This window comes from Tauraco erythrolophus, chromosome 8 (assembly GCF_009769465.1).
Source record: "Tauraco erythrolophus isolate bTauEry1 chromosome 8, bTauEry1.pri, whole genome shotgun sequence".
In the NCBI taxonomy this organism is placed as follows: domain Eukaryota; kingdom Metazoa; phylum Chordata; class Aves; order Musophagiformes; family Musophagidae; genus Tauraco; species Tauraco erythrolophus.
In genome coordinates, this window is record NC_141472.1 from 8,802,868 (window position 1) to 9,091,225 (window position 288,358).

Here is a 288,358-nt window from a genome sequence, read left to right on the forward strand (position 1 = left end):
CCAGGACAGAGGGTGTATATAAAAATATTTACAATGTAGAACTTCTGTAAAAAACACTTTTTTCCGTGAAAAATGAGTAAGCAAAAAATGCATCATCATTTTGGTAGTATTAATAACTCATGATAGAGACAAGTGGTTTTAAAATGAGAGTTCATTTCTGCAGAACACAAATAATGTAGATAATTAATTACACTCCAGACTTCCAACTACAGTGTAGTTGTAATTGGATGTTTATTCCCTCTCCTACAGATCACAAACACATATTGTAGAGCATAGCTTTATTTCTTTTCCAATATTAGGTTCTTTGTTTCAATATTAATCCTGTGCTGTCTTCAGCTTTCATGTTCCCTCTGTACCCTTCTGCCAGTACTACTGGATTTCTTCTCTTTTGTAACTTTTCAGTTTTACATTATACGTGGAAAATAACCCAAGGGTTTTTATAATATTAAATAAATTAATATTTATTTATATACATATTTAATTAAATTTATATACATATTAAATTCAATTTATTTAATATATTTAAATGCATGCTATTTAACATCTTTGTTGGAGACATGGACAGTGGGATCGAGTGCACCCTCAGCAAGTTTGCAGATGACACCAAGTTGTGTGGTGTTGTGGACACGCTGGAGGGAAGGGATGCCATCCAGAGGACCTTGACAGGCTGGAGAGATGGGCCTGTGAGAACCTCATGAAGTTCAACAAGGCCAAGTGCAAGGTTCTGCACATGGGTAGGGGCAATCCCAAGCACAAGTACAGGCTGGGTGGATGTTATGGTTTGAAGTGGGGGGGGAGGTCCGGGTGGCAGAAGCTGCCCATCACACCGGACTCCCATCCCCCTCGGGGCTTGAGCCAATCGACGCCTCTGCGAATTGCCCTATTTACGTCGGACAAAGGAAGCGGAAAGGTGTGTGCCTGGCCCTCCCGGCTCCCGGCCGGGCCGGTGGCCCGGGCCGGGCCCGATGCCCGCCCCGTCGAGGATGGCGGCGGCGGAGCCCCTTGGGGAACTCGGGGAGAGCCCCGCTCCTGGGGTGCCCACCGGGCCGAGTTCACCCAGAAAGGACTGAAATCTAAGAGAAACGGCCACACAGATAAGAGGTCAGTGAAGATGGGACGGAACAACGTGTGCCGCGGCTGAGTGCCCCTTGCGAGTGGCCCCTTGTAACCAGTCCTCGGTGGAGCAAGCAGAGACCCACTCGCAGCCTGTGGATGACCCACATCGAGAAGAGATGCCAGAGCCTGAGTACGGTACGCATCTACAGTCCGTGGGATGATGTCTGCCGATGGGGAGGTGTTTTGTTAAAGGAGATGCCTGAGCCTGAGACTATTGTGAATCATGGGCACAGGTCAAGACGCGTTTTACGCATTTTACGCACTTATGCATTTAAAGTCTCTATGGAGACGCATTTAAGGTTGACATGACGACCCACGCCGGAGCGCGTTTAAAGTTTGTATGATGACCCACGCCAGAGCGAGTGGCTACAGCTCCTTAAAGGTCCAGGACTGGTAAAGCCCGCACTTGGGGCAAATCCGATGGGGTAAGGATTTGCCCCCCCAGCGGGTAGGATTCACGCTTTCGCCGTGAGTAGGGGATCCGCTGGAGCAAGGGACAATGGTGTAAGGACTCCTTTTCCTTTAAGAGAAGCGGCAATAACAACTTGGAATGAACTGACCTGCACTCCCCCATTCCCTGCCCCCCTGCGCCGCTGGGGGGAGGAGGAGGTAGAGCTGGGAAGAAGAGGCAAAGGGGGCGGGGGGGTGTTGTTAAGACCTGGCCTTGTTTTCTTGTTATTGTCTCAAGTAACCGTTTTTGTGTGCTTTTCTCTTTTGTAGGTAGCTGTTAATAAATAGTTTTGCTTTAAGAAAACAGCCTCTTTTGCCCGGGACCGTGGTTGGTGGGTGCTCCTCTGTTCCTGTCTCGACCCTCAGCTCTTTTATTACATTTTTCTCTCCTCTCCATCTTACTGGACTGGGAGAGCTGCGTGGGTTTAGTTGCCGGATCGGCTTAACCCACGACAGTGGAGAATGGATTGAGAGCAGCCCTGAGGAAAAGGGCTTGGGAGTGCTGGTGGATGAGAAGCTCAACATGAGCCAGCAATGTGCGCTGGCAGCCCAGAAAGCCAACCGTATCCTGGGCTGCATCAAAAGAAGCCTGGCCAGCAGGTCGAGGGAGGTGATTCTGCCCCTCTGCTCTGCTCTCGTAGGACCTGTTTTGGAATACTGCATTCAGCTCTGGAGTCCCCAACACAAGAAGGACATGGAGATGCTGGAGCAGGTCCAGAGGAGGATCATGAAGATGATCCAAGGGCTGGAGCACCTCTGCTATGAAGACAGGCTGAGAGAGTTGAGGTTGTTCAGCCTGGAGAAGAGAAGGCTCCGGGGTCATCTCATTGCAGCCTTCCAGTACTTAAAGGGGGCCTACAGGAAAGCTGGAGAGGGACTTTTTACAAGAGCATGTAGTGACAGGACAAGGGGAAATGGATTTAAACTGAAAAAGGGCAGATTTAGATTAGATATAAGGAAGAAATTTTTCACTCAGAGGGTGGTGAGGCAGTGGAACAGGTTGCCCAGAGAAGTTGTAGGTGCCCCATCCCTGGAAGTGTTCAAGGCCAGGTTGGATGAGGCTTTGGGCAACCTGGTGTAGTGGAGGGTTTCCCTGTCCATGGCAGGGGGGTTGGAACTAGATGATCTTCGTGGTCCGTTCCAACCCAAACCATTCTATGATTCTAGTTGATACCAATCTCGTGCTCAGGTTTACAATGATCAACAGTAAATCAGTCACCTCTGCCACCACCCACACTTGAGCACTGCCAACACCCTGTTTTTCTCATCTGCCTGACAGCTTTCCTCAGGCTGTAAATGGAGTTTAGCAACTCAATATTTAAGACACCTGGATAAAATTGAGTAGTCTGTGACATCAAATCAAAGTAATGTAATAGTTCTTTCTGCACTTAAATTTTTACAGTGATGAAAAAAACTCAATAACAAGATAATAATGAGGAAAACCAGTATCAAATATTCAGCAAGAATCCTTTCATAAATGGGAACATAAGGGGAACACAAGGAATATGGTGATTTTTGAGTCAATAACCCTTTACATCTTGAAACACGACTGCATTTTCAGCTAATCAAGCTAGATAAGATACCTTTTCTGATGTTCTCCCCTCTCTCCCAATCCGCTCTGTATCAGATCTTCTAATGTTTATAAGCCTCTGTCATATGTTCTCAGCAAATCCTGCCTCAAAATGGCTTTTGGTTGAGCAAAAATGAAAATTCAGGTGATGTGATGTTATATAGTTGCCTTCAGGAGACCAACAGCTGTTCTAATGATCTGACCAAGAGTTTCCCTGTTGCCTGGTTGCTTAAGTTTATAGAAGATGAGTCAATTAGTTGTCTGGGTACCTGAGTCTTTTTGGGCTTTGCCATCTCTGATATGGAAACTGATCACACTGCCAGTGATGTCCTTCCCTCAACTGAAATATGGAGCTTTTTTTACATCTTAACAAGATCAATGTGGGGATGTGATTTTTGTTTACAACGTGGCAACATACAGTTCTCTAGTAAGGAAAACTTAGAGACATAAATTCTACCACCATGACAATATTAAGAAGCCTAGAAGTTAAATATGAAATTGAGAGCAAAATTTTCCCTAGCAGTATTTCTTCACAAGAAAGACTGAATGGGAGATGCTTTGTTTTTTTATTTATTTAACATCCTCACAGAGTGAAGCGAAGTAGCATTTGGTCCATGTGAGAGGTGAGACAGTGCTGTGCAGGAGGGTGAAAATTCTCAGGTTTTGTAATTGGTGCAACCCTTTAATCATTGTTCCTTCTAGTAACAGTTTTCTGGTAAAACGGTCCAAGTGATTAATATTTACTCTTTGATCTTGGCATAGCTCTAAATCTAAATGAATGCTGATTCCATTGCTTTTGCTCATCCTCTGTTACCTCCACTTGGTCTTCACCTGTTTACATGACTGACTGACAACCTCATGACAAACCCAATCCATTCATGCAAGGAGCCAAGGTGCAGGCATGTGCTTACGAACGTGATTTTGTTCTCTCTTGAGTACACTGTTTTAATTTCTTGTGTGCCTGATTCTTTGCTCAACTTCTCCACAACGCTCACGAATGGTAACCCCGGTAACAACCTGACTTTGACCACTTCAGGTTTTGGGGGATCTAGACTACAGAGGAAGACACTGTTACATTCTTTTTGCTCTGAGCCTTTTCCTGAACCACACCAATTAACACGAAGTGGTACAAGTGCTAAAGTTCATGTATTTTTTCTCTCCTTTTCCTCTCAAAAACTGTTCTTATTCCATCCTGTAGGTTGCCACTGTTGATGGGAAAAAATGACAGTATAAGAAAGAAATCACATTTTCTTCTATTCCCTTCAAATAATATGCATCAAATTTAAGTCAAAAATAGTTTGCTCTACATTCCTTTTATTTAAGCATTGCAATACAGATTATGTCAAAAATACATCTTAGAAGAAATATGAAGTTTCCTACGTTCTGATATTTTTTATTATAAAACGTCTCACTTCTTTAAAGAAAAAAATTTGCATGCAGAGGGTATTTTGAAAAATGTCCTTTCCTGAGGTAATATACTCTATACTTACATTTTTATTGCATTTAAAATGGTATAACTTGATTTTGGACAAATTCTACCTTGACTTCATTAAATACACCGGACTTCAGAAAAACCTGATAACTAAAAAACCACCCCTGTATCATATTTTACTTTTAACTTTCTCTGATGAAAAATCTGCTACAGTACTGTAAAAGTATTTTAAAACGCTCTTAATCTCACTCGCTTTCTGAGTCACCTTTGAGAAACTGAAAATAACATGTATTTCAATAGCTAAAATGTTTTCTGTTTCTTTAGTGTGTGCTTTGCTTTGCTGCTGTGACTGAGCTACTCACCTTTATTAGTTTTAGCAAAACTAGTTATTAGAGTTTTACTAAAACTAAAACATATACATGGATTTTTCTAAGGCTTTTGATAGGGTTTCCCAGAGCCTCCTTCTAGAGTAAGTGATATGTTACTCTCTAGGCAAGTGGTCTGTGTGGTGGGTGGGAATGGGCTGACAGGCCACACTCCAAGGGGGTGGTCAATGTCTCCTTTTCATGATACCAAATTAAGCAGAGAAGTGGACACTCTGGAAGGGAGAGCTACCCTGCAGGAAGACCTGGATAGGCTGGAAGAATGGGCTAACAAGAACCATACAAAGTTCAATAAGGACAAGTGTAAGGTCTTGCACCTGGGAAAACATAATCCAGGAGTGCAGCACAAGCTAGGATCTACCTGGCTGGGGAGCAGCTCTGTGGAAAGGGACCTGGGGGTCCTGGTGGATAAGCAGCTCAATATGAGCAAACAGCGTCCTGCTGTGGCAAAGCAAGCCGACGTTGCTTGAGTTGCATCAACAAGCGCATCACCAGCAGAGATAAAGAAGTAATTATCCCACGCCTGTCAGTCCACACCTGGAATACTGTGTCCAGTTTTGGTCCCTGTTATACAAAAAAAGTGTGGACAGGCTGGAGAGGGTCCAGAGAAGGACCACAAAGATGATCAAAGGACTGGGAAGCCTGCCATATGAGGAAAGGGTGAGAGAACTGGGTTCGTTCAGCCTCAAGAAGGCTTTAGGAACACCTGATTACCATGTTCTAGTATTCAAAGGGTGGCTACAAAGAAGATGGACACTCTTTTTTTTACAAGGAGTCACATGGAAAAGACAAGGCGTAATGGGTACAAGTTACACCTAAGGAGATTCCGATTGGACACAAGTGGAAATTTTTCACCATGAGAACAATCAGCCATTGGAATAATCTCCCCAGGGAAGAGGTAGATTCCCCAACATGGGACACTTTAAAGATCCAGCTGAACAGGGTGCTAGGCCATCACGTCTAGACTGTGCTTTTGCCAAGAAAGGTTGGACTAGATGATCCTTGAGGTTCCTTCCAACCTGGTATCTTATGATGAAAATTCTACTGAGACTTAGTTTTGGGAAACATAAAACAGGTAAGGCAGTCCATAACTTTACAAATAAATATGTGCATTTTTAATGAGTAGATCAAAACTTCAAGACTCCATCTAGTAACCAGACTGCAGCTGAGCTTGTCTAATCAAAGTAAAACCAGTACACTTACTGAACAAGTTTGAGTACTTGTTTTTTATGACATACAACAAAGACCGAATTTGGATGTATGCTATGAAATGCCAAATACATGAAGATGTTTCCTGACACTGAAATGAACTGTTGTTTTGCCTAAGAAAGTGGCACACAAACTGCTCTGTTGCTTGAAAAACCTACCACACAAACATGAAAACAGGGAACTAAAGTGTAAACATTTAACAGAATTAACAAGTCAAACTTGTAACAGACTAGATTAGTCTGTGTTTTTACTACTGAGAAACTACTAAAACCCAAGGTTCTTGGTTGCAATTTACTTGTATTTTTCTTCCATGGTTGCATAGTATTCATAGATTATCTCTCTTCCTATCCTTCCTGTCACTGTTTTTGACAGGCACAAATGGCTAAGCAGATGCATGCAACACAGTTGTCAGCTCCAACAAGATGCTACGGAAGTGTGAATGGGAATAGCTGTCAGCAACAACAACTGCAAAACCCAAAAAGCTTACTTGTGTATCAACTACTCATGGATCAGTTGTGAATGAAGTACGAGCGTTTTGTTCAAATTCATCAGATATTCCTTCAACTATCTTAATATTGCAGCAAAGACAGGCTCATTAGGGTGTAGTGGTGGTGGGTTTGTTTTTTTTTTTTCAGAAAAATGTTTATTTTCCAGATGCTGAAAACAATTTCTGGCTGTGTCGTTATTTAGAATATAATTTAGAATAATTTTCATACAACTTCCTTCAAAGTGTTTTCCATTATCCTTCCTTCTCAGAATTTCACGTCTGTCTATTTACCTTTTGGAATTCAGCTGGTATGAGTCTACCACAGTCACAACTTTCCACACAAGGATCCTTTGCAACTGCTTCATAGCCTCTTCATTGCCAGTAAAGTTTACAAATAACTTTGGAATTGTGTAAGAAGTTAACATTTTTTCCTTTGCAGGAAAGAATGAACTGATGGAAAATTTAAGCAGCTTTGTAATTATCTCTAGAGCAGACAAATTTACTACTAATTTGCTTTGTTTTTCTGTACGTATTTTGGAGGGACTTTTTAGTTAAGCAGTGAATGGAAAAGGCAGCCACACTAATTAATGTTTTACAGAATTCACATCTATCTATGCATGTAATTACGTACGGTTTACTGATTTAAGAAGCTGCCTGCTCTTGACTTCTACCATTCATGGTTTTTTTTTCTATCATGATTTTTCCACTCCTAACTGTAAATTGCCGCCCTGTTCTCCATCTTGCCTTTAAAAAAAGAAAATGCCTACTGCAGACAAAACACCTTCGCTTTGATTTCAGTGACATGTTTTGTTCTGCTCCCTAAATGGCCATTCTTGAGGTCTATTCATTAATGAAAAATGAAAGGCATCTTTCACTGTGCTGTGAAAAAAAATCAGGGAGAGGAATGATAGATGAGTTCCCTGCCTTTTCAAAGACACTACATGCACCCTTACTAGCAGTATCATGGCAGAGGCCACTGGGAATGGAAGAAGCATGGCAGACGCGAATTCCTTGCCTTTCTACAAGAAATATGTTGTCCCTAACTTGCATTTCCTGTGACTGACATAAGAATATATTGATCTACACTGTTCTGGTGTTTCTCAAATCCATTTTAATGGGGATTGTATGCCACAAACAGTATCTTCCAAGTCAGAATGATGTTAAGTATCTGTACCCTGCCAAAATACTTTTATTCTTCACTGCGGATTTAACCAAGGCCTGTGGAAGTGTCTCCAGCTACATTTTTTTCCTCAAAAGATGTTTCCTTGAGGAATACAGAGTTACTAACTTGCATTCTCCACTTTCTCAACTACTACCTCCTCTTCATGTTTTTTTTCCCCTCTCATTGCTCGCTTCATCGGACTTTCCTGGAGGCAGAGCTTAATTAAAATGAGCTATGATGCCAGGTGAGCTGTGCACATCCTTAAGTTTAGTACTGCCCTGAGGGGCCCTTCGCTTCTTCGAGACAGCTCTCACCGAGCGTGAGCCCACCTCCGGGCTGGCAGAGGAGCCACCTGCCCTGGGCTTCTAGCCGAGGGGCACCGGCGCTCCCAGTCGCCCCCGTACTCCCTGTCTCCCATCCCATCCCATCCCATCCCATCCCATCCCATCCCATCCCATCCCATCCCATCCCATCCCATCCCATCCCGGGCCCCGGGGCAGGCGCTCCCTGCCGACCGGTGCGGGACCCCGCTGCCGGCGGCGCCGCCGCCCTCTTCTGTCGCAGCCGGCCGGCGGCGGGAGGCAGGGGGAGCCCGGGAGCGGCGGCGGCCCGGCCGGCGGCGGGAGGCAGGGGGAGCCCGGGAGCGGCGGCGGCCCGGCCGGCGGGCAGTGAGCCCGGCAGGCAGGCGGGCGTCCCCGCCCGCCCGCGCTGACGTCAGGAAACTTTCTCCGCGGCTGAGGCGGGAGCGGGCCGGAGCGGGCGCCGTGTGCCGGCGCGACGCGGCGAGGCAGCGGGACGGCCGCCATCACCTCCGCAGGTACGCGGCGCCCCTCTCGAAGGGGTGGCGGGGGGCCCCTTGCGTGCGTGGCGGGTTCCTCGCCAACCCCTCCCGGGGACGGGGGCAGCCGGGGTCGGAGACAGCCGCCCGTTCCCCGCGGGTCCCGCGGTGCGGTTGGCGAGCGGCTGCGCGGAGCGAGGTCTGGGCGCCTGTTGATCGCCGCGGCGGCAGCGCTGCCCCGGGCCCAGCCGCCCGGTCGCTGCCCTCGGCTGGAAACTTCGCAGCCGGCGGCTGAGCCGGCGAGGCGGGCGGGCCGGGGCACCGCGGAGTGGGGCGGGCGGGCGGGCGGAGGCGCGGGGGTCCGGCGTGAGTAACGGGAGCTGGTTCCCGGGGGCGAGCGGAGCGGAGTGGGGCGGGCGGCGGGGCAGCCTCGCCCGCCTGTCGAGGCTTGTCGGCCCCACAGGTCGCACCTGCGGGATTTGGGGGCGTACCTGTCCCCAGGGCCGGGGGCGTTGGACGGACGGTGCGGTGCGAAACTTGCGGTGGGCGCAGCTTGCGGCGGGTTTTGCTCCTTTAACTTCAAACCCGCAAGGACTTAGGGATTTTAGACATGTGATATGCCATGGCTTAGGGTTTTTTGAATGTCAAGTAGCTGAAAATAATCAAATGCCTTTCCTTTTTTTTTTTTTTTTTTTTTTTTTTTTAGTAAGTACAGTAAAGCCATTATCTGAGACACTGTTTTGTTTTTCTCCGGAGGGCTCAGCCGTGGCAGCGCGGCGGTGTTGGGAGGCGAGTCGAGCTCGCCGCTGAGGCTGATGAACGCACAATTGTTCTACAAGGGAGGATCTTCGGCTCGTAGACAAACCCCGAGCACCAAGTTAATTTTAGCTCCGTTGAGCACCCGGGTGTTGGGAGGGTGGAGTAGTGGAGTAGTTTGCCGGATCATCCTGTGGATTAGAAAACTGAAATCTGAGCAAGGGCTGCAGCCGCTGGCTTGAAGTCGAGGGAGGGAGATTCAGGAAGAATTCTCAGTTTAAGGAGGTCTGAAAGTTGTATGATAATTCTCTGGAGGAATATGGAAAGTATGTTGCTCTTGTAATGTCACCATCCTTGTCATTTGTTGAAAGGCACCGAAAGTCAATCAAAGGCACGTAGAGGTTAATTGTGTTCTTCGTACAAAGGATTTGCCCCTCTTCCAAAAAACTAGATTTCTGCGTCTTTCTTGAACTTAAGGCACTCATTACATTTCTCATTTAAATGCCGTGCAACTCTCACTTTTTAAATTTTCAGTTCCAACAGTTGCATTGCAGTTCCAAGTTTTTAAAAGTCATCTTTATGTAGACCTAACTAAAAAGATGTCAAAAAACCTGATAAACTGAAAAGCGAGCCAGCTGCAAAGGTGATTATGAAGGTGCTTTGAATGTGTGTAGATACATACAAAATGTTTAGGCAATATATTTGGTGTACTCAGTATAAATATAAACATCCCTGTTTACGTGTTAGGAGAATAGCTATGCACCTGTCCTTTTAGAAATACTTTTATCTTTTCTGTGATTTTCTTCCCCTGCATGTTAGACTAACTTATAACTTCAGTTGTATCCTTCAATTGTTGTAGTGACAAGTGATACTGCAGAGCTTCAAACCTCTGCCGTTTGTGATGATAATACAAATAAGACAAAATAATTCACCTAAGGGGAAAAAATAGCTTTTTGAAGGTCAAGCTTCTATTTTTATGGCAATTTCCATATGAACAGAAAAGTTTGCCTCATAATTACAGATTTGCTTGATCCATTTGTTGTGTACTAGTATGTCAGGGGCAACCTCTGATATTTGGGGATTATCTTTGTACAGTCAGGGAAAGGAACAACAAAATAGTGGGGAAAAAAGGGCAATAATTTAGTGATTATTAGCGTTATACTTTTTGGTACGCATTTTATTTCTAAGTGTATGGATATATTAGTGATTATAGGCCTCCTTAAAGGCATGTACATACATGAAGAAGTTGAACAGAGTGAGTGATTTATGGATTAAAAGTCTAGGAATTATGGCACAGTGTCGAAGGATGCAAGGGAGCAGTTTGGTTTGCGCTTTAAACAGCTACTGTGGCAGGGATATCAGTGAAAAGAGCCTGGAAATAGCTAAAAGCAAGTACAAATCAGGTTGCCTTAGAAGTAAGGATGACAGTCTTAAATGTGATCCTGCTAGCATTGGGCATGTCTTGTGAGTGATGAGTACAGAAATTAAAATGATTTTGATGCCAGAAAAAAAAGGAGAAAATGCTAGATTGCAACAGTGAACTATGCTGCGATGTTCTGTGTAAAACATTTTAAATCACATGGGGAAAATACAAAACTGATACTAGAGGACCAGAAAGGAGGAAGATGTGGTTAACAAATGGACAATGAGAGTAGTTATTACACAAACTAATGGTTGGTACTGCCTCGTCCATCTTCGGTGACAACTTTGTAATCTTTTTGAGGTCTTTTCAAGTTCAAAGATTGTGCATCTACTGCTCTGCAAAATATTCACCTGATGGGATGTTTCAGAATCTCCTTTACAAGCTCATTAAGATAATCTGTTGGTCTCTTGCCTGTAGACAAGGTTACATCTTATGTTGCGACAGCAGTGTGTCTGCATAAGTGTGTTCCTACAACCTTTGTAAACATTACTGGATGCTCTCAAAGTCATAATCAAAAGACTTATACGAACAACTTGAGGGGTCAAATACAGTAAACTGGCATTTGTATTGTGATTATAGGATCAGTTTTTCTCTTGAGATAATCCCTCAAGAGTGTATTGGCTGAACAAGTCATAAAAAAATAATTAGAACTACCAGATAAAATAATTAAAGACCAGCTTCAGCTTGAACTGGAGGACTAAGCTTGAAAGAGAACAAAAAAATGAACTACCTTATCCTCGAACTGTTGACATATCTAATATGGCTTGCAGCAGGTTTCTAATTCTGTCAGTTTCTTTCAAGGGAGGGAGTAGAGCACCGAAAGCTGAGAAGTCCACCAGGTTTAATTCACAAATATTGCTGCTCCCTTGGATTTTCACTTATTTTCAACGGTGAAATGTTGAGGCTATGTTTCAAGTAAATCAGTTCTCGAGACAAAAACTCCCAAATTAATAACTTAATAGAGTTGTTGCATAAGAGTACACTAATTGGGCACAAATAAACATTTTCCCCATCTCCTTTTTTGCCCTACTGTAATCTGATTTTTGAAGGGATAAGCGCCTTTAGAGAATCAGGTCATATCCCAGAAAGGAACACACAATACTGTCCCTGTTAGAACACGTAGCACCTCTGCATAGCTACCTAACAACGTTCTCTTTGGTTCTCTTACCTTCAATGTGTAAATTTCCACGTAGATACAGTTGTTAATATTCTTGTTCCCAATGAAAGTCAGTTCCCTCCTGGTATCTCCTAGAGCCCTGAGTCCAGAACCCTGGCTTTTTTTTTTTTTTTTTTTTTTTCCCCCCCATGCAGTTAGTCTCAGTGCTTTGCTGAAGATGCCCCATGACTTAAATGCTACATCAAACTGTTTTATGGATTTGCTATTGGAATAGGCAGCTATTACCATTTAATACTAAGCCTTAATCTGGGTTTACACTCATGGCCTGTGGTGGTTAGGGGCAGGAGGAGGGAGGTAGTACATTTACTCTATTACTTGTTGTTTTTTGGTCTATCCTCAAGGCATATACTTGTGACCTAGCAGGAATGGCAGAATGCAATAGTAGCATTACAGTGAGTTATTGCCCACCCTTTTAGTCTTAGATGTGCAAGTGTAGGGCTTGTCTGTACCATTTAATTTGCCCAGGGGCACTGAGAGCACTCTGGGAATGGTCACTAGTGGCTCTTAAGTCTTAAAAATGCTTCTACCTAGGCTGCAGCTCCAGTCCATCTAATAAGCAGAAGGTCATCTGGAACGCCTCCTCTTGCTGCGTGGTTTCAAAACATGTTTGTTACACTAAACTGAACAGCAAGAGAAGGAAGTGATTTTACCACAGAGATTTTATCCAGGATTTCGATAGAGAATTTATCCAGCTGGAAACTCATCATGAATTCGCAGGAAAGAATTTACACTTTCATTCCTCCTCCCCTCTGCCAGTTTAAACAGATGTTCTAATCACCCAGCTAAGAGGGTGCTCTGGATTAAAATATGATCGTTTCCTCAGGTTGAAATGACTTACTTTTTTAGGGTATAATTACTTATTAGGCAAAGAACGAGAGAATGTAGAATTTTGTAGCTTAATGAAACAAACATTTCTGTAGAAGAGACAAGACTCGAGTTTCCAACAGCCATCTGAGTAGTAAGCTTTCACTGCAAGAAGTAGTATTTGGGCTTTGTAACGCCTACGGTTTTACACAGGCTACTTGATATTGTGGCAAAAAAGTACTGGAAAGCCCCTTGGATGAAAATACTGGATTTCTTTAACTTCTGCAATTTTTTTTTCTATTTTGAAGGGCAGGCATTATTTTAATTCCAGAGTCTGACCTACTCAGTTTATTAGTATATAGTGTATATTCTACTCACTTTGTTAGTACTGCATATATTTTATGTCTAACTCTTGAGCTTGCATATTCAGGTTTTATTCTGAGAATTGAGCAGAGTTTTCTCCATTTTCTATTTGACTTGGAGTTACAAAGATTCAGAAACATCTGTGCAGCCCCATGGTTTTCAGTTTATTCTGTCAGCCATTCCTGAGCAACACCATTGCCTTGCATGAGTTTGCACAAGTGTAATTTGGTAAACACTTTGCTTAATTCTGCCCTGATTGGAGCAGAGGCTGCAGCTGGCTCAATCTTACTTTTTTTAGTTCTGTGGAACTAAGAAGAAGCTGCTAAAATTTGGTGGTTTTTTGTCACCAGAAAGTAGAACCGTAATCTGTGGAAATTCTTTAGGTGTTCTGGTTATTGCTATGCTGTAGAGAGATCCTGACCAGTGCAGGAAAATAATACTTCTATTTTGAAAAATGTGTGACTTCTAAGGCAAAGCTTTTGGCCTTCAGAAGTATCTGATGGCTGTGTCTAGCATGCTGTATTACTATAGTGGAGCAGGGTGTGTGGGTACTCCTCTACTTGGGAATAGGTATGGATAGAGGAGCCTAATTTCCAAGGTGCTTCGATCTTCGCATAATCCCTAAAATAACACGAAAACTTTAAAACTGCATTCAAACTCCTACTTATTATTTGTAGATAAAATGAAATCTTTTTTGAGGACTGCTGGATTCTCTGAAACTATTCAAAATCTTTCATGTGATTTTTTTTTTTTTTTTTTCATTCTTTCTCTGCTCTCTCCATCCCTCTAGTTTTAATGGGGGCACTATTGGACAAAGGCGAAATGCAGTAGTAGCAAAACAGAATCCTGGCTACTACCTGCTGTGACATTTAATAGTCTACTCTGTTTTCATTTTTGTCCTTCTAAATGCAGATGTTAGATCTTCGGTTCCTTCTAGGCAGGATGGGCCATTGGGAACTTAAACATTGTGCATAAACTTTCCAAGTGATCTAGGACACTCTAAATCTGTGTAGCCCTTAAAAGTTTGTGTTTTTTTTTTTTTTCCCCTAGAGTTCTCAGCAGCTTATGCAAAACTCAAACTTGGTTTCCTCTAAATGAAAGGCTGGGATAAGGCTACTGCTGTGGGGGGGAAAGGTGGCTGGAAGGGAGCTGGTTGCCCATTCTCACATCAGTCTTGGGACTCTCTGTGTTGCAGGGAGCCCCCCAGGAGAGCTGGCTTCTTCCCAGCTGCAGTCTGGGCCATCTGGGCTTTGGCAAGTAGCTCTTGTGCCCTGTGTAACTATTGTTTTTCCTATGCATAAAGGCACTCCTAATATAAATCAATGCTATTTTCTCTTTTGTCAGATCGAGAGCTTTTATTTTTTTGTCTGTGTGTGTACATCTGTTAAAGAAGGTATCTCTTGAAACAACAGCGTTTTTTTCTTAACTTGTTGTGAAATCTTCTGGAAAGTATAACAGGAGTGAGGTAATGAGCCTAGATAAAGGACTGTGTTCTTGATAAAAAATAATCTTTCCTGCAGTCACATCTCCAAATGTTGTTTGGAACAGCAGTTATCTTTGCATGCCAGTTACATTAGGAGTTGTTTAAAAAAGTTTTGTGTGTCCTCAAACCTATTTTCTTAACATTTGTCCAGACTGTCTTTCCAAACGCCTTGCTGTGCAGATATGTGCTGTCTCTAATGCTTTCTTCCTACATGCTGTGTTGGCAGCCGTATGCATTCAAAGATCATGAGTCAGGTTTGCTAGCAAAAAAATTGTAAGATAATGAGATTAAAAATAATACAGGCTTTGTCTTTTTTGAACATGTAGTATTGTTTTCCTTCTCTGAAGCTTTTTTTTTTTGCAACACTATATAAAACTTATATTGAAAACAGATTTATTTATTTTTTTTTAACACAAGCTCAACATTTCAGGACTTGGGTCTTCAAGAAAAACAGATCTTGAGACTTGCCCTAAAATGATGAATGATGGCACCATCGTGTCTGAGCTTGTGCTGATACATGCTTCAGTCTTAAATGAGGAAAATATTAGTCAAAAGGTTTCAATTTTCATCCGTGTTTATATTCAGATGTTAGAGAGGCCTCTGCTGATGGTTCTGACTGCTTGCTCATGTGCTGAAATCAAAGGAGGTTCAATGCTAGAGCTGAAAATATTAGCTGGTAGCCTCTCTCTTTTTTTCTGCTTCCCAATCGATGAGGTGACAACAGAACCATGACTTCCAAAGCAGTGGACAGTTGGGGTTACAGCTTAGTGACAGTGTCATATAGCAGAGTATGGTATGCACAAGTCACACCTATTTTAGAGTAACTGTAGTTAAAGTAATGTGAGAAAGCTTGTTAAAACGAAGTAATAAGTACCAGTGAGAGGTGAAGTGTATGTGATATAATATGATGCTGAATCCTTACTTGGGACGGAAAATAGTAGCAGGGGACTATGTAGCCAGCACAAAGTAGTTTGAGAGACAAACCCCCACCATTGTGCCCCTTAATCTGATTCACATGTATAAGCTTTAAAGCAGAGCATACTGCAGATTTGTAAACACAAAGGTCTTTAACATCTGAGATTAGTACAATGTTTTTTTTTTTGATTCAAGCAGCCTAAAAATTGCAATACTAGTTTTGTAAGTTATATGTTGTATTAATATTCAATTTATCCTGTTGTGCAAATACTTTTCCAACAAATTTTGCAGCTGGAGCTGTTGCTAATTCTCTTATCTTTCTGTGCCATACAGTAATTGCACTTAATTGTTTGCTTCTGCTGTGTTTTGTGGTGTGGAATGCAGTGTGTCAACACTGCTAAACTGCAACATTAATGTGTATAATGCTAATGTTCTTGAAAGAGACAATTTCCTGATTTCACCTAACTGGATGAAACAGCTCATGTGTAACTATCAATGCAGTGCTTCATACATCTGCTTGTAATGAAAGTTTGTAGTTGCTTTTTCTTGCTAACAGGTTGGTTGCGTCTTTGCGTGTGTTTTTGTGTGGTGTAATGGAATCTAAAAGGCAACATACAAATGGGGCTGAGCAAAAGTCCATGGCTGGAAAAGTGGGATGTGAAGAAAGTAACATTTTCTTACAGAGCCACTTAAACTTTGGGATTCTCATTCAGTTGCTTGCTATCCTTGTAATTTAGTGCAGCTCTCCAGAGTTGATTTTACTTTTTTTTTTTTTTTTTAAAAGAAGCATGGTAGATGTTTTTGGAGACCAAAAGAACTCACCTAGAAGCATTCCAACTCATCAAAATGATTCTACAACCTCCCCCCATACCATGCTGGGATTTCTGCCTTAGTCCCCACAGGTTCAAAATCGTATTTCTTAAGAAACTAGCCAGTCTGGGAGAGGGCACTTGGGAACTTTATAGTTCCCAGCCTCAGTTCTCTCCAAGACTATTCTGCACTGAAAGAGAGCAGAAACTGCAAGTTACGTTTAACCTGGCCGTACCCACTTGCCATCTCATACGTTTGTCACAAGTAGCCCGTCATTAATAGCAAATGTACGCTAGAAGAGCGTATGAACTGTTTATTGTTTTGTCTTCAAAATTAAATACTTCTCCTAGACGTCTCAGTTTCATTCCCTGTGTTTTATGCGTGAGGATACTGAAGGTAGCTATTAAACTGCTAAGACTAATTACATGTTAGTAATTTTCTTGAATATGAAGGGTAACTCTGGAATCCAGATCGTTAGCCGGCGTTTCAGCTGTGTAGTCCTGAATAATGTGCTTGCATTGGTAGTACCCACAACTGTCAGTACAGTTACGTTGGCTATGGTCAGCGGCTGTTTTTTACTGGTTTTGACTGGGATGGCACGAGACAGCTGATGGCTACAGACATGGCAAATCCGCCGGTGTGGAAAATTGAGAGAGCAAGCATGGTCTACATAGGTATGATAGTAATCTGGCAGGAAACTGAAGGGCAGTTGACAGTGCTGCTGATTGTTTCTCGTAGAAAAGTGTTGGTATTTGCTTTGCTTTTGTACTGATTGGCCAAGTGAAAATGATTTTACTGCACAAGTGACGCTGCTGCTGCTGCAAGGAAGGAGGATATCGGTATCACAGCAGGCAAGGGTAGTGTGCTGTGCTTCTGAGTAACTCATGCACAGTGTTCTGTATTATGCATGTTTACTTCACAGTCTTGCGCAAATGTGGCCAGGAGCAGCTGGTCGTTATCCTCAGCAGTTGATATAAAATTCTGACGCTGTTTGGATTTTCTCTTTTGTTGTTGGGTTTTCTGAGGGGAAGAAGAAAGAGGAGGTGAGTGCTTAGCAGTAATACGATGCCATGGTACCATGCTTCACGTAGCTATGCGTTTAAAATAGATAATTAAGAGATGAGGCATTGTATTATATAGATTTTTCTATATGAGCATTTTGTATTTGATGGCAACCATAACATCTATGCACTAATACACGTACTTCAACCTGCTCCCAGTATAACTGATGGCCTTCATTCTTATCTGGCTTCAAAATATAGAATAATTTGCACCATGAATTCTAAAACAAACCTCAAATTCAGAAAAGATTGACATGCTTCCGTGAACAATTTGCAGAGCCTTACTTAAAGTTTTGTTTGTCCCAAGCTTGAACCCAGTGGGATAAAGGATACTTTACGAGAAAATATTATTTTGTTAAACTAGAGTGTGTTTACAAAATGTCTTTCTGTATGTGAATTTCACTCCCATATTAGTCTGTTTTGTTTACTTTTAAATTCCCAAATTTCATAAATAAAGCAGCAATGTAGTCTTTACTTTTTGATCTCTAAAGAAAGAAATGTAGTCACTAAAAACTGATAAAAATAGCTGCAACATCATTTATTTACTTATTTTAATCAAAGCCAGATGAAGAAAACGACAAAGCGCTAATACAGATAAGAGACAATATTGTGTGGGGAAAGTGACTAATTTAGAAGTGCTAATAGATGTGACTTTGGATGAAGTGGACTATGTGTAGCTCCCTTTGCTGGCCAAGGTGATCATTTAAAATAGAGTAGAAAGTTTCTTCCTATGGAGGCTTGCTAACAACAGAGACTTTTTGAGAAGACTGTGTGTTTCCATGTATACAGATATCTTTGCTGGTCACTGATTCTCTGATATTTTTAAGAATTTTCTCATCTGTGATACTTGTTGCCTGAATGTTAACTTCTTTCCAAACTCCACTCCTGGAGGAATCCGAGATGCTTCAAACAGAAGTTCAATATCGAAACGAACAGTCGTCATCTAAGCTCTTGACATCCAGAATACAGAACCAGGTCGTGTTTTGATGACTTAAGGATATTGTACTTTATTAGGTAGTATTTTTCTTACCGTTCTTGGAGGATATCCTGAGTTTTTATAATTTTATGGCTTGTGAAGAATTCCTAAATAAGACTTTCTCCCCCTTCCCATTTTGGAGTTGCGTTTCCTCTGTAGCTTTGTTAGGCTTGATTAGGATCTAGGAACTTTTTGAGTAGTGAGACAGAAAAATAAACAAAAGCTGAGCAAGCAAAAGCTGAGGAATGGAAGAGATTTTTGGTTTAAGTGTAGTTTAAATACTTTCAGCTCTAAACTAGAGGTACAGTTTCCCTCCCTTGCATGCATACCTTTTCTTTCCTTTTTCCTTGTCCCTTTCCTTCTCTTGCCCTTGCACTCTCCAAAAAAAAAATCATTGAGGACAGTTCTGTTATGCCTTCCTCAGACAACTTTGTGAGATGTGCCTAGGTGTGCATCTTTAAAAGAGCCTGAAGGGAAAACTTTCAACTGTAACAAATGTGTTGTGTAAGATATGCAAAATGATAAATACGCATATAGTCATAAACCCTAACAATTCCATAGCAGTCCCTTATGTACATCTTACTCAGAGAATTATCTATGTTGTGACTCTATGTGCTTTTCAATTGGGGATTTCAAGTTTTTTGACACTGTAACTGAGCAGTGATTAAAAGGTATGAAGAAATGGACTATAAAATAGATGTTTAGTGAAAGATAAATAAAAGCATACTTAGTAAGATCAGTGAAATGTATTTGAGATGTGTTATGTTACTAGCATACCCATGACTGCTTAAACACGGAAATAGTCTTTTCCTGTTTAATCCAAATCAATTCCATTTGCTAGGTCATCTGGAAGTTACTTTTGCTGAAAAAAGTTCTTAGTTGCTTAGCCAAATAGCAGGGGAAAAAAAATGTCCAACTACTGAAGAAATATGCCTCAAGAACATAATAAAATGCTAAGGATCTCAGTTCTGAAAGAAGTAAGTGGTTGGCTGGAAATAATTGCTTTGAATATTTTGAATTCATTATGGTGAATTTTGCCAGATGCTCTTGGAGAATATTTGTGTATGTTATTTACTGCGGTGTTTCTTGTGCTGGCTGCAAGGCATGTGTGCTTCTGGGTAACTTGATCCTGTTTGTTTATGGTCTAAATACGTCTCCTCTCGCTGCCTGACAGCAGTTTTCGATTGTGTATTATGTTCAGCTGCTTTTTAGAAGACATGATACGAATGCAAGTCCCAGGCAGTGTTTGTGTTAGACAGAATGAAGTGTGTTTCTCCTTAGCTAGCAGACTTCTTTTGAATCTTGACGTATCTTGACAGATTTCTGAAACTTGCATTTCACTATGTGCCTCGGAACGTTTTACAGGGTAAGATCTTTAAAGAGATGTTGCAGCTCAAAGATGTATTTTGTAATGTGTCTGGAGAAGGTGAGTTGTTAACTTACAGTGTAGAGTGGTGAACAGCAGAGAGAGAGTTCTCTGCTCTCTCCTATCTTGTCACTTAACTGGAAACATGTCAACTATTCGAGTCTGCCCTGGCATGTGGATATTAGGAAAACCTATAGGTATATATGGCAAAGTATTGGCTAGTGCAACAGCAGATATGTGAAAAATTGCATTTTGAATAACTGCAATTACATGGTTACTAGTTGTGTTTTGTTACGGGTGATTTCTGCTCCTGTCTCTGCTTTGATTTCTCGGAATGTGCTTGGTTTGGGCATTCACATTGTAGCGCTGTGAGTCGTTTGAGACAGCAACAATGCTGCTGAAATGGTGGTTGGAGTCTTTCTCTATCCGTTGCCACCCTTTTCCTGCTCGATACGCCCTTCTTTGGGTGCTGACTCAGGTGTTTACGATGTGGCATTGGGAATTGGATCAAGTATGACCAAGAGCTGGGAAGCAGGAGGAATGGGTCTGTTTAGACATATTCAGTTTGACTGCTCTGCAACAGTGTAAGATGCAATAAAGTTGCTTTTCGAAGTAGATAGAAGCTAAGCTGTAAGTGTTGATTCAACATACGCAGGTTTCTTCACTGCTTGCAACGTAGTTCATCACTGACTGACCGAAACAGTTTCATCCATATAAACATAGTCTCTAACTGGGCCTTCGTTGGTGTAATTTTGTATACTCTCCAAGGCACAATTGCTTTAACAAGTGAGGATAAACAGTGCTGTATTGTGGGAAAACAAAGTTTGTTTTTACTATATCCAGTTTATTTAGCTGTCGTGAATTCAGGTTCCTAGGTGTGTGTATTAAGGAGGTTTGTTTTCTTTTCCTGCTGAGCTCTATCAGAAAAAAATCACAAAACCTCTTTTCTTGGCTTTTACCTTTCTTTAAAAATGGAGAATGCATTGACTTCTGAGTACAGCTGAACACTTACTTTATCCATTAAATAATAATAGAAAAGAAACAAAATTAAATTCTTGTTAACTTATTTTCTTTGTGTTTTGATTTCCTGTTCTTTTTTAAATGCAGACTTCCTTGATTGGCCCTAGTAACCACTTAAAGAAGTGAGGTGGATGATTTTCTTTCCATGTTTTTGTTGCTAGCGTAGTATTTATTATCAGTTACAGAAAAGAAGTGTTGTGTATTCAGTGCTCTTTCTGTGGCAAATAACCAAGAATGTCTTAATCTAACCTTTATGGCATTGTATGTTGCATCATGTTAACCAGCAGGCTGACTGTCCATTGTGTAGATCGAGTTTCATGGCAGAAAATGAATATTCCTGTGGCACATCAATTACAGATGAAATGTTAATTTTGTTCTCTGTGTGCTTATGCCTGTCCTTCTTCAGCAGAACTGTTTGGAAGTGTCTGGGGGTAATTTGCAGAATTTTGGTCCCAGATTTCATGTGTTTATAAGAGATTAAGAACAGTTTTTATTTAAGACTACTGTTTCATGCTATCAAATTGGAATTAGGTGAATACTGATCTCTGTAGAACAGGAGCTAATATTCTTATTGTCACTGTTTAATAGATCAATTGAGGGTGAATATCCTTATGTTGACTGTTGCCATGTAGACTATATTCATAGGCTGATAGTTTCTCAGGCCAGGGCAAACGACGTGATGGTTCTGACTTGTCCAGTGACTGTTGTGGCTCCTCTGCTCACTCCCGATAAAAATATGTTATAGCTAAAGATAACTATTTTGACTTTGGATCTCCACTATTCTAAGTTTGATCATAACATAGAGCAGAACATGACAGTACTTAATTGCCTTTCAGAGGATCTTTTTGATGGTTGGTGGTGGCAATCACAGTTGATGGTGTTGCTGCTGGTTGAATAGAGGATTCTGGTGCTTAAGGGATTGGTTGATCTTGAAAATGAAGGCCGACTGTTTAAACTGATTATTTTCAAACTAGTCTCTAGTAGAATTGGGTTACAGCAGAATAATCCTGTTTTTCCTTTTGCCTCTGTCCCTGGCAGTGATTTTGGAACTTGTTGGCCTGCTTCAATAACATTTTTACACACTTCACAAACTCCGATCAATAGTTAGGAAACAGAGATAAGACATTAGTGGCCCTCTAGAAGATGTGTAGCGGACTGGAGAATGATGTGGCAGAAACAATGGATTCTCACTCATCACCTGGGGTCTGCTGATTTTTAGTGACAGTTACCTGTAATAAAACTCTTGATGAAAAGATTTTTTGTCTTGCTCTTAAAAATTTATCCATTAAGCCCTGTCATAATGGATGAAACCCGCCTAGCACTTTATTTTGGAGTGGCCTTACAGGCGCACAACATTGTGAAATTTAATGTCATTCTCTATCATGCTCATGCAGTTCAGTCAGTCATCTCTATTATTTATATTTCTTTTCTATTTTTGTCACATTTTATCACATTCTGTTTTCTTGAAACTTTCACTTTAGCCCTCTTCAGTCTGCTTTTTCAGTAGACACAATCTTTCACACTTAGTTAATTGTGCTTTAGCAGAATTGGCATGACACATTCAATATATGTACAGTATATATGAATTTCCTTTTTTTTTTCCCAAAGTCTCTTCAGTGTTCCCAGTTTTTTTGGGTGTGAGGTGTAAATCAAATAACTTGCTTGCTTTTTCTGTGGGAATTCTCAGTTTGCTGTAGATGTCTTATGTTGGCTTAAAATACATCTACGTGTTCCATGTGCTCCCAGAATTTGCAATGATTTTTTTTTTCTTGCAAATTCCTTCAGAAGCCTGGATGACTTTAAAACTGGATAGTCTGTTTGGTTGTGTTGTGTGTATTTATTTTTTTTTTTTAAGAAAAAGCTTATGATCCCAGTTAGGCTTGTGATTTTTCAGATGTCATTTCAATATTCTTTGTTCAGCAGTGTCCTAAATGACCCTTTTTTCTATGTGCACAAGATTCAGACTTGCCTTTTTTTTTTCTTGTATTTACTTGAGTTTTTTTATAGCTTGGTATGCTTTAGCACTCTCTATAAATCAAATAAAAAACTAATGGAGTTGGAAATCTTGTGTGTTGTCTCCGCTGTCTTGTTCTCACCTTGCAAGCAGCTATGTAGTAATGTCTGTCTAGAGGCTCTGAAGGTTATTATTACATGAAAGAATTTTAAGATCTTCTGTATTTTGCTGGGAAGCTTCCCAGGGTTGCTTCATCAACTGTGCTTGTTCGATTGGTGGCTTTTCTATGTATTACTTCTGTTGCTTATTGTTTGCTGCTTGTTGATTTTTTTTGTCTGTGCTTGGAGGGATTTCATTCCTTCCTGTGATTCTTTTTAACTGGATAAAATTTTAAAGCATAAAGTTTTGGTTTCATATGTTTTCTTCAGTTGTCTGTTTCAGCTGCTATTTTTTTTTTTTTTATATATTCTCTATTATTCCCTTTATACCTTCATTTCTCCCCCACGTTTTTGTTAACCTAGCAAATACAGGACCCATTTGCCCATTTCTACAGCTCAATATCACTTTAGTGTTTTTCTTCTTATGTTGAAACTGTATGCATGTGTCTTTGTACATCTCCCTGTTCATTTACAGGAGTTAGTGATAAGTTAATTGATGAAAGCAAGATTTTGAAGGAATATTGTCCGCATTTGGTCGTTGTGCCTACTCCCTATCTGTGATTCCTCAGGAGAAAACAAGGAATAGGTGTGACTCACAAACACAGGATTACTTCCACGTCTCTCTTTCTTACGGCTTTTTTGATAAAATGCTGCTGCGTTACTATTGCAAGTCTGACTCTGCAATTTTAACCAAGGATGCAATTTCAATCTCTACCGCGTTTCATAAATACCTTTTCTGTGACTGTTTTGCGACTCTCCGCATCCCCAGGTTTCTAAACTGTTTTTTGAAATCTGATGCAGATTGTAGATGATAAAAATAGAAATGTACCAAAACCTCTTGGGTTAAATATGAGGTGGTGTTCTCCTCTGGATCAAAAGATGAATCCTGTTCAAAATTGTTTTCCCCTCATCTGCTGCATTGCAATGATGTCATGTAACAGGACGTTTTTAACCTCCTGTGATTTTTTTTTTAACGCTTAAATGTTTTCCAAAGGAGGCTTTTCCTATTATTGTTCTCATGTCTTCTGTGATGAGAAACACAAATGTTCTGAAGAAAATACTGCATGTAATTTTAACTGGAATACACTGCTGATCTAAAGAACAAGTAGGGCTCTAAGATGCAAGTGTGATAATATCACAAGTTTCAGCAGGCCCTTTTGGAGATTTGTGGTAACTATTCAGGCCAATATGCTTAAAGTATGTTTCTTCCATTTTTCAAGTTGAAAGAGAAAACAACCATTCAAGCAAAAATTAATCTGTCATGTAGGCTTTTGTCATAGCAATAATCCTAGGGGTTTTTTTTTGTAGACTGAATGCCATGAGTTAATCCTGATGTCCTGGACTTTGAAATAATGGTATCATACTACTAGTGTCACAACCGACAGCACAGTGTCCTGCTGCTTTTCCAGTCCTAAAATGCATACTGAGTGTGGTGATACCTGTGAAAGGAGAGTACATGGGATTGTACAGAGCTCTGGATTGACAACGTGAAGAACACAATGAAAGATCTTGTGGTGCAAGAAGGATTTAAAAACAACCCCAAGCTTAAACGGCAGTAGTGAACAAATCAGATGCTTTGATGAGGTAAACTGGGAAATCAGTGGCAGAGAAATAAAGGTTTTTCCTTTAAGATTCATGCACCTGCATCCATTTGTCCATAGATTTAGCTGTTGACAAAGCTTTCTGTTTCCAAGCAATTAATATAAACCCAAATATTTTTAAGTCTGTCTGCATATTATATCCTATATGGGCAGATGACACAATTTAGTAATTACTGTTATTATACACCCAGGGCTTTTTTTATGTTGCAGGATTAGCTTTGCTTTCAGTTGCCTCTATCTCTGCATAGGATCCAAATCTATGTAGCACCTGAGGGGACTTCCATGAGACTACTGTGTTTTAATCTATCTAGCACAGTATCTTGCCACCTTCCCAGGTTAATGGCATGTACTTGTGCTCTGTTGATGTTTCAACTCTCACTCTAACTCTTTAGCTAGCTTAAATGAAGGATTCTAGATACCTTTTATCAGTATGACTAGCCGAATTGTGTATTAGTGTCAAAAACCTTTCAATTAAAACATAGATACTTTTGAATTTATGCAAAGTGTCTATTCTTACTTGCATCTCAATATTTCTACTTTATATCGAATTAATACTTGATCACCTTGATCCTGGTTACTTTTAAAAATGACTTGTTAGTTATGGAAAGTAGTCTGGTTTAATCACTTAATTTGAAGCAGCCCAAAGGAGCCTGGTTGCAAAGAACACTGAGAACCTCTCTCATTATTAGATGTGGTAATTTTGGCCAAAGTGGCTTGTCATATTTGTAAGCTTCTCCAAAAAGGGGAAGACTTCATTTATAAATCCAGAATTTGCAGTCCTATTCTATGTAATCCAGGTGCAACAGAAGCATCTTTCCATGCCAGCTCAAAAGTATGCTATTGTGTACGATCTACAATAACGAACAGGCTAACACAATTCTTAAGTGGTTGTGACTCATTTAAGGAGTTGCTTTTGTTAAGATAAATTTGAGTGGTTTGCAGTTTCATAAGGGTGGATGGCTGTGTGTGGGGCATATCTTTCGAAGATTTTGATTTGCAAAGTGGCAAAGCCAATATAATTTTGTTTTGTTGTCTTTTTTACTGCTTCTTGAATTATTTGTTCATAGTCGTAGACTGAAGGTTTTTTGAAGAACATATAGATACACCACGCAAAATATTTTTGCTGGAATTAATATCTTTAAATCACTGCAATCCCCCAAATGGGATGTTGAAAGGCAGCCTGTTTAGAGATCTCTGATTTCAACGTTGTGCCTGTCTGTTACTGCCCCTCTGTTTATTCCATTGACGTTTCTGTATTTCTGGGTGTAATGTCTGGCTGTCTCTACATCACTTGTTCTTAGTACATGAGCGTGGTCAGAATCTTTTTGTAACTTCTCGACAGGTATTACTGTTAAAGTCGTGTTAGATTTTCTAGCATTTGTGTCGTAAGATATTTGGATCAACTTACTTAGTAGGCTCTTTGGAGTAACGTTGAGAGGGGCCTTTAGGTTCATTTTCATATTAGCTAGTAGGTCGTAATTTTAATGAGGATAAAGAGTTTGTATGGTAGGCTGAGGAAACCTGTGGGTTCATGTGAAAACTTCTGTCAGTATTGCCCGATGCTTGCTTTGGACTCCCTCTGTATAATCAGTAGCCTGAGGATTTGATGTGGCTTTTCTATGGGGTGGTATTTTTTTTTAAAGGTCTGCGTACCTGTGTAAGTAAACATGCTCCCAGACTGTTTGAATTAAAATGGTGGGATTGAACCTAATAGTTTGAACTTCCTGTGTATGCCAAATGGAAGGAAAATGTCGATTTGGGAGATGGGAGAGCCGAGGTGTGAGGGAGGCCCGGCCATGGGAATTGGTGTATTTCAGGTAGTTGGGTTGGGATTTGCAGACACACACAGCTGTGCTATTTTTAAGAATAGAGACTTCTACAAAGCACAGATATGCTATCCTTCAAATGTGTGGAAATGCGAAAGGGAAAATATTTAATTATTTACTTTGTAACGGAAAGCAAACAACATTGGTGGGTTGTTTGTTTTCTTTTTAAATACCTCAAACTAAATATAGAATAAACCACTTGTAAACTGTGCACCTTGGTCTCTTGTTTGCCTTGGGAAATCGGTCAAATTATCACACTGCACTATGGTATTTTTAATATTTTTGAAAAGCTGTATAAGAATATGGTTATAAAAACACTGGAATTGGTGTATCTAAAGAGTCAGTTAATAACCCACAGTGAGGGAAGGTAGTGACTGGAGTGCCTTAGCAGGAGTGGCAAGCTCTTCAATCAGATCCGTTGCTCATGGAACAGTAATGGATGGTCACAGCGTTAGTTGTCTCATTCTATGGCTTCTCAAAAATTAATTTTCATTCTCTATCGCTTCGTTGGCAACTTTCAGAAACTGCTTTTTCATTGAACTGTACGACTGGTTTTCGTGATTGAATATATACTTGTTATTCTAGACGCGTCTTACAGTGAATCATAGCTGGTCTGCAAAATAGACTGAGACTAGATGATAATTTCAATTATGAATTCTCTCTACTAGCAGTGATATGCATGTGCACATCATCAATGCAGATGATAGAATTTTACTTACTAAGATTACCAAACCCTTTTCAGTATAGGATACTACTTTTAACATGACCTTTTACTAAACTGTTAACTTTTCTGGTCTGTGACTTAAGTTATATTTTTAAAGGTGAAAAAAATCTATTCAGAAAAATAAAAAAAAAAGTAGAACTTCGTAAAACTTTAAATTAAAATGGTTTGGTCCTAGTTGTAAAATTTTAGAAATGTCTTCTCTGAAAACTTGTAGTGAATTAGTGACATTTAGTATTGTTTTTCTCTTAGCAATTCTTTCTACTACCTTTAGTTTTAGGAAATGTGCAGAATTTATTTCTATGTACGAACATCGTCTTTGGGTTCGTATCTGAAGTAATCACACAATATAATTTGGAGGGGGCTGCTAGAAGTCACCCCTTTGCCTCTGTCTTCCATACCACAGTGAAGAACCTGGGCCTGCAGTCAGAAAGAGATGGAGATTAAGATTTTAAAACAGAGAGCCTGGAGCTGGGAGGAGAGCAGAGCTGTAACTAGGAACCAGTACTAGATCACATAGTAATTTTGAGGGGAACAGGAGAACAAGGTGCACTGGGAAGTCTGAGTTCGGAGGAGGTAGATGTTGTGTGAAGAGCTGGTAGTGGAGATAAAATCTAGACTTCTTGGATAAAAAGGCAGAGACTGTGAACTGGGATGATAATAAAAATGGCCAAGGAGCCCTTGTGTGGATTTTCTGTAAGTGAGGAGGGACTGGGAATCAGGATAATCATGGGGTATAAGAGGGAAGGAATTTATGCAGCCAAACTGGAACATAAGCACAAAAGATGCTGGAAGGGGTTTAGACAGAAAGGGTCAGTCTTGCATGTGGTGGAAAGACAGAACTTTGTCCTTGAGAACTTATTTGCCTCTTCAGAGCCTGAAATGGAACTTCAATCAAATACTATTCTGGAGAATGTGATTTTTTTTCTTTTTTCCTCCCTATTTTTCCTACTTGGTAAGATCAAGATGCTGTAGTAAGCTTTTCAGTGATGTTAGGAATACTTGACTTTAGCTCTTGGCTCTGATTTGAGGAAGTGCTGACTCTCATACCTGAAGTCAAGGGCAGCTTGCTTTGAACATAAAGTACTCAACGTTTTATATCTCTTTAGGAAATAACACCTGAGGCTTAGACACACGTTTCCTTGGCAGATAGTTTCTGTAGTTTCTGCCAGAGTTTACTGTACCCACAGCAAATCAGTTGGATAGAGCATTCAATTGTATCCAAGTTTAAGCTACCTCTCGCTAGAGTAGGCAGCCAAATGTTTGATGATGATAATAATTTCAGATTAGGACCTCCAATTCTTTGATAATGTTGAGTAACCACAGTGACTAAATGTAAAATGAGAACAATGCTATTTTTGAAATTGAGTTTTGATGTACGTTGAAGCTCGTGGGCTGTACCGTGGTGAGAGCTGCCACTGAGCTTTCTCTTGTAAGCATCCTCCGTCTTCAGACTCTGCTTTGAGGAGTTTGCAGTAAATAATGCAGCAGGCTTCAGAGTGGACCATCGAACAAATTGCCCGTTGGATGAACAGTAGCTACATTGTGCACTGAATGAGGCGATAGCATGTAGAACTAGTCTTTCATTACACAATCACATACTGTCGTTGTTCTTACACGTAAGGAATCCCAATTGGGATCACGTGGACAACGTTATTCTGCCATTTTGCAACTTTTAAGTGATTATTTACATTGCTCAAGCCTTGTATGTAGTACTTAATCTACAATGGGGGAGAATAGCCTAACCAGTCATTCAGATTTTTAAGAGGATAGGGCCTTAAACTGGACTGGGGTGATAGGGGACTTCTGAGTCAGTTGTCAGAAATACTGAAAGTCTTTTTCTTTTCCTGGGCTGTGTTTGTGGCCAGGTTTGCCTCCTTGGAAAAGGGAATTTTCAACTGAAGCATCCGCTTCCAAGCACGATGTTTTCTGCGCTTTTAAGAGTAGGTAACTTCACTGCCTTTTGGAGGAATTCCTTCTGTCTTCCTGTTGTTGAATCCCTGCAGGTTTATCTTATATTTGGTTAACAACATAGCTTCTGCCAGAAGGAATATTGGTAAATACTGGACGTGTTAGAACTATGCAGAAGCCATCTTGCTTGGAATACTGCATATGTTCTTGTTTATCAGTTGTTACTGTTAATACAGTTGAAGGATTTGACAGTTACAGATAGAATTCTTATTGGAAAACTAGGGTTATTGCCCTTATTTGTGATATTTTTTTTAATAGTTTGTAGTCATTAAATTATTAATGGGATTTGGCAGAAAACATTTTTGCAGAATCATTGTTTCTGGATCATCTGTTTCTTGTTCAATGTTCATGACTAATTAGCTTATTAAAAAAAAAGTCTTTGAGCTAATATCTTTCAGAAAAACCTCTGATGTTAGATTTGATCTCGTAATTGCTCTTATAATTGGCCTTCATTAGAGCTCTTTCACAAGTCAGGGCAATAGACCTCCTTTGTTTTATTGTTGTAAAAACAATTGAACTGGCAGCTGATTGCAGTTTTCTGTTCAGTAAGCAATTTTGGAACACTGTGGGCTATACAATTGTTTGATTTGCCTAGGTTGTAAAATTTAAATGTAGAGATAGATGAAGTTTCAGCATATGGCTCTGTATTAGCAATTGCATGCATTAGTGATTAAGCTAGCGTCTTGTGTCTGCTTTATAAATGTTTATATTGCAGCTTTCTACTAATAGATGTTGATGACAGCCGGTGTTACAGAGACATAAAGTACAGTGTATGGCAGTGATCATTAGTTATGGCCCAGTAACAAACTAGCTACGTGTATTTGGTATCATATCCAGTCCTAACCCGTGCTCATAGGAACATTGGCTTGCCTTATTAGTTCTGAGGTATTTTGGAATGTTTTCTGATTGCCTGAGTATATGTATAAATGAAATATACAGTCTCTTTGTCTGTCCTGAATTTACAGGCAGCTCTGTGGTGAAAGGCAGCTTCGAAATGTCATGCTGTTGTTAAGAAAATTGTTCACTGATGATTATCCATAAAAATCAGTGGAAAAATTCTGCAGTTACAAATGGTCTCTGGATCTAACTTATCTAAAATGAGAAGAATGTTATAAATTTGAATTAAGCTATGATGGGTATTTCGACACCAAAATATGTAACTTTTGCCATATGGCTTCTCTCAGATTCAGAACATCTTTCTCATTTGCAGATCAGCTCTGAATAGCATTGTGATTGTGGAATGATCTGTTTAAGTTGCAGATGCAAAATGGAGCTTGTTTTACAGTCTTTGCCAGTTGGACACAGTCTTCTGGAATTGTCTGTGTTAATTTTTTGTAATTGTAACAATGAACATCTGATGTGAATTAAAAGAATAAACGAGGTATTTCTGGTGGTATTCATCGTGAAACCTAGGCATAATTAGCAAATAATTAATTGTCAGTGTTGTGTCTTTGCATGACTTCACTGGCTGGATCCCAGAAATACTGATTTTCCATAGCGGTGAAAAAGATAAAGGGCTTCTCTCAGATGTCGAGTTCAGGTGGTAGAGTCTACAAATTCCTGTGACGAGTCTGAAAAATGACCTGTGGACCTTATCCCAGGTGTGTGAGCCTGCAGGGCAAGGGCTGCTGAGCTGTTCTCTGCCCACAGAGTTCTGTGGCGAATGACCCACTTTTTGCATTGGAAAGCATTTTGTTTCGCACGTGTCTGTGGATGTTGATATATTTTTTTTCAATATGGACCTCTTTAGGCCACTGAAAGTTGTCTTTTCTGTTTTATTTCTCCACATTTGATATCTTCAGAGAAAATGCCTCTGCTTATTAGAACCTATTTTTAAATCTGTATCATATGCAAGCATGGACTGAAGATTTTGAAGTCATTTTATGAGTTATGAAGAGTTTGATCCATTTCTTGTGGTTTCTGAGCTTTTTGACAGGTAACCTTCAAGGTGAGATGTGAGACTGGTGGAGAGGAGGGAACTGTTAGGATGGGTTTGGTAATAACCCTTTTTTGGTGTCATCTATATTTGGTTTATTCAGTATCTACACCTGATCATATAAATGTGCTTATTAACACTAACAGGTAATCAGTTGTGTTGGTTACCTGATGCAGATAGAGTTAATTTGTATTTGTTGCTGGGTCAGAAATAGGACATGAGGTTTTGCTGTGCTATTTACACAGGAGAAAGTCTATAAATGATCATAGTCCTTTTGCCATCTGAATGCTTTCTGTTGTCACTCAGGACAGATGAAACTATAGTAATTGGGAAATAGAGGAAGCTAATATTTGTCCTAGACCAGTGTGTTTAGATCTTTCTAACCAGTACATATCTTCAGACTTACGTCAATTTTTATTACTGATTCATGATTCCTAGATGTGGCTTTTTTTCTCACTTTCACATGCTGCTTATTTGATCTGTTGCTTTGCTTTTGTTTCAATGCTCGAACGGATTAGATCACAGAATATACAGATGTAGTTGTTGGTGCTTTAGATGATCTGTCTATTGGGAGTGATGCTGTCATTAGTGTTTTGAGAGAAAAGAGAAATCTGGCTATGTTACTGTTGCATTTTCTTAAGAAAGTGTAGCGCTTAAAAACTTCTGAACTTCTGCTCTACTTGTTCAGCTTGTTTCGTTTCTATGTAAGGAGCCAGGATCAGTGGCCTGGCGAGATGGATTTTGAAATTAGTAGAGTTCTGTGGTTAAGATCTGCTGTATGATTTGGATTTATGGTTTAAATTTCAGGATGTGATATGGGGGTTTGGGGAAGGGAAGTCCCTTTTAGAGCTTGACAAGCACTTTTTGTGCTAGAGATATGCATGTAGGTAAGTATGGATTTGTTCCTGGTGAAGACAGGAAGTTAGCCATGAGATACAGTACTATGACGTTTTTGTTTGATTAGCTGACTTGCTTACAAACCTCTTTCATCATTCTCTATCAAGATGAAATCAATTTTAATCTGTATTGTATATGCTGTAAGAATATAGTTGCATTTCAGATAAGAGACTTGTGATTAAATAAAGCGAGTGTGGGGTCAGAGGATACGTGAGTGTCGTGGTTTTAGGCTGATCCAGCAACTAAAACTCACACAGTCTCTCCTTCTCCAGTAAAGTAGAGAGGAGAGAAAAAAAAAACCAAAGGGACTGAGGGTTGAGACAAGAACGGAGGGAGCACCCACCAACCATGGTCCTGGGCAAAACAGACAGGGCTTTCTCAAAGCAAAACAGTTTATTGATGATTACTTAGAAGGACAAAAGGAAACAAAAACCGATTACTCGAGAGGACAGAAAGAAACAAAACCAGATCTTAAAACCGACACCTTCCCCCCCCCCCTTTCCTTTTCCTCCTGGCTCTACCTCCTCCCCCCAGCAGCACAGGGGGCAGGGACTGGGGGAGTGCAGGTCAGTTCATTCCGTGCTGTTACTGCTGCTTCTTTCTTAAAGGAGAAGGAGTCCTTACACCCTTTTCCCCTGCTCCAATGGATCCCCTACCCACGAGGAAAAAATCCACAAACTTCTCCAGGGTGAGTCCAGCCCACTGGAAACAATCCTTCCCCACAGATTGCTCCGGTGTGGGCTTTACCACAGTCTCAGGTACTTAGGGAGCTGTAGCCACTCGCTCCGGCGTGGGTCGTCACGCAGACTCCAGATGCCTCTCTGCCTTGTCGTGCACCCCAACATGACCATCCTCAGGCTCAGGCATCTTCTCCCCACGGGCTGCGAGTGGGTCTCTGCTCGACCGAGGCCGTCCTGGTTGCAGGGGGGCTGCCCGCTATCTCACCATTAGCTGCAGGGGAAACTCAGCTCTGGCACATCTCCTCCCACTCCATCCTCACTGACCTGCTGTCGATGCGGCTGTTTCTCTCAGATCTCAGTCCTCTCCAGGTGAACTCAGCCCAGTGGGCACCCTGGGAGTGAGGTGCCCCCGAGTTCCCCAGCTGGCTCCGCCGCCGCCATCCTCCGTGGGCGGCGCCGGCCCGATGCAGGCAGCTGCCCGGCCGGGAGCCAGGGAGCGGGGGCAGTGCCCTCCTCCCTTCTCTGCTCGATCCTGGGCAAAGCACCTTTTCTGGTTCCTTTGTCCTGACTTAAATAGGGCAATTCGCAGAGGCGCCCTATTGGCTCAACCCCGAGGGGGATGGCAGTCTGATCTGGTGGCCAGAACTAAGCCTAACCCGGTTCCAAAACCGGGGAGGTCGCAGGGAGCAAAACTCCTCTCCTGCCACCAGAACCACCCCCCCCTCCACATCAAACCATGACAGTGAGTTCATGTACTACGTTATGGGCCATGTTGTCAGAGTCTGAGCAGTAGTTACGCTGTGTAACAAATTAAACTCTGGCGTGTGTAAAGTATTATAGCTGATCCTGGAGTTTCTTAATTAAAATATTTCTGAGAAATAAAGCAGAAATAGCTAGGTGCTTTGATGGCATGCCACAAATTGTGAGCTCTGGCCTCTTCGCTTGATAGAAGTCTTGTGAAGACAGGAGTTGCTGGGATTGTGCAAGTCGGTTTGGGTTTGGCCTTTTTTTTTTTTTTTAAACATATTAAGCTAATTCTTTTCTATAGAGGTAGTGTTTCAAGGCAGTGTTCAGTGTGTCTTCAGGCCCTCACTCTGTTGTTCTCTAGCATCAGGTTAAGTCGGTCTGTTGCATAAGTTGGGAGATGTAAAAAAGAACCCAGAAATACAAGTTCTACAGAATGAGCGATGTGTTGAAAGTCTTCCGAACTTCAGATCAGGCTCCTAAAGATACATTTCAGCTGTGATTGTTAGTGACAGAGAAATATAAATGGGCCCTTTCTGCTTGCACTTGTCACATGTCACAGTCAGCCTTTGTGTAAAAGAGTCTGTATGAGCTTCAATTATTTGTCAGTTTTTTTCCTTTGCCTTTTGCCTAAGTATAAACCCTCAAATTTTAGTACTTGCGTTGTGAAAGTTTAGATTTATTTAGTTACAGTGAACACTCTCCCAGTGTCTTGTTTATTGGGAAAGAAGAGAGAGGATGAATAGAAAACTGTTGCTTATATCTATAGTCTCTGATTACTCCCACTAGCATGCCGAATATCTAATGAAAAACTGCCTTGTGAATTGTTTGTTTATTTATTTATTTATTGGACAAAGCCTAATCTGCCATGTGATCTTATGGTTCCATAGTACTAGACTAATATAATGAAAGCAGCATTAATCAGAAGCTCTGTCTTGGCATCTTCAACCCCACTTCTGGGATTGATGCAAGATTTTCTTTGCTTCCCTTCTTCCCTTCTGTCTTTATTATTAATTTACATGGTAATACTGGGTTCTTATTATGTTCAAATTGGAAAGGAAAAAACCTGTTACTTAAGGGTATAATAAAGACAAACTTTTTATTTTTTTTTTATTTTCACAAATTGATGGTAGCATTTATCTATGGTGAGAAGCAAAAATCATGGAACCTGTATGGAATGAAAAAGGAAGTAATTTCCCTGTCCCTGCTACAGATCCAGACACTGTTACCACAAGAGAAGCCTTCACCATACCAGATTTAGTTTTATGTGAGTTATATTCATCTTTTTGAGCTATCTTGGTGTATGATAGCATGCTTAAGGACAAGGTGATGAGCATCTGACTAACTTAATAAATGCGATCGCTTGATTTTTTTTTTGTTGTACAAAACTCTTGAGTAGGCAATACTTCTTGACACAATGAGCCTATGAGTGTTGGTACATCTGTGTTTAGAACCTAAATATCCCTTTACATGTTACTGTATAGTTTTCCTTTAGATTTAGAGAAGATTTAGCTTAGTTTTCACAAAAGAAAAGCACAAATAACTTTACTCACTAGTGTACTGAAGTCATTAGCTGGCAGCCTCAGTTACCATAACACAGAAAATGTAGAACAAATGCAGGAAAAGCAAGACTGACTTTGTCTTGAATTATCTGCTGTGACTGTATTACTGTGATAGAAGGGTTCATTCGGTAGACCTGTCAGACAGCTGAAGACTCAAATTGCTAAAGAACAAATTCTCAGTTTTAATCTTTTTTGGAGAAAAAAAACCAAACGAACTTTTGGAAGCAAGGCAGTAATTAGTCTGAAGCAGCATAGATTAACCCCATTTACAGTGGAATGCAATTATTTGGAAGCAATTAAATTAACATAGACTGACTTTGCTGAGCATGGGGGAGGGCTGAGAACAGGGGTTTGTGTCAAAATCCAGTAGTTAATGCACTCTTTCTGCTTTTGCATAACTTAGCTTTATAATTTAACATAACTTTCGTCTTGCAGTTTGTCATCAATTCAAAGACAACTAGTTTTCTGTAAATGAAGTAGCCCTTCTTGGTAGAAAAAAAACCAACTGATTGGATTGAAGTTTGATTCCTAGTCATTAATGGCCAGGCAGATAGGACAACATTGCCTCCTTCATTATATTTGCGATTTTCACCCCTTTTGTCCCCCACCCTGTTTTTTTTTTCTTCCCCTTTGTGACCTAGGATTTGCTGATACTGTTATGCAGTTTCCAGGGAAAAAGTTTGTCTGGGATTAGGGGAGGGATTGAGCTGTTTTCCCACTCTGATTTGAGTCATGATTCACAGGGCACCTGTGATGTCCACCTGTCATAAGGGCAGGGGAAGCACTTTGTGGCATACTGATCCATCTGCCACGATGGTTAAAGGAGGAAAGACATGAGACTGCTATTGAACAAACTACAGAAGTGTCCGGGAAGGCACCTGGCAAGAAGAATCATAGAATGGTTAGAGTTGGAAGGGACCTCAAAGATCATCTAGTTCCAACCCCCCTGCTATGGGCAGGGAAACCCTCCACTACACCAGGTTGTCCAAAGCCTCATCCAACCTGGCCTTGAACACTTCCAGGGATGGGGCATCTACAACTTTTCTGGGCAACCTGTTCCACTGCCTCACCATCCTCTGAGTGAAAAATGTCTTCCTTATATCTAATCTAAATCTCCCCTCTTTCAGTTTAAATCCATTTCCCCTTGTCCTGTCACTACCTGTCCTTGTAAAAAGGTCCTCTCCAGCTTTCCTATAGGCCCCCTTTAGGTACTGGAAAGCTGCAATAAGATCACCCCGGAGCCTTCTCTTCTCCAGGCTGAACAGTTCCAACTCTCTCAGCCTGTCTTCATAGCAAAGGTGTTTCAGCCCTCGGATCATCTTCGTGGCCCTCCTCTGGACCTGCTCCAGCAGCTCCACGTCCTTCTTGTGTTGGACACTCCAGAACTGAACACAGTATTCAAGGTGGGGTCTCATAAGAGCTGAGTAGAGGGGCAGAATCACTTCCCTTGACCTGCTGGCCATGCTTCTTTTGATGCAGCCCAGGATACTGTTGGCTTTCTGGGCTGCCAGAGCACATTGCCAGCTCATGTTGAGCTTCTCATCCACCAGCACTCCCAAGTCCTTTTCCTCAGGGCTGCTCTCAATCCATTCTCCACCCAGCCTGTACTTGTGCTTGGGATTGCCCCGACCCACATGCAGGACCTTGCACTTGGCCTTGTAGAATTTAATGAGATTCACACAGTCCCACCTCTCCAGCCTGTCAAGGTCCCTTCCCTCCAGCGTGTCCACAACACCACAAAACTTGGTGCCATCTGCAAACTTGCTGAGGGTGCACTCGATCCCACTGTCCATGTCTCCAACAAAGATGTTAAATAGCACTGGTCCCAGTACTGATGCCTGAGGAACACCACTCGTCACAGGCCTCCATGTGGACATTGGACCGTTGACCACAACTCTTTGAGTGCGACCATCCAGCCAATTCCTTATCCACCGAGTGGTTCATCCATCAAAAACGTGTCTTTCCAGTTTAGAGACATGGATGTCGTGTGGGACAGTATCAAATGCTTTGGATAAGTCCAGGCAGACGATGTCAGTTGCTCTTCCCCTATGCATCAATGCTGTAACCTCATCATAGAAGGCCACCACATTAGTCAGGCAGGATTTGCCCTTAGTGAAGCCATGCTGGCTGTCACCAATCACCTCCTTATTTTCTATGTGCCTTAGTATAGTCACCAGGAGGATCTGCTCCATGATCTTGCCGGGCACAGAGGTGAGACCGACTGGCCTTTAGTTCCCTAGGTCTTCTTTTTTTCCCTTTTTAAAGATGGGGGCTATGTTTCCCCTTTTCCAGTCATTGGGAACTTCACCAGATTGCCACGACTTCTGAAATATGATGGATAGTGGCTTAGCAACTTCATCTGCCAGTTCCCTCAGGACCCGCGGATGCACCTCATCAGGTCCCGTGGACTTGTCCACCTTCAAGTTCTTTAGATGGTCTCAAACCTCATCTTCTCCTACAGTGGGCGGTTCTACATTCTCACAGTCCCTGCCTTTGCCTTCTGTGGCTTTGGCTATGCAGCTGGAGTTCTTGCCAGTGCAGACTGAGGCAAAGAGGTCCACTTTGTGTTGAAGTGGACTTCATTTTAAAAAAGAATGGAAATGGAGGAACCAAAGTCTGGGTGGTTTGGTGCTACCATTATTTCTATAGTGGAAGAGGACAGTATTGGTCAAAAAGTGATGATCATGGTAGACAAAGTGAAGGTTGTCATCAAATCTTCAGCAGAAGACTTTGGTCAGAAAGGACCAGTCCAATGGTGTCTGCTTGTCCTGACTGCGGCTTTTTGGTGATGTTTGCACCCACCATTTGGGGAAAGATTCTCTGGAGCAGCCATGTATGAGTTCTCCAGTGCCTCCTGGTGTTTAAGTGAAGTGTTGGCGGTGGTGGCTGCTGCAGCTATGGTAGATGTAGGGCTGATGGACAGTGGGGTGTTCCCTCTCCGATTTATCAGTGAGGAGCGAGGACTGAAGGACTGTATTAGGGTGTATGCCAGCTGTTTCCTTGTCCATTGGCTGACTTGGAGATATGGAATTGCATACTGAAAGCACCTTGTATTGGGGATGAAAGGGGATTGAGTGTAGTCCCTTCCTTCCTTAAAAAAAAAACCCAAACAACCCAGTGTTCCTGTAGTCCCTTTTAGGTATTTGACTGTGTAGTGCCTTGTACCTTGTAGGTGTTGCTTTAGGTTTCAAAACATTGTTGTGTTTGGGTCCGAAGGATCTCTTGAAAGTGTGGGCCTTCTCTATTTTGTGCTGGCACAGTGGGTTTTTGTTTGTTGGTAGAAAGTAATAATATTTTCAGATGCGGTCAGATATGTCTGTGGAATATGGTTTGGGCATATATTTTACAGGGAGGAACACAAGGTCAGATGTTTGTGCTTCCAGTGATAGGCCATTTTTAAAAATTCTTCATTTTACAGATAATCTTTTCAAATTTCACTTGCCAGCTTTTCACTAAGCAGGTAATCTTGTGCATCACTTAGCCTGGCAGACAGTAGCAAAACAGTAAATGGACCCAAAGAGATCTAGTCATCCTTAACTTACTGAGAAACCCTTATCTTACTGGTGGCTACAGGAATTAAGTTGGAATGTAAACGGAAGTTGAGAAGATCTGAGCCCAGCTGGCTGTGCTTCTCCTCGGAAAGTGACGGCACTGTTTTGAACACAGAGCACAAACAGGGCAGCGGTGACTGTAGTCTTCCTCCATGGCCTCTTACATGTCTAGTTAGAAAAGGCGATAAATGCTTTTCCAAACATCTCTTGTTTTCTGGGCTGGATTTGAACAATGAGCTGATAATCCTATGACCTCTCTTTCTTACTCTCAGTTTTCCTTGGAGGAGAAGAAGGAGGGGAAGAAGGAGAGAAAGGACATGGCACCCTTGAGGATACATCTAGGTTTTAATGCCTGGTGGTCGCGGTGCAACATCCTGCTGTGTTTGTGGCTTGTTGTGTAGCGGCGTTCGACAGAGGCGTGAACTCTGCTGGCAGGACGCAGGGGTGAAGGTTTAACCTGGCAGACCCCTGCAGGGCAGTAATGGGTAGACAAGGGCCACGTCCAGAGGCATTTTGCTTTTGTTTGCTAGTTGCAAGTAAATCTGCTCCATAATTTATTCGTTGTACTGTGAATGAAAGAGCGGATGTTTTGATTTGGAAAGAGAATCTTATTTATAATTCTTGAGTATTGTCGTGGTTTTAGGCTGATCCAGCAACTAAAACTCACACAGTCTCTCCTTCTCCAGTAAAGTAGAGAGGAGAGAAAAAAAAACCAAAGGGACTGACGGTTGAGACAAGAACAGAGGGGGCACCCACCAACCATGGTCCTGGGCAAAACAGACAGGGCTTTCTCAAAGCAAAACAGTTTATTAATGATTACTTAGAAGGACAAAGGGAAACAAAAACCAATTACTCGAGAGGACAGAAAGAAACAAAACCAGATCTTAAAACCGACACCTCTTCTCCCCATGGGCTGCGAGTGGGTCTCTGCTCCACCGAGGCTGTCTTGGTTGCAGGGGGGCCGCCTGCTATCTCACCATTAGCTGCAGGGGAAACTTGGCTCCAGCACACCTCCTCCCGCTCCATCCTCACTGACCTGCTGTCGATGCGGCTGTTTCTCTCAGATCTCAGTCCTCTCTGGGTGAACTCAGCCCAGTGGGCACCCTGGGAGTGGGGTGCCCCCGAGTTCCCCAGCCGGCTCTGCCGCCGCCATCCTCCGTGGGCGGCGCCGGCCCGATGCAGGCAGCTGCCTGGCCGGGAGCCAGGGAACGGGGGCAGTGCCCTCCTCCCTTCTCTGCTCGATCCTGGGCAAAGCACCTTTTCCGGTTCCTTTGTCCTGACTTAAATAGGGCAATTCGCAGAGGCACCCTATTGGCTCAACCCCGAGGGGGATGGCAGTCTGATCTGGTGGCCAGAACTAAGCCTAACCCAGTTCCAAAACCGGGGAGGTCGCAGGGAGCAAAACCCCTCTCCTGCCACCAGAACCACCCCCCCCCCCCCACATCAAACCATGACAGTATAAACAACTACGGGCAGGAAGCCTCATTGGAAAGCAAAACAGCCTCATTAGACCATCGTGTGAGATGGAGTTCTGGGACAGTAAGTAGTAACCCTGACGGTGTTTTCTATCAGTGACAAGTATGTGTGTACGTGTATTTTCAGAAGGGCTTCCAAAGGGCAGCCCATGGTATGTGGGTTTGTTTATGGTTCTGTGTTACGCAGAACACAGTATATTCCCAGCTCAACTCTCCTCCTGCGTTCAGTTCCCTGTCTGCCTTTACCTGCCCCCTGCCAGCCGCCCACCAGCACGGGAAGCGGGGGGCTGGTGAATGATAGAGCTGTCTTTCCGCCTCAGTTTCCTTATGAATGGCGTCAAACGGTAATCGCTTTTCATTCCGCGCTCCAGTGAGAGCAAGATGGAGAGCTTGGGTTTACTTCTCCCTACGGTGGGGTGGGTGTGATGGATGGGACAGAGCCAGGAGAATTCGGCAAAGTAGCCGACTGTGGAGAGAATCGTCTGTTTCTCCTGGTGATGGATGGCCCTTAAAAGGCAGCTGAGCTTGAAAGCCGTTTGTCACGCTCCGCCGCTGCGATGCACGGACCAGCCACTGGGCACGTGCAGCTGTGGGAAGGGCGAGCTAATAGCTGGGCAGGCAATGCCTGGCAAGTGATTCGATTCTTAGCTCCTGGGGATGTGTGCGGATTTCTTTTCATGGATCGTAACATCCAGTAATTTTAATATTTTTCTAATTGCATGATGATATGGTTCTAAGCTCAGAAATACCTTAAAGACTCAGTTAATAAGGAAATATATTTTTATTCCTAAGGACAGTCAATTGCTGTAATACCTGAAGAGGGATTCTATTCAACTACTGCACATGCTGTTAAGAATATAGGATAAAAAACATATTGCAGCTTATTACCACAGCTTGAGCAGGTAATATTGGTTATTAATAAAATAATTGATCCCTCACATTTCGGAGGGGCAAGTGGTCAGTTACCTGGGACAGAGCTTCCTTGTGTGTTGCTTTCAAAGAGGTCGTCGTGGAGTAGTGATGGTGAGATTTGACTGGAAAATCTGTAGTGGCGTGGAGCTACGTTCATATAGGATAATAGTTTAAGAGACACTTCTAGTCTAATTTGACAGGTAACGCTCTTGGCTCTTGGAGAGTTTATATTGTCATATTTACCTCTCATTCAGTACAAGAAGAATACTATCTGGAATACTGTTTAAGGAAAGTCTGCCTGGTAAATATCTAAATACCGAGTTTACCCTCTGAGTTTCAGAGCTGTATCTTGAAGAGATCTAAACTTTGAACAGCTGCTTTTATTTGGAGGTGGAGTTTGAGAAGTAAGAGGAATTAAAGAGATGTTTATATGGATTGTCAAATGATAAAGTATCTATATAAACAAGAAATTCCCAAACCTTTATAATATTTGGATTTTTCTCCTAGGAGATAAACTTGTGAGACTCAGTCACTAGCACACATGTTATCTACTGCTCCATGAATACAGGAAATTCTAATCTTTAAGCTGCTTGGGATAGTGTGAAGTGCTGTACTTGGTTCTGTTTAAAGGATTAGCTTTTGAGACCTGTTCTCCCAGCGACAATGTAATGTATTTTTCAAAACATATTGACTACATAAATAGGTTTTTTGAGATTGTATTCTTTAAGCAGCAGCATCTTGACAATAAGTGAATTTATTTTAGTGTCTGGAACTCCCGGTGTTTACCAGTTATGATCTGTGCTGATTGATTTGAGTTTTAATCACAAAGTTGGGGTTCAGTTTTGCGAGAATGCATTGGCATAGTAATTAGGAATGCAACTTTGTCGTCTTTATTGTAATAAAAGTTTTAATATCCAAGATTTTAAAAAATATTTTTCAGGACACAGACGTGTTCATATCTTGATACACATGTGCACTCTATGCAGTTTTCTTAGGAATGTTTCAGATTAGCAGTGGGCATTAATAAAGCATTCAGGTGACGTAGGAACCTAAACTCCTTAGACTTTCGTACCAGCCAGGAACATCCATTGTATTCTTGTAGAATGAATTCCCCTTACAATTTCAATTAAATGAAAACAGAATATGGTGCTTACTGGTTAGGACATTAGTTCAGTACAGGGCAAGAATCTGCTTCAAATTCCTCATTCTACTTTTTATGTGATATTGAGCAGTTCTTGAAGTCCCAAGAAGAGTTCAGTACTTCTGTAGTCATGGCAAACAGTTCTTTTTCTGGATCTTAATTCTGAATTTACAAAATGTGTTCCTGCTTCTCTTCATACCATATCTTGATGTTATGAGGACAACTAAGAAAATGTTGCAAGGTATTCGTATCCTGTTGTAACTGTGATCTTATAAAATCATGTGGTAAGACTAGGATGTCTACATACAGAAGCACAGAAGCAGGATTTTTTTTTTTCTTCTCAAATATTTATGGTCACCACAATTTGGAGAACAGTGGCTTACATCACTGAGCTCAAAGGGCCAATTTAACGTAATGCCAGATATGGCGTAAGGTGTTGACTGCACAGTTATTCAGAACATCCAGTTAGTGATTGAATATACTGGTGTGATTTAATAGAATTAATGCTACAACTATGTCCCCCAAATCAATTTACTGGGGCCTTGGTAATTCTTGTAATTAAAAATATGTTGACCGTATGGAAACATTAGACATTAAAAAACCCCCAACTAAATAACTGATGTCTATAGGAGAGATTAGAAGGAAAATGTACCTATAAATACCTTTTGTGTGGATCTAGTATGCCTGCGATGGGGTGTTATCAACTCTAGAAACTTTTGTTTTATGGGAAATAAATTGTTGAACAGACAGTAGGTTTCTTACAACGTAGATGTCAGCTTCCTCAGAATGTAGAAATAATGAATAAGTTCCTGTTTTATATGCAAAACATTGTTTTCTCTCTTAAAATTTTTAAAATTTTTAAAAACAAAAATCTAAAATGTATTCACCCAATTCAGAGTGAACTTTTTTCCTTTCTTTCTGCATGTGAAAGAAACATAGTGATACTACCTAGTTTTAAGCAAGAGCTAGAGCAAAAGATTGATGATGCTATATGTAATTTCTGCTTGATTGTCGATTACAATATTCATTAGAAGGTCTCTGATTTTAGAGAGATAAACCCAACACAAGGAGAAAGGAATATGAAATGTTTCTACTGCATTTTCTTAATTATACCTTTTGGTAAATTGATGCTCCAGACATTGACAGACTTTGTGCTAATATTGTGATACATTTTCTTCTCAGGCAGTTAATGCAAAACTTTATTACCTGATGAAGTAATAAAGTGGCATAAGGCATGCAGTTTCCTACCAATAGTGCATGTGGCTTTGCCATAACATTACTTTGTGTGATTTGATTTGCCAATGCTTCCTCGTTTTTATAAATTAAAAGGACACTGGCTACCAACTTCTGCCAAATAGCAACTTAGCCAAGTATTAGCTAAGGATTATGAAAATAACTGTTTCATTTTGCATTTGTTTGTACCTGATGCTTTGTGCAGGTGTTTAATGTTTGAGTTATTATATATGAATTGAGTAAGAAGCTGTGCGAGCCTGAATATTGTTTGGAAATAGTCCTCATATTTCTTCTGCAGTATGGCTGGCGTTTTTCCTGGATATGGCTGTGTGTGCTTGCATTCTGAATTTGACAGTCCCAAGCCATTATTCCTGCAAGTTCTACAAGTTTTTTTCATGGTAAAGACCCTATTTTTTCACCAGCCTTCATTGTGAAACTTCCTGAAAGTTACAAGGAAGGAATAGGATGGCTTTTAAACAAATTTCTGAGACTTTCAAAAGCTGCCTTACTTACAGACAGTGGCATGGACAATTGATCATCTCTTGCCTCTAGTCAAGCTGATTACAGAAGATCGCTACTATACAACATTGACCCCGATCACCAAATCACAGTGATGACTGAAACCATTTTTGTAAGTACAGAGGAAAAAAAGTAGCTTTTTTTTTTTTTTTTTTACCAAGGGTATAAAGAAAAGTCAGAAGAAACTACAAAATTGTATTTGTCTTCCAAATAACCATGCAATCCTGGTGTCTACATTATATTTTTGTATATACCGACATATTGTCTGGTTTGGCCACACCTAGAAGAGACACCTCCTAGTGATGTATTTCTGCTGCTTATCATAGGTCTCTCCTCATGTTGTAGTAGGAATAATAGGAGAAACCTGAAAAAAATCTGCTTATTTTACTGGTCATCTCATATCAGAATAATTGTTAAATAACTGTTACTCTAACTTCACTAGGTAAAGTCACTTAAATTTGGCACTTGGGTCTCCCAAACTTCTTACCTTCACTTTCACAGTTAAAATCAAATTGTTTCACTGCAAGAGATATTCAGCCTTCATGGAAATAAAGAGTGGGATTTGCTTTTTATTTTTGTAAAGAGAAGACAGAATTGTAACTTCAAGAGTACTTTATTACTTGAAATTTGTAGACATGGATTGTCAGAGAGTTGTATGTCCAAACAGAGCTTGCCTAATGTGCGATGTTCTTAGAAACCCCATGCTGCTGTCTTGGGAAATACAGCTATTAGCTGGAGTTAAGAGGACACACGTAAAACGGTTCCTCTCTTTCTAAAGGCTGCATACTCAGCATAATAAAAGAATTCCATGAGTTATGAAAGATGAAATTCCAGGGTTGGTAACAAAAATAAAAAATATTAATAAAAAAAAAAGGCTGGTGTTCTCATTTGACATCTCTTTTGGAATGTCTTTAAAGGTTTAGGCAAAAGGTCTGTGCTTGTGTGGCTAGAGTTGCCTGGGGGTAAATTGGAGTTGAAAAATCTATTGGGTGTTAATACAAAGTGGAATAGCTCTATGTGAAGCCAAATTACTTAGAAGCTCCCTGTATCGGCAATTATTTTGACTCATCGGTTATTCTTCCCCTTGGTATACGTGAAGACTTTAGTAACAACCATGGAATAGCTCGTCTGAGATTTTTACAGTCTGAGAAACATCTTGCTTCCAAATGAAGTAGCTTTTCTCTCTTACAAGTCTGTTCTGAAAAAGGTGAGGGATTAGCGGGAGGAGAGGTGAAACAGCGGAGCGCTGCTACAACCATCGAGGCTTAGTGGACTTTCATAGCTCTCTAGTGTTAGCAACACCCCTCTGTTGTTTAAAGTAAGCGGCAGCCTGAAATTTGCAGTCACAGTGTGTTTGTTGCCGTTTTTGTAAAAGATATGTACGTCTTCTGGGATTTGCTTGAAGGAAGTTTATTAGGGTCCAGACTCATCAAGGTGAAATGAATCCTGGCAGCTGCTTCTGTGAGGGAATTTCCATTTGAAGTCTTCTAGGTGGCCCGCGCTTCATGCTGCTTAGTTGCAAGATCTTTGTGTTCTACCAAAAAAAAAAAAGTGAAGTATATATTCCAAAGTGTTTCTCTTGTTTTTTTTAAGCAGACAATTGGTAGTGGTTTTATGGCATATTGAAATGGCAGACTTTGTTCATGGTGGTTTTTTGATATGGAGGTACTGCAGCCGCTTTTGTTTCTGACATGTATGTTATGACATATTTGACAATGCTGGAAGCCAGGGAATTGGAATTATGTTTAATGCACTTCTTGTTTCTCTCAACATACAATTTCTGTTTCTGTCAACCTTATGTGAGAGATGTTAAATGAAACAAGTGAGCAGATGGTACCCCTGGTTGTGCTGACATTCAGTGGATATGTCGTCTTGCTCCAGAAGTCTCAGCTGGGCTAGCTACTTAAACTATGTTTATGTGAGCTTTTTTTTTTTTTTTTGCTTTGGTGCTCTCCAAATGCTACTGGTAACTTCTTAAGGCCCATATAGATGACTGTGAGATGTTCTGATGTGTTTGGTTGTATTAGGGTCTTTATCTGAATTACGGTTTTGAGACCTTACCAATCACCAATATCTGAAGTAATCGATCTGGAGCCTCCCGCCTAAGAAGGGCATGGACCTGTTGCAGTGGATCCAGAGGAGGGCCATGAAGAAGATCAGAGAGCTGGAGCATCTCTGCTATGAAGACAGGCTGAGAGAGTTGAGGTTGTTCAGCCTGGAGAAGAGAAGGCTCTGGGGAGACCTTCTAGCAGCCTTCCAGTACCTAAAGGGGCCCACAAGAAAGCTGGAGAGGGACTTTTTGCAAGGGCGTGTAGTGATAGGACAAGGGGTGATTGCTTTAGATTGAAAGAGGGTGGTGAAGCACTGGAACAGGTTGCCCAGAGAAGTTGTGGCTGCCCCATCCCTGGAAGTGTTCAAGGCCAGGTTGGATCGAGCATTGAGCAACCTGATCTAGTGGAAGGTGTCTCTGCCTGTGGCAGGAGGCTTGGAACTAGATGATATTTAAGGTCGCTTCCAACCCAAACCATTCTATGATCTCTAAGGAGGCTGCCTTCTGTGACACCTATGAGTCTGAATTGCGTGGGCGTTGTCGTTCTCCCGTATTAGCAAGAGATGGTGAAGGATATAGCAGGGGTAGAGAGAATGAGGTGAAACATAAATGATGGAGTAGGTGATTTTTGCCTTGTCTATATCTTAATGAAGTTTGATGCTAAAATATAGCCATGACCTTGATGTCTGCTTGAGGATAAAGTTGTTGAGAAACTGAGTGACTGTCAAAAAGATCCATAAAAATGAGTAAAAGATTGACAATTAGAGACTTTAAGCTCATCAGAAACAGAAATGAGAAATGCCTTTGCTATATTGGAAAACAGCAGGTAGCAATGCATGTGTTCATTTGGAGGAAGACACATAACAGGAATCAATCACTAAGCCCAGATGCTGGATTAACTCACTTTAGAGGTGAGGCATATGTTTTTGTCAATGAAGATGATTAATCTTTTGAACAAACTACCGTTTGGGAACAACACTGTAGCCGTCCTGTGGAATGTTTAAATTGAAACAGGAAGTTTTTGCTTTAGCTATCGGAGGTGGAAATCTTTACTAGATGAAATGTAATGGCCTGTGACAGGTACAACAGGTAATTTTGGTCCTTAAATTTAGAAATGCTCTTGCTTCCGAGCTTTGCGCTCTTGATGTGGTGTTGGCTGCTGCATATGGAACAATCTCCTTTGCTTAGTGTTTTTTTTTTTCTAAAACATGATGTGGTCTTTGGGTCCAGATATAAGCTCCCAAAACACTATTTTTTTTTTTTTTAACAGCTCACCTATTGACATTGTAGAAACTTCTGCCATCTTAGTGAATGTCTTTAATAGGTAGCTTCTCTTTGATTTGTGCTTCTTGCTTTTGTCCTATTGTTCAAAACTCAGTAACTTCCTGTGTTGGTATTTGAGAAAAGAGCCATTTCTGAGGATTGTGACAGGTACAAATTCACTTTGTTCTTTCTCTTATTGTAAAAATCCATATTACAAGAAAGGTTTAGTCTTTAACTTACTGACATTTTAACTTTTTGTTATTTATGCCTTCAGGCTGTACTCGGAAATCTTTTGGTCCCTTCACCAATGCATTGGGATGAACCTCTAGTAGAGCACTCTGTAGCATTGTTTTCGTAGTATTATGGGCTCTTCTTATTCTTGTGGGGCTGAAAACACAACTATGTTCTTTACCCAGGGTGTGGGAAATCCAGGGGACAGAACATCTTACTCATCATTTTTTGCATAATGGATCCGTTTCATTCCCCAGTGTGTGTATTTTGTTGTAGGAAAACATTGATCTAAAACATTCTGAAGTGGTGTTGTTTGAGTTAGCGTGGTTTAGCTTTAACAGCAGAGCTGGCAAGATAGGCATGGTAGTGGTCATAAGGAGTCTCTTTGGTTGTTGCCCTTCCTTGAGATAGAATGACTCCTGTGATAATACTGAATTGTCGTGAAAGACTATATTCAGTTTTCTTTCCATTTTCCTTCCGGTTGTATGCTTGCATTCCTTTTTAAGAGTGTGTGGATCAGAAGTACCAACTGGAAGAAGGGAGGTGACTTCCTCCCTTGTGGCAAATGAGTCCACTTATGGGAGAGAAACTTCCAGAGACAGCTTGACACCTGGCAAGTGCTGCAGAAAGTCACAGCTCATATGAAGTGTCAGTGAGAAGCAGAGAGAGCTAGCAAGGTCCCAGAGACTGTGGCAAGAACTCCGTAAGGACTAGAAGCGACTAGTTTACAGGCTCGTAAACCTACTGACTTGGCTGAAACTGAACCCATTGATGGGGAACCAGTGGGGAGGGGAAAAACTGTCTTCTTTTCTTAACCGAGTTGTTAACACAACAACTGATAAGACTTGTCTTTTCAGTTTTGAAAACCCCTGGATTGTTTTTGACAGCTGCTTGTAGGACAGAGTCACTGGATGAATTCAGCTGTAGCTCAGGCCAGCTTGGAGTCCTAGGAGAGCATTGTAAGTAGGAGCAGTGGACTTGACTGGTGGATGACTTGGACCACAATGGCTGTAGTTGCTGTGGAATATACCTGTGGCAGCAGTTAGAAGAATGGCTGTGTGGGATCAGATTAATACCTTGTCTTTGGGCTATCCTATTCGTATACTTTCTTCCGTATCATTTATTGGGGAAGAGTATAAGAATAAAGTAGCACACAGGGACACTTTCTTAGTGATCTGTAAGTCAAGAACAACTAGAATCGAGGATGATTTATTTTGTGCTTAAGGGAACTTCATGGGTATTTTATCCCCGTAGGTTTGTCCAGATACTTTTGAATGTTTAAGTTTGGAGCGTGCAAAAAGCTTAAGCTTTTATCAGTGTCCAAGTTAGAAACTCTGTGTGTGTATATATTGAATAAGAAACTTGTTATTATAGTGATATTGATACAGTTGCTGAACATCAGTTCTGGGCTGTTTGTTTCAGCATGTGGATTTAAATTGACTATTTAAGGGGTTTTGAGTATAATTTGGTGGTTTCTCAGATGCCAACTACCTGATTAGTGGACACCTGTTCAATATTTTAGAATACCAATGGAAATAATTACTTAATAGATGGTCCTAGCTTTATATTCTCTAGAGCTTACTTTGAAAAATACTGCTTAATTTTTTTTTAATCCTAAATCTTGTTCCTGTTAAATCATTGGTGTGGGGTGGTTGAAGAGGCTCAGGAATCTCAGTAGTTACATGCATACTTAAATGCTGTGTTGCTTCCAGAAAAATGAGAGGCTGATGTAGGAAGGCCTTTGAAGGACCTTCTCAAAAGGAAATTGAGCACAATAATATAAACTGAATGTCATTCCACTGGATAGGAAATCTAGTGAATAAATTAGTTGTGAAAGAATAGAGGTATTGTAGTAGCTGTTCAGCTTTTAATTAAAAATCAAAGCAGTGATTTTTTTTTTTATACAGTTCTGTGCACCATAAAGAATGAACAGTTGTACTTAATTTTGTAATACACACCATGTCTTTGTAGGAGAATGCTGTGGGAGGTGTGCAGCATCTTACAGAGCTGGCTCATGAACTTGGTGGTTCTGTTTTTTCGAAATAAATGGTTGCTAGAAATCATTTTGATATCTATCATTCTCTTGTGTTGTATGTCAATACGTTTGAACTAGATGTCTCTGAATTCAAAGGATTTGCGTATGTAAACTTGAGAAGGTGATACCTTACTCGTATTTCGAAATACTAGAATTGTATCCAAGAGGTACTGTTTGGCTTGCCCTTTTCATTAAATTTAGTTATCCTACAAATGAAGCCCCCAAAATTCTAACACTGTAAAACACGGAGTATGTGTGCTCCAGTAAAAAGTGAAAAGCTTACATTTTTTCAGGTTTGTATGGGGAGATTTTTACAAAAGTGAGGGAGGAGGGAAATGGGCTTGCGGCATAGTTTTGAAAGTTGTTTGATGTGTGAGCAGGGATATCTAAAAGTCTTAGATAGCAAATACCTCACAAAAAACAGGAGTTTTGAATAGAATTTATAGCAAGTGCCAAGGTTAGACATTGTGGTGCTGGCAAGTATCCAGAAAGAAATCAAAAAAAAAAAAATAATTTAGGAAGTATGTTATTGATACATCTTTCACAGTTGATGTAGTAGCCGTGGGGGGAGAGGAGGTTGGATAACAGGCAATGTGTGAAAGCAGCTGACTGAAAATCCCTTGATCTTAGAAATCTTACTCAGAATGGTTGTACTGAAAGAGACGACTTCATGTATAAAACAGGAAGAATGCCTTCAGAAGCTTACCATGCAGAATTTTTCTGTGCTGTAATTCCAGCTTTTCCAGGACAATACATATCTGCCTGTTTTAACTGTTACCACTTATCATTGAGTTGAATTTTGTTTTCTCAGTGGTCGTTCTGACATCCGTCTGTCCTGTCTTTTTATATAATCACAAAGGTGATGTTTCTTGCAATAAATTTGTTGTTCACAGTTTTGTTTATGATTTCATCCACAAAGAATATGCTGCTTTAGTGTGGTTATTTGCAGCAATGGTACAGGTTTGATAGACAAGGATGTCCTTGGGACTCTGACCTGTTTGCAAGTCTGGTTATAGAAAACGCATTTTGATATGTGGCCTGTTATTGGTAAAGCTGTGATAATTTCATTCTACAGACATAGCAAATGAAAAATACTTTTCAAATAAAGATAACTTTGTAGTGATTATCAACGTGTATATATAAATCACTTAAAGTTTTGTTACTATTTTTTTGTTAGTTTATAAGATGATTTCTTGGGCTTCAGTGCATTGGAAGTCTGATTCAGATTATACTTAGTTAGAGGGAAAGGCTCCCGTCAACTTCTCCCCACGCCCCAGCTACCTGTCAGGGGAGCTTAAGTATTAACCAGAGTTTTTAATGATTTCAGGTGACATCCAGGGCATTTCTCACTTACGGAAACTGACAACCTGCAGAGCCTTTGATATGAGCTGGCAAGAGGTTTTCATGTCTTGTTCCACCTTACTGTGATAAATCAAAGGGTCCTTTCTTTTTTCACCCAACAGTGTTGCTTGGGGTTAGTACCCTGCTAGTAGTTCTGTAGGAAGCGATGAAAAACCTTCTCAATTGTCTTGGTAATAAGGGGCTTGGCTATGGGTGTGTTTGGGTTTTAAGTTGAGTTTTAAGAGTTACAGTTAGTGTTTTATTATAGAAAATAATGAGGTGAAATGTGGATAGGGTATCTTTCCTTTATTTAGCATCCCATAATTGGTGTCATTAATGCCTTGATATCAACTCGTGTAGTTTTTGCAGTTCATTGTTTGCTGGACTAGCCTCTTCTCTACTGAGGGAGGTTTGACTTAGCTCAAAAGCCAGTAAAGTAGGTAAAATAAGCACAAAATCTACTACGAGACTCTGAAGATTACTTGACCAAAGACGTCACTGTTATATAATGCTGATTCCGTATTTTGCTAGTCTCTACTAAGTATCTCATATTCTGGATTTTCCTGAGCTTACGATCTTAATGTTTTTCCAGTTGGGCTGCATTTCTCTTGGCATTGACTATATGATGATTACTGTGCCTTAATAGAAGGTCAGCTGCATTTTTGCAGTTAAATACTGGTTTTAGAATGCCGGTAGTCCAGATCTCTATGAAGAAATATCTGCTTACTCTTGGACTATGTGCATGCATATAATCTCTTCATAATATATTTAAAAATGCTATCCATGTTTTTTTCTCTATATGGCAAGAACAAATTATGATTTTATACCTGGCGGTTTCAAAAAGTAAATATTGTCTCTATCCATTGCAGATGTGGGTTGCTGCTAAATTAAAATGGGAAAATACAGAGATTAGGTCTTCTTTAAAGGTAATTATTTCCTAGAGAAGTTGATGCAGCCAGAGAAGGCAGAACTTGGATCAGATGGAATTCCTGCAGAGATGTTGAGGGAGCATGCATTGGGTCAGGAGTCAGTTTCCTTGTTATCCCCTTGGAGCTGGGCTTGTGTGGGGCTTCGCTGTGTCTAGATCGAGGAGTTGTATCACAGTTGCATCACCTGCCTTCCCGTCCTGTTCTGTGGAAACCCTCAGAAGTGATTGTGGTTGGTATGGTTAGTAGAGGTAGATCTTGGGTATTAAAATGAATGTCTGAATAGAGGAGCTCTTTCTACTATTGGTTTGTAGTATTTTACTTTGCATATATATGCTTTATAGAATCCCAAAAATTCAAGATGTGTTTTTCCCACTTGGCAATTGTGCTTTTGATCATTCTGTCTGCGCACAAAGATTGTCCAGACATAACTTGTTGTAATGAAATATTAGTCTTTTTGAAAGTAAATACAATATTATGTCTTAACGAAATTGAGGAAACAGTTGCAAGAATAAAGTTCTGTAGTACAACCTGAATTTTATTCGTACCTTTGTTTTTGGGAGGGAGCGGTGGGGGGTATATTACAGTGCGCCTCTAGGCATGAAAAGGCAATGCACATCTTAAGGATATGATAGCATGTCTAGCAACAGTCTTAAGAAAAGCAAAATTGAGCTGTTCAAACAAGTCCATCAGGCTTTTACCTTCTATAGTAGTTGATGAGCAAGTGAATAGTTACAAGCTTGAACCCATGTTTGAAGCAGACACACCTGCAAATAAGGGATGTCATCTATCTCTTTTTGCTGAGTGTAAATATTTAATAATCATAAAGGTTATCAAACAAAAAAATACCTGATAGGTTTTTCATCTTATTTGGAAAGGAGGGATTGCTTCAAACCCTAACCTGGCAAGAAGATGCTGATGGGCTGAAGTTATCATAATATAAAAATTACTGCATCAGAGGCTATGGAGTAGCAATGCAGATTTTTAGTATATAATGGTTGCCCCTTTGTACAGCCAGTACTACATTTGGACCTTTTTACAACAGATTGGTCTTCAGAGACCATTTAGAAGCAATAACTTCCCTTATTTAGTCAAGTGTTTGCCAACATGACATCACCAAAACTCCATCACAGTTGTGTTTCGCTGGAATAGTGTACTGTCCAAAGCCAGCAGCAGCAGTCTGTTGCAGAGCACCAAATGCAAGGTCCTTGTAGCAGTTCCATCCAGAAATTGTGGTGGCTTACTATGAATATTGATCTCCCATCATCAGTCAGTATAAGCTATGATTTCTGTCATCTCAACCGAGAGGGGTTTTAACCAAGAAATGAAGGGAGGGAAAAATTAAAGATAGGACACACATATGAACTGGAAAATAGTTTTGAATAGGGAGTTGGGAGGAGACTGGTTACTGGCTGAAAAATGAGCACTAGAATCACGATGATATTTCAGGAAGATAAATTTACCAAAGAATATGTACAGTAAGAACTGTAGTTTAGAGCCTCTGTAAAGATAATTTTCACCTATTTTAAAAGATCAAAACAAGAGCTTTAGTGGAAGAAAGGGGCTGGATCTTCTCTCCTAATTAACTTACTGCATATCTTCCTTCTTCTATGACAGGCCAGACTGAAGGCATTTCCAATGATATATGACCTTGCCAAGACTTTGGCTTGTTCATCCATTGCAGGGGTGACTGTGTCCAACTTATGACAAAGCCAAATCCTGTGTTTTAGTGGGAGACATTAGATAGCCCTTGGGAATTGGGATAAGATAAAGTACATTCCCTGTGCTTGACCATGTTGCGCTTCATTCCCATGCGAGTGAGTTTGCTTAAAATTGTAGAAAATATCTATGGGAAACACAGCTGTGGTAGTAGGAGAAGCGGCACTTGCAGATTTCCTAGAGGTCATTACTGTAATGGAGTTGAAGATGAGGGCAGCATTTTTATGGAGTGTAAGTGGAATCTGAAAACAGGCTTCCAAATCCACCTAAATACTACAGGATGTCTCTTATTTCATGGGAACTCATGGGAGTTGCTTACTTTAGTGGTGAGATCTTGGGGAAGAGTGATGTATGGTGTCTAGTAAAAGTGTTGTTTAGTCTTTGCGTTGCTGAGTATCTGCATTTAGGTTGACCATAGGATCCTTAATTAAACATATACAATATTGAAATTGTTATATGGAGTGTTGTGTTTCTTGTAGGTGCCATCTAGAATTTACTTTGCTTGAAACTTGTCAGAGCTGTTTAAATTTAATACTATTAATAGCTTTGGTTCAGGGATAATTTTGAGCTTCTTATCTAAAATTGATAAAACAATCTAACATATTTTTTTCACTATGATTTAGGCTTATCCTCGCTTTACGTAATGTGATTTGCAAAACAAAGTTGGATTATATCTGGCTTTAGGTCACTGATTACAGCTAAACAGGCTTTTGTAGTGGAATGTGTTTATTAAATAAAAACCTGTGAGAGCTTTTAAAAATTCAGATTAAAATTGAACTTAACCATCTTATAGATGTACAAAAAGCCTGATACCTTTATCTGATGATATGATTGAGAAACCCATCTAAAATACTTTAAAAAAAAGATAATTGTTTTACTTGTTGCTAAAGGAATTTTTCCATTTTATAACTATCTATACAGTATCTCTGGTATAGATTAAAATGTGCAGTGAATCACAAATTATTTCCATATAGTCTATATTAGTGATTGGTAATTAGATGTAGATTTGTAGTTTGGCAATCCTGTTTTTTGTATCACCCCCATCACCTTTTCCTGGATACAGTCTACTTACATTTAAAACATACTGAAGATTGAAGTTTCAATTAATATGTTGTATATAACCTCTGTCATCTTACATCATATAAATAAATGCTGAAATATTTCTTAGTTTAAGCAGTAGATTATCTACATAATTTGTCATGTCAGCTGTTACTCACCACCTATTTCTAATGGCAATGAGGATTTTTCTTAAAAGAAAGAGAATGTCTCTATGGCCTGAGTAATTTGAGATAATGCTGAGGAAGTTGCCAAGAATGCTGAAAATATTGCTACTCCAGTGCTCCATGCATTGTGCTGTGCAGCTTCTAGTTTTGCACTTTTGTTCTTTCTTTTCTTTCCTGGATTACTCCTGAGAAACTGGATGAAATATCCAGAAGGAAACTGCACAATACTTCTAAAGTCTTACTATGTCTTGCTTCGACCAAGCCAATTTTCTTCAAGGTAGGTGTAAATTTCCCTATGTGATGCTATTGCAGTATTGGTATAATCCTGGGATTTTCAGTGAACATCATCCTCATTCCTTTCATTGCTTCCATCTGCAAGGGCCGTCATGGTTCATGTCATGCCTTTGATTGGATGCTGCATGTCTGTAATTAGGGACAAACTGAGTACAGCCAAGGGTAGGTTGTAGTACTGTGTCTAATGCGTGAAGTTTAGCTAAGAACAGAGTAGCAGTGAGGATCTTTAAAAGCCATGATCACTGAGGAGAAATATTATTGCAATTTCCAAAGTTATTTACTGAATACCTGACATAATACCTGACATTCTTCCTTTTTTTTCTTTTCCCGCCATTTTCTTGAGCTTCATTTTCTTCATAATTTCACTTAGTTGCCCAACTTTATTAGTTTTTTTCTTCCTTTTTTCTCTTATCAATTTTCATAACATGAAATAATACAGAATGAGAAATCATGTTTGGTTTTGTTTTGTTTGTTTGTTTGTTTTTAAAAACACATTGGGTTCTGCACATGGAAAGAGTACTGGAGGTAGAAGGAAGGGGAAAAGTCTTTGATTTAGACGCTGTCCACTGTACCTTGATCCATGGGAGAAGTTGAGAGTTATGGGAGGATGGTTGCATGTGCTCCAAGTGGTTCTAATCTCAAGTGAGATACTCTGAAGCAGCACAGAAATCCAGGCTGGGGCTGAAGGACTGTGTGAGGGTGTGCTTAGGCCATTACAAGGTGGCAAAAGTGGTGTCATCAACAGTGCTTCCGAGTGGAGGTCTGTGAAATAGTAATAAACAGGAAAGTTTTCAGAAAAATCGAAGGGGTGCAGAGGCTTAGTCATGGGAACTTAATGTGTGAGATGATCTGAAAGCTCAGGTAAAGATGTTTTGTGAGAAGTATGTGGCAGCAGCGTTCACTATATGATTTCAAAATATAGTTTGAATCATGTAGATTCAGATTTTTAGACAAATGTGACTGATCAGATCGTGGCTTTTCCTGGGAACTGGTTGGGATTTTTGATTTAAGACGATTGACTAATGTTAGTCTTTCATATTGGCAACTGGCAGCGTCTCAGCTTGTCCATCCCCGTTGGATGATATTCTTTGAAGCCTCAATTAGAAGTGATGTGTTGCAGAATATCTGGAGGGTCAGTGTCCTTTGTGACGGTGCCGCTGATGATACAGGAATCCTGCAGGCTGAAATCACTTCCTTAGTCTGTCTTTAAATGGTGCTCTGTATGTTTTGGTTGTAATCACTGTAACTTCTTTTTTTACTAGTCAAATGAACACTTGATACATATTCATGTGCAGATGGCAGGGGCTCATTTCTGAACCCTGACAGTCCTTAGCAGTTGGATGAGCATCAATGTACAAAACTCTCTAGCTTTAATAACGAACTCGTATTTTGATAAACAGTCTGTAGCAGGATCCCTTCTGTGGACGGACACGAGTCATGACCGTACACCAATATGGTTAGAAATCATGCTCGTTTATTACAAACAACACACAGGTTATATAGCAGAAGATGACGTGACACGACTACATTCTACAATTGGCTTGCTTAGTGTAAACACACTCTTGTGGGTTATAGTGATAGGGCAGTGTTAGCAGACCACAGGTAATAAACTCATCCCTTTAGTCTCCTCATTGTGGTCATCGGAGAGGCATCCAGGAGGTGTGCATCTTGGCAGGCAATCAATCTACATTTCCTTTTAAGGCCATTGAGTTAACTTGAAGGACAAAAGTAATCTAGTTGGTAACCTTGCGCTCTGGGGCCCAAGCAGGGATTGTCCATACCCAAGAGAATATTATGGCCAGTCTCGGAAAGGAACTCCTCCACAACAGTCCTGAATGTTACTGAATCAGTAAGTGTTGACATCACTTTTGTTCATGAGTTTTGACAACAGCAGCAATTAAAGTAGCTACATGTAATATATCCTAAGATATAAATTTTATCTCTTGGATAATTTCTGTCCTGAGGGCATTTTCTCATATGAAGCCATGTCACTGTCAGTTGCCCCAAATGTGACTATATATCGATATGTGGCTGCTATCTACGTTGTGTTAAAAGAGATATCGGTCAGTTGGGATTGAGTATTGTATGATCTGGAGCTCTTAATCGGGTTTTATTTAGTGTTTGGAGAACTTCAAATTGTCTAGGTTCTCTTCCTAAATAAACCCAGGATTGAAGAATTAAACTAAATTATATTTCGATGTTCAGTGCATTTGCTCACTAATTTCTGTCTGGATACAGAGCAAATATATTTTATTATTAGGAAGTAATATGGCCCTTTAGAAGATTACTCAGGCTATAATATTTGTGTCGGCAATTTTATTTTCCAGGCATAACAGTTCTGTTTTCTTTCTATACCCATTTGTGGAAAGATTAAATCATCATAAATCATGTTTTCAAGCACTGTGATGCTCAGATGCTCAAGTTATTCTGTTTTATGCAGCTCTGGGCTGCATGGATTTAGGCATGCTGTCATCTATAATCTGGCCTTATTTAAATAATTTCTTATAAATCACAAACCTAATCAAACTTTTATCACTGGAGAAAAACAATTCTTTTCTGTAAAACTGGCCCCAAATGAGTAACTTGTCAGAGTGTTTAAATCAAAATGGCCATCTAAACAGGAGGAAAAAAAACAGAGTATGTGCTTCCTTAAATCAGCTTGAGACAGGTAGATTGCAGGTTTACAGAAAAAGGTTTGAATTCTAATTTTGCTTGTGGTTCTCATAGGACTACTTCATACAGAGAATCTGTGCCAAGAAATTGGTGTATCCAGATGCTTAAATACAGTGATGTGACTATCTATGTTCATGCCTGACTTCAAGGTTGAGGAGCAGAGCTCCGTCGCAGGTCTCAGTCAGTTCTCTGGATTTTTCATAGGTTTTAAGTGATAAAACCATCTGAGAGCAAAATTTGGTGCTTGCTGAATAGTTCAAGCTTAACCTGTATGGCACACCTCGGGGTCTCAAACTTGGAATCTGTTTCTGCGTCTGAGGAGGGCTGTGAGATTGAACATCTGATTGCCTCTGATGGGCAGGTGTTTTGAAATCCCATTTAAAAGATAAATTAGGACACGTGATGAGGCTTATGTGGTAACTATTTTGAAATAAGCTGAATTTATGTGTTGTGATTTGGACTCCAGTGAAGCCTGAAAATCACAGCTTTTACAGGAGTGAATGATTAGTGCAATAGGTAGCTGAACCTAACCACAGCCGTAGGTTTCTGTGTGTCAGCCTAGCAAACTGGAAAACTTTTCTGGCATTCCTCACTCAGCTCTCAGCTTTGTTTACTTGACATACTGAGCACAAGACTGTCTTTTTAAAAATGTAAAAGAAATATTTCCCAAGGCTTTGTGGCGTGGAGGAATCAATTTGGTGCAGTCATCTACTATAGATCCCACCCCCCACCCTCCCCACCCCCCTTTTCCAGAAATGAAATTTAACTTGTTTGTGTCTATTTTCTACCTTTCCTGTCTCCTCTAGCTCCTTTCCCAGCTTTATATCAATCTTTAGACAATGTTTATAATCACTATCTTTCTTACTGTGGTGACAGTGTCTGGAGTATGCACTGAAATCTGGTTTAGTACAACTACAGTGGTTTTTCTTAATATTTTCATCTTCTTTTGTTAGCAATGTTTCACGAGGCTTCCCATGAAATATTTAACAGCTCTTCTTAAATGCGTGACTCGTGATTTTATAGTGATAATGTTACTTTCCTGTCTTTACACAGATTTACCTAGTCAGAGAGATACACTTGCAGTATGTCCTCAAGGCATCACTGGTGTTTCATGGTGGACATGGTATGATATGTTCTGGGCTGATTTCCTCTGCCTCTTAATTCTGTGGTGGGTGGACAGTATTTCTGGGTAACGCAAGCAATACTTGTCGTTTGCCAGGCTATAGCAGCAGTGCAGCTTCTGAGCCTTGCGTTGCTCTCCCTGTCTCATCCCCACTGGAATTTAAAGGGGAAAGGAGGAAAACAGCTGAAGGAAAGATTGCTTGCCTGCTTGTGAGGCTCTCTTGGGAACAGGACTGCTAAGATCAGTGCCTGAAGTATAAAATGCAGAGAAATTGTATAGTGGTGCTCTCTCTCTGTGTATACACACGCACAAGTATATATGCTTGCATGCATACATACTCCTATTCATTCCTCAAAGACATAAGGAAAAGTAATTCACTGCCTTATGCATTTATATTTTTTTAATAGCTAACTAGCGTGCTGATTTATCACCGTTCTTTGGAGCTCGTGAGAATGTTGTGATCTGATTGAAATTATTTAATCTTGTAGGTGTTTTGGAGCTAGCATGTGGGTACAGATCAGAAAAGCTTTTTTAAAATCTCTACATAAATTAAAATATTCTGTCAGTTAAATATTTTGGTTTGGATTTTTTTATTGACACCGTAGACATTTAAAGATTTATCATCCTGTTCTTTTCTAGCAGAACATAAATATCAGTCGGTCAGTGAATTTTTCTTGTTTTATAATACACATTAAAGTGTATCATAACAAGCTTTTGTATTTATGTTTGTAAACAACTCTCTCATATGTATGTATATCTGCAAATAGCTTATATAAGGATAAGGGGGTTATATGCATGTAAAGACTGGTTATCGAGGAAAAACTTGTGTGATTGTTTCTTAGATAAGGAGCTCCCAGCTGGCATTGTCCATTGGAAGGCCAGGAGCTGTGCATTAGTTTTGACTGTAGAACTGTATGGGGTTCTTGTTTGATAACAGTTTTAGTTCAGTTTTTTATAAATATTTTGGAGAAAGTTAAAATTAATAAATGAAGCATAGTAGTAGTAAAAGATTTGTATTCACACATGGTACTTGTCATACAGCGAAACATAATTAAACTTCTGTCAGCTTCCCTTGCTTAATTTGCCCTCCGAAATAAATACTGGCTATCAACAGCTGAAAACTCCTATGAGTCTCTTTCTGATTTTTCCGGGAGTGTTTTGCTTACTCATTCAGCTTGGTGTGCTCAGACAGTCTGTGTTCTCCAGGTCAGCAGTCGAGGCACAGTTAGGTGACATTAGAATCATAGAATCATAGAATGGTTAGGGTTGGAAGAGACCTCAAAGATCATCTAGTTCCAACCTCCCTGCCATGGGCAGAGAAATCCTCCACTACACCAGGTTGCCCAAAGCCTTATCTAACCTGGCCTTGAACACTTCCAGGGATGGGGCATCCACAACTTCTCTGGGCAACCTGTTCCAGTGCCTCACCACCCTCGATGTAAAAAATTTCTTCCTTATATCCAATCTAAATCGCCCCTCTTTCAGTTTAAATCCATTGCCCCTTGCCCTATCACTACACGCCCTTGTGAAAAAGGCATCTCCAGCTTTCCTGTAGGCCCCCTTTAGGTACTGGAAAGCTGCAATGAGATCACCCTGGAGCCTTCTCTTCTCCAGGCTGAACAGCCCCAACTCTCTCAGCCTGTCTTCGTAGCAGAGGTGCTCCAGCCCATGAATCATCTTCTTGGCCTTCCTCTGGACTCGTTCCAGTAGCTCCATGTCCTTTTTGTGTTGGGGACTCCAGAGCTGAACACAGTATTCCAGGTGGGGTCTCACAAGAGCAGAGTAGAGGGGCAGAATCACTTCCCTCGACCTGCTGGCCACTCTTCTTTTGATACAGCCCAGGATACTGTTGGCTTTCTGGGCTGCCAGTGCACATTACCAGCTCATGTTGAGCTTCTCATCCACCAGCACTCCCAAGTCCTTTTCCTCAGGGCTACTCTCAATCCATTCTCCACCCAGCCTGTACTTGTGCTTGGGATTGCCCTGACCCACGTGCAGGACCTTGCACTTGGCCTTGATGAACTTCATGAGGTTCACACAGGCCGATCTCTCCAGCCTGTCAAGGTCCCTCTGGATGGCATCCCTTCCCTCCAGCGTGTCCACAACACCACACAACTTGGTGTCATCTGCAAACTTGCTGAGGGTGCACTCGATCCCACTGTCCATGTCTCCAACAAAGATGTTAAATAGCACTGTTCCCAGTACTGACGCCTGAGGAACACCACTCGTCACAGGCCTCCACGTGGACATTGAACAGTTGACCACAACTCTTTGAGTGCAACCATCCATCCAATTCCTTATCCACCGAGTGGTCCATCCATCACAACCATGTCTTTCCAGTTTAGAGACAAGGATGTCGTGTGGGACAGTATCAAATGCTTTGGATAAGTCTAGGTAGACAGTGTCAGTTGCTCTTCCCCTATCCATCAATGCTGTAACCTCATCATAGAAAGCCACCAAATTAGTTAGGCAGGATTTGCCCTTAGTGAAGCCATGCTGGCTGTCACCAATCACCTCCTTATTTTCTATGTGCCTTAGTATAGTCACCAGGAGGATCTGCTCCATGATCTTGCCGGGCACAGAGGTGAGACCGACTGGCCTGTAGTTCCCTGGGTCTTCTTTTTTCCCCTTTTTAAAGATGGGGGCTATGTTTCCCCTTTTCCAGTCATTGGGAACTTCACCAGATTGCCACGACTTCTGAAATATGATGGATAGTGGCTTAGCAACTTCATCTGCCAGTTCCCTCAGGACCCGCGGATGCATCTCGTCTGGTCCCATGGACTTGTCCTCCTTCAGGTTCTTTAGATGGTCTCGAACCTCATCTTCTCCTACAGTGGGCGGTTCTTCATTGTCCCAGTCTCTGCCTTTGCCTTCTGTGGCGTGGGCTGTGCTGCTGGAGCTCTTGCCAGTGAAGACTGAGGCAAAGAAGTCATTGAGAACTTTAGCCTTCTCCATATCCTGGGTAGCCAGGTCCCCCATTTCCTTCCGGAGAGGGCCTACATCTTCCCTAGATCTCTTTTTATCAATGACATATCTATAGAAGTTTTTCTTGTTACCCTTGATGTCCCTGGCCAGATCTAACTCTATCAGGGCTTTAGCTTTCCTAACCTGATCTCTGGTTGCTCGGATAATCGCTCTGTATTCTTCCCAGGCTGCCTGTCCTTGCTTCCACCTCCTATAGGCCTTCTTTTTGTGACCGAGTTGGTCTAGGAGTTCCTTGTTCATCCATGCAGGCCTCCTGGTGTTCCTACCAGACTTTCTCTTTGTTGGGATGCACAGCTCCTGAGCTTGGAGGAGGTGATCCTTGAATATTAACCAGCTTTCTTGTGCCTCTCTTCCCTCCAGGGCCTCGTCCCATTGTACTCTAGCAAGGAGATCCCTGAAGAGGCCAAAGCATGTTCTCCTGAAAGCCAGGGTAGTGAGCCTGCTATGCACCCTCCTTGCTTCTCTAAGTATCTTGAATTCTACCATTTTATGATCACTGCAGCCAAGGCTGTCCTTGAGCGTAAGGTTCCCCACCAGCCCTTCCTTGTTGGTGAGAACAAGGTCCAGCGTAGCACCTCTCCTCATTGGTTCCTCTTCTTATCTGACATTAAATGGTCAGATAAGAAATAAACCTAGAGCTGTATCTTGACTCTCAAATCACTGGCCTGTCTTGATTTTTATCCTTCATTCTTCTTTTGTGCTTTTATGAAAATTTTCTGTTACCCAGCACTTCTGTGGCATGTAAATTGCCGTGTTTTCTTCTTTATCGATTTGTAGCCAGAAGAACAATGGAACAAGCAGAAAATAAAATTCATGACATTATCAAGAAAAAACAAATATGAAATGCATTTTCTGAAAATAGAATGAGTTCATTGACTTTGTTCATTGGTTCTGGTGGTTGGATCTGCCCTCCTCATGGCAGTGAAGGCTCATCGGTGAGTCACAGCTGGCTTGTCTTGTGCTGCGCAGAGTAATTCAGATGAGCCAGTGACTTCTGCTAGCTGGCTAAAATGCTCCGCGCTCCTTCCCAGTATCCGTAGCAATGAAGGAACGATCTCCACTGAGTCCCACAGCTGTGATCTCTTGGTGGTGACGCTCCGCCTGAATACCTGGTGAGACAAATGAAAACGTATGTCTGAAAGATGTTGTGCTCTGAATCGATTTTAAGCATCCCATATTATCGTGTTAAAACTATTCACATGTTCCCGTAATTGGACCTGCTGCCTATCAAGAAACTTGTAGGGTAAGTGGGATTTTAGATTGCATTTCTTCAGTTTGCCTTCGGTTCTTTTGGGGTGGGGTCAGATTTTGGCACTTATCTGCAATTGTAAGGAGATTTTCCTTGCTCTGGTCAGAGGTAGTCATAACTTATTTGCACATAAATTAAAATGGAATAAATTAAAATAGTTGTTACATCCTGTGACAGGGCTGTATGTGTTCCTCATTTCTCTAGTCTTGGAGATCTTTCAAATATCCCTGAGATAAATTTCTCACATACAGAGGAATTAAGCGATATTCTACTTTGATGTTTCTTCCCTGCTTGAGAATGCCTTAATCTTTACTTTTATCTTTGCAAATACATTCTTATTTAAAGTGTGAGAAATGACTTTGTCTAATCTTGGAATTTACTTAATTATTTATATTTTTTTCCTAGTCTTTTCCTTATGTTAGAGGACAGTGTGATTTTGAACTGTAAAAACTCAGAGCTCCTCTCTCCTGAGAAACACCCTAACAGCCTACTCCCTAAATTAACCTTAAGAGAAGAACTTGGCTTAGTGGATTTTTGATTTTTGTACTAATTGTTTTTATTTCCTTTAAAACTCTTATTACCACATCAGAGTTTTGAAAGCTCCCCTCCGAACCTTTTTTAAAGACTGTATAGGAAACAGGTTCTTTAGGCAACCATAAGACTTGTCAAGAGGTATCTTTTCAATTTGAATACAGTATCTGTTACCTAATCCATGTTCTAGCTACTTTGTTCCTTAATCTACTGTAGCTCATGATTTTATGGCACTACTGTAACGTTTATACTGCAAGGTGGCTTTAAGTCTTTTGAGTACTTCGGCTTTGCTTTCTCTTTCTTTTAGCACCCACTTGAGAATTTACTTTAGACCTTTACATGTTAGCATTATGTTTTGTTCAAGACCATACCACATTACACTAGAGATCCAAGATTTAAAAATACTCTATATTGTCAGCATTAGTTTATGGTTAAATAAAGCCAGTTGTAATATGAGGTACATGGATACCAAGGTGCTGAGATATAGAAGACTTTTAATACTATCTGTGGAATAGCATGTTCTTCTTTACATCTGCCAGACCAGAATATCTATAAAAATTATTTTCATGACTCTGCAAAAGGAGAAGAATGTAAAATATTTTGCAAAAGGAAGAGATTATTAATCACATTGAAATTATGTAAGACTGCAATGGGGGATGCATCTATGAACTGAAAAAGATAGGTTGACAGGGATGGGTGTAACCAAAGTTGGAAAGGGGAGTTTAGTTGCGACTATTGGAGACTGTGGAGACTGTTTCATTTCCTGTGGATTTAAGATTTGGAATTTTTTTAAAAAATAGTATAATCAAGATAAAGTGTATTTGCACCAGATGTGCTGTATGTGTCCACTAGGACAAGAGTGGTTATTCTTCAAAGAGTGAAGTTTAAATGGTTTGGAACACTTCGCTCTGAGATTATGTCAAGCATACTATACCTTGCATGGATTTTTATAGCCTTGACTAAATGCAATTTGTTATCTTCTAAAATGGACATAGGTTCCATTAAGCTATAATGATAGAGAGACATCTTCCCTTTCTTCAAGGTAGAGTGAAAGTGGAATATTTAGGAAGAACTTACACTGTGTACTGGGACTTTTGTAAATTGGAATGTGTTCTGATAGCTATTTCTTAATATGTGCTTCTGTTCCCATGTGTTGTTATATGATGTGGGTAGTACTGATCTGTGTATGATTGCCAAATCTTTATATTTGGCAAGTGAAAAAATTCTTTTTAATTTTTATATATAGTGCAGTTAAACATATTTTTATTGTTATTACGATAATCAGAAAGTGTAAATGACAAGAGGCAGTGCTACTCAATGTTATAAATACTGTTTTACTAGCTACTTCATGCTGAAGAACCACTGTTGTACTCTGAGACAAATTGTTGGCTTCTGTACAAGAACAGAGTACAACAAAGGGACTTCCATGTCTTTCTCTGATAATGCCAGTTTAAGAACCTCTCTGCATGGTTTCTGAAATGGCTGTGCCTGGAATATAGCAAGTGAATTGCCTTAAGTTTCTGCTGCGCATCCAAGTCCTTTTACTGAGAGCTGCTCTATAAATGTACTACTTGAAATACTGGTTACAGTGACTGTGAAAAGTGCAATATGAATGAGTTTCTGAGTAACAATTTGTTAGAAGGCAGCTATGTCAATGGCCTCAGGTACTGTAGAGAGAACTGCAAAAAAGGGTAGAGCCATTGAGTCAGTGATTCCCAGTTCCATTGCTCCTTCTGATCCAACCTTGAACCCTGCTTTAATGAGTGTTGCCTTCCAGAGTGTCCTATGACCTTTTCTCCCTGTTGGAATGCTGTTACCGTATAGTTACAAGAAAAAGCATGGAGAGGGAGGTAAAGGTGTTTAAACTTTTTATTTTATTAAGCAGGGTTTGAATCTCATGAGGTGTCAATATAGGTGTGAACACCACTTAAATATGTGTTTCAGACTTGTTTTCTGGATTGGATCCAATGTCAGTAGACAAGAAAATGTTAGAGTGAATGCTGTCTTTAAAACTTGAGTTTGCAGAGGTGTGTCTGAGGATTTAGAGCTTCTGTTGTCTTCGGTAGGTAGGAGGTGCTCAGCTGTACAGGCTCAAGTATAGCCACAAAGTCATTACATGTGGAATAGGTTAATAGTTTTATCTTCTGTCTGGAATATCAAACTCTTAAATAGTACAGATTTGGAGTAGAAACAAAAATATGTTCGTGCAAAAGTTGACAGTACTACTACTTTACCTTTTGTGGGTTTTTTTTTTGAAGAAAAATTGAAGAAATAGAGCATTAGCGTGAGGGTATAGCATTTGAGTATTGAGTTCAGTACTGTCATGATGATGAAATGGTACAGGATACATTTCACATTAGATCAAGGGAAAAAAAAATCTTTCTGCGTTGTAACTCCAGAACATACTCTCTTACACAAATGACCTTCAGCATTTATTATCTTGGTATTCCTATAAAGGCATGATAGAAGCAAGTGAAGTAGGTGAGCATGATGTATTGTGTAATTACTAAAATCGACACACATTTTTGTTTGGCAGAATAACAAAGCAGTGAAATTATAACGTTGAGGTGCAGTATGCAGCCTTTTAGAAAATGTTTCTGATGTATTAGCGCTCAGCTTTTATTCTACTAGTATACTATATCATTAGTCACACTTTTTGGATTCAGCTTACCAAATTGCAGGAAGAGCATGTAAGGCAGAATGCATTCTTGCTAATTATAGAAAGAGAGGCAAACTAGCAAACAAGATTAATTTTCAGATTTTCTTTTTGAAGTTTTTCTTTTGCCAAGGGTTGCTTTTAGGAGGACTTAATCAATTATTTCTTAGCTAGAGGTTTATAGGAAAAAGAAGGGAGAAAGTCGTGTAGTTTTTCTACTAACTTCTTGATAAAACACAGCAATGAATGTGTGGTATACACAAACAGTACAAATCAGCATGTCTGAAGGACATACCCTACTGAGTACTAAAGGATTTAGTTAATGAACTTGCTGGACCACTGGTAATTGTTTTGAAGTACATAGATAACTGAGACTATCAACAACTTGCTAGATGAGATTATTTGGAATATTAGTATTCAAAGATAATGTTTTGTTTGACAGGTCTGATTTCATTCTATTTATGCTACTAGGAACTAAGTAAACACCTGGTGCAAGGTCCTGAAGCCTTTTTGCCTCCAACCCTATTTCGCTTCTTGACTAGGAAAATAAAATTAACAAAAAGTGCCTTTGCCTAAAATAATCTTTAGGTAAGACACTAGATCTGGATTTGAGTAATATTTGATCATGTGGCTAGCTTTCAGTAGAGACACTCAGAGGTTAAAGTTTAATATGAGCTTAATTTTCTTATTTAATTGAGACCACCGTGGAAACTTCAGAATTTCACTTTCATAAGTATCAAGTGCGTGTGTGATGGTATAAAGTCTTAGAGATGACAAAAATAAAAAAAAGATAGTTAAGACAATCACTCAGCATCAAGTTTGTCATCTGTTTTATTGCTGTTTCTTCTTATGTTTCTATGAAGATATAAGGGTGATCTGGTGGTAAGAATTCTGTGTTTGATAAAGAATGGAATATTTATAAATCATCATTTTAAGCATAACAAAATGTTTTAGTAGTCTTGAAAATAACAGCCCTTCAGCTGAGTGACCCTAATAAATCTATTCCCAATGCAACACATTCTGAGCTAGTTACTAAAATTTGACTTGAATGAAATAAGGAGAAACTGGCTAAAGAAAACAGAGTATATGAAAACAAATAGACAAGTAGGATTGAAAAGGCAAACCAAACCAAAACCCAAATAACTTTGTTTTGAATAAAAGTACAAGGGAGAGAACTAGCAAGAAAGCTGTCGAGAAATGATTGAGAGCACATGAACCCAAATAAAGCTTCCAAGAGTCTTTGTGGAGGTGAAGGTTGCCATCCTTGTTGGCAATGAGCTGAATCATTGAAAAGACTGAAACCCCTAGAAGTTCAGCATAATCAGGAACTTCCTTTGACTTATTTTCACTTTTGTGCCTTAATTTACATTTCCACCTTGAAGAATACATCTCTTATTTGCTACTACACATTTTTCTTTTAAATTTCCCTAGGAGATACCTTTAGTACCTTCAGTACCTCAGGTAATGGCAACAAGCGTGAGGTGCGTTGCTTCTTTGGAAGCAAAGAATCCAGACAGACTTTATGCAGCCTAGAACAATTTAGATGTATCTCGTGGTTTGGTGTGTCATCTCCAACAGGCTGCAGAGAGCTAATAGCAGGGTAATAGCTGACGTAAACTTCTCATGAGTACCTTTGAATAGGTTCCTTGTTCTTCTGCGGTGTTGAAATACATCTATGTAGCTGAGGCTGGTAGTATGGAGTAGCAGACCATACTAAACCCTTCTCAGCCCTAGTAGGTGTTAACAAGGCCTTTCAAGAAAGGGTAAGTTGAGAAAAGGTCACCAGTGAAAATGGATGATGCTATCCTGTTGAGCTATATTATGAAAGAATTGGTGTTTTTTTTGATTGTATCACCTATTTATTTAACGTGGTGGATTAAGTATCACACTGCAATTTTTGTGGGCTGTGTGCCGTAGCTGAAAAGCCTTTGACGTTTGTGCTTCTCCAATTTGTAACTGAAAAAGGATTTTAAAATCCTTGAATGCAAGAGGTTTGTGGTTCTTGATAACAGCTGACTGTAAAAAAAAAAATTATAAAAAAGTAATGATAAATCAAATCAGAGGGAGTTGTCAAATAAGATGCTTGAAGCATTGATGTCACCTAGTTTCACTTGCCACCTTGACTAATGACTTCAGAAAAAGGGAAAACGTAATGAATTGGATTGATTTAGGTGAAACTCAGTTGAGAAGTGATGAATAAAACTGTGACAATTAATAGATGAAATGATACAAGGTGGGGAAAGATTGCATAATATGATGAGCGTTTATTTTTTTTTTCCTTAAAGTGAAGAAAAAAAAACCCCACAACCTTGTCGGGGGAAAAAGGAATGAAGTAGAGAAACAAGAAATGAAGGAAAAGAAATAGCATGAATTCATATTCTTCATAAAGATGAGGTTTTTTACACTAAGGCAGCAAAAGATAGACCAATGAAAGGAGTGTATAGAAGATGTAAGGTCATTTATTCGTTTCATGGATCAGGGAAGTAATATTCCCTTGCTGATGGAGCAGAATTTTAGTTCTTGATATCTTGATACCTGCCAGTTGCCTACCTCAGCTCCCCAGGTGCCCCTGCACAACAGGTATGAGGCTCTGGAGGTGGAAGGCCCATTGATGGATGGTGTAGCTGAGGAACCATCTGCATTGGAGGTGTCACCAGGGTCAGAGAGGACTATCTGTTGTATCAAGACCGCCTCCATAGGGAAGAAAAGAAGGGTAATACTTATAGGTAACTCCCATCTGAAGGGGACGGAAGGTCCCATATGCTGGGCTGACCCTGCTCTGAGGGAAGTCTGCTGCCTCCCTGGAGCCTAGGTTAAAGACTTTCCTAGGAAACTTCCTAGCCTGATACAGTCCACAGACTACTACCCTTTACTGCTCTTCCATGTGGGTGGAGATGAAACTGAAACAAGGAGTCCACGGTCAATCAAGAGGGATTTCAGGACCCTGGGAGAGGTGGTAAGAGGATCTGGGGCACAGGTAATCTTTTCGTCCATCCTTCCAGTTGAGAGCAATGACACTGGAAGAAGCAAGTGTATTCAATCAATTAATAAGTGGCTCCGTGGCTGGTGTCATCGCCACAACTTTGGCTTTTTTGATAATGGGATGGGCCACATGGCACCAAACCTACTGACACCAGATAGGACTTGTCTTTCTCAGACAGGAGCGAGGGTCTTGGCGCAACAACTAGCGGGGCTCGTTGACAGGGCTTTAAACTAGATTTGAAGGGGGAGGGGGGTAATATCAAGAATGATAAAGATATTCTGGAAGTACCTGAAGAACAGAACAAAGGAATTCCAGCCGCTCCAGCCAGGAAGTCAGATTCATTTGGAGCCCAACTTAAATGCCTTTATGCCAATGCGCGCAGCATGGGGAATAAGCAAGAGGAGTTAGAAGTGTGCGCGCGCCTGTTGGGATATGATCTTATTGGCATCACGGAGACGTGGTGGGATGAATCCTATGACTGGAGTGTCAGAATAGAAGGGTACAGGCTCTTTAGGAAGGATAGGCAGGGGAGAAGAGGAGGAGGGGTTGCCCTCTTTGTCCAAGACCAACTAGAGTGCATGGAGCTGCACCTGGGGACGGATGAGGTCCCAACTGAGAGCTTATGGGTTAGGATTAAAGGGAGAGGAGGGACAGGGGACGTAGTAGTAGTGGTCTGCTACAGAGCACCCGACCAGGAGGACCGGGTGGATGAGGCCCTCTACAGAAAGATAGGAGCTGCCTCACGTTCCCGAGCCCTGGTGCTCATGGGGGACTTCAACCACCCTGATATCTGTTGGAAGGACAACACAGCAGGGCATAGGCAATCCAGAAGGTTCCTGGAATGCATGGATGATAACTTCCTTCTCCAAGTGGTAGAGGAACCAACGAGGAGAGGTGCTACGCTGGACCTTGTTCTCACCAACAAGGAAGGGCTGGTGGGTAACCTGACGCTCAAGGACAGCCTTGGCTGCAGTGATCATGAAATGGTGGAATTCAAGATACTTGGGGAAGCAAGGAGGTTGCACAGCAGGCTCACTGCCGTGGATTTCAGGAGAGCAGACTTTGGCCTCTTCAGGGATCTCCTTGCTAGAATACAATGGGATGAAGCCCTGAAGGGAAGAGAGGCACAAGAAAACTGGTTAATATTTAAGGATCACCTCCTCCAAGCTCAGGAGCTGTGCATCCCAACAAAGAGAAAGTCTGGTAGGAACACCAGGAGGCCTGCATGGATGAACAAGGAACTCCTGGACCAACTCGGACACAAAAGGAAGGCCTATAGAGGGTGGAAGCAAGGACAGGTGGCTTGGGAAGAATACAGAGTGATTGTCCAAGCAACCAGAGATCAGGTTAGGAAAACTAAAGCCCTGGTAGAGTTAAATCTGGCCAGGGACATCAAGGGCAACAAGAAAAAATTCTATAGATACATCAGTGATAAAAAGAGATCTAGGGAAAATGTAGGCCCTCTCCAGAAGGAAACAGGGGACCTGGCTACCCAGGATATGGAGAAGGCTGAGGTTCTCAATGACTTCTTTGCCTCAGTCTTCACTGGCAAGAGTTCCAGCAGCACAGCCCAAGCCACAGAAGGCAAAGGCAGGAACCGTGAGAATGTAGTACCGCCCACTGTAGGAGAAGATGAGGTTCGAGACCATCTTAAGAACCTGAAGGTGGACAAGTCCATGGGACCAGACGAGATGCATCCATGGGTCCTGAGAGAACTGACAGAGGAAGTTGCTAAGCCACTATCCATCATATTTCAGAAGTCGTGGCAATCTGGTGAAGTTCCCAATGACTGGAAAAGGGGAAACATAGCCCCCATTTTTAAAAAGGGAAAAAAAGAAGACCCAGGGAATTACAGGCCAGTCAGTCTCACCTCTGTGCCTGGCAAGATCATGGTTCCGATCCTCCTGGCGACTATGCTAAGGCACATAGAAAATAAGTAGGTGATTGGTGACAGCCAACATGGCTTCACTAAGGGCAAATCCTGCCTGACTAATTTGGTGGCCTTCTATGATGAGGTTACAGCATTGATGGATAGGGGAAGAGCAACTGACACTGTCTACCTGGACCTATCCAAAGCATTTGATACTGTCCCACACGACATCCTTGTTTCTGAACTGGAAAGTCGTGGTTTTGATGGATGGACCACTTGGTGGATAAGGAATTGGCTGGATGGTTGCACTCAAAGAGTTGTGGTCAACAGTTCAATGTCCACGTGGAGGCCTGTGATGAGTGGTGTTCCTCAGGCGTCAGTACTGGGACCAGTGCTATTTAACATCTTTGTTGGAGACATGGACAGTGGGATCGAGTGCACCTTCAGCAAGTTTGCAGATGACACCAAGTTGTGTGGTGTTGTGGACATGCTGGAGGGAAGGGATGCCATCCAGAGGGACCTTGACAGGCTGGAGAGGTGGGCCTGTGAGAACCTCATGAAGATCAAGAAGGCCAAGTGCAAGGTCCTGCACATGGGTCGGGGCAATCCCAAGCACAAGTACAGGCTGGGTGGAGAATGGATTAAGAGCAGCCCGGAGGAAAAGGACTTGGGGTTGTTGGTTGAAGAGAAGCTCACAATGAGCTGGCACTGTGCGTTGGCAGCCCAGAAAGCCAACCGTATCCTGGGCTGTATCAAAAGAAGTATGGCCAGCAGGTCGAGGGAAGTGATTCTGCTTCTCTACTCTGCTCTCATGAGACCTGTCGTGGGTTAAGCCGCTCCAACAACCGAACCCGCACAGCTGGTCGCTCACCCTCCCCACCCCCAGGAATGAGGGAGAGAATTAAAGGATAAACAGGAAACCCGTGGGTTGAGATAAGAACAATTTAATACAGATGATTTAATACACAGTGTAGATGCTCACCACCCCCTCTTATCTGCAGCCTGTCTCGTCCCGAAGCTGCAATCCCGGACGAACGCGAGGCCCTGAAATAGAGAGGGGGAGAGAGAGATAGTACTCCGAGAGTGGGAGTACTGGAAGAGAGAAAAAAAAGACAATAGAGCAAAAGCGCAGCAAGCGCAAAAGAGCAGAAGCGACAAAAGAGCCAAAGCGCAAAAGCCCTTCTTTCCGTCTGACCCTCACTTTTATACTGGGCATGATGCTGCATGATATGGAATACTAATTGGCCAGTTTGGCCCTCAATCTTAAATTCCACCACAAATCACAAGGGGAATCGTGTCCCCTTTGTCCCGGCTATGCTCCCCCCTTATCCCGTCATGCTTCTGCACTCCGGCACACTGAAAAGTCCTTGGCCAACTACAAACTTCAGCTTGCTATCAACGTTCTTGTCACAGAGCAAGCCCCTGAGTAAAACCAAAACACAGAGCTCTTCTAGCTGCTAAAAAGAAGAGCTAACTCTGTCCCAGCTAAAACCAGGACAAGACCCCACCTGGAATACTGTGTTCAGCTCTGTAATGTCCAACACAAGAAGGACATGGAGCTGCTGGAGTGGGTCCAGAGGAGGGCCACAAAGATGATCTGAGGGCTGGGACACCTCTGCTATGAAGACAGGCTGAGAGAGTTGGGGCTGTTCAGCCTGGAGAAGAGAAGGCTCCGGGGTGATCGTATTGCAGCCTTCCAGTACTTAAAGGGGGCCTACAGGAAAGCTGGAGAGGGACTTTTGACAAGGGTGTGTAGTGATAGGACAAGGGGCAATGGCTTTAAACTGAAAGAGGGCAGATTTAGATTAGATATAAGGAAGAAATTTTTCACTCAGAGGGTGGTGAAGCAGTGGAACAGGTTGCTCAGAGAAGTTGTGGATGCCCCATCCCTGGAAGTGTTCAAGGCCAGGTTGGATGAGGCTTTGGACAACCTGGTGTAGTGGAGGGTTTCCCTGCCCATGGCAGGTGGTTGGAACTAGATGATCTTTGAGGTCCCTTCCAACTCTAACCATTCTATGATTCTATATTAAAATCTTCTGTACATGTCTTATAATGGAGAACATGATCAAGGAGTGAAGGCCAGGGCGGTTACTTAGGAGGGACCATGTCCCATTCTGCTCTCTGGTAAAATCAGAAACAAAGCAGGAGCAGACTTCTTTGGCTCCTGGTTCTGTGGGACAGTGAATTGAACTTTCTTATGTTGAAACAAGATAATACCATTTCTGCAGACACATTTCTTAGCATCTGTGGGAGTGCAGGGTTTGTTTATTTATTATTATTTTATTTATTATGCGATTACCAATCAGTTTTTCCTTAACGGAATGGGATTTTGTTCAAATGGTGCATGTATTATGCATCTCATATTTAGTTGAATTAAATTAATAAATGGTCAACCTACTGTTCTGTGTGTTACAACGGTTGTTTTGTCGGTGTAGGGCAGTTGTGGATAAGGAAGTTACGGGAAAACTCTTGAATCAGAATTCTTATTTGAAAATACAATTCTATTGCTCCCAGCATTATAGTCTGATTTAGACTTTTCCAGCAGAATTCTATTAAAAGGATTGTGTGAAATATATTTTCATTAAGCTGTTCACACCAATTTTTTTAAAATGAGAAAACGATTTCTATGCTTTGATAATACACTAGTTCACAACTAATATCTGTCATTGTTTCTTTTTATTCTAGTGCATGAGAAACTATAAAGCAGCAGTATCAAAGGTTCAAAAATTTTGACAAATGAGTGATCTGTTCCACACGTGAATTGGTGTCTGCTCTGTACCTTGGCAAGAAATTAGAATGCAGAAGGGTAAGCTGTTTTGGTTACTGCTATGAATGGCTTTACAGAAAAGGTTTATGCAAATATTTGAACTTTTCTTGGCTGAGGAGAGGGTTTTTTTCAAGATTGGAATGAATGATTCAATTTAGATTTTTTGTTTCTTTTCCATTTAAAGTATTTGTAACAAAGCCAAAAGGCTAAGTTTATAGACTTAGGAGTTAAGAGAGGTGCTCATGTCCATTTCCCTTATTAAATGGTACCCTTGACATGAAGTCAGCTACTGACTGTCGGCAGGACCGACCCAAAGCTCTCACAGTTTATTTCAGTAACCCTGTGGTTGAGTGAGAGAATAACGCATCTTGGTGTGACTATTACGAATTGGCTTGTCCTCCTTTTTGTGTTTTTTTTTTTTTCTTTATGTTCCTCCCTTCTCCACGACTGATAACTCAGTGCTCAGATTGAAAACACTGCTACAGTCCACTGAAGCTGCAATCTCCTTGCTCCTGTTCTCTTTAGTGTAGAGAGAAAGGCAGGCTTGTCTGGATAAAGGAAAGGCAGCAGCTGTGAGTTTCCATTGATTGGAAAAAAAAGGCAAAATTTAGGGACTTACAATGTGAAGGATAAGAGATTATTTATGGTAGTGGTTTTGATATACATATCAAAAATGTAAAATAATGGAAATGTTTTCTAAGTGTGGTAAGGAACTAGGAGCTTCTGGAAAACCAAATGTTTTCTTCAGCTCAGTGAAAGGAAGGGACGCTAAAACCATGTAGCAACTTTTTATTGTTTTGAGATGAGGATAAGCAAAGCATTTGTTCAGTAGTCTAGTGTTTAACAAAAACTTTCGGTTGGCTTGCTTATTTCAGTTGCAGCAGTGTGCTTTAGAGCAAGTGCATATCGCTTCATTCGATTATATATCCCAACATCCATTGAAGTACCTCTGAGAAAGCATAGAGCTAAAGTCAGATTAGGTTGAGTCAAACTGTTGATTCTACTGGCTTTCCCAAAGGTTATCTTTAATCTGGCACCAAGGTGGCTATTGCTATGATACTATAGCCTCTTCAAGGTACTTGCATGATTTCATTACTTTTCAAACCCAGATCATTAGTATGCAGTTCCCTTCTGACCTCCTTTTTGTATCCTGATGTCTCCAACATAGTTTCTATACAAATACTATGTTTCAAGTAAACCTTCCTTGTATTTGGAATTATTGCTATGACTGTCTGTAGGATAACCAAGGATGACTTCAGTTACTTCTGGTTTTCAGGAAATCAGTGCGTGTGTGTTAATGACTTCACGCTGTTACTTCCCAGTTCTGTCTCAGACAGGTCCTATGGTTCTCGTTTCCTGGATGATTGGGATGAAAGGCTGTTGGTTTTGACTTCTGAAAATAAAACAATAGGTATACAAGTCCTTAGCTTTCTGCCTTAGACTCGTTCACTACTTAGGCAATCGTATTGAAGGATCTTTCTCATGGGTCAGATGGGAGCTGAGCCTGAAAAAAAAAAAAGGAGGGGAAGGAGGAAGAGAAGTAATAATTTTTTTAAACAATCAAAGTGTGCCAGTTGCAAAAGGATCTTGTAGCCTGGAAATAAATGGGAGGAGACAGATTCTTTCTTTCTGACAAAAGCAACTCAAAATCCCTCCCATGTATATACCAGATTCTCCTTTTATCTCTGCACTTGAAAGAGACTACCTAATGGGTCTTTCCTTCACAGGGTGGGGTAAAGCCAGACCCATTGGCAAAAAAATGTTGTTGATAGGACTTATTACCAGTCCAAAATACAGAATGATTTTGTAGATACAGACTTGAAGCAGATTTATTTAAGATGCTTAGATAAAAATTCTTTTGCTGATTTGCAGCAGGCTTATGTAGTATTTGGAATTCTGGAATTTATAGACAAAGCCAGTTTTATGTGCAAAATCTTTTATTTTAAGAACGTTGAATCCTTGGACTTTTAAAGGTGTATGTAGTTTTAGTATCCATCACTTAATGAGTAAATGAAGAATGTAGCATTGCAAAGTGACAGCAGAAATTACAATGGAAAATGCATAGACTTGCACACAGAAATCTTTAGGGCAAGGATTAATAATTGACATTTCTAAAATCAGATGTCGACCAGTGATGGGATTTAAAAACTCCAGAATGGTGAACATGTTCTAATTTCACTGTAGTGAAGTTAAAAGAAATGTTTCAACTTCCCTATGTTATTTTCCAGAGGGTTAGAATTTATTTGCACTGCAGTAGGAAACGGTAGGAGGTTGTAGCATGCATGACCTGGTTCAGCTGAATAACACTATTGACTTTTATTTTTTCCAGTACCTCTGCTTTAGTTAATTTTAACTTTGTTTTTTGATTCTTGATTAGCTCAGTGGTAAGTTGTCATTACAGCATTTGACTCCCTAAGGACATGATCTATAACGCAGATTTTTCCAGTGGAGGGTCATGATTCAGCTGTTTTACACATAATTTAAAAAGCAGTTGGCCTAATACCCTGAAGTGAAATTTGAGATACTTGAAGTCCAGGAGTGTAATACCATAAATTAATGTTTATGTTAAGTACTCTTTAGAAAGCTGCAGGAGGGGCCAGTGGGACATGGAATGTCCCTTGTGTTCTTTTTTTCAATAGGCATGTGATGTTAAAATCTCAAGGAAGATTTAAAAGTTCATGCAGAATTGCTGTTTAACATTTCATTGAGAAAGCTTTGTTTCATCAAAGTTGCCATAATATTTGTTTGCCCCAACTCCGTATTTGGACTGGTATTTTAATGGCCTATTCAAATAAATGAGCATAATAAAAATGTCTTCATGCAGTTAGAGCAAGCTAATGAACTCTTGACTTTTCAATTTACTAATGTTTTTCAGTCCTTGTAAGTTTGGTGCTGAGCCATGTTTAGTTACTTAAAACAATTTGTATAGGATACAGAGGATTTGTCTCGATGTTAGCATCTAAATGGTTTTGTCAAGCTGAGCTGGTGCCTCAGAATGCTGTACAGAGGCGGCAGATTGAGGATAAATGAATTGGATTCGTGCCTTTCCTGACTCTTTTGGCGCAGCCGCTCTGCGGACTGAAGCGTGACTATCACTTCACCCAAGAAAAGATCATTATTTACTGAAAGATTTCCGATGTACGTTAACGCTGTGGTTTCCAGTTCAGGACCACAGTACAAGCCAGCGGATAAGCTGGCAGAGATGGACCTGCTCTTCATCCACTTTCTAGTGCTTATTGTCAGCCCTTACTTTTTGTTAGCAAATGGTAAGAGAAGACTTCAACACAGTTGTTTTTTTTTTTCCCACCCGCTGTCCAGTTCCCTGCCAGAGCTGGCTATGCAGGAGTGCTCATGTTGGTGCAGAAGAAGGGCAGCGTAAGTGTTTGGGGACAGAAGGCAGCGAGGAGCACAACAGCTCCAAGAGCACGTTAAATCAAATGTAAAACTTTTCACGTAATTAATGATAGTTATGTCAGAGCTACGTGTGTTTGAAGGGCTGTATTTCTGTGGAGCAGTTTTTAGCCACCCAGATGGTGAGTAGTTAAAGTGCATTAGCAAAGTTCCTAAAAGAATCAGAAGCTACTGTCTAGGTTGGTTTTTAAGTAGCTATACTTTAATGTGATTAGGTCAAAACTACAAAACATCTCATAGGGTGATAACTAAATTTGGTGGGTCATGGTTTGGGTCTGCGTGTTTTAGTATGTAATAATAACCACTTATAACAAATAATTATATAAATTAAAAAGATTTTTTTCATTAAAATAGTTAAACCATTTTTGTGTTTGTGTAGTTTTCTGAGTGTGAGTAGAAAATGAGATGGTATTCATATAGGAAGGTGGAGTTGTTACATACACAATCTGGATTTTGAAAACTTCCTGTAGATCTTTAAGCCTACAAGAAAAGCAGTGAAATCTGTTCTTAATTGCCTGGTTGGGATTTTTTGATTGTGTGTGTTGATTTTCTAGATTCAAAAGTGGATCTTGTGTTTAGGGGACGTAACAAGTTCCAGTGTACCGGTAAAAATCTGTGTGCTCAGTATTGTTGACCACAATCTACTGATTTAAAGCCCTATTCTTCCCCACTGCTATGTCTGCCAAGCTGCCGCCGTGCCTCCCTTCTGTCTGCCACTGGATCTCTGCTTCCCCTTCCAAACAGCTGGACGAGTTTCATCACTGTTTTTTTCTTGGTTCCCTTTATTGCCTGTGGTACTGGCAAGGAGCCAACCAAGGCTGCAGCCAAATGATTCAAAATGCAAAATTGCTTCTAGGTCTGTTTCACAGTATTACCTTGAGCTTCTTATAATCACCTCTATTACAGGCATCTTCCTGCCATTTGGGAGGGAGTCACTCCTTTTTAGAGGGCCATTAAACTTTAGAAATTTTGCAGGTGGTGAAGACTCTGCCACATTTCTAATTAAGTTCTTCTTTATAGGCCATTATATTTTTTTTTTTAAACCTGTTTCTAGGTTGCGTTATTTTTATTTTTAGTTTAGCTTTAGACTTTAGCATCTCTGAAAGTCAAGAAGTTATGTCGTTTTAAAACATTTTTATCTTGTAAAGTTTTTGCAGTATTATTGAATAAACAGGTGCATTGCAGTGCCTTTTGGCATAATGCATAAGGTCAAAATCTAATTGCCCTTTAGTTTGAAGATATGGTTAAGTCATGTAATTCTAGCTGCTTTATCCCTGTTAATTTAAACAACTGTAAGAACTGAGGACTTGCCTATAGAAGAAAGGAGTTCATCAGTACCGAGGTTTGCTGTCATTCTGAAGTGTCAGCAGCGAGGGAACCTACTTGATGGAGTTGAAGTTTTCTGATGCCCTGTGCATCAGTATTCCAGTCTTTACAATTTGCTGCAGTCTAACAGAATAGCCTGATTGACTTTATGCATTATAGAAGAATGAAATGGTGAACAACCCAGTCACTCTCCAACATGATAAGTGGAGATAGGTGTGTCTTAAGTGGTTTCCAAAAACCTGAATACATATAATCTGTGTTTAAAAAAGCAAACAAACAAAAACTTAATGGATTTTGTTCTTGCATTTGTGATTCTTCCCAGTTGCTCCCGTCTCCCCAAGCCACAAATATTGCTTGAACCAAGTTTGGAAGAAATCCCCATGTCTGTAGTTTGCCCATTAGGTATGGAAATGCTTACTTGTCAATAGAAAGGCTGCTGCTAAATCATGTACTTTGTGACTTAGCCACAGCCTTGTGAAGTATAAACCAGGATGTTCTTAGGTTCCTAAAGATTTTGCAACAATAAAACAACTAGCAGATAACTATGAAAGAAAAATATGGTTGTGCAAGCATTGCTAAACAGTGTAAGCCTTGATTGATGAATGTTGTGAATAGTTGACCATTGTGCGAAGGGGGACCTTGAAGACAGATGGTCAGGATGAAACCATCCTACCTTGCAAAGAGATAAAGACAGTGAAAGAAAGACCAAAGGAGAGCTGTGGACTGGCCTTCAAGCAACTATACGCATGCAACAAAACAGAGTTCAAATAGTGAACACAGTGAGGAAGAGTATTTACTTTATCCCTTGACCACTGAGGCAGATGACTAAGCATGCAAAACGAACATTTACATATGATGATAAGTTCCAAGAAATCCTATGTTTATGTAAATTAGTTCTCAGAAATTGGTTGAATATGTATGATTTTGCAACATATATTCCTTGTGATTTTGCCTGTTTGGGGGAGCACGCGTGGTGGAGCGATCCTCAGTGCTGCCTGGCGCTGCTATAAAGAGTGCCTGCTTTCTAAGCTCCAAAATGAGCCTTGGAAAGTTCAATTGCACCGACTTTTCGGGTATCACTTGGATTAATAATATTCTGCTATTGAAATTCCTCCTCAAAACTACTTGCTTCCTTCCTTTACTTACCTACAAAAAATACATCTGGCCTTATTAGGAATACATAATGGATGTCACATTCTGCATTTAAAGAAGTATATTTTCACCATGAGTAAACAGGTGAGTCAAAGTATCAGAGGTCAACTCAAACAGGTTTTGAGACAACTGTGTAGTATGTTTTATTCTTTATAGTAGGAATGTAGACAGAGAAGTTACACAGCCCTCTTCTATCTAACCTTCAGTCCTGTTTTTAAATGCAGGTCTGTTCTTTTCATACTTTTGAGTCATGGTAAAAGCCTTAAATTAAAAACCAGTTGAACCATCTGTGGTTAGCAGCTCAGTGACTCTGGGTAGCAGATACTTATTTATTAGGTAATTTCATTTATTTAATCTAACACCTGTTACATGATATGTGAAATTGAAAAAGACTTCCTTCTAAACCGCCAAATGCAATCTGTTGCCACTTCGTATTTTCATTTATAGATTACTTTATTTTTAAGATCTCTCACCCTAAAGTTAACATTCCTAACAAGGAAGGGGTTTGTATTTTTTTTATATCCTCCTGGAGTGAAAAGATCAACTGTGATATTTTTTGACTGCTCTTGAGGAGGGGAAAGAATTACATTTCACATCTCAATGGTTATGGATATAACATGAAAACATGTAATATTCATGTTAAGAATCAAGGTACTGTATTGTAATACATGTTGTATTTATTTTCTCATTGTTTATATATTTGGTTTTATATTTATGAATCACTGCCTGTAATTTAATTCCAGAACTGGAAAATTTAGAGATTTGTTTATCATGTTAATCAGAGTTACCAGATTGTTTGATTCTGACCTTTTTCAGACAGAAGTACCATAATTAAATTTAAAAAGGTTAATAACAACATAAGTATAAAAGCAGTAAAGTGCCTTTCCCACCCTATTTAGATTACTTCCCTTTTGTAGTAAGTTGCTGCTTCCTTTTCACCCTTGCCTTTAACTGTGTTGTAGCACAGAAGTGGGAAGACTGGAGCTACTCAAAGTGTAATCAGGGTCCTAGGTATATTAGACCTGATGCTTCTATAGTTCTGTAACCTTATTTCCTGATTCCATTAACTTTTTTTTTTTGTAATTGAGACACTTTTCCTTGGTCCTGGAATGGAAGTGCAAAGACCAACTAGGCTTACAAATGTTTGAAAAACAGTGTGAGCCAAGATATGTTGCGTCACCTAAATATTGTCTAAGCTGTAAATGACAGCCCAGTTCATAATGTTTTGAGGAGTTTTATGTAAATCTCTACTTTGACAGCTCAAAAACTCGGTACATGATTTAGCCATTAAGAAGAACTTACCTAATTGGCTCACTAGACATGTATACTACTTAAAACACCTCTTTTTTGTATTTTTAAGTGACTGTGGAATTCAAGGTGGTGAGGAAAATTCCAAACAAAGGAGATTTCTGAGTACATGTAATTGAATCTTGCTAGATTTAACCCAAAATCTTCTTTAACAGACAGGAACACTTAAAGTTTGGTCTATTAAAAAAAAAAAAAATCAACTGAAAGAAAATCAGACCTGGATAGCCAAATAGGTCATGTTTCAATGATGCAGAAAAAACGGAAAATAATGGCCTGCTGTATTACTCCTTTTCACATTAGGGCATTTTTTTAAAATTGAAGTCCTCCTGTGAAGTTTGTAGCATCTAATATCAAATAATTTTAAAAGAACCTTCAAAAATCAGAAAAATGAAGATTAACTTATATTTTAAATTCGTTTTTTAACTTCTGCTGATCTGGGGTTCATGGTTGTGTGGTGGTAGGCAGGGATTCTCTCGCAAGTCCTCTTCTATATGTTGCCTTCATCTCTTCCTCTTCGAGAATGATTTATTTTCCTGGATGAATTTAATCCTTTTTGCAGACTTGTTTCCCTGAAAGGTACTCTCAGGCAAGTCCATTATCATGTGTTTACTCTGCTGTACCAGGACATTAATATGTAAGGCTCTTAAAAAGCATATACGCTTGACTGGCCCTCTGCCTTTGACAGTAGCCATGCCAGGAGCTCAGGGCTGGAGTGACAGCCCGGAGGGGTGGGTGCTGTGTTACAATGATCTGTGAAGAGTCCGTTACCTTTGAATAAATGACACGGCTCAGTGCTTTGCAGTTTTTTTATCACTAAGGCAGTGTATATTTTGTGAATTGTCATTCACGCAGTGTTTCAGCAGATTCCTGAACAACAGTGTTCATCTAAACCTGCTGGTCTTCAGACTCTTAGTTTGTTCCTTCCCTCCGCCGAGTTGTTCAAATGAGAACTTATATCTGAATATTCTTCTACATCTCTGATTATTGATTTGCTTTGTGGGTGCTGTGTGCGCACACATACCATGTTGCTGTTTTTAAAGCTTTCTCTCAAAACACAGAGTGTGTTTCCAGGTGTTCTGTTCCTAGCACCTGATTTGGAGCATTTTTTACATACGCTTTTTAAATATGGTCTCTCCGGTGTGTTCTGTCCTTCACTGCTAAATGGTGGAAGAAACATGTTCTTCTGAACATCAGTCTCCGTGTCTTTGCTCTGCCATGTGTAGAATGCAACTCTGACCTATAGAGTTGGCAAACCCTTGTTATGTGATTAAATAGGATGTCAAATACTATGATAATGGCAGCTATATGGATATTTAAGAACAGATACCTAAGCCAGTTGATTTTATAGTAACTCAATTGCCATTGAGCTTAGAGAAATGATTTACTGCAGTTTAGTAAATTTCTGTTAATCAGATAAGCTGTGTTAATTGCACAGATATGACTTCATGACACAAGTACAAGATAAAACACAGTATTTTAACTTTGAATGAAAGGGATAATTTGTTACAAATTGAAAGGCCAGTTTATATTTCTTTATGGTCTGGGGAGTTGTGGATTCCGTGGCTGCTAAAAATACTGCTGATTGATAACATAAAACTGACTTTGTGCTTGGAAATACCACAATATTGAATTGTTATGTAGCTTGGACTGCACTAAAATCTAGCGTAGAATTTAGTGGTAGATGTCACAGAGCATTTCAGCTATGTTCTTGGCCTTTACAGTGATATTTTGTGCTCAAATTTTGATGCTACTGGGTAGGTAGCTTTCCAACAGCAGGAAGGCAGCTTATTAACTCTTGCTGAAGAGGAAAATGCACAGATCTCTGATGGCTAGCAGCCTATTGAATAAAGATAGTTCTCAAAATTAACTTTTTCAACAGGGGGGAAGTAGCAGTGCCTGCTAGCAACTTCCTGTTTATCACCAATAAAGTTCTATACAATTTGATTACTGACTTTTTAGTCTGGAAAAAGAACCAATTTGAAACTGGTTCAATACAAATAAGTAAAAAGAGGTATACAAGGGTTATTCTTCGTATGGGTAAAAAAAACTAAAGTAATTTTGACTTTGGGATGAAAAGTGCAGATCATCTGATGCAGTGAACTATCAATTTATATAATTTTGATCAACATATTGTGATGGAGTATTCAGAAAACAGGCAAATCAGTAGATGTAAATGTCACAAGTGAGGTTGCTCATCACCCTGAGCAAAGCAAAGATTTGGTTTCATGTGAATGAATCTATTCAGTGCTGGAAACCATGGACACAGGGCCAGAATGCAAATGTGTAAAAAAAGTTAACTCTATTTAATGTGAGTGGTGGAATAGAGTCGAAGGTGATAGATGGATGAGAATTTAGGGTAAAAATGTGTATCTCCTGCAAAGCAACCTAGGGAGGATGCACAGGAAAGTGTTACTGGTTTTTTGTGCGTGCATTTACTCCCTTTTTCTTTAACAACAACAAAAAAAAAAAAAAAAGGAAAAGAACACTCTGAGGAGTAAATAACGTCCTTTTGACAGGAAGCTATGTAACAGTGCAGACCTGTATTTGTACTACACATTTAGACTCCACACATTTAGACCAGTCCTGCAAGATCTTAAGACTGCTAACATTTAAAATACAGCGGCAAAGTGTCTGAAGGCAAGCTATCCCCTTAGTGTCATGAAATAGGAATAAAACCACAATTAACCCAAAGTTTCATGATACAGAATGCAAATAGCAACATATAGCTGAAGAAAATTGTATGGTAAATGTGCAATTATTTTCTAAATCAGATAATTGAGCAGAATTCAAGGTATGGTGGTGCATCACTTCTCCTTTTATTCCAGGTAATTGGAGGAGAAACTCCTTGGATAGAAACTTCTTAAATGAAAAGTAAAAGTATTGTTTGGCAAAGAGCTTGCTCAGGTGAACTATATTATGTTCATAGATCAACAGCAAGGAATATGAAATGCCATCAATATCAAAAGGATTTGTTAAGCTTGGATGGCCAGCTAGGACCATTGGAAAGACACGACACCTACTGCTGTGGAGGATCCCAAAAGCATAGTAGTGGGGGTGACCTTGCTGTAGAGCTTCACTGGAATCCATGGTGGGTGCGATGAGTACGTACAAATTCAGTGATTCACAGTATTACCATGGGCACAGTAATCCTTACTTGGAGCAGGGAGGGAAAAGGTAGGAGTGTCATCCATCCCCTTTTGTTGATCTTAGCTGTGTTATTGGTCATAACATGAGGAATCATATCATAAAAATGGTGGAAGTTGGCACACCATGCTGTTTGTTAGTTCCACTTTTCCCATTCTGCTTTGAAACCTCCACTTAGCTGTCAGTTAGTGAAACAGTAGTGAGATCTGCTGTTTGAAACGTTATATTCTGGTTCTGTAATAATGGTATGTTAACTATAAATTAAAGAGGAACTATATAAGCTTGCTGTAAAAATTTTGTCAAGAAGATGTCTCCATTTTAATGTGCTCAGTAACTGCTAGAAAATATTTCCAGTTTAGAGAAGTCCTTAAACAGGAACATGAAATTCAGAAGTCCTGAGTTTTACTGCAGCTGTTAATTCTTTCAGTGTCATTGGGAGGCCATGTATTGTGTCTCTCTCTTAATTTATGCATCTACAAGATGGAATGATGATAATCTCATCGGAGTTCTTATAAACTTTACCTAATGTCAGTGGATGCTTCTGCATCCTTTGTTGAAAGATTTTGTTAAATGCATTACAGGAGAGGAAGTAGCTTCCTCTAAACAAGCAACTACCTTCCTTTGTTATACCAATTTTAGCTCCAGCATTACTTTGGATTAAAAAAGGAAAAAAAAAAACAATTTGACTTATTAATTCTGACTTTTTTTTTCCCCCTGGGGAAGGGGATATGGGAGTGATTTATGAAACTCTCCAGAGAATTTGAAGGAAATTCAGAAGTTGGTTAATTTGTTTTAGTTTGCTTTCAGATCACACTTGTCCTTTTGGCTGCTTATTAAGTGCTGCTGTTTGGTTGTGTATATGTATTGTAAATTACAAGACTGCAAAATACGTTTTGTTTCCTACTGGCTTAATTCAAACAATATTTGAAAGGTTAATACCTTCTAACCGGTGTAGACTCTAGTTTGTGTGTTTAAGCCATTCACGTTTCAGTGGCAGCGTGGTGAGGTTTTACTGCTTTGAAAGAATTCTTATACTGGTTGATTTCAGCAATAGTTTCCTTTCGAAGGACCTGCAAAGTGAGAACAATATTTCAATTCGGTTCTTGGAGTAATTATGCTCTCATTTTGTTGCTTGTGATTTTAATGGAGTTTTAAAACATGAGTGGTATTAATTGTTTTTGTGCTTTCTTTAAGAAGTCAGAGTCCACTTGTTACAGAGGATAATTTCTGGAAGGCTAAACACACAAAGCTAAACCTTTTTTGAAAAATATCACTGAGTTGTGACCAGCGAGGTATACTTTTGAAAATCCTGTTAGCAGATAGAAAGATGAGATTAATTTATCACAGTCATTTGTGCAATGGAATTCCAAAACGATTTAAATATAGGTGCTTCAGGAAACAAATTTGAGCTTGCATGCTCACAGTCACAAGCAAATTGAAGAAAAAAGAGAACAGAGGTTTGGCAGAGTGATCAGGAACTTCTCTCCATAAATACTCTGTAGGACTTAATGTCTCCATTACTCCCAGTTTACAATTATACTTCCTTTTCAGTTCCTTTCCAGCTTATCAAGGAATGTTAAGTAATTTCTCATGTAATTTTCCCTCTTAGCTGAAATAATGCTTTATGCTTTTAGTTTTCAAGGTAACTGCTAATTAGTAATTTTAACTTTCGTCTCTCATCTCCCCAACCATGAGAGAACTATTTTTTCTTCAAAATTTTTTCTTTATATATAGAAATTTGTGTCATGCTTTACATCAGTATTGTTGAGATACTGGTTTCTTTCTTTGAGAAGTACAGTTTTTCTCGACTGACCTAGGTGCTGCTGTTCTGCAACAGCTACTTAATTTTTTTGTTTGTTTTTAAAGACAGAGTCAAATATGTTTGTAAAAATTCAGTAACAGCCCTTTCTGTCTGCGTGCCGTTGTGAGCCAGCTGAGAGTGCATGTGCATATATATTCTAGCAATTTTCCAAGAATGAGCTTTTCTTGAGTCTTTTGGCATAAGTTTTTCATTAAAACACAATGGATTTTGGAAAAACGCAGGAAACTGTAGCTAAAGATGTGCTGTGTTTGAGCAGGGTTTTTATAGCACTGGGCCATAATGACTATTCCCTATTACCGAAATTTGCATACATTGCTGCATTTCTCAATTGTTACCTCTGTGCTCATTTTTTTTACGAAAATGTAAAATTGCAGTAGAAGCAAGACTGTTTAAGATTGTTGTTTCACCCAAGCTTGTTCTTTTTCAGTACTCCTAGCTGTTTCTTTTAAAATGAACTTCTGTGACATCTGCAAGTACCAGCAGAGATACTCAGCTCTCTCTCGGATGGTTGATTCTTTGAGTGTATAGCAATGTTAAAATGTTTTGGAAAAGCATTGTTCAAGAAGCATTCGTGAAATTGTGTTTGTGTATGAATCCAAAACGTTTGAGTAATTAGTGACTACCAGTGTTATTTGTATGTGATTGTCCTGAAGTAACTTAAGTAATCTTAAGTTAAACCTTAAATTAAATAATAGTTATGCGTGATTCAATGTATGTTGTTGGGGGAAGGAGGAGGAGAGAGTAGCATGTAGTTCGGTGTAGCGGTTGGATATAGGGTGCAGTTTTATGTTGATGGTTCTGATTTTGTTTTGCCAGCTGACTCCTAGGTCTGGTTTTTGAAAGCAGCATTTTCTCAAGTGCATGAGTGCAGTAGAGAGTCACTTTATGTCCTGTGGTTTTGCTGTGGTTTCTTTTCTTGCAGTAGGGTGTCTGGTGATAACTGCCTTGGAGAAGATTCTCTATGGCGACGTGTCACAAGGATCTCATGAAAGAGTATATGCACACTGGTGGAGTTTTGCTCCTCATACAGGAGGACAGCTTTTAGCCTCTGTGAGCTGTGATTTCCAAGGAAGTCAACTCTGGATATTCAGATGCATGGTGCCAACGGGTAGGGACAGATGTTACAGATGTGTGAATGTAGTTCAAGTGCAATTCTTGCAGACTTCACCTGCACAAATACACGTGGATATCTGGTTTAAATGGGGTCATATTTGCTACTCTGTGAATCTGTACTCTGAGTTCTTGAAACCTTGGTAGTGAAGCTTAAATTTCTGAAAGGACTGAGATGCTGTGAAACTCTTATGGTTTTGCCTCAGCATTTACGAATCCGGTGACTGTACCCAAAGCCATGGACCAGAGTTGGTAGCTCAGATCTGTATAGAAAAAATGGGAAAATAAACGACTGGGATGGGCATTTAAGCAATTCAATAGGAAACTTTCTGACAAGGGTCCATTTCTAGTTTGTAAACACTGTTCTTCTGAAGTTTAGAGTTTTCTCTTTTTTTTTTTGTTTTTCCCTCCCCTTCCTTTTTTTTTCTTATCTTTTCAATTTTCAAGAGAAAAGCCTAAAAATTACTGTCTTTGAAAATATAATGGATGTTGGTACCTACTTTTCACAAACCTCTCCTTTTACATCCAGTATTTCAGTCACAGGATCATCAGAATCTGCTGTTAGCAGTTGTTGGAATTTCCTCTATATACTTAGGAGGATGACCTGTATTTATTTCTCCTCTGGTTCTGGGAGCTCACCATGGAATGGTGCCTATCTGGGCAGTTACTTGCTGTGCGTAGTGGTTTAAGGATCGTTGTTCCAAGTTTATCATATGCTGGTAAAGGACCAGAAGATGACACTCATTCATCTCCAGATACTGGAGATGCCTCTTAGACATTTTTTCTATGCAAAGCTGAACAAACTGAATATGATTTTCAGCTTGCAGCATGTTTTAACTACAGGGCAGTTTACTGGAGCAGGACTGGAATTGTTTCTTCCCAGTCCCAAGTAGCCAGTACCATTCTGAGTGTGATGTGATGAATGCTTGAGTTCAAAGTTGTTGATCTATTGTGCTTTTAAAACTTTCATGTTCTTTTTAGCCCCAACTGTGTTAAAAGATATAGAGAACTCCTGTCCAGGAAAATTGAAGAAATTTAAGTCTTGCTAGCTTGGAAATTCTATTATGTAGTAGTCTATATCTCAGTAATTTCTACTAAATTACTCTAGCATGGATCACTTACCAAAATCTTGAAATAAAATTCATAATAACAGTAGTAGTGTGCAAAACCTGAATGTTTCTCTATAATACACATTATAATGAACTACTTGATCACATACCTGATTTACAAGACAGATATAGGAAGATTAATTTCTTATAAATAGGATTTTGGTTCCCATGCTTTTCTGTCTGTTTCGTATCTGTGTTTTTAACCTCATATCACATCCTTGTCAAAATGTTGGGATTATTCAGAATGTATTCAGAAGGGCTAAAGAAGATAAGCTAAAGGAATGTCCTGTGATAAAGCCTAAAAACCAATATAATCTAGTTTTCAAGATACTCACTTTGGATGGATCTAGTAGAAGTGACAAAATGGATATTGCCAACTTTTCTCAATTTTGAAAACTGTTACAATCTCATAATAAAGCTTGTCTCGTCTGTATGAACGCAACTAATGCTGTCCTTGAGGCTAACAAATTAAAGCAAAAATTCTGAATGTATTAATGTTAATGAGAAATCTGTTGACTTAATAGTAAGGGATTGTGTCCAGTATCATGGATTTTAAAATTCTTTGAAGTGAATGACGCCTTTTAAAATTTTTGTTAAACGTATGACACTTTTGTATTTCACTGTCTCAGAAATATGTAATATGTTAATAAATTGGTTATGAGAAAATAAATTGTTAGAAATTTGTATGGCAGTGATTTTTTTTAAACATGTGACCTTTAGCACTGGGAAGGAATTGATCACAGGAATTGGACTGTAAAAGGCAAGAAAGCAAGTATATATACACTCTGTGTATCTGCCTGTATGCCTAGATTTATGCAGGGTTCTGGTTCCCCTTTGAGGGAGAGTTGTGGAACAAGGGTCCCTGAATTAATTAAGGTATAAAAGTACGAACTTGAAGTCTTGCAGATAAATAGGCTTAAATAATGATATCGTCTTCCCGCCATCTCCTCTTTTGACATGATTATAACTTTTTAGCATATACTTCTCATTTTCATAAGAGGATGGTCTCTGTTCGTTTTGTATTGATCTTACATGCTAAGAAAAACCAGCTCAAAAACCCAAAAAGCTTTTACAATTGAAAAAACCCCAAACTGTGACTTCAGGGAGTTATGAAACCATCTGTAGTGTTGCAATCCAGAGCTCTTGGGGAAGGGATGATTATTTCTTTCATTTTACATTTATAATGAATTGGAGCAACCCTGTTGAGCTCCTAGAGAAAGGACTACAGCAGAGAAAACATGCAGTGTGTGCTGTGAAGTCTGTATAGGAGCGAAGATAATATAGAGGGGGGTGGGTTGAGGAGTGGTGTGGGGAGATGCAGGCACATTTCTCCTCACTCTTCTCTTGCTGGTTTTTCCCTGGTACCTACCCAGAAATTTTCTGGTGGCTTCTGTCTAAACAAACATCTGGGTTTTTCACTTCCTCTTAATCATCTTTTGAACATCAGTAATCTGTTGAGCATGTGTGCACAATGGTATGGATAATGTGCTTTTCAAGTTTGGCCAAATATACTTTGTTAGAGTAGTAAAACATTCCCTTTTGTTAATCTGTTGTACCTCTACAAAGGATCTACTAAATAAGATTTGCTTTTCATTGTAAGCAGAACTAAACTAATTATTTCTAAAATTGTTATGCTTTATTTGGAAATTACCTTTAGAATACTTAATGAGTCTTTCCATCTCTGCCTTTGCTGTCAGTGACGCTTTTTACCATGTGATTGTGAAAATGCAATGAATACAATAAATGTAAACTTAAAAATTTCAGAAAGTTAACAAGAATTTGCTATTGTTTGCAAACCAGAAGGTTTCAAATACTTCCCCCGCCCTACTACAAAGAAAATGCCTTGGAGGGTTTGACAATAATCTGCCAGTAATTAAATAAATAGCTTCTGTAGATTGTGTGTGGAGCAATCAGCTCTCCCAGAGGAGAAAGGATGATTCTGACATAGAAGGAACCCTATTCAGTGGCAGGACATATCTTTCCTTTTACCTGTATATATCCCTGCATGCAAGGACTGTGTGTAAATTTTTGGAGCATTACTTATACTATGAGTCAAAAAGCTCAAGAGTCTAATCTCCCTTATACCAGAACTGTGTTATTTTTAAGAACTGTTCTATGTTTACCTGTTCACAGAGGACGTCATCACTGAATCCATCTCCATTGCTGTTAAAACACTAACAAAGCTTCCCCAGGCTCTCCATCATCCATCTGACAGTAGTGTGACAGGCAAAAAATCTTGTTCAGATTCCATATAGATGATCAAATTACTAATGAGATGTCAAATACAGAACCTCTTGTCTGCAAGTGAGCAAGATGTTTGCCATCTGTCTGTCTTTTGGAAGCAGATTAAAGCGTCTGAGTTCTTTGAGAGAGAACATGTATAAAGCCTTTCTACTGGCTCTAAGCATCTGACATCTGTAAGTTCTTGTACAGCAGAGAAAAAATTAGGCTGACACAACTGAAATCCTTCACCACGTTTCACTAGACACCGTCACTGGAGGAAAAAGGAAGCTCCTCTTGTATCCTGTTACGATTGTTCTGTCACAGTGAATGAAATAAGAGTCTCAATTTTTCTTGCAAAATATAACAAGTTTGGGAAGAAGGGAATGTTCCTGTTTTTTAGAATTATTACTTTTGTTTGTACAGTATAAACATTAGTTTGTTCTGTGAATAATGTAATCTACTAATACATATCAGCAGTCATTGATAAGCATAATACAAATTAATTGTTTACAAGTTAATATGCTGAAAAATGCAAAATTTTAAAAATTAAATATATTTTCTAATGCTTTAAAAGACAGATCTAGAGAGCTGTTTTTGTGAAACAAGTAAATTTTGTTTTCCTCTGTTTTTTCTGAAGATTGTGCCGTTAGCGACTTGTCTGAGGATTTATTGGTGCTTGCAACAGTTTTAAAAACATTTTCTTCAGAGTTCTACTTTAATAATGAAATCTATTCTTGTTACATTTGTTGATGTTGATATTTTTTCTCGTTGTGAAACAAAAGTTGGTGGTAACCTTGCCTAAGGAGTTGTTTTTGCTGTCAGATGTCTCAGCGGTATTTTGGTTTTTTTTCCTATTGAAAGGGGCAGGTTATTTTTAGGAGATGGGAGAGTAAAAAGCCACTTACTCGAACTTTTTGGAAAGCAATATGAAATGCGTGAGTTTCACATAGATTTTCTGCTTCCTGGCCTCTCTTTGATGTTGCTATTTATAGAAAAACACTCCCGCCTGATTGTCCCCAGAGTTTCTGTGATTACTCCTCTAGTTTTGGTGGATCTACTGTATGAGAAATGCTTTACTTGTGGTCTGAAAGACTTCTTGCTGTGAGGGGAAAAGAGCACTGTTACAATGGTAATAGGCTTATACTGGTTGAGAGAGAAAGAAAAAATAGTGTACGTGTGGTTCTTCGGTAGCTTCCAGCTGATTTCAGGAGCCCGGGGAGAATAGGGGCTGCTGTGATCTCTGTCGGACCAGAGGGGCATTTTTAGCCTTCAGATTAGGGTGTTCCTGCCCATCCCTTTCACAGAAGGAGAAGCAAGCGTTTTGGAAGGGGAGCAATGTTTTAGGGAGATGAGAGGGTGAGATAGCTGACTGGTTCTTCACCAGTTTTCCTCCCTCCTCTACACATGTGAAAAATTGCAAGAATTAACCTCGGGCTTCTGTGGGTTTGCCTCCAGCCAGAAATGTGTCTGCCACTTGGTTCTAGCTAATGAGTGTTCTTGAAAATGTGGGGATTGATAAAACTTTAAAAGTAGAGCTTTTCTATGACTCATGTTCTCCTTCACGCTCCGTTCGTGCTTCTGTGCAATTATAAAGCCCAAGCACAGGCCGAGAGCTTCAGCTGATGAAAGTCGTTCAATTCTGGTGAAGCCCCTAGAGTTGTGCTGAATTTGAGGATCTTGAACAGATATTTTTCCTGCAAGTTTCTATAGTGCTAAATTCTGTTTAAATGCTGTTGTGGTTTATATTCCTATAGACTATTCTAATATCATTCACAAATGTAAAGGACACACTATTTTCATAACCCTGAACAAAACATTAAGAAAGGCTGCGTGTGAGCGTGGGTTCGGGTCTGCGTTTTAACTTTGTTCATTGACATGTCAACATCTTTTTCTAACTATTTTACTGTTTCAGAGGAGAAAGGGTTGTGGCAAGTTAGTGTTTCAGTTACTTGTTATGCAAAAGGAAAGGGGGCTTCATAATGATATGATGATATTTATTTGGTTTTGTGCATCACTTAACACAGTCTTTTAATATCATAATTTTTTCCTTCGTTATGTCACATGTCATATCAGGACAGTATTTCCATGATATTTTGATCTAACTCAGAAAAAGAATTTTAAAGCTGTTACCATGTCCCGAAGTTTCTCATCTTACCTTCAGAAGTAACTTTATAAGCCTGAGTTTCATTGCAAGTCAATGAATCACACATTCCTGCGTGCTGCGGCCCTTTTGAAAACAGGGTTTAAGACATTTTGTGCTTCATTCTTTAAGAAATGTTATCCAGTGCGCTTGAAAGGCTGGGGTCCGAGAGGAGAAAGAGTCTGAATCTTCAGGGCTTCTGAAGCTACGTTTGGCTTTGCATGGAAACTGTGTGTGTTTGAGAGGGAAAGGACAGATTGAACATTTTTTTTAAGGTTTTTTTTCATTTCTTTTTTTTTTAATAAAGGGAGTGGATGGATGCAAGGTGGGAGGTTTAGGGAGGTTTCGTTGGAAGAATTATTTGTGGAATGAAAAAGAGGTACACAAAAACAGGGTTCAGCCCAGGTAATAGTTATAGCCTGTGCCATTCAGACGGACTGGCCGGGGGGGGACCTCTAAATAAATTCTGAGGAATATTCAATTTTTAAGAGGAAACAAGGGACAAATGAGACCAGTTACACTGGTGGTTTGTTTCATGCCCTTCCCAAGCACCCTCTCTCTTGGCTTGCCTGAGACAGCTCTAAATTTAGAAAACGTATCAAAACACAACATTTCTGAAGGAGCCCACAAGCATTTAAAGATGTCTGTGTGGAAGCTTCAGTGTTGTTTCAGCAGCCAGGGAGGACTATGGTTGCTTGTGCTGGAAGCTGGAAACCTGCCATTCCGCTTCCTTTGGTGCATAAAGCATAGAAGGCAGCAAGCAATGTTATTGTTAGGGTCAAAAAGTAATTATGTAGGTGACGATTTCGGCTTTGGATCTTACCGCCTTTGTGCTCACCGGTCCAAATGCCTGCAAACACGGCAGTCACCAAATCTACTGTTTTCGTGGTACACCCTGCCATTTTGCAGTTTCCTCCTCATGGTGAGAAGCACCACACCATGAAAAGTCGGGGGTTAAGGACAATGAAGACAACGGGAGATGGAGATGAGGGTGTTTGCTTTCCTCTGTTTAAAGTTTGATATGGCAGCTTAAATGCTCAACTTCCCATGCCACATGCCCATGTCACTGTTCAGACTGAGAATGTTGTGTCTCCCCTGACCAGGATGTTTGTCTGTTACTTGTAGTTTTATTATTTGTTTATATTAATTTGTTTAATAAAAGTATTTTCTAAGCCTTTTCTCTTTCTTTTCTTTCTCTCTTTTCTCTCTTTTCTCTCTGCCCCAAAAGAAATAACCTGATATAGCCCCAAATTTCCCTAGTTTATGCCTATCAGAACTCTTCGTATTTTGTCAATTAACTATTTTGTGAAATCACGTGCAGGTTTCTATTTCCTAGTAGAGACTGATTTCTGGAAAAGGTGAAGAAAACTCCTAGGAGTAAGGTGGAGAAACGTTCTTTACATAGGTGTGTCTAAGTGATGAGTAATGAAATGGTTTGGTCCACCTTCCTCTCCTCTAATGCCCCTGATTGCTACAGCTACTTTACTGGTTTCATAGGAAGGACTTCTCACTTCTGCACAGGGCCTTCTGTACAATAATGGGATTTTCTGACTTCTTTTTGACTTCATTAGAAGCTTTTAACAGCCTGTTTTGCAACTCAGTTTCTTCCAGCGGCTTTGTATGTCAAGCCTTGTCAGAAACAAAATCATATTCTACCAGAAAACCTGTCTAGCATCCGTGATCAGAAAATGGCTTGCTTGCTTCTGATAGATTTTTTTCGTTGTTGGTGGTGGAATATTGTGAGCAAAGGTATCACAAATACGTCTAAATATCTGATGTCACGCTCTTGCCCCGACTGAGGAACTTGAAATCAGCCTTGTAGTGTTTGGGTTGTTTTTTTAAATAGTAAAATTTTATGGGGCCTTTAACCATCTGCTTTTCTGCATCTGAGAGGTTGATGAAGTTGTTCATATTAGAGTTTGAGGGAATTTTAAAAGCAGTTGCATGTAGCTAGTTTCTTTCCCTGTTTAATAACATTTTCCATAAGTGGAAGTACACTGATGAAGTGCTTTAATACTAGTTGTTTCCTAAGCCATTTCCATATTTTGTTCTATTGATGTCTTGTTGGAACTGAAATTATGAACACACTCACTTTTGGCCAATACTGTCCATTTTTAGGTAAGTAGTCAATAAATTTTGGCTTTTGTTAGTGTAGATTCCTTCAATGGTAATATATCCTTGTCCGTGAGGAAAAAACACATACTTAGTTATGCTGTGTTTTAAACAAAGTACTTGAATGGTCATCCCTGGAAACGTGGCCAGCCAACAGCCTTGTGATGTGTGCATGTAGTCCCTCTCCAGCTTTCCTGTAGGCGCCCTTTAAGTACTGGAAGGCTGCTATAAGATCACCCCGGAGCCTTCTCTTCTCCAGGCTGAACAGCCCCAACTCTCTCAGCCTGTCTCCATAGCAGAGGTGCTCCAGCCCTCGGATCATCTTCGTGGCCCTCCTCCGGACCTGCTCCAGCAGCTCCACGTCCTTGTGTTGGGGACTCCAGAGTTGAACACAGTATTCCAGGTGGGGTCTCATGAGAGCTGAGTAGAGGGGCAGAATCACCTCCCTCGACCTGCTGGCCACACTGCTTTTGATGCAGCCCAGGATACGGAGCTACAGTGTAATGTACCAAATGCATTGCTTCTTGATTTTGTATCCAAGTAACTAGATGGAAGGTATATCCTGCTGCCTTGGCTTGTTTTATCGCATCCGCCCTTCTTAAATGCTCGGTAAAATCTGTAAAACAATCTGGTGTGTGTCCTTTAAAGAGCAAACATTGTTTGGTAGCACATCTGGGGTGCTACACTGTATTTAAGGTAAACAGAGAATATTCTTTCATTCTCACAAGATTGTATGGAAGAGAATTCCTACCACATCACTGATTATCTGAAGATAAAATGGAGGTGGTTTTTATCTGTAATTGCCCACGTGTTTGAATCTGAAAAGTACCAACTATTTACATGGAAATTGGGATATATTGCTTTGATGGGTATTGAACTTAATTCTTTCAAAAGAGGGGCAAACACCACTGAAAGTGTTCATGAGCTTCATAAAGTATCTTAAATGAATTTGTTGGTCATCTTGATGTGGGCATTTGAAATACTGGCTTAACTTGTTTTTTATTCAAAGGAAAGGTAATATTCTAACTGATTTCAAAAATGAATCTTTATCTACCTGGACTTATGCAAAGCTTTTGACACTGTCCCGCATGACATTCTTCTCTCTAAACTAGAGAGGCATGGGTTTGATGGATGGACCACTCGGTGGATAAAGAATTGGCTCAATGGCCGCACTCAGAGAGTAGTGGTCAACGGCTCGATGTCCAAGTGGAGACGGTCACAAGTGGCGTCCCTCAGGGGTCCGTGTTGGGCCCGGCCCTCTTCAACATCTTTGTCGGTGACGTGGACAGTGGCATGGAGTGCACACTCAGCAAGTTCGCCGATGACACCAAGCTGTGTGGTGCCGTCGACACGCTGGAAGGGAGGGATGCCATCCAGAGGGACCTCGACAGGCCGGAGAGGTGGGCCCGTGCCAACCTCATGAAGTTCAACCAGGCCAAGTGCAAAGTCCTACATCTGGGTCATGGCAATCCCAGGCACAAATACAGACTGGGTGGAGAATGGATCGAGAGCAGCCCTGAGGAGAAGGACTTGGGAGTACTGGTGGACGAGAAGCTCAATATGAGCCGGCAATGTGGTCTTGCGGCCCAGAAGGCCAACCGCATCCTGGGCTGCATCAAAAGGAGCGTGGCCAACAGGTCGAGAGAGGTGATTCTCCCCCTCTACTCTGCCCTCGTGAGACCTCACCTGGAGTACTGCGTCCAGTTCTGGAGCCCCCAACATAAGAAGGACATGGACCTGTTGGAGAGGGTCCAGAGGAGGGCCACGAAGATGATAAGAGGGCTGGAGCACCTTTCCTATGAGGACAGGCTGAAAGAGTTGGGACTGTTCAGCCTGGAGAAGAGGAGGCTCCGGGGTGACCTTATAGCGGTCTTCCAGTACCTCAAGGGGGCCTACAAGAAAGATGGGGAGAGGCTGTTCAGGAGGGCCAGTTGTGATAGGACAAGGGGTAATGGTTTTAAAATAGAGGGAGGTAGATTCAGGTTGGATATTAGGAAAAAATTTTTTACCATGAGAGTTATAGAACACTGGAACAGGTTGCCCAGAGAGGTGGTGGATGCTCCATCCCTGGAGACATTCAAGGCCAGGTTGGACGAGGCCCTGAGCAACCTGATCTAGTTGGAGATATCCCTGTTCCTTGCAGGGGGGTTGGACTAGATGACCTTTGAAGGTCCCTTCCAGCCCTAACCATTCTATGATTCTATGATCTGATACCAAGTGCTTTGATTTTCTTTTTTTCTTTTTTTTTTTTTTTCTTAACACACCTCCCCTCCTTTTTTTTTTCTCCCCTTTGACTGGACTACTTTGAGAGCAGAAAAAGTCTAAGGGCATTGGTGCAGCTTTTGACTGGAAGATCTGAACAGAATGGAAAAGAGTGATGCAAATATATTTACATATGGTTGAGAAAGGAAAATGTCTATACTACGAAGTGGGGTGGTTTCAAACAGTGTTGGATGTGTTGGATTTTTTTTTTTTTCGGCTGCAAAATGTTAGTAAAGAGTAAAATTCCAAAATAATATTGTGAATCAGGAATGAAGAATTTAAGATGTATCACTGGTTTTAAGTGAAGAAAATGCAGAAATTACTGTATAGTCTGATGTAAGTGGAGCAAGGAGGTAGTTACACCCAGATAGAATGCAGTTTTGTCAGTATTGAATCCCTGAGTGAAGAGGAATCTTTATATCGTGATTTTTTTTTTTAATTTATTTTCTTGTTCCCTCAATATTAAGCCCATGTGAAGATGAAAGAAAAGCTTGAAATAATCTGACAACCTAAATGACACAGAACAGGACAGTTCAAATATGAACTGAATGTTTTTATGGAGTCTTGTAGTCAGCATTCATTTTAAAGCTTTCTTTCCAACCTTTTTGTGTATAATACTTGTCTTCATGTATATGTATAATGCTATCCGCTCTGTTTCTCTGAAATCTCAGTGAGAAGAACTTCCCAGAAAGCTTTAAAATGTCTTTCTGTATTAAGTACGACTGGGCATTTGAACATAAATCTCCTCATTTCTGCAACTTCTTCCTCAGCAAAGCACATCTCCCTTTTATTTCTCTGAATTATTTCAGAACTCTTGAAATCAATTGCATTGTCTTTAATATGAGAATGAGTTACCTTCAAATATAATAACAGATTTTTCTTGTATATATTGTTCTTCAGGTTAAAGTGGGGGGGAAAAACCAAACCTAGAAACATCGTTGACTGGATAGATTTTTCAACATGAATCGTGCTTTTAGCAGGAAGAAAGGTAAGTAGTTTAGCTTATGTTCCATGGGAAATATAAACAGACTGTATAAGTTCTTTAGGATATCAATAATTATACAAGGAAGTACTTATGAATAATTGCACCTAATTAACTAGGTAGAAATGGGCAGCCTTCTAGAAGATGTACAGAGCAAAGCATTCTCCATTGGTAGTTATAGAGCTTTCTGTATTGTAAGGCTTATCTTGAATTTCATAATAGTTTCTTTATGGGGGGATATGTGTGCATGTATTTTATACATATATATATTTATATTTTTACATATATATAAAAAAATACACACACTTTATTTCTGCACACACCAAAGGATGTGCTGGAGGCTTTTAGAACTTCTAAAGAGTTAGTGACTTCTGTATTTATTGTATCTATTCATTGGGTTCTTATTCTTGGAGAAGCTATTTTAGAAAACCATATACTTGAAATATCTCTTAGCTTTAAGAAGCTATTCTGAATTTGTAGCAATCTGAAATGGTATGCTTTCCAGCAGAATATTAAACAACTAAATATTCAGTTATGTATGTTGCTCTTCTGGGTTGCTTATTCTCTTTTCATGGTCTATTTAGGGTTAAGCATAAGTTTTAAACGGAGCATTAGAAATGCAGCTTTGATTTTACTGATGACTTTGTTGCTGTTTCCCCATTTGTTTGTAATGCAGAAAATATTCAGTAGGTCTAATTTCTTTATTTTTCATGTTTTCTTCTGAAGATTCTTAAGTGTGATATACACGGAGCCAGAGCCCCTGCTTTAATAACTAGGTGTAAATTCAATTGGAGTAAGTGCAAATGTTTTGTTTATGTAACTAGAATTCCTGCTTCAGTATCAATATCAAAGCTGGAAAAAAAAAAAAAGGAATCTGGCATACCTTATACCAACACGAAGTGATAGAATTACTGCATCCTTCCATGTCTAGTACATTTATTTGTTAAAGCCAGATGTTATCAAGATAACGTGATAAGATATCTTGTTATCAAGATAACGTAAGTAGTCCAGAATATAAGCAGACATAGCTTGATTGCAAAAGGAAGATACGCTTAATCACAAAGGCTACAAAATGGGCTGAAGGATCGTTTGATAACCAGTGGCATGATGGTTGCTGAGGAAATAAGCTCAAATCCATAGCCCACGCTCTTCTTAAGCACCAAAATACTTTCTTGTGTACATATTTGTAACACCTCTATGGAGATCTATCCCTACCAGCTGCTTGGTTGTGTTGCCTAGCTTCTTCCAAATAATCTGAGAGCCCATTTCAATGTTCTTTAATTGTGGTTTTATTTATCACAGCTGGGAAAGAAGCTTGAGTTTTGTAGATTTTTTTGTCTAGGCGACCATATAATTTTTTTCCTTTTTTCTAATGACTTCTGATAATATTTGAAACTCAACCCACTGTGTTTCTGAAATAGGCCAGTTGTGTTTTGTGAGATACTTTTTTAGGTGTTTTAACTTGCACCCAGAGCTCTAAAATGCTCTTTCACTAATTCTTGTTGCCCTTTTCAGTGTCTGCATCTTGCCTTTATGGTCAAATTGTGAAGTTCTCAGGTGTATGGGACCATTTGAGGGGGTTGGATTAATTCCTTTCTGTTTCCACTACTTCTTTGTAGGAAAATTCTTCCTGACCTCACCTAAATTCTTGGAATTTCAGTGTATTCAAGGGCATTTACTGTGTTGTTAAGTTGATTTTGTGAGCTATTCCCTTTACCCCAACAAGAAAAAAGTATTATAAAAGAAGCTGTAAGGCACAATGAAGTGCAATTATTGTGGATTCTTAAAAATGATTCAGAACTTTAGCAACCAGAATTGAATACTGTCATCTGTTTATTTTACTTATAGTAGTGCATGCATTTCTGTATCCTAGGAAGAACACAAATATCAGTTAAGCATTTGTCAAGAATAAGTTGAAATTACATATTTTTCATGCCATTTGAAGTTCAGAAAAGCTTGACTGTATCAGTGTTTGTGTCTAATAACTGCATTTAAGAGCAGGTTCACACAGGTTCAATTGCTGAACTTCCTTTATTGTATTTCCTGATTTTACTCCCACACTTCAGAGAGACAACCATTTCCATGCCTGTGTTTAGTAGGGTTGTTTGTGGATTTCTTCTGTTCACAGGAGTGTGGATATTTTGAGGAGTTAACTACGTGAGTGCTGTGACTTCCCTAGCAGTTCTCCCTAAATCCCAATTAGGCTCCTGGTGGCTGTGCTTGTAGGGTTTGTGCTAATAACAAGTTTACATCAGTCTGTTACCTTGGAGCTACGTAACAAAAGTATGGGATTTTGAGGGGAATCTCAGCAGTTGTAAGTGGAATTTTCACAATAGCCAAAGATTATCTGAATCGTGCAGGTTTGTTGAATAAGTGTCCCCTAATCTAATCCTTAGTGTCACAATCAGTCTATGCTAGCTTTTTAATACAATGCACATAGACAAGGGAGTAGCTAGTGCTAGTTCCTTATCCTAGAATGACTTGGACTGTGCTGTATTCGTTCTTCCTCCATCACCTGATTCAAACAGCAGAAATTTCCATCCAGAGTTCAGGAACTGATTTCATTATTAATAGACATTGGTAGGCAAAGCAAGAAGAGGAGCACTAAAATCAAGCTTTCCTGCCTATTTTTTTTTTTTTTTTTTTTTTTTTTTTATTCTTTCTGTTGGAGTCTGGATAGCAACCTGTGCTTTCACAAAAGAGTTGCAGAGGAAATGTGGATTGCTAGGAGAGAAAGGGAGTGAGCTTTTTTAAAAAATGACTCTGATTCTTTGAGGAATTGTGTGTATTGAGAGTCTGTGTTATGGGAATACCAGGATTATTCAGAATCAGAGCAGTGCTCTTTAACGCACAATCCCCCACAATATTTTCAGTATTACCAGTACTTCATTCAGCAGAATTTAGCACTACATCTATCATATCTGGATCAAGTACTCAGGATAAGTTTATTTTTGAAGGGCCATGGTTTGGGCATGGCACAGCCACTTCAACTGACAAGGTGTGCTTAGTGCTCTGACCTTAAAAACAGCTGGTACAGTTGTTACCCATCCAACTCCCTGAGATTTAGCACAAAATAGAACTTCTAACCTGGATAGTTTATGTTTATGTTTCTGTTTTAGTTGTAATTATTTTTATTTGTCTGATAGTCATTTTTGTTGAAGGCTTAATGGATATGCTTAAATCTCAAATTGAATAAAATCAAGCTGTTCATCCTAATAATGGCAATGAAAAATATAAGAAGATGTGACATTTAAAAAAATCAGCTTCTTTCAGGAAGTATTTATGCAAGTAATTATAAATAACTGAAATCTTTTAGCAGTCCAAGTTGTAATATCTGTTCTCATAGCCATGTGCCTGTGTAACAGGGAGACAAGCTTTATGAAATAATATTGACCAAAAAAGTTAATTTCTGGTTTAAAGCTGATATCAGCAACTGCTGAAGTTGTAAGTTTTAATATGAACAAAACTTAGTATCCATTCAAAGTAAAATAGGCTTTCTCTTGACTTCAGTACAAGTTGGTTGGACTACCAGTTATATGTGTTATGGAGACAATTCTCTGTTGCAGAAGAATTATATAACTGTGCAAAAACATACTTCTGTTTTCCCTTCATTGATCAATAATGCAGTATACTCTGTTGAGTACTCTATTGTTTCCTTCTCCCATAAAACCAAATTGAAGTACGTTATGTATATTCTTGCTGCTTTGTTATGACAAAGCTTGTGAAAACATTTATGTATCGCAGTATCAAGAGCTTGCGTTTGTATGTGATCCAGGTTTGGGTCATGGTTTCTGAAGTGTCCTTCTAATTTTTTCCTTTAAAGTCAGGTGTAGCAGCATGCTCACTTTCAAATGTCATAGTGAGAAAAGTCTATAGTGCAGATCGAAGCCTGTTCATCTTGAAATATGTTTACATCTTGATAAATTCAGCCTTTGTTTTAAATAGCTTAGAGATACTAATGCAATTCTCCTGTAAGAGATCTTTGTAAATGCTATATTTTCATGTTAATTTTTCTCATTATTAGTGTATTGGTATCTAAACTGAATTACTTATTTATCCTTAATTTATATGTGATTGTGTGTACAGGTAATGTGTATACACAAAACAGAAAGCATTAATCTGTGGGGGTTTTGCTTTGGTTTGGTTATTTTTTTTAGTGAATGGAGATGCCTCTCCCAGAGGAGTTTGGCACATTTTATAGATTCTGTAGCCTTCCATTCAAAGCCATTAGTATAAGAACTGATGCATATAAGTAAAGAAAAATTAACTAGGCTTTTACCTTACCAGAAATGAGAAAGAAAACTACTGTTTCTTCAAGACAGAAGCATTTCTAAATATGATATGACTGTAATCTCAAACCTTCTGGGAGTAAGAGTGAAACTTTTTGACTGTCTCAAAATAGTGCTAAAAATGTAGGTACGTGTGTCTACTTTGGACTAAATTTAGTACTGAATTACAGTGTGTGAAATCCAGTGGACCTCAGTGAGGTTGTGAAGTGTAAATCACAGTGGAATTTAGTTCATTCTTTATGACGCTCCAGTGGTCCTCCTTCATCCCAGAATAAATGTCAGCCTTAGTTTGCATATGGCACAAAGTCCAATGCCGAAGCTGCTGTTTTACGTGGGAACTTGAATTTTCTAACGTTTTTTTTTTTCCGCATGATAGCAGTTCAGGAGGTTGGTAATTGATGCCACATTATCAGCTCATGAGGTATAGATGTTATTCATAATGCTAAGTGAAATATATTGAAGTAATAGCCTGTCATAAATCATCAATTTCTGCAATAACATTTCTGTGCAATGGCTTTCTATGAGTCGCATTTATGAAAGTGTAGACAGATGCATTTAATGGGCAGGGTCTGACATTTTAAAAAATGCAATCAAAGGTTATAGGATTATCTTTTATGTGAATGGACTGGCTATAATATGATCTGTATTTTTATTGTAAACTTATGCTACATTCCAGAGATGACAGATGTTTTATTTTATATTTCTTTTTCTGAATCAGTAAACAACAGGTGAAGCCCGAAAAGGATGAAGGGGATAAGTACAGTCCTAAAAGCAAATACTTTCATTCTGTCAGAGAGTATATGTCGCATCAGTGATTTAAACAAACAGGCTATTGTGTGCTGGACTTCCACGTTAACAGTAATGATAAAAAAAGCATAAAGAAAGAGTAGATACGCGTATACTTTAAAGGTGTACAAGTAGTCACAATCTTCCTCGCTATAGTGGTCAGATGTTCTGTGATTGCACTTTGTCCTCTCATAAAAGCACACATCACCTTCCAGGGAAAAAATAAAAAACAAACCTAGGTCTAAATCACCTTCTCTGCTCCCACCCCAGAAAAGCTGCTGCTTGATGTTTGTAGGGTTTTTTTTCAAATAAGGATTTTTTCAAGAGCAAAGTTTGGGAGGAAAAAAGGGTGAGTTTTTATATACCAAATATTTCTGTATTCTGTTAGTCTCGCTTGACACAAAAATCAGTTATCTTAATACTTTTGTAATGCCTCCACGAAGAGGTTTTGTGTGTTCCAAATACTGCTTCTTGTATTTCAAAATATAGGATTGTGGAAAACCAATATTCACTGACCAAGTCTCTTTTTTGGATAGGTAACTGAATAGTTTTTTTTTTTTTTAAGTACCGTTTGTGCTATTATATTGTTCTCATTAGGCTATTGAGGTACCCTTTCCAAGTGTGGAAGAAGAGCTGAAGGGTTACTACCTTAGTTTGACAAGAACCAAAGCGTCTTCTGTTGGTGGGACAAGGAAGTGGTTAGTGCTGCAGCATGTGTGTGCTTGCATGTGTTCGTGTGCAACTGCGTATGTATTTATATTCTGAGAGCGGAAGGAACAGTTTTAATAGTTTAGGAAAGAAATGATTACAGTGTCTCTTCAGAGGATGCATAGATATAAATGAGGAGTACGCTTTGGAAACTTTCTCCATAGGATTCATGTTGGGTCTGTGCAGATAAGCCTAATTTTTCTTTTCTTTCTGTTAACCTGAGAATAGGAGGATAATTTCTTGTTGGCTATTTTATCTACGTTATCTTCAGAAAAGTATTGCAGAAATAATCTTATCTGTTGTCTGCTTCAAAGAATATTCTAGGCAAGTTAACAATGGTATTTACCCCAATAGCTATTTGTTGCTTCTGCAAAACCTGAGGAGCTCCTTTCAGGAACATATGCGCATTGCTTAACCATAAAGCACCAAATACTGACTTCAGAATGGCAACAGCATTGAAAGAGTCTTAAGATTTTCAGTTTCTACCCTGTTAAAATTTATGCAGCCTAATTTATGGAATGTTAAATGATTTGCACGGTGGTTTGACAAGTATATCTTTTGAGACCTAGAAGCTGATGAATTCTTAATGTAAGTTGTTACTAGTGTATGATGTAGAGTTCTTCTCCAAGTGTGCTATTGCAAGTAACTTCCCCAAGCTATAACCTAAATGCTTGAGTTACATAGGTACACTGCTAGTTAACTGAATGAATGTCTAATTAAGACGATGTATTATTCTGTGTGAAATCACTTTGGATGTGTACCAACCATACCTACTTCATTTTATAGGACTTTATCTTACAAAGCTGTTGGAAGATTGCAAAGAACATCCAAAATCAGTCACTCGGGAAAATACTATTTTGTAAAATCAAATCCTTTACATGCATAAAAGGAGAAACCTTAGGTATAGAAGCAAGAGGAAGCTACAGATATGCATATTGTAGTTGTTCTGAATGGTTGCTGCCACTTCTTTCTTCTCTTTCTAGTTCGTGGACATTTAAAAAAAAAAGTTTCAATTAAACTTTTCCGTTATGTTATTTTAATCTTCCTGAATTAGAAAATCAAAATTCTATTTTTATCGTATTGAGATTCCTATTCCTTTTCCATTGTTTTGCCTTACCACACATAGTGTTCTTTAAAAGTTTGAAATTCTACAAAAACTTGTCTTTTTAATAATTTTTGACAAACTTAGTTGATACTTTTCCAAATTTATTTGTAGTTATACTGGAATAATTGACTGAACTCTGACTCCAAAACTGAAAGGTGGAGTTGAAGGTTCGATCTATACATACTTCCTAGTCAAAACCTGTGAAAATGTGATCATGTAAAATAAATGATACTATACCAGTAATCTGTTTTCAACTTCAACTGGAAGCCTTTATCAAAGACGCAGTGGAGCTTTTCCTGTGGCAAGAAGACACAAGAGGTATAGTCTAAATAGCTCAGTTTTTTTTTTCTTGTTTTTCCCTTTGATTTACGAACCCGAACTTGTTAAAAGTTCTTAACATCGACAAATTAGAAGTACAAAAGCAAAAAATTTGCTTGTCACTGGTTAGTTGCACTAGTAGATTATTTTGCTCCTATCGTCCTTTCTTGTCAAAACCTACATACTAGCATCCATATCTTGAAAACATATAGTATAAAATGCATAGGTTATGCAGTCAGTGTTTACTATTGGAGGAAATGCAAATACTAGACCTTTTTTCATTTTGTAACTATGCTAACCCAGCATTCTATGATATCATTTTGCTATTTTAGTAATCTACTGTTTAAAACCATTCATAAGTCCTAAGTATTATGAGAGAAGGGCATAGAAAGGTAAAGCATTCTGCAAAGCTCACTCTGTTCTAGGGAGATACAGCTCTATTGTCTTGGCAAAGAATAAATACGCCTCCAAAGAAGATTTTATGTTTCAGAATAAAAATAATTATTTTTGAATTGGGTGTATTGATGGGTATTTGCCTATACATGCTTAGGGCAGAATCTGACTCATAATTTCAATTACTTAATCATAGTAACCTGGTAATAACTTTAATAAATTACTGCTATTAAGACAGATTGTACTCAGTCATTCCTCTAGAGGGTGGTTGAAACAAATACTATAGCTAAATTATAGAAGAATATGGGTAGATTTATATTTGTTAATAACATTTAGGTATTTGTTCAGATGAAAGCCCTGGTGACAAGTATCAAGTCACACAGCTCAGCGTATCAGTTCATTTGTTCCCTGCAGTCAAGAAGACAGGTTCTACCTTGTTGTGTGAGTAGTATAAGTGAGGTTTGTGAGAACCTGCCTGTTTCTGTTGCAGTGCAGGATAAAGGGAATGATTTAATAGGGCGACAATTCTTGTATGTCCCATTGTGAAGGTTTTCTTTATACAAAAATGGATAATCTAGGAAAATTGAAGGATACAGATACGTATATACACACACTGAAGCATATAAGCTACTTGTTCCCCGAGCCATAATACCTAGGTATAGCACTGTTGTCATGGGATGCTCTGTTCTTCAGGATGCTGTGTTCCAAGGCTGATTGTCACATCAGATCTTTCTTTCCATAGCAAGTTTTCTAAAGCAGGAAGAAAAGACAGTTCAAAGACTTCTCTTCTGTTAGCAAGGAAAACATCTATTGATTTCAGAGATTTTCATTCAGTGAAGAATGAAGACTTTAGTTTTTCCTTTGTAGAAATGACTGTGTTTTCACTGTGGCACTAAAAAAGTTAAAATCAAAGTCTTTCTTTGTTCATCAAATAAAATGGATGGCCATTAAGTTTCGCATGCTTTGATAAACCCTTTGGAAACATAGCTAAGTAGAACCACTTTTAGCATGTATGAATTAATAACGAGAGTGGGATTTAGGGAAGCAGTTAACTAATCTTGCACTGTTGAGCATTGTTTTGCTACTTAGAAAATACTTCATCAGTCTGTAACGTGTGGAGAAGTTAATCTCAAAGGGAGAACAATATCTTGGCACTGTTGTTGCTTTCTTTCGCGGTAGATAAATGGTCAGCTGTGCTGTTATCTAACCTAATGTCATCCTTCTCTGTGTGCAGCACAGTTGTTCTGGATACTTTATGAGGTCCCTGAGTCTATTGACTTCAGCGTATGATTTGTCAGCGCATTCCTCTTCTCCGGCTCTCCCAGTGCCCCTGCGGCCTCTGAAACGGCTCACACTAGTGCTTCCAGATTGTACGATGATCAAGCATGTGATGTGAAATGCAGATTGTAAAGGCATCTTTCCTTTATAATGGAAAAGGGCTGGCGTGATTCAAGGGGAACCAGAAAGGGTGAAGTCTCAATTCTGAGCACAGTTAATCCTCCGTGAAAGCGCCCAACCTCCTGCCTCCACCCGTGCAATTCTGTCTGCCAAACCCTGGGTCTTCCAAATGTTAGCTTTATGCAATTTTCCCACTGCCCTTCGAAGACTAGTGTATGCTAGCAGGGAGCAGGTGAGAACTTCTCACCCAAGTCAAATTCTTTTAAAAACTAGAAGGGATGCTGTTCTCCTGCTCCCTTTTAATCTTTTTAGGAACTCTCTAAAAGCCTGTGCTGCACAGTTAGCATGCCATGCACCTGAAAAGGTGTTGCGTACAGAGGCTACAGGATTACCAACTCTCTCTAAGCAGACCTGTGGCTTACCCTGTGCCCTTGAATTCTGAATGGTGATCCATTCTGCCATCTTTTTTCCCATGCAGCACCAGTATATTTGGCAAAAGCACCACCTACTTAGGCTTTTACCTCTTAGAATCTCTCATACCTCATTCAAGTTAAACTCTACTTAGGTTTTCATGGACTCTGGATGGCTCAAAGTCGTAATTCTCAAAAAGTAACTGGGCACTTATTTAAACCTTAATGTAAATGCTAAGGCAACCTAGATGAAGAGCTTCAGACAAGATCTAAAATAACTGCAGTAGTTGCCCGGTGTGATAGCAAGAGTCTCTTTCCACTTTCTACTGCTGTTATGTTAGATGCATGCAGTTGTCAGTTTTAATTTTATCTTGGCTTTTGGTCCTTTCTTTAAGACTTACTGTTTTATTTATCTATAAAGTGTCCAGAACTCTTGCTGCTGTATAACTAATAAAATAATAATATGAACTGTGATTTTCATTGTAGAATTTCATATTTCGTTTGTTGTTTCAGAATGAATAATTAAGTACTAAGCTGTGAAAACCCATTTAAAATTAATTTAAAAAGTGAGAGATATGCAAGCCGCATCTACATCAGATATTTAAGCAAATACCTGTTTTATAGGTTTTCTTTTTTTGTATTTTTCTTGTTTATTGGATGTAATATGTCTGAAATTTGGTATTTCTCAACTGCTATGAAATCAAACTAACTCTAAGCAGTGTTTCAAATAGCTGCTGTGAGTTGCGTAAGTCCAAAAGCAGAGCTTACGATTCAAAGGGAATGCTAGTAACAAACTTCCCCATAACAGCTTGCATGATTTTTCACGTCGCTGCTGTCGGTGTGAATTTTGCCTCGTATTGATTTTGTTTAGCATTAAGAGTTCTTTTGAAAGTGCCACCACTCTGTAATTATTACCTGCCTCTAGGAAATGGGCCTCCAATGTCAATGCGAAACTTTAATAACTGTGTCACAGTGTCTGCAGATCTACATTTGGATGTTGGAAATGCTGCTTGCTGACTCAATGTTTTAATCAACAGCACAAGACTCATAGAATTGTGGCATCTTTTTGGTACTCTAAGTTAACTGATTTCTTTTTGAGCTGAGGGTACCCATCCATATTTCTTTATCTTTCCCTAACTAGGAGTACCAACTGTTATGAAAACACTTTCCTAGCAGTGTTTTTCCTTGATGGGATCTCTATAGCATTACAGTTTGAGGTTGGTAGGCAAGTGGATAATTTCACGAAAAAGTTTTAAGGTAAAGTTTTGCACCTACTTATGGTATTGAGAAGATTACTAGCTGCTTAATTAAGGGCAACATTTCAAACTTGGCTCCTAAATCACTTTTTTCAGATTTGAACTTACCCTGCTTGGGGATGGGAAGAAAGGAGGAGGAAACATTTGCAAGGAATAGTTAATTTTACTGGTATCTGTGTAGTCGATGGTCTGCCTGTAAAATCGCTTTAGAAGCTACAGCCTTATTGCTTGTTTGTGCTAGTACTAGGCACTGAAATGAGTGGAAGACCGTTTGGTTTGGTTTTTTGTTTGTTTTGGTTGGTTTGTTTGTTTTGTTTTTGAAGAGAATCAATGTTTTGTTTTGGAGCATTTTTATTAGATTTTCCTTTATGTATTTATAAATACGCCAGTATGCTGCTGAAGCTAGTAAACAGTTGATGCATTAGAAAGGGATAAATAAAACACTGACATTAGCAATGTGAAGGCATATTTCAGAGCTGAAATTTACACTGTGCAGGTCTTCACCCTGCTGCAGCCAGCATGATGGGACAGAGAACACTGTCCTGCCGTACAGACCGGCTTCCTCTGAGTCTGAGACTTGATCAAGCCCCATCACCAGTCTGCTTGTCTGGCCTTCGGCAGTGCACTGGCTTGAAACTGAATGCTTACAGTTATTGTTTGGGTTGTCAGGCTTTATTCTAACATTCCTGATTCACATGGATTGTTATTTTTCATTTGTGGATAACACCAGCTTTTGATGTTGCACTGAAAATGGCGATCAGGCGTCAGATCTTAAAACAGTCTGGGAAATGAATGTGATTCTTGGTTCTGATATTCCAATCACAAGCCACAATTGAAAGGAAGAGCAGCTTCAGTGCATAATCGTACTCCTGGGTGCTGCTGAATGAACAAATCATGCTTCCTTAATTAAGAAGTGATGATACCACTCTTCAGTAATGGAGCTGTGTGTTACTGTCATCTAGAATGAAATTGCTTAAAGAAAAAAAATCTCCTCTAGCTTTGCAGTTTTGATCCTGTTACTGTGGTGACTAGTGAATATCTTGTTTAACAGTTTCTTGCTTACGTATATTCAAAAATACTTAGTTATGGGTTTAGTGTCAATAAACGTTACAGCTTTTGCTTTTGAACAGTTTGAGTGAACAGGATTTTATTGTTCTTATGTGTAACTAACAAAAAAGTTAGTAATTGCTGTAACTGCAGTTCTCATTAAGGGCAAAGGGAGTTGTCTGTGAATATCCAAGGGCAGAGTTTTACTTTAAGCTATTATTCTGTTACTTAATTCAATAAAGTTCCAGATTTGCAATGTTAATTCATGCTAATTAAAACAGGAATAGTCTCATGTTAGAAAATACTACTGAATATTGAATGTATGAAGTATAAAATACTACTCGGTGTTACAGAATCTCTCATATGATTGGTAGTACAACTTAGTATTTTGGACCTTTTTATTTTTTTCTTAAAAACAAGAAAAGTTTCAAAAAATGTTTTCTAAACTTCTGATAAGTTTTTTTCTAATTATTTGAATTCCGTCTTAAATTATGTAGAACATTCTAAATGGCCATTAAAAAGAAGGAAAGAAGATGTATTTCACAAATAACAAACATATGTTACCATATGAAACACGTGGCAGGAAAAGTAAGACAGTACTGGAGTCTTGTTGTATGAAAATCGTTAAAGGAAAATATGCAAGTTAATTCAGGATATTTAAGGAAAGATTAAAGAAGATCTAAACTTCTGGATCAGTTACTATAATCTGACTTGCTTCTGTTTTCCTATCAAAGGATTAGGGCTTTTTTCTATCAATTATCGCTCCGATAATTTTTCCAAAATAATTTCCTTTGTCCCTTTAATGTCTTGATAATTTCTGAATACCCCCATAATTCATTAAAAAACATGGTTAGGAGCACAACATGCAGTCAGTGCTTTGAACAACAACAGTAGGACGCAGAAAATATTGATCTGAGGCAGACACAGCAAACAACCTTAGACCAATAAATATGTTTGGAGGGAGGAGTTGAATTCTTATGGTAAATCAAGTTGGTTAAATTGAGAAGTGTGGCCAAGAGAAGTAACCGGTTCTTTCATGTAAATGTTTGGAAAGTTGTGAGAGATACAGCCTTTACCTCCAGCCCCAATACAGATAGATACTTACCCAAGTAACAGGAGGGTTGTTGATGTTTTCCAGATAAATACTGTAATGATTAAATTAACAATTGGTTAACCTATTCAGTGCTTCTTTTATTTTGCTTTTCTGTAGACAAAACATGGATGCACACTCCTGAAGCCTTATCAAAGCATTATATTCCCTATAACGCAAAGGTAAGAAAATATGAAGTTATTTTGTCCTATTGCCTTTAGAACACAGTGCGTTCTATCTTGCTTTTAGTTTGAAAACTGCAGACGTGAATTAGCCAAACGAAGTAGCAAATAGAAACTTAGTAAATGTCTGTTTTGCCGATGAAAAAGTTCTACTTCTTAAATAATTGGCAATTGATTCTTGTTCTGAGTTATGTGATGGTTTTCTAGGAAGCAAACCATTGTTCCTCTTTTGCTTGATCCTCTGTTTCCTTTGAATGGATGCTAAATGGATGGAAATTTTGATTGCAAAGGAATTTAACATCAGGCTGCATGCTTACAGTACTATAAAAATTAAAATTAATAGCACAAACTTCTTTTAAGCAATAGCAACAGCAATGAGTAACGATCCTATCTACTGGATATATTGAAGTGTCAAATCCTCTGGAATTATGGTAGAATAAAAATGGATTTTTTTCACAGTAAAACCAGAAGTCTTACTCATGCTTTCTTATCCCAGTTACAATGTAGTTCTACAATAGTATTTCAGTTTGTCTAATGGTATCTGTTCACAGGGTGCATCTTCCCAAAATAACAAGTTAGAAAGTGGTAATATGCAGTAATGAGCATAACTCAGAGTAAACTGAGTAATGGGTTATTACTTGCCTAAACTGGGAGGATAATTCAATAGGTTTCCACTGCAGTCTGTTCTGGATAAAATTCTCATATGACTGTTATTTTTAAACATAAAAATAAAAATCATTTCACAGGCCAGGACTCAGTTTTCTATACTGGTATTCTCTACTATTATGTTTGCAATTTTCTTTTGCTTGGTATTGCTGCATAGTGAGCAAGTGTGGAAATTTGAGTCTCATTCTGCTAGTTGCCAGGTGAACATGTTTTTATTCTGTGTGCTCTGAAACTGAATTTTCGACCCAAGGATGTGTTACCATTTAACTGTATAGCCTTGCCAGACACTTTGGCTTTTATATTACAGTTTTTGAGAGAGAGGAATACTTGCTGGGATGGCTGTGCCATCTGTTTTAAGAGCAAGCTGAAGCTATGAATTCTATTAATGCAATCAACAATGTCCATGCATTTGTGATCTTTACTTAAAGAGATGAAAGAAACTTCCTTCATCGTTCATATCTGATTGTCTTTCTTATGAGACATCTCATGAATAGGTGTCCATACAGCTATGCAGAAAAAAAAATTAGAGTAAAGAAGATGGTGGTCAGATGGTGAAACTGTAGAAATAACAGCATCAATAACTTCTGAGGGAGAAAAAAGGAATAGGGAATTCCTATGCAAGGGAATCCTGTTCTCAGTGTTACTAGAAAGACTCTTGGTCCAAAAAAGTCTTTCCTTTTATTTAGGCTAATATATGTCCAAGTGTCCTCTCCGATTCTGCTTCTGTTTAATGTGAGCACTGACCTCTCAGGGCCTCCTCATCCTCTGTACTGTTGCCTCTAAGGTCTGTCAGGATACCTGCAGGAAGCTGCGATGTACTATAGCATATGTGATTATTAAAAAAAAAAAAAAAAAAATGTTGCCCATTTTTTCATTTCGCTCACAGTAAAAAATTATTTTTTAGAACTGTTAGTTATTTGATTCATTATTCCAAAGGAATTAAAAAATTGTTTTGCTCTGTAACTGACATGTAGAGGGTATGGGATTTCTACATTGCTTTTTTTTTATTGAGACCTGGCATAAATTTGCATACCTTTCATGAGGTTAGCTGGTACATGCAGACATAACAACATTATTAGATCTAGATGATGTTTCCACCTTAATTCTCAAGTACTGTTTACATTAAGTTTTTCAATATTTTTCATTTTAAGAGAAAAGCATGTATCTAGTAATACTTCATTTGGGTTTTGTAGTGTTTTAACTGAAATATTCCATTTGATTTCACATCTTGTAACTACATTGTGAAATAATGAATAAAAACTCAGGAAGCATTCATAAAGCAAGTATTGAAAAAGACTTAAAGAAATTTTTTCTCAAATGTTCATAATTGTTCCAATTCTATAGCATTCTATTCATATAACTTTTTTATTTGTTGAGAGGAAAAGACAACACTATCTGATTTATTTCAAAAGGTATTTACAAGAGTGAAGAATGACACGTTCAGAAAATCAAATCAATTTGATGGAAAGCTATGCCAGAGATGTTCTTTTTCCATGGGCAAGTGAGCTGTATTCTGCTCCATAGTTTCTTGAATGCAAATTATGATGGATGAAAAGTAGTGTTTTCTCTTCTTTATAAGACACAAAAATTGTTTCTCTGATACTAATCTTCTGAGATGATCAGGAAAAGGAGAGCTTGCTAAGAATGACTGGAAAAGATGGGATTTTGCATATTTACTTGATTCCTAAAACCTCTTTAAGAATTAAAGCTGGTTGATAAAATGCAGTTCATGAGTTGACTCTTATCTTAGAAAAAAACTATCGTAGCAAAGTTAACTGGAAATTAAATGAACCTTGCAATATAGACAACTGGCCTTTTTTCTAGAAATTGGAGAGGACTTTTTAATAGAGAATTAGTACTGTCTTAAATCTCTTGGGACATACATCCTCAGGATGATTTATGGCAGTAATCCTCTTTGCAAGAAAACACGAGCAGACTTGTTTCTTCTGGAAGTAAAATCCAGGAGCTACAGATCTCATAAGAGTACCACTAAGTAAACAATCTTGGTTCTCTCTCTTCTTTCCAGCATACCCAGTCCTCACGGTACATGCTATTTTGAAATCTGCTGAATTTTGACATGGTTTGGTGTATTACATAAGTTGATAAGGGGTCTGAGTTGTAGGGTTTTTTTTTGGTATGGGTTTTTTGTTTGTTTTTGTTTGGTTTGGATTTTGGTTTTGTCATTGTTGTTTAGAATTTGGTTTTTTTTTTTTTAATGTTACTGATGTCCTCAGTCTTGGTCTTGCTGAAAGCAGTGATAAGACGACTCTCCATATTTCGGTATGTTCTGGAGGTGAAGTCTGGGCTTACTGAATTTTGCCATCACTTTGTGATCCTATATTTTTCTTAAATATGTCACTCCAAATGAAAGCATTTTGGTCAGGTGATTTTTTTTTTTTTTTTTCCCAAAAAAGATGATTTAGAATCTTGATAGTATATTATTAAATATGGGGAGGCAGGAGTCAGATACAGCAGCATGGCAATTTTCACTGAACAAAAAGCTTTTTATGTTACCAGGATATAAAATGTTAAGGCAACCCAAAATTTCTCTTTTGTGTCATCTTTTTTCAGTGATGTTCCATAACTACAAACAGATGTTCTGTTTTCCATATTGTAGGGAAAAAAAGATCTATTTTGCCCTTAAGTTAATTCTCTGGATTTTAGGCCAGTAGTTTTTCTCCAAAACAAAAGTGGTCAAAATGTGACTTTACAATGGAATATGACTGCAACTTTAAAAATGGACTGATTGTTGTCATCACATAACTGATACTACCTTGAGGGGCATCTTTCTGGTAATAAAAAGTTGCCACTGTCCAGAATAGCAATGTTTACTATGTCTCTTTGTAGTAACTTTTGTCTGTACATTCCTCTTTATAGTCACTTGGCTGTTTTTTTTGACTTATATCAAATTTCCACATGCACATTAATTGCAGATTAGAGGTTCTGCTTTGCAAGCCTGGTGTTTATGTTGGCTACTAGTATACTACAGAGTCAGTAGCTTTAACCTTGCACTAGGCTGAAGAGCTGCTGTTTTATATGATAACATGATGGAATGTTAAACCCTTGGGAGTTTATTTTACCAAGAGGCGTGATGGCTTCCTAGTGCTGAGACAGCTACTGTCTTAATTGTCTTCTTCAGGCTTCTTTAATTTTAAAACTTTTTATATTGTTACAGGTATATTTATGATTCTTGACAAACTTTGAATTTGAGACTTTGAAGATAAACAAGCAAAGCCTTCTCCAAAAAAGACTGTTAAACCTCTCTTTCTTTGTATTATTGTGGGTTTATTGGTGATGATGAATTGTGAATTGTTGTGCAGTTTTGTGGATGCTCCAATTATTAAATATATATCTTGGGCCTGTATTGCAACTGTAGCAAAGGCAAAAAAAAAAAAAAAAAGAAAGAAAAAAAAGAAAAAGCATTAGTAATACATCAGTAAATACCCTGCAAAAAGACCTTGCTTGACCGTACCTGGTAGTATTAGTCTTTACTGTAGTGCAATTAACAGAGCTCAGTAGATTTTAAACTTCATGTAATTTCTTATTCCTTCAACTTTTTTATCATTCAGGAATGGCAGATAATGCTTTTCTGGAGCAGGCATTTTGGGCAAAAGTTTTATATCAGAAGTACCATGCTGCTTCTAATTGATGGTTTTGCGTCAGTAAAGTAGTTAATGAAAGAATATCAAAGGGAAAATTGTATATGGATTTTTCCAAGTAAACAAAGAAACAAGGCACGCTATGAAAAAGTATACTTAATTTTATGTGGTGAAGTTAAATATAGCAATATATTCCAAATAACACATGGAAATGTTGAAAATTAGAAACTAATGAAATAGAAGAGAGCTTTACAAGAAATAATTCATTTTCCCACATTTCATTTACTGTAATTAGGATTAATAACTTAATTCCAATTAACTTTCATTAGAGTATCAAAATGTCTTGGATGTAATCATAATTAATTTAGTGTTTACGCACAAGAAAAATGAGTATTGTAAAAAGATCCAAATGAAATATGAAAGCAGAAAATTATAATTTTATAAGGAAATGCAAATCTGTACATAGTTGTTTCTGATATATTACAGTCATTAAACATGGGGGTCATTATACCGAAGATGGAATAATCGTGTAAATAAAAACATTTTGAGTCTGCAGGGGGGTACAGTCAACAGACTTTTCTGCTTCAAGGAAGTGGACCTACCTGTTCCATCTTGCCTATGAGGTTACATATTTAAAATGGCAGAAGGGTAGGAGAGGATAGCAATATCTCCACAAATATCCTACAGAATAGGTGACTGTGATGCAGAACAATTATATCTGAACTCTCAACAGCAACAAACATAATCTCGTATAAGTAGCTAAACAAGGGGAGCTGCATTTTAACTGTTCAGCGTCGAGTAGTTTCAGTTGTCATTTGTCTCTGTGAAAATCCGGGAATATTTCAGCTCCCTTAAAATCTGAACATTTGTTAGTCCCTCAGAAGGCTCCATGGGGTATCGAGTACTTTTGAAAAGCTGCCAGCCTGTCTTGCCTGAGGTTACATAGCCAGTTTGTAAAGGGGCAAGAATTAAGCCTGCACCTCCTGAGCCTTGGTCCAGGCTTTTGAGCACAAACCCACCCCATCCTTTCCGCCAATAGCGTATCACTGTACAGTTAAGGAAGTTCAATAGTGTTTGCAGACCATTGTGTATCTCATCTGCATATGAATGCACACAAGTTCAAAGACTGCATGAATGCACGTTGCCTATGCTTGAGTAGCCCACCATGCACTCTGCACGCCAGCACGTTGAGATTGTTTTGCAAGAATTAGTAGGGGCACGTGGCTTATGGTGTCTGTGTGCATGTGCACCCAAGCTTTGTCTTTCACATCTATTTACTATTGCTTCTCCAAAAGCTTTGAAAAACGTGACTTGTTTATGATGGGAGAGCTGGTATCTTTTATAACTCAACACTGGCTGAGAAAGTTAGAAATGTTTGCAGAATAGCAACAGTGCGGTTTTGACATGTGTGTAGTCTCTTTCCAGGTGTCTGTAGCCCTCTGTTAGTTATATGTAAAATACCCAGCTGCACAACTTCAGGCTCTACAAACCACTCTTATTTTCCAGAAGATGATCTGCTTCAAGAAAGAAATTAAATTTATGAGCAATTCCAATTTTTCTTTCTTAAGATCTGTTAGTGTGTAGCTTCCACAGAGAGCTTTAGGTTTGACTGAAGCTCCCAATATCATACATAAATGCAAAAAAGTGTATCATTTTGAGGCATATACATGAGACAGAATGCTTAGATCCAAGTAATTAAAATTTGGCAAGGTATTGGCCACTTGGAGGAGTGGAGGGGTGGGAGTGGGAAGTGGTTTATGTCTGGATGCTCCAGGTAAACATACTGCTAATTCTGCAGTGTGATGGATGAGTATGAAGATGGATACATGTATGTACTGAAAGCAGAGACAGGATTCATAAAGGTGCTTCACCTAATGCCTAACTTTTCATTTACAAATACTCCAGCTAGTTTTAGGCAAACATGAACTACGGTCAGTGTAAGGGCCAATACCCTTTTTGGTTTTGTCCACCCAGCACTTTCGCAAACTCCTCTCCAGGTGAATGGGGAGACTGTGCAACAGTGTGGTCTCTACCACGTGGTGGTTGCTACCACAGAAAACAGCCTGTTTGCTGCACCTACCCTACATCTGTATCTGGCGTGGCATCATCATTTGCCCACTCAGGGCTAATAAAAACAAAAAAGGGTTTCAAAACTTAGAAAATAATGCAAGACAATTTATTATAATGTATAATGTTTCATTTCCTTTCTCAGGTAAAGCAATCAATAGAGTACACGTGTTTCAGTGAAATATTTTTTCGTGGATTCTAGTAAAAAAAATAATTTAAAAAATCAATTAAATTAATTGGAGGAGTGAGATAAATATGTTGGTATTTTTAAAAATACATTATATATATACACATATAAAAAGTATAAAAATATAAAATACATTCTATATATGCAACTGAAAGACAAAACAGTAGCTTTTGATCTATTCTCCAGAGCTCTCATTCCCTCTTAAGTTTTGCTTATCATCCCTTGGTCTCTACATAGCTCTAATGTCTAAATACTGTATGACATATTTCAGTTACAAGTATGAAACGAATTTGCAATGCAGATAGGAGATGGAAACTATAATTTCAAGGCAAGAAAAAAAAATAGATCACACCAATTAATGATAGTGTATGCAGCATAGGATCCGAAAAGTGTTTTAAATTCCTTTCTCAGTAACATATTAAGTAATATATTAAAACTGTAGTGAAGCAGGGTTGGAACAGAGCCCCTTGTGTGCATTGAAGCTGATGTGTAACCTACCACAGTCCTGGAGTGTTCCCTATTCTGCAGAAGTTTAAGTTTCAGTTGTATCCAATCTTTTTGTTTCTCTCACTTAGATGGCCTTCAATCCGTTCTCGTTAGCGCTCTGGCTGCTTAATTACAGTCTTTTTCCTCATCTCTGACTTCGAGCAGTCTGAGTTTCAGTTCTCTTATCAGGGAAACATTTTTAATCAGCCAACAGCTTTAGAGATATTTTTTGGTAGAAAGTTCTAGAATCAGTTATTTGGCACTGTAGATATATCTAACAACTGTAATCTGTTTTGAAAATACAAATCTGCAAAAGATTCAGTTTATTGTTGGACTTTGAGGCATCCTCAATTTTAGAAAGATGGAATGCCTTAGGATTCCTTTATTGTTAGAGTTCTCATTTGACTACTTTGCATTTGTATTAGGATTTACTTTGGGAATTGAAATGTATCCATCTAGAATAATTTAGGTTGGAAGGGACCTCTGGAAATGATCCAGTTGATTCCCATCTGAAAATGAGAGCCTGACTTCAAAATTGGGTGAGACGCAACAGAGCCTCATACAATCAAGCTTTAAATACCTGCAGAGACAGAAATTTGCAGACTCTGGGCAGCTTGTTCCAGTACTTAATCACTGTCATTGTGGATTTTTTTCTTATTTCTAGTTGTAATTTCTTTTGCTGCAACTCGCGACTGTTCACCTTGCACACGTGTGTGCACATACACCAGCCTCATCATCTTCAAGTTAGACAGATGCAACTCCCTTAGCCATACACTGTGGTCCTTTTTCCAAACCCTCTCATTGCCTTTCGCATCCCTCACCAGTTTCAACTCCAGCTAAGATTTGGCTTTCCTAAGTTCATCGCTGCATGCCTAGAAAATGTTTCTGTATTCCTCCCAAGTAGCCTGTCCCCGTGTCCACCTTCCATACACTCCCTTTTGTATCCGAGTGGTGTCAGGCATTGGGCAGTCCAGATGATTGCTCCATGAGCTGTTAAGGCATCCAGGAATGCTTTTGAGAGTTATGAAGTCTAACTTCATGACCCATGGCTTTGAGAGGAATGTTGATGTTGCTGTCTTGCTAAGAGACTTCTGCTTCTGTAGCATTTGATATAGCTATCTTTCACATTCCAGTTAGGTTTGGTTTAGGCCTCAAAGTGTGAATTCAGCTTAGGGGAGACAATAAAACTGCAAGGACCTAATTTATTTTGAAGACAGCCTTGTTGGTGTGCCCGTACAGAAAATGGCTGTGTATTGCTGCTTACTACGGAGCTGGTCTCTTTGTTGTAGAGGGTTGTGGTTAGTGTTAGGAACTAGGATTCTAAAGTTTCTGGAGCACAGATTGTTGCTAGATTTCTCAGTTTCTTTGAATATGGAGAGGAATCAGACCTAGATGTAATTTTAAGCTTTATGTTTGGTTTTACTTTAAGAATGGGATATTGTTACTTTCTTTCATCTTGGGATCAGAGGAGCTGGAGTGTGAAACTTCAGGAGTTTTTATGACTTCTGGATTATGAGGCACATAGTTTTTATATATATGGGAAACTTCTTTCTGGCTCAAAGCTTTTTGTAGCCTTTTGCTGTGAGATTTGAATCTTCTGGGTGTGTGCATTGTTTTGGGAAGTCTGAATATCTGCAGCAGGGGGTTTCTGTAGTATTGATTTATCTGGCATGGCCTGCAGTTAGGAAGACTTCGTGTTGATGGCATGGCTAAGAGTACACTGGTTAACAACATGGTACCTGAGATCTGTCTGTGTCAGGTACATTCTTTAGATTATTTTTGTTCTATAAATTATGATTCTTTCCAGTAGTCTTGGTGTAGAAGAGCTGTTTGTTGGAATGTAAGATAACCATATATTGAAGGGTTTATCCAACAAGTTTTGGAAGTACAATAATGTATTTATTTATATGTATGATACACAGAAAAGGCAAGTAGAAGTTTTTCTATAGTAGTAATAGCAACCATCTTTCAACAACAGTTCTTCATAATATGGCATTTAGTATTGAACACAGCATGTAAAGCTTATTTCTAAAGATACTGTGTTAACTACAAGTTGTAAAATAAATTTTACGCAGACACATCACTGCCCTTCCCCAGTATGTCTCAAAAGAGCTGAGCAATGAGTCCGTTGAGACAAAAGACTCAAAAATCATTAGAAGCTTTGTAACAACTTTTATATTGTCATTTTCTTATTCTTAAGAAAAAAATATCAATTAGTATTTGAGTATAAATCTTGACTTTGCTGTGAAAGATACTCAGAATCATGAGTTCCTCAGCACCGGGCAAGAGCAGGCACCAATTGCCTAACAGGCAGTGAGTGATATGAACGTCTGTTCGAGACAACTGAACAAAACTCAGAGGTTCACCCAAACAGAATTAACAAAAAAAAAACCTGCAAAGAAGAAGGATGGAATTTCTTAAAACTTAAGGTCAGCAAAGATTTGCGCAACTGTCTCCATCTCTGTATTTTCCTTCTCTGATGCTGATATTTATTCCCTTGCCTCTCCTTAAGTCTGCTTGAAACTACCAATTACCCTCATTAGTATGCCCTCTGGGGATTCTTTCTGCACAGTTGTATTTCCATGTGAGCTGTCAGCTGTGAGAATGTGAGGTTTCTTTAAGCAGGCTTTTTAGCCTCTGGACTGTCAAGTGAGTTGCATGTCTCACATTGGAACTAATAGGCTGTAGATTTCAAACATTTGGATTATGGTACTTATGGACTAGGTGGTCCACAGCGGTTTATAGAATGTTCTTGCTTCAAATTAGAATCAGGCCTGCAGTTGAATTAACTCCTCCTCATCGCCCATGTCTGCTTTCGACAAAGCTGGATATTTCTGTTCCCTCAGCCTTTGCTATGTTTATGGAGCTACTGACGCCTTCTTACGTCTACTATTCACCAAAAATAATTAGGAAACTGTCACGAAAAAAATAAAACTGGATGATAGAAAATAAGAGAATGGCACAACTTTTTGAACAGAAACTTCTACAAGGACATAAATTTTGCCAACAAAACCAAGACTATAGGAATCTGTCCAGCAGCCAGGCTGCTCACTGTTCAGAAAAGAAGTTTCACACATACTGATCTCCATGAGGATCCATCCTCAAGAAACCATTGGACAAGTCACCAGCTGTGATGTCTGACTTTGTTATCTCTAATAGAATAATAATGTACACTAGTCAGTTGTGGATCCTGAACTGTAATAAATATTTCTCTCAGAAATGCCTCCTTCAATACTGATTCAGAAAGCGTAAAGCCAACCTTAGCCTATCTTAAAAAGCATTCTTAACTTTGAACCTGAGAACTTTAGGTGTAACTAGTAATTACTAGAGGAACTACTAACTTCTGGTTTGGGATGTAGCAAAGAAAAATATTTGCATGAACTAATTTGTAAAGCTTTGTTAAAATGTTTTTCATTTTCACTAGAAATTATTACTGGCTGCTAAAAGAGAGAAAGTGCTGGGTTTCATTGGTCTAAACTCTAACTCTTTTTCCTACTCCATATTTTTGCATAAGTAATATTTTCTTCTTTCTGATTCCTTAAGGGAAACTTGTGGTTTTACAAGTTGTTTTTCATTTTGTTACTGTAGTATTACTGAAAAGAGGGAAGAAGTGGAAACAAGGATATACATAAAATCTTAATGATATGTGTGGAACCAAGGGTTGCATTTGAAGGAACAGGTAATTTGAAGCATGGACTGAAAATGTCCCTAAGCTGTATCTCATACTATTGCTGTAGCACTTAACGTGCTTTTGAAACGGGAGATAGTAGGGAGACAGAATGAAGTATCTCAGCAAATAACATTAATTAGAGCATTCTGATAATAAGATTAAGTGGGAGGGAAGTCTTGTTTACTCCTGAATATAGGATTATTGCTGAAAATCCATTGAAGTCAGGAATGTGTAGGTCCTCCTGAGTCAGAATTTAGAGGCCATATCTCAACATGCAGTTCACGAGGCTTTGAAGAACTGCAACTATTAAAAGCAAACTCATTCTCAAGATGAAAAAACATTCACCAAATCGCATGGGCATATTTATTGTTCAAATCAATTTTAAAAGGTTTAAAACTACATACAGGTTTTGGGTTTGAGTTTTGGTTTGATTTTTTTCTTAATAGATGTTTAAATGACAGTACAAGTGGTCTTGCTTTGGTATGTGGTCAGGTGAATCCTACTTCCTCCTTTAGTGATGTATTTCAGGGGCTTGCGATCTTCCCCCTCTTGCCTTTGGGTAACCAGAAGAGAGGGAGGTGGGAAAGTTGGACTTCTTCACATGTTTTTTATTTTCGGAGAGTGCTCTGTTCATTTTGTACTAGTTGTAGCTTTTTACTTGTTATTAGTATTTGCTGTTAGAATGACGTGTATCAGGAAGAATGGGGCTCAATGTTTTGGGTTGATTTTTGCCAGTAACTAACTGAAATTGTGCTGCGCATTTTCAAGAGGTTAGTGTAATTTATTACAGTTCATCAGATGATAAATTCTTTGAAGCTAAGGGCTATCTTTTTGATGTTTGTACAGCCTCTAGAATAATGAGATGGAGGCTCTAGGTGCTACCCTGATGCAAATAGTCATAGATCAAAGTTCAGAGTAAGTAAGCAACAGAAGACCTTGGAATTGGCTCTCATGAACTTTCTTCTCAGTTAGCATAATTAAATAATGCAGACAAGAAATAGGTGAATTATGATCCTCAGTTTAAAGATAGGAAACTGACATAATACTAGAGGTTTTCTGCAAATCTGCCCCAAATCTCTGTTCTCAAATCAGATCCCAAATTTTATATTCTACTGCAGTGCCTTGAGTTCAAGACTAAATAAATTCTCAAGACCTGCTCTCTTAGTAAAAAGGATTATGTTGCTATTTAAAGAAGACTCTAAATCCTTATATGAAGGATTTTAAAATACACTGTTTTCTTATTTTATGTTCACCTAACAGTGCAAGTATCACTATAACGATCTAGACTAGATTAGTTTTACTACTTCAGCACCAGAATATGTCTTTTATTGAAAAGTGTAAATTTTTTTATGAAGTAAGAAGTGACAGCCGACATTAATGTTGGATTAATTGCCATTGTAAAACAATTTATAAATTACTTTCCAGCTCAGTTATGTTCTCTTAGAACAGTTCATCTGAGATGTCCATCTCATCTACTGATGGATGTTAAGGTTATGATAGTAATGGTTTCGTTTCCTGTCTGTTTTTGTCAGGTTGAAGTAGTCATTATTGACATTTTTGCAGTTTGCTAAAATAATCTTTCTCATAAAAAATCCAATTCCCTAATTTGTATTGTTTAGACGGAAAAATATTTCCTCTGTTTAGGTAGTGCTCTGCAAATTTGTTTTAAATATCTAGAGAACAGTAGCTTAAAGAGGCAGTTTTTTCTGTTCTAAGTATTTTTTAAAATAAATGATTTCTCTCATCCTAGCTAGGTTTTGGAAAAACTGTTACTCGTATTCTTGAAGTACCTGAAGACCAAGTGTTGAATTATAGTGATCGCAAATGTTTCATAGCTGGCTTTCATGTGAGATTCTGTGAAGAAAAAACAGATTAACGAGAGAGTACAAACAGGTTCATAAGACAATGATCATCCACACAGAAGACACTTCCAGTTACGTGTAGGAAAAGGGAAAGATCCAGTACAGCTAAACCAATGTAAGAAGTGCTTTTGTTGTGGAGGCTCACTGCCTGTGTAGTACTTGCTTCCAGAATCTGTGATGGAATTGAAGGAGAGGGATTCAGAGTAGGATTTTACTTTTATGCAGGCAAGACATTCATGGATAATGAGGCAGAGATATGTTAAGGGTATGTTCCCAGAGTTCAAAAGAAAGATTTCCGTTATGTTATTCCATAAAAACCTTAAATGTGATTCCTGAAGATCATTTAATAGGTTATCCTATACTGCAGCCATGAACCTGTAGTAGATGAAAATGCTATCAAACTGCTGTGTTTAAGTGCCATCCATTTAGTCTTAAGCTTCCGTATGTTCCAGTACAGTCCAGCCTCTGTTTTTCATTTTTTCTTTCAGCTTGACTCCTAGGTATGCTTTTTTTATGGTATTACCTCCTTTCAGTTCAAGTAAAAAAAACACCCCGAACCAGTGCTGGTTTCCCTGTCCTTTTTCTTTTGCCACAAGATACCCATTTTATTTAAAAACATTTTCTCAGAACTTCAAAGATGATGCAATTTTGGGGTCACAACTACTACTCTGCTTTATCCTCAGTGTTTTTCTGTTTTTCTTCTCTGCTGCATGAAGTTTCTCTCTCTTTAACTTCCACAGATAGACAGCTAATCTGATTTTTACCTGGCTACCCCAGTCAAATATTGTCTGAACATTTCTGAGGGTATTCTGTGAATACAGTAACTCAAGAAGACGTCTACAGTTGTAATTTGTGTTAACAATAGATTTAAAGTAGTAGATGGAGCTTAGGAAGTAGTTTTTAGGAGCAAATTAAAAAATGACATTTTTAGTTAAACACAGACCTTTTCTTTGCCGCTTATATCAAAATGCGTCTTTTAATTTTTGTGAATATGGCATTAATTTTAGCACATTCTTGTAGATTATCTGTGTGATTATGGATTACATTTTACATACTGACTCAGCATATTTTCTTTGCTAAAAAAATTTTAGGCTCATTCTTTTTTCTAAGAATGTAATGGTTCTCTGTATAAGAGCTCTACAGTTTAGGAAACAAAAAACAGAACAAGAAAGCCAACAAAGGTAGTTCACACTTCACGTTTCTGTCCTTTAATACACTTCAGTACATATACCTGTCCTGTGATGTCCATTATCTCCCCTGTAGAATGTATGTATAAATTATTTGCTACACACTGAAGTAATTATAATACTAGAATTTAAAGAGCAGGTGATCTTCTGTAGTAAAAGAAAACATTCATATTAAGTTCAAAATTTCTCTTGCATGAAAAAATTACCAAAAGTGGTGTTAAATTTCTAGGCTACTAAATCTAAAGCACAAGCTCCACACATTCATGATTCTCTAGAGTAACTATTTTCTGGTGCACTGCTTGTCCTCTGTTTGACAGCCAAGTGTTTCTATGAATCAAGAATTAAAACAGGAGTCATTTATTTTAATCTATGGTGCAGGAAGGCTCACAGTATTAAGTCCTGACTCAGAAGAGATGCAATGTCCTTAAAACAGGCAATTCCATATTTCACATTAAACTGGAAAAGGGCTTCAGTAAACTGGGAGTAAGGGACAATAGTTATTTGTTCTTATTACTAAGGTTATTTGTGTTTCAATGAGAATTTTGTTTCTAACTGTGACATCTTCTGTTTTCAGGGAATTCCTGTTTCTGTGTTTATAATGTCATTCTATGTTGCTATGGCAAAAAAGCGTAGTACTAAAAGTTCAGCATTATCATGCAAGTCAAGGACAAAGAAGGTAGAAATTAGTTTAGAGCAAAATAAACTTTATTCACAAAATTGAAAATGCTGTGAAATTGTATCTCTGCTTTTCTAAGATATTGTTAATATTTTTCAATACAGAAGAGTAACTTCAATACTTTGCCATTTTTCTATTTTTATATTTATATACACACATTCTCTCTCTCTCTCTCCCCCTCTCCCCCCCCCCCGCCCCACCCCCCCCAACTTGTAAAGTTTATTGAATTTGAACAGAGAAAGGCTCTGATGGTTTTGTGTCCCAGCTTCAGTCTGAAGAAGTTATTGCAAGCTGAACGATCAGAATTGCACAATCCTACCTTGAAAGGGCATATAGAAACTCCTGGCTGTTCTTGTGCATGTTGTTTTGAAAGAAAGAATCCGAAGCCTCTGCTGAGATTTGTGCATAATAATGAAGTCATCTGGGAAATATCTCGTTGAAGGAACAGCCACTTTCTGAATGACATCATGGCCTGTTTACTTATGTGGCTCAGAGGTGCACCTCTAATTCAGCTGCCTCACTCTGTTAAAGAAGTTCTAAATTAATCAAAATGCTCTGAATTTTAGAAAGCTTCATCTTACTGGTAAAGCAGAATGTTTTTGCCAGTTTTATGAACTAAGATTGGTTTTGTTACTGAATACTTGATGACATAGCTTGTATCTTCGTAAGGGTTTTTTGTCATCTCGGTTCGGTTTTCGTTGTTCTTAGGGAGGTTTTGGTTGATGGGCTGAGTATTTGCAACAGGAAAGAAAAAGTCAGAAGGACAGATGGAGCTTGAGAACACTGAGTTCAGACTTTAACTTGCTATATTTTGTGAAAAAAAGCTAGATAGCCTGCAGAATTCTAACACAGAGCAGGCCAGCGCATGCTACAGTTAAAGGACCAGTGACATTATGAAAACCAGTGAGTTGATACAGCAGGGCAAAACAGAACCAAAAAATAGGACAACAGTTTTGCATGTCTTATGCAGGGTGTTATAGTGGTAACTCTTAGAAAGTTGCTGTGAGAATACTAGCACTTGGGATCTTGATCTTGCTGTGCCTTTAATTGCAGCGTTGTACTAGATGGGAGTTTTTTTGAGGGAGTGAGGGAGGGGGAGATGAGTCCTTTGGCTTTACGGTAATGCTGCAGAAAATGAACTGTAACCTCAGTTAGGGTGGGCTAGTGGGTTTATACAAGTAGTAACAACGAAAACATTTTTTCACACTGCTGTGGAGTTCCTCTGAACTTGCCAGTGTTGCTAGCTAGCATCCGCATACATCGAGTGGGAATTAAATCAAAGGTGGTCTCTGTGTTCTAAAGTTTCTAACAGCACATTTGACATCTTTGCAAGAGTCTGTAGATGCAGAACTGTTTGTACTACTTCAGCACATTCGAGTGGAATATAGGATTTGTTGTGTCTTATGGTTAAAAAATTAAATCACTGTATCAGTGATTATTAATCACTGTATTGGCATCTGGTTTATGAAAAATGCAAACAAGATGTCAAGTTTCTTACATTAAAACATTTGAAAATATCTAGGACTTGGTGAAAAATGGTATTTCGGTAAATGTGTGGGCTTAGTCTGACTTTACTATTTCCATAAAGAAATGATGCCTGAGTTGAGTCCAATTCCTGTGGTGCAGAACTAAGTCTACTGTCTAATTATGGACTTTCAAAGCTCAAAAATCTGTCCGCTCTGTTGTTATGCACTTCTAAAGCTCAAAATTTGATGTTTAAAATAGTGAATATGAATTATTTTTAGGTGGGCTCCCTTCAGTTAAGGTAAAGTAAATAATTTTTTACAGAGAACAATCCAGTCAGGAATACAAATTTTCTGAATTGAGGCATTCAAGCAGTATTATATGTCTTCATTGAGTATCAGAGATGCTTTGTGTTTGGAATATACCTTTCTAAAGGAACTACCATATTTGATAACTGGTTCTGTTTTCCCAATCTGGATACAGAACGGTTCTTGTGAATGTACAGGTACCCTTCTCTGTGCACCCACCTTATGAGAAGTATAATCTATTTGAATAATCACATTCACTGAACGTTGGTTCAATAATGATAACTCTTACAGAAATAGAGAAGTACTATATTTTAAGATTCAACAGTGAATTTAGAGTTGCCAGTTCTTAGTTCTTGGAGGTCGGAGGCTGAATAAAATCTAAACTAGTATGAAAGTAATGACAGAGGATTGCAGGAGCTAGCAAGGATGTTATTCAGCATTTGTAGTTGGATGGCTCAGTTGTTTTCTAGGGAAGTCAGAGGCAAGTCAGAACGATGAGGTATATCAACCTAGATCACGTTAGTCAACAGTATGCTCATTTGATGAGTTCTGTCTTGTTAGTTATCCTAAAACTTCCAGGCAGTAACACCGATACACTTCAGGAGGCTCTGGAAAGTTGATGAATAGCAGTGGAGAAACAGAAGATCGTAGTGTGATGCCATTGTTTGATGCTAGATGAATCTCTGTTAAGTGTTATCACTTTCTGTATTGAAGTAAAGAACCTATAATAACTTGAAGATGGTGCCTTTGAATTACCCACAGACATCTCCTGTTGCAATAAAAGGATATGACAGATGCTTCTGAAAAAAAAAAAAAAAAAAAAATCTGTTCCCATGTGTAGAAGTCAAAACTGGAAACACTGAAAATATCCAAATTGAAACCCAGAGGACAAAGTTTGGAAGTGTGTTGTTCTTTAATTTACCCTTTCTTTTTATCCAATCTCTGAGCACATGATTCTTCCATGTGAAGGTTAGCGAACATTGCAGCACACACGAAGACAGACTGCTGTCGAAAGAATGCTTGTGTCCCAATCACAACTTGGGAATGTATATGAAATTCTTTTCCTCCAGTGATAAATTTGCTGTCACTACTGTCTTCCCCTGCCCTTGTTTCTTTCATGCCAAATATTCTCTCTGATTATTTTTTGTGTTTATTTATCTGCTATGGGAGGGGCACCTGGGCTTAAAACAGACCTTCAGTATGATATACGACTAATGTTAGCGTCGCTGTCATTCGTGCACTGTTAAAACCTTCCTTTTGAAGATCTTTTCCCACACATCAAAAGTTTTTGAAGAACTTTCTGAAAATTATTTGAGCTTGCTGGGTTTTTTGTTCCAAACTGGAGTATCCCTAAGGGATATTCCTATTACTCCCTTGCTCCTGCCTCTACTGAGAGGGAATGTAGAGCTCACTTCTACCAGCAGTGAGCTGTTAGCTCCAGCTAACAAGTCTGCAGAGCAGAGCCAAAGAACCACTTTTTCCTCATCCATTTGTTTGAGATGGAAGTAAGTCTGCATCTAGCTGTGTTTATTCTCCTCCTGTGGCTAAAATCTGGGTAGCTGTAAGGTGGCTGATAATGGTGTGTGCGATGGGAGAACAGCGTACACCACCCAGCTTCATTATAATCTTCAGATTCAGCCTGACAGCTCTTCAGGACATGATATAGTTTGAGATGTGCTTCTGAAGTGCTGTGTAGATTGAGGGACTGAACAAATACTGAAAGTTTTTTCTTGTACAACTGGTATTCTCTACAGTGACAGTCTTTACAAGATAAGCTTTTTACATTTTCTGCTTTGTTTCTGTATTCCAGCCTGCTCTTATCTTCCTTTTGGAGGTACTAGCTGTATCTCTTAACGTTATTTTACCTTTAGGATTGGACATTTTTATGCAGAGAACAGCTTTGGTAGCTGTGTTGCTATCTGATTTAATGTTAAGTATATCCTTCTTGATAGCCCCCTTAGTGTATGACCACACTGATCTCTCTGGAGAAAGTCTAAGTTTTGATCCTTTACAAAGTGTGTCCTAAATTCTCATGAAGTTCTGCTTACAAACAAACTAGTTACATGAACATAAATGTATGCTTCTACTGTGTTTTCCTTTTCCTGTGCCCATCTGTTTTACCCATCTGCCTGTGGATTAAAATACAGTGGGACTTGAGGAAGAATATGACCTGGCGTAATTATTCTCATTCTTTTGCTTTTAAAATTCCACCAAGCTAGATTCTGCTTACTTGGACCACGCTTCAGGTTTCTTCCCAGTGTGCAGCTATATCATGTCTCTTCTCATCAAATCTAAACATGGATTAGAAGACAGGTGTAGGCAGGGTTAGGACTGCCATATGTCATCAGTTTCTCAGGCATCTTCACCAGAAGATTTCTAGATGTTCCTGCTTCCAGACATTTGAGTTCCTTGCAAGAACCACATCCAGAGCCTGGTGAGCTCCTGGTGGTCTGTGTTCATAAATTCTTCCAAGATATGTTAAGCTTTAGTTATCAAATTATCTTCTTTATTATTTAGTCATAGTTCCAAATTTGAAGACTGAGATGATTGCTTACTCATTTGATAATGAAGAGTTTTTAGTTACTTCAGTTCTACAGAAGAGAAGAAAGTTCAAATTAAACTAGTGCAGCTTGTTAAGAGGTTGCTTAAAATTAAGCACAATATGCTTTTTACATCACCACATCTGGAAGATTCTTTTGTTGAGTTACCTAATTATTTTACAGCCCTTTCTCTAATGCTCTGTTTTCCCCCCTAACATTTCAATATCTCATCAAATAGATTTTTCTCTCTTTAGATCTTGATTACTCTAAGTATTTTCACCTCTCTATTTTCTCACATGCATTTGGCTTAATTCTACTGATGGATGAAATACCTGGTCATATTTTATTTCCATTAGAAGATTTTCATAGAAGACTCTTCTTTCTTTACATTTTTAATCATGCATTCTTTCCTTTTTCGTAAATAGTACTTGAACACTTCCTCAGAAAAATTAGCAGAATTTTTCTCCTGCATCGGAGTTACCATTTGTGTAGAACATTTACATGTCCGACAAGCAGGGGATATTCAGAGAATGTGCTGATGTCTGTGGCACTTTCCTCTCTCCTACTCTCACATGGTGAGTTTGATTTCTGCTCTTATTTGAGCAGCAATCATGCCTGGCAGAGGCAGTTGTTTTTAAAGTGTCTTCAGAGAAGGACTCCCCAAAAGGGAAAAAAAACAAACCTTTGTATACTCTGGCAAAAACATGTATCAAGAGAGAACCAAGAAGTCTGTTACAGGTAGAGAACTGGTCTGTAGGGTGGGGAAAGAGAAGGAACCCCAAAGAGATGTGTGTATTTTATAGTCCATACTGTTTTTCTACTGTTCAATTGATGGAGGAGACTCACGAATGCAAGGCTGAGCAAAAACTGTTCATGTCTTGGGAAGTGATTAATAGCATAGACGTTTGTTCATCTGTTTGCTGCATAGCTTCAAAACCGGTCCTGCTTCTCTTTCGTTCTTGTTTTATATTAAATACTGTCATTCTGACGTTACCAGAATGTCGATATGTTTGTCTTCCTTTCATCAGTAAATCAACATCTCTTCAACCTCTGCTGTAGAAACAGCTAATTTGTCAAATTTTGGCAGCAAGTGTCCAGCAATTTTGCATTGCTTTTTTCCTTTCTTTATTGTATGAGTTTGGTAAGTACTTTTTTCAAATAATAACATTTAAATCTGCATAAAAGATGACTTCTAATGTTCAGGGCTTTCAGAGTAATAAAGAAATGTGGCACTGTGAAAGACTGAGGATTTTTTTAAAGATCGAAATGTGATTACAAAAGAAAATAATGATGTTTTATTATTAAAATATCCTGCACTGCTCTCTACTGGAAGAGTGGAAGTTAAATATTCAAAAGGGCACTTAAAACTATTTCTTAGTCAAGTTTTAGGTTTAGTGATTTTTATTTTTTTTTTATCCTGGTAAAACTAACTTTTCCAAAGGATGGATATGTTTTTTTTATGTCTTCCCTCTAAGTTTTGAAGAAAAGCAGCTGGATATATTTTGTATGTAAAAGAAGTAGAATGTTGGGGGTCAAAGTGTAGGGCGAATAATTACTGGAGAGTGTCTTGTTAACAGCAAGGAACAAAAGTGAACTGTTAACCTTAACAAACAATTCACCTGACATTACTAACAGCTATTGGACATGTAATAACAGCAATAGAGACTTGTCAGAACTGTAAATGATTCTGAATGCCTGATATTGTCCTGCATTTGAATTGACATTTAGTTGAGTCAGCAAAATAAAAGTAAAAAAGATTTACCTTTTCTTCTAATAGTTTCTCCAGACAAAGTATAACTATAAAAGCATTTTTTAATAATTTCACTATGGAATTGGACCAAATCATGTTTTGCTGAAGTTAAATGCACAGGAAAATTTTCATTTCACCTATTTTCTGAAGGAAGAGACGTTCCCCACAAAGGGCAATTACAGGGCTGAATTATTCTCCCAGTTGCTGTCAATGATAAGACTTCTGTTGATTCTATTATGATGAAATAGTGCCAGCTAATTCTCCACAGCTGCACTATCTTGCAAATCTTTGCATGAGGAGCGAGCACATCTGGTCGACTGCTAATGTTACATTATAAACAGTTTGATCTGAGGTGTTTATCTTGTATATGGCTGGTCAACAGCTCACTTAATGGCAAACATCACTGAGGGAGGAACAAGCCTTCATGTACTTTTAAGGAACAGTTAAACTGTTTTGGCTGATAAGATCCATTGACCTCACAAAAGTTATTTCTGATTATAGACAGCCACAAGCAAGATCAGAATGAGTAAATATTAGAAAAATAACCTTTCATCCATTTTGTAGGGAATGTGTTTGAAAGACTGACAGGCTGCAATGAAAAATGTGTAGTAATTTATATGGGGAAAACATTACCTTAGCTTGGTTTGTGTTATACAAAATATTAAATGTCATCCTCTTCAAACTTCTTAAGTACCCAACTGAAACTCAGTATGATTATGGTGAACTTCTCCTTACCACTAAGCTTAATAATACATAATTATTTAAAAAGATGAGTCTAGTGGCATGCGTAATCTACTGATCATTTCTGTTTGAATTGGCTTGTTGTGCATGAAGTACACCAACTTGAAGAATAACCCTTTTAGTAGCTGGAAGTAGTAGATGCATGTAGCAATCGTACGTAAATGTTTTTCATCTCTATTATGTATTTGTTAATGAACACTTAAGAATTTTAATTCTTTATTACTTTGCATATGGGATTAATACTGAATGGTCTGAAGGGGAACTGCTACATTGTTTTCTGTTACTGTCTTCTGCAATGAAGTGTAGGGGTCGCATTAGCTTGGCTCTCAGGAACGGTTACATCGCATGTTGTTGTTGTTGCTGATCATCCGGCTCTGCAGAAGGCCCGTAGCTGTGCGAGGGAACCTGAAGTGATCAAAGCAATCGCTGACTTTCAAAGTTCCCATCTAGAATTCTGCATCAATACTGCTTTCTAAAGGAGCCTGATCTTGGAAAGAGAAGTTTGATATTTACCAATTTTGCTTTGAAATTTTTGTTACAGGAACTCTTCCACGATGAATATTTATGCTATTCGTGCCACAGCTGTACCAAATTCCTGATACAACAAATATTTGTTCTCTGTGTGAGATTTGGTGAGAAAAATCTGATGAAAAGACCATAATGAAATGGCCACCTCCCCATTTCATGAGGATGGTGAATTAGTTATTAGTTACTTACTTTAGAAATTCCAGAGGTGGCAGCGCATCCATTGTGTTAGGGATTATACAAACACAGATGCCTTCGTCACATTGAGCTTGTCATCTAAAATCTCAGCTTGGCAAATATGCATGTGTTTGCTTAGCTTAACTATCATGAGTAATGTCATAGTAATTGGTACCTAATATTGAACAAAATACAATGATAGAGGAGATGACACAGAAAAGGCACAGAGCAGATGAAAAAGCAAGGAAGAAAAAGTGTCCAATTCATATGTTAGCCATATGTTAAACCTATATTGCATAGTTATTCTTTTGTTGTAATTAGAAAACAACACGTTGTGATTTGAAATTCTGTTACTATTTTGCCTTAAAATAGACCAGTCTAAGTAATACAAATATTCAGAATATTTGCTCTTAATTGCTGTTTCTCTTTATTACTCTTACTAAAAATAAATAAATAAATTAAATGACAATGCTTATGAAGGCATGAAATGTGTAAGCAGTTATAACTAAAATTTGAGCTTACCTGAATAAAAACAACAAAAAAAAAATGCAGTTAACAGAGATATCAGATACAAACAATGCGACCCATGGCATGGTTTCGTTGTCTGTGTTTGATTTTAACATTTAACCTTCAAATCTTCCTTGTATTTCTGGATTAAATGTGTGTTACTGCATTTTCCTGCGCTGAGTAGTGTCTTAAGCATAAGCTCTAATTCCACATCCAGTTCAAAACCACGGAGAGCAACAAAAATTTCGGTAGTGATACTTAATGTAAAAACCCATAGTCATCTGGAAGACGGCACATTGCACGTGACTGGAGGAATTTTGATTGGTTGTGTTCCATAAATATTGATATAATGCTCATGATGTTTCCGTATACTTGGTGTCTTGACTGTTTATTTCTTTTGTGACTTGATGAGTAAACCCAATTAATATGTGTTTATTCAGGTTTTGTCAGTCATTTAGACCTGTGCTTTCAATAGTTTTTCTTTCTATTTAGATGTTTACTTATCCCTCCTCTCCATAAGAAATGATAATTTCTGATTTTGGAAACGTTACTATGGGCTTAAAAATTCAGTGACATTTAGCAGATTCCCCAGATATGGCAGAAGCTTAATTTTGTGCTTAAAATTTCTAATGTGAATTAGCATGTGGTACAAGCCCCAGGGAGAACCGTATTTATGGAAGTCACTGTTCATGGAAAGATTGGTCTGCCTCTGGGATTTGCTGAATACAGCGAAGATACCTTCATCTTTCTTGGACCTTAAGTTGGAGCGAGATAGCTGAAAGGAAAGGGGAGAGGAAATTACTCTACTGCTTTTGAGATATCTTTTGCTGTCTCAGATCTCAGTCATCTGGATGGAAGTAGGCAAAAAAGAAACATAGGTCAGCCCTGTGCTCTTCTGGAGAAGCGGCCGCAGGTGAGACAGCGTACCTCGGGACATCTAGAAGTGTACCTGACACGATTCTACCCAAGACCTGGCCCTAAATCTGTATCAAGAAGTACAGGCTTCTTACATTGATAATGCCTCTGGAGCTGCCAGTTTCCAAACTACACAAATATAAGGAAGCATGCACAACACAAGAAGGACATGGAGCTGCTGGAGCGAGTCCAGAGGAGGGCCACAAAGATGATCCGAGGGCTGGAACACCTCTGCTATGAAGACAGGCTGAGAGAGTTGGTGCTGTTCAGCCTGGAGAAGGCTCCAGGGTGATCTTATTGCAGCCTTCCAGGACTTAAAGGGGGTCTACAGGAAAGCTGGAGAGGGACTTTTTACAAGGGCATGTAGTGATAGGACAAGGGGCAATGGCTTTAAACTGAAAGAGGGGAGATTTAGATTAGATATAAGGAAGAAATTTTTCCTTCTGAGGATGGTGAGGTAGTGGAACAGGTTGCCCAGAGAAGTCGTGGCTGCCCCATCCCTGGAAGTGTTCAAGGCCAGGTTGGATGAGGCTTTGGGCAACCTGTTGTAGTGGAGGGTGTCCCTGCCCATGGCAGGGGGGTTGGAACTAGATGATCTTCGAGGTCCCTTCCAACTCAAATCATTCTGTGAAGTACGCTCAGCCGTCTTCCACCTCACCGTGGGCATCAGTGACCTGTATTCTCTGTTCCTTGAGCCTGGTCCACACTTGCAGCTGCTATTTCCTGTGCTTATGCAGGATTCCTGTACTGTGTATAATGTACCCTGGCCTGCTCACAAACTTTACAGCAATTATACTTCTACCTCTTGTGTTGTGCCGAGCCTGTGGTGTTTAAATACGCTTGTGTACAGGCACCTGGTATTATTGACATTCCTCTTGGATTCTCTTTTGACTCTATCTTCTTTCTTTCTTGTCCATTTAAGCTGTTGGTTAACTTCCCCCACCCCTCTCATACATTTGCTCACCTATGTTCACTCATATTTCTGTCTCTTTCACGTGTAGTATCCATACTGTCCAAGAATCATTCTTCTTTCTCTATAATTTTCTGCAATTGTCACTTTTCCAGGGAAGAACACGCTCTCTATTTAAAATAATCGGAGATGTTGCATGAAAGACATCAAATCAATAATAGAGGTTTCTGCTTTTTTATTACAAAACCTTGGTCTCCTAGCTGGGGAATTGTAATAGTAGAGAATATTGACAGCAGATGTGCGTGGTGTTTTGATTTACACACTGTTGTATTCAAGATGGCACATCATATTTCAGAGTCAGTGGCAAATTTCTAATGAGACTTAATTACTGGTAAAGCTGCAAAGTTTCTTTGCAGGAGTACAGCTTGAGCACATTGACTACAGTAAACATGTTTTGAAATTTTAATAAAATTAAAAATTTCAGAGTTACTATGTTGAAAGTGTCTGTAGCTTGGCAAATTTAAGTTCCTTTTGAAACTGCTAAGACTTAAAAATTATACATACCTCTGCATCGTGTCACACAGAAAATTGTGTACTTTAGGGAAAAAAGGGGGTTTGTTCTTTCTTGCTAGCATTGCTTTGGCATATGCAGGTACATGGTGTGACTTAAATCAACTGTACCTCAATGTGAAAATTGGGCAATTCAAAATTAATTAAATTATTACACAGATGCAGTTCGGGCAGGATTATCTTACTTTTCATAATAGTATAGTAGAAGATAAGGATGTAAAGGCATTTCAGTGTACCAATAAACAAATGGTAAGGTCCCTTTGAAGTACCATGCTTTGTATATTAACAGGTGTATGGTTTTCATTAAAACCTTACTTGCTAAAAATATGATCTCTAGTAGAAATTCTTTCAATATGAGCCTTGTTTTTAAGGAAACTGGAGCCTAGTTCCTTTAAATCTGTTAAATTACTGTACCAAGCAGCTCTGAGAACAACATCAGGCCTTTTTAATTTACCTTGCATCACTGTATGAAAGTTTTAGTAACATAGTCTAAACCATTGACTCATGTTGATTCATGGTATCTTATATCAGTATATTTTTTTTTTGCATTTTTACATTATTTTATAAAAGAGATTATGTTGCCAAAAATGACTGTTTCCCAGTGGAAAAAGGTACTCCATCTCTAATTTACAGACCTGTATAGGATCGAGATAAAGAAAATATTTTTTGAAAGCTGCTTTTGATAACTCTTATATTTGTCTAATTAGAATTTAATTCCTGTTATTCTCTTGGTTAGAAATAACTGTCTGAAGATTTGTTATTTATCAACTATTGAAACAATTGTCTTTCGAAAATGTTATTTGGAAATAATTGGAAAATAAGATTACTTGAGTTAATGAGGCCTTTCAATGCATAACTTATTTCTCACAAATTGCAATCTTTACAGTTTCTCGGCAGTACGGAGGTGGAGCAGCCCAAAGGCACAGAAGTTGTAAGAGATGCTGTTAGAAAATTAAAGGTAAGAGAGAATTTTTAATGAAATGTAAATGGAATGTGTTCTTAACCTGTTTTCACAAATAAGATACCTTGTAAGTCTTTCTGGTTAAATTCATTGATTGTAAAAGCAGTTGCTTTTACTAATCTCTTCACTGGTGTGTAGGTCCTTCCCTGTTATGTCCGTATTTTCAGATGTTCTGCTGTACAAATATTTTGTTGTCTCAGAGATTATACAATTATTTATACTATAAAGTTTTATGTACTTTAATGTGTAATGCTTGTTCTTTGGAAACTTCAGGGCTTTGTTAATGCAAACTTCGACAGCAACACTTTGTTTTAGCTGCCATCCTCACTGTGGCTATCAAATGCCTCTAATTATGGCACTCCAAACGTGTTGTCAGAGAATTGAAGAAAATGAGCTCTTCTTTGACCAAAAAACTAGTGACTTCAGTAATGCCTGTCGTGCATTTCTCTGGGCTATGCATTGCTTCCTGTGAGCCCTGGTTAGGTGAGTTGCCTCTTAGTGCCAAACCTAGAGTACCCACCCACTCAAGGTGACCTGTTGGTGCCAGAGAACAGGATTGAGAGTGTCAAACCACGCCGTAAGTGGGCTGTGATAGCTCTGTGAGTGCTGGCTGTCCCTGACTGCTCTTCATCTACAGATAACGTGTGTGATCCACGTAAGCTATTAGACTGAGGTGAAGGTTTGTGACACTGGCATGAATGTCATTCACCCCTCAGCTGTAATAATTGGTGATATATCTGGAAATAAAGCTGTAGTGAGAGAGTAGGGTTTACAGAACAAGCCTGTTTATGACAAGGGGCATCACTGCCTTGCCCTCCAGGTCTTCGTGTTTTGTTGGAAGAAGTCCATGTATACAAACACTATCAATGTGCTGGTGGACATAGATGGCTGAGAAAATCAGATGTTTGCAATTTCTTCTTGGTTATATGTCCTTGGAAACTGAGGGGCTCACCAGAGTATCCCAGTGAAATGACTTGTGGAGGGTTGCTAACTTATAACATGGCTTTGACTTGACTGTTTGAGTGACAGCTAATATGCTTAAAGCTCTTCAAATGCTATAGGTTGTGGTAGGGAATGCTGATTTGGTTTGTCTGCTAACTCACATTGCTGTGGAATTGCACTGTTCCATGCTTAGCTGCTTAGGGCTATTGGAGCATTAGTTTATTTAGATGTAAAAATTGTTCTGCCTACTATTGTGCTTTCCATAATCTTTTGTAGGGTTTTCATTATTCATTTAAACACAAGTTCCTCGAAAATGGACAGAAAGCTTTGGGAATCAATATTAAAAACTATGATTCTGTGTTATTACTACAATAAAAAGGCAGAAGGAAGGCATGAAGCACTATCCATGTAGCTCAGCTTTTAAGACTGAGGCTTCCCTTGGAAGAAGCATCTTTACAAGATTGTTTAGTAATTGTGTTAAGGTATCAAAACAGAAGTTCTTTGCCATTATTTTCACTCTACCAAAACGGTACAGCTGCCTTTAAAAATTCACTTAGTCGATTCTTAGAATGCTTTATGCCAAAAAGATTTACTCTGCTGTGGTTTGTCAGAGACACTATTGCCTGGTTGTTTTCAAGTGTTTCAGGCTAATAGAAGTATGACCCTTTTTTAACCATTGTAGTGTGCTACCAGTGGAAACAAAACACATGGTTTTGTGTGTGCCTCGTACAGTTCATGGCTAATGCTGGAGTGAAGCCTGTTGTATTAGATGGTTTGTGTTTATAAAATTCCATTAACCTAAGCAAAGTTAATCCTGTGCAGAAATCTGTCATGATTAATATCCTGCTGTGGAAAAGTTTTGATTCTATTTTAATGATGTTTTATCAGACTCCTCCTAAGTAAAGCAGCTGCTAAGTGTCTCTGTCTCACTGCTGGAACTCCAGGCTAACTTGGGCTCTTACTTATCGCTAGAGGCTTTTGATGGGTTGGATTGTGTGGTTTGGTACCTTGAAATAGTTTGCTCCGAAAACAGATCCAAAGGATTTCACATCACTACTCTCTGAAGCGTACGAAGAGCCAAAACTATTTTCCTTTCTTGGGAAATACGTTTGTCAGCCTAGCACTACAATTTAAAAGTAGAGTTTTTTTTGTATATCCTTGTGGTGTCATTGGAGTATGTTCTGTTCTTTTTTACCTATGTTCCCTAAACAAAACAGCTGCCAGAATTATGCTATCTTTTTCAACCTTGGAAGTTTGGGGCTTAGATGTCAAATATTACATGAGATCTTACATAATCACAAGTTTATTAGAAAACTCACAGAGTAATTAAAGACAGCTTTTGTAAAGACTTGAAAAATCTTGGAACAGAATTCAGAGAGCAATAAAGAGGTTATGTTTGAAAGAATCCTCAATTAATGGAATTCTCATTTCAACATTGATTTATGTTGTGCATCTGAATTCTTTGAATAGAAGCCTAGAGGTACTGGATTTTATTATTAAACACACATCTCTAGCTTGCTTTTAGAAAATGTTAACTAAAATTTTAAACCAGTGAAAACAGCTTGAAAAATAATGTCATATATTGAAAGAAAACATATATAGTGTTTTTGGAATAAGAGAGTTTTTAGAAGATGTGTAGCTTGTGATGCTATATGTATTTTTTTCTTGTATGGATTTTGTTTTAATCACAATGTTGTTAATCATAATTATTTTTTAATGAAAATTAATAGCTATTAGAAAAACAACTGACTCGTGTTATTTGGAGCTATTTTTACAATTAGCATGCATTGCACTAATAACCTTTTCAAGTCATGTGCTTACAGTGATTTATAGACCATGAAATACTGTCACTAAACTATTTTCCTTAAGCCATCATACCATCAAACTGTGTCAGAATAGACATTTGATGTATAACTCTTCAGTTCTTTAAATCAAAAGCTCTGAACTCACACAGCACAAGGACTCTTCACGTGTCAGACATAACGACACGATGCCCTGAACTTACTTTTACCAGCAGGTGGAGCTGATGTTCTACAGTAAAATAGAGTAAATTGGAGGAAATTTTTCTCGATGCTTCATTATACTTGTTTAATCCCAAATATTACTACCACATTTTCTAAACACTTGACAGTTTTAGTGAATCAGTTACAATTCGAAAATACAGATATTTTCCTAGCATCTATATTTACTTTTTCTGTGTCCCGTGGTTTTACCTAGTGGGGGTTTCCCCTCATGTTTTCAAATTTCTTGGAGCTGTACTGCAGCAGAAGGAAGAAATTTGGACTCGAATGTTTCAAAATGTGTATTTTTATTTCTAAGACAGGTAAACTGTTCTCATAATTTATTACAAACAATTTTTTCCTTCCAGTTTTCTAGTCAAACTAATTTCTAGAATGAAATAAAAACTAAGGAAAATGGTACCTCAATGTTGTATCAGAACATACCTACATTATTCAAACGTGTAAATGTTGTCAAATCACACTTTATTTTATAAAGTGAAGTGATTACTTTTCCTGATTAATGAAGGATGTAACTTCTAAATCAGACTGTAGGAATGGATTTGGTCCTTCTCAAAAAGTGCTTGAAGAGGTGAGAACATGTGGAAAGATCAGCATGGCAGATGGAAGGGGCAACATAATCAGACCACTAGTAAGAAAATGGCATGGAGGAGTGTTAGGGAGAAACCAGAAGTAAGCACTTGAGTTTTGGGCTGTTTCTTTTACAGTCTTCAATGGGATGTTTTTGGGAGGACCAAACTTAAGGCTGTTCTCTTACCCAATTTCCAACTCAGTCTTCTTTTCTCCTTCTCTTCTCTTTTCTTCTGTAAGTGGAGATGACCAGAGATAATTTAAATAGAATTAATCACTTTTAAAGTTTCTCAAAAATATTCTTCATCAGCTCCTTGACCAATAGGGATATACAGAGAAGAGTGATCTTTTACCACCCTCCAGACATGCTGTCCTTCTGCTGCCCTTAATGGACCATCAGTGGATATCCTTCTGAGCTCTCTTTTGTGTTAAAGCTGGGTTTCATTGTTGTTGAAAGGACAGAGGAGGGTGGAGTACGGAAAATCTTTTAATATTGGGATAAAGAGGTTTCCAGTCAAGCCTTACAGCCATGACAGTTCGCTTTGAAGTACTGGAGAAAGCAGAATATGTGGTTTGGGACCAGCCAGGGACAGCCTGAACACCAAAGCAGACCAGATGAGAAGAGTCAAAGAGAATACCTGTTTAACCTATTTCTCTCAAAAAAACTCAAAACCATAAACCACAAAGACATACCGAAAAACCCAACCAAAAAAAGCACCACCAAATAAACAACAAATGCCCAAACCCCATGCCACCAAACAAACCAAACAAAAAAAAACACAAAACAAACAAACAAACAAAAAAAACACCTCCCCCAAAAAACAACAAAAACAAACAAACAAAAAACCAAAACGACCACACCAACCAACCAAAAAAAAAAACCACAAAAAAACCCACCCAAAACCCACTCAAAACAAAACAGAAAATATTCAGGGAGTGAGAGATGGGAAAAAACTGTACTGCGTTTTCTTCTACGCTGTGGATAATGGATCAATAGCCATCTGTCAGTCTAGTGTGTGTTTGGAGAGTAAAACAACATATTCCATAGAAATGGATTTCTGAGCCAGCTTGTTCCCTACCCAGCTGATTATCGAGACATTCAGATTCGCATATCTGCGGCCTTTTTGGTGTTTTCATCCTTTTCTTCCTCTTGACAGCTATTTTTCAGAGGTTATAATTTCATTATACCCTCATAAAACGTGCATGAGAGTTTGGACGGTAATATGACCAATAAGATGATATGTAGTCACTGCAAAGGAAATAGGGTCTAATTTTCTTTTCAGGCATCTTTCCTTATAGTGAATGTTGCTATGAAAAAAAAAAAAAAAAAAAAAAAAGGAAAAGCATCTTCTGAAAGCCAGATATAAAGCTGTGTCTCAGCTTAGACCATGACATTACCCTCAAACAGGTATCTCTTAAGATGCCCATGTGAGGTGCAATATCTCATGTCTCCCTGGAAGCCTCCGTAACATGATTAGCACCCAAATCACAGAAATGTCTACCTTTTGATATTTTGAGGGTTTTTTTTGATAAATGCCTGAGTTATGCAGTGAGGTGTAAATATTAAATAAAAGCACATAGTTTTGATTTCCGTAGCTTAAATTGATCTTGATAGAATTTAACTATTATTTCTTTAACTAAAGCTCCTGACTGTTTTTAAAATGTGATTTTTTTCCCTCGTTATTTTTGCTGATTAACACTCTGATTGCCGTTTGCTAACACTTGATGCATGGGCATTTCAAACGTAATTTTAATAAGATTCTCAAAGTATGCAATTTTCCCTGCTGCTGTAATAAAAGGCAATCTATGGAAGCTTTTACTTTTTTCTTTTTAAAGCTAAATTAAACCGTAGAAAGTATTTATTTGTATCTGTTGCTTTCCCTAGACGATTCAAGAAAAATACGATGTTAATTCCAAAGCAGTTAAATAATAGCTAGCCCATCCCACTGAACTGCTCATATTATTATTAGGCGAAATCTGGGTGTCTTGCCTGAGAACAGTATATGCATAAACTAACAGCTGAAGAATTTGGCCCATCATATCTCTTCCCAAGCCATGCTGTGATTCATTATAATTTTATATAATTATCCATTTTGATGCCAGTGGAAGACTAGAGATTGTTAACCTCTTAAATAATCTTGTTACTGTACGAACTGCAAATATTACCTTGTTTCAAATGTGTGCTGAAAGGAGAAAATAGTGTTTGTAAATCTCTCCTATCCAGAGGTCCCTCAGGGTCCTCTTTAGGTATGAGGGATGAGTAGGAAAAAAATAGAAGAAAAGCAAATTGACTGATACGTGACTAAGTGTTAGGATCTGCTGTTCAAACCCTGCACAAGTTTGGGAGGTGGCTGAACTTGGCGTTCTGGAGAAGGTCAGATACAAAAGAAATTACTGATTAGCATCTGTATGTTTCTGTTATTACACAGAGCAGGGAGCAGGCAGGAAAAGCGTCGAGGAAGTAACTACTCCAGACTTTCTGAAGTTATCTCCGTGTGCTCTTCAGTCACTATATCCCAGTAAACCTTTGAGGAAAAAGCTTGTTTGTCTCTCTGGATATCTGTGGTGAAGAGATTTTTTTGATGTTTTTTCTTTCACCATTAGCTTGGTTTTGATTTGATGGAGTTCCTTATAAAGAGGACTTTCCAGCCCTCTGCTAACTTTTGCAAATATCCTGTGATCTTTCTCCATTTTGACAATGTCCTTCTGCATTTGAAAACCTCAGAACTTAACATTTGAGTAGTTTCTCACAAGCAGTTGATGCAGTGCAGCCGTTGTTGTCTTCTTAAGGATCTTTTTGAAATACCCAAGGATTGCATTAGTCTTCCCAATCGTAGTTTCACGAGAAGCTCCACAGTGAGTGGAAAGTCTGCCATGACATCCAGACTTTCTTATTTCTATTTTCACAGGGTAGTCTCCCAAGAAAGAAATTTTGTTCTCATATGTATGATTTGCAAAGTTGGAATTGCAACAGAGATGGTTTGCATACAGGCAATTGGTGATGTTCTGGTTGGTGAGGTATTCTCTGGGTTATTTGCCCCACCATCAGCCTTCGTGATATGCCAGCTTCCTCTATAATGATTTTAGATTTTAGATTGTTACTTTTTACCCTGTTTTTTCTTCTTATTTTTTCTGCCTGCAGGTTTTATCAGTAATTATTTTCCTCCTGGTCATTGTTCAATAATGTCATGCTTAAGAAATAAACCCTGCTGGAATACATTAGAAACATATCTTCCCAATGACAATTTCCTGTTTATAACTGCATCTGGAGACTAATGTAACTAATGTAACTAATACTTTCTCTGTATTGCTTCATTTCCTAAATATAGTGGCATGCAAAACTCGGTCAAATGCTTTGTCTATTTTGACAAGCTGCATTTTTTTGTAAAATCCATATTGATCATTCATTTCATGTCACTTGAATTGTCTAGTTCTTGAACTTCATTTATGCCTTTTGGAGTGGAGACATGGTAGGGTCATTTTGTTGACCCTTTTTTTAGTGCTGGCACAGAATTATCTCCTGGAACTTCCTTAGTGTTGTAAGACTTCTTGACTACTTGGAGCAAGCTTTGGCCAGCTGTTCTAAAACTTGTGCAAGTTATTCAGATCTACTTATTTTTAAAAGTTTTCATGTTTTAGCTGTTGTTTGGGACTCTGAGATGATTGGAAACCCAAACAATTGGACACCCAAATATTTAATCATTGTTCTCAACATACACTATGGCTTTAACTCAGTAAAAGCAAATGCCATTTATGCCTCGTCTTTGTTACTGCACAGAAATACTTGTGTGCATCTTGTTTATAAAGAGACGTTTCCAAAAAGCCAAGATTTACTCTAGTTCAAAGCTGTTGCAAATTGAGGTGTGCCCCAGGATTGTCTACTGCATAGGTATGTTTCTGTGTGCTCTAAAGTACATTGGGAATGGAGATTCATTAACTGTCTGGGTGATCTGTGGGTTTTGTGGTCATTCCGTTTAACGCGTAGCAAAGCGAGCCAAGCACAGAGCTCTGTTGTACTAGGAAAAGGGACAACATATGTCCTCAAAGTTTTATCTAATAAAAGGACATAATCAATTTACAAATCAGAAAGGAAGGCTGATGGAGTGCGGATATTGAGTAAATGTATGAAAATGGTCTGAAAGACAATTTAAGTTTTATATTCATCTTGGAAAAAAAAATCTGTGCTAATAAAACATTGGTTCTCCTGTTTTTAAAGCAGAGAATTAAGAATCAAACAGGTTAAATTGGTAGTATAAAGTTTAAGTCCTATGGGGGGGGGTGTTAATGATTTTCATTAAGGAAAATATATTTTTTTTGCTTGTAACAAATTTGAATTGTCCTAGAAAGTAAAGAAATTACGTTGGCCGAAATGCCTGTAAAACAATGATCAGGTATTTAAATTCAATTTTCTATAAAATTATAATTTTTTCTAGATAAAAAGAGGTGTATGAGATGAACCACCTTAATTAAAGTAAAAGGATGGGGATAGTAATTAAACCGTATTAAAAATATACTCCAAATATGTGAGGAAATGGACTTGAACGTAAATAGGAGGACAGGAAAAGGATGTGTATACTGCAAGAGCTGTGCGTGTGATACTGAAGAGAGGCAGAACCAGAAAAGTTACGTTAGATTTGCGTGACTTTCGACTAGTAGGTTTTCACTAGTAACTCAACATGTACAAACCTTCATAAAATATTTTGCCAATGACTGTAGCAATCCTAGCTGCTGAAATGTAAAATGAGTATTTAGATTTAAGAGTTGATTTTGAGGATGCCATTGAGTGGTTTGAGTGGGTTTTTTGTTTGCCCCCCCCCCCCCTTTTTTTTTAAACTGACTTGTGAGGCATGTGATACATGTCAGCTAATGTGATACGTTAATCAGTAATAAACTGTCTGGATAGGTCATGTTACTGTATGAAGTTAATAGAATCATAGGATTAATTATAAATTGCTTAGTTACTGAAACTTCCAGTAACTGTGCTTTCAAAAAGAGGAATAAAATTGGGAGGAAGGGAAAAACGGGTTAATGATGTGCTTTTAGGGTGGTTCTTAAAACTAGTTAATTTGCTGTGAACGGAACTGCCAACGAGCAAAATGAAATAAAATAGATGGAATCAGTTATACTGAGTAAAGCAGTTGAGTTCATGGAATAGAGACAGAGCAAAAACCCAAACCCTCAACTATCACTTAAATAATTAAAATCAGGGGTTTGGGTGTTTTGGAGCAGAGGTATCAGTTGGCTGCAGCCAAGTACTTCACAATTACAAGGTAATTCAGGCTTCTTTCTTCCAGGTCTATCCCTTCTTAAGATAGTTCAGCACCCTTGGTGACATCCTACACTCTTTAGGCCACTAAAAGCCATTGTCCTCACTGACTTACTAACTTTTTATATAGTTTATTTGTACTGATGGTGAATTTTGCACTCAATTATCCTTAAGTGGGAGGAAGTCTGAGGACAGTGTGTTCAAACATATAGCTGTGAAGCAGAGACTCCCAGCTCTTCTGGCCTTCAGTGAGTCATCGTACTTATTTATGCGTTTGGAAATACCATTACAGGCTGTCAAAGACTTGAGAGGAAAAGGGCTGGTAACAGAGCAAAATATAGAGCAATTCCGTATCTTTGCTAAGTTACACAAATTCATGTGGCACTTAACTGCCATGCGTTTGCAAATTTTAGATACTCTGCTTATTTTATATGCAGCGTTCATGAGAGAAAGACAAATCGAATCTAGCAACTAGAAAACGAGATATAAAAGGATGGAAGAAGCGTGGAATAGGACACATTACTTGACCCAGTCATATAAAATGTTGTCTAACCATCATCTAGTGAACTGTTAGCAAATGAATCCTGAGAATACAGTAGAAGAGATCAAGTATTTCTTAGGTGTTGGCAGCTGTAGCGCTTTTGCACTGAACCTGTTTGAAACAACTAATTTCCTTAGAGGAACATATGGGAAGTACCTTCAGTGCATGTATACAGGTGTGTAGAAACAATGGAATGTGGAAAACACAACAGTGTTCAGTGCTGAGCAACGAAGCAGCTGAAAAACCGTCTGAAAGTGTTCATATTTCTACTGTTCTCCTAGAAATCTCATGCAAAAGCTTAAATTAAGTGCATGAACAGAAGATTAAAGTTGCAAGAGAACCAGCTACATAAGTGCATTCAGAGACACTGTTCTGTGCCCAACTGTGACTTTGGGAATGGTTGGCATTGTTTATAAGAGCTTTTTGAAGGAGGAAGGAAACAACTTCAAGTGGAAGGAGTTGAGAGGAAATGAAAAGTAATTAAAAAAAATAAAGAGAACTCACTATTAATACAACTACTGTTGTATTTTTCATCTTATAGTTTGCAAGACATATCAAGAAATCTGAAGGCCAGAAGACACCCAAAGTTGAATTACAAATCTCAATCTATGGGGTAAAAATTCTAGATCCAAAAACAAAGGTAAGTGAGTTAAATGTTTATGATACTAAACTAGTAGTTAAACATTGTTTTAACTGTTTTTAATGTTTTTATTGTTTTATATTTTAAAAAATATTATAATGAAAGCCATTCTATTGATGGAAAATTCTTCTAAAGTAGCATTCCTTGTTACAACATATGAGTAACATCTTCCTAGGAAGGTACTTGATACTCCAGATTACAGACTGTAGCTAATGTGGAATTTAATATTTTTAATCCTTTCACACCAGAACTTTCACACTCTGAGGAAGATGAAAACACTGTGGTAAATAAACGTTTAACTCCACATGTGATAAACACCTTTCCAAATGGTCACCTTATGTAGGTGCCCACATGTAGGTGTTTGCAGGTGAATGAGGTGACAATTTGTTAGCAGTGACTCATTCTTCATGCTGCTGCTTTGGAATTGTACCTCTCATTCCTCGACCTATTCACTTTTTTCCTCCTTTTTTTTTGATTTTTTTTTTTTTTTCATTCTCTCTTCTCCCTAGAATGCTTATGTTTCTCAGGTGTGTTACCATTTCTCTGTTGACTTCATGTAGCAGGCTGTAAGCACTACTGTAGACTTTTCATTTGGCACAGCATGATAATTCCTGCCTTTTCAGCACTTAAGTCCATTGAATCATCCCACGGAGGGGTTTTCTGTTCCTTTGTTTGCTCTGGTATTTTGGATGTGGTTACATAGTAAGCAAAACATCCTCCTCACAGACTTCAAAGAGAAATAATGAGATAAATATAATCAAGCTAAAACGTATTTATTCAATAGTCAGCAATTCTTATCATCTGAGTGCTCTTAAATCTTTTATACATGTGTTGAATTTGAGTGAACTATTTGTTACTGCTTCTTAATTCTGGTCATTCTTCTTAATTCTAGTAATTGCGACCATTCAGACAGTGATACTGCCTTTTGAAAAAAGGTAGCTTTAGTTCAAGGCTGTATCTGCTTGCAACCCATTTTCTCTTCAGACTCTTGTTACAACTGCAATTGAGCAGTTCATAAGCAGAGGGGGCAAGAAATAGCCATGTCAAGTTCAATTGCAGTTTTTGAATCTTCCTTACATCATAGGACAGGAGGAGGGACTAAACCTCATATCGTGGCAAAAGCTGTTTTAAAATAACAGTTTTAAATGCCAAAATATATTCATCTTCCTAACTCTTCCTGCAGAGATTAACAGAAAACTGTGGGATGGAAGTTCCTGGAGGCGTAGGAACATTCTAATCTCTTAGCAATACTGTTATTACAACTCAAATGGTAATCAACTATGAGTAGTCTTTTTATCTCCCCCACTTCATTTCTTAAAGCTTCATGTAAATTAGAATCAAGTTTTCCTTCTTTTTGCGCAATTTATAGATGCTTTAGGAAATTATGTAAATTCTAAGTTATCATTGCTGATTACAATAGTTTTTTCTATGTGTTTTTGAAACAAATCAATATTGTTACAGAGGAATATTTGTTTATATTCATGTGATGACTATTAATTGTAATAGGAACAGGAGGTCTGCTTATGTATCAGGACTTGATTCTATACTTGGTACTCAAAAAAGGAGGATCATAGAAAAAAGATTCTGTCCTTAAATGATATAAAGTAGTTACATGGATCTATAAACCTAAAAGAGACAGAATAAGCATGTGTTATTAAGTATAACTGTTAAAGAGCTACAACAGAAAGAGATTAAACGTAAGAGGGATTTGGGAACATGGGAGAAATAGGATACACAGAACAACAGCTATAAAGACACTGAAAAGGAACCCAGTTAGAGCAAGGGGAAAAGACTGCCCATATGGTACATTTTTTTGGTAAATAGTTGTGTGCAGAGAGGGCATGCCAGTGTTTATGAATTTATGGCAATCTGGGAAGCCCAGTGCTGCACAGAAACTTTTTTTTTTAATAGATGATAGTTCACATCTAAACTGCATGTTTTCCTTTAAAGGAAATACTGCTTTCCCATGTAATAAGCCAAATAAAATAAAATACCAAGAAGAGACTTGTTGAAGAAAAACAACAACAAAAATAGTCGAGATAGTTTCTTTCAGTCTTGTCAAGCTCTCTTAGCTGGAGAGCATTGCCACTGCAACTTTTTAAGTAGCTGGAATGTGCTTTTTAATAGAAAGTGAAATATAGTGTTGAAAGTATGTGAATAATAATGTTTAAAAGCTGTTTATGTTGCACCTTAAGTAAGCAATTACTTAGATGTGCAGTTTATTTCTCTGTGCCCGTGTATTTGGATAACAAAGTCTCAATTTAAGATAGAAAGGTAAGGACTTGTTTCAATAAAACCTTTTTAAGAAACCCTGGGAGATGATGAAATCTGAAGGTGGCATGCACCTGGAAAAAGAGCAGAGTATTTTACATAAACAGTCCCTAAATAATTTGCACAGGGACGCAAAGCAACAGTCAAATCAATTTTCTAGAACAGAAATTACCATCCAAATAAACACTTCCAGATAAATGCTGTCCAAATAAAAACTTCCTGCTTACATTCAGTAAGAATGGGAACATTTGTTAGGAGATGAGTCTGCTAACTGCTGTTATACTTCAAGTTTATTTTTGGGCACTCTCATGTGCAATGAGCCACATTCAAAAACGTTCCTGCAAATTGCCTGCTCTTACGTACATGAGGAAATCCAGAGATTTACTTTGTGCATCTTTATCCTAAGCAACTATTGTGATTTCCTGAAAATGATTTTCTTTTTATTTGCAGGAAGTCCAGCACAACTGTCAACTCCATAGGATATCATTTTGTGCTGATGATAAAACTGACAAGAGAATATTTACTTTCATATGCAAAGACTCAGAATCAAATAAGCATCTGTGCTATGTATTTGACAGTGAAAAGTGTGTAAGTATGCAAGACACACTAACAGAGTTTGGGTGACTGTTCCGGGCTTTGATTGCTCTGCTTTGAAATAAAACAGGAATGGTTAATAAAGGCGGATAGCCTGCCTTTTAATTGGGGTCACTTTGATAAAATCTTTCGTGCCAATATAGTGGCTTGTAACTTAGGTGCATTAATTGAAAGGACAACTTTTTTCTTCATTGATCTAAGGCAATTCTGGGACAATTCTTCAGTACTCAGTTCGAGGCCAAGTGTCTGCCATTGCAGAGAACAGATTGCATCCCACCAAGCTTGAAATGTTTGCACAGCTGTTTCACAGAGATTGCTGCAATTCTGTGGCTGAGATACCCTTACAGGCTCTTCTGCGGATGTGTCTGCTTCAGTGGTTTTCTTGGGTTTTAATTATTTATTTTTTTTAACAGTAAGGTTCCCCCTTCTCTGCCTTCCCCCTGCCACATCTCAAGTTTGTTAATGCTGTGATGCACTACCAGAGAATTCATTGCACCAACCACTGACATTCTCTTGTGTCTGAGACAGAACAGGGCAACTGTTCAAAAATGTGCAATAGCAGAAAAAAAAATAATGCTTTAGGACAGGAAATGAAGAAAATGGTGTCTAGCTGAAACAGTCATGTGTTTACCCTGGCAGGAAGTAATTAATGAATAAAAACACTACAATCAACACCAAAAATGGATGCTTAGGTTTTTTTATAATCTAGAGGCTCTCTTGTTGATTTATTCTGAAGTAGCTGAGATATCATATAAAGGAAAGACTTGAGGAAATAATATATTTTTTTTAGAAAAATATGCATATTAACTCCTATTTATATGCAATTATATAGCATTGTGTGTTACTTCACAGAGTTTCTGGTGATTTTGTTGTTCACCTGCATTGCTCCAGTGCCTTCAGTAGATATTGTTCAGAATTGCTATATGTATGTTCCTCTTAAAATTTCTATCCTGTCTCTTTTCCACACATTCATAGGGTTTTAAACCGCCCTTGCAGTTTCTGCACACTAGTACCACTTTTATTCCAGACCAATGCACTGTGTCTTTTTATCTCTTACCAGATATTTCACTTACTGTACTTTTTTCCTCTATTTCGTTCTTTGTTCATTAGTAGTCTCAGATGTCAAAAGATCCCACCTCAGTTGCTACTTCTCATTTCAGTCAACCTTTATCCTTCCAACAAGATAGGACTGCATATTCCCAGTGTCTATTATAGTAGTCTTCTACTAAAATAAACAGTTATTCTCTAAAGCAGTCTCAGTTCAGCTTTTTTGGTCTAATCCAGTGTAATTTGCTTAAAGCAATTTCTTGCAATTTATTTTTTTTAAATAAAGGTGGCCATATGTTTTTTTTCACAGTAAAAAGATAGAGGAGTTAATTCCCCATTCCTGTAGAGCTCAAGTCTTCACGCACCTCTACTGAATGACTTTACTGTTGCACTGATAGATAAAAGGCTGCATAACATGTAAAAGGAGCATCATGTTCTGTACCATTTTTGTGCCTCCAGCTGTTCGTATTCTTACAGGTAGTGAAGGAAAAATGTCCTTGGCATTGAGCAGAATGCTCTGCTTTCTTGAGAAACAACTGATTTCAGGTTTTCATTTCAATAAAGAAGAGAAAATTCTAGTTTAGCTTTAGCCAGATTAATGTTTTTTCCAATTTCTTTTTCTGTTCTCCTGCCAAATTGTGTTTGTTTCTTTTTTAAAAAAAGCTATTGCTTACTAGTTCTAAGGCAAATGGCGTATCCATATGTTCACCTTTTATTGGTGTCTCTTGTAAGTCAGCATTTTTTTTCTCAAACCTCAGTGTGCTCAATCGACTTCTTGTACACTTATTTTTACACTAGATTTTCTGTAGAGATGGTATGTACACATCATAACATATGATGTGAATCAGCATGGAACTACAAAATTATTATATTTTACACATACAAATGCAAGTTCTGTTTGATTGGATTTTTGTAAGTGAAAATACTTGCGCAGATAAATACATTTATCTACGCTGTACTGATGGGGATTTTATAGGACTTCTAAAAATAAGTGTTGAAATCCAAATTTAGAAGCAATAAGGGTCAATGCATCCATTAACGTTAAAACTAAAACAATTTCTTTGATGATTGAAAAGTCTGTATTTGCTTCAGAAATCATCAGAAAAAGACAGACTGCAGCATGCTCTCTGTATTTACAGAAATCAGAGGCATAATTTATACTAGAGATTAGCTAATTCTGTTCTGCCTCTTCAGTCTCCCTTCTTTATCTGAAGTATTTTGAAGTTGCTTTCATACCACTTTCTGTCAAAGTGTATTTCTGAAGAGTGTTTGCCATGGTCCTTTGTAGTGTTGACTTCATGATGGATGAAGCAAACCCTTTGAACACAGTACATGGTGTAAAGTATTTTGTGATCATCTGAAATGAAAGTAACGATATAAAATATTTTAATATACTAATTTCAATCTTATGTTTTATATAAAGGCGGAAGAGATAACTTTAACAATTGGTCAAGCATTTGACTTAGCTTACAGGAAATTTTTGGAATCCGGAGGAAAAGACGTTGAAACAAGGAAACAAATTGCAGGTTTACAGAAAAGAGTAAGTTCTGAACTAGATTTTTTTAGAGATAAAAGAACATGCTTCTATATTTGTGTTATGTGCTTTCTATGACAGTAAAATTTCCAGCATTTTTCTCAGATTGCTAAGAATTGCAGAAGATACTAAAAAAGAAAATTGAAAAAAGACCTGATAACTGTGAAAGTGTTTTATGTTTTGCCATCTTGCAAAGTTGTTAAAGAGAAAAGCAAAGTGGAAATATGGAAGATACAAAAATTTAATTATTTTTTGTAATCAGGTAACTAGTTCAACATTGCTTCTAAATGACCAAATCTCAGATAAAATGTACTCTCAGTGGATACTGTTGTTGAAATGAATGAATATCACAATAGCTGTTGTAATAACCACTTGTTTTGTAGATTCAAGAATTAGAAGCTGAAAACACAGAACTGAAAAATAAAGTTCAAGATTTGGAAAACCAGTTAAGAATAACACAAGTACATGCATCTCCAGTAAGTAAACAAATGTAACTCTTATGTCTGAAGTTTCTCTAAATTTATAATCATTGTATTATAATAATTATTAACATACGTGCTGTTTACAGTGATTATGATTAACATACAGTGATCATGTAACATATCTGTGGAAATGCAGTATTGAAGTAACAGTAAGATTGTGACAAGCCAACAAACATGCAAATTGCAGTCTCTCAAATTGTGGTGGTTCTAATCTCTGTTTGTTGCTGCCTAAAGAAAGTAAATACTCCTCCTTGTAGACATCTAGGCATGCTACCTAGGGATGAAGAGCTCTATTCGTCACTTTAACGTCCTGATTCGAGAATGCTACCTTGGATTTTTCTGGGAACTTTCTGTCACAAGCATGTTGTCACTTGCAACTGACATTTTCTGAATGACTTTTTAAAAATTTTGTCTGTCTCAAAGGAGTCATTAGGTCTCAGGAACCTAGTGTTGAGTGGGTAGGTAAAAAGGAGGAAGTGTGGGTTCCTCATCATTGGAAATTTCTAATGCTTTCTGCAGTTCCTATAGGCGATCAGAACAAACGTATTTTTAAATGACTGACAGTTACTGTATATAGGTAGGACCTCTGAAAATGCAGGTCTCATTGCAGATGGATCCTAATGACTCCCCTCTTCTTACAAGTGCATTCTATCTATACAGCATTAGGTAATTGTGAAAATTTCTTAATGTATGCATAATAAAATCTTAGAAAAAGATGTAGTGCTTTTAAGCTGTGCATTTTGAGCCGCCTTGTTCCTGCCATGGATGTACACCATTTCTGTTTAAATGGATGTTTAGAAGTTTGGACAATGTAAAAGTATGTTTATAATAGTGATGATAATTTTTCCGTGGTGCCTATACACTCCCTTGGTATTGATTAGATGGTTCCTCACATGAGGAAATGTCATTTTGTTTTACTTAAATCTATTTAGAGGAGAGAGCACCATAAATTATAAATACTGCATAACCCCCACAGTGAAAATTGTAAATTATGGTTGTCTCCTCACTTATGAAGCATTCAGTGAAAGGTAATCAACTTTAATGCTAGATTTAAAAGCAATTTAGTCGATTCCTTAATGCTTTACTTTCCTTAATTAGAATAGCAGCTAGTTGAGTTTTATTTATGAACATAATAACTAAATGTATCTTTGAATTCAGCTGAACAGGCTCTTAAGTCTCTTGTGATGGATGCATTTCTCTTTCAATTAAATTAATGAAGAACTTGGTAATTTCATTTAGCAAAAAAATTTATAAGTATCAACAGTGACCAAAATTTTTCCTGTAGCATGTGCAGCGCACATTTCTATTTAGTTTGTCTTTTACGACAGTGGTGTCTAATCCCTTATTAATGAGTTAAGATCTAAATTTGTAAATTTGCCAGCCATTTGTATTCTCTCCTTGGATTGCTGGAACTAGATGATCTTTAAGGTCCCTTCTAACTCAAACCGTTCTAGGATTCTATGGTGTTTTATTGTTAATTACTGTAGTACAATAAATACACATATTGCTTAAATAGCACTTATGCCACAACAAAATTAAATAATAATTATTAATATTAAAATATTGATTCATTTTAATAAAACACTATCAGCTGTTAGTTTTTACATATAATTTTATTGCTTCATTTACTCCTTAATCTTAAAAAACCGCACAGGTTCTTTGTCACAAATTTCTGAGTTTCCTCATGATTAGATGCAGTAAGAGCCATCCAACAGCCTGTTTAACATCTAAATCGATTCTGCCACAAAAAAGCCTTCTATAAATGATTTGAATAAATACTGCAAAAGGTTGTCCAGAGAGATTGGAGGTATCTGTACTCTTGGAGATATTAAAAACTTCCCTGGACGTGGTCCTCAGCAGCTTCAGCTAATTGGATCCTGCTTCAAGCAGAAGTTTGGATTAATCTGTTCGTGCTTATGTGATTCTTCGATCACTTGTGCAGCCAACAATGGAAAAGAAACATTTTTGAAAAAAAATCTTTCTCAAATCTAGGAATAGAACTGTATTCACCAAACACTATCAACTTTTGTGCTTTACCAAGAGATATCACTGACATAGGCTTGTTTTAAACTAGCTTGTGTACCTTGTAAATCAAAGCTCTTAATTGTGTTAGCATAAGATTAAATACAAGTAAGTGCAAGAATTAGATTGAAATTAAATTAAGGAATGGAATAGTATGGTCATGAAGTGACTTTTCTGTGCAGGGAAGAGGAATCAAATATTTTTAAGATAGTTTGATGAGTGCCTAGAACTGCATTGGGTAGCTGCTCTTATACTATGTGAGCAACAAATATGTACAAAAAAAAGGAAATTACAGAGAATTCATAAGACAATTGCCTGTTAGTTTGCAATTAATCTTATATGCTTTTAATTCAAATTAGCTATCATTTCAAGCATGACTTTGCAAAGATTCAACCCCTATTAGAAAAAAGCAGCAGCAGTGCAAATAATGTTTTCCTCTATTTCTACATAATTTCTGTGATGAAAAATAGTTTATTTTTAAAAAAGCTACTAGAGATTTCTTGTTTTTTCCTGAATTTAAAACTTTTAAGTACCATGTTAAAAACGTCTGTACTACAGCTGCTCTATTTCTTCAAAATTAGCAAAGGAAAAACAACAGTTCTATCTTGTGATCATTTTGTCAGAGTAACATTTTCAAATCTGCTGATAGTATTTTGTTAAATACTGATAGGAAATACCTTACATAAATGAAACAGAATATCCAGCATGGGGAATAATACCGCATCTGAGTCACTTCCTAAGCATTTTTGGTTACATGGGGGAAAACGTGCTTCCCTGCAGATATTCTTCATGTTATATGCCACGAACATAATTGTTCTGATGATTTAAAGCAGATTTGTAAAACTGTAAAGTTAAAATTTTTTCAGAGCTCTTATGTCCACATTAATGAATTATAAAGAGGTACCAGTGCCACACTAGAGCTTTCTGAAGCTTTTTTTAGACAAAATCGGTAATCTGATTTATTTCTATTTCGTTAGTTTGATACAGCTATAGCTCCTTATCTGTCAGTTCAGTTGGCTGTTATACCATGTGCTGAGGTCTAGGGAGGGATCATTCAATGATAAATGGAAAGTTCAAGCTCTTATAGTTGATACCTAATATGATAAAAGTACATGCGCCATTAACTGGCATCACAGTCATTTGTAAAATAATGTTCAGTTTCGCAAGCCAACTACAGATGGTTAAAAAGTTACTTCTGTTTATGCCTAAATATAGTACCTTGAATTTTCTTATCTTATGCTTTCGTTTTTATATTTGGTTGGTTGCACACTGTACTTTCTCAGCCTTTGCCCGATGTGCTGCAGTGGCTTTCCTGTCTTCCAGGTTGTTGACTGTGCTCTTCCTTTAGTGATTAATGCATGGTCACAGAAACACTTGGTAATCAGCAATTGATTTAGCATTTCAGAATTCAACACTAACAACTTGATTAAACAAATATATCTTTAAAGAAGCAGAAGATGTTGCAAGGGCCTGTGATGACAGTTTGCAGAACATGAAAAATACAAACATTGAAATCATGTTGGGTGCTACATCCTCTTCTTCAATCCCCAACCCTATGGAGGGGGGACCGCAAGCTATGCAGTCTAAGCAGACATAGTTTTAAGCTAACAATGGACATGTATTTTCCTTCTCTGTGAATTTTTTTTTCCTTCCCTGTGTATTTTTTTTTAAGCTATTTTTAAGTGGACATGTATTTTTCTTTCCTGTGAGGGAAGACTTAGGCTTTTAAGTACTTATTGCACCTGTAGTATGAAACAGTGCTGATACAGACACCAAGTGATGTCATTGTCGTGCTTTATTTGTTAAAATACTGATGTAGGACAGAATGGCTTTCCCACTTGTCAGTAACTGAGAAGCTGTGGTGTCATTTGTATGCAGTGCCAGTCTATAATTTCTTTACTTCTTCTTCTTCCTTCTGAAGCTGATCGATTTTGGTGTCTCTAATTATTCTCGACACATTAGTCTGCATTAATTTTTAATGAAATTAAGTAGGTGGAAAATACCTTCAGAAATTCAAAGTTCCATTCTTTTTGTATTATTTCACTGACCTTGACACTGTTGGTTGTTTTGTTTTTGTGGGTTTTTTTTTTAAAGAGCCATTTCTGCTTTTCCTGAGAGTGAAGCTAAAGCTGAGGTCTTCTGAGTCCCAGATCATTTTCCAACAAACAGGATCAGATTGGATCTCCTGTTCTCACTTCAGTATCAAAGAAACAATAGAATCTGAGACCATCTTTAAACTGTGGATGGATAACAATACATATAGAGGATTAAACTCCTGGTTTATTTCACATTAAAAAAAAATAAAATCTAGTAGTGTCATGCTTCGGTTCTAATCAGATACATCCAGACTATCATTTAAAATAAACTTTTCTAACTTTCTGTTGTCATTTAAAAAAGGCTTACTAACTAAATATCAAGACATATATTAAGCCATTTGCTGGAATTTATACTCAAGATCACGTGTACTACTGTCAAGACTTAAAATTCAGATCCTTTTTTACTTGCAAAATGTTTTAAAATATTTTTGTCTATAGTTATCAAAGATGGTCATCATATACTGATGCTCAAGAACAAAAGAGATGTACCAGGTTGGACTGCAATCTGTGACTTTAGTGACAGATTTACTTCTTTAAAAGTTCATATATTCACGTATTGAACACTTGGGAAATAATGTAGAACACTTTATTTGCAAAACATAGTACTAAAACATCTTAATTTGATGTTGTCTGACATCAGAATGTGTCCAAAGAATATTACGTATGGTGACTTATCCAAAATTCATCAGTGGTCTAACTAGGAGAAGAAAATGCAGGCAGTGAATTGTAAGCTGAAGGTTCATTTTAAGCACAGAATTAAAAATATTTTGGATTATTGATAACTTCCCATATAAGAGAATATTTTGCTAGCTGGAACATCCATTACTATTTTTTTAATTAAATTCTTTTTTAGGGAAGAATAATAAATTAGAATATTAGGGTGTTTATTGTGAGCCCTCAATTGCTCTACTTAACAAAAGTCCACTTATACGAAAATTGAAAATAATAATAATAATAATGAGGCGACTTCTTTTTCTCTCTCTCCCTCTCTCGTTCATAAGTAGTGCAAGTTACAGGCTTGTTTGGGAAATGTAAAGGGAAATCTATCTAAATCTGCTTTCTTGATTATTCTTGCTTGTATTGCTGGTTTTTTTGCAGGCCTTGTAAGGGCTTATTTGAAGACTTACTTTAAAACAATACTGACAGACTGAAATAAGTGCAAACTATATGCATGAATAATACAGTTACATACGCTTTACATTTTTGCAATGTGTAAGCAGCTGCAAAACATTGACAGCAGTTGACTTCTGCCTTTGAGGGATACATTTGCTGTCAAAATTATTGTGTTGCTTGGTTATTAGTATCACTATGAAAATTTTTCTGTGGTGGTTCTAAATCGAACCAAATGGCCAAATAAATATCAATCTAATTTAGCTGCTTGTTCTATCAGTTCATAAACTGTATGGGGAAAAATAGAATTTCTTTCTGAACCTATAAAAGAAGCCATTAAAAGCAATGAGATCATAGTTGTAAATAAAGAAAACTAGGTTGTATAATCAACTATACTTTCACATAAAATGTATTGTGAAAATTGAACATTGAATTATCAGACTTTGCACGCTTTTTCTTCCAGGGTTTTGTAACTATTTAGATTTAAGTTTGTTCAGCACATTCAGTAAGTCATAAACTGCTTAGTGATTGGTTTTTTTTTTATCCTTTCAGGCTGATGTTTTTAAGTACACTAGTCTTGCTAAAACTTTAAAGTTAGTCTCTGAAATATCTTATGTTTGCCAATGCAGGAGCATTATGCAAACTGTCACTGTTTTAATTTACTGAATGGATCTATTTAGGACATATTATATCGAAGTATGAGTTTCCTTAGAGTAGTTTGCCTTTATAGCTGCGCTTACATGTGCCATGGGAAATGTTGGTATGGGACGTTTCTTTTGTCTCTTGTTCCCTTGCATGTACAGCTAAAGTTTCCATTACTTCTATATCTGTGCTATTTACTTTTCATCTGTTTTAGTGGTTTGGCAATACATTAATCACTGGCTTTTTTCGCATTTCAGCTTGATTATATTAGGACAATCTGATTTTCATTTTGTTGTTTGCTTATGATGACACTGCTCAAGTTTGTATCACAGTAAGACTTGGGATGCTGCTCCGATGTATAAATCCAGCTTCCAAAGATCAATGCATCCCTGGGAGCACTGTTTCACACAATGTCTTTTTTTGCTATTTATGCTGTTCGTGTTGCTTAGGGCAGTGGGGGTTAGCTGAGTGCACAGCCTTCGTGTGGGTTAATTACATACGTTTAGCATCCTCAGGTTTTATGATAGGCTGAACAATAAAACGTTGTAGGCAACCGAGGAACCTCTGATGAGATAAGAGAGATTTTTACTCTATTTTGGATTGGCTGAAGTTTCTCAGGCATGCCTTTAAGGTTTTCTCTTTGAGCAAAATGTTTAAGGCAGAGCAGGAAGTTGTGACAACTGCATGACTGCAAAGTTAAATACGAAAAAACCAGGAATATTCAGGAAAATAACTTAAAAGAGAGAATGATGAAATATGAGAAGCAGAATTGAAAGGCAACAGGAAAAGGTATGGGGAGAAACAACCCCAAAAGGAATGATGTTCTTCCATTCACTAAGTGTCATTGAAGTAGTATCTAATATGTATTCTTATCGTGGCAGTGTTGCAAAAAACGTCTATTTTTAAATGGACCATTAAAGATAGTGATTGAGTAGACCTTTTGTAAAGCTCTTTAATTGTGACTCAGAAGCATAGGCCACCTGCACCTATTACCCTCATTAAAAAGCTTCAACATACTCATGAGAAAAGCCCAAGACAGACATTGGAACTGTGTGCATATTTCAGAAAACAGTTTTGGAATGTGTTTAGGCATATCACTTGATTCATGTTTCCATTAAGACAGCCAAGTGGGAAAATGCACATGTTTTTTTCTTCTACTCTTTATCTTTTACTTCTACTTTATAATATTCTGTGTTCAGTTCAGTGAACACTTCTTCATGAGGGTTTAAAATTCTATTACATTTGTGATGTTAAAAAAAAATAAATTTGAAATTGTCTGTGTTGGATTCCATGTTACTGAAAAAGTACTAAATGAACCAGAGATGTAGCAGTTAATTAATGAAACTGCTAATGCTTATACTGTATTTTATGAATTAGTTAATTAATATATCCTTAGTAGTCCCAAATCTCAGGTATCTTGTAATCAGTGGTTTTCTAACTAACTGCATAATGCCCAATTCAAGATCACTTACTGTTCCCTATAATCTTCTCTGCAGTTATCCGCTATGGCTGTTCTATATATTACCCACCTGAATGTTCTAAGGAAGAAAAACATTTTCTAATTCATTAATACACTTATGTGATTCCTCTGGGGATGTGACACAGAGATTGCAATCAGTGTCGAGACACCTAGTAAAAACCAACAATTTTGAAATGATTTCTTGATTAACAAAAACTCAGTCATGCTTCATTTCCTACTATGATGCAGCCACACAGTGCATCTTCAGCATGATGCTAAGTAGAATGAGTCAAAATAAATCCTTTGACAGGCACATCATAACGTCTAATCATAATAGAGACCAAGTACACTGAACTACTATATTCATTTCATTAAGAATTATTTCATCTTGTTTTCTTGTGTTGATGAAATGGGGTCCAAATTGGAAAGTAATATATCAACCTGACCAATACTATATGTTCAGTGTTACACAGTGGGAAGCTCAGACAAAATACATTTGCCATATAAAATGACAATTCAATATATTTTTACTATATTTTCTTCCTCTACAATTTGGTGTAAGGGTATTAAGTTTCAGAAATTATGCCCTTTTTAGGTTGTATTCTTCAGAGTAAGGCTTACTGTTCCCTTCTCCTCCTTCATTTTCTGAACCTTGTGATATTTCCTACATTTTAAAAGCCTTATGTACAATCCTTCTCTTTGTCGCCTTCCCCATATTATTTTCCATTGTTGAAGATGCTTCCCTGCTGTACCTGTGCTGTCTGTGGGCTGCTTGAATAGGTCGGGCTGTAAGCAGAAAGCCACTGTCAGCCTCACTTGTCTCGCCAGGTCATGGGCTGCAACAGCAGAACAGCACCTGCAGCGCAGGTCTCAGCACCCGTGGTGGACTTCTGTACGGCTGTGCAAGTGAAGGATTACTAGTGGCAGTTCATTATTGACAAGACACATTCCCAAAGCTGACATATCCACATATATCGCCTCACCCTATGTGATGTGAAATGTCCTAAGATTATTGCTTAGCAGATAAATAGGAGGAACCGTGACTGCTAAATATCCTGGGCTTGAATGGTGCAAATAACACATATCGTGGTTTTGTAGTGAAACCTTCTGTTGCTGGGATTTTAATATATGTTCATCTTCCTTATAATTTTGTTGCTTTGCCTTCTCTATGCGTTTTACCAGTTTCTGTATGATTTTTTTCATGTAATATACATGCCTTTTTATGGGAACTGCTAATCCTCTGCTGTTTAGCATTTCAGAGAAGTATTTTGTTTCCTTAATTTGACTGTTTGTATTTAGTGTCTTCCAGTGTTCACCATTATAAGATCTGTTTTTTCCATATGTGTATAGCAACAAGTATTGCACCGTAGTAGTTACACGTTAGTATTGCAAGTCTTCTAACTGTAGTCTAGTGATACTCTTGAAATAATAACCGAATTATGTAAGTCTTATTTCTTGTAGATTTGCTTTCCTTTTTATTGATTACCATTGCAAACCCTCTGTTTCACAATTCCAGCCTGGCAACCAATGAGTTCTTCGTGCTAAAAACTTTTTTTTTTCTTATGAATTGCAGATTTTGAATAGAGAGTTTTGTGGTGTGTGTTTGGTGTTCTCATAAGTATGCCATTGTTACTAAATTTGGATATCTATACCTTTAACCCAGATTATTTGTAAAGAAAATGAAGAAAGGGACTAAAATTCAGTTTAAAAGGTTTTGAAATGTTTTGTTCCTTATGTGACTATGAAAAAATGCTTTAAAATCATTGATTAAATCCACTCTACTGGAGTTATGCAAACTTCTAATGAAATAATCATGTCATATTGGTTGTATGACACTTTGAAGAGAGTAAAAGCAGACTGCAGAATTATTGCTGCGCGTATCTACTGCTTCAGCCTAGGAAAGTCAAAGGATTTTTTAGGCAAGACACCTACAGCACAGATCCAATTCCTGCCTTCTCAGTTTATAACTCTTGCTCAAGACACTGTCTGCAGAAGTGTTCAGTCCCTTCTGTTAGGATTCAGAGATGAATCTGTCCTTCTCTAAAGCCTGGTTTTAACTGTCCAAAGCTGTTTTTCTCAGATTTTGAGGTAGGAATTACAACTTGGCACCAACAGAAAGATTGGTTGGGCATGTTTCTTAAATCAAATATTGAGACATTTCGTTTTTGCTTTTCTTTCCAGGATCACTCCTAAAGGTTCTTTGTTTCTAATTTCACCTAGACAAGATCCATTTCTTTTGAAACCTTTCAGAATTGCAGATATTTCCCATTTGGGCAAAAAACTAAGAGTTTTTAGTTTTTATCAAAGTGGACAAAGCCCTTAGCTTAGCTCTCAATACACGATGAATCTTGCTGGAATGTACAGTTAAATACTCCCCAGTCATTTGAGGCAGCTAGCTTCAGGTTCTTGTCTGCCTAATTCACACCAGAACCTTGCAGTTACCACTTTGTCATCTTAGATAAACACTCTTACCATCTGTATTCTGGTGTGGATATTACTCATTTGCCTCTGTTTCAAGTAGATTTTGGATTTGTTGAGAAATCCAGAGAATCTTGCAATCCTCAACGTTTCTATTTCCCCAGCAGACAAGTTTTATTCTGTCCTGCATCCTGTGCTGCTGTTGTAGAGGCATGAGGATTCCTTTGCTTTGCAACAATGAGTCTCAGCTTTTGAGATACCTACTGAAAATACCAAATTCAATTAGTTACTCATCCACACAGAAAAGATGGCAGAAGGGTATTGTTGTCCATAAAGGTTTAGGCTCTCAAATTCTCTAGATACGGAAATGAAACGAAGTGTAGTATTAATGTAAAAATTAAAATTTGGGCACCATGAGCTTCTACTGTAAGAATATTTTAGTTAAATAATTAAATTTTCTTTAAATATTGGTGGGATATAAATGGTAGGTGTTTCCTGGTTCAGAGAAAGAAAATTCTGACCTGTGCTTTAACCACCAGAGTAACTCTGCTGCCCCAATATGTGCTTATCTGCTAATTTACATATGCAGGTATGAGATATTGCGCATATGTTAGTGGATTTAGATGTTTGAGAGTGCATCTGACACTCCCGCTTGTGCAAAGATGCCTGTCTTTATTTTGTTTGGTGTAATTATCAAGGAGCAAGTTGTCTTCATTCCAGTTAATACTGGGCTACCTCTTCATGTGGTATGTTTTTAGATTCTGTTTGAAAATATTTTCAATATCTGTATCTTGTAACCATAGCACTGATAAGCAAGTTGCTGACAAATTTTTCAGAAATATGAAATGTGTTTTCTTTTTTTCTTCTTTCCCTGATGCTACCACGTTCTGTTCCTCAGAATGTTTTCTCTTTCTGTGATTCCTTTTCAGCTGCTGCACATAAAGTGTGATAATGATGAACATATGTTTCAAAGACCCTCTACTTTTTTCTGGTGTAACAATGAGGATTCACCTCCTTGTTTAGATATCTCTTCCATTACGCTTACTCCTAGGAGTTCTCCTGACTCTAGACTACCATCTGGATTGTTAATACCACCACCTTCAAAAAGTGGTCTTCCAAAGCCAGCCAGTGAATACAGCTGCCCAAGACCTCGTGTAATCCTGCTGTGCAAAAGCTTTTTCAGTTGTTTTGGCTTTCCTTTGTTCTCTGTTGTGTATTAACTTGTATTAAAAATGTGCATTTTGTACAGTGGTTAAAAGGCAGAGCAGATTTACCTTAGATTCTCTAGGGATAATCTTAATATATGGAATTTGTGAATACTTACTCTTATTTCTACGTAGCTTGTTCTCTGCCACCCCTGAAACATAAATTCTTATTTTCCTAACATGTTTAAATTAATTAATTACCTGTGTTATCTGTCAACCTTTTTTTAAAGTTCTTTATATTAACAATAGTTATTCAAAACAAACAATTCTAAAAGTCCAACTTCAAAGGCTGCCCCCTTCCTCCCCATGAATTAATGGAAAATCAATCAGCCAATAAGTACCTTTTAGCATACTTTATAAAAACTCTGTGCAAAATGAAGGTTGAAAATTATTCTTAAATATGAAATAGGCATATTTTCATAGCAATATGCTTATACTCTCAACTTTTCTTCCATTTGCAAGTAACATTTGGCTGTATTTGGCAAAAATCATGGCTTTCTGCATGTGTTCACTAAATAAAAACGCTTCTTGTGCTCATATGTATTCAAAATATACATTTCTTAAAAATAACGAAACTACAGTTTTACTTAAACTAGTTGTATCAGTAGCATCAAAATGACCAAACGTCAACAAAATGGCATACAGAGAGGAAACAGCAGTGCAGTCTGGTTTTGCTTTTTTGCCTAAAAGGCTCATTTAAGACTAAACGTAAATACTGTTGCTTATTTATCTAGCTTCTAGGTAGCCATAAACACTTAGCAAATAAGGAGAATCTACATTAGCATTATACTATCTCCAGGACATTCTAGGATTATCCGTCAGTGTTGATGGGAAGTGTGGGTTAATATATGGCACGTACCTATGCATTAAACCTGATCCCACCTTCCTGATGCAGACAAAACCTGTCTGCAATTACAGTGAGTTTTGTTTGTATGAAGAACAGGATATGAGATTCATTGTATGTTTACTTTGGGTCAAGCACATCCATTGCACTGCTTTGAGTGGGAGCAGACAAGATCCAGTGATCTCCGTGACTTAGATTATACTGGTTCTCTGACTGTGCACGAAGACTTCAAGAGCTTCATGCAAGGTCCATGAACATGGTGATAAGAGCCTACTGTGTCTAAGCAGTATGCACTAAAATCTTTTCACAACAGATGATCTTTAAAATTTCAATGCTAACTCAGGTTGAGGTCAGTAAGAGCTCTGTATGTGTAAAAATCTTAAAAATTAGTTATTTTATGAAGTTAGTTGAGCTCTGATCTTGCCAGGGAATAACATGATTAATTTTTTCTTTTTAAAGTAGCATGTTAAACGTGAATTTTCTTTTCTTTTTTTTTTTTTTTTTTCTTAGCACTTTAGTATACCTAGTTAGAAATATCCCATGTTTTTGGAGATGCTGAACAGTTCTATATCTGACCTAAACCTAAAATTGAAATACTAATTCAAAACTCAGATAGGTAATGTAGGACTTCAGAGTCTACTTTTCTCTTTAAGCAGAGTATTCAGTGGAAGACTGTATATCAATATTCTTTCCTTCTCAGCAGCCACTGCAGCCTCCAGAGAGAAATAGAGGTAGTACAGGACTACCTATAGACTTGGCTTAGAAATCTGTGCCGTGTGCCATGAGAGGGCAACTTCAGCTGCTGCAGCAGAGACACTAAAGAAAGTAGCATTGCAAAATAAGGTTTAGGTCCATGAAACTCTCATGGACCAGCTGTGCTAAAGACTACCTGCTTACCAGGTTGTCATATTCATGTCTTCTGAGTGAAAGGATCTGTGTGACTAATTTAACTTGTGCTTAAATATTTTCATGTGAATATTTTGGTCAAGTTGAATTTTATTTAAAAGTAGCAGGCTTTCTCTGTCCATGGCTGTATAGTCTTTCTAATACACAGAATGTAGGGGGGGTTCATATTGTCTAATTAATAACATTAACATGAGAACTAGTTTTGCAAATATATATTTTGCCTTTGGTTTGTCAATCTCAGTTTTAATCTGTTTCATCATCTGTCTTTAGTGTTCGGTTTGTTCTGACTTGACTGTGCCTCGTTTGTGTCCTGAGGTAACGGACTGATGGCAGGAAGAATTAATCATTTAAAAATAAACATGGCTATAGAATGATAGTAGTTGTCAGGTTTGGGGTTTCTTTGCTTATCCAGTATTATTTTGAACTCTTCCAAATTCCTGGGCCTTACTAATGAAATCTCATCTGTTCCACATTCAAGGATGAGAATTTTATTTTAGATATTTAATGTATTGCATGTCTAGGTTGTTACTTACCAAAAAATACATTTGAAACTTTGATCACACCAGGATTTTTAGGTTGTTAAATAAGTTATCACATAAGGAAGAATTAGTAAACAGGAAATAATGGGATTGTATCTTCTAATTTGAGCTACTTGTTCTGTGCACTCCGGAGCGTGGCGTATTGTTGTTGCAGTGTTACCTTAACTGGGTCTTGTGAACATGTCTGTATTCATCCGTCTGCAATATAGAGCTGCTTGTCACCAGCTTTTTCAGGTTTAACTGGGATACATTTCTGGCTGCATTTAGATGGACTGAATATGGAAAAATTAAAATGCTGCTTGTGTATTGGAGAGTTTTAGCATGTCTCAGACTTGGAACTGCAAATGCCATTTGCTTGGTGTCAGGAGCTGGTTTTTGCATGCTGATGATTATTTTTAACTTTTTTTAAAATGTGGCTCTTATCTGCATGCTGAAGAATTCAGTATTGTGATATTTTTCATGTGAAATATTCCCCTAATATTTATTGTCCTTATTGTAGGCAGGCAGTGTGACACCTAAATCACCTTCCACTGACATCTTTGATATGGTTCCCTTTTCTCCCATATCCCCTCAGTCATCAACTCCTACTCGCAATGGTACACAGCCTCCTCCAGTACCCAGTAGATCTACAGAGATCAGTAAGTTTTGTAACAGCTGACCTAATTTTTGCTTACGTTATACTTTTTTAAATAAAGCATCTTTAAAGATTACGTAAATTTTGCATGAAAAGCCAAATACAGTTTTTGTAAGTCACGTTCGATAACACCATTTCACTTTTATACCATTTTCCCAAAGTCATTGATGTTTCTACCAAGTTACGTTATAACCAAATTTATTTACTTGAAGCTATTGTATAAACAGTTTGAAGGAGTTTGGTTGGGGATTTTAACTTGGCTTTTCTTTTACAGTATCTCTTTTGTACTTACTTCAAGAAAGATTTTTACTTCCATTAGTTCTTTCCTTGTCAAGTCACAGTTGTAGCATCTAAAGCCTACATTTCTGGGGAGGACAGCAGGTGGAGTAAGTATGGTGATGATGATGCAGAAGGGAGAGCTGAAGAAATCCGTCAAGATGTAGACTGTCCTGGAATGCTATTTTTAATACTAGTTTTCATATCATCTACAGCTTTGTTTTTCAGTTATGGTTGATGAACCTCTCCAGATCTGTGGACCTCTCCTAAAAGATCTTCAAAAGACAATTAACAATAGCAATTTTATTTTCCAAAGGCTTGAAAGCAGCTAGAGTAAGGTTCTTGGCTTCACTGGAAATCCTTTAGGAGTCACGAAGTATTTTTAAAAGCATTCGAAGTCCCTTGGGGGAGAGCAGAGCGGAGCATACGCAAGCAATGAAATTGCAGAAGTATTAGTCTATGCGTATTACCTTCTGTTTCTGATGCCTATTTTAGTATGGATAAGGAACAGTAATGTTACTGCCCGCTACCATATAAAACCACATTTGAGGAGTTTTCTCCTGTTTCGGGGAATGCTGCTGGTAGAATTTTCAGGTATGAATGAGAGCTGTGCACAATTATAAAAATGCAGTATAAAACTTAAGTCAGGGGGTGTCTTCCCCATTACCCTGTCCTACACACCTTTCATTTCTGTTGCTCAGAGTGACTGTCACTGTCTAAAGAGAAAGTAGATGTCAAGGCTATTGATTCGATTGAAAAAAAAAAAACAACACTCACACACATTGTTTTTTAAGAGAAGATTTTAAGTTAATTTAGATGAACTTCTGTGGGGTTTTCAAAGGGTATATTAACAGAATTTGAAACTCTTCTATTAAGAATAGTTCTTAAATATTGTGTTCTTTGTATTCTGTTCTTAAATAACTATTCCTAACTTTTCTTAAATAACTTAGAATAATAATAGAATATTCTAACACAATATTAGAACTATGGCTTTGAAAAGAACAACAAAAAAGTCATTTAAAGACACCCCCTCCAAGAACTCCTTTAGTGTTTTCAAATTTGTTGTTATGAAACGGCAAACAATGCCATTAAATCAATCTCAATGTGCATATCAGCTTCAAAAATAAAAAAAAAGAATTTCAGCTATGTGTGTTTTGCAGTTGTTTAATCAGTGGGTTTTATCATATAGAAAATACTATAAATAAGTTACTTATTCAGTGATACCTACTGTTTAAAATCGTTGTTTCTTCTGTACTTCATTCATTTGCGTTAAATTAATATGATGTAGTTCAAAGACGTGGCAGTCATTGTCTGTTAATTCTGTGTGCTCCTCAGTGTGCTGTGCTTCAGAGAGAGATTACAGAAGTACATCATAGTCTTTATACTTTTGATCTCTGCTCTTTTGGTCTATATTATAATACTTTATATGTTGAGAATTGTTGCATTCATCAGCTATTAATACCCTTAGGCATATTTCAAAAATGCAATTTAAAACAGAAGAGGAATATGTTATAATCAAACAAGGATTTATTGTCTTAGAGGAGAAAGTTCAGCTCCCTTAAGAATCTCATTCAAGCTGTGTGATGTTACGTTACTATAATAATGTACAATAATACTTTGTTAATATGGCATTATTGCTGCCAGTACAAGCAAGCTGGCATTTCTTTCTCCAATACAAGGCAGGTAGGTGGCAACCAAGAGGAGCCAAAGTTTGGAGTCTCCCATCTTCTGAGGTCTCTTAAACATCTTTTAATGTTCTTATCTCTACTTTGTCACTGCACTTGAGCGTTTTTTTCCATCACTTTCGATGAAATTATGGGGTGATTTTCTTGGATTTTGTCATTTTTATGACTTTCATCTTTATCACATTCAGTAGTAAACAAGAAGATAAGGATGCATTATCTATTTTCTAGTGTCAACCTCAGTTGCTCCATTCACCTAAGTGAGGTTCATCTGCCTGTTACCTAGGGATGACACTTGTTCTGCTCAAGCAAAATTAGCTTTTCAAAGCCAAACTTCATCTTGCTCATCAACTGACCGGTTTGACAAATCACCCAAGAATAATACTGCACAAGAAGAGCAGGTCCTATTTGCAGGAAACTGATAACAATACCAAACACTTTGGATTCCTCAAAGACCAAGAGCTTCATACTTGGTAATTGACGCCAGGATGACAGTTCAGCTTTTCGTAAAGAGAAATGCCTAGAGTTAGAATTTTGCTTGCCAGCTCTCCTTTGGGTAGTTTCCCCAGCAAAAATTGAGGTGTTATGAATTATATCTTCTGCTTTGACTTGTTCACAGTACATAGTTCAAGAAACCTGGTGTTCTAATACTGGAAGAGTGCAACACTGACCTTTTCTTGGAAAGGTGGTTATCTCCAGAGCATTTCAGCTTATAAAAGGGAGAAGTTTCCTGAAATGTTGAGTTCTTATTCAGCATTATACCAATATGGCTTTTCAGTATGTGTTGCTCAATGCTAGGTATATCAGGGATAGCAAATAGGTTGGTTTTACCTATTTTAAAGGAGAAAATTGCATGACTTTTGGACAGGAAGTTGCAGATAGGACAGATACATGGTGAATCTTCAGGTAATTGCAAAAAAGTGGTTCTTTCTAAAACAAAGGTACTTTCCAGAATTTATACTCAAATATTTTCCAGTATCTATACTCAAAATGTTGGTTATAAACACCTCTTTTAATGCTAAATATGCAGTAACCAGCTTGCAGGCCAAACATAAACATGACAGGCCAGGGTAAGAATTGCTTAATTGAACAATTGACCAATGCATAGTTAGTGCAACCAAAAATGCAGTGTTAAACACCATGCTGCTCCTTCCTTGTGGAGTAAGGGATTGGCAACTTTCTTGTGAGTTATCTTATAGGAAGAAATTAATTTAGTAATTTTAATTATTTAAAAGAGGAATTAATTAATCTGTTTCTTGTTGGCACAGCATTGTTGTTAGATCTCAGCAAATAACTGGAGAGTAACATTCTCTATTGAATTGTTCAGCATTTGTTTCACTCAAATTCATCTTGGACAATCCAAGGTCGCAACTGGCAGGTGTAGAAATCTACTCCAAGATGCTGTCTTTTCAAAATTTTAAGAATAATGGTGGAACTGTTTTTATGCTTTAATAATTCCAAAAGAAAAAAATACGGAGTAGCCTGCAGCTAAGGGCAAGGCTGCCTGGACTTCACTACCTTAGCTTATTCCAAATATTTTCTTGGGTGCTTGTCTTTGGTGTGATTAATTTGTATTTTTCATCACAGCTGCTCCAGGACATCTGGGGAAAGCATATATCAGCATAACTCTGTGCCTGCATGATAGCTGAGGTAAAGAAGATTGGGATGCAAAATGCAGCAGAAAAGCTAAATATTTGTAGATTTGTTTGGTTATTGTTAGTTTTGACTTTATTACAGAGTGCAGGTTGCTACTCACCAGTATTACATGTTTCTTGTCCTGAATGTCAGATAGGTCACAGAAACAAGAATTTATTACTTGTTCCTGTCTTTCTGTGGTTTGAGTTGCAGATGTAAAAACATCAGCATTTCATGGTTTAGAATTGTTGGTCGATTTCCCAAGTTGTGAATTTATTTCCATCCAGAAAGGAATGGGAAAGGAAATTACATATTCTGTTTGAAAGGATCGTTTTCAAAGGCTTACTGGTTTCTGTGTTTTGGAGAAAGAAATGCCTGTCTGTGCTACAATTATTATGGGGAGTGTGCCAGGCAAGATATTCTTGTTATAGTTAATCTTCATGCAAATACTCTAGCCTGAAGTAAATTATTACTGATTTATCCCGTTTCTGCTAAAAAGGAGCCCTCCTGTGAGCAGTGGAATGAGCACTAGCAAATAAGCTTATGGAGATCCCATGCAATAATGCAGCTCTGCAGTGACTAAATTTATTTATCCAGTTTCCACGTCTTCTTCAGCTTCTTTTCAAAAGAGAAATACTGATGATGCTATTGAAAATATTTCATGGAACTTTATCCCTCCCTCACTCTTAGCAGTGCAATCTCTCATATGACATGCAAATTTTAAATGCAGAAACTATGTTACACTATGGACTTTTTCAACTGGTTTACTGAAATGGTTAGCAAGCTATAGTAGAGATAGTTCCCAAAATAATAATTTTTCATAGAAACTCAGCTAGGAAATACTTCTTTATTTTGAATTTGATTCTGTACTGGGTTTATTAGTTGCTGTCACTTTAAATTTAATCACAGTGTAACATTCTAAGTTTGCCTTGAATAGAAGTAATTCTTCACCTGAAGGAAGATGACATTAAAGGAGCTAAAGCTTTTGCCATTCCCCTAATGAGCTCAGAAGCGTTGTCATTAATAAAAGCCCAATAATAAGGCATGAATGAGAAAATATCCACAATAGCGTACAAAATACTTGCTTTCAAAAATAGTGATAAGTCGTATTTCATTACTGAGAAATGCAAGAGTTGTGTTCTCTGCTGTTTTTTCCTAAATACATTCCTTGAATGTTTGCTAAGGCTTGGTGTTGAAACTGGCTGCTTTTAGCTGTCTGGCCACACAAAACTATCATCTCCTTTTAAGGGTAAAAAGAACCTGTGGAGTAGAAGGAAGGAAAAAAAAAAAGAAAATAGACCTACATAATGAACCAGTAGACTTGTGAGGACCATGAAGTATAAAGCATAATCACTTTTTGCCTAGTAGAGGTTAGATTGAAAGTCAAAGCTGCTACACATCTGAAAGTTACTTGGTGGGAGCATCAGAGCATATAAGGACACTGGTCATACTGGAGCAGATCCATTTGGGCTGTGAGAGATGGGGACGAGGTAGATCCTGATTTTTCATTAGATTTTCCTTGTTAAAGTCTCTTTTGCATGTAGGTGGTCTGCCTCTGCCAGGAAAGACTAGATATTTTTTTTTGGCTCAAGAGAGCTTTTGGAATAAGGCTCTCAGATCTGGGCCATCTCCTGGTCCCGTGTGACAGTTTGTAGCTGTTCAGTCACAGTTTTTGCAATATGTGATTAATCAAGTTTCTTCTTGTTTCTGTACTTTATTATGGGAATGAATGATGGTAGCTGCTAATTATTTCAAATGCCTATTGTTCAGCCTGATAACACCTAAATGGTTTTGTCAAAACCCATGGAGACTGGCATGCACAATAAAATATTGAAGAGCCTAGACAAGTACAAGTCTAAAACTCTGACTCCAAGGAGGCCAAAATAAATACAGTTATTTAGCTAGATGCACAATCTTCAGCATTGATAAGATGGCTGGTAACACTGCAACATGGATTTTGTGTCAAGTATTTGTCAGCTTCCATATCTTGGATGTTAAGGGTAAAATTTTGTGCTTAACCAGAAAACTAGCTAGTCATTTCAAAGATACTCATGGCCCCTTTTGTTCTCATGCTCTTAAGCTAACGTTGTTTTAAGGTGGGTAGTATGCTTACCCAGTTTCTTGCTTGATAACCATGAAAGTTAGGAGATAGAATATGGTTTTAATTTTCTCTCCACCGATGACAAGACTGTATTAACTTGGTTCTGTAAATTTTGCAATCAATGTGGTTGGGTTGAGTTAGCAAAATGATTTTCTTATTAGTTTAGTTCAACCCAATGTGGAACAGAAAAAGTCTGTATAGATGGCAGCATTACATGTAGAGAAAAAAAAAATATCCTATTACTGAGAAGAAAAAAAAGAACAACACACAAAAAAAAAACACCAAAAAAAAACAAACCCAAAATATTTGTACTGTCCGATGTGAAGAACTAGCATTACACTGTTCTAATAAGAAAAAAAAAATACAGGAGGTGTTTCTTCTTGTCCAGATAAAAAAGAAACAAACTTCCAAAAAACCCTGATGACTAGAAAGCATACTACAGTTAAGAAAATTTGAGAAACTGTATGTTATTGACAGAGAGAAATTTGCAATAATTCTATTTGTAGATCCAGAGTTAGTGGAATTTTAGGGTAAGTGACATTTCATGGTCCTATGCTTTTTTCGTTCATTCTTTCTTGACTTGATTTTATCCAAGATTTTAAACCCCTGACAATTAGTTACTAACAGCTGTGCAATGAGGAGCTCTGTCAAATGAAGGCCTTACCTTCCATGAGTAAGAGTAGTTGCTTGTCCTTACAAAGAAGTCCTTAACCTGATGGTGAAAAGTGACAGACAGTGAACATGAAGGCTAGTTTCTCTGCAAGAATATGTTTCTGACATAATGCTAAGATGAAACTGGACAATTGGTGCCCAGTTATTTTCTCCTCATTTATGAAACTCCTACACACACCTTTTACAGAGTGCATTTCAGTAGGAGATGCCCAGTCCAAATTGGAACTATTTCTCATCGGATCCCTAGAGCTCCTCTAGAAGTCACAAACATTAATGAAAGCTAAATAGAGGCTTAAATGGAAGTTCTTAGTAAAATATTTGAGTATTAAGCATGGGAAAACAAATCAAGACCTGGCTTTCAAATTTGGATGTTAAAAGTTGTGGTTGATCAGTTAGATATCTGGAGGTGTTATTATTCAGCTTGTAGAAAGATGTAAACTGACAAACTGACTTTTTCAAAGTGCTGTTGTCATAGCCCATACCTTTTCTCTCAATGACTCACTTTTCTGTTGTTCCAGAGAGAGACCTTTTTGGAGCAGAACCTTTTGACCCTTTTAGCTGCGGAGCAGGAGATTTCCCTCCAGACATTCAGTCCAAACTAGATGAGATGCAGGTAACTATTGAGTTATCGATTAGGCAGTTTTCTATGGCTGTATACCTATTCTTGAAATAACATGTTTACAGTATCCTGAAAATGTATTCCAGACTGCACACACAAATACACAGAAAAAAAACTATTTCTGCCTATTCCTTTTGTAAGTATAACTCATGGTCTTTGAGGTGGAGTTTGAATTTGCCTGAAGATCCTACCAAATGTTAGCCCGTGTTATTAACATAGGCACCTGCACTAATTTATGGTTTCTCAGCAGTGTAATCAAAACAGATACTACTACTCTTGCTTGGGAAGGAGAGTGCTGAGACTAGAGCCCTACAGATACACTGATCTTGTTACTCCTCAGTTCCAGCAATCACCACCATCCTACTATACCCTGATGCTTCCCTCAGTTGTGTAGTCTGGTTTTCCATAGCATTGTCATAGACAAAGTACGTGCTCACGGGGCCATGGCAATTTTCCACTGCCTTTAAAAATAGCTGTATTTGGCTATGGCACTCTGGGACAATTAAACTATTGAGAATTGATTCAGGAATTCTGAACTGATGTGTTTTTATCAGAACATGTTTGTTGATTCTGAAACACTCAGTTGTATCCGTTTAGTTATTGACCTACTTTTGAAGCAATTCTAGGAGAAAGCCTTCAAGTTTTGGAATAAAGCACTCTCTTCAGTCAGACTTTCCAAAGTGCTAGTTCCTTGCCAGCTTGCTTATCTGTTTTTTTTTTCAGCAGCCTGCCAGCAAAACAGAAGGCTGAAAATACTGGGAACTTGAATTTCTAGGATTCTAGCTCCTGAGCTCCTCAGCAGAAAGCGTTCCCAGGGCTTCCAGCCCTCTTGTATCTCAAGAGCCCACAAAGTCCAAGAGAACTAGCTCTAAGGCTCCTTTGGTTCCTCTCTTCTGCCTGGAGTGCAGCCGAATTATTTCAAAATGGCTGAAATAAGATTTAAATACTTTTTCATTTTCCTGAGTAAAATTTTTTAGTTCTTATTCATTGTGAAATTTTATTTTCCGTGTCAGTTTAGGATAGTGTCCCCGGCAAGCTCCACCCACTGTGAACTAAGAAATTTAGATTCTTGCCCACCTGTACTCTGGCCCATATAATTTCAGATAGCAGCTAGAAGCCAAAACTGTCATCTTTGCACTTCTGTTAAAAATGTTATTACTGAGCCCTGTAGCATAAAAATTTGAATTTTTTAGCACCTCACAGTGATATATATCAATGTTTTCATTGCATATAGCCCATTTTAGGAAAAAGTATACTGTAGTATTCTGCAGATACTAAGAAGAATCCTGTGACTATAGCTAAATGTAACACACGAAGAGTTCTTATAACAGGTAATATTTTGGCAAATTTTGATATTATTAGCATGTAAGACTACAAAGTGTTGTCAACTCACAAAACCTCAGTGAATGGAAAAGTCAAAATCTTGATCAAAGATTTTTTGAAGTCATAAAATGAAAAACTCATGCCATTGTTTGTACTCTCTTGACCTAAAAAAGCAGACAACCAACCAATAACAAAACCTCCAAACCTTAGGACATTACGATGTCCTATTGCAAAGAATATTGTGTTGGTTAGGTATTACTCCCTGCACGTACGTATTTTCATTTTTCCAACTTTTTAATCTGCTTTATAAACTAGTCTCAGAGAGTCTCGCATACCAGTCTTAGCATACACTGACACTTTCACTGAAAATTAATTTGTGGGTCTTTACGTAGGCACAAAATTTGCTCATTTATAATCCAGTTGAGAACAAGTGTAAAGCTGATGGGTTATGAAAAAAAAAACGATCCTGACTTTGGATAAAGCAAAAGCTATATGCCTTTATTTTACTAGATGGTTGGTGCAAACTATAGATTGAAATGTGTTTTTCCTAATATCTCTTTTATCTTCTTATGCTTTCCTGGGTGCCTAGCGTCAGCGATGGTTGGTATATCATATTTTAATAATGCTATTTAAAGCATTTGGAATTGAAATGTGCATGTGTTCATGTCTAGTGTTTTTATGCGTATGTGTGTATATACATATAAAGACTTTTAAGATTTGTATTTTATGTATACAACTCTGTGAGACAGGGCCATTTTAATTTTTAGACACCTACCATTGTAAGGTAAGGACAGCTGATTTTAGTTTTCTTTTGTCCGTCTTATCAGCTGCTAATATTAAGCCTTCATTTTCATTGCTTTTTATTTTCCTAGTCTACTAGCGACATCTCCAGTTTTCAATATCAGATTGCATTAGTGAAATGGTTTAAGCAAAACCTTTGATACATAGGTTTTTGTGTTAGTCCAATCACATTTCTGAATGTGTTTTTAATTGGAAATAATTATTTAAAAACTTGCAATGAGCAAAAAGATAGCTGTGCCTCGAAGTCAGCGGTGGTTAGATACACAGCCTATAAGAAACAGAAAAGCTGTCTGGGCATATGTGTGTGTTGGAAGGTGAGGTGTAAACAAAGTGAGAGAGGAAAGCACAGAACAGTGGAAGAGGTGGAGAATAAACCCTTCAGTAGTGGGTGCTTTTTTCCTTTGTATCTGATATTCTGAGCTTAATGAGATCAGATAAAGTTCCCTGACCTTTGAGGGAATGTTTTTATGTTTAAACTTTAGTGAGGATCCAAATTTCACACTTAAGCTCTTTCTATTCCATTTCTCTGTCCAATCTGTTGATCTTTTTGGAGAGCTTGAAAGTCAAACATGTGCTGAGATGTGACTTTTACAGCTCAGGCCTCTCTCTGATGACTCTCCAACCTCCTGTTTCCCCCCACCCTTATGCTGAAACATATTTTCATCCTCTCTCTTTCGACTGTATCCAGACATTAATAAAATGAATCTATTTTCCCAGAAATCTTGCAGTGAAGGGAAGTTTCCCTGGATCATGAATCATTCCAGCAACAGCTGCTATACTTTATTAAAATCTCAAGGTAGTTACTATCATAAAGCTTCCAGGAGATGCAAGCCATTCTCCCTGCGTGGCCTGAAGCAGTCATCCTTCCATCTGAAATAAGTTACGCTCAGCCCTCTAAATTATCTTCAGAGATGTGTCCATTTATCATTGGTTCATTGGGTTTGTCCTGACTTAAGCTCATTGAGCACAGTCACTGTGAAGTGAGTTAACGTCAGAGCCATAAGGTTGACTTTGGCAAATTTATCTTCTCATAACATGAAATTCTGTCTTTTACTGTTTACTGGTTTTAACCAGAATTGCTCATGTCTTACTGTCATAGACACCAAAAAAGTGGGAGCTTTGGAAGAAAGGTTGTTTTCAGGTTACTTTTTCTAGTGAAAACAAGCTTTATTCCTCTCTTAAAGAGACCAGTCATATCCTTTAGTACGATACCATTATTTTTGGGGGTAACTAAGATGTTCAGTCCTTGCGTTAAATCACTTTGAAAGTAAACAAGTTTCTTGGTGCTGTCATCATGGGGATATGAATACAGAAGCAAGGCACAATGTAGATGCACACTTCACAGCCCTTCCTGTTCTCACTCCTGTCCAGTACCAGGGAATGGCCTTTTTCTGCATTCCCTGAAAATCATCAGATTTGAGAGATTTTCTGACCACATGAGGATTTACTGTTTCCTGAGGCTTTTAAAGTACAGGGAGCCATAGCACACATGTTCTTTTATGAGCAGGCAGTGTGTTATGCTAAGAACACATGCTACTAGAAGCTGAAATATATGGATTTCACAAACCAAAATATTTAAAATACTGTGTATTAAAATTAAGGATGCATTTTTTAGATATAGCATGTAACATGTACCGAGTGCAGACCATATATGTCGCTTTTAAAGATAAAATATTCTGCTTAACACACTAATCGAGCTTATTAGAAAAAAAAAAATTAAACCATAATTTATGATTTGTTCCATTATTGCAGCTGACTCCATTATTATTACAGCTGTGAATGCTGGGTTTTGGAGTGGAGAGGCATGTGCTGTGTGATGGATACTATAATAATCATACAGCAGCTTCAAGTAGGAGCCATAAGACTCAAGGGACATATGCAGTTCAGGTGTAGATATGAACTGTATTCCTGAAAGCAGACATGAAGCTCAAAGTGTTCTTCATTACTGTGCAAACTACAGCATTGTATACCCGTGCTATTATCTGCATTAATCACCTTTCAGCTACGTCTGGACGTAAAGGAGAATCTTTTCTTAAAACCTTGTTTTCCCATGGCTTGCTTTGACTACAGCTGAGTGCGATTTTTTTTTTTAGTTTTATCATATTTTTGCCAAAGTATAGTTTTGGAGATTCTAAAAATTATTTAAGAATTGGGAGTAATTTTGCAGAACCGGAGGCATTAGGAATGGAGATGGCTGTGAGAGATCTGAAGTTCCTGCTTTCTGGATCTTGGGAAATTTGATTGCTATCCACTTTTCCAAAGACTCTACTGGACAAGGATGTTCTGATTGGGTTTTTTTCCCCCTCTTGAGGACGGCATTTAATTTAATAGGGAATATTGATTGAGACAATACACTTTCTTTGGTTTATACTCCTATGCAGTTCTTGATCTCTGCTTCAATATTTATGAAGGAAAAAAATCTGGATTTTACATTGTTTTAAAATCTGAAAAATGCCCAGATGGCATCTAGATTGCCTTGATGCCTGTTAGACACCTACGTGCATGAGCCGTTTTTAAGTATGCATGTGTTAACTGCAGTTCCTGGCACTGTAGTTGTAGGTTTTAATTCCTTATTAATTCTGACTGTAATAGAAACTGGGTTATCAGATATGTGACTGATAACAGCACCTGGCAACCACATCACAATTTTTTTTTTTTAGAACATTATGGTAGTAAAGTTAAAAGGCTTTTTAAATAATTATGGTACAATATAATGCAGCAATCTCTTAATGGATTAACATTGATCACATTGCAAATATGTGAAAATGTGATTTTTTCAAATGCAAAATATCACAACTTAAGAGGAGGACTAAATGGGGCAGGGGAAGTGGTCTGGAGTGAAGCTGCAGAAGGAAAGGTCAAGGAGACCACTGTTATTCAAGAGAGTAGAAATAGAATCATAGAATGGTTAGGGCTGGAAGGGACCTTCAAAGGTCATCTAGTCCAACCCCCCTGCAAGGAGCAGAGATATCTCCAACTAGATCAGGTTGCTCAGGGCCTCGTCCAACCTGGCGTTGAACGTCACCAGGGATGGAGCATCCACCACCTCTCTGGGCAACCTGTTCCAGTGTTCTACAACTCTCATTTTTTCCTAATATCCAACAATATTTCCTAATATTACAACAAAATTTTTTCCTAATATCCAACCTGAATCTACCTCCCTCTATTTTAAAACCATTACCCCTTGTCCTATCACAACAGGCCCTCCTGAACAGCCTCTCCCCATCTTTCTTGTAGGCCCCCTTGAGGAACTGGAAGACCGCTATAAGGTCACCCCGGAGCCTCCTCTTCTCCAGGCTGAACAGCCCCAACTCTCTCAGCCTGTCTTCATAGCAGAGGTGCTCCAGCCCTCTTATCATCTTCGTGGCCCTCCTCTGGACCCTCTCCAACTGGTCCATGTCCTTCTTATATTGGGGGCTCCAGAACTGGACGCAATACTCCAGGTGAGGTCTCATGAGGGCAGAGTAGAGGGGGAGAATCACCTCCCTCGACCTTCTGGCCACGCTCCTCTTGATGCAGCCCAGGATGCGGTTGGCCTTCTGGGCCGCAAGAGCACATTGCCGGCTCATATTGAGCTTCTCGTCCACCAGTACTCCCAAGTCCTTCTCCTCAGGGCTGGTCTCAATCCATTCTCTGCCCAGTCTTTATTTGTGCCTGGGATTGCCACGACCCAGATGTAGGACCTTGCACTTGGCCTGGTTGAACTTCATGAGGTTGGCACGGGCCCACCTCTCCAGCCTGTCGAGGTCCCTCTGGATGGCATCCCTCCCTTCCAGCGTGTCGACGGCACCACACAGCTTGGTGTCATCGGCGAACTTGCTGAGGGTGCACTCCATGCCACTGTCCACGTCACCGACAAAGATGTTGAAGAGGGCCGGGCCCAACACGGACCCCTGAGGGACGCCACTCGTGACCGGTCTCCACTTGGACATCGAGCCATTGACCACCACTCTCTGAGTGCGGCCATTGAGCCAACTCCTTATCCACCGAGTGGTCCATCCATCAAACCCATGCCTCTCTGGTTTAGAGAGAAGAGTGTCGTGTGGGACAGTGTCAAAAGCTTTGCACAAGTCCAGGTAGATGATATCCGTTGGTCGACCCTTGTCCACCGATGCTGTCACCCCATCATAAAAGGCCACCAAGTTGGTCAGGCACGATCTGCCTTTGGTGAAGCCATGTTGGCTGTCACCCACCACCTCCTTGCTCTCCATGTGCCTTAGCATGGTTCCCAGGAGAATCTGCTCCATGACCTTGCCAGGCACAGAGGTGAGGCTGACCGGCCTGTAGTTGCCCGGGTCCTCCTTGTTCCCCTTTTTAAAAATGGGGGTTATGTTCCCTCTCTTCCAGTCATCGGGGACCTCGCCAGACCGCCACGACTTCTCAAATGCAATGGCCAGTGGCTTGGCAACTTCATCCGCCAGTTCCTTCAGGACCTGCAGATGTATCTCATCAGGTCCCATGGACTTATGCACCTTCAAGTTCCTCAGATGTTCCCGAACCTGCTCTTCAAGTACAGTGGGCGGTGGTTCATCCTCACAGTCCCTGCTAGTTCTTTCCACAGCTCGAGTGGTAAGACAAGAGGCTTTATCAGTGAAGACTGAGGCAAAAAAGTCATTGAGTAACTCAGCCTTCTCTATGTCCTGGGTAACCAGAGCACCAGTATCCTTCTGGAGGGGGCCTACACTCTCCTTGGACTTCCTTTTGTCCCCTACATACCTATAGAAGCTTTTCTTATTGCTTTTTATATCCCTTGCCAAATTCAATTCCTTCAGGACTTTAGCGTTCCTCACCTGATCCCTGGTCACTTGTACAGCTTCTCTGTATTCCTCCCAGGCTATCTGTCTCCGCTTCCACCCTCTATAGGCTAACCTCTTCATTTTCAGTTGATCCAGGAGCTCCTTGCTCATCCACGCGGGCTTCCTGGTCTTTTTGCCCGACTTGTTCTTCATTGGGATGCACCTTTGCTGAGCTTGGAGGAGGTGCTCCTTGAATGTGGACCAACTTTCCTGGGCCTCTCGTCCCTCCAGGGCCGCCTCCCATGGCACTTTGCCCATCAGGTCCTTGAAGAGGCCGAAGTCCGCCTTCTTGAAGTCTAGGGCACAGAGCTTGCTGTATAGTTTCCTTGCTGCCCCGTGGATCTTGAACTCCACCGTGTCGTGGTCACTGCAGCCAAGGCTGTCCTTAAGTTTCACATCACCCACCAGTCCCTCCCTTGGTGAGCACAAGGTCAAGCATGGCACCCCTCCTTGTCGGCTCCTCTACCACCTGCAGGAGGAAGTTGTTGTCCATGCATTCCAGGAACCTCCTGGACTGTCTGTGCCCTGCCGTATTGTCTCTCCAACAGATGTCAGGGTGGTTGAAGTCCCCCATGAGGACCAGGGCTTGTGACCACGAGGCTGCTCCTATCTGGCTATAAAGCACCTCATCTGCTCTGTCCTCCTGGCCAGGTGGCCTGTAACAGACCCCTACCATAACATCCCCTATCCGTCCCCGTCCTCTAATCTTGACCCATAAGGTCTCTGTCAGCTCATCCTCCGACCCCAGGCGAAGCTCCACGCACTCCTGCCGGTTGCTGACGTAGAGAGCGACACCCTCTCCTCGTCTCCCCTTCCTGTCCTTTCTAAAAAGCTTATACCCCTCCATGTTGACACTCCAGTCATAGGAGTCATCCCACCACGTCTCCGTGATGCCAATAAGGTCGTAGCCCTGCTCATGTACACGCATCTCCAGCTCATCCTGTTTATTTCCCATGCTGCGTGCGTTGGTGTACATACACTTCAGCTGGGCCCCCAACAAAGCCGACTCGCTGGCTGGAGCGACAGGGGTTCTCTTGGACGGCAGTGTAAGTTCATTTGAACATACCTGCGATCCTTCCTCAGCCTCTGGACCCTCGGTGCTGGCACTGGTGCCATGCTGACAGCGGTGGGCTGAACCGTGCTCCCCCTCCCCCAGCAATACTAGTTTAAAGCTCTTTGGACAAGTCTGGCAAGCCTTTGTCCAAGCACCTTCTTCCCCTTCTCGGTTAGGTGCACGCCATCTGCCCCTAGCAACCCAGGCTTCTCAAAAATCACCCCGTGGTCAAAATACCCAAAGCCCTGGCTGTAGCACCAGTCCCTGAGCCATGAGTTAACCTGCCAGATACGTTTGGCCCTTGCAGGTCCCTGCCCCTCGACTGGGAGCACTGACGAGAACGCTACCTGTGCCCCAGAGTCCTTGACTGTTGCACTCAGGGCCCTGAAGTCCCTTTTGATGTTTTTCAGGCTGCTGACAGCTGTATCACTGGCACCCACATGAAACACCAGTAGTGGGTAGTAATCTGTGGGCCGTATGAGGCCAGATATTCTCTCGGCAACATCCCTGATACGAGCCCTCGGGAGACAGCATACCTCTCGAGACAGCGCATCGGGTCGGCAGATGGGTGCCTCCGTACCTCTCAGGAGGGAGTCACCCACTACCACCACGCGCCTTTTTTTCTTGGTGGCGCTAGTTACCACACTTGTCGGTTGGGCTGCCTCGTCTTTCTCCAGTGCCTCCCCCGAGGTGCTAGGTTTTACTTCTTCAGTAATAGTTCAACGTAAATAGTTCAAAGTAAAGCCATAGCAAATGCAAGCTAAGTGATAAGTGACAAAATATCCATGATTATGGAATAAAACAAAAATTAAAAAACCCCACATGATCAATGTAAGAGCAGTGCGCTTCCAAAAGGCATAATCTGATTTGCTCTTAGCTAGCCAGAAAAAGGGTGTTGGAAGTGCAGCTACGTAAGACACCAAAAAACAGTGCTTAAATGTATAGAAGAAAGATAAGAGCATGCGGGACATGCATGGGATGCGTGTTCAGTGAAAGGGCCTTCTGGATTGCTAAGAATGAAGCTGGTTGTTCTTATTAAACCGTTTGCCGTAGCTGTTCTACTGTTGCAGCTGTATCAAGCATCCTCAGGTTGAAGTCCAAGCTATCCCTTTTACAACCTCAAAACTGGAAGCAGCCTTTAAATACTTAAAAGATTAGCATTTCAGCCACACTATAATTGTGGCGTTTGCGATTTGACAGGCTAGGCCGTAAGACTAAGTCTCTGGATTCTCCCTCTGTGTAAGCAGTCCTTTGACTGCGGTTGCCTCAATTAATAGTATCCTTTGGATAAACGGAACAGTGTCTATTTATAACAGGATGTGTTTGTCTTGGAACTTCAGATACTGTTTGCTTGAAATATCTTTTGCATTGAATGCTCTTCCTGTTAGCCCTTTGAAAAACACGGTGCAAAAAATAAAAAAGGCAAATACACCAGTGAGCTTTGGCAGCACCAAAGCCCATACCCAGGTAGGGCAAGCTCAGTAGCACAGTGGAGAGGTGTTTACATCACAGTACTGCTACTGGCTCATCATCTCATAGTATGGATCTGCCTTTAGGAAAATTCGAATTTTACTTGGAAAACCTGAGATCGTTTAGTAACTATTGCCAGGAAGTTTATTCTATTTCTCAGCATTACTCAGCATTTCTCAGCTGGGTTGCGGATGGAGCACAAGGGTTGTTGAGGGGTTGGTTACTGTGGAAACATCTGAGCATCATCAGGGGGCTCCAGGTACCTCGTCATGGACCCAACTCAAATGCCTCTATATGAACGCCTGCAGCTTGGGCAATAAACCCAAGGAGCTGGAGATGCTTGTGAGCCTGCAGCGCTATGACCTGATCAGCATCACAGAGACATGGTGGAATGACTCCTGCGATTGGTGTCTTGGACTAGAGGGGTATAAACTGTTCAGGAAGGACAGGCAGGGGAGACGAGGAGGGGGTGTTGCCCTCTATGTCAACAAATAGCTAGAATGCATGGACCTCCACCTGGCAAGTGATGACGAAAGAACCGAGTGCCTGTGGGCCAGGGTGAAAGGAAGGGTAGGAAACTTTATAGTGGGAGTGTGCTACAGACCACCCAATCAGGAGGACCAAGTGGATGAGGCCCTACATAGGCAGATAGGAGTTGTCGCTCATTCAAAAGCGCTGGTCCTCATGGGGGATTTTAACCACCCTGATATCAGTTGGAAAAACAACACGGCGGGGAGCAAGCAATCCAGGGGATTCCTGGAATGCATTAACGATAACTTCTTTATCCAAGTGATAGAGGAACCAACGAGGAGAGGTGCCATGTTAGACCTCGTTTTTGTCAATAGAGAAGGGCTGGTAGGTAATGTTGAACTCGTGGGTAACCTTGGCTGCAGTGACCATGAGATGGTGGAGTTTGAGATCCTAAGGGCGGCTAAGAGGGGGAAGCTCAGCAAGCTTGAAACCCTCGATTTCAGAAGAGCTGACTTTCACTGCTTCAGGAACCTCCTTGGTAGTGTGCCATGGGATAAATCCCTGGAAGGACTAGGAGCCCAAGATTGCTGGTTGACTTTCAAGGATCATCTCCTCCAAGTTCAAAGGCACTGCATCCCTAAAAGGAAGAAATCAGGCAAAAACACCAGGAGACCTCTATGGATAAACAAAGAACTCCTGGCTAAAATCAAATACAAAAGGGGATTACACAAAGCATGGAAGCAGGGACGGGTAACCTGGGATGAGTACAAGGAAGTTGCTCATGTACTCAGAGACCAGGTTAGAAAAGCTAAGGCCCTGACAGAGTCAAATCTGGCCAGCGATATTAGAAATAACAGAAAAGGGTTTTATAGGTATGTGAGAGAAAAAAGGAAAATGAGAGAGAATGTGGAGCCTCTCCGGAAGGATACGGGTGACCTGGTTGCTGAGGACATGGAGAAGGCTGAAATATTCAACAACTTTTTTGCCTCAGTCTTCACTGGCAACCACTTGAACCACACCACCCAAATCACAGAGGATGCTGGCTGGGTCTGGGAGAGTGAAGAACCACCCAGGGTAGGAGTAGATCAGGTCTGGGAACACCTAGAGAACCTGAAGGTGCACAAGTCCATGGGACCTGATGAGATACATCCACGGGTCCTGAAGGAACTGGCGGCTGAAGTTGCTAGGCCACTAGTCATCATATTTGAGAGGTCCTGGCAGTCTGGTGAGGTTCCTACAGATTGGAAAAGGGCGAACATAACCTCCATCTTTAAAAAAAGGGACCAAGGACAACCCAGGAAACTACAGACCAGTCAGCCTTACCTTTGTGCCAGGTAAAATCATGGAACAGATTCTCCTGGAAGCACAGTTCGTTCATTTGCAGTAGAGCAAGTATGATTTTATTTGCCTCTTTGGTGAATTTAACCTGTCAATTTGAGTGCACAGGGAGCGATTCAGAGCAATCCTCTGAGATGTGGTTGAGCACTATACTTCTTGTTGGACTGCTTCTCAGATAAGGGATACCGAATGTAGGAGATACTTACTGTTAATAACAATGCCCATGACTTAACTGAAGTGTAATTTAATTTAAAGTGTAAATGTAATAAATTCTTTGCGCATATAGCCCTAATCTTTCCTGCTTGTAAATCGTGTTGAATTTTACTCAGGAACAACATGGTACAGGTCAAGCTTGTTTGTTTTTCTGTCAACCTATGTATATGAATATTCAGCATTTATTCTATAATATTTTCTTCATTTTTATATACATACTGTATTTCTTTTGTTGTACAGGTTACATCCTTTAAAAAGTTAACCACTAGGACTTATTAAAAATCAGCTGACCAAATAATATAAATGTTATGTGAATTCGCTCTGAAGTATCCTTTTGGTTTATCTGCCTATAGATAAGCTCAAATTTAGATGTTTTTAGAAAGAGTCTAATCCTCCAGAAATCACTTTCCTTTTTATTAACTTTGTCTTATTTTGTTGCAGGAGGGGTTCAAAATGGGATTAACTCTTGAAGGCACGGTATTTTGTCTTGACCCACTAGACAGCAGGTGCTGATGCCAAGAAAGTAAATGTGAAATTTCTACGCAGTGGTTTTTTGTTTTTTTCTTAAGTTCCGAAGACTTATTCACAGATATTATCCATGTGCCAAAAATTGCTTTTTTCAACATGTAAACTCTTGTGAGGTTTGCTTCTGTAAAAATCCAACTTAGTTCCGGTCTTTCCCTGTACAAATGTAAAAAGCTGTATTTGTTTATGAAGTATGAATTAGATTATGCTGTTGTCTTAACTTTCTCTCACATTTTGGCCTGAGTTTATTGTGCTTTATGACTCCTAGCCTGGAGAAGTTATTCGGAAAGCTCACACATACCTCTCTCTGTTTGCAGACGTGCAAGCATGATTTTTACATAATACTTTATCTGGCAGCATTTTGAAATTATGTTTTTAAGCCATTGTTTAATATTCAAGCAGTAAAATGATTAATATCTAGTACAAAAAGTTCAAATTGCAGTGAAAAAGCAGAAAATACTAACCATTAATATGTGCTTAAAAGGTAAATCTGAATGCTGTGTAATTGATTTCCATCACTGTGTATGGTTACTATGCTGTATATATGTTGTTATTAGTTTATAAAATCCAGAAGATTTTTGGTTTCTTAATTCACGTCTTAGAAACTAACACATTGTTAGTGTGCTGATTAGTGTTTAATGAGCATAGAAGAACTGCTAAATTGCAGAATGGACGAAGCAACTGCCCTTTGTTTTGATATTTTATAGCTGAAGTGTAAAGTATGTAATTTGGAATTCATTACATGATAACCTTAACATTAAAAGAAGATTATGGTCTTGCATTCACTTAGGAATTTACATAATTTTGTGTATAAGCAGGCAATCCATTTACTGGGCTCGATTCTGTAAGTTACTTTCCACACCTGAGTGTTTACAGTCAGGCTCTGCTGAGTCTTTTTTTCCACTGTCTGCATTAGTGTTGTATGTCTTACTATAAGTTTGAAGCTTGCTGCAAGAGTTCAATATAAGTTAGTAAGTCCTTCTTACCCACTGGTTGTTCACGTTACAGAAATAACTGCACATCAAAATTCTCAGCTGCTAGTAAGTTGAGCACTGACCTGTCTATGCATACTCTTCATTAATCTTTAGCATAAGCAATAAAATACCATCTTAAACCTATCTCAGAAAATAATCGTCATCAGTGTTTTGATGCCCAAACTCCGCATTAGTTCAATTCAAAAACTTTAAAAACTCTAGTATTTTCCCCTCCAAACACACAGATGTGGAAAACAACTAAATTTCAGATTTTTAAAATATATTTTCTTTCATTTTTCATGAGAGGTTTTTTGTGATACTTAATGGTTTTGTCCTTAATGGTTACAGTTTACACCAAAAATGCATTTTACAAATTCATCATCATGTATATACTTTTATGCCTTGTTCAACAAAGTACTTCTGCATATACCTTTAAAGTCCAGTGAAATGAATGAGATTATTCCTTTGCTGAGTTTGACGTATGCTCATGTACCTTGTTGAATGGGAGCCTTAATGTTCTACATTACATTAGTCTTCCTCTCTCTTAATCTGTGTTCAACATTCATATAGAGAATTATATATAAATATATATATTAAAATATATATAAAATCACTAACAAATAGAATAGTATATGTTTCATAAAGAAAAGTCTTTATAATTTTGTTTGTCATATAGTATTTTGGAATTTGTATAATGAGGATGTTTAGTAGCCATAGGAATGGCCTTTTTTAACAAATAGAATTTGTATTTTTATTGTACTTTAAAAAGCTTTACATAATAAGCATCTATTTAGTGGTCATTTATTATCAATGGTAACACTAAGATAATATTTGCACATTTTAAGAAACCTTTTTCGTTACTGATTTTTATGATAGTGGACTGCAAATGGCATGGTTAAATATTGCATACCTGGTCAATCCATACAAAAATACTTAAATCAACACAACAGTGCATTTTTAATGAAAAGGTTATGTGATCCGATTGGAAATTGTATTTCTATGTAATCTCAAATGTCTGTTTAATTTTTGCCTAAAATAAATGTTTTTAAATAAATTGCATCCTAGAATACAACGTTCATTCAGTAAAATGGCCAGTGGCAGGGGGGCGGGGAGGTGCTTAAGTATTGGGCAGGACCTGCCACGAAGAATGGTTTAGTGCTGAAATGCATCAAAATCACCTTATATGCTGGAAAGAATCTGATCTCAGCCAGCGTAGAATAACTCCAATGTTCGACCTTTATTGTTGAGTTTGATCTAATCTGTAATCAGCAGAGAAAAATCTTGTCCTGTGTGCAGCTACCTAGTACTAGTAATTAGGGAGTAACTCTCTCCACAGCATTTCCTGGATTTAATGGACTCCTTTTTATTGCCTTTTTTTTTTTCATACTTAGCACTAAATTTACTTAGCTAATAAATTACTCTCATGGTGATTTAAGGAGTAAAGGATGTACATGAAGTCCTTCTGAATCCTAGAAAGCAACCTTTGTTAAACCAGCTGTGTGTTGCAGCATATGGTGTTGATGCTTTTGAGAAAACTAGTTTTAAACCATCTGATAATTACTTGCGTTGCAAAATTCCTCTTCAGGCTGATACCCAAAGCCCATCTGACCTCTGCCATTTGTGGAAATGGGGCTTGGACAGTTTATGGGAACGGACACTCCCAGGGCTAGCGACTGAGGGGTATCTGCGATCTCCTGTCAACTATAAACATGAACAATTATTTCTCAGAACACATCTCCGTGTTGCCAGTAGTATCAGTGCTCTGTTATGGATAGTGTGATGACACCATCTACTAAATCTTCAGACTATTACTTTAAAAATATACATTTGAGAGCAGTACAAGGTGTCTAGGCGATTGCTATTGCTCTGTTTAGAGTAAATGGGAGCGCTCCCATTTCTCAGAACAATTTTGTCTCTGGAATCTGTCTCATTACAAATTCCGACTCGTTCAATTGTGTATTAAAAGCATAGTCTTTAAGCTTTTTTTAAAAAAAAAATGGCTTGATAGCTAGTTTGAACTGAGAATGTGAAGAGATTATGCTAATTTTATGACCTGACAGACGCTTTTAAGAAGAGAGTAACGTCCTCTACTAGATTAGAAATACGTGGCTAAATGAGTCAGGAACAAGATATTTTTTGGACTTGTAGATTTGTCCTGCAACAAAAATCAAAGGAAGAACCAGTGCGACTGTGTGCTCCCAGATTTGTACACACTTTTTTCTTCCTTTTGAATATCTTTTCTTCTTTCTTCAACTGTGATCACGCTGCTGATCATGTGAACTGTGACTATATCACTTGGTGGATGTGTAATACTAGATTTTGGTTCCACTTATCAGCTGCCCAGCTGCTCTGCCCAAGCTGTATTAACACCTAGAAGCAAGATTCCTCACTTTCTATTCCTTCTTTTGTGTAATACGGACTGTTTTTCTCTTCCTACCTGCTTATTACACTGTACCTGAGGAACTGAGGTGCTTAGGGTAGAATTCTTCTTAAGTCAAATGAGCCAGTGTGGTGAGTTTGTTTCTCCTTTTAACCTTTGATAAAAACTTAGCATCATTTTAGGATGTTCATAAGCTTAACCCCTTGTCTTCGCTTCTAAGTGGCTGTCTTTTGTCCTTCCATGTGACAGATGTGATTTGCGCTAAGTGTATTGTTGGTCAAATCGCTCAAATTGGCAAAGATCAAATCCTTCATGTGGCAAAAGGGATTATATTTCATTTTGGCTTCGCTTACGGAAAGGAAGAAAGGAAAAAGAAAATTCTCACCCTTGCAGAAGTAAGCGTGGTTGTGTAATCCCAGAGGTGATTCAACGTGCCAAGGAATGGAGCTGGCTCTGAGACTTCATTATGATGATTAATTTTCAATTTGTGGAACTAAGCACAGTCTCATTCTCACTGAGCAATTCTGCTTCACAAAAAGAGTCCCTTCTGCAAAGGAAGCATGCCACTGCCCAAGAAATCTCTAGTCAAACATTTGGAGCTCCTGTTTTCATTATATTTCATCCGTCTCTAGAGATCGTCACCCTTTGGACACCCTCTTAAGACAAGGTTTCAACTTTCTTAATTTGACACTGAGTTTTTCTTGCTTTTAAAATCAGAGGATTCAGAGAATCATAGAATGGTTAGGGTTGGAAGGGATCTCAAAGATCATCTAGTTCCAACGCCCCTGCCGTGGGCAGGGAAACCCTCCGCTACACCAGGCTGCCCAAAGCCTCGTCCAACCTGACCTTGAACACTTCCAGGGATGGGGCATCTACAACTTCTCATTCAGAAGTCAATCTTTAAAAAAAAAATATATATATATATTTTATATATATATAAAGAATTCTGAATAACCGGCCAAATGTTTTAAAATGTAACCAAAAATACCTGCTAGTAGGTGTTCAGCTAAAAGCAAGCAAGCTTTGGTATGTAATTAGCCCATGTTTTCTCCCACCATTTTAAGACACACTCTTTACGAGAGACTGAGACATACATTGCGATGTCAGCTGGTGAAAAGTACATAGCAGTTCTCATCAACAAAATAGAGAATAAGATTTCAGGTACATAGAATCATAGAATGGTTAGGGTTGGAAGGGACCTCAAAGATCATCTAGTTCCAAACCCCCTGCCATGGGCAGAGAAATCCTCCACTACAACAGGTTGCCCAACGCCTCATCCAACCTGGCCTTGAACACCTCCAGGGATGGGGCATCCACAACTTCTCTGGGCAACCTGTTCCACTGCCTCATCACCCTCAATGCAAAAAATTTCTTCCTTATATCTAATCTAAATCTACCCTCTTTCAGTTTAAAGCCATTGCCCCTTGTGCTATCACTACACGCCCTTGTCAAAAGTCCCTCTCCAGCTTTCCTGTAGGCCCCCTTTAAGTACTGGAAAGCTGCTATGAGATCACCCCAGAGCCTTCTCTTCTCCAGGCTGAACAGCCCCAACTCTCTCAGCCTGTCTTCATAGCAGAGGTGCTCCAGCCCTCGGATCATCTTCGTGACCTTCCTCTGGACTCGCTCCAATAGCTCCATGTCCTTCTTATGTTGGGGACTCCAGAACACAGTACTCCAGGTGGGGTCTCACGAGAGCTGAGTGGAGAGACAGAATCACTTCCCTCAACCTGCTGGCCACACTTCTTTTGATACAGCCCAGGATATGGTTGGCTTTCTGGTCTGCCAGTGCACATTGCCGGCTCATGTTGAGCTTCTCATCCACCAGCACTCCCAAGTCCTTTTCTGTCGCGGACTGCCTGTGTCTTCTTCCAATGGGTCGCAACCAAACGGCTGTTGCGACCACAACGTATTCCACAATCAGAAGGCTCTTCTAAACTCACTGCTATCTTAGTCCGACAGAGAGCTCCAACTCACGCTCTCCAGGGGCTCCTGCCACTCCAAACTCCAGGAGGGAAATGCCCCACTCCCTCCTGGGAGTGCCCCACCTTTAAGCCTCCATGGGTCACGTGATCTCCAGCCAATCAACGTGACTCAGCACCTGTCTTGATGAGGCACAGGTGCTTCCCATGTAGCAGCCAGGAAACTTCCCCGACAATTCCCCCTTTTCTTTTAAAAAAAAAAAAAAAAATTGCTTCGCAGCCTTTAGGGGTTTCCAACGTTTCAATTCCATTTTCCGTCGCCGTTTGTCAAACACCTTGGGACCAGGTCATGGGGAAGTCGTTTTCATATTTTCTTATCATACCACGTTGGCGGTGGATATATCCATTGTTCTGACGACGATGGATACATCCACCCTGGCTGCTCTGGCTGCTTCTCTGGTTGCTTTAGCATTCCCTCTGCGGTCTTTTCTGGACTGGTCTGCGGCTGTTGCAGCGTTCCGGCAAAGGGCTTGCCTGGACCATAAGACATCTGTGCATACTTTCTCTTTCTGCTGCTTCCCGGCCGGCCATTAGATTTGCAGTTTTTGGCGAGATGACCTATTCTCCCACAAATATAACATCTTTGTTTGGTTAGAGCCGTGGCCAATGTGGTCATCTCGCTTTTTACGGGCCCGACTTTCGCACAAGCAATCACCATTTCTTCTAGGGAGGGGTCCCCCGGCAATACTTCAATGACTCTCCGGCAATCGGGGTTGGCATTGTCCTTTGCCAACTGTTTTGTCAACAGTGCCCGTAGTCTACTGTCAAATATCTGCTTTTCTATTGCCCCCTGCAATCTCTCAACGAACTGTAGAAAAGGTTCGTTGGCCCCCTGTTTAATTGTTGAATATTTTGCCTTAGGCTCAGCCATTTCTGCTGTACGTAATAGTGCCTGCATCCCTATTTGTTTAACCTCTTCGAGGATCTGGGGATGCCATTGAGCCTGTATTGCCGGGTTACTAAATACTTGACCCGTTCCCATCAATACATCAGTGCCTATAGCATAGCATGGGTCGCTTTGGGGTAATTGGATATTTTGTAATGCCTGCTGGTCGGCCAATTGTCTCCAAACATTTGTGAAAACGGAGCGCTGCACTGGTTGGAACATGACCTGGGCTAGATGTTGAAAATCGTACGGCACCAAAACTTCTAAATTTAATAATCGTAATAATTGTGTTACCGCCAGTGAGTTTGGTCCGTATCGCGCTACCGCTTTCTGCATGTCCTGGATCACCTTCCATGACCAGCCCAAATGTTTATTGGGCTGGTTAGCACCCGGGAGGGCCAGTTCTACGGGGAATGCACTCGGCTCTCCTTCCATTTTCATTACAGATAATTTTTTATTACTAACTGGTAACCCCAAAGCTTGTATCAAATTCCAGTCCCCGGCCTCTATTGCCTCTTTCTTAACTTCGTTCCAGAAAAGTACTGGATCACGATGAACTGTCATGGCAGGCGGGGTAATTTCTGTCATTTCTAACTGTGGAGCGGGGGATAAGCATGTCTCTAGAGGGGCCGGCCAGGCGGATTTTGGCGACTTTTTCTTTGGTGGAGAAACCGGTGGGAACTTTCCGGCTGAACTGTCACTTGCTTTAGGGGTTTCTCCTGAAATCTCTTTCACTGCAGGGGGGGTCATGGCCTGCTGCAGCGTCTTCACTACGGTTGCTAACTGCTGGGATATACCTTGCAGTATTGTCATAACTTGCTGTAGTATTATTGGCTGCACCAAACGTACCTGGGCCGGATAACCAGATACCGCGGGATATGAAGTTGCCAAGGGTGGGGCCAATTGCTCAAATGGCGGAGCCGTAGGCATAATAACGGGGGAAGAGGGGGCTGTTGGGGCAAAGGGTGGGGGACGTTTTAACACCTCCTGCAGGGTGGGGCAGAGTCCCTGCACAGTCCCCGCAACTTCCTTGATCTCCTTGAACAGTGAAGATAAACCCGATTCACTGTCCGTGCTGTCTGAGGCCAGTCCTCCCTCAGACAGTTCATCGTCTTCCTCAAAACCTTTGCCCATTGATACATAATCTGTTGCTTGAATTATATTATCCAACGCCCCCCATGTACGCAACAGGTCGGTTTTGGTCGAGTCCTTATTCTCAAAGACTACTTCACAAAGCAACTTATCCCCCAACTTCTTCCATAGCTCAAGGCTAAAGGACGTATTGAGACTCACTAGGTCTTCACGCTCCGCCACCCAGTTAAGTAAATTATATAGATCCTTGCTTCTTATATTGGCCCCCGCAGCCATTATCGCAGATTCAAGAAATGCAAAAGTCTGGCCTTCCTTTACAGAGTTCTGTCTCATGTCCATTCCCAGCGGCTCACCTTGTTCCAGGTGTCTAGGTCAAAACTGGTCAATCCGCAGCTCCTGCTGCTCTCAAGCTTCGCTGGGTTTTATCTCCACCACAGTTCACCCTGCGGTTCAGGCAGTTCGCGTTTCGACGAATCACGTCGGGATCACCAGATGTCGCGGACTGCCTGTGTCTTCTTCCAATGGGTCGCAACCAAACGGCTGTTGCGACCACAAAGTATTCCACAATCAGAAGGCTCTTCTAAACTCACTGCTATCTTAGTCCAACAGAGAGCTCCAACTCACGCTCTCCAGGGGCTCCTGCCACTCCAAACTCCAGGAGGGAAATGCCCCACTCCCTCCTGGGAGTGCCCCACCTTTAAGCCTCCATGGGTCACGTGATCTCCAGCCAATCAACGTGACTCAGCACCTGTCTTGATGAGGCACAGGTGCTTCCCATGTAGCAGCCAGGAAACTTCCCCGACACTTTTCCTCAGGGCTGCTCTCAATCCATTCTCCGCCCAGCCTGTACTTGTGCTTGGGATTGCCCCAACCCACCTGCAGGACCTTGCACTTGGCCTTGTTGAACTTCATGAGGTTCTCACAGGCCCACCTCTCCAGACTGTCGAGGTCCCTCTGGATGGCATCCCTTCTCTCCAGCGTGTCCACAACACCACACAACTTGGTGTCATCTGCAAACTTGCTGAGGGTGCACTCAATCCCACTGTCCATGTCTCCAACAAAGATGTTAAATAGCACTGGTCCCAGTACTGACCCCTGAGGAACACCACTCATCACAGGCCTCCACGTGGACATTGAACCGTTGACCACAACTCTTTGAGTGCGACCATCCAGCCAATTCCTTATCCACCGAGCGGTCCATCCATCACAACCATGTCTTTCCAGTTTAGAGACAAGGATGTTGTGTGGGACAGTATCAAATGCTTTGGATAAGTCCAGGTAGACGATGTCAGTTGCTCTTCCCCTATCCATCAATGCTGTAACCTCATCATAGAAGGCCACCAAATTAGTCGGGCAGGATTTGCCCTTAGTGAAGCCATGTTGGCTGTCACCAATCACCTCCTTATTTTCTATGTGGCTTAGCATAGTCGCCAGGAGGATCTGCTCCATGATCTTGCCAGGCACAGAGGTGAGACTGACTGGCCTTTAGTTCCCCGGGTCTTCTTTATTCCCATTTTTAAAGATGGGGGCTATGTTTCCCCTCTTCCAGTCATTGGGAACTTCACCAGATTGCCACGACTTCTGAAATATGATGGATAGTGGCTTAGCAACTTCATCAGCCAGTTCCCTCAGGACCCGCGGATGCACCTCGTCTGGTCCCATGGATTTAACCGGTTCTTTAGATGGTCTCGGACCTGATCTTCTCCTACATCATTTTGTTCAGTTGTTTCAGAATGGTAGGCAATATTTTGTTGAAATGAAAGTCTGACATTTGTAATATATGCAGCCTTCTTGAGGTGCTTCAGCATTCAGTGAGTGTTGGTTCATTCATTAAAGAAACTGCATATTTATTTATTCATCACACCAAAACACTTCTGGAACTACGAGACTCTTTCGGTGGATTTCACAGGCTGCATACATAGTATTTGTGTGTGATGGGGTGAAGGTTTCCGAATGTATGAATATGCAATTTAACTTTTGTGTTTAAGAAATTTATTGAGACTCTAGTTTATGTGTAGTTTGGGATAATAAATCCTGCAAGTTTAATCTCCTACAGTGAATGCTGGAATGGATTGGACCTATTTTAAGGCTCATATGAATGACAGCAGCCAAAATCAGTATATTTGAGCATTTGGGCTCTTTTTTTTCCCCTCTTCCCTCCACATTTTCCACTCTTTATTTCAGCAAAGCTTATGCCTTGCAGTAAAGAATAAGGAGCAGAAATAGTTTAGGAAGGAAGTATAGAAGAATAATTAAAAGGGAAAAAAAATGTCATCTTATGCCAACATTATGCAGTTTAGTAATATTGCGGGTTTTTGTGAAACTTAACTGATTTGAAAACTTCTCTCGTTCTGCCCCATAGCTTTTTGTGCCTGTCTCAGGATTGTGTGAGGGCTGACAAGCAGATTTGCCGTGTTTACAGTCCACGAGAACTGCTGTTGGAGCTGTTTGAGCTAGCCAGAAACAAGGCATGTTTTTCCTACCCTCTGTATCTTCATTTACACAGAGTAGGTAGCTCACAGTGAGCCTCTTCCAAGAAGCCTGCTTGCCACACAATCCAATTTCCATCTATGTATCCTAATTTCTAGTGGTTTGTACTGTATTGAAGACCTATCTGAGTTGTTTGTCTGATGAAGGCTTCCAGAAGGAGAGTCTTCTGTACTAAACCATCAAAGTGCTTTAGCTTGTTGTCCTTATTCCCATATTGATTGGAAAGTGTGACAAAAAGAATAATGATCATCTGTATTTTCTAAATGCCTCTCAATAAATTATTTACATAAACAAATCTCCTTACAATGAGAGCTTTCCCAATACAGGAGACTTGGAATAGACCCTGAAGAATTTTCATCAATTCCATTTCCTTTGCAGCTTCATCCTACACACCAGCTTGTCTGACTAAAAAGCAAATCAGAAAATCTATTCAACTGAGTGTTTGTAAAAGCTGCTTGGGGCTCTACTGAGTGTGGCATTTAAATTGTTGCCAGTTTTATTTCTTATATGATGGTATTCTGTAAGCATTTTATTTGGTAAAAACAAGATGCTTTTTGAAACTTCTGCACAAAAAATTGGAATATTTTGAGCTTGTTTCACTGAGAATAGCTGAATGAGTTCTCTAGGGATCTGTACTGGTTCCCTTTCAAAAACTGTTGTGCATTTTAAATATTTTGGTGTTCTTGGTTTTCTTAAAGGAACCTTATTGTTTTCAAATAAAGTGATCCTTGACATTGTGGAAGGATTGAGAAAATACTTAGCCTGTGGGCTGCATTGGGATAAGATTCTAATGAAGATATGGTTCTTGGTGGGAATAAACAACAACAACAAAACCTATTTGAAGGGCCTTGACAGACTGTAAAAATTGTTTTTTTCATGCTCATCAATTTTTAGGGTATGTTAAAAGAACATTATCATTCACATACATACTTTTGTAAAGTTTTTGTAGTGGAAGAGAGCTACTGTAATGGCAGATTAAAGTCATCTACATTTTAAACAATGCAGGAATGGGTTCCCCATGTTTTTACAACCTTATATGTAATGTAATGTTATGAAGAAGCCAGAATAGATCTGAATTCCTGAGACACTTTGATCCTGTAAAATAATGATATGATGCCACGTAATTTGTGATGGAGAAACCTGGGGTGCAAAACCAGCAACTACATTTGGAAAGAAAAATAAGGTAAAAGAGTTTTCGAGATAAGTGAGATCTACTGAGAAATTTTACATGAGAATAAAAATGCTCCATGGGATTCCTTGTCTGACTGGGTTCAGCCGTGCTCTGTTAGCAAGCGAGGCAGTATTTATGTAGTTTTTAACTAATGATCTGACATACTGCTTCTGAGAAGCAAAAAAAGAAATCATTAAAATGCTTGATGCTGTTTCCAGAATATAAATAGAAGAAGAGTCTAACAATCAAAAGTTTTAAACTTAACTTTACAGGTTACTTGTCTGTTTTCTCATCTTCGAGATTGTGAGTCTACACTGAAATCTATCTAGTTTAACATAAACATCTCAGGGTTTTTAAGGACTGTTAGCGTTCACTGGGTATATTATGATAATACCTGTAGATTGCCATAATATTTAATGTACTTTGTAAAAAGATTAGATAAGACTATGGTCTGTGTGGTCACAATCGGATGCTGTCATAAGATGGATTGACACATAAAGTTGAAGTAATATGATGTCATAGAAGGTTCCACTATTTACTAGTCCTTTAAAATGTAGGTATTTTAAAAGAACCAAGTGTTATTTAGAAGTCAAAAATATGTGACTAGAGACCTAAATATACAAGATAAATTGCTTCTTAGAATTCTAATAAATAAACCAGTAAGGCCACTAAAGCCACATGAGTCATATAGCCATAATGAATTTACTTGAAACTTAGGAAAACAGGGATTTGTTTTCTCAGGACCACAGATTCAGTCTTTCACAGACCTCCCTAGTTAAGAAGCTGAATGCCAAAGGGAGGAAAAAAAAAATCCCACACGATATTCTAAACAAGATTTGACTCTGATCCAATGTATTGCTGTAGGTAAGTTTGCATCAAGGTTGAACTGGAAACATCATCATCGCAAACAGTAATGCAGACTGCATATTGTGAGACTTCAACCATTTAGAAATAACAGCATTACTTGTAAAAGGCATTTGCCACTGAAATAGTGTAAGAAACAATTATTATGGCTTTAGCAGTCTTATTTTAAAATATGCATGGAGGGATCATCCTGATTCTTGGTGGGGTCATAAGCAAAACTTTGCAGTCACAAAGGGTACCGGGAAGCAATGAGAAAGGCGGTGTAAAACGAGAAAGCTACTGTAAGTGAAATTATCAGCAGGAAAACCTGAATTGGCATGACACAGACCACAGAAAACACTCACATGATTTTTAACTCTGAAAAGGTAAATTTTGGAGCATCTTTGAACTTTTAACTGATTCAGAAAATGCTACTGAGCAATATCAAGTGTCTAAATACTGTACTAAGTACAGTACTACTGTATCACTGTTACTAGAGGTTTCATTTTTCAGAAAAAAATGTGGACCAACTGTTTACAATATCTAAAGTGACAGTTGATTATTGATCTATTCACATTGGAAATGGGAAATTTGAATGGGGAAGCTGATTTCTATCGCTGTACACGTGGTATTGTGTGGTGTGCAGACAGTAACACGCAAACGAGCACGCCGAGTCCTTTTCCTGCAGAGACTGATGCTTCAAAATGTAGCTCTGGAGTCAGGAGGTGATTTTGGGGTGGTTAAACGGGGATGTGCTGCATACACTGCAATTTCTAGACAAGAATACAGATAGCCAGAGCTGACAATCTCCATCAGCGTTTCAAGCACAATGCAAATAAGCGCAGACAGATGTTGAAGGCATTCCAAGCACTGGGCCCTCTCAGCTGTTCTACAGCAGAGAACATTTAAAACTTTCTTTTTCTCAGCCGAGAGTAAATCCATGTGAAAAGGGACCTTCAGATGCATTCCGGCAGAATTTAAATTAAACAGGGACACATTCTGACTCCCCATATTTAATTAAAAAGCAAAAAGCCGGTAAGAGAGAGGGTTTAATGGTATATATAAAAAATGCATTACCTCTATGTTTTATAAATGCAAGCTTTTGAAACTTGGAGTAGTTGTTTGTGTATAAAGCAGTCTACCTTCTATTTGCTTGAATACTGCTTATTTTTGTTATAATTGCTTAGAATTTATGCGTTCATTTCTAGTTTTTCACAATTTTAATTTTCTTTGAGGACTTTCTGGAAAAGCGTGAATCATGTGGGCTGCTTGTATTTCAGTATTCAGACATACCTGCCTAGAAATAACAGCAGGACACCTTTCTTTCTCAAAACCTAAAATCCATTCCCCTTCCTAGGAATCGCAAATTGCATGTTGATGTTTTGAAGGGTAAGCAAGCCTACCAAGAAAAGCTGGAAAAAAATATTGTGGTTGGCCCTGAGAAGGGTGCTGGCTTCCAGGAATGATGAATTAGTTTGTAATCTACAGCTCCGTGTCTGTGTATGGTGGTGTGTTGTTTTTTTTCCCCACACCTTATGCAACAACATCACACGACTTGAGCATTGACTGAAAATGATCCAGTGTAAGATGCTTGGAAAGCAGCACTCGTGTTTGCTTTCCAGGAGAACACTCTTTTCAGCACGAGCTAACAAGGAGTTTGTACCTATTTGGCTGCGAGCATACAGAGGAGTGAGTTCTGTGCGTCCTGAGACCTGCTGAAAGGCAGAGACGATTCCAGGTCTTTGAAGTTTTGTAAACTGCTTGAAGACCCCTGCTCCACTTTTTCTGACCCAAGATACCAGGAGCAGTAACTTCCAGTGCTGAGACCACTGTGCAGGTTGGCTACAGCTGCATTTCCAGTTGGGACAGGACAGTAAAAACTGACAGATGGTGTCACTGCAAACCCACAACTTGATGCAGCCACCTCTGAAACTTTGTATAGCATGTTTTGAATTCTGCACAATATGATAAGACCTCTTCCCTCCCCCTCCTCTTTTCTGTAATCCACGTAATATCTCCTTAACTCTCTTTTAGAGCAGCTTCTTAGAGCAATGTTGCTACCACCTTGTAGTCTGTCTGGTTTTTATCCATCCGGTTGTTGACTGTTACTTTTATTCTGGTCTTATAACAATGCATAATGAATATACGCTAGAAAAACATTGCCAAATTTATAAAACAGGAAAAGAGAACAGTTGCCCTACTTTGTTTTATAAAAGTAATTTCTGACCAAAATTCTCATGTGCTGCTCTGGGATTGTTTTCTTCTATGTGTTGGCTTTTCAAAGCTCATTTGTTAGGGCAAGCGTGCATTTACCTCCCAGTTGCACTGCTGTGTTGGATGTTTCCCAGTTTCTTTACCATTGTTGGTATGGTGGCATAAAGTCAGAAAAGTGCTCCTGCCTCTTTTGCTGTCTCCTAGTGTCATTGGATGGCAGTCCATTCCTTTATCTTCATGTGTATCTGCATATTGAGATGTAGACATAAATAAGATTATATGTATAAAATTTTTACATTGTTCCACCACTGTGATCCTTATTCCTTTAAATTACAAAGTGGTCAGAAGTTCAGGATAAGGGCATTAAAGGCCCCATGCAGTGGAGCCTCATTCCAGGAGGCCACACAGTTAAGGAGATTCACCTGGGATTGTGGCACCCTTTGACGGCGAAGTACCTTATGTGCCAGGCTGGTTTGCAAGCACTGATGGGGTGTCCATACCCACTTCCAAACTTAAATGAGCCTTTGATGTTTCAGCTCTGGATTCCTCCTTCCTCTTTGAGCTCCCCTCTCCCTCACCTCGGTGGTCCCTGTCTTGCTTGCGTAGCTACAGCCACATCCCTTAGTCTGGTCTCTTGACTAGTTTATACAGGACTTTCCTTTCTGCTCTTGAAAAGAAATCCTGTCTTGAACCTCCCTCGATAGGCCTTAATTGCTTTTTATTTTCTCCACAAGCTTTCATTGCTTCCTGTGGGGCGTCTGCCTCTGCCGAGAGAGAAACCAGGCTGCTGAGCACCACTGCTGTAGGACCTGTTTGAAGCCTAAGTACTTAAACCTCATCAAAGGCAGACTAGATACTTCTTATGAATCCGTCCCAGCTTCCCTTTAAAGTCTGTCTGGAACAACTTTCTTTGTGTGGCTGCCATTGTGGTCCTCAGCAGTTCATTTGGTGAGGAGATGTTGGCTGAGGCCAAGCCAAATGTACTCCTGATTTCCCCAGTGCTCTCGTAGGACCCGTCTGTGGCTATGGCAGATTAAATGCACATGGAAAAGTGAACTGCTGCCCCGCAGGCTTGGCTGCCTTGACTCTCCAAACTCTGCCACCCACACAATTCTCCATGACCAATGTTCTTGTTAATATTTTCATCCTCCTGTGCGTTGCTGCAGGCCACTAGGAATTCCACAAAAGGCACCAAAGGCAGCGCATCCTCCAAATTTGCGTATTAACTCAGGATAAGACCACACATCCGAGCAAACAAGTCTTCCAGCTTCAGTCCCACCAGTGATTGATGGATTAATTGCCAAACGCGCCACTGCCTCTGGCTGTCATAGCCGTCTCGAGCCCTGGGAACTCCAGGGCACAGTCAGGATCCTGTGCGAGGGATTTCCTTGATGGTTGGAGGAGACATGTCAAGCAGCAATGGAAAGGCAGGCTCTTAGAAGGTTCTTGTGGTTAAAGCCTTCCCACAAACTTCTTGCCTCTTCAACAGCCTTGGATATAAGCAGCTTTTCTTCTGAGTCTTTGCCAGTGTGGCCAGGGGCTTTCCTGTGTTCTGCTGTGGGTGATTATTCTTTAATCACAGAAGGTTGTGGTGGAGAGGTGGGCGGTGTGTGCTGCAGCCCGTGCTGTGGGAACACAGGGATGCGGGATGCAGTCTGCACACACTGTCGAGCCCTTGGCTGGGCCAGGTCATGACAGCTTTATCAGTATCCTTTGGAAGCTGCGGCTGCAGCTGGTGTCCGGACAGTCTGGCTGGGCAGACAAGCCTAGGTGCAAGGGTTGGTGGGAGAGAAGGTTTGGGTTGGGGACAAAAATGATGAGCTTTCACATTAGCAGCCTGTTATTGTAATTAAAAGGGAGAGGCATGGAAAAGATTTGCAATTGAGGAAGGAGAGCGCAGGGAAAGGCAAGAGAGAAAGCTACATAATTCTGTTGTTCAGTGGCTCTTTCTATCTTGTGTCAGCAGTTTTAGCAGCTGCCAGCAAAGGAACAAACCATGTTTTGTGTCAGAACATATGTGCAGAGCACATTTATGTTAGACCTTCTGTGATGCATAGGGCATCCTCTTTGGCTTCCCAAGTACTTGCTACCTGACTTCATACCCGGTGATTGATGTGTGTGGAGCCCATGATAAGGCATGGAGAAAGAAGTCCTTCGCCAGGCAATGTGCGTTTCAATGTCATGGAACTTACTATCCTAACAGCAAGGAATTCCGTGGTCCTCAGAGGGATAAATATTTATGTTGGTGCACGAGATCCTTTCACGAATTATTATGCATTTAATGTAGTTGGTATTGTTGTTTCATAATAGCCGTTATTGACAGAGTATACTAAATTATTTCAAGCTGACAGTGGTTCTCCCTGTGATTATCCCATAGGTACCCTTAGATACTTTCCAGGTGGCATAGACACCTCCCTTGCTGGTGGCAGACATTGTTCTTCCCCTATAATAATTACCATAATGTATTTGTAATCCTATCTCTAGGATATCTAGTTAGTTCTTGTTTGTCCCTCTCTGGAGTAATGAAAAATAAGTTTAAGTAAAGTTCATAATAATATAACTATCTACATTTACATGAAATCAATCTGCAGTTTGAAAAAAAAAAAAGAATACGAACCTTTTGCCTCTTAAGAACATTGCAAGAGTGGGTTATCAACAAACACATTAAACTCCAGCTCTTGGCTTCAATCATTCAGATACTTATATACGTGTGTCTAAATGCAGATACATATCTATATATGCATATATATCTATAACTTCAAACAAAGAAAATCCAAAAGATCTTCCAGAAGAGCCCATGATAGCACAGTCAGTAACCAGATGAATGCAGTGTAAGAGCTGCAGTCTTCATCACTGCCAGATTAATGCTGCTATGAATCTTGTGAAAAACTGTTGTCCACCCAGACTTTTACTGCAATCTACAAGTTTACATACTCTTAATGAATCTCAATTTATATGATATATAGTTTATGCCAACTTTGCTTTGGGGATCTAAAAAAACAAAGCAGGAGAAAATAGGAATATTTTTATTTACATTAAAAACCATTAAAAGCAATGAAAGAGTCTCTCGGTGCTTTTTCTGTGGAGCTGAATTACTTTGTTCTCCAAGTTGATGCTTGTAGCAATCTTTAGCTGTTTAGCAAACTTTAACTAAAGTTAATTCCATTGATAACTACTGGCCTGCAATGTTTTTAGGTCAAATATCAGTGAGCTTTTTTTTTATTTCTCGTGATATCTTAACTCATCTATGAGTAAAGCTTTCAGCACAGTCACTAGTAACCTGACCTTCTCTCACATGACGCGACCACAAGCTGAACTCCGCAAGGAAGATTTTACTTCTTTTTGTTTTGTCCCTGATCTGAAGTGATAGCAAGTTTCCGTTGTTTCTGGAAAAGCTCAAATCCAAGCGAAACTCCAACACGCTCTGTGGTTTTGATCTAAGTCTGAACAGGCAGTTCGCAAATCTCAGGCTGCTCTGCTAGGAAAACCTTGACAACCATCTGCTTCGTTTTACTTACTAAGGTCTTAGACTAGTTTTAGTCGCTGGCCTAAAACTGCTGTTGGCACAACAGGGGAGTCAAATCAGGCCTGTCCAGTTTTTGTCCTCTTTTAGCAGCTTGTCAGAGAGAGAAGCTCATATTGAATTGGTAATCATTTACGCCATGGCCATACCATAACAGCAGTGATTTGTTATTGCTCGGGATGTCCCACTCTACCTATGGATACGGCGAGAGGCTAAAGAGGGCTGAGATACCTACGTTTGAGAGAGCAGCCCACAGAAACCCTTCCAAACCACGTAGGAGCTGCAATGTCTATGCCTTCAGATGTCTGCAAGATGGAAATGGTCTTGCCTGAGCCGAGCAAGAAGGGTTTCGTCTTACCTCCATGTGGCATTGCCAGGCTGAACCACAGTGGAAGACCTCCCAGGACCTGACCCTGGCAAGCAGGTAAAACCTGGACAACTTTGTGTTAGTCCAGAGCACAGCAGCAGTGGTCAAAACCAGGGGAGTTTAAAGGAAGAGAAGGGGGATGAGTAAAGGCTTCGGCGGTTCCCAGCCTTTGCACGTTAATATTGAGTGTGTCACCCAGGGCATGGCTTCGATGTCCCGTGGTTTGGTGGGACTGCTGTGAGTGCTTCCTGGTATCTTGGGACGTGGCGATGCTGTGTGTTGGTCAGGTTTGCTAACACTGCGGAGTTTTTTTTGTTTGCTTGGTTGGTTTGGGGTTTTTTTTGTTTGTTTGGTTGGTTGGGGTTTTTTAACAGATGAGGAAGAAGTACTTGCCGTAAGATTAGAGGTGAAGCAGTCTGAAGGGAGGCTGGTCAGACAGGAATGTTTTCTTTACAGGGAGGGAGGAGAGACATGTTGGAAGATGAGAGTTGGAGAAGATAGCTAGAAGAGAGCTCTGGAGAAACCAGCATTGCCACTTGTCTATACCTCTCGCTAGAACTGTAAACAAGATAATTTAAACCACTGTGCTTTAAACAAGATATTTTAAATCCTTTTAAAGACAACAGCTCATGGAGTTAAAAAAATATAAAAAGAAAACAAACCAAAACAAAGTGTAATAACAAAATATTTTAGTATTTTACACAGCTTTGAAATACTTGTGCTTCCTGTCATTATCTTACTACAGATTGAACAGGAATAAGTAAGAAATATCTCCTATAAGGAGAGTCCAGTATATTTTCGTAGTTCTTTCAAGACACTGAAACATACATAGGCCACTTTGTCCTACCTCTTTAAATGGTGGGTATCAAATCCATGTAATACGTGAGCTGAGCGCAGCTTATTTTCACACTGAAACTCAATCGCAGGCTCAGTAACAGTCTGTGTGGTTGTGAATGACAGCAGGGGAAGAAGTGGAAGGAGCAGTTATCGGACTGCTGGCAGTATCACTCTCTAAATCCTAAACAGAACAAGGATCTTCATTTCGGTTGTTTCTCTTTATTACTTTGGATGCATTGCCTGTGTAATTCCATTGCTGTATTTCTCTTCGATAAAGCATATCACACAGCTATGATTTTAAACAATTACAAGGGCCACATATTTAACATATTTATGGAAAACCAGTCGCAGCAGGAGCCTGCAATGTTTCATAACAGCCTTTCTAAATGATTGCCTGGTGAAATGCTGACCACAGTGCAGTCGATTTAATTTCTATTACACGCAGATGGCTCTCCTTGTGTGGTTTACTTTGCTGTAACAGCATTCTGTGTCAAGGTGACACTGTCCCAGCTTACAGCAGGAATTAGCAAAAAACTTAGTGATGTGCTTATTAGCCTGTTTTATTTGGGAGATAGTTGATTTTGGTTTTATTGATGTCCTTGGGGAAAATCCAACGTGTATTTTTCTCAAAATGTTTTGGATCAAAAATTAATATTACCAGAGATTATTAAATTATCTGGGCTCATCTGCTGTTTCTGTCTGTTAATAGAAAGTGCAACTACGTGCTTTTCTTCTCAATGATTGACATTATACGGTTTACTTTGAAAATGCTCTATTTGTAAGACTTCTTGCGTTACAAACCTGAGACACTTGAAAACTGAACCTCATCAAAACTGCATGAAAAGATACCCCATGTAGGTGTAACCTCTCTTAGGTATCCTCACATACAGATTGATTTTCCAACATTTTTAAAGTATTTTTCTCAGGACCTAGGGGAATTCAATACCCAAATTCCACAGAAATTCAACCAGCTGACGCAACTCGCTCTAAAGTTTAGATAGAGGCAGCATAGAGATGAAAGGGTGATTCAGAGGTCTGCCAAGAAGGACCTGAGTAATTCTGGATACTTTGAGCCACTTGAACTCTAATAGTCCTTGCCTGATAGCTGGATTTAATTTGACCAACTCAAAAACCTCCTTGTGCAGCCTCCCGTCGTGCTTGGTCTTTTCTTGCAGTGCTCTGCACTGTGGTTTAACCACCATCCTCGTCTCCAGTGCTGACTGCAAGCTCATGCCCCATGCCAGGCCTCCAGATGAAATCCTTCCCATTAAGCTGTTCGGCCATCTCGCTCCGTGCCTGAACAGAAGGAATTGTCCTTGTTTTGGAGGAAAGCTTTGAGAGTCACTTTGTAAGACCCAGGATCTGTAGGGTCCCCCAAAACTGCTGGAGGTGGTATAAACTCTCCTGTAGCCAACGTGTGCCTTCTCACTGGAAAAAAATAATTAGTTCTCATATAAAGTATACAGCTGAGGGTAGATAAAACCGGATGCTTAGATTTTGAATTTGAGTGAAAACTTAAAAAAATATAGACATCTGCAATAAGGAGTCTTCTGAGAGACATTGGTAGGCCAGCCTTAGTGGGTGTCATGGTGCCAAGTGTTGTGTTTTCTTGATTGTACCAAAAGAGGGATTGATTCCTTGCTTATTTATTTATTTGCGTTTAATCCAGGCTGAGGAAAGGGTCTTTTTCCATCTATAGTGGAAATAGTGGATTTTCCCCTCTATCATGAGGCAGACATGGAATATTATGCCACAAATCAAATTACTAAAGTGTAATTGAAAAAACAGCATTGCCACTCATCTATAACTCTCACTAGAACTGTAAACAAGATAATTTAAACCACCTTGATATTAAACGAGATTTTAAAATCTTTTTATGAAATGACAACTCTTGGAGTTAAAAAAAGAAAGAAAGAAAAAATAAAAAATTTAATAATAAAATACTTATACTGAGAGAGAATTAACCAGATAATTCTTGGTTTAGAGATCTGTAGAAGGAAAAATCCACAATAATAATTCCTGATTTCTCTTCTCAGTTAATCATTATTCAGAGACTTCAAGCAATTCTGTCTTCCCTATATATTGTGAATCTCACAGTGTAAAGTGCTGTCTTAATGAACTTATCTTACCATTTTATATCGATATATCAATCATATGCATAATTCTACCAGTACCTGACACAGCCATTAAATAATAATTTTGCTCAGGTACTGAGATTCAAAGGTTCTCTTGTTATTTCCCATATATCTTGTTTCCCATATAGCTTGAATCAGTATTCATCACCTGATGTCTATACATCTTCATCTTAATTTTTCCCTGAACCTCATTTGAATCTATTATGAACATTCTTTTTTCTTCACAGACTTCATGCCAAGCATTACTGGTTACAGGTAACACTGGGCTCACTCCTCATCTGGGCTTGCTCTTTACTGTAAGCCTGGCTTAGTTCAAACGTAAAGCTTTCTTCATTATTTGTGAGGCCGTACCTACCTTAAAAGCCATTGCAAGAATGAAGGTACAGACGAGGCAGAGGCTGAGGCAGTGCACCTGATATTTCTTTTTAAAGGATAATAACGATCAGGTTGTGTGTTGACTTTGACTCTTCCACTTCTAGCAGTGACTTTGCTAATCCAGTTGGTTCTTATGGACCTTTGTGTTTAAAAGCTCCCTGCTACATGACCGTGCTTTCTTTTACAGTCTGAAAAACATTGAAACCAGTAAGTAATGTGACTTCATGTCCTGTTAATTCACTTAAGTTCCTCTGACTACAATACTGTGTGTGAGTGACTTTGTGATGGCCAGAGTATATATACTGGGGGAAACGTGAACAGAAAATGTGCAATATCTAGAAAGTACCTAGAAATAGATGATGTAAAAGTAGGTAAGTAAATATAATGATTGTGATCTTAAGTTGAAAGCAGATGCAACTATAAGTGCTGTAAATAAATATAGTAAGTCAATAAAATCACAAGTAAGATATACTAAAAATAGTTATTCTAAGGACCTTTACATTTCCATGTTTCCAGCAAACTCTTCTGTACTTGTTATGCTATATTTTTTTATGGGGTATTATCCTTTAACTAAAACAGGGACTCTGCATAATTGTGTATTCAAATATGTCAGTAAAAATATGCAAGAATGAAATCCTCTAGGACTATCTAAATTAAATTCTGTAGTCTCATAAAATTTCTGTTGAATCTTATTTTTTTTTCAATAAAACTGCAGAAAGTTCCCATAGGGCATCAATTATAGAAAAATTCCATAGCATTGTATAGATTACTGCAGATATCTACAGATAATAATAGCCGTCCTACATATATCTTTTTTTGTCATCTAGATCTCCATTTAGAGATGGAATACATGGAAAAGTTTTATATAGCTATAAGGAAAATCAGCAGTTTCTAGGTCATGGTTTCTCTTTTCTGGTTCTCATGGTTCAATTTAAAGAATTACTTTTCCAGTTTTCTCATCTCTTAAAAAAATTATGTTTATGAAGATCATCAAGCTAATTCCTCATGAGAGCAATGATCTTCTTCCAGAAGTGGGAATTCCTTACTTAAAAAATTAAGCCAGCCCATTTTTCTTTTTAAATAACTGTACTTTCGGAGACTGTCTCCTAAGTATGTTGATACCGGGTTTTTTGTATGTTGTGCAAGAATTAAGTGATGTTGCTAAGGGGAGGGAAAGAAAAGGGAAGTTACAAAATATAGTCAGAGATTTCTGGACACCACGTGAAGAGGGTGATGAAAATCTAATAAAAGGCAGGAACTGGGATCCAGAACAAACTTTTGTTGGAGACTACTGGAGGACCAGAACAAAATCCTGATAAAATAATCAGAGGTTGGCCAGTTGGTGCAATTCAGATGGAAGGTGTAGAAAGCAGATTATCTTCTCACATCCAGGAGATGATAGAGAATCCAAAATGGTTCAGTAGAAGAAACTTGAGTACGCAACAAAAAACCATACCATGTTGTCATGTTTGTCACAGCGTATAGAAACCAGAGCAATGGTCAGCCTCTGTGGGAAGCCTGCACTGGTTTGAAAGTGCCAGAAGGGTGATCAGTGCATTGGCAGATGGGGTGACAAGAGCACTGTTAGTTTAGGAAGGATGACAGGGTCCCAAGTCAGCCAAGACTTTGGGATCTGTCTGCACTCTGTTCAAAGCAAACATATCAAAACAACAACAACAACAAAGTTTAAAAAAATCAGTTTTCTTTGCATAATATCTGGAACAAAGTAACTGTTGAAACAGAGAAAACTTGAAAGAGAGCAGATTAAAGTAACAGAATCCGAACGTAACCTTTGCCAGCCCTCTGTCTCTGAAAGAGAGGATGTGTTCTCTTTTCTCGCTCTCAGTCAAGGATTTTTCTATTGCTTTCTACTTTGCAGCAAGTTTTACATAATCTCCTGGGCGAAAAAGCTGCTTTTTATCCCCACTGAGGCCTCGCCATGGATCAGCATCTTGCCTTTGCCAGGTGTCTCCTGACTCACCCCAGCTGTCAGCGCTCTCTCTGCTCCAAGGGTTTCCTGTGGCCGGTGGCAAGAATAAGCAGCTTGAACCCACCTCCACACCTCTGAAGAGGACCAGGATCACGAGGACAGGAGTATATGCTGGGATCAATGGACACAAGAGCACCAGAGTGTGGTAGAATTGTCGTTCCAGAAGAAAATGGAATGTTTCTTCATTTTAAGCCAAACAGAGAGTTGGACCCCAAAGCAGGGCTTGTGATGCAGGGAACAATGAAAAGCAAGAGGATAACGACAATCAGAAAGTAATCAGATACAGGGGGCGATTTGCAGGATGGTAAGCAACAGGCATCTGGCAAACAGCTTTTAAAAACATTGCTTTTTAATCACAGCTGTGAAAATTTCAAGTTGGATACAAACACACAAGATATCTGATGCCTGGAGACACACTATTCCAGGTGTATAGCAAAAATGTGCTAAATGATGGGTGAGAAACTGCATATTTCAACTTTACGCAAACAAATATAAACCCCTCTAGACTCCAGTAGAGTATGATCTGTCATTTCTGGAACTCCTGTGAAGGATAAGACCCAGTAAAATGGATCATATTTATTAGAGTAGCATGGTCATTACAGCACAATATTAGTCCTTAGGAATCATAGATGGACTTTTTTTGCCATCAGCAGTGTTTCTAAGAAAAATGTGTTTGAATTGACATTTAAGGGTCATTTAAGGATCGGCATATATAATAGATGGTTTACATTGGCCCTAAATAAACAGCAAATATCAAGGAAATCATTAAGGCTTTTGCTTGTGCCAAAGATTATAAAAAAAATCTCAAAGGAGACCATGTCAGTAAAACAGAAAAATCAGCTCCTTGGAATAAGTACAGATAAGATTAGGCTGGGGGGGGACAGGAAAAGGGAAAAAAAAGACATATTTGGCTTAATCTCAGACAGTAAGAATACATGTGTGAGAACTTATTTAATCAAATCCACTTTTGCTAGATGCGGTGTATTTTAAATGAGTGTCTGGCAAAGGGCAATAATTCAGTGAACACCTCAAGAGTTTTCTGTGTAGTACGGAGTAAGTTCTAAGTATTTTTTTTCTTTAGTCTAGCAGGTTGGTGAGAAACAGGTATTGAAATAATTAAGCACTTGCCTAAGAAAAAGATGGCAGGGCAACATAGATATTTTGGTTAGTACAGAGTCGTGGTGCTGGCACTATTAAAAAGTTCTGTATGATCCCCAGGGAGTGCAGCAGCGAGAGGCAGATCAGGCAGAAGAAAACACAAGAGACTGAGTGTCCAGGAGCTCTTTCTATGTTATGAATGTTGTAGTATGTTTTGGCGCAGCAGGAAGTGGTTAATAATCTGTGTATTTAGGTTGTTTACTGTGGTAACTATGGTACACTGGTAACCCAAATATTTCTGGTGATGTTTGGCAAGGATCAGGACATGTGGGGTCTGGGTCTTTTTTGAATGGCACTGGGAAGGACCAGATGGAAGCTTGTCCTATTTTCAGCAGTTCCAGTGAAGTGGCGCAGGGAGGCTGCATGTGCAGCAAAGAGCTGCGGGCTTCCCCATGCAGGTGGCAGCTGGTGGGACCAGAGGGCTTAGAGGTGATGAAAGGGGAGGAAAGTGGAAGAGCCATGAGAACTGGAAGCGTTCAAGGTCCTGGAAAACTTCCTTCAGAAATAAAAAGAAACATAGTCAGTATGTAAATGTGTATAACGTGTCTTGAATGCACGTTCCTCTAAGGCCTAATTTTGGGTATCTACAAAGTGTATTGCTGCTGCATCTAACCTCCTTCCTTTCCTTAATGTCCTTTAGTGCTTCCAGGTCCCTCTCCCCTTGCCTGGGTTACCCTTGTCCTGACTGGTCTTGTTCCCACCTCCCTTCCCTCTCCCAAACAATCTCCGTTTCTCCACATGCTGGTCATTTCCTCAAAGCCTTCAGGTTTGCACCATGGTAGTGACTTTTAGTTCAATGATGACTTTTTAATGCTACTACCCTCTTTTAAATAGGGCAGAGGAGAAGGATATAGCACTTAGACCAATTTTCTTCTTTTCTTTCTGGGAAGAAAAATTGTATGTTCACCCACAATGGTGCGTAAAGTTCATGGAGACAGCGCAAAATTAAACAGCTTAATGATTTCTCTGTCTGAATAACTCTTGGATCTTTTTTTTTATATGACTAGTTGATGCATTGCACATCGCTCTGTCCAAATGGAAAACAACGTAGTCACAGGCCAGATTTGCTGCTGATTTAAATTGGCATGGTTTTATTTTATTCCACTGAGTTTTGAATAGGGTCTGGCTATGTCTCTAGAACTTAGTATCTCTACATCCTGCTTCCTGCTTTCAAAACATTGTTCTGTAAAAATATACATATATATAATTTTATATTTTCCAATTAATAGGCCAAATAAGATTAAGATGAAAGATACCATGTAATTTTTAATTATATAATTTTTATTGTTTATTTTTATTGTTATTATTAAAATAGATGATAACATTTTAAGAATACTTCGAGTCTTATTTAATAATCATATTTAAAGCATGTATAATTAATTAATGCAAAACACTTCAAGAAATTCATTTCTCAGATTTTTTTAAAAAGTGATCTCTGCAACTGAGCAAAAAAAGGAGTATAATTTTATCATGTTGAAATGTATTCCACACTCACACAATTTGTTTAGCCAAAATCTAGAGAAAGTGTTATACCAGGTGGTAGGAGAGGGTTGTGCCATTAGTGTAACCGCCTGCTGGATCATCTAAACTTCAAAAAACCATGCAGTTTCCTCCTCCTTCTCAAGGAGGTGCTGATGTCTCAAAGAAGTATCAGACAAAATTATATCATTATATTTTGTCAGGAGGCAGTTCTATCCCTTTCAAATGCTCAGCAACCCTTATTTTTGTATAAAAATAGGATCTGCTTTTTGTAACTGAAGCTTATGCATTTTCAACTCTTATTTTCTATTTTAGTCCATAACTGTCCCTTTGTGAATTCAAAATCAACAATCAAGTGCATGTTAAGATGTCAGTTGCTGAGCAAGAAGTGGGATCACTAGGACTGGAAGACAAGTATTTAAATAGGGACCGAGCTTTCTTTATGTAATGTTTTTAGAGCTTGTTATTTCCTTTAGACAAGTCTTTATAATTGAGAAGATGGATTCCAAACTATAGTGAACAAAAATGAGAAGCCTTGGAACAACCTTCCTCTTACTTGGTGTTGCAAACCATTCTAGGCTAAGTTGTGTCTTCCATGAAATATGAGCACATTTCACAGCCATAGGAGCTGGCATGCAAAAAGAAGGGAAAAAATTCTTAGTTTACGGACTGCAGCTTGATATTTTTTACTTTTTTTTTCCTCCTATCCCTGCGGAACAGCCCACACAAAATAAAAGCAGTGTTTATTTGTTCAGATTAAAAAAAAATAAAAATAAAAAATCATCATTTGCCATGAGAAAGTCAATATGCCCTGGAGAGAAACTAAGCTAGCAATGACTGTCTGCCATCCTTCTTTCCCACTACCATGGGAAAGCCATCATTAACAATGTGCTTCTGTTACTTTCCAACCAGAGACTCAAAGCTTATATCATCACGTTCATCTCTGGTAACACCAGCCTCTTAGTGACCATCATACAGTTAAGGTTCCCTTTCCAACCATGCCTATTTATGAAAAAAGTCACAGTAAAGACGTGGATTTTCTTGTACATGTCAGTACTTTAAGGGTCATTACATAAGCTGGCACCAACATCTTGGCTTTTTGGTCTCTGAGAATTGTGGTGACCATCTGTAAGATCTGGATTTTGCAGCTGTATTCAATAAGACACTGTTGGACTAAATCTTGGAAAAAAGTGGCTAATGCCAAACCGTCTATCACTGTCAATTTGGCTGTGCTTTCAACTTACAAATATAAATTTCCCTGAACAGTTGGGAAACAATAATAAAGTCAAATGTCTCATTAAGCAATACACGCTTCAGCCTAATGAATGTATCGCATATGAGATAAAGAATGAAGCGTAATTAATGACCTGCGTGATAGCACAGAGATTGTCTGGACCGTACTGGCCTGTATTTCAACTTTAACTCTTACGAGAAAGTAGTTGCTTTACATAAAAAGGATGGGTTCATCTGGGGCTTGTCCAAACTAGCGTTGCCAAATAAACTGAATTATGACAGCGATGTCATGCAGATAGCAATTCACTGTAAACTGGCCTTACGTAAGGTCATTAGACATGAGAAAGTTTCTGATTTACTTTGCGAGGCAGATAGAGGAACTGCGGTCAAAATCAGATACAGCAAGTAAGTGTCTACAAATAACCTCTGGAAAAAAATTAATCTCTGGAAAAAAATAAACTCTCTGGAAAAAAAACAGCATATAGATAACAAATCTTGTAAGAAGTCTTACTCAAGATCAATGAAATATAAGACTGTCAAATGTCTGCAAGAAAGTATGAATGGAGCTGATCTGGGGAAGTTCCGCTGGACTGGAGGCTGGCAGATGTTACCCCCATTTACAAAAAAGGGCGGAAGGAGGATCCGGGGAACTACAGGCCTGTCAGTCTGACCTCGGTGACGGGCAAAGTCATGGAACAGGTTATCTTGAGTGCTATTAATGAGCACATACAGGTTAACCGGGTGATGAGGCCCAGTCAACATGGGTTTATGAAAGGCAGGTCTTGCCAATCAAACCTGATCACCTTCTATGACAGGGTGACCCACCTGGTTGACGAGGGAAGGGCTGTGGATGTAGTTTTCCTTGACCTCAGTAAAGCCTTTGATACAGTTTCTCATAGTGTTCTGGTTGAGAAACTGATAACTGCTGGCCTGGATAGGCACACCCTCCTTTGGGTTAAAAACTGGCTGGATGGCGGGGCCCAAAGAGTGTTGGTAAATGGGGCTAAATCTGGCTGGAGGCCGGTCACCAGTGGGGTTCCCCAGGGCTCAGTGCTGGGTCCAGTTGTGTTTAACATCTTTATCAATGACCTGGATGAGGGGATTGAATGTACCCTCAGTAAGTTTGCGGACGACACCAAGCTGGGAGGCTGTGTCGATCTGCTCGAGGGTAGGGAGGCCCTTCAGAGGGATTTGAACAGACTGGATCGTTGGGCTGAGGCCAATGGCATGAGCTTTAATAAGGCCAAGTGCAGAGTCCTTCACTTGGGGTATAAATACCCCAAGCATCGCTACAGGCTCGGGGAAGAGTGGCTGGAGAGCTGCCTGGCGGAGAAGGACCTGGGGGTCTTGGTTGACTACCGGCTTGATATGAGCCAGCAGTGTGCCCAGGTGGCCAAAAAGGCCAATGGGATACTGGCGTGTATCAAGAATAGTGTGATCAGCAGGAATAGGGAAGTGATCCTGCCCCTGTACTCGGCACTGGTGAGGCCGCACCTGGAATATTGTGTCCAGTTTGGGGCCCCTCGCTTTAAGAGAGATATTGAGCTCCTGGAACGAGTCCAAAGAAGGGCGACTAAACTGGTCAAGGGGCTGGAAAATAAAACTTATGACGAGCGGCTGAGGGAGTTGGGGCTGTTTAGCCTGGAGAAGAGGAGGCTGAGGGGAGACCTGATTACGGCCTACAAATACTTGAGAAGGGATGGTGGGGAGGTGGGGGAAGGGCTCTTTACATTAGTGTTGGGTGATAGAACAAGAGGAAATGGGTATAAGCTTAGTCAGGGGAGATTCAGGTTGGATGTTAGGAAGTATTTCTTCTCTGAAAGGGTTGTCAGCCACTGGAATAGGCTGCCCAGGGAGGTGGTTGAGTCCCCATCCCTGGATGTGTTTAAGAATAGGGTGGATGATCTACTTGAGGATATGGTTTAATGGGGATTAGGGATGGTTGGACTCGATGATCTCTAAGGTCTTTTCCAACCTAGAAATCTATGAAATCTATTAAATCATTCAATACCAATGACATTTTATCTATTGACTTCATGGCCTTATATTTAGATGAAGTAGTTTTTGCTTCCTGATGGTTTTCTGATGGTTATAGCTAAAGCAATCAATTATAACATAAAAAATATAATCTAGTAAAACTCATCAAGGGGGAAAAAATGCTGAAATGATTTTGCTTAATATAAAAGCTTGTGTTGGCAAACATTTGCTATTGCACCATTTAGGTTCCAAATCTTACTTAAAATAGGGGAAAAATTAACATTAAGAGACAGAAACGTAAAAGCCAGTGTCATATTGACATTATTATTTACTTTCAATAGGTGTTTACATTATGTAGCATATTTTTTAAAGTGTAATTGCTATTGGAACTTAGAGTTATTAGCCTGTAGTGTCATGTTAAATAAAATACAGAATTGCAAAGTAATTCACATTATATTTTCAGCATTAGATTTATTTATTCCTTTACTGAAGCATCCTATTCTCATTACAAAACTGTTGGAAAATGCTTCCTTTGTAAATGTTGCAAGTTCAAACAAAGCAAGTCTAATTTAAAAAAAAATAGAAACTTGAGCTTTTCTAGGAGCAACTGCAGTGTGCGCTGATCTGTGCTTTTGTGGTGTTCAGCTTGTTGCAAAGCATGCAGCTTGAGGTACAGTTCTGACATTTTATCATTTCATTTTATAGCAAATGTCAAACAAAAAAAATTTAAAAACCTCTTTACATTATATGTGTGTGTATATATATTATCACACCTCAAATATGTAACAAGCGGAGATTGTTTCTAACTGAGCCAAAACCAAACCTGGCATTAACAACAGCAAAATTTGCAGTACAGGCATTCCGACTCTGACTAATGCAATGAAGAAATCTTTTGCTATTCTCCAGTTTTCTCATGACAGCCTTCATATCCCTGGAGTTTTGATTCTAACCAGCAGCCTGCTAATCCCTCCAAGCCAACCTGTGATTTCCTCTCCCTTCCGTGTAAGATCTGTTAATCGTTAATTTAAAGAAGTAGTTTACTGGGGCTTTGATATATTCTCCTCTCTCTCTCTCTCTCTCTCCCCTGCCCCCTTTTTTCCCTTTTAGGCTTGTGTAGCCCAAAGCACCCTTCCAGGCAACTACGTGATGGGGAAGGAGAAACAGTCTGTGTGGAGCATCTGTTTGGGAGCCTTCCTAAAGGCAGATCCCTGCCGACCACTGATGGAAATCATCTGTGGGAAAGCGGAGAACGTGAGTCCTGTGACCTCTTGGGGCTTAATTACCAAGAAGTAAATTACCTGGGTCCCTCTCGCTCACCGGCTGCTTTTAGGAAACAATGGGCAAAAAAAACATGGACAAAGGAGGCAGTTCTCAAATACCCGAATACAATCGCTAGTATCTCTAGTTTGTATGTACCCGTATGATGGCACACTGATGTCTGTGAACAGAGTACTTTAAAAAAAAAAATTGAACATCTATGTTTCTACGCAGCATAAAAGCAGGTAACACAAAGGAGAATATTCAGAGTTTGCAATGCATGGGTGTCGGATGCAGTTTGTAGACAAAAGTAGCTTTAATACATCAGATGTTGTGGAGGAAGCCACCATGACTGGGTGCAAGAGTTTACCCCAACAGCATAGTCATAAGTAAGCATGGCACTTTGCAGTGCCAACATGGTATCAAAATAACTGCAAAACCTGGTAAAGGAAAGATATACAACTATGATTAACACATCCATCCCATGCAGGACAGAATGAAGCTTAACCAGGTACTGGACCAGCCTTTCAGACCATAACCCGGAGGTGAGGTATTGGGTTTGGCACATTAATATTAACAAGAAAACTACAATTATCTTGCATATCTGTGCTTCTGCATCTGGAAGAAGCATGTTTTAGCAAATAAACATGCCTTTCTGGTGGAGCAAGGAAGGTTTTTGTTAGATTTTAGTATCTACAGCAAGGATGCATTACAAGAATATTGAGTTTCTCAGCAGTTACTACACAACTGAGATGTATTTTGTGCATAGCAATACTTGAATACATTTAATCGGTTTCTGTTGCAAGGTTTTCTGAAGCAACATCACCATGTATAAGCATAGGACGTATTTTCTGTCAATCTTTCCTAAAGTCCTCCATATCGACAAGAAAACAGATGTACCAGACTAAGGGAATTTCTGTGGTTTGTTGCCAGGATTAATATAGCAACTTGGTGACTCTCCAAGAGTATTAAAAATTAAAAGCTTAGAAAAGTCTTTTGTGTGGCAATATCTGAGATACCACAGCGTTTCCTGTTCCTAAGGCAGGGGGGCTGCGGTAGCTGTTGACGAACAGTCTTTTTGTCCTGGAAACCCCTGTATTTTGTCTGGATTTTGAACTAAGTTCTTCCACGCCTTAGCACAAAGTTGTGCCGTGTGGCCATAAAGCAAACACAACAGTAATTTATAGTTTCTGGGCTACATAGCACCACTATGAAGTATGTGATGGGGCTGGGACCCTGTCAAATAGATGAAAGCTAAAAACGAGCGTGATCAAGGAGTGACTCCAGAAAGGACGGGCTAGAGGTTAGGCTGGAGGAAGAAAAAAAAATCTGCAGGAGCCCCGAGGCAGGAGGCAGATAGGGATAAGCTTTTTTTTTTTCAAAACACTGGAGGACAGTCTGAAAGAAAGGCTGAGAGCACAGAAGCTGGACAGTGGCCCAGGCTGACTCCTAGAACCTCAACAGGCCCTAAAATAAATGGGCAACATTTGGAGCACAGGCGTAGCTGTCGGTTGAGGGAAGTGATTATTCCTTTCCATGTGGCACTTGTGGCATCACATCTGGAGCAGTGTGTCCCCTTTTGGGCATCCCAGGATGAGAGGGATGACAAACGATGGGGAGTCCATCAGAGGTCCCCCAAGATGGTCAGTATTGGACTGTGTCACATATGGAGGGGAGAAAGCATTGGAGTTTGTTCACCATGGATAGCAGAGAGCATCTCACCGATGCCTTCAGCTCCCTTGGGGCTGAATTTTACAGGCAGGACAGAGCCAGACACTTCTCAGAGGTGCAAAGCAAAAGGATGAGACAGAAGTGTCTCAAATTGCAGCTGGGGAAGCTCTGCTGGACACAAATTCACAGCTGATGTGATTAAGCACTGTAGCAGGCAGCCCAGGGAGTTTGTGGGCTCTCCATCCTCGTATGCATTTGGTGCTGCATTAGACAAGGTCCTGAGCAGCTTCACCTAACTTTGAAGTCATCGGTGCCCTGATCACCTGACAGGATTGAGTGGCCTGCAGGGAATTATCTTGGTCCTGGTGTGCACCATTTGAAAAGCAACAACTGGTACCAACCAAGAAATAGCAGAGGAAATCATGGAGCCCAGTGCAATAGAGCATTCACTGAATGCTCAGCCCGTACCATACTCACACAGTGTGTAAATGGGGAATGAACCTTGCTACACGTGGTATCCAAGGGGGTAAATGTCTCAGCAGGTGAGGTGAGATTTGCATTTGTCCTGGGTTCAGAGAGGAGTCACGAGGAGTAAAGTGCTTAGAAACTTGCCATATTTATTGGTAAGTCAGTCATTACCTTATTTTTATGCTTCAATACCAGAAACAAAACACCCTTATCTTCAGCTCACAGAGGTAAATGCCACCTTGTTCTGTTTCTAGTTACATTTGAAATGGGGAGCAGGTGGCTTTGAGGGGAGAGTCACAAGCTCTAGTTCAGCAAAAATGAAGGGGGTAAAAAAGATATTCAAATTCGTAATATTCAAATTATTTGAGTATTTGTATTGCAGGATGCTTATTGCAGTATCCCTGTGTTTGCTGATGGAAAGCCTAAATAGGATCTTGACTCTGCTCTGGACAGAGGTGCAGATGTAGAAATTGTCTGTAGACAATTTCTAATGTGTCCAAAGAATGCTAGCCACAAACATATTCAGTTATTTCACTGGTATTTAGTCTCTTGTTTACCGAAAGTAGATAGATAAGAGTATTACAAATCATGTGTTTATAATCTGTGACCCTACATCTAGATATTTTTCGAAGGAAAAAATCAAGAAGGATCTGCAATGAACTGTTTCATTTTGTTTCTCAGTCGGGTTTTGTTTGGGTTATTTATTTATTTATTTAGTTTCCCCTTCAATTATGCTTTTTTTCTGGAAAACACTCATGAGACATGTTTGAATGCTTTTGTTTAACCTTAATTGACATGGCCATCTCAATAACACATGCAGACTTGCAAGTTTATAGACCCAGTGTCCATGCTCTGAAAGACACATGTATCCCTTCCAGACTGTGATTTAAAAAGCTTTTTGAGCTCTGCAGTGCTTTACTGACAGGCTGGCTCAGTGTCTTATTCTTTAATTGTGTCTGGTTTGAAGACTGATTTCCTTTCTTATTTTTTTTTTCTCATTTCGTAAGCCAACATAGCTCTTAAGCTCAATTTATTTCCCCTTTTTATTAATGGAACATAAAAGTTTTTAAACATATATGTTCCTAATTTGTAAAATAGACTAGTATTTATTGTCTTCAGTTATAATACTCCTTGTTGTGAACTGTAGCCACTTACAGCTTTGTGTCCTGCTAAGTCCAAACCTTTATCACTGGCACAACTCACATCAACACCATGTGGAAGATTGAGGCAAATATTTTTGGCTTAGAGGTCAGTTTGGAAACACATTCTTGAAGTTTTGAGGGTTGTCCATTGAAGACTAAAATAAGCAAAAGGACTGTTCACTTGCATGCATGCTACTCATGTGAGTAAAGGATTTTAAAAGGTCTATTTCTCTTTTGTAAATCAGAATTATGTGACCAAAAGGGAACTATGGATTTTATCCTTGTGCTGAACATAATGATTCCATGGTCTTAAGTCTGTAGCTTTAATTAAACTTTATTAAAACCTTTAACTTTATTAAGCTACATGAAGACTTAGAGGTAGAAAGCATTGCGGGTCAGGAAAATTGTTTCCTCAAAGTTTGATAAAAGCAAAAACGTCAATAAAAGGAAATGTTTTTATAAGAGGTTGAATATATTCTCAATAGATATTCTATCAACCACAATAAAGTAAAATATGGTGTCTATTTTGCGAAACACATCGGTATTAAACAAAGCTATTATTTCCTGCTTCAACATCCAGCAGTGCTTGGATATGTTAATGGCTCGTACCGAATGCAGATCATTTCATTCCAGATCCTTTTGGTTTTTATAGAAAACTGGCAAAGGGAGTAAATAAAAAACACTTTTCTGGCAACTAAACCTTGTTATGAGTAGATATGCATAAACATCCAAGAAGTTTCTCTTGATGGAGAAACTAAACTCCCTAAACATTCCAGCCTCATGAAGGAGGCTCGAGTCCTGTGGAAAATGGGCAAGAATTTGAACCAATAAACCCATAATTCTCCTCAATGCATAGGAGAACAGACCTGGTGATGAGAAAGACAAGTTACTTGATGCCAACTGGGGATGCTGGTACCAAATGCAACGTCTCCTTATAAGCAGAAAATCCTGCTCGTCACCAGAACCCTGTATATTTCATAGATTCATAGATTTCTAGGTTGGAAAAGACCTTAGAGATCATCAGTCCAACCGTCCCTAATCCCCATTAAACCATATCCCTAAGTAGATCATCCACCCTATTCTTAAACACATCCAGGGATGGGGACTCAACCACCTCCCTGGGCAGCCTATTCCAGTGGCTGACAACCCTTTCAGAGAAGAAATACTTTCTAACATCCAACCTGAATCTCCCCTGACTAAGCTTATACCCATTTCCTCTTGTCCTATCACCCATCACTAATGTAAAGAGCCCTTCCCCTACCTCCCCACCAACCCTTCTCAAGTATTTGTAGGCTGTAATCAGGTCTCCCCTCAGCCTCCTATTCTCCAGGCTAAACAGCCTTAACTCCCTTAGCCACTCCTCATAAGTTTTATTTTCCAGCCCCTTGACCAGTTTAGTCGCCCTTCTTTGGACTCGCTCCAGGAGCTCAATATCTCTCAAAGCAAGGGGCCCAAAACTGGACACAATATTCCAGGTGCGGCCTCACCAGTGCCGAGTACAGGGGCAGGATCACTTCCCTGTTCCTGCTGGTTACACTATTCTTGATACATGCTAGTATCCCATTGGCCTTTTTGGCCACCTGGGCACACTGCTGGCTCATATCAAGCTGGTAGTCAACCAACACCCCCAGATCCTTCTCCGCCAGGCAGCTCTACAGCCACTCTTCCCCGAGCCTGTAGCGATGCTTGGGGTTTTTACACCCCGAGTGAAGGACTCTGCACTTGGCCTTATTAAAGCTCATGCCATTGGCCTCAGCCCAACGATCCAGTCTGTTCAAATCCCTCTGAAGGGCCTCCCTACCCTCGAGCAGATCGACACAGCCTCCCAGCTTGGTGTCGTCCGCAAACTTACTGAGGGTACATTCAATCCCCTCATCCAGGTCATTGATAAAGATGTTAAACAGAACTGGACCCAGCACTGAGCCCTGGGGAACCCCACTGGTGACCGGCCTCCAGCCGGATTTAGCCCCATTTACCACCACTCTTTGGGCCCGGCCATCCAGCCAGTTTTTAACCCAAAGGAGGGTGTGCCTATCCAGGCCAGCAGTTACCAGTTTCTCAACCAGAACACTATGAGAAATTGTATCAAAGGCTTTACTGAGGTCAAGGAAAACTACATCCACAGCCCTTCCCTCGTCAACCAGGCGGGTCACCCCATCATAGAAGGTGATCAGGTTTGATTGGCAAGACCTGCCTTTCATAAACTCATGTTGACTGGGCCTCATCACCCGGTTAACCTGTATGTGCTCATTAATAGCACTCAAGATAACCTGTTCCATGACTTTGCCCATCACCGAGGTCAGACTGACAGGCCTGTAGTTCCCCGGATCCTCCTTCCGCCCTTTTCTGTAAATGGGGGTAACATCTGCCAGCCTCCAGTCCAGCGGAACCTCCCCAGTGAGCCAAGACTGCCCAAAGATAATGGACAGAGGTTTGGCAATGACATCCGCCAGCTCTCTCAGGACCCTCGGGTGGATACCATCAGGCCCCATAGACTTGTGGGCATCCAGCCAATGAAGCAGATCCTTGACCCGTTCCTCTTGGATCACAGGAGCTTCGATTTGCTCTCCCTCCCTGCACTCAGACACCATATGCCAGCTCACCTGGGAACTACTAGCCTTATTATTAAAGACTGAGGCAAAGAAGGCATTAAGGACCTCAGCCTTGTCCTCATCACTAGTGACTAACGTACCCCCTGTGTCCAGTAGGGGCTGGAGGTGATCTTTAGCCCTCCTTTTGTTGTTAATGTATTTATAGAAGGACTTTTTTTTGTCCTTTACGGAGCAGGCTAGTCTAAGTTCCAGTTGGGCTTTTGCCCCTCTGATTATCTCCCTACATGCCCTAACTTCCTCCCTGTATTCCTCCCTGGATGCCTGCCCATTCTTCCAAGACTTATAGACTTCCCTTTTTCTTTTGAGGTGTTCCCAAATCTCCTTTGTCATCCAAGCTGGTTTTCTACCCCGGCAGATCGATTTCCGGCACACAGGGAAAGCTCGCTCCTGTGCCTCCAGAATTTCCTTTTTGAGTAGTAACCAGCCCTCCTGCGCCCCCTTACGCTTGAGAGCTGTCTCCCATTGGACTTTATTAACCAGACTTCTAAACAGTCCAAAGTCAGCTCTCCCAAAGTCCAGCTTGGCCGTTTTAGTGCTCCCCCTCCTAACTTCCCCTAGAATTGAGAATTTTATTATCTCATGGTCACTGTGCCCCAGGCATCCTCCAACCATCACATCTCCCACGAGACCTTCTCTGTTCACAAACAGCAGGTCTAGCGGAGCACCTTCTCTAGTCGATTCACTGACCAGTTGTGATCATAGAATCATAGAATCATAGAATGGTTAGGGCTGGAAGGGACCTTCAAAGGTCATCTAGTCCAACCCCCCTGCAAGGAACAGGGATATCTCCAACTAGATCAGGTTGCTCAGGGCCTTGTCCAACCTGGCCTTGAACGTCTCCAGGGATGGAGCATCCACCACCTCTCTGGGCAACCTGTTCCAGTGTTCTACCACTCTCATAGTAAAAAATTTTTTCCTAATATCCAACCTGAACGTACCTCCCTCTATTTTAAAACCATTACCCCTTGTCCTATCATAACTGGCCCTCCTGAACAGCCTCTCCCCATCTTTCCTGTAGGCCCCCTTGAGGTACTGGAAGACCGCTATAAGGTCACCCCGGAGCCTCCTCTTCTCCAGGCTGAACAGCCCCAACTCTTTCAGCCTGTCCTCATAGGAAAGGTGCTCCAGCCCTCTTATCATCTTCGTGGCCCTCCTCTGGACCCTCTCCAACTGGTCCATGTCCTTCTTATGTTGGGGACTCCAGAACTGGACGCAGTACTCCAAGTGAGGTCTCACGAGGGCAGAGTAGAGGGGGAGAATCACCTCCCTTGACCTGCTGGCCACGCTCCTCTTGATGCAGCCCAGGACGCGGTTGTCCTTCTGGGCCGCAAGAGCACATTGCCGGCTCATATTGAGCTTCTCGTCCACCAGTACTCCCAAGTCCTTCTCCTCAGGGCTGCTCTCGATCCAATCACCACCCAGTCTGTATTTATGCTTGGGATTGCCACGACCCAGATGTAGGACCTTGCATTTGGCCTGGTTAAACTTCATGAGGTTGGTACGGGCCCACCTCTCCAGCCTGTCAAGGTCCCTCTGGATGGCATCCCTCCCTTCCAGCGTGTCGACGGCACCACATAGCTTGGTGTCATCGGCGAACTTGCTGAGGGTGCACTCCATGCCACTGTCCACGTCACCGACAAAGATGTTGAAGAGGGCCGGGCCCAACACGGACCCCTGAGGGACGCCACTTGTGATAGGAAGTTGTCCTCCACACACTCCAGGAATCGCCTAGACTGTTTCCTGACTGCCGTGTTATACTTCCAACACACATCAGGTAGGTTAAAGTCACCCACAAGGACAAGGGCTAGTGAGCATGAGACTTCCCCCAGTTGTTTAAAGAATAGTTCATCAGCCTCACCGTCCTGATAGGGTGGCCTGTAGCAGATTCCCACTACAATATCCGTCTTCATAGGCTCCCCTTTGATTTTCACCCACAGACACTCCACCAAGTCGTCCCCAACATTTAACTCTAAGCAGTTTAGACCTTCCCTTACATAAAGGGCAACCCCGCCATCCCTCCTACCTCTCCTATCCCTCCTGAAGAGCTTGTAGCCATCCATGGTAGTGTTCCAATTATACGAGTCATCCCACCATGTTTCAGTGATGGCAACTATGTCATAGTTTCCCCAGATAACAAGGGCTTCCATTTCCTCTTGTTTATTGCCCATACTGCATGCATTCGTATAGAAGCACTTAAGTTGGGCTCTCGACCCCACCGCACCCCTAGAGGGGGTAGCTTTATTTCCTGAGCCATTATTTCTGGAATTTTATTTTACCTCTAGGCAACTTGTGTGTTGCCCCTGACTACACATATCACCCCCTACTTTCACTGAGGTGGCAGGCCAAAGGTACCTGCGTACACTCCTCTCGTCAGACACTGGACGGCTGTCCTCGGCTGTTATTCCTCCAAGTCTGGCAATACCCCCCACCCCCTTCACATCTAGTTTAAAGCCTTATTGATGATCCCAGCTAGTTCTGTAGCAAGAAGCCTTTTCTCCCATGGAGACAAATCCGCCCCATCGCTGGATAGAAGGTCTGGCCTTGAGGTCAGCCCATGGTTAAAGAACCCTAGGTTGTGTTCCTCACACCACTTGTGTAGCCAATTATTTAAATCCTCGATATTTGTTTTCCATCCCGTGTCATGTCCCGAAGTCGGTATGATAGAAGAGAATATCACTTGGGCCCCCGATCCCTTCACCATTCTTCCCAAAACCCTGAGATCCCTCTTAATAGTCTGGATGTTTCTTTTCCTAAAGTCATCATTACCAACTTGGAAAATAAGAAGAGGATAGTAATCCGCGGGCCTGACTATAAATGGGAGTTTTTTTATCACATCCCTAATTGCTGCCCCAGGAAGGGAGCAGACCTCCCTATGTAAAGGGTCAGGTCTACAAATCTGGCCCTCCACACCCCTCAAAACGGAGTCACCTAAAACAATCACCCACCTTTTCTTCTTAACTGAGGATGTCTTAATGGTATGTGTCTTCCATTAAAATGACTTTAAGGGTCACAATTCACTGCAGACAGCCTTCTAGAAAACAATCCTGTTGAAAGCCCGGGATATATACAGATCTCTTTAAACAAAACATCCTGAAGCAGTGAATCCAATCTTTTTCTTTTATATCTACACTCATTTTTATGCTTTACTTAATTCATATTTTAAGTGAATAGATATAAAAACACTGTCTTTTAACTGTATTTTACTAATAAACTGAGTACTTCAGCTTTATTCTTTAATTTAAAAACAACACAAAACAAAAAAACAACCTTGCCATCTGGGACATGATTATTATTGTTTATAAAATCTTAAGTAGTTTAGTGCAGTAAAAGCCAATTATATAGTTCTTTTGTTTAAATCCTGTCCTAGAGCTGAGAGAAGTCTTGGCTACACACTATAACTTCTAAATCAGACTCTTCTTTAGTTAACTTCACTTATGTATAGGGGATTTCAGTAGTGATGAAAAAATGTACATGTTCCGTTCCATTCATGACAAAATCCACATGTTCATCTCCTGTTTGTTGTTTCATGAAAAATGCAAAGAAATGCCAATGAAAAACTATAAAAATGACAAATGGATAATCTGGCCATTGCATCTATCACATGGTAGAGCAGGACATGAGGATTTGTTTGCTTTTGGTGATGAAAAATGTTTTGTTAATCCTGTGCATTACTTGTGATTAAATCATGCTGCAAAACATGGATGCACACAAATACACTTTCTGGCCTCCCCACACACACTTTTCCACTCAGAGTAGAGATTAAGAAGCATTACACACAGCAAACACTGACTGGATCATCGAAGGCACTTATGGGACCTGCTCAAGCCCTACGGCGAGAGAACAGGTCATTTCCTCCTGCCCATCTCAAACCGAATCCTATCACAGATTGGTGACATGCAACCCCAAAATCCAAAAAACTTTAAAAGTGAAAGAGATATTGTGAAGGATGGATCTGTGGACCCATCTGTGGCCTGCAATGGCCCACCTTTCAGGAAATCTTCCATGGCTTGCATATATTCCAAAGTTTTTAGGAGATAAGAGGATGCGGAAAGACAAAGATTTTATAGCCAGAATTACAAGCTGACCGAAGGGAGTTTTCTTTCCTGGAACTGGTCAAGGTGAGATTGATGGACTGCATCAGTGAGCAGACTGCTGAGTGCTGAATATGTGTGATAAAGTCATCTGCTTCCCCAGTTAATCTGTACCAACCCAAATGAATAATAGTGTAAGAAAAGAACAATAGTTGGCATATTTACAGGAAATCTGGCATCTTGCTACTTCTCTCTGTTGTGTGTGACAGAGATTTTGCAATTTTGAGCTATAAAAATAAGGCTTAAAAGTGCCATTCTCTTGAACGTGCTCATTGGAAGTCCCAAGCAGATGTTTATTTTGGCCAGCATCAGAGATGGAGCATGGACTAGCAAAGCTGTCAGAGCCCCAGTGCTAGATGTCTGCTCCTGGTCCCCACAGAGATGGTTTGGGTTTATTCACTTAAGTCACTCAATGAGGTACTTGAGTGTTCTGGACTGCAGCCAAGTGACATGTTTAAGTTCCTTGTGTTTATTTGCTTTCACCTATGAAACTTGTGCATGTTTTTCTGTTTGAACCGATGCTTTAAATGGCCCATTTAGCCTCACAATTCATCTCTGCCTTCTCAAAGGTTCCATGGGATGGACTGATCACAGCATTGATCCTGAGTTTGTTCTGTATGCTACTTTTCCATTATGGCCACTGCTTACTGGATTACTGCCAGTGACATTTCATCTGAGGTCATCAACATCTTGCGTGACAAGGCTGCTCATTGAAAAGGTAAACCATTATTCATTTGGGTGATATTTTGCTTAAAGACATGCACAGGACAGCTAAATTCTGCACAATTCTTGAATTTTTCATAGCAGTTGTGTTTCTATCAGGTGTCTGGTGACCGAGAAGACAACTGTGGATCAGCACACGCTGTTGCCTTGTCATATAATTGAAGAGGTCCTGAAGCTGGGAGTTTTTTGCTTTCCCTAAAACAAGATAATCACCTGGAAGGCAGTTATATCGTCCTGAATTTCTTGATTTAAATCAGCCAACAAGGCCTCACACAGATAGATGTGAAAGCATCTGGCAAACGGTTGCTGCTGGGCTGCTGTTACATTATCCCCTGGACACAAGGGCAGGAGCTACGGACAAATGACAGAGAAGTGCCTAGGATGGGAATCTTCTCCGTTTGTCTGTAGACGAACATCTGTGCTAATCAGATGTGATAGATAGTGGGGGTTGTACTGGTTGCTGGTTGTTCTTGGATATTCTATCTGGGACAGAAAAGTGCTACCTACTGCCTCATACCTCTAACACAGCATCCTCTTGACAGTGCTCAAGGTAGAACGCAAGACAGCTTCTGCTAATGAACTCTAAGTCCTTCTTCCCAGTAATACAATCATGCGCTCTGAGAGCACCCATCATGACCATTGACAGTCATTTTACTGAGTATATTTTGCTATTTGCTGGCCTAATTAGATGAGTGAAATTGCTTCATCCTGCTCCTGGGTGTAAATCTGTGATAGTTTTATCAGTAATGCTGTAATCAGCACAGAACGTATCTGCTTATTTCCAGAGAATATGAAAGGCCAAAATGTTACAGTTTTCTGTGCAGTTGGTTAGATCATTCTTGTAATTTCCTCTCTAAATAACGTTTCTTTGCAACTTTAGTTTCTCCAGACATCCTCCAGTGCTAGTGAGCACTAATTTAACTAAAATACAATTCTTTCCTAGTAAGAGTGAGATGGTCAAATCCATTATCTAATGGCACCAGGGATACTATTTGTTGGCAGTTCTGTACTAGTGTTAATCCTGCAAACTGTGAACTCATTAAAAAATGAACAGTTTCAGTCTGTGAGCTGTGGGTTATGAGATCTATTTGTCCCCTGTAAACTTTTCACAGTTAGGGGAACACTTACTCTGTCCTTTCTTCTGCCACTGCAGTAGAAAATTGTTTCACAAAGCTCTTTCACAGTAGATAATTGGGATCTCCAGCCTATAATTTCCTCTCAAAATGAACAGAGATCTTGGAGGTCAGAAATTAATCTCAGAGATCAATTATATCTATTTAAAAAAAAAAGTATCCTATGAATTTGTTTTATTCATGTTGTTTAACTGTTCAAAGCAATTATGGTACCAAAACAGAATTACTGACACTTGGCTTACATGGTTTCTTCTCCTTCTATTCTGTCATCTGAGTTAAAGCTAGTCTTCATTTTTACCTTTTGTGGACAATTTTATTTATTTCATAACTTTGTGAGATAAGCTTCCCTTTAGCCTGAACATCCCTGCATGTGCTTCCAAGCCCTGGGGATCTTTCCAGCTAGGTCAAGCACCTCCGGGCTTGCGTTGAGCTGAGCTTCTGATGATATGATAGCCCTCCACACAGGAAAAGAAAAATTTAATTTGTTTCAGTGTGACTGTTCTCATTTACTTGATTGTCTGGCAAGCTTTGTAGAAGCAGGGATTTGGCAAAGGCACACTTAACTCTGTCGTATGTTGAGATACATCTATATTTTGAATTAGAAAAACATGATCTGAGTATAAATGCTAAAAAACATGAATCCTTTCCCTGTGTACTTATGTGACTTCCCACAGATGCTTACGACACAGCTCTTAGTAGTATGAATGTAGCCAGGCAGCCAAGATGCAATCTACAAAACCATCCAATAGATATGATCTGGCGTTTTTCGATTGGTTTGTTTGGGGTTTTTTTTTTGATGCAAGACCATGCACATGGTTTAAGTACCTTCACAGGCTGTATATAGCACAGGAGCTTCCAACTCACGAGGAAGTTTTAGTCACGCAAACAAGGGAACAAAAAATACTTTTCAGTCTGGATTGCTTTAAGGAAGCAAATTAGTCCTAAGAGACACAACTACTGAAGCCCCAACAACTTGAGAGCTGTCAGCTTTGGCTGGTGGAGGTGTGAACCTGCATTCATACGAGTCCAACACAGACAACCCGTATGAGAAGTCACGTACCGGGGTTACTGTAGGGGCATTGGAGCTGTGTTCTGAGGTGCCGATAAGTGAGATCTCAGAGCATATGTTTTGGACAGAGTGAATGCTAATATGTGTAGATCAGTGATGAAGAAAAAGCTTCGAAGGGTATCCTTAGCTCTGCATTTTAAAACTTAATAGAATAAAAAAGTAAAAGATTAAAGAGTACAAAGTGAACAATAAGGGTAAAGCAGGATTTCCACACAAATTTAAAAGAAAAGTACATGCTTAAAAAACAAAACAGCAATTGCCAAATGAAGAAATTGCAATTTTAAGTGCTATATATATGGTATATAAAATATATTTCAGATGTGGACATCTGCTGCTCCCCTTGGTGTCTCAGCTTTACTGAAAGTGCCTCCCTCTGCATACTAACCAGGCTGCCTCCATTAAAGTGCAATCAGGTAAAATTCTAAGCCCACAAGGAATCCTTGTATGAACCTTTCAGTGAAAACTACCTTGGTTCATTACATAAAAAATATATAAATACGTCATAAATCAATTCCCCTTCTGAATTATGAGAAAAATCCTCAAACAGATACATTGTAAATTAATTTAATCCTGTAAAGTGGTCTATGGCTGAAGTGTATTGCCCAGCACTCCTTAAAAGTGAGGTCAAAGAGCGCTTCTTTTTCAGATGAGTTAATTACTAACTGTGGGCATTATGTGAATGATGTGGCACAGATTTTGTCATTCTTGGTACAGAGGTTTTTGAATGATGAAATGAAAGATCATAAATTCAAATATTCACATTTTGTTATCAGATATGTATGATTTTTTTTCTCTAGTCCTTCATTTATTTCCCCATTCTAAAATTTCTTGTAAAGGATTTGATTTATCCTTCAACTCCAAGCTTTTTTTCCTTCGATATATTTTCCACCAACTGTTTGTAGTCAAGAGCTGCAAGATCCAGGACTTTAATTCTCTTATCTCTTGCCTTATGCATACATATAAACAAAACCTGCTAACTAGCAGAAGGAGGGTCAGAAAAAATGAAAACATACTTCATCCTTGTGTCCACTTGGTTTCTTTCCTTCCTACAAAAAGAGAAATATGAGAGCCTCATTTCACACATCTCTATTTGACTGAGGCAACAGTTCCCTGATTAATATAATAAAACAGTCTTTCCCAAGGGACAAAGCATCAGGCTAACAAAATAAAAATACAAAAGAAATGCGTAGAATGTGCAACTATGTTCCACTATTTCAGGTCTGCGTTACAATATTTAAAACATTGAAGTAGTATCTTTAATTGCTTAGTATCTTATTTTAAAAGAGAAAATGCTCTTTATGGTCTAGCATAAAAGTGCCACTCAGTAATTGTGACTTGTCTTATACAATATGTTGAGTATAAACATGTCCGAGATACAACAAAACTATTCGTCTATTAATGTTAGTCCTTGTGCAGGCCGAAAAACTTAAAAAATAAAACCAAATAATTTTTCCGTTATTACGGATTTACAGAATGAGCTGTTAGTATGAAAAGTTAATATATTAACATTGATGGCATGAGTACACTATGTACAGTAGCTGGCCAAATGGAAGCAAGAGTAGATAGATTTCTGCGGAGATCCACTTCAGAGCAGGTAAGACTGCGACTGGAGAGAGCTACTGCAGGAAAAAGCCGAAGAAAAGCTCTTTTCTAGGGCTTTTCTGGAAGCATTTTCTAGCCGGGACCAGATCTGCCGCTGTTGGGGGCGGTGCCGGCGTAGGCGGGCTGCTGCGAGAGCCGGGCGAAGCCAGCACAGCTGTGAGTCACTGGGCTATAAATAGCCTCAGGGAGGGCAGGGACTAGCCGCTGCCCACCGCGAAGGAGCTAAGGTAGGCTGTTGTTCCCGCCTAACGAGGGGACAACTGCTGCAGTTTACAGCTCCTTGGACGGGATTTGAGGTACTTCATCTTATCAGGGAGTCATGGTGGCCACTCGGAGGAGGAAAAATGTGCCTTCAGCACCCACTCGAAGGGATGTGGGTGTTCAGGTCACAGGCTGTGAAGAATGTCACAGCTTATCCTTGGTAGCTGGGAGCAACCCTGAGGATGGCTTCGTGAGGTGCGAGCGGGTTGATGACCTGCTAAGCCAGGTGGCGCAGCTCCAGGATGAAGTGCTGGAGCTTAGGGAGGAGTTGAGCAGGTTAAGAATAATTAGCGAAAGCGAGAGGGAAATTGACAGCTGCCATAATCTGGTTGTGGCAGAGCAGAAAGAAGTGGAGAGGGTAAAGGGGATCAGGGAATGCGAGGAATTAGGGGACAAGGAGCAATGGCACAAGGTCCCTGCTCGGCGTGGCAAGCGCAATGGAATAGCAATTCCCTTGCCCCCCCAGGTGTCTTTATGCAACAGGTACAGTGCTCTGCAAGGGGAACTAGATGACAGGGAGGGTGATGGCTGTCCCTACTTGGAGGTGTCTCCAAAGCCGGATCAGACTGCCATCGGTATTAAAACCTCATCAAAAGAAGAAAACATAGACGAGGGCCCACGCAGAGGGTTGCCTAAGGGGAGTCAGTCTGTTCCACGACTTCTGACTGCCCCTGTTAAAAGAAAAAGGAGGGTAATTGTCATAGGTGATTCCCTTCTGAAGGGAACAGAGGGGCCAATATGTCGACCAGACCCAACCCACAGGGAAGTCTGCTGCCTCCCTGGGGCCCGCGTCAGGGACGTCACTAGGAAACTCCCTGCTCTGGTACGGCCCTCTGATTATTATCCATTACTGGTAATGCAAGTTGGTAGTGATGAGCTAACAGAGAGAAGTCCAAAGGCCATCAAAAGGGACTTCAGGGCATTGGGGCGATTGGTCGAAGGGTCAGGAGCCCAGGTAGTGTTTTCTTCAATCCCTTTAGTGGCAGGAAAGAACATAGAGAGGAACAGAAAATCAGATTTGATTAACAGATGGCTCAGAGGCTGGTGCCACCGATGGAAATTTGGTTTCTTTGATCATGGGGAGGCTTTCCCTGAACCAGGTCTGATGGCACCGGATGGAACATGCCTTTCTCAGAGAGGAACCAGGGTCTTAGCTCAAAAGCTAGCAGGGCTCATTGGCAGGGCTTTAAACTAGATTTGAAGGGGGAGGGGGGGAATATCAAGAATGATAAAGATATGCTGGAAGTACCTGTAGAACAGAAGAAGGGAATTCCAGCCGCTCCAGCCAAGAAGTCAGATTCATACCGCTGTCAGCATGGCACCAGTGCCAGCACCGAGGGTCCAGAGGATGAGGAAGGATCGCAGGTATGTTCAAATGAACTTACACTGCCGTCCAAGAGAACCCCTGTCGCTCCAGCCAGTGAGTCGGCTTTGTCGGAGGCCCAGCTGAAGTGTATGTACACCAACGCATGCAGCATGGGAAATAAACAGGATGAGCTGGAGATGCGTGCACATGAGCAGGGCTACGACCTTATTGGCATCACGGAGACGTGGTGGGACGACTCCTATGACTGGAGTGTCAACATGGAGGGGTATAAGCTTTTTAGAAAGGACAGGAAGGGGAGACGAGGAGGGGGTGTCGCTCTCTATGTCAGCAACCGGCTGGAGTGCGTGGAGCTTCGCCTGGGGTCGGAGGAGGAGCTGACAGAGAGCTTATGGGTCAAGATTAGAGGATGGGGACGGATAGGGGATGTTATGGTAGGGGTCTGTTACAGGCCACCTGGCCAGGAGGACAGAGCAGATGAGGCGCTTTATAGCCAGATAGGAGCAGCCTCGTGGTCACAAGCCCTGGTCCTCATGGGGGACTTCAACCACCCTGACATCTGTTGGAGAGACAATACGGCAGGGCACAGGCAGTCCAGGAGGTTCCTGGAATGCGTGGATGACAACTTCCTCCTGCAGGTGATAGAGGAGCCGACAAGGAGGAGTGCCATGCTCGACCTTGTGCTCACCAACAGGGAGGGACTGGTGGGTGAGGTGAAACTTAAGGATAGCCTTGGCTGCAGTGACCACGACACGGTGGAGTTCAAGATCCATGGGGCAGCAAGGAAACCATTCAGCAAACTCTGTACCCTAGACTTCAAGAAGGCGGACTTCGGCCTCTTCAAGGACTTGATGGGCAAAGTGCCGTGGGAGGCGGCCCTGGAGGGACGAGGGGCCCAGGAAAGTTGGTCCACATTCAAGGAGCACCTCCTCCAAGCTCAGCAGAGGTGCATCCTGATGAAGAACAAGTCGGGCAAAAAGACCAGGAGGCCTGCGTGGATGAGCAAGGAGCTCCTGGACCAACTGAAAATGAAGAGGTTAGCCTACAGAGGGTGGAAGCGGAGACAGATAGCCTGGGAGGAATACAGAGAAGCTGTACGAGTGACCAGGGATCAAGTGAGGAAGGCTAAAGCCCTGAAGGAATTGAATTTGGCAAGGGATATAAAAAGCAATAAGAAAAGCTTCTATAGGTATGTAGGGGACAAAAGGAAGTCCAAGGAGAACGTAGGCCCCCTCCGGAAGGATACTGGTGCTCTGGTCACCCGGGACATAGAGAAGGCTGAGGTACTCAATGAATTTTTTGCCTCAGTCTTCACTGATAAAGCCTCTTGTCTTACCACCCAAGCTGTGGAAAGAACTAGCAGGGACTGTAAGGATGAACCACCGCCCACTGTACTTGAAGAGCAGGTTCGGGAACATCTGAGGAACTTGAAGGTGCACAAGTCCATGGGACCTGATGAGATCCATCCGCGGGTCCTGAAGGAACTGGCGGATGAAGTTGCCAAGCCACTGGCCATTGTATTTGAGAAGTCGTGGCGGTCTGGCGAGGTCCCCGATGACTGGAAGAGAGGGAACATAACCTCCATTTTTAAAAAGGGGAACAAGGAGGACCCGGGCAACTACAGGCCGGTCAGCCTCACCTCTGTGCCTGGCAAGGTCATGGAGCAGATTCTCCTGGGAACCATGCTAAGGCACATGGAGAGCAAGGAGGTGGTGGGTGACAGCCAACATGGCTTCACCAAAGGCAGATCGTGCCTGACCAACTTGGTGGCCTTTTATGATGGGGTGACAACATCGGTGGACAAGGGTCGACCAACGGATGTCATCTACCTGGACTTGTGCAAAGCTTTTAACACTGTCCTGCACGACATTCTTCTCTCTAAACTAGAGAGGCATGGGTTTGATGGATGGACCACTCGGTGGATAAGGAATTGGCTCAATGGCTGCACTCAGAGAGTAGTGGTCAACGGCTCGATGTCCATGTGGAGACCGGTCACGAGTGGCGTCCCTCAGGGGTCCGTGTTGGGCCTGGCCCTCTTCAACATCTTTGTCGGTGACGTGGACAGTGGCATGGAGTGCACCCTCAGCAAGTTCGCCGATGACACCAAGCTGTGTGGTGCCGTCGACACGCTGGAAGGGAGGGATGCCATCCAGAGGAACCTCGACAGGCTGGAGAGGTGGGCCCGTACCAACCTCATGAAGTTTAACCAGGCCAAGTGCAAGGTCCTACATCTGGGTCATGGCAATCCCAGGCACAATTACAGACTGGGTGCAGAATGGATCGTGAGCAGCCCTGAGGAGAAGGACTTGGGAGTACTGGTGGACGAGAAGCTCAATATGAGCCGGTAATGTGCTCTTGCGGCCCAGAAGGCCAACCGCGTCCTGGGCTGCATCAAGAGGAGCGTGGCCAGCAGGTCGAGGGAGGTGATTCTCCCCCTCTACTCTGCCCTCGTGAGACCTCACTTGGAGTATTGCGTCCAGTTCTGGAGCCCCCAACATAAGAAGGACATGGACCAGTTGGAGAGGGTCCAGAGGAGGGCCACGAGGATGATAAGAGGGCTGGAGCACCTTTCCTATGAGGACAGGCTGAAAGAGTTGGGGCTGTTCAGCCTGGAGAAGAGGAGGCTCCGGGGTGACCTTATAGCGTTCTTCCAGTACCTCAAGGGGGCCTACAAGAAAGATGGGGAGAGGCTGTTCAGGAGGGCCAGTTGTGATAGGACAAGGGGTAATGGTTTTAAAATAGAGGGGGGTAGATTCAGGTTGGATATTAGGAAAAAATTTTTTACCATGAGAGTTGTAGAACACTGGAACAGGTTGCCCAGAGAGGTGGTGGATGCTCCATCCCTGGAGACGTTCAAGGCCCGGTTGGATGAGGCCCTGAGCAACCTGATCTAGTTGGAGATATCCCTGTTCCTTGCAGGGGGGTTGGACTAGATGACCTTTGAAGGTCCCTTCCAGCCCTAATGATTCTATGATTCTATGATACTGAATATCTGTGCACAAAAGAGTAACATTAATTACCTATTTGTAGTACGGAACTAGAGATTAGTTTCCAGGTTGAATGATAGTTCATGAAGTTTGCAGCATCTTTCCAAAACACAGTTACAGAATCTAATAACTTCTTGTGATAATGAAGAAAGTCCATACCTAGTTGGTAACATTATCTCGCAATTAAATCTGTTTATAAAAGTTGTGAGTGCATATTAGCAATGCCACTGCATATTTGACTCCAAAAATCACACAAACAAGGAAGAAGTGTTTTTCTTTTTTCACTTATTTCCAAGAAAATGCACATTGAACATATTTTGCCATTTGTAGGCAGCTACAGCAAAAGGCCTGAATAAAGTATCTTGAAAATTTCAAAACTCATTGATAAGAAGAATGATAGCTAGTTCCTTCCAGCTCCTTTATCAAAAAATCAGCAGCAGCATCCCTGTTCCTGATAGCAGAAGAAAGAGGACCATCAGACGAAATTAGGTAGAGCCATTAGATGTGCAAAACAGAAGAATAACTCGGGTGTGAGAGTAAGAACCATCCACATCCAGATCTATGTCTATTTTCAGCACTCAGAAATCATAAACATCTTTGTGCTGCAATTTTCTCAAACAGCAAATCTAGTTATATTAATTTGCTTTATTTCAGAAAAATACATGTTATCTTTAGATAAAAAAAGTATTGTGCAGTGTTAGTTTATTTTTTTTATCACTCATTTGGTAGTCTCATATTTACAAAATGGCACTAAATACTTATCTAACACATCAATTTGTTAGCTGAAATGTCCTTTAAAGGAGAAAAAAATGTAATGCATGGCAATGTCAGAAATCTGGACATACACGTACAGCTTGTTTGTCTTTATCAGAGGGTAACATAGAAAATTATGGAGCACCTCCACTGTAGAATATGCATATGTCAAAGTTTTGGAAAACATAAGTCCTTCCTACATGTTACCAGGATTTTCAGGAAAAGGAGCAGATTGAGTAGGGACAACTGGTTGATGTGGAATTAGGAGAAAAGGGGACAGGATCCTGTTCCAGGAATACACTTTTTAAAATCGTATTTAGTTATCCCGTTTTCTCTAATTCTCTTTCATGTGGGCTATGAATGAAAAACCAGTGCAACCTACGCATATGTACCATGATTTGTAGATTAGTTTATGTAAATGTCACAGGTCTTTAAGATAGCATTAAAATATTTGAATGTCATTTACAGAATGCTATAGACTTTATTAACCAATTTTTTGCATTTATTGAAACAATGCGTGACTGAAAAATCACATGCTGATTTTTCATGATACCGTTTTTGTTAGTCCTTTCATAATTAATTGCAGTACTTCATTGAGTAGGAAAAAGGCATGCATTTGTTGGAAACCATCAATGACAGTCATAAGGCTGTCATTGCTAGATGGCTAAATTAAGTTTCCAGCCATTTGGGTCTTTACTATGCCTCTGTGTTTCCCCTGGTCTCATTACACATTTACTTGTAACTCCATGAAGGTGGAATTGTTTTTTTTTTTTTCTGTACTATGTCCAGCTCATCCTTTGTTAACAACAGCGAATCAGTAGAGGATGGTCACAGAGCACAGACAGCATCTTCGCCACGGTGTTGCTGCAGAGGTGGCAGCAGTAAGATGAGCATCCATCCACCCACACAACGGGAGTGTCTGGGTGGATTACACCCTCGTGCATGGGCAGCCACAGTGTGCATCTACATTTCCAGTGAAGACCGATCACATCATGATGTCCAACGGATGAAGCAACTGCTGTGTCAACATGCATAGTTACTTTCTGCGATTTGGAGTATCTCCTAAATGCAAGCAATATACCTGTCTTCTCTCCAACCTCAAAACATTAGACTCTTTAAAGTGACAAGTGAGCATGAAGCATCACTGTAGAGAAGAAACTGATTCAAGCTGAAGAGATGGAGTGCTATTAGAAAAATACTAGTTTGTGTTGAATAAGGCAGATCCTAATAGGACCATGAATGTCGTTCTTCTTTTTTTCAGTTTTGAAGAGTGAATAGGGTTGATGCTTCCTGGAAACCAAAAATCCCTGCAGACACATTAAATTCCAACTCATCTTTATCTGATTAAAGAACTAATATGATCCAACCATCTATATCAACACAAGAAATGCTGAACACAAGCAAAATAACTCTTTGTACCGAGAATAGAACTTTGTTTTGGACTTAATGGTATCTTTCTCTGCAACAGCCTATCGAGGCTCCTGTTTTCTGGAAAAAAGTGAAACACACACTTTATGTAAATGTTCTACTTTCAGTTTGGGCCTGTGCTACCCAGGCAGTGCCAGACAATACTGTAATGGATACACTTATTCCTATCTCTTTTTTATTTGAATAAAAAAAGGAATAGATTTTGGTACTTGAGGCATGCTCTGCCCACAAAATAGGAAAGTGAGGCAACGGAGTGCAGAGGAGCTGAGTTCTGCAGTAAAAACTACATTGCCCTGCTTCCCAAGCCTTCCTGTGGTAACAGGGTTCAGAAGCTTCCACCTCAACCCAAACGAATTCTGAAGAACATTCCTAAGTGCTTTGAGCATAGTAATCGTCATGTGACAGACACCTATCCTGGTCCCTCAATGCCAAGTGTGTTTGCATGGAGAGGGTTTTTCAGTGGTCTTCAGTGGCTCAGGACGCAGCTTCAGTGAGAAGGCAGTGACCCGTGTGGTGGTTCCAGAGAAGCAAATGAAGTGCAGGAGGACAAAGCACAGCTCTGTCCTCAGGCAGCCAAAAGGAGGAGTTTTGGCTTCTGAGCTGAGCCAGGATCGTCATCGTGCAAGAGCGTTGGATGTGCTAGTTTAAATTCAAAGGAGCTGTGGGCCTCGTGCTGGGCTTCAGGTGGGACACGTGGCTTGGCTTCATCTGGGCTGTGCAACTCTTACGTACTTCTATGCTTGCTGCCGACCAGTTGCTGTTGAGTCAAGGATGCTTGTACCCTTTTAGCCTGAGCTGCCCATGGCCAAGAAGGAAAGCGCAGCAGATATCCTCACTCAGATTAACTTGTTCTGTGTCACATTCTTTCCTCCTTGGAAAGGTTATTTCAACATCTTGCTGATGTGTTGCATTTGCTTTCTCTTACTCACTGTGTCTGCTCTTCTTAGCACAGGGAGAGCCCATTCCTTTGCTTCATTAAAACATTTACTGTAAGAAGGCTGAGATCACTTTCCCAAGCTGTTTTTAGGTGGAAAGCATTTGCTGTGTGTTACATGTCCCAGTATTCATTCTCTACTTTTATTTAAGGACAACTTTAAGTGATGTAGTGATATAAAGACTAATTGCTAGCCCTATAGCCTCTCCCTAATGATTTATAAACTCTCTGTCAGTATGGTTAGAACACTTCTACTACAACATCCTTTTCACTTACCCAGCTATTCACTACTCTGTATGCTTTATTTAACAAATTGCATTTTTTTTTCAGCTAACAAAGATTCACTAAGATAACAATGCATTGTAATGATTGATTTGGTTGGATAAATCATAAGAAATAACCTCTGCGATAAATTTATCACCACAATTGTCAGTTTTTAAGGACTTTGCTTCTTTAAGAACTGAGACCAGATTGCACAATATTTTGTTTAAACTCTGAATACATATTTTTTTCAGTCCCGTTCTCCCCACTGCAACTGTAATGAATAGATCAGATTTACAGATGGATAATGAGTAAGTAGAGGTCTTCCTCCTGTTGCTGTGTACTGGTCACTGACAATTCCACTTCAGTCTTCCATTCAAAACAGTGCGAGCTGCAGAAAATGAGTGTTTCCATGAGAAATAGACAGGGAAACATTGGTCATGGAAAACAAAGAGATGCCAGTAGATAAAGAAGCTTCAGAAAAGAAGCTGGCTATGCTACTTTTATCAGAGAAAGAGACAAAGAATATTTTAATCTCTCTATAGTTCAGATAAATTAAAGAATATGCTTTTATAAAAACTTATCCAGTCTTATTTCTCTAGTCTTCCTCTTTATGATCAAGGAAATAATGTCCCTTCTTAGTGTCCAGAAGTTTTAACTCTGATCCCATCATGATTAAGCTCAGAAACAGTTACATATTGTACATGATATTCCACTCCAGTTTTACCAATCTGTTTTCTCCAGGATCATGTTTTTCACCCCAGACAGGATGGACAGATGTGATCGAGAGGACTCAGGACAAATCAAATCTGTGTCATGCATATGATGTGTTGCAGAGTACAGGTAGCAAAGAACTCTCTGCTCCTTTTTGGTTGCAATTTGTGAGGCTGCCAGAAGAGGAAATCTAGTCATACACTTACACTTGCTGCATATGGAGGAGCTGTAGAGCAAATAAAAGTTTTACTGAATCAGCAAGAAGTTCTCTAATGATGTTATGTCTGCTACCATTGTTCTTTTTTTTCAAGCAATTGCAAGTCCCTAGATTTGTAGAAATAATATGCTAAGACACATAAAGAAAGGTCTTAAGATCTCAAATACAAACTAACATGTATTAACTCTTAATAAAGTAAAAATTTGATGCAATGTTGTGTTTCCATTCTTTATTACTGTGTCTTCCGAAGGAGATAACTATGAATTCAGATGCAAAGATAATTCAAGTGGGGATTTAAGTTTGGTCTCCACTAATCCAGTGTTTGGAGAACATGATCCTTTGTCCTTTATTTGAAACCGAAGTGTTTTTCTTCCCAAACACACAAGGTATTATTTCATCCTACAAGGCAATACCAATGTCAGAGTGGATGTTTATATATTGGAAATGACCTGTTTTTTAAAGTGGAAACAATTATAGCAGAAATAGGGGTTTCCTCATAGGATTTTATGATTCAGAACAACAATTCATGCCATATAAACAAAATTGCTTCCAGCCTGAGAGCGTGTGTATCAGCTTTGTAGAATGATGATCCCAAAATGGCAAATGGAAATAAAGATTTATAGTAGAAACAAATGTTAGATTTTATTTTCATGTTACTAATCCGAAATGTAGATGTCATACATAATAAAAGAGAATATAATAGGTTTTAGTAGCTGCATTATGCCAAAACAACACAACTTATGTAAATAGTTTGTTTCAGCTAGAAAGAATTCAGCAGTATTGTTAGAAGAGTGTTTGTTCTGTGCAAATTAAATCGGATGTAGAGAACTATAGCATCACTTGCTGCTTCAATCTTATTTCCTAACACACTGAAGTCACTCAGCAATATACGTGTCTGGAGCAGTGTTCAGGCATGCTGGATAACTGGCAGACGGTCAAGGTACTGAGTCTGACATGGAATTTCTCGGTGACTGCACCCACTGGCAAGCTGTGTCTAGCAAGGCTCCTCATCGTCTTCTCCTACTGGGGTCACACGAGGCCAGAAGAAGCTGGCTCAGAAAAGGCTTCTGCCTCACTTGACTGCAATGGGAAAAAAGAGTGGAGAGGCCCTCTGGTACCTTGCTTGTGGAGGAGAAACCAGCTGTCCTTCCACTGCGACCTTGTGGTTTTCGGGGAAATGTCTTGTTTACGTCCTTTCTTTAGCTTCCACTCCCCATTTGGTTATCCTCCACAGCAATAAGCATCTGTTCTTTACCATGTCTTTTCATACCTCAGGAAGATGGAAAGGCAGGAATGGCCAACACCTGTCCTGCTCCCTCTTAATGCTGTTCTTTATAGAATCATAGAATCATAGAATGGTTAGGGTTGGAAGGGACCTCAAAGATCATCTAGTTCCAACCCCCCCTGCCATGGGCAGGGAAACCCTCCACTACATCAGGTTGCCCAAAGCCTCATCCAACCTGGCCTTGAACACTTCCAGGGATGGGGCATCCACAACTTCTCTGGGCAACGTGTTCCAGTGTTTCACCACCCTCTGAGTGAAAAATTTCTTCCTTATATCTAATCTAAATCTGCCCTCTTTCAGTTTAAAGCCATTGCCCCTTGTCCTATCACTACACGCCCTTGTCAAAAGTCCCTCTCCAGCTTTCCTGTAGGCCCCCTTTAGGTACTGGAAAGCTGCTATAAGATCACCACGGAGCCTTCTCTTCTCCAGGCTGAACAGCCCCAACTCTCTCAGCCTGTCTTCATAGGAGAGGTGTTCCAGCCCTCGGATCATCTTCGTGGCCCTCCTCTGGACTCGTCACCTTATCCTTTTATGCTGTCACCTTATCCTTTCATACGTGCATAGTGTTCCTTCCAGCTCATATGGTCCATCTGTTGGACAGGCTGCATCTTGCTGTTTATGTGGGATTTACTGTCTATGTATACAGTAAGGTCAGAAGTGAATAATGGGATAATTCTGGCTTGCAATCTGTTCTGGGTGAGCTTAGTAGCAAGTTCATGATTTGAACTTAAAGCTAGAGCTTTATCAACTCCAAAAGATATCAAGGCTTTTTGGAAAGTCTCCAAGGACCTGAACATATCTCAGAAAATGAAAAACAGTTCTGATAGCTAGTTCTTATTACTAATTTTTGTTCTATTTTGATATTTTTTCATGCTTTAACAGTCACATATTAGATCTTATTTTACATTTATCTGATAAACTAAGAATGCTTCGCTCTTTTCTTTCTTACAGAGCATTATCAATGTTCTGCTAAGCATATTTTTGATACGGCAACTCGCTGGATCTCCATCAGTATCCTGTAAGGTGGGTTTTCCAGTTCTTGAAACATTGTTGTAATATTCCTATGGTTCCTTTTGGTCCGATAAACACCAGAGTGATAACATCACAGTGGTAAACTATCATATCCAGCCACAGAAAGAGTTTCTCCTGATATTCTGTATTTCATTCTATGCCTCTGTTCCTGTTAACTTTATTACCATAAGCCTTTCTGAGTCATGTTTTTCCTAATGTAATTCCTAAACCATAGGAGTGTCTTGCCTACCCTGTTGATACTTAATTATGTAATTGGAGGAGAGTCTTCTGGAAATTATGTGCTGTGTAACTCTGAACAAGTTGCCTTCTGTTCCTGTTACTTTGGTAGCCTGTATATAGAGTGGAGGGAGGAGGAGGTGCTGGGGTGAAAGGGGGAGACTGCATGAGTGAGAAGTGATTTATAGAGAGATAGACACTGAAATGATCTTTAGGAGGACAGGTTCCTGCAGGATGTCAGCAGCGTGACATAATCACTTTGGTTTTCAGGAGACTTTGAGCAACCTGGTCTAGTAGAAAGTGTCCCTGCCTGTGAAAGGGGGGTTGGAACTGGGTGATCTTTAAGGCCCCTTCCAACCTAAACTATGATTCTATGTTCCTCCCAAGCATGCTCACTAAATAGTGCTTATGGCACTAAAGAAATTTGTTATCTATGAAATGGAAAACGTATGTAGTGGAAAACTATAATCTGTTAAAATAAGTTAACACTTTCTCAAGAGAAATTTGGGAAATTGTTGGATTTGTATGTCTCTCTCCTCTTCTTATGGCCTCTATTGCTGTTGTTTCTTTTAAGTTAGGTGAGCTGACTTTTACTAATCCACTTTGAGTGTAAAACATATATGCAACAAATTCTTAAAAAAGTTAACTTAATTACCCCATTTTCCCCAGATGGTGACTAAAACTGACAGAGTACAATTTGTAGCCAAAAAAAAACACCTTACTCTTCAGTTTATAATTGCATTTAATGAAAATACAGACGTTCATGACTCAAGCATCCAACCATTCAGAATGAAATATAAAGTGAGTAACTGACAAGATTTTATTTTCAAGGGAAGCTGACATTCAAACTGATGACAAAATACAGTAATTTCAAAAGCTTGTTTTGAGTAACCAACACTAAATAGGGTAACTGCCTTTGGAAAAGCAGATGTGTTTCTGAACGTGCTTTTGCATACCTGGCTGACCCAAAGCAGTGTACCTGGGCACGCTGGGTGAGCAATGGGTGCCACATCAGCTGAGTAATTCTGTAAATATCTAAGCCACACTACAGTGAAAGCGCAGTATCTCCAGCTCCAGTGCAGATGTTTTCCATACAGGAAGCCTCTAATCCAAATTTTCCCTCCTCTCCTCTTGCTGGCCTCACATGACCTTGTCATGCTCTTTGCTCATTCAGAAACAATTATATACATTCGAATGGCAGCCAGACCAATTACAGCCTGTGTTTCTCAAAAAATTAACTGATTATTCTGATGATTGCATTTAGCAGAACATTCAAGTTGACCAGGCTGCAGATAAAAAATAATTTCTTTTTTGTTGTTAAGAATGACGATCGACTAAGGAAATCCTGTTTCTTCCTCAGCCATTTCCCATAGGTTCCACACTCAGGCACAAACCATATATATGCATGTGTCTTTTTCATCCTAGAAAATTTCCACGATTTTTTGAAGATGCTGAGAATTGCACCGAAAAGGTATTTGCCAAATCATTTCTCTGAAGCATTTCTACTTTTCAGCAAAAATCAAGGTGAACCTTGAAAGATGCTGTACAGCATTTTGCTTGCGTATACATATATTATAAAGCCCAATTCAACAGACTGGTTTGCCTGTGATGGAATGTTACATTCTTGCTTCGAAGTGACAGGATGTCAGAATAACATGAATTGTTTAAAAAAGATTTTAGAGCACAGCTGAAGTAACGTCGTAAAGGACATGTATACTCCTTATACTTGCAGACTTAAGAGGCAACTTTGTATATTTTCCTAGTGCCAAAACACACAGGAAAGTATGCATAATTTACTGGAATACAATACGGGAATCTTCTGAAGTATTTTATTTAGATTTTTGTTCTGGTTTATATTTGCTGTTCTTTTTTTGGTGTGTTATTCTGGCAGTTAGAATGGATCTGAACTTGCACTTTCCCCAAGTTTGTGGAGTCTGGGTTGCATGTTTGTGAGCTATGTGTGGCGTGAGTGGCTTAGCAATATTGTCCTGATTCAGAAAAGGAAACTTTTGTACATAAAAGATGATGAATCTTAAAAATTCTTTGAAGGTGAGCAGGAATAATCTTATCTCTTGAATGATTGAAAAGACCTGTTTAATATCCACTATCAAGCGTGGTTATTTCTTTGCAAATCTCTAATGTGCCTGTTGTGCGGCTTAGCTAGAATATGCTTCATGCAAACTAGTGATTTATTAAAAAGCCCAAACACCCCATGTTTGTTCCCTCCTTTCCGTATTACACAAAGACAGAACAGCACCGTTTTTTTTTAATTACTCCCATGGAGATTCCAGGACACCAGTAAGAGAAGATCTACATGAAATATGGGTCATACAACATATCTCTAATGCATGGTCCCACTTGAAATGCTATTATACCTACAGGCTGTGTCTATATGAGTAAATACAAGCATGGCTGGGAACATTTCCAAACGCCGAGCTGTGAACATCTGTGCTAGTAAACAGAGCTTTACCTGGCGTGAATTTATCCTTTTCCAAGCAATGCTGTACCCAAACAATTCCTGGGCACGTTTTGGTGTTTTGGCAGTTAAACGATGGCAGTGGCTGCTCCCTGTAGGCAGAACTCCTGGGACCTCTCCTTTTGGAGACCGAAAGCCGTTGTCTAGCATTGACGTCGGCCATCCCAATCCACTTGGCCTCAGGGCCCAAAAACATTCTTAGGCAAAGTTCATTTACTGGAGCAGGCATAGCCAGAAGGACTACTATAAGAATCACACAGAATCACAGAATGTTAGGGATTGGAAGGGACCTCAAAGGATCATCTAGTCCAATCCCCCTGCCGGAGCAGAACCACCTAGATTAGATCACACAAGAACACATCTAGGCGAGTTTTGAACATCTGCAGAGAAGGAGACTCCACAACCTCTATGGACAGCCTGTTCCAGTGTTCTGTTACCCTTACTGGGAAGTTCTTCCTCATGTTTAAGTGGAACCTCCTATGTTCCAGCTTGTATCCATTTCCCCTTGTCCTATCATTGGATGCCACTGAGAAGAGCCTGGCTCCATCCTCATGACAGTCATCCTTTACGTATTTATAAACATTAATGAGGTCCCCCCTCAGTCTCCTCTTCTCCAAGCTAAAGAGACCCAGCTCCCTCAGCCTTTCGTCATAAGGGAGATGCTCCACTCCATCATCTTTGTGGCCCTGTGCTGGACTCTCTCAAGCAGTTCCTTGTGCTTCTTGAACTGAGGGGCCCAGAACTGGACACAATATTCCAGATGTGGCCTCACCAGGGCAGAGTAGAGGGGGAGGAGAACCTCTCTCGACCTACTAACAACACCCCTTCTAATGCATCCCAGGATGCCATTGGCCTTCTTGGCCACAAGGGCACATTGCTGGCTCATGGTCATCCTGCTGTCCACCAGGACCCCCAGGTCCCTTTCCCCTGTGCTGCTCCCAACAGTTCAGTCCCCAACTTGTACTGGTACATGGGGTTGTTCTTACCCAAATGCAAGACTCTACACTTGTCCTTGTTGTATTTCATCAACTTTCTCCCCACCCAACTATCCAGCCTGTCCAGGTCTCTCTGAATGGCAGCACAGCCTTCAGGAGTGTCAGCCACTCCTCCTAGTTTAGTGTCATCAAGAAACTTGCTGACCGTACACTCTATTCCCTCATCCAAATCATCAATGAATATGTTGAACATTACAGGTCCCAGTACCGACCCTTGGAGGACTCCACTGGATACAGGCCTCCAACTGGACTCTGTCCCATTGACCACTACTCTCTGGCTTCTATCCTTCAGCCAGTTCACAATCCACCTCACTACCCGATCATCCAGACCACACTTCCTCAGTTTAGCTGTGAGGATGCTGTGGGAGACTGTGTCAAATGCTTTACTGAAGTCAAGATAGACCACATCCACTGCTCTACCGTCATCCACCCACTGGGCGATGTCCTCATAAAGGGCTATCAGGTTTGTCAAGCACGACTTCCCCTTAGTGAAGCCATGTTGACTGCCCCTAATGACCCTCTTATCCTTGATATGCCTAGAGACAGCACCAAGGATAAGTTGTTCCATTATCTTTCCAGGGATGGAGGTGAGGCTGACCAGTCTATAGTTACCCAGGTCTTCCTTCTTGCCCTTTTTGAAGACCAGAGTGACACTTGCTTTCCTCCAGTCCTCAGGCACCTCTCCTGTTCCCCACGATTTAACATAGATGATAGTGAGTGGCCTGGCAATGACATCCGCCAGCTCCCTCAGCACCTGCAGGTGCATCCCATCAAGACCCATGGACTTATGGATGGCCAGGTTGCTTAACTGGTCCCTAACCAAGTCCTCATCAACCAGCGTAGACTCCTCCTCTATCCTGGTTTCCACAGGAGCCTCAGGGTTCCGGGGCTCATCAGGATAGCCTCCAGCAGTATAGACCGAGGCAAAGAAGGCATTCAGTAACTCTGCCTTCTTCTTATCCTCTGTCACCAGGGCACCCTCCTCATTCACCAGTGGGCCTACATTGCCTCTAGCGTTAGTTTTCTCTGCAATGTATTTAAAGAAGCCCTTTCTGTTGTCCTTGACCTTTCTTGCAAGGTTTAATTCCAAGGAGGCCTTAGCTTTCCTAGTTGCCTCCCTACATCCTCTGACAGCAGACCTATATTCCTCCCAAGTGGCCTGCCTCTCCTTCCATGATCTGTACTCTCTCTTTTTCCACTTGAGTTTGCCCAACAGTCCCCCATTTAACCATGCAGGTCTCTTGGTGCCCTTTCTTGACTTCCTACCTGTTGGGATGCACTGGTCTTGAGCTTGGAAGAAGAGGTCCTTGAAGGCTAACCAACTATCTTGGGCCCCTTTACCTTCCAGTACTCTGTTCCATGGGATTTCTCCTAGCAATTGTTTGAAAAGATCAAAGTTGGCCCTACTGAAGGCCAGGGTTCTAGTTCTGCTAGGTATTCTCTTCCTGCCACATGAGATCCTGAACTCCACCATTTCATGGTCACTACAACCAAGGCTACCGTCAACCTTCAGCGCTTCAACCAGACCCTCCTTATTAGTGAGAATAAGATCCAGCAGCGCTCCTCTCCTAGTAGGCTCATCCACCATTTGCATCAGGAAGTTATCATCAATGCACTGAAGGAACCTCCTGGACTGTGGCTGGCTGGCTGAGTAGGCCTTCCAGCAGATATCAGGATAGTTGAAGTCCCCCATGACAGTAGAAACAGTAGAAACTGATCTTTCCCTGGACCACGTGCTGTCGTGGAAGGATATTTTGGAAAAAAAAACACCACCCTCGTCTCTCAGAGAAGGAACATCTGCTCATTTGTGATTTTTAAAATATCAGATATCATACTGAACTAACAAACTGATATATCTCCAACTTGTTTACAACCGATGCTTCATTTTTGAGAGCAGATTTTGAATTAAAATACTCCCATTTTGGCCTCTCTTCCAGTTTATTTCAGTTTCCCACGGACCTGCTGAGCTGCTTTCTTGTTGCAAATAAGTAATAGGAAAAACTGCAATTGTCCTGAAGTTTCAGGGCAAGATGTGTTTGAAAAAGAAACTCATTACTCTGGCTATGCATTGGACCTCAAAGAGGTGGTTTACAGAATGCTGGAAAGCATGAAAATCACATAAGGTTTTTAGCAGAATTTTGGAGATTGACAAAGTTATTAGAAATCCTCAGGAAGAAGGAAAATGTTCACTGATCGTTAACTGATATAGGAAATCTTCTACTATTAAAAAATAGTTGAAGAAACAAACTTGTCACTTACAAATTTATGTCTTAAACAAACAAGAGAAAAGCACTCTCACAAATCAGCAAAAAATCTAGTGTTTGATATAAGGAAGGAAAGTGGGGGTAAAAGATGGTGATTCAAGCTATACATTAATAATTTAAAATGTTGGTGATATACAAAATTCATAACTAAAATCCAGTGTAGTGGCGTGGAATAATTTGTGCCTCAGAGGCTGACACAATTAGCAAAGGCATTTTTGATAGTGGAAAAGCCAAAATATAAGCAGTGTAAGAGGAAGAATTTACAGAGCAAGAAGAGCACGTTGCTCATCCCGGGCTTCCTCCTAGAGAAGACACAGTGAGAAAGGTTTTCAATCAGTAGCAAAAATTTAAGAAGAAAGAATAGAAGTTGTGCGGTGCTGCTTGCTGGCTTCCAGATCAAGGGGCAGTCAGATGCCTTCTCCTCCTTATGCCTTCTCTTGGTGCAAGCAGTAGTCAGAAACTCTGGGTTTGAAGTAGCATCATTAAAAGCATAAAGGTCTGTCTGGATCTTCTCAGCAGAGTTGTATCAGATTTTTTTTTTTTCTTTTTTTAATTTGGACAGCTTTCTGCCAATATGCTGTGTCTTATTTTCAGGCTATGTCAGGATTGCTGATTTCTGCCTTTCACTGTTTTCTCTCCTTCATATCTTTTATTACTCCTGTAATATTAACTCTCTCTTTCTTCTCCCAGGAGAATGATTTCCCCTCTTCCTGATTGCTCTTCCATAACTCCTTCTCCATCTTCCTCCTAATCTGGGCCTGTCATGTCTATTCTTCCTCACAGAGATCTTTTTCCAGGTTTCCTTTCTCACAAGTAGAAGAAATTTCAGACAATTTGTTCTAATATTTTGTAAATCATTTATTCTAGTCTTACATGCTACCTCTTCCCTCACAGAGACACTCTCCACTGTTGTCTATTTAATTTATAAGTGCTTTTGTCTAATCTCTCTTTAAGAAAAAATTTCATTGTACACAAAATCTCCTCTGAGGTCTTTGCTAACAGAATGGTGATTAATAACACATTGGATTAAGTCAGAAGTGACTCCATGGGTTTATGAATAGGAGCAATGTTATGAATGTGTCCTTAGGCATGTAATATGACCTAGCATATCTGTTGCCTCTTAAAACTGGAATGTGGCATTCCTGGTGCATAGCTTGCTCCAATGCAATGGAGAGATGATCTGTCCTTTGTCTAAGGAGTCTGTCACAACATTAATTGTGAACTGAATATTGCACGAGAGAAACCACTGCTTGGAGTTTTGCTTAATAGGCGTCCTATAGGTATCATCCTATCCCATAAGTTTGGTTTTTAAGAGAAAGGAGAAACTGAGGTAACTGAGCTTTAGCATGGCAGTTTCTCAAATGGAAGTTGTTTAGTAAGAGCAGCTCACATGTGTATTGCCTAATGCAAGCCAAAGTGTGACCTTCTTGAGTAGAAACCACAAACTGAAAAATAGTACTGTATAAGTGAATATAGTTGTACTGTATTAAGTTCAGAGACACCAAGCACCTGGCATCTGGTATTTATCTGAGGGTTTGGTTTTGGCTACTGATCTCAGCAATATTCGGGAAACTTGAGAGAGTTCAAACAGTTGTGACACACACCATAGTTTGGATGATTACTGGCTTTTCGTGTGGACAAAATTCTTCATCTGATTAAACGCTGAAGTTCTGCTGATGTTAGGTGAGTATAGTGAATGCCAATAACACTTCAATCCCAATGGGAAGTGTTTCCACTTCCAAGATGAAAGAGATAACAAAAAGGACACTCCCCATTAAACAGATTGGCTGTCCACAATGACTCAAAGTTCTACCTAGTCTTATGTAACTTTCAAGTTTGTGCTCCCTACCACCTTTCTGTTGGATGGTCATAAATAGAACTGAAATTTGTCCTTATGCATTTTCAGTAATGATCCTAGGTCAAAGTAAACTTAGCATTGCTATCATCATAAACCATTGCACCATGTTTTAATAGAACAGTCCGAACCCTGTGTGTATAACACTATGTACAAGGAGTATTAATTTTTGAGTCAATGGCTGGAATAATTACTAATGAAAGAAAAAGAACTACAGAAAAAGAAATATGGCAGCTCTTACCTTACTACAAGTGAAACTGTGATACACCCCAAAAAAACAGCCAGGCATCAGATGCAGAGAGCAACAGTCCCACCTACAAAAAGGTCATAGGTCCCATGTATTAACCAGATAGGGTACTGATCCCTTCCCTGTCTAGACGTTTCTGTTCCAGCATAATTGAAACCTGTAAAGCCATCAGTTCTGGGGTTTCCCATGACAATGCAACTGTCCAGGAGGTAGTCACTAAGCAGAAACTTTCCTAGAGTAGTAGAGAAAGAGCAAAATATGTTTGTACCTTGAGATGTCCAAATGGATCCTTAGGATTATGGAGAACTGGACAGTAGTTAAGGACATGAAACCACTGTTATAGTTTCTGCCAGGCCTCACATTATCCCTCCCTGACAAATACAATAATCCAATCCATAAGCTTTGCTTCTTCTAGTCATCATGTTTCAAATTGACTTGGCTTGACTCTTATTATTTAAATTATTTTTTCTTGCTTGAACTCAAGTGCTCTTACACTTCAGAGTACTTGAATATGTGCCTGAAGTTGATTCTTCTTTAGTGAGTGCAACTGCCTGGGAGATCTTATACCTAAAAGCTTCCTGTTAAACATGCAAAACAGCATTGCATATGCGAGGATATGTACTTTTAGCAGTAATAGTTATATTTCGTGGTTTTCCTGTTTAATGATTCACTTGACCTTTTTTAATTTGGATTTTTACTTTGTAAAAAGAATGGAGAAGTTGTATTTATATTAAAAAAAATAAATAGTACAGCCACGTATCTCTCAGCTGGTCTGTTTAGCACTAGCCAAATGGTCAGGAGTGGGAGAAAAAATTCCAGTGAGCAATCACCTGAAGTCAGAAAGTCATAGCTAGCAAATTTGCCAAGTAGTTATCTATTTGACCCTGACCAGCTAGAGTCATTCATTCTTTGTAAAGCTGCACGGCCTAAGGCTGAAAGGCAGATCTGAACATTTCCCAGGGCTGGCTCAGGCAGCAGAAGCAATGAGTGTGCTGTCGCATGGCTGTCGGTGAAGTCTCAGCAGGCTGAGATGCACAGGCAGAGCTTTATTCCAGTTGGACAGCCCACGTCTTTCAGTCAGAAACTCACTGGGGTATAAGATAAATGCAAATTTTCTGTTCCTCCCTCTGCTTATGTTGTTTATGATTTTGAGTCTGAAAGGCAGATTCTCCAAAACAAATAATTCTTTCTATTTGAGTCAATTTTTTCAGCTGCTTTAATTAGGTGCCAAGAGTAAAGGTGTTTAACGCGCGTTGTTCAACGAATACAAGTGAGATTTTGCTGAGTTTTGGATTCAGATGACAGGAGATTATAAACTAAGGTTATTGTATAGGTTTAGAAATAGACAATTGTAGGGCTGATTCTAGTTTATGTCCTGTGGAGGACTAGCAAAAATAAAAAGGCTTCAGGTTCAGGCTAATGATCAAGTCAGGGTCAGTGCTTGAACTAACGGGCCACAAACCTCTCTATTTTATTTTTTTTCAGAATCGGATTATAGCTTTCATTTAGGACTCAATGAGTTTATTCTGTCTGTCACAGTTGCGGTTGCTGGCCTGTGATTAAGGTTAAGGCTAGGATTAGTGTTAGGGTTAAATTTCATGAAAAAAAATAGCCAATAAGCAGCTCTGCATGAAACTGCTTGCCTAGTTTTAACAGTGTCAAAATGTTGGACTTAAAATTAGTTTCATTGCCCAGAGAGGATGCTCAGTTAGGTTCAAATCCGTGTTTCAGCTGACGGTGTTTAAAGAGCTTGAACTACATACAATTGAAATGTGTTTCACCTTCACAGAAAAAGAACTACTGCCAACAGAAACACCCTAATTAGGTTCTTTTGGTTGCCAAGAATTTCAGATTAGAGGAAAATCAGTTTATCGCTGGGTTGAAATTAGGGTTCAGACATGTTGAGTGCTGCAAAACTATAGCTCTATGCAAGAGAAAAGCTTTCCACATAGATAAATCAGGCAAGGACCTCTTGACTGGATCCAGTCTCTCTCGCTTGTGTTTAACGTGGTGGTTAAACACTCAGGACAGCAACGACCTAACTAGTATTGTGAAAGACTCGGATTGCCACTGGAGGTGGATTTGAGCCAGTGCTGAAACTGGGTCTCACGACAGAGTAACTGCTTTATGGATAAATACAGGATAACACGGTCAGAATTTCACTTGATAGACGAACTAAGAATTAAGTTTTGAATTAGCAACACTGTGTTGTACTTAATGAGTTTCAAAGTGGTGAGGGATGTGGGTCGACAGCCAGTGTCAGTAAGGGCTGATGTTATGGGGCTAGGCATGGGTGAAAAAGATGTTCCTAATGCAGGCTTAGTCATAGCTCCTTGGCTTTTCTTTTTGGTCATTTCTGGCTGACCAGAGATCTTAAGCTCAAGGCTAGCGGTAATGCTGGCATGTAGCCTAGAAGGGCTCATGAATCAATGTCACATACGAGTCAGCGAGCATTGGGGATTTTATGCATGAAGGAGTTGCTCTGATTCACACTGATATCCAGTCTATCTCAACTGGAATAAAGGGGATGATAGGGGCTAATGTTAGGCAATGGGCTAATGTCGTCTTAGTGAAAATGGAGATTTAGGAGTGGTGCTGAGAGGGTCAAGCGTAGTTGTGCCAGGCTGGGCTAGCAAAAGTTGCCCTTTGATGCACATAGCCAACTTTTATTATTTCTTCAGTGAATCCAGAAGAAAGTGCCTAGATTTTGCACTAGAAATATTGCTGGTTTGGATATGTGATTTTCCCTTTACAAACCAGCTATTTTAGCTTTTATCTAAATGAAACTAGTCTTCACAAGGTCAGTTGCAGAATTATATGAAAAATTTCTATGGTATTAAATAATTATTTATGACTTTTAGTATTACAGTTTTTACAGAGTTAAATCATAAGAGAGACATAGATTTGTTGGAGCGTGTTCAGAGGAGGGCCACAAAGATGATCCAGGGGCTGGAGCACCTCTGCTACGAGGACAGATTGTGGGAGCTGGGATTGTTCAGCCTTGAAAAGAGAAGACTTTGGGGGGACCTAATAGCTGCCTTCCAACACCTGAAGGGAACCTACAGGAAGGCTGGGGAGGGACTTTTTACAAGAGTGTCCACTGATAGGACAAGGTGAAATGGGTTTAAGTTGAAGGAGAACAGATTTAGATTAGATCTTAGGAAGAAATTCTTCAGTACGAGGATGGTGAGACTTTGGAATAGATTGCCCAGAGAGGTTGTGGATGCCCCCTCCCTGGAGGTGTTCAAGGCCAGGTTGAACGGAGCCTTGAGTAGCCTGATCTAGTTGAGAGGCGTCCCTGCCCATGACAGGGAAGTTGGATTAGATGATCTCTAAGGTCCCTTCCAGCCTATGCCATTCTATGATTCTATCTTATATGAGTAGGTGCTATCTATTAACACAGAGTATTAGGGGCAGATTTACCCTGTGTAGTGTTAACCTGGGACAAAAGTTTTTCTGTTTTTTTTTCTAGATTATCCGTGCGAGTACTCTGTGTCTCTGTGTAGATGTGTTAGAGTTACTGTGCCAGACACATGATGGAGCAGTCTCTTGCTTCCATATGAGAAGAATCATGGGCTCAGGAAGCAATTTTCAGAATGAAGTTTGGATATATACCCTCTTCCTATTCCTGGAATAGAAAGAAACAACATAATATAAAAAGCAGCAGCAGAGTTCTCACCATAATCCCTTCTCACAATAGACAGAGTTATCTTTTTTCACAAGTTAAATTTGCACCAATAAACAGACTATGAGTTCTCACAAGAACATGCTCAAGGCAGTCCTCCGTAGGCTAAAAATCATCCTAAAAATTGTCTGAAAAATGTCCAGAGTACAGGAGTTACCAGACTTGCAGTAGTGTCCTCTGAGCTCTTTGTACTTGTCCTGCAGACTAACTTCCTTTTGGAAAAAAACAATGATATGCCCAAAGTGTCTTTACTGAAAGAAACTTTGAGGTGTTAAGGCATCCAGGAGTACAGTAGCCCAGATACTCCTCCATTGTAATTAGTACAAGACCTGGCAGGAGGGAGGGGTGATGAAGACGATTTCTTTAATGCTGTGTTTTTCCTGAAGTGTGTTAACTGAAGTATTGACGGTAGGCTGCATTGAAACTAAGTATGGATCAAGTCTCTCAAATCCACTAGTGAAAATAGATCCAGTTTGCAATCTGTCTTAGCATTCAGAATGTTTTCTATCTTTTTTTTTAAACGGATGAGATGAGATTAGACCAGAAAAGATCTGCTTTTCCAGTTGCTACAAACACCAGACTGTGCTTACTTTAAATCAATGATTCAGGACCCAGCACATGAACTCTATTTCTTAATAAATGTCCACTTTCTGTTATGTCATTATCTTATGGATCCTGGTTGAATCACAGTTAGAGTATTTCATCTATTCTGTCTTGGTTGGAGCTAAAAACAAATTTTGAAGCAGAACTTTCAAAAAAGGTACCTTAGTGTCCCATCCTTACAGAGAGCCTCACTTTTATTACTGAATAGCAGGCAGCTGTAAAGTTTGCATGGTTCAACAAGAGTGAATATGAGCAGAAGATGTCAAAGCAAAAGCAATTTTTATGATACCCCATAAAAATTATATTGTTTTCTTCCACGATGTGTTTCCAGCTCTCCTTAAGTGCAAACTTCGTTCCTATCCCAAATGAACAAAACTATGAATCATAATAATTCTCTTACACCACAGAAAATTTTCTCATGATTTTGCAACTAGCCCTGTGAAGAGTGGTCAAGTTTAGATGAAGGCTGCAGGTACTCTTAAGTAATTATTATGATTTCACACTTGGGAAACTGGCATTTTATAGCCATTAAGCCCAAAAGTTGAATTGGCCAAAAAATGGTGAAAGCAAACTCATGAATGTTTTGTAAATAAATGACCTGTTATTTTCTGTCTTTGCTTTTCCTTAAAACATGTATTATAAGCAAATACATAGAAATAGTAGGCATATAAGACTTGAAATAATTCATGTCTGAATCGAATGGACTCAAGGGACTTCACAGAGCAACAGTTCATCCCAACTATCCCAACACATGTTTGTAACTGGTCCTGTAAGTCTTTTATGGCAGGGTTAGACTATTGCCTCCTTGTGCTTATGTACCCTGGGAAACCCTTAATCTATAAATTGCTATGTCTTGGTTTAAAGTACAAAATGAGGAGTGATTCTGGAGATCATTTAGACTCTGGATGCTTCAGCATGAGTCTGAGAAGCAGGAGGCTTTCTTGTAGGTAAATAAATCTCTAAGTGACTTCATGTGCAAAACCTATTATTCCTATGAAGCACATGATGAAAAGCACAAGTTCAGAATTTCTGCTAAGTAAGGTCTGAGAGATGAGGGCTGTACAGTTTGGGGTTCATAAATATTGCCGAGTGTTTCACCATTACCCTACTGTATCGATTTTATTTAATCTTCACATCTGACAGTAAAATATTGCATTATCACACACTTAACTTCGATAGCAGTAAAAGATTCCCTACACCCAGTTTAAACGAATACATGAATGTCTTTGAATTAGTAGCACCATAATTTGGGTACTCTTTCTCACTCATGTAAAACATGTTCCTGACAGTTCCAGCACTGGGGCTGGGGTAGATCTTCATGTTTATCCAAGAAAGCCAAAGCTGATATTAACTAGAGAATGTTAATTCATGAAACAGGGAGTGAAGTATTCCAGGTTGACCCAGGTTTTTGGGTATGGCCTCTCTGCCTAAAAAAAAAAAAATTAACTTCAGCGCCTGTAAACTCTTAGGTATTTCATGTTTCCTATTTCTGCTGTGGCATTTCTGATTATGTTTGCTCTTATATAGTCTCAAAACATTCATTGAATATTGACTAAATCTGGCTTCTTATTTCAGAAAAAAAACCACATCACTCTAAAATTCACTTCTAATATGAAGCTTTTAACCCTAAGGATGTCCAGAACGCTCCTAAGTATCTGTAGTATTTTGGTGACAGCCTCAGAGTTTAGAAAAATTTGAAGGATGGGAAAAAAATACTTTTTACTGTATATATAATAATTTTATTCTGTTTCATTTGGGATGAAATCTTTTAGCATTTTGATGACACTATGGTAAAAATCTAAGTTGTCAAGAGTGAAATGCAGAAGAAATAAGATTTTTGGACACATGCATGACTAATGCTCCTGTTTGCAATCGTGGAACTTTTCATGTGTGTAGGATTTTGGTCATAAAGTATCAGTATGGCTGCTAATTAATTGTAATGTTGCAAAAGTTCATATAGATGATGATTACAAAATAGATCCTATTACAGGCTAATTCCTCAAAATCAAACTATTTAGAATTTTCTGTATTTCGTGCTGGTGCGAAGTGGTTCAGATGATGCTAAAATACTCTCATTTGCCTTAGGACCTGACTTTTTTTTTCCTTACATTACTCCCAACCATGTAAGCTCCTAGCATGCAGAGCTCCCTTCTTTTCTGAGCAGTTTTGTGGCATTTGGCCTGTCTTTTTTATTTTAATTGTGTGTTAAGATGATGGCATGGCTAATAGTAATGACTTCAGTTTTCCATAGCAGCACACAAAGCTGGTATTTTCAGTAAAGTTTAGGGGAATAAATTATAGTGGATGCTGGACACAGAACTGGCTCAGCTGCTTTGAAAATCCTAAAAGGCTTGTAGTTTGCTTTGCTTTTACTAAACAAATATAGTAGTCTTTTTAAGTGAAATGTTTAGAAATGAACTGAAACACCTGTTCTGGACAGATCTAAATATTACAAAAACCTAGCAGTATAGCTCTTGAAATAGTGTACATACTCTCTTTTCCATCACACTTCCCTTTGCAAACTAAGGATCTGAGGAGCCAGCAACTGAAGTCAATGGAAAATGAAGCTGCTGAGCAACTCTGTAAACAAACTTTCAGAGCCCGGTGAGGTATTCACAGAAATACATCCCAAAATGTGCTTTTTGTTTGTATAGTGTCTAAAAGCTCAATGACTGATACCAACCCTAAATGCAACTGCAGTGCACAAGAGAATAAAAGGATCTATGTAATCCAAGGGTTTCTTACAGAAGTAATTGTAGTGGGAGAGTACTGAGTCTTCAGTTTTAAAGGCAAAGGCACTAATAGCTACGGGTGCTCGTTACTTCCAAAGCAAAACTATAGCAGAACATGACTCAGTGTTCATAGCAGTATTCACCAGGGGTTTCATAATACTTACTGTATGTTCTAGCATATATTCATGTCAATTTGTGTGTTTGTTCATTTTCAGAAGTGTTATATTATTTCTGTAGTCTCAGCGCGGAGCGTTTTCATGGGTTGACTGATTAGAAAGTTTTACAAATTTAAGTACTAAACCAGTATTTTTCTATTTAATTGAAATTTTTTTTAACTGTTTTTATTTTTGCGAATGGTTGTGTAACACATTCTGCATGTTTTATCCATCCTCACCAAGCAGTTATATGATGTTGCACTTAGTAAGCAGTGATTTCAGGGTGGTTTCAGTCATCTGTTATAGTTTCCAATGCTTAATTGCTTTAATGGAATAAAACTGGTTTCAAAATATTCCAGGATCTTAGCACTGCAGAAATCAGTTTCCCTGTTCTGATTGTCATATAATGACAAATCCATTTCCTCAGTAGTTATCAGATGGTACATCTTTGAATGCACATGACCAAGAATATGTGTGTGGGAAACTTATTATTTACCTCCGTTCACCTATTCTTGACTGATCTACTTACAGTCCTCAAAGACTGAGGAGACATGAAAGCAGTTGATCCAGTGCAGTTCTAGGACTTCTAAGACACAGCTGTGCATGGAAATAAAACCTGAAGAATGGGGTAAAAATATGCTGATAATAAAATGGATTATATATGTACTTCTTTACTTCACAATTCCTGATTGTGAGGTGCCAGACTATTCTGAGAGGATGATTTTAGGGCAGAGATGAGATGCAGTGTGGGTGGGAGAGCTACACAATGCCAACTTCTCCCACCCTATCTTGGCTTCTGTGGCAAGCTAGTCAGCTGCAGATTCAACTCATGCAGAAAAAGAAAAGTACATTTATTTAGGCCCAGGTCCACAACTTAAAACGTTATGTTGTTTTCTGTGTATGCAGGGAAACTTGATGATTTAACTTTGATTTAATGGCCCTACTGATCTGACCTCTCCACACCTGTTATGACTCAGCTAATTTAGGAAACCAAAACCATTAAGACTATACAAGCATTTTATGTCCTATTTGACCGTTTAAGTTGCTAAACACATGCTGCGAAATTTGATAACAGTTTAGATGGCAAAACATTTTCTATTAAATGAAATAGTAAGGAATCTGATCTATACATTTGAAAATTGTAAGTCTAACATTCATGCTTATATGGTTGTATAAGCTGTGGTGTATACAGGCCCCCTTGAAAAGAAAACAGATTTCATTTAGGGCATATGGCAGTGTTGTGGGCTAGGCTGATCCGGCAACTAAACTCCACACAGCTGCTCCTTCTCCAGTAAAGTGGAGAGGAGAAAAATATAATAAAAGAACTGAGGGTCGAGACAAGAACAGAGGGAGCATCCATCAACCATGGTCCCAGGCAAAACAGACTCAGCTTTCTTAAATCAAAACAATTTAGTAACAGTTACTTAAAAGAATAAAGACAAGCAAAACCAGTTACTTAAAAGGATAAAAAGAAAACAAAACCAGATCTTAAAAACAACACTTCTCCAGCCCCCTCTCCTTTTCTTCGCAGCTCTACCTCCTCCCCCCAGCGGCGCAGGGGTACAGGGAATGGGGGAGTGCAGGTCAGCTTGTTCCATGTTGTTACCGTCGCTCCTCTCTTAAAGGAGAAGGAGTCCTTACACCATTTTCCCTTGCTCCAGTGGATCCTCTACTCACGAGGAAAATCCACAAACTTCTCCAGCATGAGTCCTACCCGTGGGATGCAATCCTTACCCCATCGGATTGCTCCAGTGCAGGCTTTACCACAGTCTTGGATTCTTAGGGACTTGTTGCCACTTGCTCTGGTGTGGGTCGTCATATAGACTTTAAATGCGTCTCTATACAGACTCTAAATGCATCTCTACCTGTGCCCAAGATTCACAACTGTCCTCAGGCTCAGGCATCTCCTTTAAACAAAACACCTCCCCATCAACGTGGGTCGTCCCACGGACTCTAGATGCCTACTGTCCTCAGGCTCAGGCATCTCTTCTTCGACGTGGGTTTTCCATGGGCTGCAAGTGGGTCTCTGCTCCTCCGAGGACCACCTTTGGCTGCAAGGGGGCCGCTTGCTGTCTCGCCACCGATTGCAGGGGAAACTCAGCTCCGGCACACCTCGTCCTGTTCCATCTTCACTGACCTGGTGTCGGTGTGGCCGTTTTTCTCAGTTCTCAGTCCTCTCTGGGTGAACTTGGCCTGGTGGGCACCATGGGAGCGGGGTTCTGACCTAGTTCCCCAAGCAGCTCCGCCGCCACCGTCCTCAGCGGGTGGCACCAGCCTGGCCCGGGCCGCCGCCCGGCCGGGAGCCAGGGAGCAAGGGCAGCGCCCCCTTCCCTTCTCTCCTTACTCCTGGGCAAAAGCACACCTTTCTGGTTCCTTTGTCCCGACTTAAATAGGGCAGTTCGCAGAGGCGCCAATTGGCTCAAGCCCCAAGGGGCATGGGAGTCCGATCTGATGGGCAGCTCCTGCCACCAGAACCTCCCCCCCCACATCAAACCACGACAGACAGGCAGACACAAGCCATCTGGGAAATCGAACACACTTCTGCAGCTTGGTCAACAGTGGTGAAGGAGCAACATGTCTTTAGCATGGTGCCCAAGGAATCGAACGCAGAATGTAGGACTTTCTAAGGTTGAATTGAATTGAATACCTTCCTAAGCCAGAGAGGGTAAAGCTCTTTTACCTCTCTTGTTTCAGTGAGACTGCTTCAAGAAGGAATGCAAGATCTAGGGGAGCAAAGAGCAAGGATGGTTAACCATGCTGCTACAGCCCACAAACAATGACACTCACTGTCATGGTGAGAGGGGCAGCCTTGGGCCGGCTTCAGCCTCAAGGATGTTTTCTGCACCTTCTCCAACGATTTGGCTATTACTGGGACACGTGTAAGAGATTGGCACTGAAACTGAAGAATTTTCCTACTGGCAGACTCATTACAGGGCTTCCGTCATGCTTTGCTTTGCCTCTTGCAACTCATCTCTCTCTAAAAAATAGATGTATATTGAATAAGAAATTCAAAGTACCATTAGGCTTGCCAACCCCACAGCTTGCCCGTTTGAAAAGTTTTTCTGCTATGGAATTTTTCCTATCAATTACAGTTTTTACATCTCACTATTTCTTCCACATAGCTGGTTCTCATAAATTATGCAATGAGAGTATGACTCAAATAAGGACAAGCAATATCCTCCAAAGAATTAATTTGAGGCTTCAACTAGATCAATCCTGTTTGAGGCCATATAGAACACTATTTTTAACATGCCCCAGCAAAAATAGCCATGCTGCAGAACGTCTAGGGAAATGAAGAAAATCTTGAGAATCTGGCTAACACATTTTGTACTGGAAAAATCACAGAAACTCATTGAGAAGGAAGCTATACAAGGGGAAAAAAAAAAAAAAAGGCACAAAAAGACCTAACAGCTGAAAAGATGAAGGAGTAAGCTTCCAGAAAACAATAAGGTGTAATTCTTCAATTCTGCTCGGCAGATTTCAGAATAAAATCTTGTCAGCATCTCTGGGAAGGTATAAAATGAACAGAAGAGGAAGAAAAGGAAGTATTATATCTACATCTGTCAGAAAGAAATGTACTAATTAATTTTACATTAATCTTCCATAGTTGGAGCTAAGAAGAAGAGAAAAGAGTAATTTTACAGTTCAGTGAATACTTCACCCGTTTATTATTTTGGTGTACCAAAATGCACAGTAAGGCTTTAGAAGAAGGCTGTGTAAGTGCCATCTATGCAGTAATCTGCATATACCGCATTGAATTGGATCCTTGCTGTACACAAATACAGGTTTAGAAGTCCAAAAAACCCCCCAGTGTTAATTGCAGTGTGCTAAAAACTGGAGGACAGTGATGTATATGTATCTTACAGGAAAACATAATTCAAAGAATTCAGGTACCGTTTTATACATTTATTTTCTATCACTCTTTTATTTCTCATGTCTGCAGAGGATATTCTGTTCTGCCATTAAACTTTGCTAGTTAATCATTACTCTTCAACAGCTTTCTTTAATAACGGATACAGCACTGTATGTTTCACAGCTGATGCAGGAACCTTGGCCTGGGAAGCTGTGAGTGTTGCTCAAGGAATACTTCCAGTATGGGTCTGACTGTTTCTCGGTGCTGACTCAACAGCCTATCAAACAAAACATTTCATTATGTAGGCTCTGTGGGACATGTGGGATACAGAAGAGAGAGCATGAAAGGGTAGGAACACTTCAGTATTATTTTCTTATTATTTTGCAGTTACAGAACGTTTGGCAAATGATGCGACACACTGTTGCAAGGCAGATGATATAAATTATCATAGACTCATAGAATAGTTGGGTCAGTATGATATATATGACTGCCAAGGAGCTGTTTTAAGTATATTTTCACTGTTTCCAGAAAAAATAACAAGAGAGAAGTAAAGACATCCCGAAGTAATTAAGTCATTTGGAAAGAAAATATGGCAAGGATTTTTAAAACATGTGTGAAAGAAAGAACAAATTGAACACATACCACACTTGAAAACCTAATGGAAAGGATTAATTGATAAACACAAAACTAAAACCATTCAGTTATCTTACCCTCACTTCAGTCTGAAATCCAAATTATATCCTATGTAGAGTCCCCAACAAAATGAAAGGTGGGAACTGCTGTCTTTAGTTTGGATACAAATTTTTAATTTCTGCTCAAGGAATAAGGAGGTTTGTATTGACAAATGTGTTACAAATTAGGAATTAGTTAAGAGTAGAGCATTGAAGAGAAAGTCAGATAATCAATTAAGCTATTAGGATAGAACACTTATTCAGTGTCTGAAACACATTTTAAAATAATCAAAGCCTGCCATGATAAAATCAAATTGCACTTTAAAAAGCTATAGCTTTTTTCTGAAACTATAGGCAATAAAAGGCAAACAGTTTGCATGACTGGAGTAGTAGGTTACTGTTCACTGTGATTTCAATGCTGAACTGATTAATTTTGGACTTTCCTTCACAGATCTATCAATAAAGTCTTTGGGAGTTGCCAAAATACGCAACCAAGAGACAAAAGGGACAGCCTGAATGGCCTTCATGCTGTTCACAGTAAGTAATTATCTTTTTAATTTCCTAAGTCTTTAAACATCATCAGTGGGAGACAGGTTTTGTATTCCTGCTCACTGGTACAGTGTAACGCCTTTTTAGCAGTAGCGTTTCAGTGCTAGCCCAATGACTCAGTCGGGGTCAAGCTCCAGTTGTAGCCCACATTTTGGAAAACATGCACCAGTCAGCAGGAACTTGCTCCTCTTGCAAACCACCTGTTAACTGGCCTCTTTCTACACCACTGATTCCAGACCGTTGTATAGTTGTAAGACTGTAATACCCAAATATTGAGGACTCGATGGCATTTTGCATTGCTTAAAGAGAAATAAAAACTGTTGAGATCTCCAAATGATTCCTTCTGAATTTACCTGTTTATATAAAGGCAAACTTCTCATACACAGTACCGAAGGCCTCAGTCTACCCTACTCCCTGTAAGACATAGGTATTCTCAATGCATCGTAGGGGCTCTGGCAGCTGCACAAAAACTGTACCACCAGCAGGCAGCATTTGGTGGTACTTCCCAGGCGGTGATCCGTCCCTAGAGGGAAAGTTGTATGCTGTTAATACATCTGTCAGGAAAAGCAGGAGCAAAGTTGAGTGTGTGAAATAACATTTTTCAAAGATGAAACCATGCAGAAGAGAGTAAGGGACAAACGGTCAATGTTAAAGGACAGAAGGAAAACAGTGAGAAAGGAGACTTTATTATAAATCTCAGGGGAACTTCCCTATTATGAGCATCAGGAGACAGCAACATGGGGAAATATAGAGAGAACCAAGGTCACTTGATAATGGGTTGGACCACAAGACCATGCCTGTGACTAAGTCAGTCCTAAATGACTAAGTAAGTCCTTTCCATCTCCAATGCCTCCAATAAAACCTCTACCCAAAAATAATGAATAAGTATCCATTGACAAGCCAGAACAGAAAAAGCTGTTTCCTCTAGAAAGGACTCAAGAGCCTTGAGGGAATTGGAAATGAAATTATTTTGGTTTGGAAGGAATTAATATTGTTACAGGCTGTGGAGACAATCAAAATCCCATAAAAGAATCTAGTAATAGTAAATGCCTATTTGCCCTAAATTTAAGGGAGGTTGGTTAGCTGCTTGATTTGGAATCACATCTGAGGCAACTCTTCAAAGGCTCGTGTATCTTTACGAATGTATTGCTTTGTTATCAGGCCCAATGCTGCAAGCCGTCGAGGAGAGTACTTTTCTTTCTCTTTTTTTTTCTTTCTTTTTTTTTTTTTTTAACAAAACAGCTGACATTTAACAAAGCCAGCAGGTTTGTGTTACAAAGTTTCTAAGCATATTTTCTAACATGCTAAATTTGTCATGCTGCTTTCCAGAAGCCCATCTAGTTTGTTATTTCATAGTGAGGATAGCATTTTGGAGCTGATTGAAGTTTTCAATATTAAAATATATGTGGCTAGCTAGCACAATCTCCTCCACAAAGGAAGAATATTTCCTATTTGACTCTCTGCATTTCTGTTTGCTTTATGTAACTACTTCTGAGAGCTTTATGGCTAACTCTCTACAATATGCCACTTTTTGTGCTATTCCTTCTTTGGAAAACTTTTTTTTTTTTTTAATGCTATACTCTGTAGTTATATTACTCATAGCAATATTTCACATTTAACCATTTTATGGCACTGTTTAATGGCCTGATTGATGCTTAGAACTTGCAAAGTCATAGGTTATCAATGTCAAATGATCTCATTTCTTGCATTCGTACTGGGATCACGTTCTGCTCGGGATCCTTCCCCATCTTTTAAGCCATGCAGTTCTTTGAAAGCCAGCATTTCTCATAAAACAGGCTCTTCTTTCTTGAGCTTCATCTTGAACATCCCTTCCCCCCCCACATTGTTTGAAGCAAATCTCAGCAAATGTAGAAAGAAAACTTCGAGAATACCTAGAAAACAGGAAAAACCCGACAGAAAGGTTTCGTAGATTAGCAGAGCTCCTTGAAGTTGAACGTTTGAGCAATTAGTAAGGTTAGCAGGAAGAAGCAGGAGTTTGGAAGCAAAAGATAGATGTATTTTTTCCATAAGCTTGGCCCCCACCTCTGCTTTTTTGCATATATATAGAGCGTGATGAGAAATGTTTTTCCTCAGGACTTGCATCCTCATTATTTATTACATCCCGGCAGCATGATGCTATGTGCCAAGATCTCAGCTGGATCCAGCCCAATACTCCAAAATTAAGCAAGTTAAATGGATGCAAGTCAACTTAAGGTTTTTCACCAAGTTCAAAAGCAAATTAAGTGATCCTGTAGATATTCACTCGGTCCATGTCGTCCTGCTTTTAGCAATTACTGACGTGAAATACAGTGTGCCACTGCAGACTTAGACCCTGATCCCATACATTGGTTCTCCTCCATTCTCTTTATTCATGCTTCTGAGCTCCAAGGGGCTTCTCTTGTTGAACTTGCCTCTGTTGAACAGCCAGAACATCCAGAACAGCCTTTTGGCACCATGTGCCTAATAAAGTACTGAAAATGTTCTTGCCTAAGTTTTATTTTACTTCTGTGATAAGGTTTGCACAGGAGGTAAAATGCAAAAGTTATTTCTAGTAGCTCTGCTGACAAAACCAGCAAGCTGCATGCCTGTCAGAGTAAACATGAATCCTAACCAGTTCTGAAGTTACAAGTAAACAAGTACTAAACTATCCAAGGCATACAATGAATAACAACTGGTATTTATTTCCTCCTTCCTAGTCCATGTGGGTAAGAAAAACTGGCATAAAGAATGCAGATACAGTTGAGCACATTTTTTTAATTTAATCTGGTGTAAATAACTAAAGGTTTTTCTCTCATCTTGAAACTCTCTTACAAAGCCATTCATAAATTCTCCTCCCAATATAGGGATTTGAAATGATGTTTCCTGTTAACCAGTAAGGAGGCTTAATATCAGGCCTTGAGTTTTGCAAGTGGTTTTGAAGATTCTTTCTTCTTTCTTTTGATGCTGTATTTGTATTTATAAATGAAGATTTCATAAGAAAAATCACAAGCGTTCAATGAGACTCAATTCTTTAATGCAGAAGGTAGCCCACTGCTGTATTTGGTCATTATCAGTCCATCTTAGTGACTTCTTCACTACAGAAGACAGAAGAGACAGGGAAAATTAAGAATATTCATCTCAGAATTGCATGCACCAGATTGGTCATATCACGCTAACAGATATTGAATACATGACTCACTGTATCCGAGACTGTAAGTTTTAAGTAGCCATAAAAGTAACTTTTCTATAATCAGAAGTATTTTTTTACTCATGTCTGCTAGCTGTCCAAAATGGACAGAAAGGAAGGCAACTTTAAGAAAAACATGGATCGTGTAAAGTTAGATTAACTTTTCGGACAACATTCATATCTGGCATTCATACCATGCAGAACAGCGATAAAAATAAAGCAAAATTGGAGTAAATGGTTCCAAATCCAGAAGAGAGGAATGAATTTGCCAGACCATTTCTCAAATGGGCTGGCAGCCTTTTGCCATGCTGAGCTTATCGCAAGGAATGTGCTGCACCATGTACCTTTACTGCAGGATGTTATCTCAGTATAACCAGGAGCCCTAAGATTCACAGCTAGAAAACCTGTTATAAGCTTTATTCCCTGATTAAAATTTTTAAATGAGGTTGTAATTGTGATGGGCTTTATTAATGAACATATATCCTTCTATTGTATGGAAGATTAGTGATTAAAATAAATTTACTTTGTTCTGCATTTTAAGAAGGAATATTAAGATTGGAATAGAAAATATATGCAAGGTTTTGTTTCGGTTTGGACTGTGTGTCATTCCCTTAAGTCAAGCAAAATGAAGACATGACTGAGTCTAACACTCCTTTTGTTTGTATCATTCCTATTTTCTCTGCCATTTATAACATATCGAGGTCCTTGTGATTGTTTGGATGAGGTGGCTTCAAGCTGCATTTACTATTTGGATTTACACATTGTAAACCTGACCTAAAGCAGTGAGGATTTTCAGATCCTGTTTTGAGCAGATATCTGCCAAGGCAGCAGCACTTCATCTTTCTGTTTGCTGCAGCAATCTTCGAAACGGCTTTTGTGGTCATTTACTACTCTGCTTCCACTTCCTCCCTATTTCTTCCCATGACAGTAGATACATTCGAGAAAGGTGAAATGCTGGTAGTTTGAGCCCTGGGTTCAGTCAACAGAAACATTTTATGCTCTTCTTCTATCACAAAAAAAAATTGTCTTATGTTTATCTCTGCCCTGTTTCTTTATGTCTTCCTCGTCATCACACAAAATTGCTGCTTTACACAAGCATATGTTGTGGAGGCCCAGAGGAATTAATTCTTTATTGTGGCATTCCTCCATGTTTCTGCTTTGGTGCCAGTATCTCCAGAACTTGTTTTTAGAGTTCTGTGTTGATCTGAAATGATAAATGTTTCCTGGAAGACATACATTTTTCTCATTGTTGGTGCCTTCCCTTCCTCATTTGATGTCAATAACTATCGAAGGAGGAATCCCAAATTCCTCAGAAATCAAGATGAAGATGAAGAATAATTTTCACACAAGCTTGGCTTGAAGCTTTTATGCATTTCAACTATGCAGAACTGCATGGGTGGAAAACATGTAAAGTTAATTACAGAGATTAAAAATATGTCTCTGATTTCATGAAGATAAAACTGTAACAGGAAAAAAAGAAAAAAGGAAGAGCAGTTTTAACACAGTGGGAAGATCGAGATTTTGAAAATGATGTGGCTTGAATTGACAGTATACCTTTACCTTTCTCCACAAAAGGGTTGAGCAAACTGGAAAAGCAACAACAGGGCAGGAGGGGTGTCTGTCCTAAGCAGCACAAGCTCTACAGTCACCATAAAATGCTCTATAAAATGACCCACCATTGATGTGACAAACACACCATCAGACAAAAAGGCAACATTATGTTTCACAAAGTAATAAGTTGCTCTTCATTGCATCACATAAAATTGCAGCATCTCTCACTGACGCTGTTTTCTTTTATGGTTTGTCATATGTCATGGTTTACACCCAACCAGCATCTCAGCCCCTGCCAGCTGCTCGCTCACTCTCCCCCAGTGGGATGAGGGAGAGAAGCAGAAGGGTAAAAGTGAGAAAGCTCATGGGTTGAGATAGAGACAGTTTAATGGGTAAAGCAAAAGCCATGCACGCAAGCAAAGCAAAACAAAGAATTCTTTCACCCCTTCCCGTGGGTGGGCAGGTGTTCAGCCATCTTCAGGAAAGCAGGGCTCCAGCACATGTAATGGTGACTTGGGAAGATAAACACCATTGCTCTGAATGTCCCACCCCTTACTCCTTCTACCCCCAGCTTTATATGCTGAGCATGATGTCATATGGTCTGGAATATTCCTCTGGTCAGTTGGGGTCAGCTGTCCCAGCTATGTCCCCTTCCAACTCCTTGGGCACCCCCAGTCTGCTCACTGGTGGGGTGGGGTAAGAAGCAGAAAAGGCTTTGACTCTGTGTGAGCGCTGCTCAGCAGTAACGAAAACATCCCTGTGTTATCAATGCTGTGTTGTGGTTTTAGGCCGATCCAGCAACCAAGACTCACACAGTCGCTCCTTCTCCAGTAAAGTGGAGAGGAGAAAAAAATATAATAAATGGACTGAGGGTTGAGACAAGAACAGAGGGAGCACCCACCAACCATGGTCCCGGGCCAGTCCGTGTGGCTGTTTCTCTCAGATCTCAGTCCTCTCCGGGTGAACTCAGACCAGCGGGCACCCCGGGAGTGGGGCACTCACTGAGTTCCCCAGCTGTCTCCAATGCTCCATCCTCAGTGGGCGGTGCCGGCCCGATGCAGGCAGGCGCCTGGCCGGGAGCCAGGAAGCGGGGGCAGTGCCCTCCTCCCTTCTCTCCTTAGTCCTGGGCAAAGCACCTTTTCCGGTTCCTTTGTCCCGACTTAAATAGGGCAATTTGCAGAGGCGCTGATTGGCTCAACCCCGAGGGGGATGGGAGTATGATCTGGTGGCCAGAACCAAGTCTAACCTGGTTCCAAAATCAGGGGGTTCACAGGGAGCAAAGCCCCTCTCCTGCCACCAGAACCCCCACCCACCCCTAGCACACATCAAACCATGACACGCTGTTTCCAGCACAAATCCAAAACACAGCCCCATACCAGCTACTATGAAGAAAATTAACTCTATCCCAGACAAAACCAGCACATCAGAAAAGAAGTCCCAAACTGACAAATATTTACTGGACTTTTACACAGGATGTTCCCAGGGCCTTTGAAGTTCTTTTCAGTTCTTGGAAAACAAATGCTACTGCCCACACTGATGTGTCCTCCACAAAAGGATAAAGCCTCAATCTGCAGGAATTTCAGTAAGAGCTCTTGCAGCGGTGGCTCTGGCCAGAGGCAGCACAGTCCCTGCCGCAGGTGAGCTGCCCTCCTGGGTGTGCACTACTGCAGCTCCAAGGAGGCGAGACGTCCCAAGCTCCTGAGTGCCATGTTCATGCTGTTGTTTTGTTAATGATCCTTCAAAATTTAAGCTCAGCCATTGCTGCTCACAGGAGGTGAACTGGATCTTTTTTTTTTTCTTGTGAATTAACCTCATTGTTTCATTGCCCGAGTAACTGAGGACAGTCGAGCTTGGTTTTAAATCTGCGTAAACAGGGTCATTATGCAGCCAAAATAGATGAAGGAGAAAAAAAATCACAACAGTAGATGAGAGGGGCGTCAGATAATAAGTGTTGAAAGACGAGCATATGGTGTCCTAAAATGACGTGCTGCCTTGTGCTGACCACTGAGGAGCAGGAAGCCACTCCTGTGCATGAAGGCTGCTGCCCTGCATCCAGCATTTGGCCTGGATGAGAGGCACCAGTGCCGGCAGTATGGCACATAGCTCTTCCAGGCTCTTCCATCAAAAACTAGAGCTGCCCAGGAAGGCTAGAAACCCCTGCCTAGTTTCGAGGCTGCACAGCATCTCCACAGAACTCAAGAGGCTGCACTGCCAGAGGGTATAGGAGAAATAAACCTATGAGAAACAGCTCGGGATGCTGGGTTTAAACAACAGATTTCTTATCTGGGTAAGCTGGCGAGAAATCCTGCTACTTGAAGGCTCACTTCAGAAGAAGAGAGTCAACATTTCTTCTCTCTGGACTGTGCTGAGAGTGCTGTGCTAGTCAGAGATACCCCAGTACAAGTTCTGAGTAAATGGAAGTAAGACAGAACAGGGACAAACGTAGGCAGGCACAGCACTCTGTGGTGCAGGAGCACAACACTGGCTCCCCCCACCCCCCCTCTCTGCTGTGGCCAAAGTGTTTATCTTCAGTGCTTTCCACAAAAGGTACAGGGGCCATCCTCCCTGAAAACAGGCAGCTTTTTTTGTTTGTTTGTTTGCGGAGAGGAAGATGGGGAACTGGAAAGAGATCTGGGAAAGAGTAGGAGCAGTGTTATGTCCCTGCCTCCACATCATTTTAACATCCAGGACTGCTGCATAGAAAGCATGTGCCAGGAACAGCTTAATTCAGAAACCTATGTGAAGCGTGTATGCTTCTGCAATTAGAATTGAAATAGGATTTCAGGGAGGAGTGTGAGAGCCAAAGAGGCAGGAAAATAAAATATTTTACAGTACTGGCATGCTCGGAGGCATTTTGCAACTTGCTCCACATCTGAACCAGTATTTGCAGAAATCCCACTATGAGCCAGCAGCATGGGGTCTCTCCCAGCAGTGCTTTTAAGGGTAATGCAAAATCCATCAGATTTTGGAGAGTACTACTTGGCAACCTGCAGCATCAATTTTGAGCTCTCAGTCTATAGTTATCAGCGACCAATATCCAAAAATAGACAGAAGGCCTCAGTATAGCAATACTCCTTGTGCATCCCATTCAACAATACTTCTAGTTCCAGCCTCCAAATGTAGTATGTAGGAGGATGCTGTTTGGTTCATTTTCTTCAGACAGGAAAAATATATTTCCTAACATTTTTTAGCCCAGTTTGTTCGGTCTGCCCTGAATAAATTTCCAGAAAAGCTGCATCATGATGTTTCCTCCTGGACTCAAAGCAAAAACCATACACTCATAATGTTTCCTCTCTCGGAAGAAAACACTACAGAAAGGGAACAGGTGCAAGAAAAGTGCATAGCAGAATTTTGCTTTTACTTTCTTGAATAATATCCACAGTGGTGGCAAGGAGGGAAAAAATAAGCCCGTCCTAACAGCCATGTGATATTTGGCTTGGATTAGTAGCACGAAAGACATGGAGAACAACTTTCAAAAGTATATATACACTGAAATGCTTCTGTTATTCTTAGCCCTTGCTTGTGGGATATGCAGAGGTATCGCTCACAAATGTATCATTTGAAGACAGTGAATAGCTAGTAAACTATCTTTCCTTGAAACTAATACTAAACTAGAACAAGGCAGTGTTTCTCACAAGCATTAGATTAAAAGGGAACAAGATCATTACTATTTAATTGGATTAATTAGTGAATTTTGTATCACATGCCTCAGATATCAGTGAAAACACCTGGCTTCAGGGATGGGGGTATAGATATTCGGATAACTTGCTGCTCTTTTGAAATACAGGCATTTCTTCTGTGACCTGCTACTGCTGGAAGTATGTGGGTGCCTCATGTTCTAAAGAAAGTTTAAGGCCCTGGGGAAACATAGCTGGGAAGACTGGAATTTGGATGAAACCTTTTCTTTTTTTTTCAGTAGAAGTACTCCAAAACAGGAGTCTTTGGGAAACAGTGAAGGAGGGGACGTGTTACTGTGGTAAAACATGCTGAAGTCCAATTTCCAATGCTTCTTTCATAGGAATCCATAATGGGTAAGTCAGTGTTACTCACTCTAGAAAGAAGCACTTCGATGGGTTTTTTTGTTTGTTTTATAGAAAGGTGGCCATGCTTTTGTTGCTTCCTAAATAACACGAACTATATCCAGTAAAGTATGTGCAAATGAGGTATGCTTTCTTGTAATCTCATCTATTTAGCAACTATAGGATCTTAAGATGCTAGGGAATGGTCTTGGGCACTGCAACAGGAAAAATACAGGAGTTAAAGTTGCGCAGGAGAGGAAAAGGCCAAGACAATCACTTCATGCTTTTTCTACAAAACCAAAAATTATAGTCTATTTTTAAAAGCAAGATGTGCATGTAAAGTTATTCTATTAGGCAAGATCATTAATAATTTAGTAAAGTAATGAAATGTCATAGTAGTTTGGTTTCCCTACTCAGAGGTCTCTTTATAATGTTCCATTGTGTGGTATGGATACACCTATTAATTTGCACTCTAGTCATATCACTGGTAGTTTTTAATCCTCTTCATAATTGATTTGCTTTACAGTATTTTGTCTTAACATGGAAGAGAAAACAGAAAAATATTAGGGAAGCTGTTCAAGTAATCTGTGATTTTTACTATGTTCTTTCTTGATTATTACTCTCTATATAACCATTGTCATAGCAGAAATAAAGATAAAAAATACACTTTCCAGCAATGCATTTTATAGTTATATATAGTTATGCTGCATCTAGGGTGTCATTAATCTAGGATATCCTTCAGGCTCTATACTCAACGCTATAACCTCTTCCAATCTATCAATCTATAGCAAGAGACAATGCCTGGAAAGGACATTTAGAAAGAAAACTGCAGAGGAAATAGCATTGGCAGTTCAATATATATCAATCACCTTTCCAAGTCAGTGCTAAAATATTACCTTTTAGAATGGTATTAAGGGAAACAGTGCTATTAAGAGTGGCTGAGTAACATCCTCAAGTCTGTTCCAGTATCTTTATGACAAGCAGAAGGTTGAAGACGCATAAGGTATTCTCAAAGCCTGCTTCCTGTCGAAAGAAAATTATCTTGGCATAGAATCTCTTCAAGACAGCTGCAGACTGCTCCCTGGGGAACCCCTTCTAGGCTCCAGCACACCAGCAGAGAGCGGAGCCAAGGACGAAGGCTGGAGGAATATGCTAAGAGCACAGCTTTTGCATTACCGCAGTGCAGATGTTTGGAGTTGCACCATAATCTGCTTGCACAGGCTGAAATGTGGCCCAGGCTTTTGAACTGTCTAAATTACATTGCAGTTATGAGACAGACATAATCAGGTGGACATGAGAATGTTTTATTAGCTTTAGCTACTGCTTTTTCTTTTTCTCTCCTGACACCCTGACTCCATGGGCTGCATGTTGAATCTGTGCTGCGTATTCATGGGCACCCTTCACAAGAGAAAACTAGGCAGAGATCTCCAAGTTGAAAATGATCAAAAAAATATTAAGATGCATGGTTCTAATGCTGCTTGCAAGATAATTAGCTTTGCTGAAAAGCATCTATTTTTGGTTTTGGCACCACCCTCCTTTAAAGAAGCCACATTTGGGAACCTACATGGGAAACTGCATTCATGTTGTACTGCATGGTTGATATCAGCTGGTTTGGGCTGGTGTTAATGTAAAGACCTATGAATTCTGTCAATAGGGATCAAATTCTAAGAGAGTATTCCCCATTCTCACGTTTAATCTTTTGTGTTTAATGCCTTTCACGTTATGATTCACATGTTGTACAGCTTCAGGTATTGAATTGCACTTCTGCACCAGAGCATCGTGATCCAGAAAGCTACCACTAATTCAATAGAGATTTGAACAGGCATGTGTAGACATCTGATCTGTTATCTCAAAAATGGGACAGTTCCTAGATAACTCTGAAGTGCTGGAGGGGAAACAGATATAAAGTTTGTGTGTGATTCTTAAAGCAGAAGGCCTGTGGATAACTTAAGTTTAAAAAGTACTCTGTAACAACATCACAGTGCTTCCAGAAAGATAACGCACTGTAAAAATGGGTTATGAAAAGGTTGATAGAACCGATCTATCTCACTGAGAAGACAGTCTCACTATACTGTCAAATCAAAACCTATGTGACATAGATGAGGTTTATTTTTCTTGTTAAATCAACATTATTTTTGTTCCAAAATGATATATTTAGCAAGTTAAAGAGCATAGTGTACCATGACTATTGGCAGACTGGAAAGGAAATATTTTTTAATTGATCAATATCAGGAAAATCAAGCACAGATCATCACTGATGGATTGCTAAAGAATTTCCACCACTAAAATAAATTTGTATTCAATTTTAGTCCTGTTGCTATGGCAGTTAATTTCTTTCATGATAAGATTTTTCAACTGGCTATCTCCCTCTGTAATTAACACTTATTACTTTAAAACTGAGATTTTTCTTGATTTTGGAAAGGTAGCACTGCATGTAGAAATAGTGTTTTCTTTGCTCTGTCAATTTTCTGTTTCTGTAGTGTAACCATCTTCATTGTAAGTTCAAGGTTCCCTTCATATTTAAATTTCTGGGTTTAATTCCAGCTCTTTTGTCTTGTTTTATTTTGTGTGGGTTTTTTTTCCTTAACAAAACTACCCTGACACAGATAGGCTCTGTGTGTGAGAGAGACATAGATGAGATTCTTCAAAAGCAGAGCATAGATGGTAGTTGTCTTTGGTCAAAGGGGAGAAAATCTGTTCTTTTTTCTTACAGTATATTAGTATCTATTCTCTTCCTTTCCCTGAACTGTTTCTGATGTTACCATAGTCTTGTGCTCAGTGTGATAAGAAATCAAAGGTCAATACCATGTTCACTCCTTACCTTTTTTTTTTTTAAAATTGTAGGACAGATTGCAGTTTTTTTATAGACCAGAAATACCCAGGTCTAGACTTCAAGAAAATCAAACCAAGCACAGCAGTTTTATCAGCTTGATTTGTAGCATCATTTATTCCACAGAATAATCAGGTGAGCCTAAACGTTAACCTAGGCATAACAAAAATTTCTGTGCATGTTAATATTCAATTAAATTAGAAGCTAATTTTTATTACTTTAAGATTCATCTTTATGGTTAGTTTAGTATAAAGCCCTCAGATATGAAAAAATCCTGATGAATGAAAATTAGTGGTATTTAAATTACCAGTTTAAAAACTTGTTAGGCCCAAGAAGTCTGTGAAATATCTCTAGAACATATATAACATTGGCCTACAATAAGCCAATCAGATTTTATTTAGAATCATAGAATCATAGAATGGTTAGGGCTGGAAGGGACCTTCAAAGGTCATCTAGTCCAACCCACCTGCAAGGAACAGGGATATCTCCAACTAGATCAGGTTGCTCAGGGCCTCGTCCAACCGGGCCTTGAACGTCTCCAGGGATGGAGCATCCACCATCTCTCTGGGCAACCTGTTCCAGTGTTCTACAACTCTCATGGTAAAAAATTTTTTCCTAATATCCAACCTGAATCTACCTCCCTCTATTTTAAAACCATTACCCCTTGTCCTATCACAACTGGCCCTCCTGAACAGCCTCTCCCCATCTTTCTTGTAGGCCCCCTTGAGGTACTGGAAGACCGCTATAGGGTCACCCCGGAGCCTCCTCTTCTCCAGGCTGAACAGCCCCAACTCTTTCAGCCTGTCCTCATAGGAAAGGTGCTCCAGCCCTCTTATCATCTTCGTGGCCCTCCTCTGGACCCTCTCCAACTGGTCCATGTCCTTCTTATGTTGGGGACTCCAGAACTGGACGCAATACTCCAAGTGAGGTCTCACGAGGGCAGAGTAGAGGGGGAGAATCACCTCTCTCGACCTGCTGGCCACGCTCCTCTTGATGCAGCCCAGGATGCGGTTGGCCTTCTGGGCAGCAAGAGCGCATTGCCGGCTCATATTGAGCTTCTTGTCCACCAGTACTCCCAAGTCCTTCTCCTCAGGGCTGCTCTCGATCCATTCACCACCCAGTCTGTATTTGTGCCTGGGATTGCCACGACCCAGATGTAGGACCTTGCACTTGGCCTGGTTGAACTTCATGAGGTTGGCACGGGCCCACCTCTCCAGCCTGTCGAGGTCCCTCTGGATGGCATCCCTCCCTTCCAGCGTGTTGACGGCACCATACAGCTTGGTGTCATCGGCGAACTTGCTGAGGATGCACTCCATACCACTGTCCACGTCACCGACAAAGATGTTGAAGAGGGCCGGGCCCAACACGGACCCCTGAGGGACGCCACTCGTGACCGGTCTCCACTTGGACATCGAGCCATTGACCACTACTCTCTGAGTGCGGCCATTGAGCCAATTCCTTACCCACTGAGTGGTCCATCCATCAAACCCATGCCTCTCTAGTTTAGAGAGAAGAATGTCGTGTGGGACAGTGTCAAAAGCTTTGCACAAGTCCAGGTAGATGAATCCCAAATCCAGGTAGATTTGGGGTTTTTCTGTGTATTTAAAACATGATGTAGATATAATCATTGGGTTAAGAGTAGTTTACCTATCTAATCCTAAATTCAAACTTTTTTATAGATAGTATTTAGAGTTAACCTGTGTATGATGTTTAACTAAACTGTCAGCTTTTCAGTTATTGAGAACACAAACATAAAATTGTAAACATTTCGAAGAATGTCTATGGAAAGTTTTAATTTACATATAATTTTCCATTCAGCAACTAAAAAAAAAGTCATATTGACTTTTCTTATTGTTATTCTTGCTCAGGCTTTCTAGAAAAGCCAAATGAAAATGTTCTTTTTTTCACAATGTATCAGAATATGCCGAGTTAATATGTCAAAAAAAGTCAAAATAACTGTTCTGAAGTATCAGTTAAAAATTGCTGACATGAATTAAAACCAGTGGATTTTATACATTATCAAGCATATCTCAAAGTTAATTTTCATAAAAACCTCCTTCTTTTTATAAATCATAAGCAGTTCTTTGGCATGTCCTTGAAAACTTTGTTCTCAGCTGCTGGACTACAGACTTCCTTGTTCACCTAAAATGAGTCAAAAACCTGATCTATGACAAATAATTGGCATGCATTTACAAAAACTTCACCTAATTGGAAAGAATCCAAAGAACGTCCAGCCATGAAGCCATTTTAAAAATAGTCACATATATTTGGACAGGCATCAATAATATCATTTTATATGAATATACTCATTCAAATGCATATTCAAATACAAAGTGGAGAAACTGAAACGATTTTTGTGCCTCATTTCCACAGGCATTTTGCATCATTTCCGTTAAATCAAGCTGGAGAACGGGCAGCTCTGGATTAGGGTTTGAAGGTTTAAGCTTCCTGAATGAATAGTTTACTGTAAATTAGTTTCAGATAACCCACTGAATCCACATGTGGGTACTAAATGAAGAAGCAGCATGAAAGTAGGAATGGAAATTACATTTTGGGTAGTTTGGAGGCTAAGAGACATTCTACAGTTTGGAACTTCAGAGAAGCAAGGTAGGGCAAATGAATGTTCAAAGCAAGTCGCTCTAAATAATTTTTATTTTTGATTTTATTTACTTTAAGGAAGACATTAGTGGTCAACATGTGATGGCTATCTCTCTAACCAACTCATAATATAAATAATTTTTTTTTTCTGTAAATCTTAAGACAATCCTACATATGATGGAGAATATAGAAATTCCATCAACTGATTTACTCAATTAAAAAAAAACAACACAAACATGGAAAGTTGGAGTGTTAACTGAGATGAAAGTAAGGATTGGAAAGCTTTAAAACTTTTTTTGCAAAATGTGGAAAAAATACCGGAAAAACAAGTCTTTAAGAGATCTATTCTAGAATTAGAGACTCTATAGAGAATAATTAGATCAGATTAGATCTCGTTCTAGAGATGAGGCTTTGCTGCAAACTTGTGGCTACATTGAAAAGTTGTCTTCATTCAGGCATAGTTTGGTAGCAGAGATAAATGACAACAGAGTTGCTCTTCTTTGGATCTGAAGATGTTAATTTTTGACACTCAATAAAAATAGTCCTAGGAATCCTCGTTTTGTGACTGCCCACTTGGGAACTAATCAGCTTCTTTTATTCTCTAATGACAAGACCAAGACCAAGGAAAAAAGACTGTGCTTGAGGGTATTTCAAAGTGGAATTCAAGCTTAAAAGAACCAGCAAAAACATAGTGTTCTCTTAGAGGAAAAATTAGAAAACAAGATTAGGTTTATGGCTGAAAAAAAGACCAAGCCTCTATATTCAAAGAAATAAAATGGCCTTTGTCCTAAATATGTCTGTGCATGTCATATCCTATAGAATAGAATCTTTATGCTTGAATGCTGTTCTTTTTCCCCCAGAAAAAAATAGGACATGGCATCTAATGAATTCAACCCACAGAAACCTGTGCTAAGCCAACCAAGACGACTGGTGTTGCTTGAGTAAATCCCCAAGAATAAAATCGGTATAATTCTTGAACAACTGAGCGCCTGGCCAAGTTCTAACATGCGTGACTGCTGAACATAAAGGGTTTATGTCACAAAAGCCAAAAATACTGTGTGAAAAGTAGCTCTACAACGTACCATGTTATGCCTTCCTTCTGTGAAACTGTGAGTACAGTACTGCTGAAACTGAATACACTTTGGAAGCAAGAGTCTATTTCATTACTGGATGCAGAAGTGTTTAATTGTTCGGAAGCCCATTCACTCAACTCCAAAGACTAGTAATAGCAACATCAAGCTTTCCACAAGGAAAACCTTCTTTCTCTTTCCAAAAACCCATAATCCCTCAAAATAGGGAGATATGCCAGAAGTCAGTAATCTGAAGGTGAAGAGAGATGTAGAGAAAGATACAGCTTTAATTTTCATGTTCTCAGTGAAAGAAGTGATTTGTTTAAAGAGCTCATTAACCATTATTGTTGCTTGAAAATGCTAAAATCTGTATGTGGTGTTGTAGGCTGAGTTATCCTAATAAAAGTTCACTAATCCCAGTCACTAGAAAATATAATCTTTATGCTAAGTATTAAATATTGTGCATTTCTTACGATAGTTTTAAGAAAAGGGTTTATGCATGGTTCCTTTTTATCGGGAAGTCACTGTTTAAGTCCTTTGCATCATTAAAACACTATATTAGCTTAGTCTGAAGTCTGGTGGTAGACACAGAGGAATTGGAGCAGTTTTGGTGTAGAAGTAAGGTTCTTGACATAAAAAGAGCTTCTGGTTTACAAAAGAGACAAAATAAGTACATGGCTCTCAGGCAGAAAAGGTTAATATTCATGGACTTAGTCTATGTCTTTGAGCTTCAGTGGAATTAATGATAAACTCATCAACTTAGTAACGGAGAGTTTATAACTTGTATCATTTCAGTAGAAGCACCAGGAGAAAAATGTGACTTGAACACAACTCTCCTGCTGTTTCTCAGTTGTCGGAACAACAGAGTAATTTATTCCAGCTCTCTTGTAAGTTCAGCATGCTCTCCATCATAAATCTGGCCACATCTGTTGGCTGACACACAAGCACTTAGTGCCAACCTGAAAAATGTCAGCTGCTTTTATGCAGGTATTCTTTCCACCACTGTGCCTGTAGTCACAACCCAGAGGGGCCAGCAAAATGAACTATATTTCCTGCTGCTTTTATGCATGGGCACACATATCTTGAAGACACAATTAAAGCCTTCATACTACTTTACTAGCAAAATACCCTAGTTTATTTTCATGTCTTTAAATGCTGTGATTTGGGTAACTATGCTGTCATCTTTCTTCCCTAATTTAAAAGAAAAATCACTTTTGTAACTATAAAATGATATATGAAAAGAAGAAAGATTCTATGTAGCAGCCAGCTACAGTGCTCATTCTTTTGCTTAAAGTGGGAGAACAGCTATTCTCTAGGTTGTTGTCATGGTTTGATGGGGGAGGGGGGTGGTTCTGGTGGCAGGAGAGGGTCACAGGCTCCCTGTGACCTCCCTGGTTTTGGAACCAGGTTAGACTTGGTTCTGGCCACCAGATTGGACTGCCATCCCCCTTGGGGTTGAGCCAATCGGCGCCTCTGCAAATTGCCCTGTTGAAGTTGGGACAAAGGAACCGGAAAAGGTGCTTTGCCCAGGAGGGAGGAGAGAAGGGCGGAGGGCACTGCCCCCGCTCCCTGGCTCCTGGCCAGGCGGCTGCCTGCGTCGGGCCGGCGCCGCCCACTGAGGATGGCAGCAGCGGAGCCGGCTGGGGAACTCAGGGAGCGCCCCACTCCCGGGGTGCCCGCTGGGCCGAGTTCACCCGGAGAGGACTGAGATCTGAGAGAAACAGCCACACCGACACCAGGTCAGTGAGGATGGAGCGGGAGGAGGTGTGCTGGAGCTGTTTCCCCTGCAGCTGGTGGTGAGATAGCAGGCAGCCTCCCTGCAACCAGGACGGCCTCAGTGGAGTAGAGACCTACTCGCAGCCCTTGGGAAGAAGATGCCTGAGCCTGAGGACGGTCGTGTTGGGACGCACGACAAGGTAGAGAGGCATCTGGAGTCTGCGTGACAACCCATGCCGGAGCGAGTGGCAACAACTCCCTAAGAATCCAAGACTGTGGTTGTTGTGGGTTAGGCCTCTCCGGTAACCAAACCGCTCCCCCCCCACCCCAGTCATTGACTCACCCTCCCCCAGCCCCAGGGATGAGGAAGAGAATTAAAGGATAAATTGAACAATTTAATACAGATGATTTAATACACAGTGTAGGTGCTCACCACCCCCTCATATGCGAAACCCGTCTCGTCCCGAAGCTGCAATCCCGGATGAACGCGAGGCCCCGAAATAGAGAGGGGCAGAGAGAGAGAGAGAGATAGTACTCCGAGAGTGGGAGTACTGGGAGAGAAAGGAAAAAAAAAAAAGCAATAGAGCAAAAGCGCAGCAAGCACGAAAGAGCCAAAGTGCAAAAAGCCCTTCTTTCCGGCTGACCCTCACTTTTATACTGGGCATAACGCTGCATGATATGGAATATTAATTGGCCAGTTTGGCCCTCAATCTTAAGTTCCACCACAAATCACAAGGGGAATCGTTTCCCCCCTTGTCCCGGCTATGGTCCCCTCTTATCCCGCCGTGCTTCTGCACTCCGGCACACTCAAAAGTCCTTGGAGTCTCACGTCCAACCACAAACATCAACTTGCTATCAACATTCTTCTCAGAGTGAGCCTCTGAGTGAAACCAAAACATGGAGCTCTTCTAGCTGCTAAAAAGAAGAGCTAACTCTGTCCCAGCTAAAACCAGGACAGTGGTAAAGCCCACACTGGGGCAATCCGATGGGGAAGGATTGCATCCTGTGGGCTGGACTCACGCTGGAGGAGTTTGTGGGTTTTTCCTCGTGAGTAGGGGATCCACTGGAGCAGGGGAAAAGGGTGTAAGGACTCCTCCCTCTTTAAGAAAGAAGCAGCAGTAACAGCACGGAATGAACTGACCTGCATTCCCGCAGTCCCTGCCCCCTGCACCGCTAGGGGAGGAGGTAGAGCTGGGAGGAAAAGGAAAAGGGGGGTGGGGGAAAGGAAGGTGTTGGTTTTAAGATCTGGCTTTGTTTCTTTTTATCCTCTCACGTAACCGGTTTTGTTTCCCTTTGTCCTTTTAAGTAACCATCAATAAATTGTTTTGCTTTTAAGAAAGCCAAGTCTGTTTTGCCTGGGACCATGGTTGGTGGGTGCTCCCTCTGTTCTTGTCTCGACCCTCAGTCCCTTTTTTATATTTTCTCCTCTCCACTTTACTGGAGAAGGAGAGACTGTGTGAGTTTTAGTTGCTGGATCAGCCTGAAACCACGACAGTCGTGATGGAATTTCTAGTTCTATTGCCAGTGATTTCCACTTCTGAAACATGATCTTTTTCAGGAGAAGGCTTCATTTGCTGAATCAATTTATACTGCTATACATCTATATTGAATATGGTCCAATTGGGCAGCATTACTGTATGAATTCCCGTGCATTTAGTAAACACATGGAGGCTATCACATTTTAAAAGAAAAAAGTACAGTAATTTCTCCATAATAAATTAATGGACTAATTGCAACTAATTTTTTAGTTTTCTAAATAATGAAGGAGCGTGATGATCATGATGTTTCTTCAGTTTTTATCATCTACCCCGTACCCATACTTCTTCTTAGAAGAGAATAATGATGTATCAGATAGGAAAGAGGTAATTTTAAAGGCATACACTGGATGTTAAAAGTATATTGGAATGAGGTTGTGAGGTGGCAAAGTCAAGGGTTTAAATTACAGGTGAAGTAGTTGCCTTTTGAACTCTCATTTAGTTCTTTTTGCATATACTTTTTAGTATAGTCTCTGATTATAACATCATATACTTAGAATTCAGTTTAGAGGATTGAGCTTGCTCATTAAAAAGCAACTTCCTATGTGTGACCTGTACTTTATTTACTGTGATCTTGTCAGATGCTACCTAAAACATGATATTATTAAGTTATTTGTGGACTACCTCCTGAGAAGCCAATGGAATGTAGAGGTATTACTCAGATTTCCACAAAGGAACTAAATGGTTTGACAACAGAACACCTAATTGTCTCAGATGGTGCAGATTTTTTCCAAAGCATAGATTTGCATTTTTGAAGCATGGCTTTCAGCAACACTACGTTCAGCTGTGGCTTGCTTGCAGTTCTGTGGAGCTGATACGCTATGTCCTAATTGGATGAGCATCAGCCACAGATGCTAAGCATTTGGTGATAGTGAATTTTACATTATTATTCAGGAGAGTATTGTAGCACCTTAATTGACGCCATCCTTTCTGGGTTTTATCCAGGAGACAGGAAATCTTATGCTTCATTCACTAGATGCCATACAGCTCCTTGCCAGGGGTGAGACAAGTGCAAACAAACAAATTGCAGTTTCCTTATGGATTTCACAGAACACAGAATGATGTAAGAGTCCTCGAGGGGTGGGCAGGAGGGGGAGGGAGGAAAAAAGTGTGCCATGTGCATAAAAGTTTTGTATTGCAAAATAGGAATGAAAAGTAGGCTAGGACCAGAAAAATAAATTATGAGATTTCTAATCTCTTGAAGTTTGATTTTTTGATACTGTAATAAGAAGCACGGCTTCTATACCTCTCACTGGAAAAGAAAGGATTCTTAAGCAGCTGTCTGTTATAGGAACAGAATATAATATGAAACATCACCACCAACATATTTTTTACATACCAACAAAGAGGGGGTTTGTTTTGCATGATTATTTTAAAGACACAAGACAAAATGGCATCCTTGATTATACAGACCAGTTTTGATGCCTTGTCTTCCACTACATCGTGGATTAAGCTGATTTCTGCAAGCAGTAACTAAAGTAACATTGATGTTTTTGTCTAAGACAGATAGCATTTGCAGTGTAAGACATATTTTCTCAAACAATGCAAGTGTGTGCAGCAGTGTTTTTACTATTTGTATTTTAAGTGTTCGTGATAGCTCAGTTCTGCCAGCTGATTAAGATTCACTGGTCGTTTTCTCTCAAATATTCCTGCTGAGCTCCTCTGAAATACGTACCTAAGGACTCTGCCACACAGTAAGGGAAGAGTCCTTCCATGCCACTTTGTATTCTTAGGGATATACTAGGGTTTCCTGAACTGCACAGGCACAATGGCTTAAACAGATTTCTAAAGTGCAGGTACTCCATTCATATGCTGAGAATCACGTGTGACTGGATTTTCTGCAATCTGCCGACTCCCCTGGGCACAGAGAAGCAACCAGCCAAGATGACTCTGATGGATCTCTGATCTTCAAGGAAAACTGGTCATTCTGCATTTCATAAAATACACACAGCTATCCAGCCAAGTCAGGCAGGTGGAGATACATTTGTAACGTCTGTTTGGAGAGAGTGGGAGCACAACTAGCTTCTGTAGTTTGGCCTTATGTTCCATTTTAAAATCCAACATATCTAAAGTGTCTTTGGCCAAAATACCAATTCTACCTATGAAAATCTGAACTCTCAGGAGCAGATTTGGCATGGAGCAAAAGGAAATTTATTTTTTTTTTTTTTTGTGATTAGGAGCAACAAAGGGCTCTAGGTTCTGGGTTCTGAATCAGAAAATAATTCCCTGTTGCTCATGGGACAGTGATGTTCTATACCACAACAGGAAATAGGAACAGGTGAAGAAACAAATTTTTGTGGAAGAAGATAATAGGCCATCATGGAAAAACAAATCTGCATGATAGCTTACAAATGAATATGTATTTTGGTGTCATTGCAAGATTTAAGCCAAAATCCACTGAAGTTAGCGAAAGGCTCCTAGTTGTTTCTCTATTTAAATGGAGATTTGCAAAAGAAAGCACATGATTTCTTTAAATCAACTAATACATCCTCTCAACAGTAAAGGGTTAATCATGTATCTGCACATTCCAGGGCTTTGCTCAGTCTGACTTTGAAAGTAGTATGCAATGTGGCTACTTTCCACCTGCTGACATGGGGCAGACATTAGAGGGGCTGAGGTAGGAAGGTAGAAGGAATTTCTATGCCTTCACAGAATCACAAGATCCAGTGCAGTAAATCATATGCTAGCTTTGAATTAAATTGTGCTGGAATAACTTGATTGCTTTTAAAGCAAAAAATGTACAGTATTACTAGAGGAAGAAACACAAAATAAATGAGCTAATTACATGCCCACTTACCTCTGTGCTAAGCATGATACATCAAAATGAATTTATATACGCTTATTATAGGCATAGTATAGCTCTATGGAACACATTACAGAGTTAATTATATTGCCATCTATTTGATACTGTACCTTTTAAAATTCTACTTGCAGTCTAAATTGTCTGGATTATAAAAATCACAAAGACAAGGCACAATAATAAATAGGACTAAATGAGAATGTGTGTGGAGGTAAAAGAGTGAATATTCAAAAAGAGAAGCAGTTAATATTATGCCTCCGTTAACAACTTCATACATTATCTGAAACTGGAAGTAAACTGCATCTTAACAGTGAGGTGCAAAAATGATATTGACTTAGAAAATTTGATGTGCCTCAGACAGTAACAAACTGTGAATGGAAAACATAGGAATATGAGCAGAAAATAACAGGTAGTTTGTGATAGCTGGCCTATGTAACATACTGGTACATACATTTTGAAATTATCACATTCTGCATGTGATGAGATGACCAGTCATAAGCTATTTCTAGGATGTCTAGTTATCATTTGATCCTTTAGAAATCAGTCAGCATCACTGATTAATCCTAGCAGGGACTCTGCCTCTCTCTCATGGACTTTGGTAATTTCTCAGGGTGCATTTCAAATTTGAAAAGGTTTGAAAGCAAGGCTAGCACTCAAATTCATATGAAATATCATTTTCTGTATCCCAGTGACATGACATTTCCCTTCATGGCTGCAGTACTCTTAATGACATCACATACAAAGAGTTCTTCACTCATTGCTCTTGGTAGTGAAGAGTATGTTGTGCTGGGACTTTAATTTCACTGATTCCTTGCTGATTTACAGTATTTTGATATAAAATTTAAATAAAAAGTTTATAAGTGATTTAAATCCTTAAATCAATGGACTCCTTTCTTTCTTCTGAATGTCATAGAAACTGCATTCATCTGAAGTGCTTGAACTGAGTTACCAAGCATGATCATCTCACAATTTGTGGGAAATACTATATAAAAAGCAGAGATATAGTAAGTTCTACAGTTACACTGAGAAAACCACCTTTAAGCAAACTTAACATTTCCACTTGTCATTTTTTCCAGTGATACAAAATAGTACACTGAAATCCCTGTGAATTCCTGCCAGAAAGAGAACTTCTGGATTTCTGCAGTACTGTGGGCTTTCACTTCATGCTGTGTCTATCCCATTGACAGATCAATTGGACCATGTACCACTTTTTTTTTTTTTTTTTCAAACCAACAAAAAAGATAATTAAAGAGGTGGTAGCCTTTCATTTTCAGGAAGCTGGTGTAGTTTTTGGAATATCCCTGGATCACTATATGCATATCCATACAGCATGTAAATAAGGTTTTATTTTGCAAAGCACTGTGATACAGCTGTTTCTCATTTTCATCTTGCAGATGCTATCTTGCTTACAGGGCAGCTTAGTTAAAATCTGTGTTGACTCATAAGACCAAGATGTACAATATTCAGTTTTGATTGAAAAGTGTGTAACTAACTCCTTTATCATCCACAGGGCAAAAAGCTTCGTGTAAACCCATGTTTTACTAGGAGCAGAAGACTGTAGATCTAGACGTAGTGTCAAAGCTCTCTTTTTCTGTGAAGCATTGTCAATTGTAAAAGTCTAAAAAATGTGCTTATTCATCTTTTTGTTATGGAAAGTCCTGGCAACTCACTGGATTGGCAAAAGAAGATGGTTTAGTTTAGTTATTACTGTTTGTAATTGAGTTTTCTGTTAAGATGGAAACAAAACAGAAACAACATGGAAGATTCCCTGAGCGTAGGTGAACATACCTCCTGCATTTTGGTGTTCACATGCCCTTTGAGTTGAGGAGAGGGGAGCATTCTACAGGCACATCACTGAACCAGTCTGTTAGTAACAGTGAATAAATGTGGCTAAGACAAGAATAAGGGGAAAAAAAAGGAAGAGAAAAGAGGAAGTCTTGATCATCCCTCATCCTCCCCAGAGCCAGGACTTGGAGCGATGGAAACAAAGACATAATGTCTAATTACTAGGGCATACGGACTCGGAGGGAGAGCGCACAGTGCCCAGGAGTGCGGAAGAGCACTGACCCCAAAGGTCAGGAAGATAGAGACAAAAAGAAACTCTGGTTCAGAGCATGTGCAAAAAGTTCAAGTACCCAACCACAGCCAAAGAAGGCTCAGGAGTATTGAGGCAAAGGAAGCAGAGAAGTAGATGTTAGTCTGTTTTTTATACATTTGTCTATCTGAACGCACACATACAAACACAGAGTTATGCTCCAAGTAACTAATGAAAGACAAAACTCGTGAATCTAATTTCTTTTTGTGTTCAACCAATATGTACTCCTATAAATACTGCAGCTAATGAGATCTGAGAGCAGATTTGCCTAAGCTTCTGGGGAATGGGGAGTGCTAGCCTGGGTAATGCAAACGTAGGACAGAGGATGCAATTCCAATGTCTGTAACAAACAGGGAACTCGTTCCCTTCAGTGTGTGCTACAGGAAAAGCAGGAGCTGAAAGCTATTATTAAGAAAAGACTTGGCTGTTGTACTGGTTTCTATACATAGCAGACTCACATGTCCAGCCAGTGGGAACACTAGTGAGGTTGTGAAAGAGAACAGTATTTGTGTTAGGAGATAAGAAAAGGAATTATTCTCAGTAAAGAACTCACTGCAACTCAGCTTTTTCTGCTATTACTAAATCTGACTTCTAAAACTTGAGAGGTGTTGATTCTTGTTAATAATCTCTAAATTAGTTGGGAGTTCTCTCCTAGAGGAATACAAGCCAATTCTCAGGGAGTCAAAAACCTCCTGCTATCTACATTTTCACTTCATCTCACTCAATCCAAGTTTCTTTCCTCCTCAATAATTTTCTGTTGTGCACGTGACTAAAGTGCAGCTTCTTTTTTTTTTTCCCCTCTGAATATCCTGATATGTATATTTCAGCGTTTGAAAGAATAATGCAGGTTCTCACCTTTATTTTCAGTTTTTACAGGCCAGTATACAAAATAGCATGGAGAATACCAAACCTCAGAGAAAAGAGAGGACTAAAAGTGTTCAGTAAAGCAAGAATATAAGTCTTCCAGAAATGTTAACAAGTCCTTGAGTTAGGAGGACACACAAGGATACTGGTGGTGTACATAGTTATACAACTCATACAGATTTCTAATAAGGAAGTAATTATATGGTTTTTTTCAGAGTGCTTTATAAACACTAATTATTCCTTGCTCCTTAATTTTCCAGGTGAATAAACAGAACTAGAAATAGATTAAGCAGCTTGCTGACCTCCCTGAGTGAGTTAGCAGAAAGCTTAGTAACAGATCTTTTGAGTTTTGAAGTTTTACTGAATATTACCCTGATTAAAATCTTATTCTATGTGGACAGGGCTGAATACCTACGTTCACATGAAATGGGGCAAAGTGAGATAAAAAGATTTATTGGAAAGATACTGACCAGTTTAGATAAGAGTGCAAGCCTTCTGTACGTCTAGGTTTTTTTTTTTTTTAATTTCCTCTTCACACTCTTTAAGCAAAAATGATGTTGGAGTCAGTTTTACTGGAAAAGAGGAGATCTCTCTAATATGTTTACACATCACTAGTCATTGCATCTGGGAGGTAAGTTGCCCTTGGCTTTCTGCATCTGGCCCCAGTGTAAGAAGATAGAGACAAATGCTTTCCCAACGCCAGGATTCCACAAGCACACAGTCTAGCCCTCCACTCCTCTTACATTTCTCCCTTCCTTGCAACCTCTTCAAAAGGTCCTGTGCGTTAAGAAGAGCCAAGTTAATTATTTTAAAGGTTCCAATAGTTTATTTTTCAGTAAGATTCTCAGACATATGAATCACCAGGAATAACCATAGTTCAGGAAAAATTTCTGGGAGTTGGACGAAACAGCTAACACTTGGTCAGAATCAATTATAAGGGACCTGGAGGCAAAGGGAAAGGGAAAAGCAAAGCTTTGCAGTGCCCTTTGAGCACACAGGGAAGCCACGGAGGCATTTTATCTCAGTTTAGTGTCACAAACAAAACAAAAAAAAAAACAAGATAAAAGTTTTTGATTGAATTAATCCCTTTGTATTAAAACAGAGAACTGACATGCACTTATGCTGAACTTTGCTTTGAACAATAAGAGCTTTGCTGAAAGGGGAAAAAAAGTTTCGTTATTTTGTTGCATTTTCCTCTTTCTACTCAGTATTCCTTAAATATCTTCCAAATTAATGGATACACCCGCAAATGACCAGTGTCTTAGAGAGTTTCTTGAAATGTGACAGTCAGATCATAAAGCCGAGTTCACATTTCTTTTTTCCAAAAAACTGAAGAGGCAAAAATAACAAGAGAGTTGCGGTGATTTTCTCAAGCTTTTATAGTGGTACAAGCTAAGCCTTAATCTTAGTCATATAAACCTCATGCCTCTAGTAAAAGTTCAAGCAACAAAGAGTAGTTTTTATATTGAGTAGAACCAGCAAAACTAGAACACAGAATATTTGTGCCAGCAAAGTATGTTTCTGCACGGAACGGAGTATTTACAGGACTTGTGGTAACAGTATATGGAATCAATTTACGCCTGGCAAGGAAAAGAAAAGTATAACTATTCTTGTGCGAAGTTTTTTCCACATTCACTCCAACAGTGTGTGTCATTAGTTACATCTGTGACAAAAACATCACTTAAAGCAGGCTAGGAAAGAGAAACCTTGGCTAGCTTACACTATTACTTCATCTCTAGGGTTTGCCCTAGTGCACTTTTCCAGAAACACGATATTTGGATAGGCTCTGTATTGTCTTATATAAAAGAAGTTACTATAATAGCCATCTCCCTATAATCTATGAAGTATAATTCATTCTGCTTAAAAACATATATCCAGTAATTTTATAATAATATACAGGTTAGTCTATGTAAGTCACTCATACTTGTTTATATATCAGATTAGTTAGCAGCTTCTGGCGGTTTAAGATGTAAACTGTGATCCATCACCATCTGTATGGACTGAAGATTCTGTACTGGGAATTGTCATTTGTGGTTTTATGGTAAATTATAAATGAATTCCTAGTGTGGCTATATAATTTCATTTATAATTGTTTATGAAAAATCCAATTGCAAATATAATGTAAGTATAAAAGTTTTAACTGCTATAATGTTATTTCATATTAATGTCAAATTCATGTTAAGATTTTAAAAATAAAAATAAGTCAATTTTGTGTATTTCACAAAACACAGAATTGATTTGTCTTTAAAAAACCTCCACCCATTTCAATGTTTTCTCCCAAAGACTCAGCAGCAACCAGTGCCATATGCCACTGGAATACCTTATATACCTATAAGTTATTTGTCGATGTATTTAATACAGTAAGGAGGAAAGCAAATCAAGTTTGAGAGAAGGACTAGATATCCAAGTATTTTGTACAGAAATACTTAATCTCATGTTAGATGTCACTTTGAGAGGCCTCTCATCTGTGAATCTTTAGTGAGAGGAGAAACTTTGAAAAGAGTAGGATTTAATACATTAGTATTTCCTGTGCTTAATTTTATGTAAATCTCTGCTCTGGATGCTCATGTGAGTCCTGTTCTTACGTGCCTTTCTTAA

At 39.6% G+C, this 288,358-nt stretch overlaps 1 protein-coding gene across 1 annotated transcript; it reads left to right on the plus strand.

Moving 5' to 3' along the window:
- The first annotated feature begins 76,677 nt into the window (after positions 1-76,677).
- On the plus strand, positions 76,678-185,136 carry GULP1 (GULP PTB domain containing engulfment adaptor 1). The gene is made up of 12 exons (XM_086615870.1): positions 76,678-76,807; positions 77,507-77,557; positions 110,563-110,624; positions 136,318-136,389; positions 146,271-146,369; positions 149,091-149,228; positions 151,705-151,821; positions 152,199-152,291; positions 162,974-163,198; positions 166,038-166,176; positions 173,057-173,151; positions 185,065-185,136. The coding sequence occupies exons 1-12, from the start codon at positions 76,678-76,680 to the stop codon at positions 185,134-185,136; spliced, it is 1,293 nt and encodes a 430-aa protein (XP_086471996.1).
- The last annotated feature ends 103,222 nt before the right edge of the window (positions 185,137-288,358 follow it).

Coding starts and splice junctions, on each gene's coding strand:
- GULP1 (XM_086615870.1), top strand. CDS start 76,678: ATGTACGTTAACGCTGTGGTTTCCAGTTCAGGACCACAGTACAAGCCA. Junction 152,292..162,973: donor CACAAGTACATGCATCTCCA/GTAAGTAAACAA, acceptor ATTCCTTTTCAG/CTGCTGCACATAAAGTGTGA. Junction 173,152..185,064: donor CCAAACTAGATGAGATGCAG/GTAACTATTGAG, acceptor ATTTTGTTGCAG/GAGGGGTTCAAAATGGGATT.